Here is a 254,532-nt window from a genome sequence, read left to right on the forward strand (position 1 = left end):
TAGTCCAAGGGGTTGCAAAGAGTTGGACACAACTGAGCGACTTCACTTCACTGCACTTCACTTCTCCTGCACTGCAGGCTGATTTTTTACTGCTAACCCATTGGTCAATAAGGAAATAAAAATTAAACTACAGTGAGCTACTTCTTGACATCTACTATGATGACTATACCAACAACAACAACAAAAATCAGTGTTGGCAAGGACATAGAGAAATAAGAACACTTAAACATTTTGTGGAAATCTAAAATCACAGTGGATACAGCCACTATGAAAAACAATTTGGTGATTCCTCAAAAAGTTAAACACAAAATTACCATATGATCCAGAAATCCTACTCCTAGGTATTTACCCAAAAGAACTGAAAAACAGGTGTTCAGACGAACGTGTGTTCATCAATGTTTATAGCAGCACTATTCGCAATAGTCAAAAAAAGGAAAAAACGCAAATGTCCATAAAGAGATCAATGGATAAACAAATTGTGGGACATCCATATGTGCTTAGTCGCTCAGTCATGTCTAACTCTTTGCAACTTCAAGGATTGCAACCCGCCAGGCTCTTCTGTCCAAGGAGAGTCTCCAGGCAAGAATAAGGAGTGTGTTGCCATGCCCTCCTCCAGGGGATCATGAAATATTACTGAGCCACACTTCCCTGGTAGCTCAGATGACAAAGTGTCTGACTGCAATGCAGGAGACCTGAATTCAATCCCTGGGTCGGGAAGATCCCCTGGAGAAGGAAATGGCAACCCACTCCAGTACTCTTGCCTGGAAAATTCCATGGATGAAGGAGCCTGGTAGGCTACACTCCATGGGATCCAAAAAGTCGGACACGACTGAGCAACTTCACTGGTTCACAAAAAATAATGTACCTTTGCTACAACACTGATGCTCCTTGAAAACATTATGCTCCATGAAAGAAGTCATGCACAAAAGGTTACATATTATAAGATTCTTTTATATGAAATACCTAAAAAAGGAAAATCCATAAAGGTAGGTAAGTGGTTCCCAGGGGATTGGCTGGGTGGGTAGAATGGGGAGAGAATATTTAATGTACAGGCTATTATTCTGGAGTAATGAAAATATTTTTAAATCCGAGAGAAGTGGTCATTGCATGACATTGTGAATGTACTGAATGCTACTAAATTGTGTACTTTAAAATGGTTAATTGTATGGTCTGAGGATTTCAGTTCAATTGAAAAAAATATTACTTTGTTGGTGCGTGCTTAATCGCTCCAGTCATGTCTGACTCTCTGCAACCCCCATGGACTGTAGCCTACCAGGCTCCTCTGTCCATGGGATTCTCCAGGCAAGACTACTGGAGTGGATTGCCATTTCCTTCTCCAGGGTATCTTCCCAACCCAGGGATCGAACCTGAGTCTCTTGCACGTCTCCTGCATTGGCAGGCTGGTTCTCTATCACTAATGCCACCTGGGAAGCCAGGTAAATAAATGTATATTTATTAAATTCCACTCCAGTGTTCCTGGTTCTCATAGTTTTTCACATTAAATATCAATCACGTTGGCTTTCAGAAAAATCACTGTTATGAACAAAAAGTTTTAAAAGTGACAATCATGTCTCTTTTAAAGCTCTTTGACAGTAAATGGTTAAAAGGATGAGCTTCCCAAGTGCACTAATGGTAAAGAATCCGCTTGCCAATGCAGGAGATGTAAGAGATGCAGACTAGATCTCTGGGTCAGGAAGATCCTCTGTAGGAGGAAACGGTACCCCACTCCAGTGTTCTTGCCTGAAGAATCCCAAGTACAGAGGAGCCTGGCGGGCTACAGTCCTTGGGGTAGCAAAGAATTAGACACAACTGAGCTCCTGAGCACAATGTTAAGAGAATTAACCAAAAATAGATGACAAATATGAATAAATTCCCTGCTGTGTCTCCAGAATAGTTATTTTCACGATACATATATTGACATGAAGTGAAGTGAAAGTCACTCAGTCATGTTCAGCTCTTTGCCACCCCATGGACTATACAGTCCATGGAATTCTCCAGGCCAGAATACTGGAGTGGGTTGACATTCCCTTCTCCAGGGGATCTTTACAACCCAGGGATCAAACCCAGGTCTCCCTCACTGCAAGAAGATTCTTCACCAGCTGAGCCACCAGGGAAGCCCATTGACATGAATCCAAGTGTGAAAAAGTCTTTAGCAGAGCCCAGTATGTCTAGTGAATATTTTTAAGGACTTGTCTCAATCTAACAAAACCAAGACCACCTACTTCCACCGCTAAGGATCACCAAAAGAATGTTCTTCTGTATTCTAGGGAAGCCTGAAATACAAGCAACAGTTAAAGGGAAGATGCAAAGAGAAATGGGAAAAAGTAAAAGAGGAACTGAGAAGATTATGAATAAGAGATAACTATTAGGAAATGGATTTCCTTGATAACCCCTCAGCTAAACTATAAATTTCTTACCTCCATCAAAATGATTTTTCAATCAAGTCTAGTCCAGGAGGATGGGGCAAAAATATCTAACACTATTTTCTGAAAAGGTACCTCTCAGAGTTCAGCAGGAAATCATTTGACCAAAAAGCAATTTGTATGAGAGGACTCCGGGATCAAGCAGACAAATTATTTGAAAGTGTATCTCCTTTTATAGGTTCTTCATGTATTAGTATTTTGGGAGGCACCACCCACTCCAGTGTTCTTGCCTGGAGAATCCCAGGGACGGGGAAGCCTGATGGGCTGTCGTCTATGGGGTCGCACAATGTCGGACATGACTGAAGCGACAGCAGCAGCAGCAGCACGGAGCAATTCTGTTTCAATTGTGGTACATACACATAACATAAAATGTATCAATTAAGCCACTTTAAAGTGTACAATTCATTGTCATTTAGGACCATAACAATGTTGTACAACCATCACCACTATTAAGTTCCTGAATGTTTTCATCACTTCAAAGGGAAACGCCCTACTCATGAGCAGTCCCACCCTTTCTGTTTCCCCTCAACCCTGAGACACCACTAATCAGCTTTCTGTCTCTGTGGATTTACCTATTTTGGATACTTTTTATAAATGAAGTCATACAATATGTAGAGTTTTGTGTCTGGCTTCTGCAACATAGCATTATGTTTTCAAGTTGTGGCTAAATAATAATCCATTGCATGGATATACTACAATTTGTTTATTCACTGATCCCTTGCTGGATATTTGGGTTGTTCACACCACTTGGCTATTGTGAATAGAGCTCCCATGAACACTCAGGTACGAGTTTCTGTCTGAACATCTGTTTCCAGTCTGGGGGAGTAGAGACCTTGGAGTGGAATTGCTGGGTCATGTGCTGAGTCTATGTTTAATTTTTGAGGAACTGCCACGCTGCTTTCCATGGTGGCTGAACAGTTTTACATTCCCACAAGTCACGTATGAGTCACACTTTTTTATATATCCAAGTTTTGGGGTCTATTTTGTAGCCATTTAGAAAGGGTTCTCAGTTTTGTTTGATTTTTTAAAATTTTGTTCTCTACAAATTATGCGTGTTCTTCACTACTATAGCAAAATGCAAGAAACAACTTGAATGTCCAACTCTATGAGACTGCTTAAATCAAAAATGATGTATAATGACTAAGCAAAGTCATCTTCCAATCTTCTTACTGCATTTAGCAATTTTTTTAATGTTTATATAAATAAATGATAGCTGATGTCACCCACACCTTCCCACAATCATTTGACCAAGAAACACTCTCAAATCCTAACAGGAGTTAAGATAAAATACTAACTTGAGTTGCTACAAAAATGACCCCAAATTTATCTGAGATTTTTGAACTTTGTAATAGACCAAAAAAATAAATGGGAAATTAAATTTTTAATATGCTGCTAGAAGGAAGAATGACTGAGAAGGCAATGGCACCCCACTCCAGTACTCTTGCCTGGAAAATCCCATGGACAGAGGAGCCTGGTAGGCTGCAGTCCATGGGGTCGCTAAGAGTCAGACACAACTGAGCGACTTCACTTTCACTTTTCACTTTTCTGCATTGGAGAAGGAAATGGCAACCCACTCCAGTGTTCTTGCCTGGAGAATCCCAGGGACAGGGGAGCCTGCTGGGCTGCCGTCTGTGGGGTCACACAGAGTCAGACACGACTGAAGTGACTTAGCAGCAGCAGAAGGAAAAATGATGTTGCTATATCCAGTCTTGATATAAGAAGCAATATGAATAACTAATAAAAATAACCTATCTGTTCAGGCCATTGTTACATACCAGACTCTGTCTGAAACACATTACAGTTGCCCTCAAAACAACTTTTTCATGTACCTGCTACTGAGGTTTTCAGTCTATAAATGAGAGAACAGAAGTTTAGTGAGATTAAATAATACCTGAGGTCCCACCCGGGGTAAAAAATAAATAAATAAATAAATAATACCTGAGGTAAGAGTAGATAGCTGAAGTCTGGACTTGAACTCATGTTGTTATACTAAATCCCAGGATCTCAGCAACTATGCCTATTTTGTTCTCATTGCCATTTGTAATATGAAAATTTCTATTTATTATGGGTACACCATAGCAAAGGTGGAGATACGATTACACCAAATGTGGTGTAATGCTTAGGTAATCGTGAATTAAACTTTTTGAAATGTGTAGCTTATCTTCAGCATCTTTTATAGAAACCAAAGACTGTGATTATTAATATTTTCTTTAAAGTGTTCCTGTTTCAGTTCATTTACAGTAGAAGCAGTCTGAGTACCACAATATCTCATTTTTCTGTGTAAACGTCTCTGTCAGTAGTAGATCTTGGGAAGTGAATTTGAGTAATGAAATTGGTGGCACCCTTAATGCATGGAATAACAGGACTAATCCATATTGAAATAGAGAGACAGGATACACAGCACAGATGAGTGATCTTCAAAGCACACTCATGTCAGTTTGACAGTAAGTCAGTAAAAGGTTGTCTCCTTGTCAGGGATGGATGGAATCTCAGATGCGTTAAGCAGTCTTCTCACATCTAATTTTTAAATACAATTTAGAGGGCAAAAAGAAAAAAATCTATGGCTAGTATTTCCTTTTACAGAATAACCTGTGGCATCTCATGGAATCCAACAAGGAAACTTTGAAAATAATTTGAATGAAGATTCTCTTTGATGAGAAGTCATCAGTGAATAACATTAATGAAAAAGGACTTCAGATGCTGCCTCCAGCAAAGGTTTGCTTACATCTTTCATTTAAAACATAGTGATTAATTCTTACAATAATTCTATATTTCCAAAAGAGCCTTGATTTCATTCTCTACTGGTACCTGGCAGCTCCCCCTCTAGTTTTCTTTGGGAAGTTCCAGGAAAAGAAGGTAAATATGTAGCTCATTCTCTGATTCTTTTTTTTTAATTAAAGAATAAACATTCAGAATTAATTTATATCCAATCAGAATTTAAACTATCTATAAAGAAATTTAAATCTACCCCCATCCTGCTGGAGTTGTTAAAATTTGACAATATCCAGGCCAGAATACTGGAATGGGTTGCCTTGCCCTTCTCCAGGGGATCTTCCCAATCCAGGGATCAAACCCAGGTCTCCCGCATGGCAGGCAGATGCTTTACTGACTGAGCCACCAGGGCAGTCCTTATCCAGAATTAGAAGTCAGTTTTCCTTCATTTGGGTAATGAAAATATTGTAGGCAAAGAGAGACTAATGCAGCTGGAAGTCTTAATGATCCAGAAGTATCGATAATGTTTTGTCTCTATGGAACAGCTCTCAGTCAAGAAACTCAAAGCTGAATGAAGTCAGAAGCAGCAGCACCCGCTAAATATTCTTGAGATGCACAGACTAGCATTGCGGGTGGAGAAAGCTGGTGATGTTAAAATAGACTTAAAGGGCAGGAAGAATAGACTTAAAGGCCACAGAAGAAATAGTGATGTAAGCAAAAGGACTGCCTTCAGCTCACCCCCATGCTCTCAGCATCATCCTCTCAGGAGCATCAGCGCCTCATGCCCCAGAGGACATCTTGTCATCTCATTCAAAGCAACCCCGCACCCTCAGTACCCTGACATACAGCCATCTTTCCTAACAAGTTATATACAAAGATACACAAATGGCCAACAAGCACATTGATTTCCTGATGGCTCAGATGGTAAAGAATCTGCCTGCAATGTGGAAGACCTGGGTTCGATCTCTGGGTTGAGAAGATCCCCTGGAGAAGGAAATGGCAACCCACTCCAGTATTCTTGCCTGGAGAATCCCATGGACAGAGGAGCCTGGTGGGCTACAGTCCATGGGGTCGCAAAGAGTCAGACAAGACAACAACTGAGCACAATGATTACTGCTACTAAACACCTTTTCATGTCCTTGTTCAAAGTGTTAGTCATTCAGTCGTGTCCAACTCTTTGCAACTTCACGGACTGTAGCCTCTGTCCATGGAATTCTCCAGGCAAGAATACTGGAGTGGATTGCCATTTCCTTCTCTAGGGGATCTTCCTGACCCAGGGATCAAACCCTTGTCTCCAGCTTGGCAGGTAGATTCTTTACCACTGCACCACCCAGGAAGCCTGACAGGTGTCTGACAATTTTGCACTCAGCTTGGTCAAGATTGCAATTCTTTTGAGGGTCACTGGCTTGATGAGGACTCTGGTCATTCCAAAGAGTTGGGGCTCCAGCAGGGAGAACAGCAGCCAAGTAGTGGAGAGAGCCCCACAGATATGGAGGATGGGAAACATGGACTCACTTAGGATTTGACCACAAAACACTCAGCTTCCTTGGACCTCAGTCCCATCAGCAGCAAAGCAAGGAGGATGAGGAGATGGTACCAAGGTCACTTCTGTGCAGCACCTACAGGCCCCAAGAGGATGGTGGTGACTGGCCCAGTGCTAGTGAGCTGGGAACCAGCCCAGCCTGTGGGACAGAATGCAGAGACGGGGAATATGACTAGGTTACCGGCACTGGGTGAGTCAGCCTGGAGGTCAGGAAAGGCTGGCTGGCCGGAACTCAGCCCACGATGGGGAGGGATGTGTGGGTGTGGAGAGAGCTCTCTTACATCAAATCACTCACCACAGCCCCCTGCATCCCACCTTCCCTGGCCTGCCTTGGAGATGGGATGCGATGATAGAAAAACATCCAGAAGGCAAAGGTGGTGATTAAGCACTGTTATTACAAAGGGGACCCTGCCACTCTCTACAGGCTGTTAGCTTTACCTAACCTTCAATTTCCCTTTGACTTAAGTCTCTGGATTGTGTATTAAGGATGCGCTGGCTTCTGTCTAGAATCAAATGACTGTTGCAATTAACTGAGGCAGATTTTCAGGTAACTCTGGTTCTATTTCCTACAAAAAAGAAAGTGATTTTTTTAAAAAATAAACTTTATCCATCATGTACTACAAATTTTCCATGTGACTGAAAGCCCATGTTCAGCATTGGCAAACTTCTTTGCCCTAACACCTGGTTTTAAACTTAAGCTTCAGAGTGAGAAGTTTGCTTGTGTGTTTGTTTTTAATAGTCAAAAGTTTATGGCAGTGGATGACTATGTTTCACAATTTCGGTTTGTAATAGAAGCCATAATTACACATTTAAAGCAAGTATAATGGGCTAACAACCTCACTTTCCTGCAGCTAAAATAATAGAAATGATTCATAAACTGTCATTAGAGGGTTAACTAAGCAATATTGGTTTTAATCTTGTTTAGTTGACATGACTTAAAATTCTTATCAAGCTAAATAAACAGGATCATCTTCACCCACCACCAAACAAGGAGATTCACAACCCAAAAAAAGGCAAAATAAATAAATAAAAAACTAAAAGAGAGTTTAGATGTATATGGGCTTCCCTGGTGGCTCAGATCTTAAAGAATTTGCCTACAGTTCAGGAGACCCAGGTTCAATCCCTGCTTTGGGAAGATCCTGTGGAGAAGGGAATGGGTACCCACTCCTGTGGGCTTCCCAAGTGGCTATAGTGGTAAAGAGCTTGCCTGCCAAAGCAGGAGACTTTAGAGATGCAGTTTTGACCCCTGGGCCTGAAAGTTCCTCTGGAAGAGGGCATGGCAACTCACTCCAGTATTCCTGCCTGGAGAATTCCATGGACAGAGGAGCCTGATGGGCTACAATCCCTGGGGTCCCAAAGAGTTGGACACAACTTATGAACTAACATTTTCACTTCTTATTTTTTAGATAGTCAAAGCTATGGTTTTTCCAGTAGTCATGTATGGATGTGAGAGTTGTACCACAGAGATAGCTGAGTGCGGAAGAATTGATGCTTTTGAACTGTGGTGTTGGAGAAGACTCTTGAGAGTCCCTTGGGCTGCAAGGAGATCCAACCAGTCCATCCTAAAGGAGATCAGTCCTAAGCGTTCATTGTAAGGACTGATATTGAACCTGAAACTCCAATACTTTGGCCACCTGATGCAAAGAACTGATTCATTGGAAAAAACCCTGATGCTGGGAAAGATTGAAGGCAGGAGGAGGAGGGGACAACAGAGGATAAGATAGTTAGATGGCATCACTGATTCAATGGACATGAGTTTGAGTAAACTCCGGGAGTTGGTGATGGACAGGGAAGCCTGGTGTGCTGCAGTCCATGAGGTCGCAAAGAATCGGACATGACTGAGCGACAGAACCGAACCTGTCCAAAAGCTGAAGTTGGATTTAGATATATAGAGAAGAGTTATCTTGTTGGAGTATTAGTGATATAACTCAAATCTTTTGAGAATAAGCTAATTGCTAGAAAAATCAAGAGTTTGACAATAAGAAGCTAACAGTACCTTGCTGCTGCTGCTGCTGCTAAGTTGCTTCAGTCACGTCCGACTCTGTGCGACCCCAGAGACAGCAGCCCACCAGGCTCCCCCATCCCTGGGATTCTCCAGGCAAGAACACTGGAGTGGGTTGCCATTTCCTTCTCCAATTCATGAAAGTGAAAAGTGAAAGTGAAGTCGCTCAGTCGTGTCTGACTCTTAGCAACCCCATGGACTGCAGCCTACCAGGCTCCTCCGTCCATGGGATTTTCCAGGCAAGAGTACTGGAGTGGATTGCCATTGCCTTCTCCAATAGTACCATTGCATATAGTATTTTGCATTCAGATGTATGTCATATCTGATTTTTAGAGATTAGTAAGGTACTATTCTAATCTCTAAAAATCAGATATGACATTCATCTGAATGCAAAATACTATATGCAATGACTGCAATGAAAGTTCCAATTAGACTGTAAAAACTTTATTGCCTTCTGAAGATCGAGCTCATTTTTTGAAATGGATAAATTGAAGTCACCACCTTCTTGATTGTGGCCTAGATTTAATATCTCCAGGGAAATTCCTCACACACATCTTATTAAAGAATTTTTTAGGAACCACGAATGAAACTGAAATTAGTTTTACATAATATTTTCAACTATTTATTCATAAATTGTCTTATAATTTTACTCCATAGCACTCACATTAATCAAGGAGCATTATCTTGGCCCTAAAATAGAACAGTAACACATTTGAATGTTATTAGAAGTAAGTGGATAAAAATCTAGGTGTGTTAACATCATCACATTAATACAATTTAATTGATAAACTTACTTGAAATATAGAACATATAATAAGCTTTCAAATGACAGTAGCCAAATAGCCACCATGTCCAAGAATCAAGCAAAAAGAAATGTTCAGAAGTCTCACAGATGGATGAATAAATTATCATATGACAACCCCATAGAATATTATAGAGCCACATAAAAAATGAATTGGAGTTATGTCAGTTAACAGACAAGGCTTTCCAGGAGATGGAGTGAGTACAAAAGTCAAAATGCAGAGATGAAATGCCTGTAAATGTATTTACATACGTATGCCTCTAAATATTTATGTGCATGTATATGTTTGGGCTTTCTGGGTGGCACGAGTGGTAAAGAACCCACCTGCTAATGCAGGAGATGCCTGAGACACGGTTTCAATCCCTGGGTTGGGAAGAGTCCCTGGAGCTGTGTGCTTATGTGCTAAGTCACTTCAGTTGTGTTCAACTCTTTGCAACCCCATGGACTGCAGCCCAGCAGGCTCCTCTGTCCATGGGATTCTCCAGGCAAGAAGTGGGTGGGTTGCTGTGTCCTTCTCCCAGGGATCTTCCCCACCCAGGGATTGAACCCACACCCCCTGCATTGGAAAGTGAAGTCTTAACCACTGGACCACCAGGGAAGTCCCTGTTATTTATTTTTTAAAATAGCTTTATTTTTTCCTTTTTATAAAAATAACCTTCTCATAACAAAATACATTTTAAAAAAATAAAGAAGTGGCAGAGAAAAAGTCAAGATCATAATTCTAACAACCATGTGACCACCATCAAGTCATGAAGCACAACTTTCTAGATTACGTGATTAAGGACAATGTGATCATGTGTACTATACTCTCAGCTTCCTTCATCGGGTCAAATGAACCATTAATAACACCTGGTCAGGCGTTCCCTTCTTGCTGACCTGCTCCCAGTCCCTCAGTCAGTGGAGCATTGAGTTGTCAGCAAATCGTCCTTTCGTTTGTAGCCTGAGTGTCCATCCTGGCCTCTGCTAAAGGACTATCTTCCCCTTCACCACAGGGAGACCTGGGCTGACCTAATGGCCCCAAACTCAGCTCCCTTCTGTGTTTCCCATCCTGCTCCCACCAGCAGGAGCCAGAAGGAAATTCTGAGCCCCATGCATGCTCCTCCAGAACCAAGAGAAACCCAGGCTAATGAAATCCCAGTCCAGTGTGTGTTTCTTAGTTTACTTTGATGGGGAAGTCCCCACACTCACGGTGGAGCAGCCTACAAAATGGTCTGCTCCCACAGCTCCAAAGATAAAGTCGGAGTAAAAGGCCCACACTTTCAGCATCTCTTCAATTTGTCAATATATAACTCCCATCCTTTTTCTGGATTCTCTCCCAGAAAGAGGTGATGGAGATGGTATAGAGAAAAGGGAACTCTTGCACAATGTTGGTAGGAATATATTGCAATGTAAATGTGATGTAATGTAAATCAGTATAGTCACTATGGAAACAGTATGGAGGTTCCCCAAAAGATTAAAAATAGAATTATCATACGATTCAGCAATCCCACTTCTGGGCACATACCCAAAACAACTGAAATCAAGATATTGAAGTGATATTGGCACCCTCATATTCATTGCCAGCATTGTTCAATATAGACACAATCCAGAAACAATCTAAGTGTTCATTGACAAACAAATGAGTTTTAAAACAATGTGCTTTGTGTGTGTGTTCAGTCACTCAGTCATGTCAGACTCTTTTGCAACCCCATGGACTGTAGCCCACCAGGCTCCTCTGTCCACGGGATTTTTCAGTCAAGAATACTGGAGCGGGTTGCCCTTTCCTCCTCCAAGGCATCTTCCCAACCCAGGGATTGAACCCACATCTGCAGGGGCAGGCAGGTTCTTTACTGCTGAGCCAGCTGGGAAGCTCATGTATGCATGGTGGAATATTATTCAGCCTTCAAAAAGGAAGAGAAATCCTGCCATTTGTGAGATCATAAGTAAACCTAGAAAACATAATGCTAAGTGAAATAAGTTTAGATGCAGAAAGACAAATACTGCATGAATGGATTTATGTTTGGAATCTAAAATGGAGAATAGAATGGTAGTAGACAGGAGCTGGGGGAGGGAGAAAGAGGGAGATGCCGGTCAAGGGATATGAAGTTTTAGTTACACAAGATGAATAAGTTCTGGGATCTAATGTATAGTGGGGTGACTATGGTTAACAATATTAAACTTGCTTAGGAGGGTATAACTATTTTTTTAATTTATTTATTTTTTTAGTTGAAGGATAATTACTTTACAGAATTTTATTGGTTTCTGCCAAACATTAATATAAATCAGCCATAGGTATACATATGTCCAGGAGGGTATATCTTAAATATTCTCAGCTGTAGCTCACCAGATTCCTCTGTCCATGGAATTCTCCAGACAAGAATACTGGAGTGGACAGTCATTCCCTTCTCCAGGGGATCTTTCCAACCCAGGGATCAATCCCAGGTCTCCTGCATTCCAGGCAGACTCTTTACCATCTGAGCCACCAGGGAAGCTCAGAATAGAAAAATTGTAACATGAAACTTGCTTAGAAGGGTATATCTTAAATGTTCTCAGCACACACACAAAGAAGTAATTACATGAGGTAATGTATATGTTAATTACCTTGATTATGGTGATCATTTCACAATGTATACATGTATCAAATCATTGATTGTATACCTTAAATACATATAATTCCACCTTAAATACACGTAATTTTTAATTGTCAATTATTCCTCATTGAAGTGGAGGATAGGGAGAAGACTCCATGTCTAATTCTTCAGAAACAGAGGGGCTGGGTTTCAGAAACTGATACAACAACGTGGGAATCCTCTTGCAGCAAAATCCTCAAGCTTACAGTAGAATAAAACTTTAAGGAAAAACTTACAGGAAAAACTTTAGAGTGTCACGGGATGCATTTTAATTCTTTTTAATTTCCCTTGACATCTCTGTTGTAATGTCAACAAATCCCTATCAGTCACCCCAGCAGCACACCCACAAGGCAGGTGCCATCCTTGGGGTGATCAGGGACAAAGCAACATGCAAAAGTACAGAAGATGAAACACATGAATATTTTCCATAATATTACTTCCGCTGCCCAAAAAGATTCATCTTTCAGTAATCACTAATAGCATTAATTCTCTCTAAGCTGATTCTTGGCTGCATTATAATGTTAAGTGGTGACTTTGGTGATACTACCAAGTAATTGAAGCAGAAATGTAACTCTTGTCCCAGGTGGTGCCAGTGGTAAAGAACCCGCCTGTCAATGCAGGAGACATAAGAGACGTGGGTTTGATCCCTGGGTCAGGAAGATCCCCTGGAGGAGGGCATGGCAACCCACTCCAGTATTCGTGCCTGGAGAATCCCATGGACAGAGGAGCCTGGCGAACTACAGTCCATGGGGTCACAAAGAGTTGGACCCAACTGAGGCAACTTAGCATGCATGCCCACCCTCCAAGAGAGAAACAGGAGGTACTCAAGTAAGCAGATACACTCCTTATACACAGACCAATGCTGCTAAGTCACTTCAGTCATGTCCGACTCTGTGAGACGGCAGAGACGGCAGCCCACCAGGCTTCCCCGTCCCTGGGATTCTCCAGGCAAGAAAACTGGAGTGCGTTGCCATTTCCTTCTCCAATGCATGAAAGTGAAAAGTGAAAGTGAAGTCACTCAGTCCTGTCTGACTCTAGCGACCTCATGGACTGCAGCCCACCAGGCTCCTCCGTCCATGGGATTTTCCAGGCAAGAGTACTGGAATGGGGTGCCATTGCCTTCTCCACACAGACCAATGAACACAGCTTAAATCTCTCTTAAGGTGTAATCAATGAAGCTGAGTTCACTGAATGAAATTTCTGTGTGAGTTAGAGCTTCATGTTTTGGTGAGTGATGGGAGAGGCAGAGTTTAGAAATCTCAGGCCCAAATCCTGGAATGACTGAAAGGTGCCCAGAAGGGGTGTCCTATATAGCAATGCAGGAACTAGAACACACACCTTCTTTTAGCCAAAAGGACTCAAGTAGGGGCAGCCAGGCAAACAGCTTCATGCCATCTGGGGACATGAAGAACCGCACGACAGGACCAGTAGGGAAAGGGCAATGGCTTGACGAACACTGGGGTCCCCAGACCAAACCAAATGGCCCAGAGAAGGTTCCAAGTCGGGGCATGGCATACAGAGGTCCATGCTGGGCAGTGAGCCTAGGTCGGTACATGGGTAGAGTCGTGTCCAGGAAGCCTGCACCCAGGAGTCCAGGTGAGCAGGAAGGGGCAGATCAGAAAAGCCTCAAGATTGGAACCAAGCACAGAAAACTGGTAGCTCAGACGGTAAAGAGTAGCCTGCAATGCAGGAGACACGGGTTTGATCCCTGGGGTGGGAAGATCCCCTGGAGAAGGGAACGGCTACCCACTCCAGTATTCTTACCTAGGAGATCTGGTGGACAGAGGAGCCTGGCAGGCTACAGTCCATGGGGTCACACAGAGCTGGACTAACATTTTCACTTTTTTTTTTTTTTCACAGAAAACTGGTAAGAGAAATGGGGCAGGTCTGTAGAAGATGACACAAAACAAATCTCGAGGTGGACTGAGCCTGGTCTGCCCTCCACCTTGTTCCGAGCGACTGTCCTGGGATGGGCAGACAATTCCAGGCAGGCAGATGTCACTCCCCAGAGCAAGGGCGGGCCCTAAAGCTGTTAGCGATTGCAGTGTTACTCTGAAGAGGCTTCCCAGGTGGAGGAAAGGGCTGGAGAATTCATGGGAACACAGGAACGAGTGAGAACCTGCCTTTAGAATGACAGGGGCCTGACACCAGACATGAATTTTACCCTTTACCTTTAGATGCGGGTGCCTCTATCTCCTGCCGCCCCAGGGATGGGGGCTAAGGAACCATGAAAGCATTCTCAGGGTACCGCTGAGCTACACAAGTTGTCCCTTCCTGGGATTAGGATCAAAGTTATAGGTCAGGATGTCCTGCAATATGTGAAGCCCTGGAGAAGGGAATGGCCACCCACTCCACTATTCTTGCCTGGAGAATTCCAGGGACAGAGGAGCCTGGCGGGCTACAGTCCATGGGGTCTCAAAGAGTCAGACACAACTGATTGACTAACCCTTTCACATGTGGAGCCAGTTACGGCTGAAGCAGAAAGATGGTAGAGGAACGGGGAGGGGAAGAGACAGAGAAAGATGGAGAGGGGCTTCAACTCTAGGGTAGTAGGAAAAAGCTACAGTGACTTCATAGGTGTAAACGCTCTGAATTAAATGCCATTTCAACAGGTCTTTATAAAGTATGGAAAGAAACACACTGCAGAACCAAACAGATGGGTACCCAGAAATTCAAAGTCAACGAATATAGTGGCCATTCTAAAAAAGCCAGTTCCTAGCAATAGCTGGTGTCTTGCCAGCATTCTCAGCTGGAAACTATAAACTCACTTTATTTGGGGACATCTAAGGCCTCGGGGCAGGATGTGATGAGTCCAATAAGTACTGACGATCCTCCCTTCAAATATTTCCAGAACTCCTCACCTCCGGGCCATCCTCACCACCTGTGTTTGAATTCCAGCCCTGGTGGTTCTCACCTGCCTTACTGAAACAGCCTCCCAAATGCTGCTCCACCCCTATCGCCGGCTGGATGCACAGTGTGCTTCTTATTAAGGCTCCAGGAATCTTTGGAACCTAGGAATGAAAAATCGACACACCAGGGGTTCACCCTCCTTGGGTGTCCTGAAAGCCCCCATGGTCCCCGGTGGGTGGATCTAAGTACTTCCACCCACGCTGGGGGAGAAGGCAAAGGGGAAGTGTGAGAGGCGTGGAGAGAGCCTGCCCTTTAACACACCCAGCTTTGCCGCCAGCTGCCCCAGGGCTCACATTTGGCCCCAGCCTGGAGATACCAGGTGAGGTTCCTTAAATCTCTGCTCAGTCCTCCTTCAGCAGGCAAAAAGGTTATTCACTAATTGCCTCTCCTTTCTTCCCAGGGGCTTCCCTGGAGGCTCAGATGGTAAAGAATCTGCCTGCAATGCAGGAAACTCCCCTGGATCGGGAAGATCCCCTGGAGAAGAGAATGTATTCCTCTCCACTCCCACTCCAGTATTCTTGCCTGGAAAATTTCATGGACAGAGGAGCCTGGAGGGCTATAGTCCATGGGGTCACAAAGCGTCAGACACTTTCACTTTCTTCCCTGCCTCCATCCCTTTATCCGTTTAATAAGTATTCAGTGAGTGCCAAGAATGCTCCAGGCACCATTCAAGGAACTAGAAGACAAAACACTGAGCAAATAGCACACCAAATACATTCTGAAGGTCTTCTATCCTTCATAGCCCTCTGCCAGGGAAATTGCTAGAACCCAACTGTCTACTGAGCATCAAACTATGTGTCTGCCAAATTCTTTTGAGTGGGATCTCAGATGGGTCTGGGTTTCAGTGCTGACTCTTGCCTTTGGCACCACAAACTCATTCCCTGATGCCCTGGGCAGTTCCAAGATGCAGGGCTCCACACCGTCCACCTGTCCTGGCAGCCCCTGGGGTTGCCTCTTGAGAGTATCCCCTCCTTAAGACACAAAGCATCAGCCAAAGACGTCAGCTGAGCATCTTTAGTTTTTACAACAGCTCTCCCCAGTCACTCTTCTCTGCCCAGGACAGAGGGAGACCTGGGTCTGGTCCCAATTCATCCCCTTTCTAGCTGTGTGTGTGTATGTGTGTGTGTGTGAGCACACATGCGTGTGCTCAGTCATGTCCATTTCTTTCCTACCATGGACCATAGCCCACCAGGCTCTTCTGTTCGTGGAGTTTTGCTAGCTGTGCGGCCTTAGACAAATTGATTCACTTCTCTGAGCCTCTGAAAACTGAGACTTGCAATCATGGTCACTAACACATCTATGGTTTAATCCAGTGCAAAGGACTGATCTGGGTTCCTCACCTATGTGACTCAAGGAGGAAAGCAATCCCTCAGGTGCACGTGCTTGTATTGACAAAAATAGAAACTGAGGCACGGAGAGGGTCAGGATGGGAACCCAGGCAGTCTCTCTTCAGCACCCTTGCTCTTAAAACCACTGCTGCCTCACTGGCTTGTCAACCCGCAGCGGGCTCCAAGCAAGGGACATGTGGATGGATGCCCGCCAACACAACTCCTGCCAGGCTCACCCCCACGGCCTGCCACGGCCACTCAGCAAGCCCGAATTAACTTTGCAGGTCTGAGTCACTCTTCAGAATCTAACACGTTCTCAGATACAAGTCTGAGGGATGAGAAATATTGAAAAATAAGCCTTTATTTTACCTTCTCACGCAGAGTTTGTTGCCTTGTTTATGGGACATGAAAAATAAAGATTGCTGTTTTTTTCTTGCCTGCCAAGTGTAGTCTACATTTTCAGATGGGTTTTCAGGAGTAAGTAAAAATTACTGATTTCATTATAAGCACTCCCTCCCAGCTCTGAAATGCTATGATTTAATACACAGCATTGCAAGTGATTGCCTGAAAAAAAAATGGCTTCCTAATATTTCCTCAGGTGAAAAGTTCAACTGTAGGGTCTCCCAGCCCAGCGACTGCTGCTATTACCATGAAGGATTGTCTTGCTGACTAATGTTGGTGCATTACGCGTTGCAGTGGGTAATGACACACCGCAAGGCCTGAATCATAAGAATCCGTTCCGCCGAGGAGGGAAAAACAAAGAAGGAAAAGCATTGCTTGCCATCACCAGCTGGGTTGAACGTCCTCCTCCATGAAAGCTCAGAGAAGCCAAGAAGTGAATTCTCAAATTCCCATTCCTTGAAATGACAGTTGGTCTAGTGCAACAGTTTGGACTTTGGAATCAAACAGACCTGGCTTCTAATTCAGGTTTTGCCCCTTCCCAGGTGTGTGATCTTAGACTGGTAACTGAATTCTTCTGAGCCTGTTTCCTCATCTATAAAACAGAGATAATAGAACCCAATTTGTTGGGCTGCCCTGGAGATGAAAGGAAATTTGATAAACACACCTTAATGGTGTCTGGAAAGTGGGAGAGAATCAACAAATATTTCTGATATTATTTAAAAAGAGGAAAACCTACTGCGGAGTCCTTTTCCTGCACCTCCATTTTATTTGTAACTTAGCAGTGTTCATGGGGAATTTTTATAGTAGACACAGGATTATTTTACCCAAAGTATGAGAAGACCCTACTCTCTGGTTTTCTATTAACGAGAATTTCCATACATCTTCAGAACTACTATAATTGTTACGTGACTGTGGCTCTTGAGACAGTGCTATCTACTGAAATACCTCTGAATCATCAAAAGACAGATGGAATCTTGTGCAAAATGACACTTTTCCAAATGTATTTTTTAGTGTCATTTTTTCCAGATATTCATTTGCCAAAGAGGAGGTGTTCTTCACTCTTATTTAAGTGAGTAAAGTGAAGTCTCTCAGTCGTGTCCAACTCTTTGCGACCCCATGGGCTGTAGCCTACCAGGCTCCTCTGTCCATGGGATTTTCCAGGCAATAGTACTGGAGTGGATTGCCATTTCCTTCTCCAGGGGACCTTCACAACCCAGGGATTGAAGCCAGGTCTCCCGCATTGTAGACAGACGCTTTACCGTCTGAGCCACCAGGGAAGTCCCGCTCTTATTTAAAGACATAGTGAAATATCTCCCTCCCCTATTTCTTATGAATTTCTTATTAGTCAAGGATGAACATAGCAAAGAGTTAATGAGTTGCTTTACTCATTCACCTACTGAAGGTTGGCAAATACACAAATCTTCAAAGACAATTGTCTAGCCATCAGGATCACAGCAAGAACTAGGTGGCACCCATAAACCTAGAACATTAACAGAACTGTGGGTGCCCCACCTCACCCTTCCCCCATCTACCTTCCCCTTCATTTGCGTCCCACTGGCTGGACCCGACAGGGAGCCAGACGGCAGAAAAGTGACAGTTGCTGTAACCCACTGAGTCCAGCATCCCAGGGCACAGTGAGGGGCAAAGGTACTCAGCCCCTGTTATCCACAGATACACCGTTGCCATGGGGAAACTCTATTTTGGGGGGCATTTTTAAATTTTTATGTATTTTTAATTGGAGGATAATTGCTTTACAATATTGTGTTGGATTCTGCCATACTGATATCAACATGAATCAGCCAGAGGTATACATACGTCCCCTCCCTCTTAAACCTCCCTCCCACCACCCACCCCATCCCACCCCTCTAGGTTGTCACAGAGCAGTGGTTTGCTCCATGCATCAGACAGCAAATTTCCACTGGCTATCTACTTCACATACGGTAATGGATCCGTTCCATGCTACTCTCTCAAATCATCCCTTCTTCCCCACTGTGTCCTTGAGTCTGTCCTCAAGTCCACGCCTCCATCGCTGCCTTGCAAACAGGTCCGTCAGCACCATCCTTCTAGATTCCATGTATACGTGTTAATAGGCGATATTTCTTTTTCTCTTTCTGACTTCACCTTGTGTAATAGGCTCTAGTTTCATCCATTTCATTAGAACCAACTCAAATGTGGACAAACCATTTTTTTTTTAATCAGCTACAAGGTGAGAGCTTTAAATCTTCCCTGACATAAGCAGAAAGGTTAAAAAAGTTGAATAAGTCACTTTCCATAACCCAAGAAATATTTTAAATGCATTTTACTCAACAAGTCTTTGTTTCCTGTTTACTTGCAAAGAAAGTAAAGTGTCCTTGGACACTTTTGCTGGATTGCAACATAAGCATACCTGAACACACCCTTACCTTCTTAAAAATCAGGCACTAAACTGACAGTTTATGAGAAAAATAGAGTTGGGCAGACCACACCAAACCTATGCAGCTTTGTAACCTAAGTCCTTACCAAAAAAAAAAAAACAAAACAGTAAGATTGAGGGCAAAAGGAGAAGAGGGCGCCAGACGATGAGATGATTAGATAACATCACCAACTGAATGGACATGAATTTGAGCCAACTCCGGAAGACAATGGAGGACAGAGGAGTCTGGCATGCTGCAATGCATGGGGTCACAAAGACTCGGACCTGATTTAGCGACTGAAAAACAACAAAAACAACAACAAAACTGGAACAGAGCAAACAAGCAGTTCAGCCTGTTTAAAATGCAACAACTACGTGGAGAAAACATGAGCAGGTTACTAATTAGAGCTGAGCTGGAGATGCATACAATGCAGATGGGAAGGGACTGCTGAGCTGCAGGGCTCACCTGAAGATGAGTCCAGGAGGTGTGGCAACCTGACCCAGCCCAGAGCCACAGGCAACTTTGAAGGAGGCAGCCCCAGACGGGGTTATTCATCTCAATTCTCTCAAAATGCAGTCAAAGGGCTCTTGCTGCTTGGGCAGCAATTGAGCTAAAAGCTCTCCTGTTGGAGGCTATAATTCCACTCCCCTTATCTATGCTGGCTTCCCTTGTGAAGGAAAACCCACCACTGAACCAAAATGATATCTGTGTCGGTTTGCTGCTGTTATTCTGGCTGACTTCCCTGGAAAACAGAGCCCTGAGGCAAAGCTCATCCTGTGGAGGCTTGCGTGAATGAAGGGAAAAGCAGAATGAATCAAGGAAAGAGGGAACAAATCGAAGGCTGTTACCAAGATGGCCACAGCATCACCTTGACTCTGGGTCACTGGGAACCATGGCATCACAGGAAAGATGGCAGGGGTGGGGGATGGGAGGCAATTTCTCTGCCAGCTTCTCTCTGTCTCCTTCTTCTGTAAAGCTGACCTCAAGCTGCATGAATTCTGCTACTTTCGGGGGTGTATCACACACCCCCCAACCCCCACCAGCCCAGGTACCAGGGGGGTCCTGTTGGGCAGGTTGGGAAGCTGCCCCCAAACCTGCCCATCACATTCAGGGGAGACAGACAGCTAGTTGGAAACCAGGTAGCAGCCCAAGCCAGCAAGAGTCCTTGCTGGTTGGGTAGAGGGGAATGCAGGGGTGCGGGGGTGTCAGCCATTCAGGAAGGTGCCAAAACTGGGTTCAGTACTGACCTTATTCTTTCATTAGCAAATTGCCTGTGAGTTCGTTCAGGTCCTAGAAACCCACACTAGAGCAAAACAGACTGGACTTTAAACAAGGACTTGTATGTTTTCCAGAAGCTGTGCTGTGCCATGCTAAGTCGCTTCACTCATGTCCAACTCTTTGCAACTCCATGGACTGTAGCCCGCCAGGCTCCTCTGTCCATGGGGAGTCTCCAGGCAAAAATATTGGAATGGGTTGTCATGCCCTCTCCCAGGGGATCTTTCCGACACAAGGATGGAACCCATGCCTCATGCATTGCAGGCAGATTCTTTGACCACTGAGGCACCAGGGAAGACCCTCTCCAGAAGCTATGTTCCTATTCAAACACAGAAAAGCATACGAAGACCTACTGTCATCAGAACCCCCATCACCACCCCATCCTCTAATCTGTGCTTCAGTGGATGTTGGAGTGATTTTAACGTGTATCTATTTATCACTCCCTGAATAAAATTCTTCAGTACTTATCCACATCTTGTTGCTGTTTAGTCGTTAAGTCATGTCTGGCTCTTTTGCAACCCCATGGACTGTACCCTGCCAGGCTCCTCTGTCCATGGGATCACCCAGGCAAGAATACCTGGAGTGGGTTGCCATTTCCTTCTCCAGGAGATCTTCCTCACCCAGGGATCAAACCCACATCTCCTGCACTGGCAGGCAGATTCTTTACCACTGAGCCACCTGGGAAGCCCTATCCGCATCTTCCTGGTGGGTAAAACCTATGCTCCATAATTTAGTCTGCAAGTCACCTTCTCAGTGATTGTCCTTTTCAAGAGCATTTTTTCTGAACCCTCAGTTTTCTACTCCCCACCCCTCCACTCCACCTGTCTCTCTTCGATGTCCCCTTCTGCCATTGAGGATCAGGAATGGTGGCTGAGGTTGGGTCAACAGACAAAGGAGATAGCACCCTTGGTGAAGACATTACTATCTCAACATGATAATCACTGATGAGTTACCTGGACAAGCTTCATATTTGGTTTTATATAAAGTTATACAGCATGACAGCTGCCTGGGATCCATGTGGGACTGTCACATTCCTGAATGCAGACTTCAGGAAATTTTTATCAAATAATATCACATTTCCATGCCTTTTAGCCCTCAGACACTTACTCATCGATTTTCCAGGATGATAATATTTAAGATGGTTCATTCTTTCCTTGAGTTGAGAAAGAAATCATAAGCCTTTAAGTATACAAGTGGGGGGAAAAAAAAAACATGGCTATGTTTTCTTTTACCTACGATTCCCTTTCTTTTAGTGTCTTTCTCAGATGGAGATTGTTAGTGCTGACAGTAATCATAAGTGTGCCTGAAGTTTCATATCTTGCCAGCTGTGTGTGGAATCCCATGCTGGGGACCAAATCGACACACAGAGTTTGTAAATGGCAGCCATCGTGCCCTCTCTTCCATGTTCTTTGCTTCAGCTGGGCTTTTCATCAAGAAATGAGGCAAAACCAGCAATGGGGCCTTCCTCCCCCATCCCCAATCTGCTTAGACATTACCATGTTCGTCCATGATCTTGACAGTACACACTCCCACCCCCATTTCTGTATCTCACTTTCCATCCATTGGTACCAGAGTTAATAGTAAGCTTCCAACAAATCAAATGCATAAATATCCATTTGGGTTTCTAGATTCAGGTAATGAAGTTGGTATCATCAATTTAATCCCCAAATGAGCCAGTTACTTAAATCAGCACCATTCCATAGGCTACCTTTTTCTGTGACTGTATTTCTCTCAACATTGGTAACCAGCAAGAGATCAATAAGTTTTCAAGGGAAAAAACGGAGGGACAGTTTCCCGTTAGAAAATATGTTTAAGAAAGATGTGTGTGTGTGTGTGTGTGTGTGTGTGTTGCTCAGTCATGTCTGACTCTTTGTGACCCCATGGACTGTAGCCCATTAGGCCCTGTCCATGGAATTCTCCAGACAAGAATACTGGAGTGGGTTGCCATTCTCTCTCCAGGGGATCTTCCCAAACCAGGGATCAAACCCGAGTCTCCTACATTGCAGGCAGATTCTCTACCATCAAAACCACCAAACATGGGCTTATACAAATGTGAAAAATCATTTTCACTGAAGGATTTCTCAGGGCCATTAATGTGCACAGTGATTCTCCCTCCATAAGGGTACAGTAACATTTTTTAACACTTTTTTTTCCAGCTTGATGGTTAACTTGGAGGGAATTTTTGAATGAGATTAACTTTTGAAGTGGTGGACTTTGAGTAAAATAGATTGCCCTCCATAATGTGATTGGCCTCATCCAATCAGCTGAAGACCTAGTAGAACAAAAAAAACAACCTCCCAGAGCAAGAGGGACTACTCCAGGAGTAGGCCTTCATACCTCATCTGCAACATTGGCTCTCCTTCGTCTGCAAGCTTCAGACAGGAGCTACATCATCTGTCCTCCTGAATCTCAAGCCTACCAGAACAACGCATATTGACTTGTCAGCCTCCATAATAGCATGAGCTAATTCCTTACAACAAATCAATAGATAGATAGGCAGATAGATAGACAGATATAGAGAGATATCTTTTCTCAGTTGTATTCCCTGACTAATATAAATTTTGGTACCAGAAGTGGGGTGATAAGCCAACCGCTGGTGGCAGGTTGGTTTCACTGAGCCCATTCCATCATGGAAGGGGGCAGCATTTTGTTTTTACTGAAATAACACTTTCTTTGGATATGAATTTGCTTCCCCTGCGTATAATCCTTCTGCCAAAACTACCATCCTTGAACTTACAGGAGGCCTTAGACACCATCTTGATATCCACACGGCATTGCTTCTGATCCAGGAACTCACTTCGCAGCAAAAGAAGCATGGCCATGGGCCCGTGCTCGTGGAAGTCACTCAACTTACCATGTTCTGCATCACCCTAAAGAGGCTAGATTGATAGAATGGTAGAATGGCCAAAGGCTTAGCCACAGAGAACAGTCAAACCAGTAATCACTAGTGGGGAGATGCAGGAGGGGAGGGGCAAAGTAGGGGTAGGCGATTAAGAAGTACAAATAACAGGGAGCTCAGCCCAGCACTCTGTGATGACCTAGAGTGGCAGGAGCTGCTGAGGGACTCAAGAGGGAGGAGATATATGTATAGTTGTGGCTGATCAGCGTTGTTATATGGCAGAAACCAACACAACTTTGTAGACCAATTACCCTCCCATTAAAAATTTTTTAAATTAAAAATGGGAAAAAATAAACAATGGGAAAAAAAAGTACAAACTGATATGTTTAAAATAAATAAGCCACAAGAATATATTGCAAAGTATATGGACTACAGTGAATATTTTATTACTTTCAATAAAGTATAGTCATTAAAAATTCTGAACCACTATACTGAATACCTGAAATTAATACTGTAAATCAACTATACCTCAATTAAAAGAAAAAAAAGACTCAGTTACAGTGCCAAGTAGTTGGCAATACCTGGCAGGGCTGGGGCAAGGTTCTCCAGGAGACTGTATATGCTCTGAGTTGGTGTCCAATGAATGGTGTTATTTCTCTGATAGAATCCACGGGTCCAGGAATCGAGGGTAGGAATGAGAGCAGCATCATTTACAATCACCCCTAGTAACACAAGTGCAAATTTTTTCCTTTCTTTCCTCATGACCTTATATCTGCTAGGAGGCCTGGAGGTCATAGTTACAAAGAGATGAAAACCATACCAGGAAATCCAGCAATGATTCCATTGTGCTGGAAGTTAAGACAACCACCTTGGGCTTTGCAAGACTCTGAAACAACAGACAAGCTAGGAAGTCACTCAGCTGGCTGGAGCGACTGATCTTGACTAGCAGGTGAACTTGGGCTGCAAAGGAAGAGTATGCCTGGAATAAAGGAGATTTCTTTGGTTATCTCCAAGTATTACCCCATAGGACTGTAGCCCACCAGGCTCCTCTGTCCATGGGATTTTCCAAGCAAGAATACTGGAGTGGGCTGCCATTTCCTCCTTCAGAGGATCTTCCTGACCCAGGGATCAAACCCAGATCTCCTGCATTGGCAGGCAGGTTCTTTACCATTTACCTGCATTGGCAGGCATGGTTCTTTACCATTTACCTGGGAAGCCACAGGAGATTTCTGAGCGTGTCTCCAAGTATTCCCACACCCTGTGATTAAGGTCACTGAAAACCTATTAACAACCCAATTAAGGTAGAACTACTAATGACCTAGATCCTTCAGGAATGGAATTCTGGGTTACCCCACCAGGTAGAGAGCCACAATCAACTGAGTTGCTTGCTGAAGGCAAAGAGAACACAGAATGGGGTGTGGAAGAAGGTAGTTATGAATACCAGCAACTGCCAGGACCAGTTACAGAAATGAGGACTGTGAGTATCATGAGTGCTTCATGTTATTTTGTTACGAATATGTGTGTGTGCACAGGTGTGTATTAAGCAAATGTCTGCCTTTTCCCCTTAGTTCTTTTTCTATGGTATCAGTCAGTCAGTCAGTTCAGTCGCTCAGTCGTGTCCGACTCTTTTCGACCCCATGAATCGCAGCACACCAGGCCTCCCTGTCCATATCCAACTCCTGGAGTTAAAAGAGATGCATATAAGTGCCATGTTGACAAGAAGTGGACTTGTGGTGATTAGTGGTATTTGTCACCTTGGAGGGTGTTTTTGGAAGAGGTTAATATTTAAAGTGGCTTCTCTGGTGGCTCAGGTTATAAAGAATCCACCTGCAATGCAGGAGACCCGGGTTAGATCCCTCCATTAGGAAGATTCCCTGGAGAAGGGAATGGCAACCCACTACTGTATTCTTGCCTGGAGAATCCCGCAGACCGAAGAGCCTGGTGGGCTACAGTCCATGGGGTTGCAAAGAGTAGGACATGACTGAGCAACTAATACTTTGACACTAATATTTAAAGTGGTAACTGTTGAACAAAGCAAATTCACCTCCACAATGTGCATAGACCTCAACCAATCAGTTGAAGGCCTGAATAGAACAAAAGACCAGTCTTTCTCAAGCAGGAGGAAATTTTTCAACAAAATGACTTCAGGCTTCATTTGCACCATCGACTCTCCTGTGTCTGGAGCCTGCAGGACTACACTGCAGATTTTGGACTTGTCAACCTCCATGATCATGTGAGCCAATTCCTTACAACACATAACAAATCCCCTTCTATTTTAATACACATTCATCACTTCCATTAGTCCCTCGGTCATGTCTGACTCTTTGTGACCCCATGGACTGTAGCCTACCAGGGTCCTTTGTCCATGGGATTCTCCAAGCAAGAATACTGGAGTGGGCTGCCATTTCCTTCTCCAGCGGGTCTTCCTGACTCAGGGATCGAACCCGTGTCTCCTGCATTGCAGGCAGATTCTTTGCCATCTGAGCCACCTGGGAAGCCCTGAACATTCATTAGAAGGACTGATGCTGAAGCTAAAACTCTTAATACTTTGGCCACTTGATACAAAGAGCTGACTCATTGGAAAAGACCCTGATGCTGGGAAAGATTGAAGGCAGGAGAAGGGGACGACAGAGAATGAGATGTTGGACGGCACCATCGACTCAACGGACATGAGTTTGTGCAAACTCCGAGAGGTAGCGAAGGACAGAGAAGCCTGGCGTGCTGCAGTCCATGGGGTCTCAAAGAGCGGGACCTGACTGAGCGACTGAACAACAAAACAGTTCCGTTTTCCTGCAGAAACTTGACTGATACAGCTAGGAAAATTATTTTCCCATGAAACAACTGTTAAATTTTGCAAGACTAACTAGAGTTCCAAGAAGAATAGTCGGTTAGAGGAAATGCCACCATAGTCCATGGCCTCCAAGAAGATCTGCTGTCTTGTACATACAGAACACTAGCAAGAGAAGACATGAGGGAAAAAAGTGAGGAAACCTAAAGTCGTCATTGCCAGGGGCTAGCGAGCTCTCAAATCCATGACTTCATTCACAGGATAATTTCTCTACTGCTCAATAGCTATTCTCTCACATACCTCAAAAAGATAAGTGACAACACAAATAGTAATATGATCTCAGGAATCTTTAGAAGATGTTTCCCACTTGACACACCTATATTCCATTCTAGGTTGCATCACAGTTTTCCTTTGAGCATTAAATTTCAGATGTGGCAATGGCACCACCTATGACACAGTTGATGCTGACAGACAGTTCCGGTGGACTGGCATGTCTCCTGCCATACATGCCTTCTGGCCTCCGATCCCCAACATGCTGAAAGACCACTGGCAAAGGAACTCTAAGATGTTCTCTGAACCCACTAGCAACCAGGTATCTGATCGGTAGGGCAAGGCATGTGCCCGTTGAGCAAAAATACTAACACAAACTGAATCCTTGGCTAAAATATGTGACAAAAACACAAAGAACTCTAAGCATTTGCTGTGACACAAGTACCATGAACTTCAGTACAATCTTAAGCAAACAACTTTTTTTTTTCTGCTATCAGATCAGATCAGATCAGTCGCTCAGTCCTGTCCCACTCTTTGCAACCCCATGAATCGCAGCACACCAGGCCTCCGTGTCCATCACCAACTCCCAGAGTTCACTCAGACTCACGTCCATCGAATCAGTGATGCCATCCAGCCATCTCATCCTCTGTCATCCCCTTCTCCTCTTGCCCCCAATCCCTCCCAGCATCAGAATGTTTTCCAATGAGTCAACTCTTCACATGAGGAGGCCAAAGTACTGGAGTTTCAGCCTTAGCAACATTCTTTCCAAAGAAATCCCAGGGCTGATCTCCTTCAGAATGGACTGGTTGGATCTCCTTGCACTCCAGGGACTCTCAAGAGTCTTCTCCAACACCAGAGTTCAAAAGCATCAATTCTTCGGCACTCAGCCTTCTTCACAGTCCAACTCTCACATCCATACATGACCACAGGAAAAACCATAGCCTTGACCAGATGAACCTTTGTTGGCAAAGTAATGTCTCTGCTTTTGAATATGCTATCTAGGTTGGTCATAACTTTCCTTCCAAGGAGTAAACGTCTTTTAATTTCATGGCTGCAGTCACCAACTGTAGTGATTTTGGAGCCCAGAAAAATAAAGTCTGACACTGTTTCCACTGTTTCCCCATCTATTTCCCATGAAGTGATGGGACTGGATGCCATGATCTTCGTTTTCTGAATGTTGAGGAAATTCTCCTTATGTATTAAAATGAATGATTTCAGGCACTGATAGCTTAGGAATGACATAACTATGCATGCCAAAAATACTGCTAATACTCAGGAAATCCTTTCTTGAAGGAGGGAAGGAAAACTTAACTATTAACTTGTCAACTATTTTAAAGTAAAATATATCAGTTCTAAAAATTCCTATTTTGCTAGAACACATGTCTCTAGAGATTCCTTTTCTAACCTTACAGTTGATACTCTTTGAGTGTTTTCTCACTTTACAAGTAAGATTGAAAAAGCACCTTCTACAAAACATTATTTAATGTTTTAAATAAAAGGTGCTGAAATTCTACAGTGTGTCATTTTGAATAATGGTAGTATTTCATCCAGACTAGTGCCTGGGTGTGTGCATGCATGCTCAGTCATGTCTAACTCTTTATGACCCCAGGGACTGCAGCCTGCTAGACTCCTCTGACCACGAGATTTTCCAGGCAAGAATACTGGAGTGGGTTGCCATTTCCCCCTCCAGGGGATCTTCCTGACCCAGGGATCAAACCCACATCTTCAGCATTGCCAGGCAGATTCTTTCCACTGAGTCACCTGGGAAGACTATATAAGCTTTCAGATCACTGACAAGGTTGGCAGTACCAGGGGATTAAGCAGACCTGTGAGTAGATAAGTTTGCAACCCCTCAAAGATGGACTTTCCAATGAAGGGGGAAAGGGTTGAGATGCAGTGATCATCAGTGATTATGTGAGATCCACCCTAAACCTAGTGTCTTTCATGGATGTGAAAGAACAAAAGGCAGATGAGAAAATGTTGCCTTGAGAAGCATTATCCCCACAGAGCTGATGTGAAGGAGGGGTACATTTCAGATAAGACAGGAAGTGTTGCCATGCTTCCTCTAAGTCGTTAGGCACCATATGGTGTTCTTCAAATAATGGTATGCCCTTTCCTCTCCAACTCCAGCCACAGTGATTATTCAGCATTCCTGAAAGAGCACTGTGATATTATTAAGATATAGGATCCTTTCTTCTCTTATTACATCTGGATTTTATTAATACGGCATCAAGGTATTAAAACAGTCACTGTATATCACCCTCTGAATTTTGCGGTGGCGAAAATGGTCCTTGAATAGGAGTTTAAGACATTTTTCAAGTATTTAGGCTCTCCAGCAATGAAAGTAACTACATAATGAGAAATGTATTACTTCAATTGAAAAGTCGTTTATAGGAAAGTAATAGGTTTAGAAAAATCCTTAAGGCAAATAATTCTATTCTGATAAAAATCACAGGACTCTGAAATGGCTAGAGAATGACATTTCTCGTTGAACAGCTTCTATCTAAGAAATTTTCCACAGTTTGAGGTCAGTCTCCTGTCGATTCCTATTAGCATCTGGTTAAAATAATGCAGGAAAAATTAGATTCAGGAGTACCTTGCCCTAAAACCTCATGCCCTGAAAGAATTCTATGGTGTATCATTATCTGAGAGGCTGGCACTGTGGCAGCAGCCTCTTCCCCACCACTGAGAACCAGCTCATAGCTCGAAGGGGATAGGGTGACATGGAACACACAGACCAAATGGTCATCCAGGTTATGTCCACCACTGAAAACAAGGCCATTTCTGCAGTGTCTGAAAATGAAGGCGATAATGCAGGGAAGGAGAGAAAGATAAATGATTCTTACAGACTAGTGAATGAGCAACTTGTCACCTATCACTGAGATAGAAATTTTTTATAAGCAATCTACCTAGAAATAACAGCACTGAGAAACACTTAAGTAGGCCCACTACTTAATTCAAATATCTGTGTAACCTTTTAGTCTGAGGATATATTCCACGTCACATCCTTGGGAGGAAGGGGGACTGTCACAATCGCCTCTGCTTTATAGCCTGGAGAGGACAACAGTGGGAGAAAAAATAATATGCTGTAGATCACCACATTCAGTCAACTCCAGGTGGAGGCTGAAATTCAGATCCCCCAACCCCGAGCATGTCCTAACACTTCCTGGGACTTTGCAGCTTTTTTTGGTGAATTCAGAATTCTATTTTGACTTTGCAGTCATTGAAAGAAATCTGAAAATCAACCACACTGTTGACTTCATTCTTCAGAGCCTGTTGATACTTAGAAACACGTCTGCTACAAGATAAACACCGTGTTACTTGGTCACTGAAAGAAAAAAGAGATCAGGTTTAGAAACTATATCCCATGCACAATTGTAAAACATGTGTAAACAGAAAGAGCAAAGAGTATCGCTCATCATCCCCTTATACAAATGAGTAAGTCCCAACTCATTGTATCACCCAGGACACCAAACCCTGAGGGGAATTCAGAATGGGGGGGGGGGCGGGAAAGAAGGGAGCATTTTGTGCTTTGGATAAATGGGCCCCTAGCTAGTGAAGATGCATATCTAAGGAGGAATTTCCGTGATCTCAGGTCCAGGTTCTTGCCTTGTCCCACACAGAGAAAAGCACTGAAATCATTAATTGAGATGCGTGTTCTTTGTGACTAGCTTGCTACTGTGTGCTCAGTCCCTTTAGTCGTGTTCGACTCTGCGACCGTGTGGCCTGTGGCTCACCCAGCTCCTCTGTCCGTGGGAGTCTCCGGGCAAGAATACTGGAGTGGGTTGCCATTTTCTCCTCCAGGGGGATCTTCCCGACCCAGGGTTCAGACCCAGGTCTCCTGCATCTACTGAGTCTCCTGCATCGCAGGCAGATTCTTTACCACTGAGCCACCAGGGAAGCCTTTGTGACTAGCAGTAATATTTTATGCTTGACTAAATGTATTTCCCAGCCCCACCTCCCAAAAAAATAATATATATGTATGTATGTATATACTGGGTCTTCCCACTTCTTCGGAGCAGTTTCTCAGAGCTATCTGAGAGGCTATCTCCTGGGCCATTGTCCTTAGTCAGGTCCCCAAACAAAACTGAAACTCGCTGCTCTTAGGCTGTGCATTTGTTTTCAGTAGACACATGCAATGAGTCATTACATTCAAGAGAACACCTAAGACTCCAAGGAACCATAAAACACATAACATGGAAAACCCAATAGGCTATGTTGCCTACACAACTCTTTTGTTCAGGAGCCCTAAAACGCCAAGAACTTCCACTTGCAGGTATCACAGTGTCATTGGCTCTGAAAAATTGTCTGTGACACCCATTTCCTTAAAAGTAGGTAGACTCAGCTTCGCTCTTAAAGATGAGAATGTTGAGTGACTACTCTTTCCCCTCAGGAACTGCGGCTGAGAAGAGGGCAGCTGGAGGAGACAGAGTGCTTGCTTCAGCCGCACATACACTAACATCGGAATGAGGCAGGGAAGATTAGCATGGCCCTGTGCAAGGATGACACGCAAATCTGGGAAGCGGTCCATCTCTGGTGGGGGCGGGGTGGGACTCGCTTCCCAGGTGGCACTGGGAAGAATGCACCTGCCAGTTCAGGAGATTAAGAGATGCTGGTTGGACCCCTGGGCCAGGAAGACCCCTGGAGGAGGACATGGCAACCGTTCCGGTATTCTTGCCTGGGAAATCCCATGGACAGAGGAGCCGGGTGGGCTAAAGGTCCTGTGGTCACAAAGAGTCGGACAGGACTGAGGCAACTGAGCACAGGGGGGGCAGAACCCTGCCTGGCTGTGCCCTAAATCCAGGACCCTTCCCAGCTGATCCCATCTTCCTAGGGAGACTTCCCAGGACAGACCCATCCCCCCACGTCCTCTGCTTTAACTCCCCTCTGAATTACTGAGATAACAGTATCTGATGCAAATTGCCTTGAGTCCTTTTACAGATGCCAAAACTCCCACGAAATGGAAAAAGTTAACTACTTAATGACCATGAGCAGTAGCCCCCAGACCTACTGGAGCCCAAGGATTGATAATGTTAACTCCCGTGACATGGTCCTATTACCTCATCATCAACCAAAGAATTGCGCATCACAGACCCAGTGACCTCATCCCTCACCTGGCCTTTAAAAATGTTTTCCTGAAACCCATCAGAGAGTTCAAGTTTTTGAGCATTCGTGATGCCTGGACTCCTCATCTGAAGCCTTATAATAAATACCACCCTCACCTTCATCCCAAGCTGGTGCCAGCAGATTGGCTTGACTGCTATAGGAGGGCAAGCAGACCCAGGTTTAGTTCAGTAACACATCCGAATTCAACCCACCCTTCATACAGTAAAGCACTGGTGTTGATTTAACAAAGTATACTGGCTGCCTTCTGAGCACGGGATCCATGCATGAATGGACACACAGCTAAAATAGCATCAGTGTAGTCGTATCACTCGCTCAGCCGTGTCCGACTCTTTGCCACCCCATGGACTACAACCCACCAGGCTCCTCTGTTCATGGAATTCTCCAGGCAAGAATAGTGGAGTGGGTTGTTATTTCCTTCTCCAGGGGATCTTCCCGACCCAGGGATCAAACCGGAGCCTCTTGCACTGGAAGGCGAATTCTTTACAACTCATGCCACCTGGGAAGCCCAAAATAGCATCATCTGTCAGCATTTACCTCTCCGCTCTGCCCACCAGAGGAAAGAAGTTCCCTTTGCACCATTAAACGAGTTCAGAGGGAGAACACACAGAGGAAGAAATGACTTGCTCAACAAAGATCCCTCCACTGGGCACCTTTTTTTTTCTTGCAGATTTAATTTCTGCGACACATAAGGGATACATAATTACTCTTCCTTTTGATGTTTAAGAAACCAAAAGGTCATTTACTCATTTCTCCATGTACTGTAGGTAAAACTACAATATAAGAAGTAAGGTGGATTTTCTGCTTTCAAAGAGTTTATCATCTAGAAGAGTCACCAGCCGTGTGCATGTCTGACTACACCCCAAGCTGGAAACATAGAATCGAGCGCCGCAGGACAAGCCTCAACAGTGCGAAGGGGGATAGGAGTGAAGGAGATTGTTCCAGAAAGCAGAAGAGAGTGAGATGGGACGGGCAGGGAGTCAGGTACGGAACAGGGGGAAGCAGAAGAAAGTCTGGGAAGTTTGAATGGGCTCTGACTTGGGAGAGCTTCACATACCAGACTAACCAAGGGCAGTGACTATTCCCTCCATGTGAATAAGAATAATGTTTCCCATGACGCTGAGCTTTTTCAGCCAGACTGGGAAGGGGAGTGAGAAGGGGACCCACCTAAAGTTAGAGGAGTGACTCCAAGGACAGCAGGCACTTGTTCGTAAGAATTGAATTAAACTGGGAGGGTTGCAGGCCGGAAAGTGTGGAGGTGGGTGGGAAGTGACTGCCTGGGGGAGAGCCAGGAAAGTCCCGGCCAGTGGGCAGCAGTGGGACCGGAAATGCCCAACCGAGATCTCTTGGAATAAATATACTCCCCAGTTATTTTGTGAAAACATAGAAAAGACGACATGAACATCCTGGCCCACCAAGAGGGGGCTTTTCTTTAGAAAAGGAGCTGGAGACGGAGTGCTGACTGTCCGAGGAAGGCTAGAGACTCACCCTCCAGGCTTCTTTCCCTTCATTCACGATCACGTTGGAGGTGTGGTCCGAACAGCTTGGGACTCCCAATTCAGGTTGCTCCGGGACCTCCACGCTGATGCCTAGCTCCTGTGTGTCACTGTGTCTTACTGAGGCCTGAGTACTGAGAGGAGACTGCATTCACCCAGACATGCAAGGTGGAGGGGAGCAGAATTTGACACCCTTAAATATGTCTCTTTGGCATATTAATTATCTTAAGCTGGTTAAGGTGGGCTACTGGTAAAAAATCCGACTGCCAATGCAGGACACGCAAGAGATGCGGGTTTGGTCCCTGGGTGGGGAAGATCTCCTAGAGGAGGACATGTCAACCCACTCCAGTATTCATGCCTGGAAAATCCCATGGAGAGAGGAGCCTGGAGGGCAGGCTGCAGTCCATGAGGTCGTAAAAGAGTGGGACAGGACTGATCGACTGGGCACATTTTCTAAGAAACGGCAGACAAGGGGAAAAACTCTGAAAATCAAGTAGAAGTCACCCTTTTGTAAGAAATATTTACATTTATAAGGGAATTCTCCACTTGTAAAGGTGTCTCCCTGCCTGGACCAGGAAAAGAAGGATGAGCAAGTCTCTACAGAAATAAATCTGCACAACACCCTTAGGCTTGTTCACTGCACTCCTCCTGGTCACCTCTGGTAACAGGTGCTCCCTACCCTCAATGTCCTCTTTTCTCTTTAGCTGAGGATGGCATTTAAGGTGAGGGATTTAGTCATTTGGGTGACTTACTCACTTTTCCTAGGTTTCTCCCATGAATACATGTTATTAAACATTTGTTTGATTTTCTCCTGTTAATCTGCCTCCTGTTAATTTAGTTCTTAAAGCAGGCAGAAGAAACTAGAAAGGCAGAGGAAACTTTTTTCCTCCCCAACAAGAATATGGGCCCTTTAACGTCACTGGGAATCTACAACCCACAGGATAAACTCAAGTTAATCCTCTCAAAGTAAAATGATAGGAATAATAGTAATAAGCTTACTAATAAGTATCATTTTATTCAACACTGTGTACCAGACACTTAGCAATACACTTCACATGCCTTCATCTGTTTTAATATTCATAACCAGCCTTTGTGGTAGGACTGCCAATTTTGTCTAAATTCAAAGATGTTCACCTTTTTATAACATGTTAACACATCCAGGATTGGGTGTTTTACAATCAATATATATTTAATGTGGGAGCAATATTTGGGGGATATATTTGGTTTTTCCCTCTGAAAAGTTACTATTAAATTATGTCATTTCCTAATGATGTCTTAGCATATATACATTACCATGTATAAAATTGATAGCTGGTTAGAAGTTGCTGTATAACACAGGGAGCCCAAAATGGCACTCTCTGATGAACTAGAAAGATGGGATGGGGGGAGGGGAGGAAGGCTGAGGAGGGAGGGGAAATCTGTAAAATTATGGCTCATTTGCACTGCTGTGTGGCAGAAACCAACACAACATTGTATAGTAATTTCCCTCCAACCAAAAAGTAAATTCGGAGAAGGTGATGGCACCCCACTCTGTACTCTTGCCTGGAAAATCCCATGGGCAGAGGAGCCTGGCAGGCTGCAGTCCATGGGGTCGCTAAGAGTCAGACACGACTGGGTGACTTCACTTTCACTTTTCACTTTCATGCACTGGAGAAGAAAATGGCAACCCACTCTAATGTTCTTGCCTGGAGAATCCCAGGGACGGGGGAGCCTGGTGGGCTGCCGTCTATGGGGTCACACAGAGTCGGACACGACTGAAGCAACTTAGCAGCAGCAGCAAAAAGTAAATAAAAAAAAAAAACGTGCCTCCTAAACAAAATAATAATGATGTTGTTGATGTCTCAGATGGAGGAAAAGTGAAGACATTGTCTTTGTTTTTAAATGCAAGGCAGATGAAGTAACACTTTCCCATCACGAGTAGGCAAGAAAGCAGGTAAGAAAAGCTGCCCAGCTGTCATAAAGGCTCCACTCTGAATGACACTCTTCTATGGCTTGAGAAATAGTTCATTGCCTTATGAGGAGATTGCACGCAAGGATGCTCAGCCAGCGCACTAACCCAACAAAGCCGGCAGCCATACTAGTCGGTATCCATTTATTTATTTGACAAGCGGTGACTCAGCAGCTGTCTGCCCCACATTTTATTGGCCAGCATGCTTCTGATGGTAAGAAAAACAGCCTCTTTGCCCGGGGAACACAGAAGAGCAATGAGAGAGACAGACTTCAAACAATAATGACATAGGCAAACATTGAACGGCAAACTACAAATCATCACAAGCAAAAACACACCATGTTATGATAACATTAATCAGAGGGTCCACACATAGTCTGGGGTCTGAGGGACAGCCTTTTCTGAAGATGTTTTTTTTTTTGAGCTCATCTAAAAGATGCTACTAAGACTGGCAAAGGAGTGCCGTGGGGTGAGATCTGCTAGGTCTGGAACAATGCAGGAGGAAGCAGACTATCCCATACTGTGGAAACTGCATGTGCAAAAGCCCTGAGGTCAAAGGGAGAATGCTGACTTTAAGATCTGGGAAGAAGGTGAAAGAGGTTTTGAAGAGGGGAGTTTGCCCACAGTCAAACCAGACAGGCTTGAGGGTTATGGTGAGGATGTGACTATTTAACCAAAAAGCAGCAGGAGGCAGCTACTTTTTTTTTTAACTTCAAAATATCTGAAATTGTATGATGACAGTGAAGTGTACAAATAATTTGCTTTATGTCAATGTAGGTTTAAAAGCAGCACAGTATCACAAGGTGAGAGGCTCATTCATAATAGTTGTGGCTTCTCTCTACAGATATCGTAGAAGTAAATACACGGTCTGTAACAAACACGTTTGTTGTTTTGTTATTTGGTCTGATCCTGTGACCCCATGAACTGCAGAACACCAGGCTCCTGTTTTCATGGGATTTCCCATGGAAACAATACTGGAGTGGGTTGCCAATTTCTTTCTCCAGGGGACCTTCCCAACCCAGGGATGGGACCCATGTCTCCTGCATCAGCAGGCAGATTCTTTATCGCTGAGCCACCAGGGAAAGCGCAATAAATATATGTTACCCATCAACTAATAAGCCAGGATTAAACCATTAATTCTTCTACTGAACCATCTGATACTCATCAGTAGTCCTGTGACTAGAATCAATTTCAGATACAGACAGATGTTCCCATATGGAAGTGATTCTTGCCAGTCAGGGAACACCAGGGCAGGATTATCCCATTTCGGAAAGGACAGCTTCTTAGGGTGAATCTGTGTTTGCTGAGAACAGCATCACTGGCTTCCTATTGATATAAGACAGCAGCAAGTACAAAATAACAGGTTGTCTTTCCTCTGAAGGCGGGCCGCAGCGTAGGTGTCAGCCACAGAGTAGGAGGTGCTGAGCAGTAATAAGACTGGCCCTCACCCCAATGCCTGGAAGTGACTGAGCTCCTTGGAGGGAGGAGGTTGGCTCAGAGAGCCTCCCATGGGAGCAAATATTAGGGGAATCGCCCACCACGCCTGTCTTCCAGCCAGAGGCCACTCTCTTCTGAGCTCAAAACCACCGCTAGAGGAAATCCAAAAGAAAATAAGACTGGAGGACCAGGAAAATCAAATTTGCGGTGGTGGTGGAGTGGGTCAGGGGTTTTATCCAATTTATGGAACTTTAAGATCATCATTTCCTGATGGCTCAGACGGTAAAAGCATCTACCTACAATGCGGAAGACCCGGGTTTGATCCCTGGGTCGGGAAGATCCCCTGGAGAAGGAAATAGCAACCCACTCCAGTACTCTTGCCTGGAGAATCCCATGGACAGTAGAGCCTGGTGGGCTACAGTCCATGGGGTCACAAAGAGTCAGACACGACTGAGCAACTTCACTTTCTTTCTTTCACTTTCTTCAAGATCAGCAGCTACCTCATATAGAACTGGAGGGCGTGTCAATTGTTCCTGTCTTTTGGAAACTAATTTGTCAATCTGTATCAATGGGCCTCCCTAGTGGCTCAGATGTTAAAGAATCTGCCTGCAATGCAGAAGACTCAGCTTCAGTCCCTCAGTCAGTAAGATCCCCTAGAGAGGAGAATGGCAACCCACTGCAGTATTCTTGCCTGGAGAATTCCATGGATGGAGGAGCCTGGTGAGCTATCGTCCATGGAGTTTACTTATCAATAACCTTTAAAATACCCATACATCTTGAACCCATAATTCTATTCCTAGAAATGTATCTTAATGGAATAATCAGAAATATACAATTATATAATAATTACTCTAATTACATATTAATTATATTATTAATTAATTATGTAGGTTATATATAATTATATAATTACTTATACAATAATTCTTATATAATAAAGTCTCATTATTTACAGAGCCCAAAAGTCAGATGTACTGAGTTGGCCAAAAACCTAAAAATTTCATTTGAGTTTTTCTGCAAGATGTTACAGAAAAACACGAATGAAAATTTTGACTAACCCAGTAGTTTATAACAGTTTATAGATCCAGTCATGGGAAAATGATGGAATAATTATAGCATATACAGAAGATGAACTATTTTGCAGTCATTGAAAATCATATCTTTAAAGAACATTTGATGACATAGGAAAATATAATCCATCAAGTTTAAAAAACATCTTACAAAACTGTATATACAGACAGTATAATTTTAAATACACATCTACATACACATAGTAATTGGACAAAATGATAACAGCGATATCTACATGCTAGTTATGTTTTTTTCCTATACTTTATTTTCTACAATGGGCAGGAAACATTTTTAAAAATAGAAGAAAGTACAGGAAAATAATGGACCCTCCACCCAAAATTAACTTTTTTTTTTTTTTTTTTTTTTGGAGGGGAATGTTTTTATTTTGTATTGTTTTATTTTGGAGAAGGGAGACGTTTTAGCATGTTTTTTTTTTTTTTTTTTAATTTAATTTTATTTTTAAACTTTACATAATTGTATTAGTTTTGCCAAATATCAAAATGAATCCGCCACAGGTATACGTGTGTTCCCCATCCTGAACCCTCCTCCCTCCTCCCTCCCCATACCATCCCTCTGGGTCGTCCCAGTGCACTAGCCCCAAGCATCCAGTATCGTGCATCGAACCTGGACTGGTGACTCGTTTCATACATGATATTTTACATGTTTCAATGTCATTCTCCCAAATCTTCCCACCCTCTCCCTCTCCCACAGAGTCCATAAGACTGTTCTATACATCACTGTCTCTTTTGCTGTCTCGTACACCGGGTTATTGTTACCATCTTTCTAAATTCCATATATATGCGTTAGTATACTGTATTTATGTTTTTCCTTCTGGCTTACTTCACTCTGTATAATAGGCTCCAGTTTCATCCACCTCATTAGAACTGATTCAAATGTATTCTTTTTAATGGCTGAGTAATACTCCATTGTGTATACTGCTTTCTTTCTTTTTTTTTTTTTAATTTTTTACCATACTGCTTTCTTATCCATTCATCTGCTGATGGACATCTAGGCTGCTTCCATGTCCTGGCTATTATAAACAGTGCTGTGATGAACATTGGGGTACACGTGTCTCTTTCCCTTCTGGTTTCCTCAGTGTGTATGCCCAGCAGTGGGATTGCTGGACCATAAGGCAGTTCTATTTCCAGTTTTTAAGGAATCTCACACTGTTCTCCATAGTGGCTGTACTAGTTTGCATTCCCACCAACAGTGTAAGAGGGTTCCCTTTTCTCCACACCCTCTCCAGCGTTTATTATTTGTAGACATTTGGATCGCAGCCATTCTGACTGGTGTGAAATGGTACCTCATAGTGGTTTTGATTTGCATTTCTCTGATAATGAGTGATGTTGAGCATCTTTTCATGTGTTTGTTAGCCATCTGTATATCTTCTTTGGAGAAATGTCTATTTAGTTCTTTGGCCCATTTTTTGATTGGGTCGTTTATTTTTCTGGAGTTGAGCTGTAGGAGTTGCTTGTATATTTTTGAGATTAGTTGTTTGTCAGTTGCTTCATTTGCTATTATTTTCTCCCATTCTGAAGGCTGTCTTTTCACCTTGCTAATAGTTTCCTTTGATGTGCAGAAGCTTTTAAGGTTAATTAGGTCCCATTTGTTTATTTTTGCTTTTATTTCCAATATTCTGGGAGGTGGGTCATAGAGGATCCTGCTGTGATGTATGTCAGAGAGTGTTTTGCCTATGTTCTCCTCTAGGAGTTTTATAGTTTCTGGTCTTACGTTTAGATCTTTAATCCATTTTGAGTTTATTTTTGTGTATGGTGTTAGAAAGTGGTCTAGTTTCATTCTTTTACAAGTGGTTGACCAGTTTTCCCAGCACCACTTGTTAAAGAGATTGTCTTTAATCCATTGTATATTCTTGCCTCCTTTGTCAAAGATAAGGTGTCCATATGTGCATGGATTTATCTCTGGGCTTTCTATTTTATTCCATTGATCTATATTTCTGTCTTTGTGCCAGTACCATACTGTCTTGATAACTGTGGCTTTGTAGTAGAGCCTGAAGTCAGGTAGGTTGATTCCTCCAGTTCCATTCTTCTTTCTCAAGATCACTTTGGCTATTCGAGGTTTTTTGTATTTCCATACAAATTGTGAAATTATTTGTTCTAGCTCTGTGAAGAATACTGTTGGTAGCTTGATAGGGATTGCGTTGAATCTATAAATTGCTTTGGGTAGTATACTCATTTTCACAATATTGATTCTTCCAATCCATGAACATGGTATATTTCTCCATCACAGCTGAATTCTACCAAAAATTTAGAGAAGAGCTAACACCTATCCTGCTCAAACTCTTCCAAAAAATTGCAGAGGAAGGTAAACTTCCAAACTCATTCTATGAGGCCACCATCACCCTAATACCAAAACCTGACAAAAATGCCACAAAAAAAGAAAACTACAGGCCAATATCACTGATGAACATAGATGCAAAAATCCTTAACAAAATTCTAGCAATCAGAATCCAACAACACATTAAAAAGATCATACACCATGATCAAGTGGGCTTTATCCCAGGGATGCAAGGATTCTTCAATATCCACAAATCAATCAATGTAATACACCACATTAACAAATTGAAAAATAAAAACCATATGATTATCTCAATAGATGCAGAGAAAGCCTTTGACAAAATTCAACATCCATTGATGATAAAAACTCTCCAGAAAGCAGGAATAGAAGGAACATACCTCAACATAATAAAAGCTATATATGACAAACCCACAGCAAACATTATCCTCAATGGTGAAAAATTGAAAGCATTTCCTCTAAAGTCAGGAACAAGACAATTCACCATTACTATTCAACATAGTTTTGGAAGTTTTGGCCACAGCAATCAGAGCAGAAAAAGAAATAAAAGGAATCCAAATTGGAAAAGAAGAAGTAAAACTCTCACTATTTGCAGATGACATGATCCTCTACATAGAAAACCCTAAAGATTCCACCAGAAAATTACTAGAAATAATCAGTGACTATAGTAAAGTTGCAGGATATAAAATCAACACACAGAAGTCCCTTGCACTCCTAACTTTTGTTTTTTGCTTCAAAAATTTAATGAAGTAATAGGCTGTTCCTTGGAAGGAAAGCTATGACAAACGTATACAGCGTAAAGAGTCAGACACGAGTGAGCAACTGAACAACAGCTATGAGACCGCACATTAAAAGGAGAGGCATCACTGCTGACAAAGGTTCATCTAGTCAAAGCTATGGTTTTTCCAGTAGTCGTGTGCAGATGTGAGAGCTGGACCATAAAGAAGGGTGAGTGCCAAAGAACTGATGTTTTCGAACTGTGGTGCTGAAGAAGACTCTTGAGAGCAAGGAGATCAAACCAGTCAATCCTTAAAGAAATCAACCTTGAATATTCAGTGGAAGGACTGATGCTGAAGCTGAAGCTCAGCGTACTTTGGCCACCTGATGCAAAGAGCCGACTCATTAGAAAAGACCCTGATGCTGGAAAAGGTTGAAGGCAGGAGGAGAAAGGGACATCAGAGGATGAGATGGTTGGATGGCATCACTGACTTGATGGACATGAATTTGAGCAAACTCTGGGAGATAGTAGAGGACAGAGGCGCCTGGCATGCTGCAGTCCATGGGGCCACAAAGAGTCAGACACAACTTAGCAACTGAACACTAACAGTAGATGTTCTAGATGAAGTTGGAGTGTACTTTGTTCCTAGTCCAGACCCCTCTCTTCTTGAGAATGCATCCATCTAATTTCTGATTGTATACTTTTCTATTCATTGAGCTTTCATAAACACGATGTAATTTGTTTACATAAACTTGATCACACTGTCACTTACTTGTTTCACTATCAGTAGATTTTCAGGAGCCATTCGGGTTGCTATGTATGGAACTAATTTATTTACCTTAGCTGCTGTAGTGCGTGCATGTGTTCATGCTCAGTCACGTCCAACTCTTTGCAACCCCATGGACTGTAGCCTGCCAGGCTACTCTGTCCATGGAAATTTTCTAGACAAGAATCCTGGAGTGGGTTGCCATTTCCCCCTCCAGGGGCTCTTCCTGACCCAAGGATCCAACCCGCGTCTCTTGCGTCTCCTGCATTGGCTCATTACCACCAAGCCACCTGGGAAACCTGCTGTAGAGTATTCATCAAATATACCACAATTAATCTATTCCCTTACTGACATTCAGGTTCTTTCCAGTCTGTAGCTACTACAAATAACGCTGCAATGTAGAACCTTCATCATCAGAAAAAGGTCAGTAAGTTTAAAAGACGGACAAAGCTGATGATGGAGGTTACACTGAGTCTGAGAAAGTAGAGCTTCTGCTTCACACTCCGGTTTCTTACTCATTGCCCCGGGCCCTCCAGAGGCCACCTGTCTTGGAGTTCTCTCATGCTCTGAAGAGGACCTGAAGGCCCAGATGTCCCTAACCAGGCACCCTCTATATTGCCCTGGCCTTTGCTAATACCTTCCATTGCCTAGACACCAACCACTAGATGCCTGACATGCTTCTTCCTAGAATAGCAAGCATCAGGAATCTTATGAATTTGTTTAAGCCTCAGGACTTGGAGGAGGCACAGAGAGGTTAGGTTCCGTGCCTGCGGTAGCATAGGCGAGTGGATTGAAATTTAGACAGTGTGACTCCGAAGTCCACGCGCTTAACCTCTGTGCCTCTCGGAATTTTCCATGAGCCAACTCCTTATCTCATTTTTCTTTTTACAGTCTCACCTCTCACCTGCTATGAGGCAGAGACGTGAGGCTTCCTGGGGTCTGGACTCTGACTCCAGTCTGTGGTCATCGTGCACACTGGCTCCACGGTTCACACTGCTATGATTTCTTAACCACTGTCCCCTCAAATCAATCTTTGCATTTATAATTCTGATCTTGTCTTGGTTTATATATTTCTTGAGCCCCTCACATCCTAAGTGTCCTGATCCCTTTCTTCCTCTTCTCTGGCACTAATACCTTGCTGCCAAAGCATTGAGGGTCACAAAATTAAGTAGTAAAGCTGTAAGCTTTTCCCTCTCTATTTTTATAAAATGTCTGTGTAACTGGTGTGTGTGTGTGCTAAGTCACATCAGTCACGTTCCACTCTTTTTTATCCTGTGGACTGTAGCCTACCAGGCTCCTCTGTCCATGGAATTCTCCAGACAAAAACACTGGAGTGGGTTACCGTTCCCTTCTCCAGGGGATCTTCCAGACCCAGGGATTGAACCCGGGTCTCCTGCTTTGCAGGCAGACCCTCTACCATCTGAGCCTCCAGGTAAGCCCACACTGGATTAGGATGGGCCTTAAATCCAATGACTGGTGTCCTTAGAAGAAGGGGAGATTTGGACCCAGATACAGAGGTTAGGTTTTGGGTTTTGTTTTGTTTTGTTGTACAAAAAGGTCAAAGGAGCAAAGATTGGTATTATTCTGCCACAAGCCAAGGAAAACCAAGAATTATTGCAACCCTCAGAAGATACAACATGTGAAGAAGTATTTTTTCTTAGGGTCTTTAAGGAAGCCTGGCCCTGCTAACACCTTGATTTTTAACTTCTAGCATCCATGCTTTTGAGAGAATAAGTTTCAGTGAAGTCATTTAGTTTTTGTTGATTTCTTACAGCAATCTTATGAAGCTAGCACCTAGGCCAATCACTGTGATGATAAGATGAAGATTGTCATGCTGAATGACAAGCTATCTATATGCTGCTTATGAGACACATTTTAAATAAAATGTCTTTCAATCCAGTGTGACTTCATCTTAAACTTTTTTCCAGGTTTATTGAGACATCACTGACATACAGCACTGTAAGTTTAACATGTCCAGCATGATGAATTGCATATATTGTGAAATAATGACTACAATTAATTTAGTTAACATCTTTCATCGCAGATGGATATAAAAGAAGAAAAACAGTTTTTTTTTTTTTCCGTGTAATGAGAAGTCTTAGCATTTACTTTCTTAAACCTCATCTTCATTTGATTACATCTACTGGTGGGCTGCCGTCTATGGGGTCGCACAGAGTCGGACACGACTGAAGCGACTTAGCAGCAGCACAGAGACTCTATTTCCAAATAAGTTACATTCGCAGGTACCAGGGGCATGGAGCATATCTTTTGGTAGATACACAGTTCAGCACAGCACAGTCCCTTTATGTTTAACACAGTTACTGCTTCTGCCCAGAACACGGGGTAAAGCACATGGCAAGAGCCTTCTGGTGGCCTCTCCCCTTGGTTAGTACAGATCTTAGAATTCCATGGTGGTTTATGCTGTCCCTTAGAAAGAACCAAATTAAAATGAATGTGCTCTTATCATTCCAGAGTGGTTAGGAAGTTATTCCCTTTCTACTCTTTTGGAGGTGATTTTTGTACGCTTTTAGATTCTAGAAGGTTCTTGGGTGTGTCTTACTGCTGCTATGCTCCATGGCCTTCATTTTTATCTTTTTGGCTGGTCAAGGTTTTCTCCCTCCTCCACACTCTCCACCCACCACCCCCTGACCAGGGTTGTCTGTATAAAGGACAAATCAACTCAAGCACTATTCCTCTGATCAAACACCCACAAAACCATTTTACAGATGCTGATTGCCTATAAAATGGGAAGTTTATGATCACTGTGGCTCTATTAGCAAAAGGAAAAAAAGCAAGCAAGTGATAGCTACTGGGTAGGCAAATAAGAGTATCTGTCTGCAACAGTCACGGACAGAACAAAAGCCAAGCTCTTTGGTCTGGATTTCAAAGCTCCTACCACCATCGTGTCTTCAGCCTGTCTCTCCAAGTCTTATCACTAGGATCCCTATGTCCCACCTGCCCATGTGACCCCATGGAAAAAGCCTGGACTTTCATGCTACTTCACAGTTCAGGAATGTACTCCTCTACATCTTGATGTGCCCTAATCTTTACCAAGATAGTCAGTGTTAACCAATCAACTTCCTAGACCCCATCCCCAAAGGCTCAGTGGAAATACCACACATTCCATGAAGCTGCCTCCGAGACCTTACTCTTCTCACTTGCCCTCACTTCCTCAGTATCTCCCTCCACACATTGTTTTCCATGTGTGCAAAAGCATCTTACATTCAGGTACAAAAGCATCTTACATTTCCATCTAGTTTGCATAAGAGTAGAGGTTCCATCTTACTTGCCATCACATTCCCATACTCAGACACTTTCCTGGGAGAAAGACACTTTAGGACATTGGCATGGTGTGTTCAATGGAAAGATCCACTCACAAGCAAAATCTGTGAACACTTCAATCCCACACTTACACAAATGAATCAAGACATGCACATTTAGGTTCAGTTGTGGGGTCAGGTCTCTCATTGTTGTTTAATCACTAAGTCGTGTCTGACTCTTTTGTGATGCCAGGGACTATAGATTGCCAGGCTCCTCTGTCCATGGAATTTCCCAGGCAAGAAAACTGGAGTGGGTTACCATTTCCTCCTCCAGGGAATCTTCCTGACCCAGGGATCGAACCTATGTCTCCTGCTGTAGCAGGCAGACTCTTTACCACCAAGCCACCGTGAAGTAGCTCTCTCATAGTGAAGGGATATTCCTGGACCATTCTCTCCTTCACTAGCCAGAAATCCTTGACTCCTTATAATTACTGAAAAATTTACAGGTGTGGAATAACACCAGATTTGATTCTCTGTCATTACTAATGTCCACAGTAGCTGGATCAGAAAAAAAATGCAGTTACACAATAGATATAATAAACCCATTCTACAGCAAGGTTATTGTTCTAATCATATACAGTCTGATGTTGTTCTGATGTTTGTTACCTTACAAAGATGGCTTTTTAACTTTTGAGCTACTTAGCAATGAAGGATAATGTTACTATCAGGATGGTGAGTTCTGCTCATCTGAAAAGTGTACCGAGAGTTTATTGGGTGCTGTGATTCATGACTCACCAAGGGGACAATAAAAATGAGGTCCCCCACAGACCAAGCTTTTCCTGGAGTTGTGGGGCCTGCCCAGCTTTTTTTTTTTTTTTTAACTTTACATAATTGTATTAGTTTTGCCAAATATCAAAATGAATCCGCCACAGGTATACATGTGTTCCCCATCCTGAACCCTCCTCCCTCCTCCCTCCCCATACCATCCCTCTGGGTCGTCCCAGTGCACTAGCCCCAAGCATCCAGTATCGTGCATCGAACCTGGACTGGCATCTCGTTTCATACATGATATTTTACATGTTTCAAAGCTATTCTCCCAAATCTTCCCACCCTCTCCCTCTCCCTCAGAGTCCATAAGACTGTTCTATACATCACTGTCTCTTTTGCTGTCTCGTACACAGGGTTATTGTTACCATCTTTCTAAATTCCATATACATGCATTAGTATACTGTATTGGTGTTTTTCCTTCTGGCTTACTTCACTCTGTATAATAGGCTCCAGTTTCATCCACCTCATTAGAACTGATTCAAATGTATTCTTTTTAATGGCTGAGTAATACTCCATTGTGTATATGTACCACAGCTTTCTTATCCATTCATCTGCTGATGGACATCTAGGTTGCTTCCATGTCCTGGCTATTATAAACAGTGCTTCGATGAACATTGGGGTACACATGTCTCTTTCCCTTCTGGTTTCCTCAGTGTGTATGCCCAGCAGTGGGATTGCTGGATCATAAGGCAGTTCTATTTCCAGTTTTAAGGAATCTCACACTGTTCTCCATAGTGGCTGTACTAGTTTGCATTCCCACCAACAGTGTAAGAGGGTTCCCTTTTCTCCACACCCTCTCCAGCATTTATTATTTGTAGACTTTTGGATCGCAGCCATTCTGACTGGTGTGAAATGGTACCTCATAGTGGTTTTGATTTGCATTTCTCTGATAATGAGTGATGTTGAGCATCTTTTCATGTGTTTGTTAGCCATCTGTATGTCTTCTTTGGAGAAATGTCTATTTAGATCTTTGGCCCATTTTTTGATTGGGTCATTTATTTTTCTGGAGTTGAGCTGTAGGAGTTGCTTGTATATTTTTGAGATTAGTTGTTTGTCAGTTGCTTCATTTGCTATTATTTTCTCCTATTCTGAAGGTTGTCTTTTCACCTTGCTAATAGTTTCCTTTGATGTGCAGAAGCTTTTAAGGTTAATTAGGTCCCATTTGTTTATTTTTGCTTTTATTTCCAATATTCTGGGAGGTGGGTCATAGAGGATCTTGCTGTGATGTATGTCAGCTTTTTTTTTAATTTTGTGATCCACTGATCTACACATGGATGTTCTTTTCATACTCGTGGGCACCAGATCAATTCTGTTAGGTAGGGCTGAATGTTGTGAAATGTAAGGAAAAGATGTAATAATTACCTGTACTTATCCTGTCAGTCACTCCAATCACCAGACCATGATATGAACACAACAAGAAAGAGAGCCTGCCTGACTCTTCTCTCTGAATTGGAGAAGCTGGAAGAATTCCCTCAGCTCATCTGACACTTCCAGGCAGACAGTGTCCAGTTCCTGATGATATCATGGGACTTTTGGTGGCTGTGTTTATTTTGATTGGGGATTTTGCTTTGAAACAGAATAAAAAGTAAAATCTGACCTTCCCATGCTTCTGTCTTCTGGGTTTTTGTTCAATATTCTTCTGGGTGTGCCCATTATTTGAGACTTCCTCTCTCTTGCCCTGACCCTTCAACCAAATGGCCCTGGTCTTCCTGGTCAGGGCCCTATTCCCCTCCCTCTCCTCACCCCTCACTCACCATGTCCCAGAAATTCTGGTAGCCTGACTCTCAGTCTTTAGAAATGTATGCTCTCCAAGCACCTGAAAGAGTCCCCCTTTAAGCAGAACTCTTTACAAGAGAAAACCTGCAACCATTTTGCCCAAATTAAAGAGGTGTTCCTTTCATGGATTTGTGGTCTTCTGTCAACAGCTGCTCAGAGTCAGCAAGGCAAGGTGGAAAAAAAAGATATTTATGAGCAGGAAATTTTATTATAATCTCAAAGTCATCCACTGAAGGCATCTGCCTTTTTACCCTCAAATAGAGGCTCTGTTGTCAGTCATTTATTAACTTTCTCTAAAACAGTCATTCCCAGATTTGGGGACTTCACAGAAGTCCTACTTTTAAGTGTTGGTACACTTTTAAGAAGTAGGATTTTCAACTCAGTGGGGTTGGTCTAATTTTCCTAATAAGAATGTTAAAATATAGTAATAACTAATGATTACTCTTGCATTATCTTGTGAAAAGAAGGTCACTTGAATATCAGGAAAGAATTGACATGGTCTCATCATGAAGGCAGTTCTTTAATTTTATAAATTTAATTTTATGCTCATATTTTCCTCCTATCAGAGACTGGTGAATCTTTGGTCCTGACCTGGCACTGGCCCAGGGACCAGCACTTGGAAACCATCACTCTGGATGTTGACATGTCTGGCCAAAGCTGTGATTAGCCACCTACACTCTGCAGGTCATGGTAAACAAAGTTCACTATGGATGCATTTATTCATTCAGTCATTCCAAAGTGGTCAGAAAGAAATTGGACCAGCAAGCCAGACATACCTTCACCCAGACTCAATTCCATCACTTGCTTAGGTATGGCACTTAACATTTCTAAGCTCCCATTACCAGGTCTATGAAGAGGAGAGACAGCAAAAATTCATGGAGTTGTTAAGAAGAATAAATGAGGATTAGCAAAAGGGTGTTTGTTTAAACCTGGTGGGCTGCCGTCTAATGGGGTCGCACAGAGTTGGACACAACTAAAGCGACTTAGCAGTAGCAGCAGCAGCGAAAGGGTGTTTGTTTAAACAGATTGGTCATTTGTTCCAACAAACCAGTCATTTGCTAGAACTGGAGTTGTCACACATGTCAGACATGGTCAAAGACCTCAAAAACACAGAGTCAAAAGTCACCATTTTGTCTTCAAGGAGCTCATGGTGTAAAGGAGAAGACCCACAAGAGGATGGCTGGATTCAATGAAACCAGTGCTAAAACAGAGGTAAAGATTGGAAGCCATGGGGCTTGTAGAGGGTTGAGAGCACAGAGAAAAGAGAAGTAGGGCAGGTAGAATCAGAGCAAAGTGCAGGAGATGCAAGAGACACAGGTTCAGTCCCTCGGTCAGGAAGATCCCCTGGAGGAGGGCATGGCAACCCACTCCAGTATTCTTGCCTGGAGAATCCCATGGACAGAAAAGCCTGGTGGGCTTTCCTTTATAGTCACAAAGAGTCAGACACGACTGAGCAACTAACTAGATGAGTCCTAGATTGATCTGTAGTGCTAGACTGGAAATGTGCAGATTAAAGTCTGGTGGGACAGAAGCCCCTGGGTCAGCACGTTTATTGGTTGAAGAAACGGTTCATCAAAGCAGGAATTTCCCTCTGTCTTACTGTCTCCATCCTGTTTGGGTTGCCCTGAGAAGATTCTTCACTGTGAATTCTGACCTGAAGAAAATGAATTATTCTCAAAAAAAGAAAAGAGAAGTTAGAGCTGCAAGCTAGCCTTGGGAAAATCCTGAACGTAGATCTTTAGAGAAAACCAGAGTATTTGAGTGAGTGAATCCCAGGGTATTGCCCTGCTCCTTGCTACTCAAAGTGTGGTCCTCCACCCAGCAGGATCCGCATCATCTGGGAACTTGCTAGAAATGCAGAATTTCAGGTCCCAGCCAAAAGCGACTGAATGAGAGACTGCATTTCCACAAGCTCCCCAGGGGCTGGGCAACTACACAATGGTCTGAGATACACATCCCTAGCCTCACTCTTAGTGAAAAAACAAAGGTCTGAGACATGCTACCCTAACCTCACTCTTAGTGAACAAGGTCTGAGACACTCTATCCTAGCCTAACTCTCAGTGAACAAAAGATAACCACTGGACCGGAAGTGATCATCATAAAAACCCTCCTACTGACTTAGATTGACTTTACTTTCATTTCTTGGCATTCATTTCTCACCACCATGCATTAAAGAATAATAGATACGGAACAGAGAGCAGGGCTACCCCAGAGGTATGTGACTTATAACCGCCCAATTATCTTACATTACACATTGAAGTTGAATAACATTTACTTGCAAGTTTATCCATGATCTTATTTATATTCCCAAACAACTTATAATTGTGTTTTGTTTTGTTTTTTAACACCGTGGAAGGCTAGAGTTCAGAGATGTTAGATGGCTTGCTGGGTCCACATACATTGTCAGATTCCAAGTCCAGGGTCCCTCCCTGAAGCAGAGCAATGCATCATCTGCCACAACTGAAAAGACAGGCCACATGAACTAGTCGCAATGGCCTTTATTTCCAGTCCCGTAACTAGAAGCACCATTCAGGCCACAGTTCTGAGCTGCCAGTCAAGCCTACTGCTTGCTGCTTTCAGTACATGGACAACCACTGGAAGCCTAGCTCTGGGTCCCCTAATTATCAATGGCTAGCTCAGAAACATCTGAAGTAATCACCCAGTCCTGTGAGCCAGGACTATTACACTCATGTTTGTCTTCTTCTCAAGCCCACCTGATGCCTTAAAGACACAGAGTCAAAAGTCACTATTTTTCCTTCAAGGAGCTCATGGTTTAAAGGAGAAGACCCACAAGCCGGTGGCCAGATTCAGTGAAACCAATGTTAAAAGAGGGGTAAAGATCAGAAGCCATGGGGCTTGCAGAGCATTGAGAGCACAAAGAACAGAGAAGGGCAGGTTGAGTCAGAGCAAAACCTTAATGGATATGCAATGAAACAAAGCGAAAGAATTACTGGACCCTTGGATGAGTACTAGATTGAACTGGAGGTTTTTTTGTTTGTTTTTTAAAGTCACTCTGTCATGTCTGACTCTTTAAGACCCCATGGACTGTAGCCTGCCAGGCTCCTCTACCCATGGAATTCTCCAGGCCAGAATACTGGAGTGGGTAGACACTCCCATCTCCAGAGGATCTTTCCAACCCAGGGATCGAACCCAGGTCTCCTACATTACAGGCGGATTCTTTACCAGCTGAGCTACCATGGAAGCCCAGACTGACTGGGTCAGTTCAGTTCAGTTCAGTCACTCAGTCGTGTCCAACTCTTTGTGACCGCATGGACTTCAGCACACCAGGCCTCCCTGTCCATCACCAACTCCTGGAGCCTACTTAAATGCATGTCCATCATGTCAGTGATGCCATCCAACCATCTCATCCTCTGTCGTCCCCTTCTCCTCCTGCCTTCAATCTTTTCCAGCATCAGGGGCTTTTCCAATGAGTCAGTTCTTCACATCAGGTGGCCAAAGTACTGGCGTTTCCGCTTCAGCATCAGTTCTTCCTATGAATATTCAGGACTGATTTCCTTTAAGATTGACTGGTTGGATCTCCTTGCAGTCCAAGGGACTCTCAAGAGTCTTCTCCAACACCACAGTTCAAAAGCATCAATTCTTCGGTGCTCAGCTTTCTTGATAGTCCAACTCTCACATCCATACATGACTACTAGAAAAACCATAGCTTTGTAGACAGACCTTTGTTGGCAAAGTAATGTCTCTGCTTTTTAATATGCTGTCTAGGTTGGTCATAGCTTTTCTTCCAAGGACAACTGTCTTTTAATTTCATGGCTTGCAGTCACCATCTGCAGTGATTTTGGAGCCCCAAAAAATAAAGTCTCTCATTGTTTCTACTGTTTCCCCATCTATTTGCCATGAAGTGATGGGACTGGATGCCATGATCTTAGTTTTCTGAATGTTGAGTTTTAAGCCAACTTTCTCACTCTCCTCTTTCACTTTCATCAAGAGGCTTTCGAGTTCCTCTTCACTTTCTGCTATAAGGGTGGTGTCACCTGCATATCTGATATTATTGATATTTCTCCGGCAATCTTGATTTCAGCTTGTGTTTCTTCCAGTCCAGCGTTTCTCATGATGTACTCTGCATAGAAGTTAAATAAGCAGGGTGACAATATACAGCCTCAATGTACTCCTTTTCCAATTTGGAACCAGTCTATTGTTCCATGCCCAGTTCTAACTATTGCTTCTTGACCTGCATACAAGTTTCTCAGGAGGCAGGTCAGGTGGTCTGGTATTCCCCTCTCTTTCAGAATTTTCCACAATTTGTGATCCACACAGTCAAAAGCTTTAGCATAGTCAATAAAGCAGAAGTAGATGTTTTTCTGGAACTCTCGCTTTTTTGATGATCCAGCGGATGTTGGCAATTTGATCTTTGGTTCCTCTGCCTTTTCTAAAACCAGCTTGAACATCTGGAAGTTCACAGTTCACATATTGCTGAAGCCTGGCTTGGAGAATTTTGAGCATTACTTTGCTAGCTTATGAGATGAGTTCAGTTGTGCGATAGTTTGAGCATTCTTTGGCATTGCCTTTCTTTGGGATTGGAATGAAAACTAACCTTTTCCAGTCCTGTGGCCACTGCTGAGATTTCCAGATTTGCTGACATATTGAGTGCAGCACTTTCACAGCATCATCTTTCAGGATTTGAAATAGCTCAACTGGAATTCCATCACCTCCACTAGCTTTGTTCGTAGCGATGCTTCCTAAGGCCCACTTGACTTAGCATTCCAGGATGTCTGGCTCTAGGTGAGTGATCACAGCACTGTGGTTATCTGGGTCATGAAGATCTTTTTTGTATAGTTCTTCTGTGTATTCTTGCCACCTCTTCTTAATACTTGAACTAATATTAATAATTGAACTAGTAATTGAACTGGATAGGTAAATCTAAATGCCAGGGATTTCTGAGGAACAGATGAGAAAAGTTCTCTTTACCTAGGGACAAGGTTGAGTAAGTGAATCAGAAACATCTTGTGGGAACAGAGACCCTAAACAGAGCAGCTGGCAAAGGCAGGATTAGAGGAACCAGACGGGAGCTCTCACCTTGCCCAACAGAACAAGCTGAATCCTGAAGGCATCATGAAGGGTGTGTGGACCCTGAGAATCATCTAGGCTTGTGCTGGGGACTAGACACTGGACAGCTCTTTGGATCTTCTCAGGGATACTCCGAAGTCAGTGTTACAACTCACATTTCACAGTTGAAGAGATGGAAGTCAAGCTAAATCAATGGCCAAGGTCACAGAGCCAGTGAGTGGCAGAATGAGTTTCAACCCTGGTGGGTCTGGTCCAGAGCACGTTCTCTTTCTGTGGGATGTTGATGCCTGCAAGGGAGGATTGCAGAGTGGGCATCCTCACCTCTCTCTCATGTGCTTCCAGAAACTTCTGACACACATGTGTTATAGTCTCTTGATCGTGGTGTTGTGTGTTAACTTACAAAACTAAACATCAAAGGGAGGACTATATCCTGGGCCTCTGAGTCCTTCCCACGACTTTGGGGTCTAACACTGTGTCAAGATTTCTGCAGAGCCTCCAAAAATCTATGTCCACATCTTAAACCTCAGAAGCTATGACTGTGACCTTATTTGGAGAAACAGATCTTTGCTGGGCCCTAAATCCAAGGGACTTCCCAAGTGACACTAGTGGTAAAGAACTTGCCTGCCAGTGCAAGTACATGCCAGAGACAAGGGTTCAATCCCTGGGTCGGGAAGATCCCCTGAAAGAGGGCATGGCAACCCACTCCAGGATCCTTGCCTGGAGACTCCCATGGACAGAGGAGCCTGGAGGGTTATCGCCCGTGGAGTCGCAAAGAGTCAGACATGATTGAAGCGACTTAGCAAGCATGCATGCCAATCCAAGGATAAGAGCCTTATCAGAAAAAGTCGGAGGAGATTTGAGACTCAGGAGACTCAAGGGAGAAGCCACATGAAGACACTGCAGAGATCAGAACTGTGAAACCATGAGCCAGGAAATGTCTCAGCCTCCAGCAGTGGGAAGGGCAGGGCCTGGCCTCACTGATTTCCAACGTCAGGCCTCCAGGACGGCTGGAGAGTAAATGCCTGTTGTCTTCAGAACCCCAGTCTATGCTGCTTTGTCATTGCAGCCACAGGAAACAAATTCACACTGCAACGAAAGACCCTTCATTTTGTAACAACCATCCACAAACTGTGCCGCTGCCTACAGCCTGCTGTTGTTGTTGTTTAGTTGCCAAGTTGTATCCAACTCTTTTGCAACCTCATGGACTGTAGCCCACCAGGCTCCTCTGTCCATGGGATTCTGCAGGCAAGAATACTGAAATGGGTTGCCATTTCCTTCTCCAGGGGACCTTCCCAGCCTGGGGATCGATCTAATGCACGTGTCCACATTGGCAGGGGGATTCTTTACTGCTGAGCCACCCAGAGAAGCCCGCATGCAGCCTACAAAACTTACCTTACTCTAGATTCACCCAGATTTGAAAATCTAGATTCAGAGTATTACTGGTTTTAAGAATATACAATTAGAAAATAATATATATACATATATATATATATGTATATATATATATAAAGTGGCAGAAGAGAAGGCAATGGCACCCCACTCCAGTTCTCTTGCCTGGAAAATCCCATGGACGGAGGAGCCTGGTAGGCTGCAGTCCATGGGGTCGCTAAGAGTCAGACATGACAGGGCGACTTCACTTTCACTTTTCACTTTCATGCATTGGAGAAGGAAATGGCAACCCACTCCAGTGTTCTTGCCTGGAGAATCCCAGGGACGGGGGAGCCTGGTGGGCTGCCGTCTATGGTGTCGCACAGAGTCGGACACGACTGAAGCGACTTAGCATAGCATAGCATAGCATAGCATATATAAAGTGGGGCAGTGCATCAGCCACTTTATTTTCCTGAAAGATAAAAATGCCTTTTCACATAAAATAGTTTGTAGTCAATAGATAACATTATCTCAGGCTGAGGGTTACTTATGCTACTTCTATAGTATCCTAATTGACTTTTCTTAAATGGGCATTAAGCATACAGGAGAGGAAACAAAGAACAAATGAATACAAAGAGCCTAGACTTCACCCACAAATCTGTTTTGTAGCCTGCAATCTGTCAGAAAAGCCTGCAAATCCCCCACTAGGTGTTTTGGTTTTTTTTTTTTTTTTGTATAAACACTTTCTATTTTGAGTTTTTCCTCTTCTCTTTCACACTAATAAGACATTTTTAAAGCAATCATGAGCCCAAACTGAACATAAGTACGGAGACAGGCCTCTCTTAAATGCACTACATTATCCTCTCTCTGTCCTCAGTTTGAATCATTCTTTCTGAAGATCCTGCACTAATCTGTCATCCTCTGAGCGGAACTGAGAAAGTTTTCCTCCCTGGAGCACTGTTTACCTGGCAGGTGAGGTTATAAAGCCCAGGACTACACCAGAAGTAGAGAAGGGAATGTGTCGTTCCCAGTTGTAGCCCTATGGAGTCTCTGGATTTAGCCGGTTTACTGTGCCCCAGCTCCATCTCTGATTGTGTGAGCCCTGGCAAATAACTCAGCCTCTCTGAGCCTTGGCTTTCTCACTGGTAAAGTGTAAAGAAAAATAGTGCCCACTGCATAGGGTTTCAAGATGAAGGAAATACAAGTGGCTCGACCCTGAGATCAATTCTGTTTCCATCTCCCTCAACCGATTCGAGCACTGGACATCGCTGGTCACGTTCTTGACTTGCCGTCACCGTAAGCACCTGGTTTTCCTCCCACCTCCCTGAACTCCCCTCAGCACGTGTCCCTTCTCTAAGCAGGAATGCTGGAGTACTTTGGACCTCTTCTCACTCCCTTGATGGCTTCTTCCAGATCCTTGACTTCAGAAAGGCCTTTTTTTGCTGATGATACCCGAATCTAAATAACCAGGCTCCCCTGGGAGCTCTTGATCCACTGGGCCGTTCAGCTGTCTTTCGGACACCACCTGATGTGTAACAAGCATCACAAAAGGACATGTCCACACCAAATTCTTGATCTGTGTCTCCAAAGCTGCTCCTTTCCCCTAGCTGTCCAGGTCAGTAAATGGAGCTGCTAGTTTGGACTCAAGTCACAACATGCTTCTTCTCTTGCTCTCAGCTCACACCCGAATCCATCAGCAAATATGTCCATCGTAATAACAGAGTATTTCTGCAATCTATCACTTCTTACCTCCTCCAACTTCAGGTCAAGGCTGCAAACTATCACCATCTTCCTCCTAGATGACTGCAGGAGCTTCCTAAGTGGGCTTCCTGCTCCCATCCTTACCCACAACCTAACCTTTTCTCCACTAAAGAAGCAGTGCAATTCCTTTCAAACCTAATGTGTGACTGCTATAATCTCCAAGAGTTTCCCCATTCCACTCAAATCCCTAGCTACCCTCACCCCTAGCCCCTCTCCCTCTTCCACCCTCCATCAACATGCTTTGCCCTTCTCAGACTCAGGGAACGGCTGTTCCCTCTGCCTGGGAAGCAGACAGATACCCACTAGACACAGCAACTTCCTAAGCCATCCTCTGTCCCTCTGTACCCCGTGTTCAGGTTAATTTTCTTCCTAGGACTCATGTAGTTTGCATTATATGTATGCTGGTTGGCTTTGTCCCTACTAGAAAGTTAGCTCTAGGAAACAAGGACTTTGTTGCATTCGTTGCAGCATCCTTGGTACCTAGAACACTGCCTGGCACATGGATAACTGTTGAACAATGGAATAAAAGAATGAATAAGTGAATCCACAATGAATCAATGAATGAGGTTCTACATCTAAAGCCCTGAGCATAGCATTGACAGCCAAGCTACCTGAGATAAGGTATGTAACTAATAAATACTACCTTCTGCTGTACCTGTTCTTTTTATTTTAATTATTATTTGTTTAGGTGCTTTCCATGCCCTGCCTTTCCTCTTGACCCTTCAACGTTTTAGACCTCTCTCTGCCATGCCCGTACCTCTCCCCTGAAACCTAAGAACAGTCAGAAGACAATGATGAAGATTACCATCGTGGCGAGAAAGAATGTCAACGGCCAACCCTCTTCTACTTGTCACAGAGTTTGATTCTGCCAGATACGCAGACAGGGAGGATGGTTGGATGGATTGTCTTCAGCTATGGCCCTCAAATGGCCTGGATGTATTCTTGGACAACCTCAATTCCAATAACGTATTCTGTCCTTTTCAACTTAAGAGCTAAAACGTAAAGATTTCTGCCTCCAAATAACACTTACCAGACTGAAAAGCAGCCCTAAACAGTATTCAGGGCTCAGAAAACACAACTAGTCTTACCTTTAATGACTGTTGTGTTGTTTTGGAGACTGCACACATTTAAATATGGGGGGTTTCAAATGGAAAAGTTAGGTGTCAGTGCTTAGTCGTGTTCAACTCTTTGTCACCCCACAGCTGTAGCCCTGGGGTGACAGGCTCCTTTGCTCATGGATTTTTCAAGAAAGAATACTGGAATGAGTTGCCATTTCCTACTCCAGGGGATCTTCCCTGACCAGGGATCGAACCTGCATTGGCAGGCAGGTTTCTTTACCACTGCACTACTTATTAATGTCTACTATGTTGTTTTGGAGATTGTACACATTTAAATGGGCTTCTCTGGTGGCTCAGATGGTAAAGAATCTGCCTGCAATGTGGGAGACCTGGATTCAGTCCCTGGGTTGGGAAGATCCCCTGGAGAAGGGAACGGCTACTCACTCCAGTATTCTTCCCTAGGAAATCCCATGGACAGAGGAGCCTGTCAGGCTACAGCCCATGGAGTCGCAAAGAGTTGGACATGGCTGAAATATGGGGAATTTCATCGGGAAAAAGTTAGGCAAACCTTGAGAAAGGCAAACCAAATAAGCTCGTCCCAGAGTTTGCACTGAAAACTGTTACAATAATAGATCCACATCAAACGTAACTGTTATTGACCTGCCCATTGTTTTGAGCTTTGGACCACATACTCTGTGGGCACGTCAAGGAGAGATGAGCAGGCAAATGACGCGTCACTGTTAACACACCTTCAAAAAGCCTTAGCAGGGTCCTCGGGAAAACTTGGGGCAAAGACAAGATGTTTTTCTTGACTCCTGGGATGAGGCCTCAGGTACATGGCTCCCCGGGCCTGGTAGGCAGCCAAGCCACCCCAGATAAGGCCTGTCAGGGAGGCCTGGTCTGTGCAGACACCCTGGCGCCTGCAGCTGACGGCACTAGTTAGGGTGTCAAGCTCAGGTCAGACACCCACCTGCGGCCCCAGCTCTGCATGGAATTGGAAAATTACTAACCCAAAGGCCAAGAGGACTCTGTCTAAGTCCAGAGTCACCAGAATTCCCATCCTCCCTCCCCCCGAGGGCAAAACACTCTCTGGGAGACAAACTGGCAGGTTTCTTAGACAGAAGGAGACAAAAATCACTGAGTCGGGCAAAGCAGAGCCTCTCTGGAGGAGCTACAGCCTTGAAGACATGACAGACATTCTTGGGTGGAGCAGCTCACCCTGAAAATAAACAACTTAGCAATTCTCCTCCACCCCAAACAAGCCTCTCTGTGAACCGCCCCACCGCGGCCTCCACCTCGGGCCAGGCCACTCCGATTGCTCCTGAAACGACAGGAGTTTCCTTCCCTCGGCCACAGGAACCACACCCTGGCATGTCGGGGTCCCCGACTGGCCACAGACTTGGCCCTGCTCACACGCTGCCAGACCGATCTCAGGCCAACAGGGGCCTGCTGCGTACACAATCCCTAGCTCAGTCCACCTCAGACGGCGACCCTGGGTCAAACCCTGCATGGATGTGGTCAAACTAGAAGCAGCAGAAGAGAACAGCAGCTGGGAAAAAACTGGAGCCTAAAGTCCTCTCTGGGTCCTTGCTCAGTTGTATCCACTTCCTTGCGACACTATGGACTGTAGCCCACCAGGCTCCTCTGTCCATGGGATTCTCCAGGCAAGAATCTTAGAGTTGGGTACCATTTCCTACTCCAGGAGATCTTCCCAACCCAGGGATCAAACCTGCATCTCTTGGGTCTTCCACAATGGCTGGCAGGTTATTTTACCACTGCACAATCTGGGAAGCCTGTAGCCACCATTTTCAGCTGAAGACAAAGCAGGACCACCCCACTGACAGCTGTGGGTGCTTTCCTGCATTTCTATTTCCTGGCAACAAGGTGGTGGGTCCAAGGATGCAGTCCTACCAGGCCAGTTCTCTGATAGCAAGAGGCCATACCTGAATTCCACTTCCTGTGCCCAAGGAACACGCAGGGTCTCTAGGACCACACAGCTGGCCTTTCCCAGCCCTCCGCTAGTCAGCTGGCATCTTGGCTAGATGCAACATAAACATCTTGGATGTTTATTCCCCTGGGCGAATCCCACTCTGTAAAAAGAGAGACCTGGACAGGGTCTCCCCACTGGAGTGTGACCCCATGGTGTGTGCAGCTGTGACCCAGCTCAAGAACACCTCAACATAAAATGCAGAGAGAATAGGGAATTGTATCGGCAGGAACCTGTATTGGCAGGTGGGTTCTTTACCAGGTGGCTCAGCTGGTAAAGAATCCGCCTGCAATGTGGGAGGGCCTGGGTTTGATCCCTGGGTTGGGATGATCCCCTAGAGAAGGGAAAGGCTACACACTCCAGTATTCTGGCCTGGAGAATTCCATGGACTGTATAGTCCATGGGGTCCCAAAGAATCGGACACGACTGAGCGACTTTCACTTTCACTAGGGAAGCCATGTTTTGGTTGCATTCAGTTAAATAAAATACATGATTAAAATTAATGTCACCCAGGGACTTCCCTTGTGGTCCAGTGGTTAAGACTCTGGGCGTCTACTTCCGGGGGTGTGGGTTTGATCCCTGGAGAAACTAGGATTGTACATCCACACAGCGTGGCTATAAATAAATAAATAATAAATGTCTTTGAAAGTTTTTAACTTCATCTCTTTTGTTTTACCTTTTAAACAAAGCTACTTGTGGTGGGCTAAATAATGGCCTCCAAGGATACCTACTCCCTGCAATCTGAGACCAACACCTAAATGGCAAAAGGGTGGCTACTGTCTTCTATGGCAAAGGTAAGATTGTCTACAAAACATAGGCCTCACTTCTGTACAGAGCAGCCGGCCATGACCTTGAGTTGTCTTCCTTTAGGGGAAGGAGAGTATACATTTGCAGCTGTAACTAGAATAGTGGGCCTCATTAAGCAGAGGCATCTCTGAAAAATTTTATGTGTGGGATGATGTATATAGGTGTTACATAGCCAGCGTGCAGGGGGCCATGCACTGAACACCTGTTGAGCTGTCTGCCAGCTCCTCTCTGGGGCTCCCAGTAGTCACTGGGGACATTAGGACCCCATCCCTGACTCCTCTGATTGAACCAAGGTGAGCACCTGACCAAAGCTGGCCCACTCAGGGTCCCTCTTGATGAAATACAGACCTGGGACCAAAAAGAACCTGACAATCTAAGCTCAGGAGCTATGGCTGGGCATTTTCTAACCACCATGAGGACCAGAAAGGCAAAGGATGAGAGAGGAGATAGGGGAGGAAAGGAAGAAAAGAGGGCAGAGAGAAAAGGAGAGCAAGAAATCAGGATTAGAGACGCAGAGAGAGTCCCCATGATGCTCAGTCCCTCCTTCCAGGCCCTTCCTGAGGTCTGGTTCCTGTGAGCTGTATCTACACCTTCATCAGAAATCCTCTTTTCAACTTCGGCTAGTTTAAACTGATTTCTCTTACATTCAATCAAGAAGTTTAACCAATATACCTTCTCAGAGATCAACTGTGAGCAAGGAATGTGTGCTTAATCACTCAGTCATATATGACTCTTTGTGATCCCATGGACTGCAGCCTGCCAGGCTCCTCTGTCCATGGGGATTATCCAGGCAAGAATACTGGAGTGGGTTGCCATGCCCTCCTCCAGGGGATCTTCCCAACCCAGGGACTGAACCCAGGTCTCCCGCAGAACAGGCAGATTCTCTACTGTCTGAGCCACCAGGGGACTCAGTGCCCTTTCTCCCTTCACCCTTCCTCCTTTCTGCCTTGAGCAAGGAATGTAATTCACATGAAAAATACTTTGCAAAGGGCACAGCATTGGAGAGGCTGTTATCAAGGCAGCCCCTGCTTGATAACAAGCCCCTGCTTATTGCTGCTCTATCTAGTGAACTTGCCCCCAGTTTGGGGAAACCCTGACTTCTTTCTGTCTCTTCTCTCAAGCCTGGGGACACAGGCCTTGCTCCCAAGACATCCCCAGGCCCCCATTTCTGAGAAACCATCAGCACGGCTGCTCTACACCCAGGAGTCCATTGCCTTTTGTCTTTTCAACCTTTAGGTTGGAGATATGCCACTGGTCTAAACAGTCTTCAAACTCTCTTGCAGTTTTGCTATCCTGTGGTTCTGAGTCTCTTTATAATGACCCACTCTACTGACCACACAGACTACAGACTAGGGGAGATGGTCTGAATGGGGAGACCTGGCCAGGATCTCGTGAGGTGCTTGTGAAAATACAGCCCCCCAGGACTCCCCCTGTTCTTCAGTCTAAATGCCAGACTCTAAGCAAGGACTGGGATTCTGCATGGTAAGCAAACAACATTTAAAACACCCTGGCATGGGGATCAATGTCTTTTTAGTCATGCAGGTCTGGGTTCAGTATCAAGCTTGCTCCTTATTTGTTGTAAGGCCTTAGACAATTTGCTGTACTTACGTATTCATGCTTCCACAGCCTAAAAAGAAGAGGGTAATAGTAGCAAATGTATAGGATTACTCTTAGGATTAAATAAGATGATGTATGTAAAGAATCTAGTGTAGTGTCCAACATACAGAAAGGTTGTAATTTAGCTATTACTTGTAATATAGCAAATAGAAGACTCTACCAAATTCTAAAGCAAATGAATTGGATTGATTTGATTGATTTAATATCAATCAAACCTCCCTCTTCTCCATTCACACTTCATATCCTGTTTCTGGGCTTCCTTGGTAGCTCAGGTAGTAAAGAACCTACCTGCAATGCAGGAGACCCCGGTTTGACTCCTGGGTCGGGAAGTCTCCCTAGGGAAGGGATAGGCTATCACTCCAGTATTCTTGGGCTTCCCTGGTGGCTCAGACAGTAAAGAATCCGCCTGTAATGTGGCAGAACCGGGTTCCATCCCTGGGCTGGGAAGATCCCCTGGAGGAGGGCATGGCAACCCATTCCAGTATTCTTGCCTGGAGAATCCCATAGACAGAGGAGCCTGGTAGGCTACAGTGCATGGGGTTGCAAACAGTTGAACACAACTGAGCGACTAAGCACAGCACAGCTCAGCACAATATTCAAACATAAATTGCAAACTTCCTTATCCAGCCCTCTATGAGATGGCCAGCTGTATTGTTAAATGGAGTATGTAATTGTATATTTATATACTCTTGAAAGTCCCTTGGACTGCAAGGAGATCCAACCAGTCCATCCTAAAGGAGACCAGTCCTGAGTGTTCATTGTAAGGACTGATGTTGAACCTGAAACTCCAATACTTTGGCCACCTGAGGCAAAGAACCGACTCTTTGGAAAAGACCCTGATGCTGGGAAAGATTGAAGAGGGGAGGAGAAGGGGACGACAGAGGATGAGATGGTTGGATGGCATCACTGACTCAGTGGACATGAGTCTGGGTAGACTCCAGGAGTTGGTGATGGACAGGGAAGCCTGGTGTGCTGTGGTCCATGGGGTCGCAAAGAGTTGGATGCAACCGAGTGACTAAACTGAACTGAACTGTATATTTATTTACGCATTTATATTTATTTGTTTAATAGCTGTTCCAGGAAAGAACGGATTGTACATTATGTGTTTTAATGTACATATATGCTTAACTCAAAGGTGGTTTATCAAAATAATAATTTATATAAATAAAATAATCACCCCTTTCAGGTGGATAGTTCTCTGCATTGGGGAACCACAACCACAGTCAAAATACAGAGTATTTCCATCATCCTAAAAGTTTCTTTATACCATCTTGTAGACAATCGTTTCAGATCTCCAGCCAATGGCAACTATTGGTCCAATTTTTGTCCTCTAATTTTGTATTTTCCATAATGTGATTTGTGTGAGTGCTTAGTCACTCCAGTTGTGTCCAACTCTTAGGCACCTGGAATCTAACCAGCGTCTCCTACATTGCAGATGGCTTTTGTTCCTTCTGAGCCACCAGGGAAGACCATAATGTCATATAAATATTATCATATTGACTCCAGCTTCTTTTGGTCCTAATAATGCACTTGAGACTCATCCATTTCGTTGCATGCATCAATGGTTTATGGTTTTATTGCTCAGTAGCATTCCACATATGGATATATCACAGTTTATTTTCCATTCACCACCTGATGGCCACTTGGGTTTTTTGCAGTTGTTGGTAATTATGAGTAAAGGCTGCTACAAAGATTCACCAGCAGGTCTTTTTCTGGACATACATTTTCATTTCTCTTGGGTAAATACCCAGAAAGGGGTTGTTTGATATGTGTATGTGTATTAGAAATTCTCACACTGCTTTCCCAAGCAGTTGGTTATACCATTTTGTATTCCCACCAGTGCTGTATGAGAGTACAATCTGCTCTGACTCCTCACCAGCACCTGGTGACATTCGGTGTTTTTTGCTTGTTTCCTTGTTTTTAATTTTATCCATTCTTATAGGTATCGAATGGTTTGAATGTGTATTTCTCTAGTGACTGAGTAACTAGTGAAGCTGACGGTCTTTTCATGTGTTTGCCTCCTTTACATCTTCTTTAATGAGGCCGATTTTCACATTTTTACCCATTGCTTAATTGGGTTATATGGATTTCTATTATTGTGTTTTGAAAGTACATGTGTGTGTATGTGTATGTATATATATATATATGTATATATATATATATGATTCTGGATACAAGCCCTTTATCAGATATATATTTTGTCAGTATTTTTCCCAGTCTGTGGCTAGTATCAATTTTCTTAACCATACTTTTAAAGAGAAGTTTTAAATTTCTGAAGTCCAATTCAGGACACTTTTGCATATGGTTTGTGCTTTTGATGTGTATCTTGGCCTAACCTAAGGTCACAGAGATTTTCTCTCATGTTTTTATTTAGAACTATTGCATTGATAGTTATCAGAGATCAAATTGCCAACATTCTTTGGAGCATGGAGAAAGCAAGTCTTTGGAGCATGAGAAAGCAAGGGAGTTCCAGAAAAACATCTACTTCTACTTCACTTACTATGCTAAAGCCTTTGACTGTGTGGATCACAACAAACTGTGGAAAATTCTTAAAGAGATGGGAGTATCAGGCCACCTTCCCTGTTTCCTGAGAAACCTGTATGCAAGACAAGAAGCAACAGTTAGAACCTTACATGAAGCAACTGATTGGTTCATAATTGGGAAAGGAATATGACAAGGCTAGATATTGTCACCCTGATTGATTATTTAACTTCTATGCAGAGTACATCATGAGAAACGTCAGGCCAGATGAATCATAGGTTAGAATCAAGATTGCTGGGGGAAATATCAACAACCTCAAATATACAGATGATACCACTCTAACGGCAGAAAGCGAAGAGGAACTAAAAAGCCTCTTGGTGTGGGTGAAAGAAGAGAGTGAAAAAGTTGGCCTAAAACTCAACATTCAAAAAACTAACATTATGGCATCTAGTCCCGTCACTTCATGGCAAATGAAAGGGGGAAAAGCGGAAGCAGTGACTGATTTTATTTTTGGGGGCTTCGAAATCACTGTGGATGGTAACTGCAGCCATGAAATTAAAAGACATTTGCTCCTTGGAAGGAAAGCTATGACAAACCTGGACAGTGTATTAAAAAGCAGAGACATCACTTTGCCAACAAAGCTATGATTTTTCCAGTATGGATGTGGGGGTTGGACCATAAAGAAGGCTGAGTACCCAAGAATTGATGCTTTTGAATTGTGGTGCTGGAGAAAACCCTTGAGTACTTTGGACAGCAAGGAGATCAAACCAGTCTAAAGGATCAAACCATTTCTAAAGGAAATCCACCCTGAATATTCATTGGAAGGAGTAATGCTGAAGCTGAAGCTCCAATACTTTGGCCACCTGATGTGAAGAGCAGACTCACTGGAAAAGTCCCTGATGCTGGGAAAGACTGAAGGCAAAAGGAGAAGAGGGCGGCAGAGGATGAGATGGTTAGATAACATTACTGACTCAATGGACATGAATTTGAGCAAATTCCTCTGCAAGACTGAGGAGCCTAGCATGCTACAGTCTATAGAGTTGTGAAGAGTTGGATACAACTTAGCAGCTAAACAACAATTATAGAAAAATAAAAATAAGATGCATAAGGCACACATCTGTGCTCTGATTAAATCTGTCTCAAATCCTCTTCTCTGAATAAAAGAAAAATAAACAAGAAAAAAACAGGCATGAGAATTTTATCTCTGCTGTCCATATTGTCTTCTTTTGATTTAAATTTGTTTCAATATGTAAGACATAAATGTTTCCAAAGCCAAAATTTGATAATAAGTTACATTCAGAGAAATTCTTCCTCCTTCCCTGTTCCACATTGGTCTCTTACTTTTTTCCTTATAAATAAACATTTGAAAAATTTTTGTTTATATTTCCAATGTATCTTTTCACAAATATAAGCAAGTATACACAGGTACACACAGCCATATTCATATATCTCTCCTTTTTTATCCCCCAGTAGCAAACCATTTGAGATTGGCACCTTGCTTTTTTTCACTTATCCGAATAGTCTGCAGAGTGGCACAGCGCATAGGAATCCACCCGCCAACGCAGGAGACACGGATTCGATCTCTGCTCCAGAAGATACCACGTGCCTCAGAGGAATAAAGCCGTGTGCCACGACTACTGAAGAGCATTCCCGCTAGGACCGCACACCGCAACTACTGAGCCACGTGCTGCAGCTAATGCAGCTCGCTTGCTAAGAGCTTGTGCTCCGCAGCAAGAGAAGCCGCTGCCATGAGAAGCCCACACACTGCCCGTGCTCACCACAGCTAGAGAAAGCCCACTCGCAGCAATGGAGATCCAGTGCAAGCAAAAATAAAATTAATTCATAAAAAAAAAAAATAGTCTGAAGATCACTTTCTATTCAGTTCAGTTCAGTCGCTCAGTCGTGTCCGACTCTTTGCAACCCCATGGACTGCAGCACGTCAGGCTTCCCTGTCCATCACCAACTCAGGGGCTTACTCAAACTCATGTCCATTGAGTCGGTGATGTCATCCAACCAACTCATCCTCTGCCATATTATTTTACTTTATATTAGTACATAGAAATCTCCACTCACCTTTACAGCACATTTTGAAGCATCTGCATGGTCCCTTTAAAAAATATTATTAAAGAAGTTATTGAAAGTGAGAACTATAACTTTTAAAACCTTTTGATTGAAGTATAATTGATTTATAACGTTGTGTTGAATTTCGGCTGTACAGCAAAGTGACTCAGTTATACGGATATATTCTTCTCCACATTCTTCCCACTATGGTTTATCACGGGTATTCTTATAGTTCCCTGTGCTATACAGTAGGCCTTTGTTGTTCATCCACTCTGTATGTAACACTTTGCATCTGCTAACCCCAACTTCCTGATCCATCCCGCTCCACCCCAGTGGCAATCACAGGTCTGGAGAACTGTAACTCACGACAAAATTTAACTAGCAAATTCTAGCTTATCCACAGCAAAAGCTCAATTTCAGGATAATTTACCTATGCCACCTACCTCCTACCTCTAATTGTGGGGATATGCTGAGAGCTAAAACTGACTTTGAAAATTAAGCCAAGCAAATTATAAGCAGGCGTTGGGCTGGAAGGACACTGAGGTGGTAAAAGTAAAACTTGAAGATTTGGGCAGAACTTTTTGCTCTCTGGAAGCTTGGATGTGGGCAGAAACCATGACATCATGAAAGAGGTCAGTATTTATATGAACGCAATTACATAGTCTAGAATCAGAAGCCCCCCTCGGCCCATTTACAGTGAGCCATGTAGTAACACTGCCCTAGGCCCAGATGTGGGACCATAAAGCTGGAATTTATATCTAGTCTGCTCGATTTGGGAGGGCTTACTGACCACTTCAAAACTGGACACTGACATCTGGGTCTAAATCTTCCATCAAAACTGTCTGTTAGGGCTTCCCTGGTGGAACAGTGGGTAAGAATCCACCTGCTAATGCAGAAGACACTGGTTCAATCCCTTGTCTGGGAAGATTCCACATGCCCCGGAAAATGGAAGTCCTCAAACCGCAACTACCTAGCCTGTTCACCTAGAGCCTGTGCCCTGCCACAAGAGAAGCCACTGCAGTGAGAAGCTCTCACACGGCAACTAGAGAATAGTCCCATTCACCCCACCTAGAGGAAGCCCCCAAGCAGCAATGAAGACCCAGTGAAACCAAAAAATAAAAATAATTAAAATCCTTCCTCACTACTTTATCAAAAAAATTGGTTATACTAAATGCATGATATTGGATAATTCTGTGTGAGCCATGTATTAATATTCCCAAGTGGCTCAGTGGTAAAGAATCCAACTGCAAATGCAAGAGATGCAGAAGATAGGAGCCTGATTCTTGGGTTGGGAAGATCCCCTGGAGTAGGAAATGGCAACCCACTCCAGTATTCTTGCCTAGAAAATTTCATGGACAGAGGATCCCAGTGGGCTACAATCCATGGGACTGTAAAGAGTTGGACATGACTAAGCAAAAGAGCACACACACAGTGTGTTAATGATAATTCTTTGAAGTCAATCTTACACAAAGATTTATGACAACTGTTGCCAGATGAAGTCCACTGCTGTCTTTCCAACTGGATGCCATTGGGCTCCCCAAATCAAGGAACCGAACAGTAGAGTCCTAGAACTGTATGATCTTAAACGTGATCTTTTATTCTGTCCTTTGCAGCAGATATTCCTTGAGGGTGTGTGTGTGCTCAGTCGCTTCAGTCGTGTCCGACTCACTGTGACCCTATGGACTGTAGCCCACCAAAGATGCTCTGTCCATGGGATTTTCCAGGCGAGAATACTGGAGTAGGTAGGCATTCCCTCCTCCAGGGGATCTTCCTGACCTAGGGATTGAACTTGGTGTCTCTTGAGTCTTCCACATTGCAGACAGGTTCTTTACCCCTAGCACTACCTGGGAAGCCCATCCTTGAGGGTGGGCTTTTGAACATAGTCATTTATGATCAATAGCAGAAAACAGTAAACCAGACATGTATGTGACTTTTAGATTTTTTGCATTCAGTTCAGTTCAGTTCAGTCGCTCAGTCATGTCTGACTCTTTGCAACCCCATGAATCGCAGCACACCAGGCTTCCCTGTCCCTCACTAACTCCTGGAGTTCACTCAAACTCATGTTCATCCTGTTAGTGATGCCATCCAGCCATCTCATCCTCTGTCATCCCCTTCTCCTCCTGCCCTCAATCCCTCCCAGCATCAGGGTCTTTTCCAATGAGTCAACTCTTCTCATGAGGTGGCCAAAGTACTGGAGTTTCAGCCTCAGCATCAGTCCTTCCAGTGAACACCCAGGACTGATCTCCTTTAGGATGGACTGGTTGGATCTCCTTGCAGTCCAAGGGACGCTCAAGAGTCTTCTCCAACACCACAGTTGAAAAGCATCAATTATTCAGCACTCAGCTTTCTTTACAGTCTAACTCTCACATCCATACATGACCACTGGAAAACCATAGCCTTGACTAGATGGACCTTTGTTGGCAAAGTAATATCTCTGCTTTTTAATATGCTATTTAGGTTGGTCATAACTTTCCTTCTAAAGAGTAAGGTCTTTTAATTTCATGGCTGCAATCACCATCTGCAGTGATTTTGATATTAGAGTCTTCAAAACTGGGTATTAACAATTTCAGGCATTAAAATCATAGTATATTCCTGGTCTTTTATGAAATTGTTTTGGGAAGAGTAAGTTTTTCCATGCTTTGAAATCAGTGCTAACTTGTACTTCTAAGGAAGTTTCATAAATAGTTTTTAGAACTCATTTTCTTTTTATGAACTTATATATGCCCATTGTGTTTAATATTGAAAAGTATAAAAGGAAATAACACTATGCAGCTATAACTAACCACTGTTAATAGTTGAGCATATTTTTTCCAGCATTGTTTCCTGTAGGTACACAATTTTTTCTTACACTATTGGATATAGGGTCTGTGGATCTTGTAATGATGTTTGTTGTTGTTTTTCAGTCGCCAAGTCCTGCCCAACTCTTCTCAACACCATGGATGGCAGCATGCCAGGCTTCCCTGTTCCTCACCATCTCCTGGAGTTTGCAAAAGTTCATGTCCATTGAATTGGTGATGCCATCCAACCATCTCATCCTCTGTCACCCTCTTCTTCTGCCTCAATCTTTCCCAGCATCAGGGTCTTTTCCAATAAGTCACCTGGTTAGCATCTGGTAGGAGAAGGCAATGGCAACCCACTCCAGTGTTCTTGCCTGGAGACCCCCAGGGACGGGGGAGTCTGGTGGGCTGCCGTCTATGGGGTCACACAGAGTCAGACACTACTGAAGCCGCTTAGCAGCAGCAGCAGCATCTGGTAATGATCATTAGACAAAAGCAATCAACTCTAAACTAAAAACTTTGTACATTGAAAGTAAAGCTGTACCCTCTGAAAGGTAATACTCTGAATCTAATTTAAATGATTTTGTGATCTCTTCTTGGCTTCTGGGTAGTTTAGAAAAACTTCCTATTCATAACTATCACCAGTATTCTGGAGTTTGCTTTCAAACAACTGCTAGGTTAAAAAGAGGAAGACAGAGAGAGAAAGACCAAAAACTCCCTATGAAATCCGATTTTGAATCTTTGACAGAAAAAACAAAAGTAACAGTTCCATTCAATTTCACATTGTCATAATGTGACTGAAATGCAAAGCCAGATGACACAATTAAATCATTTACTTAAAAAAAAAAAAAAGCACACTTAGAATACTCAAACAAGGATGATGATCTCTCATTGATTCACTGGAACTTTCTCACTGTTCCTTCCTGAGACCAAAGCTGTGTGTTTGCAGCAGCAACAGCCGTGTGGTTGGTCCTTGTCCAGGGAAATTGAACTTGCTGAGGATCGATTGAGAACCTTATCAACCCCGGATCCTAGACAAAGGTCGGTGTAATTAGACTGGTTTAAGGAAAATTGCTAGCCGACAGAATGGATAAACCATGAGGTAATATTTGCTTTAGAAAAAAACTCCTTCCCTGAATATCCTTTAAATAATAGGCTCTCTTGATCCACTTAAAACAAGATCCAACGAGAGTAAAACATACCTTTGAGGAACTTCCTATTAAAGAGAGTCCTGTACACAAGAACTTCCTGTTTTGCTGGAAAATCTCTTAAATAATACTATTTGACATATATAACACAACAAATAATTACCAGAATCTTAATTTTAATTATAGGCCATGTAATATGATGTTACATCAGAGCTGCAAGGTAAATGAGCTTCCTATTTCTCAAGGCCTTGTTCTGTTTGGAATTTTAAAAGGTCTTTTAAAATTAAAAAAAAAAAAAAGAAAATGGAAATATTTCATGGAAGTAAGGAAAACATCTAATATTTTCAAATAATTCTGAAATACCTGAACCCAGGAGGTGGAGATTGCAAGCTTACTATGAACGCAAGCTTAACAACTCTAAATGGGAGGTAACAGGCTTGTGCCTGGGTGTACAATTACATTCTAATAATTAATCTATTTAATATGCTAAGTAAACTTTAAGAGATGGGGGAGCGAGTGCAAAATAATATGAGAAAGACAGGCTAAAAAACATGCAGACATACCAACCCCTCATTCAAAAATTACGAATTTCTGGAGGCAGAGCATTTAACAGGGTACAGCTCCAGGTGCAGGGCCTTTGCGAGCACACAGGTTACACGCCTATGAATCTAGATGTGCACACGAGGCCTTCTGTGTCCTCCTTTAAGGTACAGTGATTTCCACGCACCTCTCCCTTCATGAGATGCCTGACGATGCGGGCCTGGGCCCTCCGGTCACAGCGCACCAGTGCAGAGAGCCATGGTGGATGCCCGCGTTTGCTGCCTGGCTCACAGTTTTAAATTTTTAGGTAAAACATTCAGCACAGCTCTTATTTACCCTCAAATCACTGAGCAAGTGTCATAAAACAGATTTTTCTTTCCTTCTCCTTCTATATGAAAAAGAGACACACTTTTTGAGTTTTGCTTTGTTGTTTACAATCGTGACGTCTGCAGAGGAACCTCAGCTCACAGTTGGCAAAGTCGGCTGGGAACCGGTCTGGGCCCCCCAAAAGCCGGCGCCCCCACCCTGGGCGCCTTTGGGCACGATGCCCGCGGCCCTGCGCGCATTCCACGCCCTCCTCGCCCGCGCCCAAGGATGCGGGTCCCCGTCGCCCCTGGACACCCTGAGAGAGAGATGCTCGTTTTCTGGGTGTCTCCCGCCCGCCCAGAGCGAAGCCTCCATGTCTCCCGGGCCCCCAGCTGTCCAGGTGGGCCCCAAGCAGGTCCCCGCTCCGCTCTAGGCGGCCACCCGGGGATGGGGCTGGCGCGGCGCCTGCTATGGGAGGTGGGGTCCTCCTAATCCCGCTCCCTCCCGGCCCCTGCGCGCCCCATCCTTTCCAGAGCATCCGCGCTCCAGCCGCCCATTTCCCACACGTCCTGGCTCTTCCCGGGACGGTGAGGGGAGCCCAGCACCCCCGGCCCCACGCGGCTCGGGCGTCAGGGCCCGGCCAGGGAGCCGGGGCGGCCCCGGAGCCTCCCGATTGCTGGGTGCGCTCTCCTCCTCAGGCGTCCCCCGGGCGGCGCCCTCGGGTGCAGGCCGCGCGTTCGCCAGACCCCCCCAGCCCGCTTCCCCCGCAGCCCCGCGCCGCCGCCCTCTCGGCGCGTCCCGGGCACCGCGCGGCCCGGACGGCGGAGGCGGCGGCTCCGCGGCCCGTGCGTGCGCAGCGCCCCCCGCGGCCGAGCGGAGCGCAGACGGCGGCGCCGGGAAGGAGGGCGCCGCCCGCCCGCCCCGGCCCGGCCCGGCCCGGCCCGGCCCCTTCCCGAGTTCGCCGCCTGCCCCCAGCCCCCGGGGCCGCGGGCCGTGTCCGCGCCTCCGCGCCCGCCCCTGATTTCCTCCGCGCGGCGGCGGCGGCGGCGGCGGCGCCTCGTGCGCGCGGTTATTTATTTCCGGGCCCAAAGCGCTTATAATGGAGCCGCTGTCAGCAGAGCCTCCCGCCGCCGCCGCCGCCGCCGCCGCCGCCGCCGCTGTCCCTCCTCTTTTTTTTCCCGGCAGATCTTTGTTGTGTGGGAGGGCAGCAGGGATGGACTTGAGCTTGAGGATCTCCTGCTAGAGCAGCCGCGCTTGGAGAGAGGGCGCCGCAGCCGCGAGGAGGAGCCGCCGCCGCCGCCCCGAGGCCCCTCCGGACCTGGCCTCCGCGTCCTCCCGCGCCCCCGCCCGGCCCGCGCCTCCCGGCACAGTCCCCTCGCGGCGGCAGATGTGTGTGGGGTCAGCCCACGGCGGGGACTATGGTGAAATTCCCGGCGCTCACGCACTACTGGCCCCTGATCCGGTTCCTGGTGCCCCTGGGTATCACCAACATAGCCATCGACTTCGGGGAGCAGGTAAGCCCCGGCCACCACCACCCTCCCCCCACCGGACAGCGACGCCCCACACTCTGCGCCCCGCGCCCAGCTCCTTGCTCCCTCTCTGCCTTGGCCTCAGATGCCCGGGCATTTAGTGGATGGGGACAGAGGCGAGTCACCTGCTCCGAGAGGCTCTTTTTAAAATCCTAGAACATTTGGTGGGGTTGACAGCTTGTCAAAGATGACTTTCTGGCATTCCATTCCTCCTCCTCCTTCCCCCAATTATTCAGCAGACTTTTCCAGCTCTCCCTGGAAAACGTGAAAAACCCGGAGGGCTTGGAGCTTCACCTATAGAAAGGTTTTTCGTGCACGGAAGGAGTATTATGTAATTTGTGATTATGTAAACCTCTGGTTTATGAGTAAAATGTAGTTTCTAATAGCTTGAGTGCCGGCGGTTTTATTTATCCCGAGTTTGTGGTGATGGTGATGATGGGGGGAATTTTGCATTAGAATGTGTTCAAGTTGATTTCCCAGGTACTACTACTTTCTTTTTTTTTTTTTTTTAAAGCTCTTGTATGAATTAGAGGTGTCCCAGCTGTGTTCTGATAAGCCAGCCATTGGCCATCTCTAGTTTGGGGTTTCTTTTTTTTTTTTTCCCGTCTTGGATCACCAAAGAAGGGGCGCACATTTTTGTTTGTTGCCTTCTCATCCTTGTTTCTTTTTCTTGTTTTCCCCCATTTCTGTCCATGTGGCGTCATTGCAAATCGAGCGCTGCAGACTCCAGCAGCGGGGCTTTGGTGCTTGGCACTCCCCACTCCGCCGGTGGGGACCGTTTTCGCAGGCCTCCTGCGGGATGCGGTTGCATTTTTAAGGCTGGGAAGAGTGTTGGGGGGAGGGGGCAGCACCTGTCACCTTGATGGGCAGGTGTCCGAAGGGCCCCGGGGAGTGACTGAGCAGCACCTGCCATTGTCGTAACATATGTCTTTTCCTTTAAGTCAGGAGACTTGAAGGATGTTTGTATAGAAAAAGCATCTATTTAGATGCACCTTTAGTTTAAAAGAAAACAAACTAAAACAAATAGTTTTTCAGAAGGGGATACATTTGACTCCTCCTTTTGGTGAGTATCTGCTTGCCTTTGTCTCTCTGTGCTCAGAACTTTTGACTGAATGCAACTGTTTAGCTAGGGAATGCTTAGCCCATCTTAAAAGCTACTTTTTTTTACTTGAAATTGTGTTGCGGACAAGTGTTCACAATGTAGCAAAGCCTCTGGAGACCTCTGTCTAGCTAGGAAGCCAGCTTAGTTCTTTTGATGAAATATTATGTCTTTTCTGTTGCCACTTTGCTCTGCCAGCACCTCCCTAGGGTCCTCCAAGGGCTCCACCTTCCCCCCTCCCCTCTCCTTCTTGCATAATTAACTGGTGACTTTGGGCATTTCCTCTAAAATTTGGAAAGGTTTTTAGGCCCGAACTTATTACATTGCACATTTTAGGTGAGTTAAGTTCAATGTGTTCACCTTAACCTTTTACTATTTTCTTGTCTTCTCGGAGCTGCCCTAAAGGCTCTGAGGTTGCTCAACTGATCCCTTCTTCCTGAACTGTGGTGCCTGTGTGTGTGTGTGTGTGTGTGTGTGTGTGTGTGTGCTATAGGGATAACTGGGAGAAATGAGTTTTCTTTGCCATAATTAAACGGCCTGAAACATACCACAGTGTTGCCTCACATTTGCCTTGATTTAATGCAAGGTGATACAACTAAGAATTTTATTTTAGTGTAAAGAAAGGAGTCTCCCTGAGATCATAAAAGGGAGGCTAGACATAAAAGAAGCCATACAAGTGGTCTATCCTAGTGGGTCTAGTTGAAACTCATCCTTGAGATGCTAAGCTCCTCGATGTAGGTGACATAGCAAAGTGCTGAAAGAGTCATCTTGTTTCACAGAAGCAAGTTTTATCAACAAGTGTTTTTTTTTTTTTTTTTTTTTTAGGCCCTTATCCCTTAAGTGCCAGTGTATTTATGGGGTTACAGGCTGCCTGGTGGTGGAGATAGTTTATCAGAGGTGAGGGTAGAGAGATGGAGGGAAGAAACTGATATGTTTCCAAAACCTTGCTTTGCCTTCTGGCATCAGATGATAATTTGACAAAACAGGGCAGAGTGCAAAGAACAAAACTGACTTTTTCTTACTGTAAAACTGAAGGGGAAGAAAAACAGTGTGAGCTAAAGAGTGACTGGGTCTTAGGTGGGTTGTGAATAAAAGAACATTTTAGCCCAACTGCTTTTAGGCACAATAAAGAGGAGGAAAAATGATCCCATTATATGCAAATATGGATCTACTTTAGACTTCTGAAAGTATGCAGCTCTTGACATGGAGTCTTATCTAGTTCTCTAGACAGATGGACACATGTAGGTTTCTACCTTCTTTCCAAGCAGGCAGGTGTGTTACACCTTGCTCTGGGCGAACAGTGATTCACATTTCAGTAATTTACTAATCCTCAAGTAGGCAGGTGACATGGGTGTCTAAAGGTCAGAACAGCCCCTGGTTCCCAAGCTTTCGAGAGGAAACCCAAAATTAAAAAATAAAGCATCTCACTTGCTTTTAAGTCTCAAGAACGAAAGGATACTGAAATCATTTAAAATGTTTCTTAGGTTAAGGTTTTTCTGTTCGTAAACATCTTGGTTTGTGGTTTCTGTAGAAAATGTGGACAGAACTTTTAAAATGAAAATCCAGCTATATGCACGATTCCACTGAAATTTGAATAAGCTGCCCATGTGACCACGTGAAGTTATTACAGTCATCTCAGAGCTGTTAGTGTTGGGGGAGGCGCTGTGAAAAGGCCTGTGACGGTCTATCCAGGGCCTCCTGATGGTTTTCCATGAACATTATCTGTTTTGTATAGCTTTCCCTGTAATGTTAAGGTCAGCCAAGGAAGAAACCCGAATATTATGGAATATTTATTCTAACAAAATCTTTCATCACACTTTTCAGTTTTGATGGTGGTAGTAATTTGGAGGTCAGGGCACGTGTTGAATTCTACACTGAAAAAAAAAAAAAAGGCTATATGAAATAGAATGACCTGCTTCTTAATATTAAGCATAGGCATCATAGAAAAAAATGGACTTCCCTGACGGTCCAGTGGTTAAGACTCTGAGATTCCAATGCAGGGGGCAAGGGTTTGACCCCTGGTCAGGGAACTAAGATCCCACATGCCCTGCAGTGCACCAAAAGATAGAAGAAGAAAGAAAAAAAGAGAACACATCGCTTATTGCAGAAACTAGAATAATGTTTGTAGAACCCTTTAGGTGTGTTGAACACTTTATGAAAATTGTACTATATGTGAAATTATCATTTTATCTCTATTTTTACAGATTAAGAATCAAAAGGATTCATTGCTTCCATTCATCGAGCACTTTGTTTGTATTTGTAATGTCTCAGCACATGTTATATATGGGGAAAGAATAAGAGGCTTAGGCATGTTAAGGCATAAGTTCACACAGACAGTGCAGGGCAGAATCAGGGTTCAAACCATGTCTCCCTGGCCCTTAGCCATTCTGGTCTCTGCTTATGCACTGAGAGCCACCCCAGGAGTTTTCTTAGAAATTTAGAAGCAACTTCTGGCTTTTCTAAGTCCCAGCCTTGGTTTAGATGTAATCTTAGCTGTCATATTTTGAATTTTAAAAGACTCAACAGATGTAGGATGGTCATAACAAAAGTCTTTCAGGAAAGGCAGATTGTGACCAAGAGGGTCATGTAAGAAGAGTCCGATTATCTAGATCATTAATTAAATCAATGCTGTATCTTACTTTGATGAGGTTCGCATAGCCTTTGGTTAAAAGTGAGGGGAAAGAGGAAGAAACAAGTGATATTGCCCCCAATTGTGTAGAAATCACTTAGTCTTTATCATCTGAGCAATACAGATTGCTAAGGAAAGACGGAAGATGCAGAGAGAAGTTATGAATGATGTATTTCTTCAGAAGTGTCTGCAAATGTCCATTTGATGTCACCGTATTCAAATGGCTGTGATTTCTGTTTAAAATCAAACTTGATACAAGGTCCCTGAATTCCTTAAAAGCCAAGTTCGCCAAATTATGTAGACTAAATCAGTAATTCATTTTTTAGGGTATCTGTTAACACTTAAAGGTGGCACTATTGGTAAATTAGTCTCTGCTAATGCTAGAGACCTAAGAGACACGGGTTTGATTCCTGGGTGGGGAAGATCCCCTGGAGGAGGGTACGCCACCCACTCCTGTATTCTAGCCTGGAAAGTCCCATGGACAGAAGAGCCTGGAGGGCTACAGTCCGTGAGGTCACAAAGACATGACTGACGTGCCTTAGCACATACACACGCCATGACACTTAAAATGTTAAAGATGGCTTTGCTGGGGAGACTTGAAAGAGAAAAAAGATAACGTTGTTCTCATTGAGGAAGAAACGTGTTCTGCTCTGTGCCAGGCAGTTTGACACCCAAGTGATTACTTGTTATTGCAGGTTATTTCAGATAACCCTGAGTGAATCAATCAATTTGGTTGGGTCCAGTATGATACCAGGAAAGACCCAAGTTAATCTGTGAGCGAAGAGTTTTGCATATGAATTGTTAATTACTAGAGTAAGATGTGTGACAGGAATGTTTCACGTTTCCCCAGCCCCCTTTCTTACTTGTGAAACCTTTAGTTAGGTTTCCATGGTGTAAGAGGGTTTCAAATTACTAACATCACAAAATGGGGGGAGAAAAAGAGACAGAGAGAGAGAAGCCCCAGAAAAGTGGCTTAATAAATATTCCCCTTGTCTGCTAGTAGAGAAATGAGCTCCAGCCCACCCCAGTTTTAAAAAGGTCTCCAGGAGGTATGGGAGTGTTTTTCAGTGAATGTTGTACATGGTACTGGCCACTTCATCCAAGGTCAGTACATGATGGAAGCAAGCTCCCCAGGCTGAGCTTGCCCTCAGTAATAACAAAAGTGTCCATTGCTTGTTTCACTTTCCAAAGTACTGACAGAAAAGGAGACCCCAGAATGCATTTCTAAGTAACTGTAGGCGAGAGACTTTTTTCCTCCTTCAGTCTATTCTATACTCTTGGACTAACTCTCAAAACAGCATTTATGTTTTTGAATTATTAAAGTAACATATGCCATTTAAAGTTTGGTTTGCTTGTGGGCTCAGCCAGGTTCCACTCTTTGCAAACCCATGGACTCTAGCCCACCAGGCTCCTCTGTCCATGGGATTTTCCAGGGAAGAATACTGGAATGGGTTGCCATTTCTTTCTCCAGATGATCTTCCTGACCCAAGGATTGAACCGATCTCTTGCATTTCCTGCATTGGTAGGTGCATTCTTTACCACCGTGCCACCTGGGAAGCCCCCAAAGTTTGGTTACATATTAAAAAAACATGGGGGAAAACGTAAATTACCTCTAATGCTACTGTGAAGAAAAACCCTATAATATTTTAGATATCTCCTGCCTTTTTTTTTTTACATAATTAAGGAGATATATATACATATATATATATATATGTATGTATGTTTCACAGAACTCACATGTATTTTTCCCATGTCACTTAAAGCATTTAACTGTGGTTTGAAGTAGCAGCATAATTTGTGATTGTGTGAACATGCATAATTTCATTTGCTGTATATTCTCCTATTTAAATGTTGAGGGGTTTTTTTGTTTGCTTTTTCCAGTGTAAACTTAGTGGACATCTTTGTGTAATAGGTAGATAATGTGTTTTCTCTGATTGCCTTGGGCGTCATGCCTGGCATAAGTTGATGCCTATTTCAGTTTCTCATTCCTACATAGAAACTGAGGTCACTGGCAGTCTGTATTTAGTCAAGGACACTGGCCCTCTTTAGTTCCATTGACAGTTACTTCTCCACTGTGTTTTCCCAGTTTCCTTTAGACATACTGATGTATTTGCATCTAAAGTACCTCTCTTCCATTGCACTTAGGTAAGTAGATTATTTCTAGAACCTCAAAGATATAATCTTGTGGTTTGTTTCTTTACTCATTTATTTATTGGGGTGGTTTGATGAGCAGCCTAACTACTACTTTGTCAGAACACTTCTTCCTTCAGAAGGTATTCTAATACTTCATGCATCAAGACAATATCTAAATCTTTTTCTAGTAATACATCAAATTCTTTAAAAGCAGTTTTAAAAGTATACCAAATAATAATAATAATATATAACATAATAATAATAATATTTATGGTACCATTTCACTTTTTTGACATGACAAACCCAGTTTCATATTTGTGGCCAGTAACTGGTTTCCATGTCTTTTTGCTCTCCCTTGTCTGATCTGGGGCAATGGGATAGATTATGTTGGGATGAGAGGTGAGAGGTCATATGTGGAAAGTCATTCCTTTAATGTCCTGTATAAGTCAGAATAAATAAACTCGTTAAACTTATCCCAGAGTGACTTGGGTCATGTCTACATTTTAAAAAATCCATTCGGTAATTTTTTTAGCACCTGCGACTTAATTAGTCGATGAAGTGATGCCACAGCGCTGCATTTTCTGGGTACGAGCTACCTCTCTGTGAGTGCATTTTCTTGATAATTGAAGCATATCCCTTAAAACGCAGATCGCTGGTTTTCTTTTTGTAGCACGAGATTGTTATTGCTGGAAAGCTATATTGCAATTTTTCTACCATATTAAATCAATGCTGTATGCAAAGCACAAAGAACATCTTTCTCGTGGCTTGTGAATGTTGTGCAAGGCAATCAGCTGACAAGATGTCCACTGACAGGTGATATTCAACAGACTTAACAACGAGTTTGGCACTGACTGATAAAATAAAAATAATAAGATAATAATGAATGAAAATAGCAAATATATGTTGAATACTTGCTTTTTCATTTTCTGCTTTGGATCTGCCCTGGACCCCAGAAACTAAACTCCATTAGAAGGCCATGAAAAAAATGAAGAATATATAATTTTGGAGGCCTCCCATGGGGAAAAAAAAAAGCATATATACTTTATGACACTAGCCCTCCTGCCCTGGCCTAATTTTGTTTCTCTTCTAGAGAGATTCTAGAGTCCCTGTCAGGTAGGTGATATTTGAATAAGGGAAGCATTTGACACAGGCCCTGCTCTCAAATCAGGTCACATCAGTTGAGAAAACATACAGGAAACACTTTTGCAGTCAGAGCATCACAGAGAAGATGGCTCGTTGTGCACTGCTGTTTGTGATAACGTGAAGCGAGGCATTCAGCATTCTAAGTAGCACACACTGAGTGTGTGGTCTTGGCGATGAAATAGTAAGCCGTGAAGAGGTCGTTCTCACAGCTTGTCTCCCCTGCCTCCTTCTCTCTAAACTCTCCTGTCCCCAAAGTGGATACCACCTGTCTATAGAGATGAGAATCCCATGGACAGAGGAGCCTGGCCGGCTACAAGAGTCGAACATGACTTAGCGACTAAACCACCATAGAGATGAGAATAGAAGTCACAGGAAGGGAAATTAGTGGACTTCATACCAAGCCAGATAAACTACAGGTTTTGTTCCTGTTTTTTGTTTTGTTTTGTTTTTAATACATACTTTCGGTCATGCCTTGTGGCATATGGGATCTTAGTTTCCTGCGTGCACGCGTCAGTGAGTCGTGTCCAACTCTTTGCAACCCCGTGGACTGTAGTCCGCCAGGCTCCTCTGTCCATGGAATTTTCCAGGCAAGAGTAGTGGGGTGGGTTGCATGCTCCAAGAGATCTTCCTGACCCTGGGATCAAACCCACATCTCATGTGTCTTCTGCATTGGCAGGTAGGTTCTTTACCACTCGCACCACCTGGAAAACCCCTTAGTTCCCTAACCAGGGATCAAACCTATGCCCCTTTCACTGGAAGATCAGAGTGTAACCACTGGACCACCAAGCAAGTCCCTCTGTTTTATTTTTGCTGTTTCTATGGTTTGGGGGTCATTCAGCTGCAATGCCAACAACCAAGTACCATTCACAATGCTGAGACAAATGAGCTTATAACAACCAAGACTGTAGTTATCTCAGGTCAGCTGATGATTTCTGCATCACAGCTTCCTGGTTCTATATAGTTGCTTCTCCATGCCAAAAATGTTTTCCAAGTCCATCTTGGGAAGGGAAATAACTTACTTATTTGTCAGGGCAAAGGTGGTATTTATTCCACTAGATAATGAGCGTGTACATCTGGTCCAGGAAATGCCACATGGTCCCAAGGGCAGATGGACCAGCTTCATTTCCACTGGTCTAAGTTACAGCTCACAGGGTCTAGCCGACTTATACATTTTTCATGGGGTTTTGATATCACAAGATTGGCAAGGCTTTCCATGAGACTGACGCCCAGCGCAAGGTTGTTTTCTTGTAGGTGAGTTTGTCAGTATGAACGGACAGACCTCTTACCAAAATGAGTCCACGTCTCTGTCCCCAACCTTGGGGTGGGTGAGGGGCTGGGTGGATGGCTCCTTCTTCTCTGGCATAAGGAGGCAAGAGGCACCTCCTTGCCCCCATTCTTGGCACACGTCCTGAGCCTGCTCTTCCAGCTGCAGTGTGCCCATTTTCATCCCGCCTGGATGGGGACTGCGGCTGGCCCTGGGGGACCTATGACTCCAGGCTGGGAGGAAGTGAACAGCAAAACTGGGACTCTGGCTGAGAACTTTCAAAGGTGACTAGAAACGTGAGGCTGAGACTCCTCAGGGCATGCAACTGGAACCAAACGGTTGGAACGCAGAATGTTTACCAGCAGATTAAAGGAGCAAACTGAGCCAAGATGAGAGGGACAGGAGTTGGCTCTGTGGCCATGATCTTCCCAGGATGTCAGAAGTAAAGGTAACTTACTTTGTGAGGCACACAGGAAGGGTTGGTTTGGGTGGGGGAACTTTCAGGATTGTGGTCCAGCATAAGCATTTACATGGTGAGAGCTGGTCACTCCTGATTTTCTTAACTAAAGCGTAATGCGCGTGTGCTAAGTCAATTCAGGCGTGTCCAACTCTTTGCAACCCTATGGACTGTAGCCCACCAGGCTCCTCTCTCCACGGGATTCTCCAGGCAAGAATACTGGAGTGGGTAGCCATTTCCTCCTCCAGGGGATCTTCCTGACCCAGGGATTGAACCCACACCTCTTGCAGCTTCTGTATTACAGGTAGATTCTTTACCACTGAGCTGCCCAGGGGAAGCCAAATAATAATGAGCCCACATCAATGAGCTTGTATGCATCCCTGTTCAGTTTTTTGTCTTTTTTTTTTTTTTAAGAAATACACCATTAAGTCTAGGGAAGTTTCTGAGTCCCAGACTGTCATTTTTTTCACTTGCCAATTGGCATACGTGTGGCTGTTTAGTGTTTTCAGAGGTGTCTTTAGGATGATAAGAAGTATATATAGTACTGACTGCTGCTCCATCAACAGCCCCAAGATCTGTTGGCCACTGGGTCATGCATTTTAACACAGGGCAATGGTGATGTGGAGAATCTAAAATAGCAGATTACAAAAAAAGAGAAAAAAAAGTCATCTGACTCCTTTAAATGGTTTGGCAGGAAATTCACCGTGGCTGGGACACAGCTGCCTCCCACGATGTGTGGCCTAAACTTGATATTTTATAAGGACAGACAGCACAGAGGAGAGTAACAAATAACGATGCTTCATAAGAGAGTGGTAGCTGTTGCCTCTTCAGGATCCTAGCCAAGTCCAACGCAGAAGCAACTGAAAAGACCCCTTGCCACCCGCTTGATCCAAAACAGGGAGTCAGAGGTCTCTGCTCTGCTTTAGACTCACATTCAGTTCTGTTTCCCTGGAGCTCTCCCGGGAGCTTGTTTTTTCTTGGGCCGGTTACGGTTCCACCCCCTCCCATGTCCTCTGTAGCGTTGCATCACCTGGAGTCCCACGGGAGGTCAGGGTGGACCTCCCAGCCTCCCACACTGAGCCTCACATCTTTCCGTGTCAACACCACCTGCGTCTCACACCTCTTGGGCTGGTTACCAAACCCAGTGAGGCTCCCTGGAGCTGTTGGCAGTTCAGTCCAAGTGTTTACCAGGCTTCCCTGGATGAGCCGGTGTTTTAGGAGCCTGGACTTAGTTCCAAAGATCCACTGTAGGGCCCCGAGCGATTGGTGGCTGAGATGCAGAACCACTTTTGTTTTCCTAAAATTCATGATTAATTGCTTTTAGGCTTCATATGTCCTCTTTCAGGGGAGGAGTCTGTTTTTCTTTCCTTTTCCCATTTATATGCAGTGAAATGTACAGATCTTATGTGAACAGGTCCATGAGTTTTGACCGATGACAAATGTATACCCGTGTATAACCCACACCCTGATGGCTCAGTGGGTAAAACGTCCACCTGCAATGCAGGAGATCCAGGAGATGTGAGTTCGGTCCCTGGATCAGGAAGATCTCCCGGAAGAGAATGTGGCAACCCGCTCCAGTACTCTTGCCTGAAAAATCCCATGGACAGAGGAGCCTGTTGGGCTTAAGTCCAAAGAGTCACAAAGAGTTGTGCACAACTGAGCAACTAAACACACACACACCAGTCAAGATATGGAGCGCTTCCATCAGCCCAGAAGGTTTCTGGTACCCCCCTCCCAAGGGCCAGCTGCTGTTCCAAGTGCTGTGGGAGCCTTTTTAATTGCTCGGACAAAGCGACACACATGCCTTCGGTCCCAGATAACTGAGTTTGAGGCCGCTCGTTGTTATTACAGTCCATAGCCCTGTGACTTTTTCCTGCTGCAAAAAAAAATGGCTCGATATTGTGGATTATAGTGGGTTTAAGGTAGACAATTTTGACTCTCTGTGTGAAATAACTTTTCTCTTTATTTTGTACAATTTGGTGTTTGTAATTCTTCAGTGAGTGTATATCCGTCAGTTATATGATCATTTTGATTTTCAGATATGCTTAAAAATTAAAGTCTGCTTAGAAAGCTGGCATCATACAATGAAATGTGGTATGTACATACAGTGGGTTCTTTCCAGCCCTATAATAGAAATGAAATCATGATGAATGCGACAGCACGGATGAACTTTGCTGATGTTATGCTATGTGAAATAAGCCAGACACAAAAGGACATGCTTTTGTGTGTGTAGATGCCTCCACCTATATGCAGTACCTCAAATAGTCACGTCACAGAGACAGAGGGTGGACTAGCAGTTACTAGGGTTTAAGGAAGGGAGGAATCTGAGCTATTGTTTAACGGGTACAGAGTTTCAGTTTGGGATGACAGAGTTCTGAAGATGGATGATGGTGATGGTTACACAATACTGTGAATGTACTTAATTCCACTGAACTGTACCCTTTAAATCAGGGATCCTCAGCCTCCGAGATCTTAAGGCCTGATGATCTGAGGTGGACCTGATGTAAGAATAATAGGAATAAAGTGACAATAAATATAATGCACTTGAGTCATTCCCCAGCCATCCCCCCCACCCCATCTGTGGAAAAAATTGTCTTCCACAAAACCGGTCCCTGGTGCCAGAGAAGTTAGGGACTGCTGCTTTAAATGGTGAACATGATAAATTTTATGTTATGTATATTTTATCAAAATTTTAAAATTTTCATGAACTGCATAAGATGCTCAGAGAGCCAATAGGTTTTGAAGAGGCCTCTCTTTAAAAAAAAAAAAGGTTATTAATTTTATTCTAGATATGCTGCTGCTGCTGCTAAGTTGCTTTGGTTGTGTCCAACTCTGTGCGACCCCATAGATGGCAGCCCACTAGACTCCCCTGTCCCTGGGATTCTCCAGGCAAGAGTACTGGAGTGGGTTGCCATTTCCTTCTCCAATGCATGAAAGTGAAAAGTGAAAGGGAAGTTGTTCAGTCGTGTCCGACTTTTAGCGACCCCATGGACTACAGCCTACCAGGCTCCTCTGTCCATGGGATTTTCCAGGAAAGAGGACTGGAGTGGATTGCCATGGCCTTCTCCGTATTCTAGTTATAGTCATTGTATAAAGAAGGAAAATAAAAGTATAGAAAAGAAAGGGCTTCCCTGATAGCTCAAATGGTAAAGAATCTGCCTATAATGCAGGAGACCTGGGTTCAATCCTTGGGTGGGGAAGATCCCCTGGAGGAGGAAATGGCAACCGTCTCCAGTATTCTTGCCTGGAGAATCCCATGGACAGAGGAGCCCGGCGGGCTACAGTCCATGGGGTCACAGAGAGTCAGACATGACTGAGCAACTAACACTTTCACTTTTCTTCATAGAGAAGAAAATAAAAATATATAACATAATCTCTAGACAACCCCCGCAACCTGGAACTAGTGCTGTTTATTATTTTAGTGCTTGTCCTTCTCATCTCTTTCTATGTATATATTCTAAAACAAAATTGTAACCTCTTTCCATTTTACCTCAGAGGCAAGTTTCCCTTCAATTTCCAGTATTCATCTCAGATGGCATTCTTTCACAAGGATACACCATTCCCAGATTAACTGATACTCTGTGGCTAGATTTCTGTTTCATTCTATTACGAACAGTGCTCTGAAACGTGTTTGTTCAGGAATCTGTTTCTGATTATCTCTTTGGATTAAATGCTTGCGGGCTTGTGCCCCTTTCCAAGGCTTCCCCTGCGTGTGACACCACATGCTGTCCCAGTTGTCGCAGTTTCCCCTGCAGGCGCCTACTGGATGCGGCCCCATCCCGAGCAGGCCTTCCCACCCTCATTGCTAGATCTGGCATTCTAGTTCTCTCAAAGCCATGTGGTACTGAACTCTTTCGAGTGACTTCTTGTATTAAAAGCATGTTTTAAATGCCGAGAGATCAATTCAGTGTTTCATCATGTAATACTTTTAAACTCTTTCAGGCCATACATTCTTTCCAGGAAGCATGTATCAATATGTTCACTGCCCAAAGTGAAAGAGTTAGTCGCTTAGTCGTGTCCAACTCTTTGCCACCCCAGGGACTATAGCCCGCCAGGCTCCTCTATCCATGGAATTCTCCAGGCAGAAATACTGGAGAGGTTGCCATTTCCTTCTCTACAGAATCTTCCGCACCCAGGGATCAAACCTGGGTCTCCCACATTTCAGGCAGATTCTTTACTGTCTGAGCCACCAGGAAAGTTCAACCACGTGCCTACTTGGGGCTGGACATGAGCACAGGAAGGAAGAGGAGTGAGTTGGTTTTACTCTTGTATCTCTGGGAAGATACCTGTCTCTGCAGGTTTTAAGGCAGAGAAAAGTGCTTTTTTTTTTTTTAAGTGATGCTTCCCAAACTTCTTGTGTGAATTCGTGGGAGGGGGAAGAAAAATTAACCCATCTTCCAAGGTGTCAGGTCCTGCCTGAGGCACCTGGCAGGTACCATGGGGGTGTCCCCACCCCCACTTTAAAGATGAACAGATTGAATAGCTGTGCCAGGTCATTCAGCCTCTGCAGAGTCACCAGGCTCCTCTGACCAGTGGCTCATGCCTAGAGTCTCAGAGGAGAATGTTTGGAGTTGCCTGTGTTCTAGGGAAGGGCGAAGCTAGTGATGTTTAGAGGAAAGGGAAGATAAAAGGTCCTCCTGTCTTTTCTACTCTCCTTGACTGTGACTTCTTCCTTTAACCCAGTCACCTTGCTATTTAGAGCCCACTTTGGAGAAAAGGGGCAGCGTGAACTGAGGGAGATGGTTCAGGCTGATTGAGAGATGCACTGGATTCCTGCGGCTTCTCCTCTGTAGTTTCTAGCAGTGCTGCAAGCTGACCTCAGCATGGCTGAGGGAAAGAACTTCCACGTCTGCCAGGCCCCCTGGGCATGACCTCCTTCGTTTGTGCACCACACCCCAGCTCTGTGACCTTGAGCAAAGGCCTTGACTTCTGGGGCCTTCAGTTTCCCCAGCTGTTAAATGGGTGTAAAGGGTTTCCATCCCTTCTTTTGAAAGTGTAGACCACACAGACACTGGACACAAAGAGCTTTGAAAGATATGAAGAGCTTTGAAAAATATGTAAAGAAATATGCTCGGGCTTTACTCCAGGCTGCTGCTACGCCTGTTTATTTTCCCCCATCCTTGACTAGAGCTGACCTTTCTTCCCTTGTATTGAATTTGTGCCTTGCATTAAGGGGCTTGTTAAACTAGGGCCAGTGAGGGGCAAGCAGAAGTATGCTGGAGGACAGATACTGGAAATACTTGGCTTTTACAACATGTGTATCAGCAATACTTCTGCTGGGTTCCCCTACTTTGGGGGAAAGATGTTTACAACTGGATCTACTCAGTAGTACTTTTTTTTTGTTTTGTTTTGTTTTTTTTAGTTGAGTTACTAAGGCTTAGGTAATGTGCTTTTTGCAATGGTAGGTTAAATTTCTATTTGCTCTTAATTATAGGTGGCTGTTTGGCACAGATTTGGGGGAGGGTGGCTATGGGGACCACTGACTGCTTCTCTAATCTAGACATATAAACAGGACCAAGCCTTTTTCAAAAGGCTTCCCTGGTGGCTCAGATGGTAAAGAATCCACCTGCAATGCAGGAGACCCTGGTTTGATTCCTGGGTCAGGAAGCTCCCCTGGAGAAGGAAACGGCTACCCACTCCAGTATTCTGGCCTGGAGAATCCCATGGGCTATATATAGTCCATGGGGTCGCGAAGAGTCAAACACACTGAGCAACTTTCATTTTCTGGCAGTAACACATCAAGATGTTTGAAACCAAGTATGGGGGCTGCTTAATGAGTTGAAAGTTGTCACCCTCTTTCTTGGGTGCTTAGTATAAAATTTTGGAGTGTTTCACTATTAAATAGAGAATCATTTCACTATTAATGGATAATATGGAACACAGTGGGCGAGGGTGCCTCCATGAATGTGTTCCTTAAACAGGTGTTTCTTGAACACCTGCAATGTGGCACGTCCTGTGCTAGTCACTGAAGGTGAAATAGGAAAAAGGACTGACTCAGCCCTTGCTGGTGCAGTAATTAATCCAGAAAGGCAAGCAGACAGGCAGGCAGCTATCAAAGAATGTGATCAAGTCGGAGATAGAAGAAGAATAGGGTGTTTACCCCAGGACCCTAAGTGTCAGGTCAAGCTGAGACCAGAGATCTAGAGACAGTGACAGGTCCTGTCTTCTGGAAAGCAAGAGAATTCCAGGTAGAAAACGGTAGATGCTTGGAATGACTGGGACACGGGACAAGCCAGGAGCGGGCAGGAGGGCGGGTGACAAGGTGAACAGAACCAGGGAAGACCCACCCAGTCCGGGTGAGAAGCTCTGCCTTGATCATTAGGGCAGTGGGGAATTTTGAAGGGTTCTCAGTGGAGTGCGGTTTGCTTGCATTTGCCTATTTGAAAAGGTGACTCTGGTTCCATTGTGGCTAGTGAGTGAGATGGAGGTGAGAACAGAGGTGGGGAAACCGATCGAGATGCTCTTGTGGACGCCACCAGAGAGACAGAGGCGGATGACCTGGAGAAGGGCTGGGGCAGGGAGGGAGAGCTACAAGAGACATGATGTCCAGAGTCAAAGGGCCTTGGCTGCCGATCGGGTGGGCTGGGGGAAGATGAAGCCGATGGTGATGGTACCGAACTTTAAAAGAGCTGGTGGTGGGTTCCATCTCAGTCGTGTTAATTCATTGACAACCGGATTTAGTGACATGTTTCAAACTGCTTGCCTGAGAGAGAAGACAAGTTATGCATAACGGCGGGAACAGTGATAAATAGTATCCGGATCACATTGCTGTTGTTTGTCTCTCTCTCTTCTGCCCATCCTCTCGAAGGGGCAGCTCCATTACGTTATCCATAAATGGGAGCTTTTTGCCTAAATGCAAATACTATGAATATTCATTTTTTCCTTCACAATGTAAAAATGCTTTATTGTAACACAGTCATTTCTCAGCCATTTGCCTTAAGGAAACAGTGATTGGAAAATTCAAAAACACTTCTGAATATTTGACTTTGGAATACATCTAGGACTTTGGGGGAAGCATGTTTATCTGCTTCATCATTGCGCTGTGCTAAGGATACTATCACAGTTAGACTTGGTGCCTGGTGACAGCAGAGAGGTGCCATCTGGAATTAAATTTGATGAGGCTCCATGATTTTGCTCCATTTCTCTGTATATTAAATGTTTACTGTGTAAACAGCAGAGAGGGGACCAGCCTTAGAGTTGTTCTTTTTATGGTTTTGTATTCGTTTGTGTGTTTGTATTTGGTATTGTCTGCAGCTTTACAGCCTGGTTGTAATTCAGAAACCTTATTGAGAATACATTTTGCTCTAAAAATAATATGATAAATTGTGGGTAGATTTCCAGGCCACTTGACCAAAGTTACATAACCCCTAATGTTATTAAAATATTATCTATTTGCACCAAAGAGTAGTAGAAAATCATGCTGTTAGAATAGTAGTCATTGGGGAAAGCAGTGATGCTGAAAAATATTATTTATCTTAATTAACTTTACAAACAGTTGGCTTCGTAAAACGTAGGGAAGGTGCTGGCAGTTGGGAAGGGAAGAGATGGGTCCCCGGGCCTTTGAGACTGGGTGAATTTAAAATCAGAATGTCTTCTCCATCCTCGTGCCTCATTAGCTGTGATCGTGGTCATTTGAGAACTCATAAACGGGAGTGTCAGACAGTCCTTGGAGGATGACTTGACAAGACTTGGGAGAGAGATGTGAAACAGATTTCCTGGAGTGGAATTAACAGGCGGGACTGGGCAGATTCTCCTGGGTGGACTGTGGGAGAAACGGAAAGTGTGAGGCTGGACACCCCTGTAGACTGCTGTGGGACCCCTACTTCCTGCTGGTACTGGGGACCCAGGGCAGCCGGGGTGGGGGTAGGGGTGGGGGTGGGGATAAGATGAAGGTCACGTGCCTTCATCCACTTCTGTGGGAAACCACTGCCTGTAACCTGGAGGCATCTGAAGTCTGCAGTGGTGAGCCTCCCCTCCTAGTGGGACGGGGAAGGCAATTTTAAATGTTTTCATATGGAAAATAACTCTGATTTCTTTATGGCTAGAGAAATACTTGCTCTGCTGGTCACAATCAGTAGCTCCCTGGACTTCAGAATTCATCCTCCCTGCTCTCTAATTTATTGTGATCTAACCATGGACGAAGGAGCCTGGTGGGCTACAGACCATGGGGTCGCTAGGAGTAGGACACGACTGAGCGACTTCACTTTCACTTTTCACTTTCATGCATTGGAGAAGGAAATGGCAACCCACTCCAGTGTTCTTGCCTGGAGAATCCCAGGGACGGGGCAGCCTGGTGGGCTGCCGTCTATGGGGTCGCACAGAGTCGGACACGACTGAAGCGACTTAGCAGCAGCAGCAGCAACAACTGCTCCACTCTTCTTACCAGGATAATCCAATGGACACAAGAGCCCGTCAGGCTATAGTCCATGTGGTCATAAAAGAGCCGGACACGACTGAGAGGCTGAGCATGCCCGCAATCATCTTAGGTGCCTGGCTAATTTTCAAGGGCCCTGCCACTCCTGTATCATGGTTCCTTTTCTGTAATTAGTCTGTAAGTGGCATTTGAATTCTAATTAAGTGTGTTATCACTAGGTTTTCTAGTGAGAATAGAATTTTAAAACAACTATGATATATGTCTACTGAGGTAGGCTTACCTGTGCCTTCATTGCAATTGATATGCTCTTGAAAAATAGTCAAAAAGCAGCACTTAATAGTAAGACAACAATAAGCTACTAGGAAGCACAGAACTGAAACGAGACTTGGGGGAAGTAAAAGTATTTTCTATAATTGGACCATATCCATATTGTAAAAGAAATACCTCTAATGTGTGTGTGTGGTGGTGGTGGTGTGGTTGTATCCAACTCTTGTGACTCCATGGATTGGGAACCTACCAGGCTCCTCTGTCCATGGGATTCTCCAGGCAAGAATACTGGAGTGGGTAGCAGTTCCCTTCCCCAGGGCATCTTCCTGACCCAGGAATCAAACCCGGGTCTCTTGCATTGCAGGCAGCTTCTTTACCAACTGAGCTACAAGGGAAGCCCATGTGTGTGTATCTGTGTGTATGTATGTGTTAGTAGCTCAGTTGTGCCTGACTCTTTGCGCCCCACTGGACTGTAGCCCACCAGGCTCCTCTGTCCATGGAATTCTCCAGGCAAGAATCCTGGAGTGGGTCGCCATTCCCTTCTCCAGGGGATCTTCCCCACCCAGGAACTGAAGCCAGGTCTCCTGCATTGCTGGCAGATTCTTTACCATCTAAGCCATGAGGGAAGCTCTGTGTGTGTGTGTACATATATATATGTATCCAAATACATTTGTTTCTTTCTTTTTCTAAGAGTCAGCCAGGGTTATTATAAATACCTTAAATTAAAAGGGGGGTGTGAAACAAATATTCAGCCCAATTTTTTTTTCTTTAAGTTCAGCAGAAATGGATAGGCTTTTCTCAGGATGCTGTAAATCAGCAAGGACTGGTGTGCCTGCAGCACAGAAAGCCAAGCTCTGAGAGCAGGTGTTTGCAGCAAAGTTAGGGTTTATTGCAGGGCGTCAGGCAAGGGAGCGGGAGACAGCCTCAGATGCACTGCCACTTGGTCTCTGAGCTGGGGCTGTTTTTAAAGGGGAAGAACCAAGAAGCTGGGGTTTATCACCTTCTCGTGATATCTCCTGCCATTGCTTCATTGTAGTTGTAGGGGTTCTGGATGTTCCCCGCCCCCTTGCCTTCTCTGGCCAGGCGTTCCATGGCTTGGGGGGTCTGTTAGCTTATCTTGCTCTGGAGAAGCCATCTGAGTCCGTATGTTAATGATTATATCTACAATAGCAATTATAGTCTGTTAACAGCAGCAATTTTAGTCTTCTGACTCTGGTCAATGAGTGTTCAGTTAGCCCAGGATTAAGGTCGGAGGGGACAAGAAAGGGGTTGAGGTCGGGGGGGACAAGGAAGGGAATCAAATTTTGGATAGAGAGATTAATCATCAACTCAGCAAGGGAACTCAGATTGAGGGGGACTCACTTTTTCTTTTTGCTGGGGTTTTTTTTTTCATGATCCAGTTGGATTTATTCCAGGATTATGAGGGTGGTTTATCACTTGCACATCAACCAATGTGGTACACGACATCAACAAAAGAAAGGGTGAAAATCGCATGATCAGCTCTTTCTTTTAACGCCAAAAACATTTTGTATGGGGGTGTAGCCAGTTAACCATGTTGTGATAGCTCCAGGTGAACCTTGAAAGGGACTCAGCCATACATATACATGTATCCATTCTCCTGCAAACTTGCGGGGCGGGGGGTGTCTCAGTTTTCATGCAACAAAATGCACATCACTCTTTCCCTTGCCTGGCGCATACTTCACACTTGGAGAGCACTTCACAGTTTATAAAATATATTCTCATTGAATGCAGTAGGTGTGGCACAATCCACGGGCACGTTGGGTGACCCTTTTTGGGAGAATGTGAAACCATCAACAGGGGATGGCTGTGGAAGATGAACCTGGACATGAGAACCCAGTGGTCCCCAGCCCTCACTGCGCCTCCTCTCCGAGGGGAGCCGCATCTTCCTTCTGTGCCCTGGATGGTGCTTCTTCACAGGGGTCCCCTTGAGCATGGAGGAGTACAGAGTCCAGTCTTGGCGTTACAGAAATCGGCATGAGCTGTATGGAGCTCCTGGGAGTTGGGGATCTATGCTCAGGTCAGCAGACCACAGCTAGAGGACCGCCTTCCTTCCCTGTGCGTCTCCCTAGACTAAGCCTCCTCTTCTTCTTCCTGTTCGAGGCTCTGCTCTGTCCTCAGGAAGAGGATGCGTGCTTCCACTCCAGCACTGAAGTGGGGTCACGGCCTAGGCTTAGCAGGTCAGAGCCACTTGCTGGCTCCACCCTGTTTATTCACTGCTCTGTCCTTCAGCATCCCTGCCTGCAGCTCTACCTTCCCCAAATGCAGTCTCCTTCTGCCCCTCCCTCTCTCCTCTGAACGTGAGTGCCTCCTGGTCCTTTCCCTTAATCTATGCTGCAGAGTATCTCTGTCTTCAAATCTAATCAAGTGAAGAAAAAATAAAAAACCACTCCATGTGGGCTTCCTGGGCTCTCTTATTGGCTATACCTTCTGGAAGACTGCAGTTTCCTTGCTTTTCAGCACCTTTTCATAAATCATGTCTCTCTCTCTCTTTCTTTTTTAAGATTTTTTTTCTTTCCAAGCATTCATTAATTTCAGATTAGTTTCCCCAGCTGAGTTTCTTGCCTTTTCATGGCAGCCAGCTCCAGAAGCCAGCAGCCTTTGTTCTACCCTTCCTGGGGCCTCCAGGCTCTGCTGCCCTCTGCACCTGGTCCATCTCCACCATCCACAGCGTCTCCATGGTTACATGTCTGTGTCCCCATCCCCCCATGAACCCCTGAGGGCGAGTGATGTCACCTACCTACTTTATCTGCTCCGGGCTCCCCTTCCTACAGCTTTCAGAAGGGCACAAGTGAGATAACTGGGTGCAGTGAGCCCCCTTCCTGAAAACATAAGCCACGTGACACTTGCGATTTGCTCAGGGTTGATGGGGCTGGCATCTCAGTGTGCAACCAGGGTGGCCTCCCTCCTCTCCCAGCCAGGAAGCAGCTGAAACAGTGATGAATCTGGAGGGGATTACTAACAGCACAGACTTGATATTTGGGCTTGTCAGCCGGTCTTAAGTAGATGCCTGGAAGATTGAGTACCTTGAAAAACAGTTATTCTTGTGTTTGAGTGAGAAATCCTTTTCTGGTGAAATAAAACATACAGAACGATGCCTTACTGGGGAGGTGATTTCAGCCCGAGGGGAAGGGGGGTGATTTGTGACCACTGGGGTGCCCCCCTGATATGGAGACGGTCTTAACCATACAAAGGCGCATCATCCCAGGGAGGTGAGGGAGGGTGCCCAGGGAACCCCTAGTCCACTTCCAACCCTCAACCCTGAGAGCCCACAAAGGCCAGCTTCTCATTAGCAATGCACAGGCAGGTGACGTTAGAGCAGTATCTCAGTGCTCAGGGATCTTGCTTGATTGACAGCTGTCTTCATCCAGGGAAGAGGAATCACCCTGCACAACCATGGCGAGAATTAGACTGAGAAGATCCAGAGGTGAAGAACAGCATTATTATATTAGCTATTGTCTCCTAAGAAAGAGCATTCTGCACTTTTTGGGTCATCAGAGTGGGCTATGGCCAAACCAAAACACTCTGAATATACCACATTATATGTCAATGCAATGGCAACGTTACATGTTTTAACATGGGATAGGAACAGAATAACACTGGAGTAATAGTCATCTGATAGCTACCAAACACTGTTGCTATTAAGCTCGCCTTCCCTACCTCTATCTATCCAACATTTAGCCTTCAGTTCGGTTCTGTCACTCAGTCGTGTCCGACTCTGTGACACCATGGGCTGCAGCACGCCTGGCCTCCCTGTCCATCACCAACTCCCAGAGTTTACCCACACTCATGTCCATTGAGTCGGTGATGCCATCCAACCATCTCATCCTTTGTCGTCCCCTTCTCCTCCTGCCTTCAATCTTTCCCAACATTTAGCCTCATAACCTGCAAAAATTTCTGTACAAATAAAGTTTAGTAATCATAGTTTATAAGCTCTCTCTCTATTTAATGCTGTAGGAGGGGAAAGTCCCTTGCTACATGTGCTCAGTCTTGTCCAACTCTTTGCGACCCCATGGACTGTAGCCCACCAGGCTCCTCTGTCCGTGGAATGCTCCAGGCAAGAATACTGGCAGGGGTTGCCATTTCCTACTCAGAAGGGATTCTGATTTTGTTACATCATGATTTTGTTACATCATTTACCATTACACAGAGGGAGAAAATGTGATCAGAAATAGAACTTGAATGCTTTCCTCCTAAAAATCTAAATGAGACGGCAAGAGACAAAATGCATTTGGGACTTAACCACTGCATCAAATTTGTAAAGAAGAAATCTGATCTCCAGTATATGCAGTTCCTTAGCAACTGAGGTTGAGGTCCCAATCCAAAGGGAGAACCATGGAAATAAGAGTGGTATGTTTTTAAAACACAGCACTGTTTGGTAAACTAAACTCTGTTCTGTTTTACCCATGATATGACATGTACTTGTTTGCATTTATTTCCCTTTTGAGGTTATTAAATCATCGAGTACATAACCTCGGCAACATTCTATTCATTTTCTGTCATTTGAGGTTGCCCTTAGCCTGATGTAAAATATTTACAGGTTGTTTGAAATAAGCTAGATTTTCTTTTTAATGGGATGGAGCTAATTTTAAAAAAGGAGAGAAACAGCACAGAACAGAACCCTTAGAAAGCAAAGCATGGATTTCCCATAAAGCTGATGGCAGGACTTCGAAAACAAAGCGTGCAACCCAGACTGGATGAGAACAGTACAATTAATCCCTAGTGACTGCCCGCCCCTCTAGTCTGCATGTCAGTGTGGTTTCCCAAAATATAAAGATAACTGTTTTATGCATGTGCTGCTGTCCCTTTTAAGGGTGGACAGCTTGTAAGCTTGGAAGCATTTTTTCTTCTTTTATCTCCTCTGAGATGTGTTTGCATTTTGTAGTTTTTCTATTTGTTTTTAGCGAGGAAGGGGGTGAGATGCTGGGGAGGGTAGAGGGAGATGAAACACTCTTTTCCTTTCAATAGATCATAAAAAATAATTTATCCCTTACCTTTCCTCATAATGAGATGTCATCTGCTTGTTAACAGTCACTCCTGCTTTATCACGGAAAGGTGCAGTCGTGACATTTGAAGTTTCTCATCATCAAAGAACAGAGTGTCCCATTAAAAAAAAAAAGCAAACTGAGCATCCTTACTGAATTTTTCCATTGTAGTTTTGGTGGGATCTCCTAACGAGCTGTGGTTATTTAGAAACACACAGTCCTCACTTGCTGTCCATCCTCAGCTTGTCAGAGAGGCTGGGTCCCTGTCTGCAGGCACAGGACAAACAGCACCTGTCCCTCCGCCAACCCCTGTGCTCGCTCAGCCTGAGCAGTAAGGTTGTCCTTGGCTGATGTTGCCCTGGCAGTTGTTGGGGACCCAGAGGACAGCTGAAGTGACAGTATCAGCCCCGGGTAGGGCTGCTCCCCGGGAGCACAGATGAAGCCCTGGATAGACACCATCCTTCTTGATGACGACACTTTTGTTCGCTTAGCAGCACCAGGAGCTGGCTGCTTCTCTTGGCTGAAGCCTCAGGTCCTGCAGGAAGACAGGGTACCTTCCTTTCTTCTGCCGTCAGGGCCTCCTTATACACAGCTGTTATCCGGAGCACCGCGGCGCCACTTCTGCAGCAAAGACTGCATTTCAAGACCAGGAACAACTCATTTTCCCCTCAGTCATCTCTGTCTTCTTTACTGGCCATGTCATCACTCATTTTGGGGTGCCTACTTTGACCTCTCTTTCTCCCCGCACCCACCCCCCTGCAAGTATCAATGGAGATAATAAAGGTTTAGCTCTTGTCAACGAACACTGTCCTTTTCGTGATTTATCAGCCGCTTCCTCTCCTGAGAACAACACGCTGATTTTGAGGTGAAGCCCTTCATCTTACAGGACAATCTGCAAGTTTGAAAAGCCCTGAACTTGAAGTTTATTCTTAGACCATTTCGTAGTGGGTCACGTATGTGTGTTTTCTCTCAGACGAGTTGTGCTGGATGAAGGAGACTCAGTCTCTCATAGAAACAGCCCAGGAAACAATAATCAGTTGCTTAGCCATGACTTTTCATTTCCTCTTGAACTCCCATTCCGTTGCCCACATAGGAAATAACTGCCAAAGAAATCCCCTAGAAGGCTGAATGACTAAAAAGCACTTGGAAGTGGTTATTAAATAAATCTTACCCGCTTCATATCAGAGTCCAAACTCCACTGACGGTTACACTGAATCCATGTAAACGATAGGAATGCCTTCTTAAACCCTTGACTCATGGAAATAGTTTTCTTGGACACCTTGGTAACAGTCTGTAAACTTTAAGAATCATAGCCACTTCCTGGCAGTTTGACATGGTGCTAAAAACATGATTTACCAAAAGATACTCAAAGGTTGGGCTTCCCTTGACTCAAGCAGTTAAGAACCAGCCTGCCAGTGCAGGAGATGCAGGTTCTATCCCTGGGTCGGGAAGATCCCCTGGATGAGGGCACGGCAACCCACTCCAGTATCCTTGCCTGGAGAATCCCATGGACAGAGGAGCCTGGCGGGCTACATTCCACGGAGTAATGACAGAGTCAGACATGACTTAGTGACTCAGCAACAACTCACAAGGTTAGAATTTGTTCTACTGGGCTCTCTTAGATGGTGAAAAGCCCACAAGGAGATTTTCCTGTGTCCAGTTCGCAGCACCAGGCTTAACCTGTTACCTTTGGTCCCCTTGCTCCTTTGGCCATTGGCCAGTGTCATTGGACATTAAGGGGACCCCCAAAGAGCCCAGTGTGGGGAGAGTCCAGTTGGGCTCTGTCTGGTTCCCTTGGTGGACTGGAATCCCAGGGGAATTTGGGCAACCCTGTCTTGCTTCTCCTAGGGCCAAAACAAAAAATTCCTTTCGAGTCATTGTCAACCCACTCTTTGTGTAGGGGGATTCAGAAGACCCTGTAAGTCTGTGGCATGTGTGCGTGCGTGGGGGTGCCAAGTTGCTTTAGTCATGTCTGACTCTTTTCGGCCCCATGGACTGTAGCCCACCAGGCTCCTCTGTCTGTAGGATTCTCCAGGCAAGAATACTGGAGTTAGTTGCCATGCCCTTATTCGGGGGATCTCTCCTTCCCTGGGAAGGGATCGAACCTGAATCTTCTGCAGCTCCTGCTTTGCAGGTTGGGTTTCTTTTTTCTTTTTACCACTGAGCCACCAGGGAAGCTCCTAAGTGTGTGGCCCTATGTGATAAAAGCAGCAGGTACTCAAGTCTTATGAGAAACTCCTGGACTCTGGCACCTAAACACACACACACACTCATTTTGTTTGATCACTTGATAGTGCCTTCTTGTCCTTGTCCTTTCTTAATGAAACCAGAAAATGTGAAAAGAACCAAAGCCATCCTATTTTCTTCTACCAGCAGCAAAACCTTTAAACCAGGGGTCCCCAACCTCTGGGATCTAATGACTGATGATCTGAGTGGAGTTGCTGTAATAATAATAGAAATGAAGTGCACAGGACACGTCACGTGCTTGAATTATCCCCAGATCTTCTCCTCCCGCCCCCACCATCCATGGAGAATTGTCTTCCGCAAAACCGGTCCCAGGTGCCAAAAAGGGCAGTTTAATCCTCTGCTTTAAACCTCAGGGTAGTGGCTTCAGCTGCAGGATAGAAGGTAGATAGACAGCTCTGGGCTCACTTATCCGCCCAGACTAGACTCTCACCAGATTCACTAATTACATAAGCAGGTAAAACGATACTACATTTTTGTTCTTTGCCAAAATAAACCAAATGGAAGATTTATTGGAAGGCACGTTTCTGTCAGCACCATTCATCTGAATGGTAAATGATCAGATATCTTATTAAAGTCCTCCCTGAAAGTTCAGCTGTAAAGAAAGGTTTGTGTTCCCCTCACCTGCTGAGCTAAACAGGAATAGAAGAGCAGGAAGAGGTTGATAATATGATAGGTTGCTAAGTCATTTCTCCCCCGAGGGAAGCATTTTTAAGTAGAAAATTGATACCAAGCCAGCGGCTCCAATCCTCCCTGGAAGACAGTCCTAGAAGCACCAGAATTCTCGGACCCAGACAAAGAGCTTGTTATACACAAAGGAAAGACTGGGGGCCGGGTGCCAAGAAAGACAGAAATAACTCTCACATTCAAAGCAAACACGGAAAATCCTTAAAGTCTGGAGACTGTGCCGATGAACAAGTCCTCATCTGCCTGCTCTTCAAGCTGGACCATGGCAAAGCCGAACGTTACATGGTGGACTGGGCACATCTGAGTCCAGGTGGCCTGGCAAATATAAAGTCATTTCTGACTTCCTCTGTGTCCCCTGATCTCCGAGTTACAGCTACAACCCCTTGGGTGTGGTGTGTGCCTGCTAAGCTGCTTTAGTCATGTCCAACCCTGTGACCCTATGGGCCGTAGCCCACCAGACTGGAGTGGCTTGCCATGCCTTCCTCCAGGGATCTTCCCAACCCAGGGATCGAACCCATGTCTCCTAGGGCTCCTGCATTGCAGGTGGGTTCTTTACCACTGAGCCGCCAAGGAAGTCACCCTTTAGTAGAATCTAAACAGCCACAGTGAAAACTCACCAAAGTGAGGACAAGCCTGGAGAGTTAGAAGCTACAAGGGAAGCCCTTGGAAGCTACAGTCGAGATCAAAATAGCTTTCCTGTCTTTATTTTTTAAGATTTTTTTTTTCACATGGGCCATTTTTAAAGTCTTTATTGATTTTGTTACAACATTGCTTCTGTTTTATGTTCTGGTTTTTTTTTTGGCCCCGAGGCACGTGGGATTCTAGCTTCCCAACCAGGGATCGAACACACACACCCCTATACTGGAAAGTGAAGTCTTAACCACTGGACCACCAGGGAAGTCCCAGCATTCAGGTCTTCCTTTAGGTTGAGGACATCTTCTAAGTTAAAGTTTCACAGCTGCTTTTGAGCTGACAGTCAGGAAGGTTGGCAAAAACGCTGAAATAGTACATGTAGCTAGAAACAGGAGAAGGCAATGGCACCGCACTCCAGTACTCTTGCCTGAAGAATCCCATGGAAGGAGGGGCCTAGTGGGCTGCAGTCCATGGGGTCGCGAAGAGTCGGACAGGACTGAGCGACTTCCCTTTCCCTTTTCACTTTCATGCATTGGAGAAGGAAATGGCAACCCACTCCAGTGTTCTTGTCTGGAGAATCCCAGGGACGGGGGAGCCTGGTGGGCTGCCGTCTATGGGGTCGCACAGAGTCGGGCACAACTGAAGCAGCAGCAGCAACTAGAAACAACGCTGGGCCCAAAGAAAGGTCAGGGAAACTTGGCAAGTGAAACACAATTGGGTATTTAGGAAGTAAGTGAGCCTGTTGTGAGGAGAAAGAATGGACTACAGAGAGAAACATAAGACATTAGAGTTGTCGCAAGACTGCCAACCTTGGGGATATTAAAAAATTTCAAAAGGCTTTAAGTTATACCTGAATTCAGGGGAAGAAAGGCATGGGGCAGAGGAAGACAGACCCAATGGCCTGGCTACTGAAGTTGTTCTGCTCTGAAGCCAAGGGGCTTGTTTGCTCTGTGGTGAGTGTGAACTTGACTGCAGCCCAGAATGGTGGGGATGATGCAAGAACACCCTGTTCTTTCCCCTTCACCCCCCACTCTGTGGATTCACAGAGGGAGAGAAAAGCATTGTGCCATTGTCCCATTACAAAAAGGTCACATTCAGTTCAGTTCGGTCACTCAGTCGTGTCCAACTCTTTGCAACCCCATGGACTACAACACACCAGGGCTCCCTGTCCATCACCAACTCCCGGAGTTTACTCAAACTCATGTCCATTGAGTCGGTGATGCCATCCAGCCATCTCATCCTCTGTCATCCCCTTCTCCTCCCGCCTTCAATCTTTCCCAGCATCAGGGTCTTTTTAAATAAGTCAGTTCTTCGCATCAGGTGGCCAAAGTATTGGAGTTTCAGCTTTAGCATCAGTCCTTCCAATGAATATTCAGGACTGATTTCCTTTAGGATGGACTGGTTGAACTCTCAAGAGTCTCCTTCAACACCACAGTTCAAAAGCATCAATTCTTCAGTGCTCAGCTTTCCTTATAGTCCAACTCTCACATCCATACATGACTACTGGAAAAACCAGTGGGCATTCAGGTGTCTAAAATACATCCCAGGTATATTTACTTACCTGTGTGTGCACAATGCATGCTCTCTGTGTGTGAGTGGTGCTGCCTGGCGGTCAGTTTGGAAAGTCAGAATTTCATTAACCCTGGAAGATTCTTCTTAAGGCTTCTCTTGCATCGTCTTCTTTTGGCGAAGACCCATATCCTCCGCCACCCAGAGCTTACATTACAGCACAAACCAGGACACATCTAGGAGAGAGAAGAACCTTCCACCTGAGTTTCCTGCCTCCCATCCGCTGCCTCTTCAGGCTCAGGCAGGCCTGGTCCTGGCAGCCCACTCTTGCTTGAGGGTTGTCTGGTTGACCTCTTCTGCCCCTAGGAGGTGGGCTTTTTTATTTTCCTTTTGGCCAACCCCTATACTCGTCAGCAGAGGCCCCCATCTGTTGGGGTCTAAATCAACTCTGAATATTCATTGGAAGGACAGGTGGTGAAACTGAAACTCCAATCCTTTGGCCACCTGATTCGAACAGCCGACTCATTGGAAAAGACCCTGATGCTGGGAAAGATTGAAGGTGGGAGGAGAAGGGGATGACAGAGGATGAGATGGTTGGATGGCATCATGGACTCAATGGACATGACTTTGAGTGGACTCCAGGAGTTGGTGACAGACAGGGAGGCCTGGCATGCTGCAGTCCATGGGGTCACAAAGAGTCGGAGATGACTTAGGGACTGAACGACAATGTTATAGAGAAATGAGAATCGAAGGACGCAGTTGGGGAGCTGAATGGCCCAGGAGATGGGCTCCCACCACCTCAGGGCAGGCAGTTACCATCCTCAAGGTGTTCTAATCACCCAGTGCTCTGGCCACTGCTCAGTAGCCCCTTACCATGAAGCTCCCTAAGACTCTGCTGTCCTGCAGCGGAACCACATGAGAACGGAGGAGGTGGTGGGAAGGACAGATTTTTCTCTCTAGGCATCTTCATGTGTTCTGCGTTGCATGTCCAGAACATCCTGCTCTAGGTGCTGTTACTGAAAGAAAAGGGATGGAAAATCGTCATCTACCGGTGACGTGGCTGTTCAGTCATAGCTCATGAGCACTTAGTGAAGTGCTTGGGAGACTGAAGAAAATTCCTATTCCCTGCACCTGCCAGCAAATTCGAGTTCTGCCCAAGAAACTTAGCTAGTGTTTTCTCAGGATGCTGCAAACTAAAGGCTCAGTAGGCCACCTGGATGGTCAACTCACTGTCCTTTCTCTGCATATGCAGAGTGAGACGGGCTTCCCCGGTGGCTTAGATGGTAAAGAGTCTGCCTGCAATGCAGGAGACCTGGGTTCAATCCCTGGGTCAGGAAGAACCCCTGGAGAAGGGAATGGCTACCCACTTCAGTGTTCTTGCCTGGAGAATCTCATGGACAGAGGAGCCTGGAGGACTGCAGTCCATGGGGTCACAAAGAGCTGGATGTGACTGAGCAACTAACACACACATGCATAGTGAGACAGAGCTCGTTCCCTAGGAAGAACTAGGCAAGGCTTACCTACCTGCGTGTCCTCTCGGCCCAACCACGCTGGCCAAGCCTGAACAACTAGCCGGTCCTGGGGCTCAGAAGGAGGCCTCTGGACTGGTGTGGCCCCTGCAGGCCAGCCTCCTTGGGGGTGGTGCTTGGTCAGAGCTGGTCTCTGTCCTTGGCCTTCAGATCTGCTTGGTGAGCTGAGCTTTCCATGTGCTTCACTGCTGCTGAAAACACACCAGCAGTCTCCAGACTGACAGGTGGGAATTGATTGGCAAGGCCGTCAGCTGGGTAGGAAACCCCACTCCCAGCCTTAAAGCGGTCTCAGGTGAGATCAGTATTTCAAAGAACCCCTGCTCCCAACTCTTTTTTACCAAATCTACCTTTAAAAGAACAAACACTGTAAATTTCCTCACAATACATAGCCTTCTATGCATCTGTTACCTAGGAATTCATCTGATTTTATCTAGTTATCTAGATAAAACCATTGATCTAGTTAGCCTTTTACTACCTCCCACTCCAATGTTCTTGCCTGGAAAATCCCAGGGATGGTGGAGCCTGATGGGCTGCCGTTTATGGGGTCGCACAGAGTCGGACACAACTGAAGAGATTTAGCAGCAGTAGGGGTAGAAATTGCTCACGCTTATTATTCTTTTGTAAAGCACTAGTCCATTTAATTTTTCTAAAAATAAAACCAAAAAAAAAAAAAAAATAAACAAAACCCAACTCCTTAGAACTTCAGAACTGATACCCAGTTCTAGAACTCTAGGGTTTGGGGAAAACACAGTGCCCACGTATTGTTGAACCTTGAAGACATCACTCAAACTGAAATAAGCCAGTCTCAAAAATCAAACACTGTATGATTCCACTCATCAGGTACCTAGAGGGGCAAAATCAGAGACAGAAGGAGAATGCTGGTTGCTGGGGCAGGGTGGGACGGGGGGAGGGAAGTTAGTGTTTGATGATTGCAGAGTTTCAGTTCTGCAAGGCGAAGAACATTCTGAAAATGGATGGCGGTAATGCTTGTACAATAATGTGAACGCACTTCATGCCACTGAACTTCCCACTTTAAAAAAGTGGTTAAAATGGTAAAGCTTATGTTTTTTTTTTACCGCAATTAAAAATAAATTTTAAAGAAGAAAATATTTTATGCTTTATTTTCCCTTGGACCTCTTTAAGGCATTTGAAAGCACTTGAAATATTTGTCCAGATTGAAGAGGCCCGGTTTTTTCTTTAAAAACCTTGTGTGTTGGCTCTTCATCCCTCTAAACACTTTGTTTGCTCATTTCTCCCTAATGGGTCTTCCCAGGTGGTGCTAGTCGTAAAGAACCTGCTTTCCAATGCAGGAGACCTAAGAGACGCAGGTTAGATCCCTCCAGGGAAGATCCCCTGGAGGAGGGCATATCAACCTACTCCAGTGTTCTTGCCTGGAGAATCCCATGGACAGAGGAGCCTGGTGGGCTGCAGTCCATGGGGTCACAAAGAGTTGAAGGAACTTAGCGCACACAACACTTCTCCCTAAAGAATATAAAGGCAGTGGTTTGACATGTCAGTCATATACATTCCCCCTCAAAACTTTTAGGACAATTCCAGACATGTGCTGTAGGGTGAAGGAAAAAATCATAATTAAGTATTAGCCTGTCAAAAGTGAAAAAGTGTTGGTCACTCAGTCATGTCCGACTCTCTACGACCCACTGGACTGTCCATGCCAGGCTCCTCTGTCCTTGGAATTCTCCAGGCAAGAATACTGGAGTGGGTTGCCATGCCCTCTCCAGGGATTGAACCTGCATCTCTTGTGCTGTAGGGTGAAGGAAAAAAAATCACAATTAAGTATTAGCCTGTCAAAAGGCACACTGATTTGGAGGAGCTGTGGGTTTTCTTACTGAGGTTTCACTCAATGGGAACTTCCCTGTTTTCCATTCATCATCTGTTTCATAGACGCCCTTGGCACCTTCTGGGATGCACCTTGGCTGTCTTGGTGTCCAAACCGTCTCATCTGGGACAGACTCTGAGGCTGCCCGAGGAATCATTAGTGAGTCAGAGAGAGCTCTGACAAGTCAGTGGTATTTGAAAGCAAATCTGAAAACTCAGTACTTATTAAATCAGCTCATTTGTCATTGCCAGAAGCCATCTTATACAGCAAATTCAAAAGCATTTGCCTTTGCTTAAAGCTAGCAACTAAATCATTAGAGTAATTGTCACACTGTGGTTAATAATACTGTATTGTATGTTGAAGGGTTGCTAAGAACGTGCATGCGTGCTCAGTCGCATCTGACTATCACCCCATGGACTGTAGTCTGCCAGGCTCCTCTGTCCATGGGATTCTCCAGACAAGAATACTGGAGTGGATTGCTATTTCCTCCTCCAGGGGATCTTCCCGACCCAAGGATTAAACCTGTCTCCTGAGTCTCCTGCCTTGACAGGTGGATTCTTTACTACTTAGCCACCTGGGAAGCCCTGTCACCAAGAGAGTAGATCTTAAAAGTTCTTATCATAAGATAAAAGGTTGTAACGATGTGTGGTGATGGATATCAACTAAACTTACCATGGTGATCATTTAGCAATATATAAGTATAAATCATTATGGCTTACACTTGGGCTTCCCTAGTGGTTCAGTGGTAAAAGAATCTGTCTGCAATGCAGGAAACGTGGGTTCTATCCCCTGGGTTGGGAAGATCTCCTGGAGAAGGAAATGGCAACCTGCTACAGTATTCTTGCCTGGAGAATCCCATGGACAGAGGAGCTCAGTGGGCTACAGTCATCCATGGGGTTGCAAAAGGGTCAAACACGACTTAGCAACTAAGTAACAAAAAACAACATAGTTTATACCTCAAAAGAATATGATGTTGTATGTCAATTATATGTCAATTAAAGAAAGTGGGAGCAAACGTTTGAATTATTTTGATAGTGGTGATGGCTTCACTGGCATATGTGTATGTCAGAATATCAAAGTGAACACATTAATACACCTATTAAATATACCACAATAAAAAGATGTTTAAAAAAATTTTTTAAAGAAGATATGTAATGAAAAAAAGAGTAACTGTCACAAATCAGTAAAATGCAGAGATCAATTAAGCCCATAAATAGATTATTCAATTTCACATTTAATGTGAATGAAAGTTTTAAAAAATCAAAATTTGGTTGCACTCTGAGTCCAGAAAAGAAAGATCCATATTCATGATTTTTTCAGGTTTCACAGCCCCCTCCTTCCTAGAAAGTTGTAGCAGAAACAACTTTCTTGATGTGATTCTTAACATGTTTGTCCTAGCATAAAATAGAAAATGGTGGACACAAATACTTTGCTGGAATAATCTTCCTTCTTTAAAATCGCTGAACCATAACTTGGATGAAACAGAAAGAGGAAAGCCAAGCTATTATTAAAAAGTGTTGGGGAAATTCCTGGCTTTGGCCAGATGCTCCACCTGTTGAGAATTGAAAAGAATATTGGGATCTCTTCATGAACAGACGGTTTATAGGAGATGTGAGGTGTGGTCAGGATGAAAACCAAATGGTATCATCCATTGCTGTGTGGCAAGAACCCCCGCCCCTTTTAAGACATGAAGAATGTCATGTATATTCTCTTGCTTATTCTCAGAAGGTTTCTGGGACAGTCACAGAGGGGCGTGGCTATGTGTCTTAGATGAGGCCAGCCTGGACATTTATTATGTTAGATTACAAAAAAGTCAGATACTGGTCATTTTCATTGGTTCAATGTGTGATTGGTTACATGGTACTTGACATGACCTTGACATAGTCAAGGTGAAATTCCTACCTTTGATGGGGAATATTCTGTCTTACATTCCTTCACAGGTCAAGATGAATGCTGGGTCCCACAGACATCTGGGGCTTCCCTTGTGGCTCAGATGGTAGAGAATCTGCCTGCAATGCGGGAGAACTGGGTTTGATCCCAGGTTGGGAAGATCCCCTGGAGAAGGGAACAGCTACCCACTCCAGTATTCTGGCCTGGAAAATTCCATGAACTGTATAGTCCATGGGGTCGCAAAGAGTCAGACACGGCTGAGAGACTTTTACTTCCACTTCACGGACATCCGAGACTTGTGTAAAGTGTCTTATTTACGGTGCAAAGTTAGAATATTGAGAATGACCGGCTACAGCCGGCTACCCTTAGGACCTTTCATTCTGTTGTCCAGTGTCTGGTAGTTTCTTCTAGGAAAAGGAGAATTTAGGGCTTGGCTTTTTCTAGTCTTGATTTCAGCCTGACAGTAATAGGAGTTTGGAGACTGATCAAAATCTAACCAGTCTTGAAAGCAGAACCAAACAAAAGCCCGTTTTTAAAACTAAAGATTAAAAAAAAAAAAAGGACTCTGTCTGGGTTTTGTTCTTAACTGATAAAACTCTAAGAATTGAGGCTACATGCTTAAACTTGACAGAATATGCTGGTACAATATTCTTTAAAAGGACCAAGTCAGACAGTAAGACAAAACCATGTGTGTGTGTGACGGGGTGTGTATGCACATGCATGCCCGCCCTTTCAAATTATGAAGTTTTATTCCCTGTGTTAGCATTCTTTTGACAGTAGTGAAGACAGTAGTGAAGCATTCTGTCTAAGTTCAAACTTAGGTTTAAACTTAAGGATATAGGTCAGGAAGTAAAAATGTTGGATGCTATGGAGTTGGTCACTATGGAGCTTCCCAGGTGGCATCAGTGATAAAGAGCCCACTGGCCAATGCAGAAGACATAAGAGACACGGGTTTGATCCCTGGGTTGGGAAGATCCCCTGGAGGAGGGCATGGCAACCCACTTCAGTATTCTTGCCTGGAGAATCCCATGGACAGAGGAGCTAGTGGGTTACAGTCCAAAAGGTTGCAGAGAGTCGGACACGACTGAGCAACTTAGCATGCATGGGGTCACTATGGTAACTCACTCATACATCTCTTGCTGTATTTTCTAGACCTTTCCCCTTAAAGTAGCATGAGACTAGGCTCGGTTTGCTAAACTGAAGTAAAGACCCATTGGGATGATCAGATCAAAATCACTTTACGACACTTTGCTGAGATGTTCATGAACAGCTTTCTGGTTGCCTTATTGGTTAGAGATTCTCATGATATTTACAGACACCAGAGTCCCAGTGCTCAGGCCCTTCAAATTATTTGTCTTCGTGTGGATAATGACCATGGCCAACACAGGCACACCTTAGCGGCTGGGAGGGATTGGGTTGGGTTTTTACCTGGGCACACCTGCAGTTTGCATACCTTGGCAGAAAAAGTTCATGCCATGGAGTATTTTTGTTGTGCTCATTAAGTAATTTATTGAAAAAAAAAAAATAAACTGTTTCTAAGCTTCCCTTTATCAGAAAGTGTGCAAAGAAGCATCTGCCAAATAACACAATCCCAGTGGAATTAAGCAAACAGTCCTTCAGGGACCAGTTGTTTGTGTTGGAGCTTCTCTCCTCCTGTCTCCTCTCCTTCTGACACCCAGGAAGGGGAGTGGCTCCTCCAGGCTTGCACAGAGGAAGAACACAGCTCTGGAGTAAAATGTATATGTGGTTTTCTAAAGGGAGAGGGGATTACCCCTGAATGTGACAGACGGTGCCTGGTTAAGCAGAAAGGCAAACAGGAAATGGAATTTGCAGTCAGCAGGAGCATCTGTTATAATCTCACAAGCCCGGGTGTTTCTGGACCTTCCCGTGGCTTGAAATTAAATGATGGGGGAGCAGGATGAGGTGGACGCCTCAAGGGGTGCATGTAGGACTCGGTGCTTTGCATCACCGGCATACCTCCTGTAAGAAGGACTGGTGGCCTGATGGTAGTTTTGTTTTTCAATGTCAGAGAAACATTTCAACCGCACAGAGCGAACCATGGGCACAGACTGTCAGGTTTTCCTTTTGCAACAGGACAGGCTCTTCCAAGACACAAACTGTCTGAATGATTACCTAGAGGCACACATCCATCTCTTTTAGCAACATATCTCCGTCTCAACAGAATTAAAAATATTTATGGAAGCACTTTACAATTTTACCATCTCTGTCCAAATCCAGAATTATAACTCCAAAAAAAATCTTGAAAGGATATCACCATAAAAATTAGTTGTACTAGTATTAAAAGACGCTTGCTTCCTGGAAGAAAAGCTATGACCAACCTAGACAGAATATTAAAAAGCAGTGACATTACCAACAAAGGCCCATCTAGTCAAGGCTATGGTTTTTCCAGTAGACATGTATGGATGTGAGAGTTGGACTGTAAAGAAAGCTGAGCGCTGAAGAATTGATGCTTTCGAACTGTGGTGTTGGAGAAGACTCTTGAGAGTCCCTTGATCTGCAAGGAGATCAAACCAATCAATCTTAAAGGAAATCTGTCCTGAATATTCATTGGAAGGACTGATGCTGAAGCTGAAACTCCAATACTTTGGCCACCTGATGTGAAGAACTGACTCACTGAAAAAGACCCTGATGTTGGGAAAGATTGAAGGCAGGTGGAGAAGAGGAAGAGATGGTTGGTTGGCATCACTGACTCGATGGACATGAGTTTGAGCAAGCTCCGGGAGATGGTGATGGACAGGGAAGCCTGGTGTGCTGCAGTCTATGGGGTCACAGAGTTGGACACGATTGAGCGACTGAACTGAACTGAATGGAGTATTAGGAGTTTGATTAAACCTGCTTATTTGTAAATGTTAGTGAAATAAACAACCTTTTCTTCTCTCCCAGGGCTGACTTATTTGAGGACAGTACTTTGCTTTGTCTTGATGATGGTAATCATTACAAAAGGTTAAATCGCCCTGACTCTGTTCAGGTAATGGCTCTAAGTGCTTTGTGTGTATTAATCCATTCATCTGCTAAATAACCTGACCACACCGTGATTGTTGGGATCTTCTTTCTCCAAAGGAGGAAATAAGGCTCAGAGACCATAAGTGACTTGCCCGAGGCCACACAGTAGATCTTAACATTTTTTGAGTCTCAAGGAATTTCAGTCGTCAGTATACTCGGGTTTTCTCCCTAACACTGCCCTTTTCTCCCTGTTTTTGAGCATGCTTGCCTTGACTGTAATTAGCAACCAGACAAGAATACTGGAGTGGGTTGCCATTCCCTCCTCCAGGGGATCTTCCTGACCCAGGGAGTACACTCACATCTCTTACATCTCCTACATCTCCTGCATTGGCAGGTGGGTTCTTCCCACTCCCGCCAACTCCAATGAACATCTCCACAGTGGAGCACTTGTTACTCTAAACCAGTCAATGACTGAGTATTTTAAATGGATGTTTTCCATTGTTGTGGCTCCTGGGATTATCTCTGTTTTACAGACAGGGAAACTGGAGTTAAAGTTGGCAGATAACTCATCCAGGGTCAGACAGCAGTGTTCTCCTCTGTGCCCTCACAGCAACCCAGAGCTCTTGTTCTTTGTCCCATCCTCAGTCCTTCTTTGCTTGTACTTCAGGATGGTATGTAAAATCACCATAGTCCTCTCCATGCTTTAAAGATGCTGATGAATTTTGAGGAAGGGGAACCACCCTCTGAGTTGAAGCCAGATCAGCGTGGAATGTCTGTGTGTCATCGTGAGTCGTGCTCGAGCCCCTCGAGGGTGCTGTTTGCTTTCCTAATTCCTTCCTGCTGCCAAGACTGAGGTTGTTGGTTACTGAGAAGTGTTTTAACCCAGGGGAGAGAAGGGAGTGCATTATGAAGGATGGCAGAGGCCCAGACAGTCCCTTTGAACTTAAATATTTCTGTTCTGTGAACACAGGAATGACCCACTAGGGGGCTGTGACCATGCACCAGGTCATTCTCTTCTTAGAGAATCTGATGTGTTGAGCAGGACCTTTGGTCAGCCTGGCTCATCTCCCTTGGGCACAGCACAGGCCAGTCCACGAAGGGTAGCATCTTGGCTATTTTCAAAGATCTCTGGCAAATATCATCACTTGCTTTTAAGCTTGTGCAGCAGCTTTTTCAGTCCTGAATGTTTAATATGACCCTCACCCCCTCATTTTTTTATTTTTTATTTTTTAACTCCTATAGCCTTGGAAATCAACTCTAAAACCTTATACCCCTGCCCAGGGAAGAGCAAGCTCCAAGTGTTACAAGGATGGGTCCAGGTATCCATCAAAGTGGGTACCCCACTTCTTGAAAGTTCGCTTTGGGCCACTTCGCTTTTATGAAAGACCTCCATTAGTACCTTTCTGCTAACTGAAAGAGATCTGAACAGAATTTTCATATTTAGGGGAAAAGTCAAAGAGCAAAAGAGCGTTCAGTATTAGTTTCTCCGTGAGCCATTGTAGAGCAGCTCACACATAGGGCAGGGAGCACAGCACCTCCAAGCTCCTTCACTGAGACCCACACTCGGCAACTCAGCATCCAGCCGCCGTAGCTTTGAACGTGTCTGTGAGCATCCATGCTTTGTCTTGATTTATTCTGTGCATCCATTAGCAAGATGTGTCTTAAAGGTAATTGCATCTTCACTTTGCATCATTTTGGCTTCAGAAAGATTTCACTGGCATGCTGTGCTTTCAGATAGTGGGGGGAAGCCTGTATTGCAAACAGCCCAAAATGCTATACAGGTGCCAACTAAGGAATGTCACTCACCAAACAGCTCTACAAGAATTAGGTCATCACTGATGGATAGAACAGTCTTATGGACTCTGTTGCAGAGGGAGAGGGTGGGAAGATTTGGGAGAATGGCATTGAAACATGTATAATATTATGTATGAAACGAGTTGCCAGTCCAGGTTCGATGCACGATACTGGATGCTTGGGGCTAGTGCACTGGGACGACCCAGAGGGATGGTATGGGGAGGGAGGAAGGAGGAGGGTTCAGGATGGGGAATATGTGTATACCTGTGGCGGATTCATTTTGATATTTGGCAAAACTAATACAATTTGTAAAGTTTAAAAATAAAATTAAATTAAAAAAAAAAAGAATTAGGTCATCAATCACTGTAGCCGCTGACTTCCAACACACCCCGAAAGGAATTCAGGGTGGAGATCAAGAACGAGACACTGTGCTCTGAGAAAAACTGGCAGAACAGGCCTTCACGGAGTTAGTTTCTGAAGAATTTGATGAACCGAATTTCTTGCATCATCTCATATCTCGAAAAGCACTGAAGTCATGAATGGAGACATCTTGCTCCTCATGACTAGCAGAAACCTTCTACGGAGATGTAGACTTGACTGCACATACCCCTTTGTCAAGATCATATGTATACTGACCTCCCCACCCGTCTTCAGGACAATTCCTCAGAGACGTTTGAAAGACTATCTCCCAGGCTGTAGTTCTCAGTGGGTTTCCTGGGTGGCTCAGCAGTAAAGAATCTGCCTGTGATGCAGAAACTTCAAGAGACACAGTTCTTTCCTGGGTCAGGAAGATCCCCTAGAGGAGGGCATGGCAGCCCGCTCCGGTATTCTTGCTTAAAGAAATCCATGGGCAGAGGAGCCTGGCACAGAGAAGTCCATGGGGTCGCAGAGAGTAGGACATGACTGAAGCAACTTAGCTCCCACACATAGTCCTCAATTAGACACCGAATAAACTCAACTCCTGGCTTTTGTGTCGTGCGGGTTTTCTTTGTTTGTTTTTAGTTGGTGAGAGCTTTGGCCAGTCTCTCACCAATTACTATGAATAGCTTACTCCCTTGTCAGCAAATGAACCCCCACCCCATTCCCACCCCAAGACCTGAGCTCTACAGAGAAGGGGGTGACAGAGTATCAAGACAGATACCTCATTTTTCATGAGTGTGTGAAGTCAATTCTTATTTCCAGTCTTTTCTGGTGGAACTTCCAAAAATGTATGCTACACTGTGATTTAAGAATGGAATGAGTCTTCACCCACTTTGAGACTTATGATCTATCAAGAGCCTTAAGATGAGTGGAGGGAAGCCACTGACCTCATGGTGGTTCTATTTGCTGTCCAGTGGTTCTCTGTCTGAGACACAGGAATAAGAACCAAGTTGCCTGAGCTTGGGGCCCACGGAAGCAACTGTGTGATTATATCAAGGAACTGAAAGCGCGTTAAGCACCAGAAATTGTCTCTGGCCACACACTCATTTGGTTCTAGCTGCTGCTGCTGCTGCTAAGTCGCTTCAGTCGTGTCCGACTCTGTGCGACCCCATAGACGGCAGCCCACCAGGCTCCACCATCCCTGGGGATTCTCCAGGCAAGAACACTGGAGTGGGTTGCCGTTTTCTTCTCCAATGCATGAAAGTGAAAAGTGAAAGTGAAGTCCCTCAGTCATGTCCGACTCTTCGCGACCCCATGGACTGCAGCCTACCAGGTTCCTCCATCCATGGGAGTTCCCAGGCAAGAGTACTGGAGTTGGGTGCCATTGCAGTCTGCGTTGGTTGTAGCTAGATGTATTTTAATCGTCCAGTGGAAGGTCGCTGGAAGTAATTTCTGTAAACGACTCAGATTTCTCCTTTTCAGCAAGGTTAGGTGTTGATGCATTTCCCAAGATCTCAATAGTCATATTCTTCCCTACTTTTTCATTGCTTTCACAGTGGAACAAATGCCTTTTTAAAAGATTTTATTTATTTGGCCACGCCAGGTCTTAGATGCAGTATGTGGGATCTAGTTCCCTGACCAGGGACCGAACCAGGGCCCCCCTGCACTGAGAGCTGGAAGTCTTAGCCACTTGACCACTAGGGAAATCCTCAGGCCAGATATTCTTATTCCCATTTTAGAACTAAAAAACTAAAGTATGAAGAGTAACTGGAACTTACTTCAACCTTGTTGGAAACTTACCTTCTCTGTTTCCTCTGGAAGCAGTTTTTAAATCAATCCATGAGAGTTTGTTTTTTTATTCTCATGCTGTGTTTTTAGATGTCTTGAACCAGTCTATAAATCTGCTTATTTACTAAATGTAACCTGTTTATTTTGACTTTTTCTCTGTGTATAACTCCTAGAACTATTAACCAGAAGTTGGATCATTGACTTTGGTTATTAGTTTTTTTGGCAAGGATACTGCTTGCTTGTTGTCGGGAAATATTTTTTTCCTTCATTGCAACTATTTAGGGATCTTATAACAAAGCACAGTAGTGGGGATGATATTTATTTACATTTGGAAAACTGTCAGAATTTCCACCAAGACAATAAAATTTATGACAGCAACCTTTTAATAACTTTAAAATACTTTTTGTTGTGTTTTAGTTTTTGAATTGCATTCTATTTTGGAAAGGTAACTGCTTAAAGACTACTTTCTTCATATGATTTTCAGACCAGAAAATATTTTTAAAACCTTGTATTTGGAGGTTATTGATCTAAAAATTGCTTTTTTTTTTTTTTTGTAGGAGGCTGCCAGGAAATTTTACTGTGATTTTGAGTAGAGCTGTGCACTGTTGGTATTAGGAGCTCTTGAGAAATACAAGGGCAGCATTGGGTATTTCACTGGCAAGTACTGCCCACACCCTCAAAATTTAGGTTTAAGTTTTTAAAAGCAGAACATTTTTCATAAATGATTAATCTTTGTTCTTTAAAGTTTGTCTTCCTTATTTTCTAAATTCAACCTGGTAATGGAAAAGATTATGGGAAATAATCTATGACTTGGTACCTGCTTTTCCTCAACTAGCAAGATTAATATGCTAGCTGTAGAAAAAACACCGCTTGTTTTCAGTTCTGTGAATCCCTTAGTTGAGCAAATTGCCCAGAATACGCTGCTGGACGATTTACCTTTGGTGCACATCGGACCTTGTGATCAACTAAGTTTGGGCAATGTTGGGTTGACTAGAGTAAATCGTTTTCAAAGATTTTTTCTTGAAACCTGACCTATATTTAAACACCTATTGAAAGAAATAGGGTTCTATGACTTTTTCAAAATCAGCAAATCATCAACAACAAAAGCCAGCAGCCTGACGCTTTGTGTCCAGAATTCCAAAGCAGTAAATTAACTGAAAGGATGCCATCAGGCAGGCAACGTGGGGTCACAGGGGACCCTGTGAGTGCCTGCTAAGTCACTTCAGTTGTGTCTCTCTGCAACCCTATGGACTGTGGCCCTCCAGGCTCCTCTGTCCATGGGACTCTCCAGGCCAGAATACTGGAGTGGGTTGCCATGCCCTCCAGGATGCTGAAGGAGCAATCCAACACCTATGAAGCAGCCCCCAGGGGAGCTGCTGCAGCCCAGGGCCAAATCATGGTCGTGGCAAAATGAAGAAACCCTCCAGCCCTTCCTTGCCGGCATCCTTCCTTGAGTCCTCAGCCTTTTCCTGCCCACTCTGCCTTCAGAGTGTGAGTGCAGCAAGCTAGTGGGGGAGGCTGGCATTTCAGGAAGGACAGTGGAGAAGGATGAGGTCAGGTATCAGTGACGGGAGCCTGGAGATCAGAAAGGAACCCCGGGTCCCCTTTGTTCCTGCCCCTCCTCCCACAGGGGCAGAGTTCCACAGGGGAAGCTGCAGCCAGGCATAGGGGCTTCTGGGGGTGATAAAAGTTGTAGAATATGGCTTTTTAATTTTTTAATATTTATTTATTTATTTGGCTGTGTTAGGTCTTAGTAGCACCACGTGGGCTCCTCCTTGCATTGCACAGGCTCACTGTGGCGCTCTGGCTCAGTAGTTGTGGCACACGGGCTTAGTTGCTCCGTGGCATGTGGGATCTTCCTGGACCAGGGATCGAACCCACCTCCCCTGCACTGCAAAATGGCTTCTTAACCACTGGCTGCTGCTAAGTCCTTTCAGTCGTGTCCGACTCTGTGCGACCCCATAGACAGGAGCCCACCAGGCTCCCCCCTCCCTGGGATTCTCCAGGCAAGAACACTGGAGTGGGTTGCCATTTCCTTCTCCAGTGCGTGAAAGTGAAAAGTGAAAGGGAAGTTGCTGAGTCATGTCCGAATCCTAGCGACCCCATGGACTGTGGCCCACCAGGCTCCTCCGTCCATGGGATTTTCCAGGCAAGAGTACTGGAGTGGGGTGCCACTGCCTTCTCCGTCTTAACCCCTGGACCACCAGGGAAATCCCATAGAGTGTTGCTTTTAAATGCACCAGCAGTGGTACTACAAATAGTATCTCTTAATGTAAAAAAAAAAAAAAAAAAAGAATACATGAGAGATTGCCTTATATAACTTTTAAAAAAGCTTTAAATGTGTTTGGATGTGTCACTTTATATGAGGTCCAGCTTTGGGAATATTCAAAATTACAGTTTCCCTTGAATTCTGTTGATCAAAAAAGTCCCTTCATCTAAAACTATATCCTTAAAAAGGTGGGGGTGGAGGGGAAGAATAGTTGAACCCCCTCTCCATGAAGGCTTACTGAGAGCATGGAATACCTTTACAGTGACCAACTGGCCCAGTCTCCCCAGATTGAGGGGTTTCCAGGCATCTAAGACGGAGAAGGCAATGGCACCCAACTCCAGTACTTTTGCCTGGAAAATCCCATGGACGGAGGAGCCTGGTGGGCTGCAGTCCATGGGGTCTCTACAGTCGGACACGACTGAAGCGACTTAGCAGCAGCAGCAGCAGCCATCTAAGACACTCAGTTCTAAAGCTCAGCGACACCCAGGCAAACCCACTGAATGCCAGGCACCAGGCTAGATGTAGCAGAAAGTAGGCATCAAGGTCGGTGTTCCCCTGGCAGGGCCAGCCTTTCTGGGCAGGCTTGGGCGGCTGGCCACAGGAAGGCACTCTGGGAAAACAGACTCATGACTGGGGTACGTGAACAGCCCTCTGCTTCGGTGTTTGTGTTTGCTGTTGCTGTAGTCTTTCACTTACGCCCAAATGACTTTCCCAAGTTAGAGATGTGGCTTTTTACCCCCAAAGCTGCGATCTCACATCCCCACCCCTCTCCACACACACACACACGCACACACACTCAACGTGGAAATCTCCCAAGCCCTCAAGAGTGTCTTACCTCCCACTTATTTCCCGCTCTTCCCACCCCCAGACCCTTGGGGGGTGTTGGATTTGGCCTCTTTATTGAGCACAGGGACAACTCCTACTCCTGCCATCCCTACCATCTGGTGTTACGGTGTGGGTGTGTGTAAGCGGTGTGGATGTGTGTAAGCGGCGAGGGAGTGCCAGCATCGGGGTTTGGCCACAATCAGTGTGTTCTCCACATTGATAGGGCCCTGCATTAGGAAAACACACTTGTCCCACAAGCCCAGGCACCAAAGAGGGTTGTTTTGAGGGGCAGCCTCAAATCCCCAAGAAGACTTCTGCCTAACAATCTTGCTCACTATGCCCATTTAAACAAAACAAAACAAAACACCTGCTTAATGGTTATCCTTAAGTATCTATTCAGTCTGTCATGGTGACTTTAGTGTATCATTTAATAAACTGCTTTTCAACTTAAAACACTGTACTTTCCGGACATTAATTCATCCCTCCATCCATCTCACAGGTAAAGAATAGATGAGTGGCTTCCTCCCCACATCTAAAAATTGCAAAACCAGGATCAGAAATCCTGCATTACTAATTCCCCATCTGACAGATCATGGGTGATTTTAGAGGCTGCTGCTGCTGCTGCTGCTAAGTCGCTTCAGTCGTGTCTGACTCGGTTCGACCCCATAGATGGCAGCCCACCAGGCTCCCCCATCTCTGGGATTCTCCAGGCAAGAACACTGGAGTGGGTTGCCATTTCCTTCTCCAATGCATGAAAATGAAAAGTGAAAGTGAAGTCGCTCAGTCGTGTCTGACTCTTAGCGACCCCATGGACTGCAGCCCACCAGGCCCCTCCATCCATGGGATTTTCCAGGCAAGAGTACTGGAGTGGGGTGCCATTGCTAGGTTGATATTTTCTTGGCTGAAATTATTAGTCGGTTAGGAGAGAATTGACAAACTTTGATGAAGACACATAACTTACTCATGTATTACATGTTTTATGGATCTTGAGGATGGGGAAAGGAGCTTATATGGTCTCAGGTCCCTTTTCTAAAACACAAGACATGTCTAATAAACTTTGAACTGCACTTTGAGTTCTTTTTTTTTTTTTTTTTTTTTTTTTTTTTGAGGAGAGGCAATTTCAAAGACTGATGTGTAATGGTTGGGCAGCACGGGCTGAAGCGAATTCTAGATCCTATGTCGGACATTCCTGTTGATTTGCTGCACAAAGACAGGCAACGTGTCCAGATGCATTTTTCCTAAGCATTTGGTCGTTTATTTATAAAGTGGGAATTTGACACTTTTCTTTCTATGTCTCAGAGAGAGGCTGTGTTATTTGTAGAACTCTGATATTCTCCAGTAGAAACTGGCTCCCGACTGTACTGTATGTTCAGCTTTTAATGGTTTGATTGGATTATTTCTCGAAGTCTGACCACCAAAATGAGGAAGAAGAACAGAGAGCACGTGCCTATCAAAATAAGTGTTTCTGGTTGGATGCAGTATGGTAATGGTTGAAAATACCAATGAATTCACCTGAGTTCAAGTGCAGGTGTGACCTTGATTAAGTCATTTGACTTGTCTCAACCTGCTTCCTCCTCTGTACAGGGCTGGTGAAAAGATAATAGAAAATATGTTTCATAGGGTGGCAGTGAATGTTTGACTAGTTCTTCTGAATTCTATTATCCCTCTTCATTATAATATACAACAAAAGTCATCCGTTAACTAAAACTGTGGTAGAGGTTCCTGCTTTGAAATTGCTTCTTCTGAGTCATTGCCCCATAAGCAAATCCCTTGAGTAATTCAGACCTTAAAAATAGGGACATTTGACTTGGGTGAAGTCATTTGCTAGCTTGTTCTTCTACCTCTGATTGGGAACCAATGCCATATTTTGGTAAGCTGATCTTTTCCTGCACCATGGCTAGAGTCTAGGCCATGAAACATTTTCACAGGTAAATTTTCCGTATAATGAGATCCTCACTAGCGAGCATATTACTGATGGTTTTTATTCTGTGGTAGGGGCTCAGAGAATCGCATTCCAGGAAAGACAAACCTGTTTTTACGATAGAAGTTATCACTGGGTGATGGCCAAGGTGACCCGCCGTGAACAGCTTCATTGTGCGATGGGATTACTGTGGTTCCTTTTTCTAACAAGATCCTTAAATTAGGAGCCCCAGGAAGCAAAAGGAATGACAAGGTAGCCACTTAATGCAGGAAGTAGGGTGGGCTATGAAAGGTTGCTTTGGGAGCCCTTTATTGATAACAAGCCTTCTTCTCAACTGTGCCTGGACCCTATGTAACACCCAGGTGAATAATCCTAAAGGTGTGTGTGTAATGTGTGCACATTTATATTTAAAAGACAATATATTCTAGTGGTTGAGAATACCAACTCTGCTGCTGCTACTGCTAAGTTGCTGCAGTCGTGTCCGACTCTGTGCAACCCCATAGACGGCAGCCCACCGGGTCCCCTCGTCCCTGGGATTCTCCAGGCAAGAACACTGGGGTGGGTTGCCATTTCCTTCTCCAATGCATGAAAGTGAAAAGTGAAAGGGAAGTCGCTCAGTCGTGTCCGACTCTAGCGACCCCATGGACTGCAGCCCACCAGGCTCCTCCATTCATGGGATTTTCCAGGCAAGAGTACTGGAGTGGGGTGCCATTGCCTTCTAGATCTAGACTATAGTTTGCACCCTAGTTCATCAACTTACATTGGCCAGATACCTTAGGTAGTAATTGAACTCTTTGTGTTCATTTTCCTTGTCTCATAGGAAACATTTTTCTTGTCTACCCTCCTTATAGGATTGTTGGGAGAATTTTAAGAGTTCTTGTGTGAAAGCCCTTAGCACAATGTTTGACACATGGTGAAAGAATTAGCTGTTACTGTTACTAGATTATAATCATGCCCTCAGGAGGGAAAAACAATGGATTAGAGTCTGATAATACCCTGAGCAAAAAAAAATACAGACATCTGTCACTTAGCCTGTTAAAAGGTGCCACAGCCCTTGTCAATGAGGTGGCTGTGCTCCATGCGGACATCCGGGAATCTAGGTTCCTTGTATGTCATAGTTGGTATTCTAGGGCATATTCTGGGCATATTTTGAGTTCACTGATCTTCAGCATCCAACTGGCAGATAAGGAAAGAGGTTTGTTTGCTCAGGAGTTCTTAGAGACTGGAGCTTCTCCCACACTCCCACATTTCACTGGCTTCATTACTTTGCCCACATCCTGTTGACTTGATTTCACATTTGGTACTTCTCCCACATTTCCTTGGCCAAAACCAGTCACATGGCCCCACATGCCTGCAGAGGAGACTGGGAAATGTAGTTTAGCTATGTGCCCAGGAGGCAGAGAAGAATGTAAATATTGGTCAGAACTTGGCTAAACCAATAGCAAATAGATGATTTTGACTTTGGTTTATGGTTTCACTATGAAGCATAAGCATTTTTCGGGTTAATTTTGAAAACTAATGGGAAAATCTACTCCCTTGTTTGGTGCACAATGCTCAAATTCTAATGTTCAGGCAGAACTTCAACTTCATTATCATTTCTGAGTAAAGTAATAATGAAAGGTAACATTTATGGAGCATTTACTGTATACCATCATACTAAGTGATTTACATGCTTATTTTATCTTATTTAATAAGATGAAATTAATTTATTCAGTCTCCACCACAGCCCTTATGGTGTAGTACCAGAGTTGTCTGAATTTGATGAAGAAAGTGAATTATGGAGAAGTTGTTAATCCAAATGAAAAAAATATATATTTTCATTTGGAGTGTATATATATATATGAATTGATGAAGAATTACAGGATTAACAAAAATTAACAAAATTTACTAGAGAGCAAATTTAAAAGTCCTCAACTCTTTTCTTCTTAGGAAACCAAGTCTAGCTGTACACCAGAAGTGACTAAATCCAGGATAGGGTGTTCATTCTACCTGATGCAGCACTCATTAATTTGTTATAAGCTGGGTTGTTTGTCAGGGAAACCTGACACATATGTGCATGGAAAAACACACATTGGTGTGTACTTTATCCTTTGGTTTATTTTAGTTTATTTGCTTAGCTAAACATGCTGTTACCAGGTTAACCATGCATGCTCTGTATTTCTCTAAAAAAGTAGCTTTTCTGTCTTAACCTGATATCTGTTTAGATATTCCTTGAAAAATCAGTTTCCTTACTTGCATTGGATCTTACCATTTTAATCACAGAGGTTAAATAATCTCACGTCACTGGGATGTGTGCTTTTGTCTTTTGAGTATAGCATCCTACAGAAAAAAGATAAAACCACAATTCCGTGAGCCCCTCTAGGTGGACAGCATCAAGACTGATCTTTGAGTCACGAGCTTATTAAGAGATTCTGCATGATCAGTTAAAATGAGTCAGCTCCTTGCCATCTTTATCGGTTCCATAGACTCCATGGAACAAAGAGAAGCTTGTAAAAGCAGTGAAAAAGCTGAGATTTAAACAGATGTCAGATGGAAGCAGCAGAAGTGTGATAGTACGAAGGGTTTTGATAGGCCATGGACTAGCTGAGTAATTAGAACTTCTGTGTGCCGGGGAACCTGCACTGTTGGCCAAGCCTCAAGACGCTTGGACGTGTACCCAGTTGTGCATGGCCTCATCTGCCTTCCGAAAAGTCTCAGTGTGGCAGCTAAATAAGGAGAATATCTACCTCAGAACATTCAGCGTTAGGGCCACGGCCTCGTTTTATAAAAACAAGAGGGGCTTCCCTGATGGTTCAGTGGGAAAGAATCTGCCTGCCAATGCAGGAGACAGGGATTCGATACCTGGTCCTGGTCCAGGAAGATCCCACGTGCCGTGGAGCAACTAAGCCCAGGCACCACAACTGTTGAGCCTGTGCTTCAAGACAAGAGAAGCCATTGCAGTGAGAAGCCAGCACACCCCACCTGGAGAGTAGCGCTCACTCACCACAACTAGAGAAAAGCCCGTGCAGCAACGAAGGCCCAGCATAGCCAAAAATAAATAAATAAATCTTAAAAAAAAAAAAAAGAGGAGAATTTAGACTAACCATCAGAGCTATCTATTACTGATGTCAGTACTAGGTCTCAGAGTATCTTCCACTACATGAAGTTATAATTTTCCTTATCATATTTTTTCTTTAAAGTGATCTTCATTGAATTGAAAAGGTGACATTGCTTGCCTTGAGGATGTGTAACCAGAGCCCTGGGGTACTGAGGTGAGCCCCAAGGCCAAGCTCAAGGCAAGGGCCAGGCAGGAAATGCAAGTATCCAGGGCCAACTTTTTGGACCGTTGGCATTGGTAATATATTGTGTTGGCCAAAAAGTTCATTAGGGTTTTTCCATACCATCTTATGAAGTTCTTGGCCAACCCAATAGTGACTTGGGATTGGGACCTCATTCTTAAGAGCTGGGGATCCTCTTAACATATCAGGAACCAGGAACAAGTGATTACCTATATCAGCTGGGTAATTGCACAAACTGCAGGACTTTTCTCTGTGTAGATTATTTGGCATTGTTTAGAAAAGACTAATTTCTTAAATATAGTAATATATTTTGCTATATGTTTCCTATAAGCAGGAATGCTTTAGGTAAGATTTTTCTTAAGAAACAAGAAAACTTTTTTGAAATTAAAAACAAATAAAAACTTCATAAATCCCTCTATATCCTTTGATTTTAACTTAGTAGCAAATAACGAAGAAGGCAATGGCACCCCACTCCAGTACTCTTGCCTGGAAAATCTTATGGATGGAGGAGCCTGGTGGGCTGCAGTCCATGGGGTCGCGAAGAGTCGGACACAACTGAGCAACTTCACTTTCACTTTTCACTTTCATGCATTGGAGAAGGAAATGGCAACCCACTCCAGTGTTCTTGCCTGGAGAATCCCAGGGACTGGGGAGCCTGGTGGTCTACCGTCTATGGGGTCGCACAGAGTCGGACACGACTGAAGTGACTTAGCAGCAGCAGCAGCAGCAGCAAATAACAACTCTGAGAATCCATCATGCAAGAAAATATACACCTTATAATCAGGGATTCAAAATTATGACCATTCAGTATCTGTGTCTCTTCTCTGGGAAATATCAGCAAACATAATTTTATGTTAAAGTGAGAAATGACTGCTTATTTTTGTGATGCGTAACCCAATATGGTTGTTCTCATTCCACGAGTTAAATTGAGGGTGTTTTCGGTTCTTATAGCACGTCGGTCTGCTGTGTTTTCAATTTTATGACCACAGACATGCATTTCACCCCTTGTCTAATTCACACTCAGCTCAATTTTAACACTAGGAAAGAAACCTCTTTTCTCTGTCTGTGCTCTAGGACAAATCGCTGTCATTATTCCCCTTTAGGCTTCTAGTCCAGTTTGGGTTTGGATTTCTAATCAAGAGTAGGGTGCCTGCAACAGACACATAATTTCTAGGCTAGGACTACACAGCTGTAACCCCCCTGCCAAGCTCCTTAGAGATCTGGGGGGAAGGGGGGTAGATATCTGTTTTCCATCATTTTTTAATTTTTTCCTATTCATATTTCATCAGAACCTGTTCTTTCTTCCCTCTTTCAAGGAAGGATGGTCCTCCTGGAGCTCAATCATTTCAGCCTTCATATTTGTAGAGAAAAAAATATCACAGAGATGGTGCTTGTCTTCAGTCTGAAGGCTCTGCAGACTCGTCAGTATAAGATATTCTTGCTGCCACCTACTTGTTCAGTGGGCTTCTGTCTGCTGCCTGTTTTTCTAGGCAACGGCACCACAGGAAGAAAGGAAAGTTTAAATGTGGAAATGACTTCTTATGCGTCAGAGGCTGTGAACTTGAAAGTCATTTTGCTCCCCAGTCTGCTCGAAAATAATCCGCTTTTCCTCTCTCAGTCTTTCAATTATTGAATTATTTGTAAGAGGATCCCCTACTCGTACTCTACCCTATGATGGCTTTCTTGCCATCAAATGTTGTAAATTGTTCATTTCCACAGTCAGTTGTAGATTTCATACCCTAGGTCTCACTCCTTATTTAAAAATTATTTTTATTTTTTAAATTACTGCTACAGTTAGTCCTAATATTCCGGGAAATAGGCACACTGACATTTAAATGAATCACAGTTCAAAGCACTTAGGACCAATCAGTTACATGAACTAAAGTTATTTTTTTTTCTATTATAGGCATAAAATCATATGGATTCAGTTTTCCAATGGCCTAAGCAACTGTTAGCAGTAACCTCTGAAGTTCATACTTTGCCCTTTGCAACAAACAGAGTCAGTGTCAGAGGTATAGTTGAAAGTTTGGTTTCATTTAGTGTTGTAAAATTTCATAATGGTGTTCTTAATTTCTCCAAGCCCAGATAACCACAAATGAGTACAGTATGTATTAGTGGTATTTAATGATAGGTGCTTAGGGTGCAAGAAAGGGCAGAGTGGTTTTCATGTATTTCTCGGATTTACAGTTTTGTGGTCATGAAATATCTATCATTTATTTGCAGGGTTTTTATTAATACTATTGCTGTTTGCATTGCTTTTGAATGCATTCTGTATATCATGAAAAAGCCCACTATCTTTAAACACACAGTCAAAAGATTATGTAACAGAGTTAAATCAGTAACTGAACAGATGGGCCCATTGTAGGGTCATTATGTGATTCTGCTGGTGTGCTGTTTCTGAAGTGTGAACTATTCATTCTGTTCAGATGGCTGGGAAAGCAGCCTCCCCCCAAAGATCTAGATCAATGCAACACTGTCCAACACTAATGTCGTGTAAACTGCAGATCTAATTCAAAATTTTCTAGTAGCCCCATTTAAAAGGTGAAAGAAAAGCGCTATGGTTCCTTTAACTTAATACATCGAATACCGTCCTTTCAACGTGTAATCAAACTAAAGCTATTAAGGAGACGTTTATTTTTTTGTACCAAGACTTTGATAGCCAGTGTGCATTTTACTCTTGGAGCAATCTCAGGTCAGACTGACCACATTTCAGATGCCCTGTAAGCCACACATGGCCAGTGGTTGCCGCACTGAGCAGCGCAGGTCTAATGTTTTCACAAAGGAAGTCCATTAATGGCTTGATGGCAGCTTCAGAGAGGAAGAAGAAAGAATCATATGAAATGTTTGCTCATTTACAGAAAAAGAAGTGTCAGTTCAGCTGCCGTCCTGTCCAATCAAAATGTTGACAGGACTTTCTGGAAAATAGAGCTTTAATTTTTTAAATTGTTAATTTATACAGGTCAAACGCTGCTCCGTAGAAGGATTGACTTTATTTTTATGGAAAAGCAAACAAACGCAGATTTAATGTTTGTCATTACTTAAAGGAAATTAAAAAGCAACATGTGAGAACCTTAATGTAAAGGATTCCTTTTTTTCACTCCTTTATCTGGGTCTGCTGTTGCCATAGCTACAGGGAAGCGATCCAGTAGAAATTAAAGACTTCAATTACAGTTCCAAAACTTCTTTAGTTATCATATTCTTTTTCAGCAAACAGTTGTTTTTATTGTATTGGGCTTTTTCCCACTGAAAGTGTGGAAGTTTTGACTAATGAAGGCATATGTTCTTATTTAGTATGGTCAGTGGGGCATTAATGCCATTTTGAATGCTTTGAAGCCCTTGCTTACAGCAAGTATGAGCCATAATTAACAAAAACTCCTCGCCAAAACCTGTCATGGAATCTTTATTTGTGATGATTTTCCTCCCTCAGTGTTTCCTCTAGAATATGTGCTATTTTATGTCATTCTGTTTTGGAAGTCCAAGAGTTTTTACTGTAATTCTAAGGTGATAACAGGCTCTGTCTTTGTGACCAATTAAGAGTTGTTGCCAACCAGATGGCCCTCACTGTGAAGAAGCTAAGACCTTTGAGCTCAATACTGTTGATTGGAGATGGAGGTCTTGCTAGGTTATTACCCTCACTGGACAACTGATAGTGACACATGCTTGGGATTATTTTGGAATGTCTCTGCAAACCCACAAGTGTCTCATCCTTGAGATGTCAGGCTCTCATAAAGTCTTTGCATCTTTTTGAAAATTAATAACTTAATCTTAGGGGGCTTCCCAGGTGGCTTGGTGGTAAAGAATCCATCTGCCAATGCAGGAAATGCAGGTTCCATCCCTGGGTCGGGAAGATCCCCTGGACGAGGAAATGTCAACTTGCTCCGGTATTCTTGCCTGGAGAATCCCACAGACAGAGGAGCCTGGCGGGCTACAGTCTATGGGGTTGCAAAGAGTTTGACATGACTGAGCAACTGAGCGTGCATGCAACTCACACTTATGGTGTGTGCGTTCTAAGTCGCTTCAGTCGTGTCTGACTCTTGGAGACCCTGTGGACTGTAGCCTGCCAGCCTCCTCTGTCCATAGGGTTCTCCAGGCAAGAATACTGGAGAGAAACTGATGAAGCTTCTCTCCTTAACCGAGTGTTTAGCCAGCTTTCTTCTGAACGAGGCCTGAACCTTGACCTTCAATGTCTGTCCTTGCCTGGCTTGCCTTTAGCAAGAGTCCTCCTGTGTCAGTTTATAGAGAAATCACCCACCTTTGCTGTCTGATCACCCTCAATGTCCAATCAAGTTCCACATCCCCCAACTTTGATGGATAAGCTCTTGACCTGCTCTTCGCAAGAATCCCCCACCCTTGCTATCTCCTTGTAGTGATTTTCCATCCACTGACCCCTCTCTCTGCTCATTGGCTGTAAATCCCTACTTGTCTTTCTGTGTCTAGAGCCGAGCTTGATCTCCCATCCATTACAACAGTGTTGACTCCCTAGTGCAATTGTTGTTTAGTGGCTCAGTCGTGTGCGACTCTTTGTGACCCCATGGACTGTAGCCCACCAGGCTCCTCTGTCCGTGGGATTCTCCAGGCCAGAATACTGGAGTGGGTTGCCATTTCCTCCTGCAGGGGATCTTCCTGACCAGTGATGAGCTTGATCTGTTCCCCATTACCACCCCCTAGTGCTATAGTTCTGAATAAAATCTCCTTTACTGTCTTAACAAGTGTCAGAATAACTTTTCCTATCATCTATACTAAGGTAAAAAATAAATAAGAATACCTTTCTCCCAACAAGATAATGAGTTGCATAGGAATCCCATGTATTAAAACTTTGGGTTAATTTTATTGTATAATGGTACACAGGAAGTTCTTATTTCATTCCATAAAAGCAGTACTTTAGCTAAAGTCAAGCTTATGGCAGAAAGTGAAGAGGAACTCAAAAGCCTCTTGATGAAAGTGAAAGTGGAGAGTGAAAAAGTTGGCTTAAAGCTCAACATTCAGAAAACGAAGATCATGGCATCCGGTCCCACCACTTCATGGGAAATAGATGGGGAAACAGTGGAAACAGTGTCAGACTTTATTTTTCTGGGCTCCAAATCACTGCAGATGGTGACTGCAGCCATGAAATTAAAAGACGCTTACTCCTTGGAAGCAAAGTTATGACCAACCTAGATAGCATATTCAAAAGCAGAGACATTAGTTTGCCAACAAAGGTTTGTCTAGTCAAGGCTATGATTTTTCCTGTGGTCATGTATGGATGTGAGAGTTGGACTGTGAAGAAGACTGAGCACCGAAGAATTGATGCTTTTGAACTGTGGTGTTGGAGAAGACTCTTGAGAGTCCCTTGGACTGCAAGGAGATCCAACCAGTCCATTCTGAAGGAGATCAGCCCTGGGATTTCTTTGGAAGGAATGATGCTAAAGCTGAAACTCCAGTACTTTGGCCACCTCATGCAAAGAGTTGACTCATTGGAAGGGACTTGATGCTGGGAAGGATTGGGGGCAAGAGGAGAAGGGGACAACAGAGGATGAGATGGCTGGGTGGCATCACTGACTCGATGGACGTGAGTCTGAGTGAACTCTGGGAGTTGGTGATGGACAGGGAGGCCTGGAGTGCTGCGATTCATGGGGTCGAAAAGAGTCAGACACAACTGAGCGACTGATCTGATCTGATCTGATCTGATGGTTAGAACTGAAGTTCATACTTATTTAGCAAGTACACTCATCTGTTACGCTAATTTTATGTAGACACTTTATTATACTTACTACCAATGTATGGGCTTCCCGGGTGGCTCAGCAGTAAGAATCTACCTGCGATGCAGGAGCTGCAGGAGACATGAGTTCAATTCCTGGGTCAGGAAGATCCCTTGGAGGAGGGCACAGCAACCCACTCCAGTGTTCTTGCCTGGAGAATCCCATGGACAGAGGAGCCTGCTGGGCTACAGTCCATGGGGTTGAAAAGAGTCAGGCACTGCTGAAGCGACTTTAGCACACATGCATGTACCACCAATGTGTAAAAACTGGCCTAAAACTATAAAAATCTTATTTATAAAATACCAGATTTCCATAGTCTTAACTGTGTCTGCAGGAGTAAGGTGTTTTCAGTTTACAGCACAGTGTTTGCCTCCAAATACGTGGGCAGGTATATCTCCCAGTGATGTTCTCTGCTGTTGCTGCTGCTGCTAAGTCGCTTCAGTCATGTCTGACTCTGTGAGACCCCATAGACAGCAGCCCACCGGGCTCCTCTGTCCCTGGGATTCTCCAGGCAAGAATACTAGAGTGGGTTGCCATTTCCTTCTCTACTGAGCTGCAAACTTAATTCAAGATCAGGCTTAATTTGTTTTAACCTTCTTTCAGGAAGTCCATAGGAGGTGGCTTGGAAAGTGGCTCTCTCAATGGATACTAAAATGAAGATGAGAAAGCATTCCATTTAACCTTTGAACAGTTTTTTAACTGCAGCGAGAAGCTTGTATAAATGCCAGGCTCATCTGGAGGGCTTATTTCTTTCGACAGCCCTGACCCACGTTGCACACCTTCCTGACTGCCTAACACCAGTATTGTCCTAGATTAAGATATGGGTACGCAGGTTTGTCTATCAGTCTGTTTCCTGCCAGAATGTCTTTCTTCATTCAAAGTTTAGTTATTTTAAAAGTTATGCTAAAGAGAGAAAGACAGCAGAATAATATGTAGTTTCAGTATTTCTTTTTTCTGAAGATAATTATGGAACCTTCCTGGAGAAACACCTTCCACAACTGGACCAGCTCTTTCTGGACACCAGCGGTGCCCTTCTGCAACTGACAGCCTGATCATTCATTCCCTGTTCAGAGTTGAGTCTTAGAGTGAAACTACTTTCAATCTCCATGTTAAAACCTCAACAAATTTCTGTTTGTGTTTATTAGATTGACCAAAAACTTCGTTCAGGTCTGTCTTTACTATCTTACAGAAAATAGAATAAGATATTTCATGATTTAAAAAAAGCTAGCTCTTTTCAAAAATGACTCTGCCGAAGCAATGAAATAAAAGTTTTTTGTTGGGGCTTTTGCTAAAGGATCATGTATTGAGTGTGTACTATATGCATATCTCAACAGGCTATAGACAAGAATGATAGTAATTCAGTGACACTTTTTATTTCTTTCTGAAAGAAGCCAGGGCAGAATCACATATTCACATCAGAAAAGTGACGGCCTTGTGACTGGGGGTAGCGTGGAGGCTGGTTTTCACTTACATACCTGCTTATGATCCTTTTATTTCTTCTGCCGCATTAAAAAAAATTTCTTCTTATAAAGCTGGATAGTTCAAGGAGAGGTAGACGATGGTGGGTGGGGGCCAGCTTTCTCCCCTGGCTGGTCCCACTGGAGAGCAGAAAAGACTTGGAGATGGAGTTTGGGCAAAGCCTGGACTTCCACGTGGAGTAAAGTAGGCGAGAGGACAAAGCTAAAGCCTTCATCAGGACATGTCATGAATCATAACTGTGATGGGCAGACTAATTTGATAGATGCCCTTTCTGCATCTGCTCTTAAATTTTAAATTTGAATGCTATTATTATAACGAGCTCTTTATCTTTCACAATGAACATGTGGATGACCCCTTTTTCCAGGTGAAATCTCTTTCTACTGGATGCTGTTGGTACAGCTGGTGTAGCCAGGTCCTGGATGCTGGCGGTACAGCTGGTGTAGCCAGGTCCTGGATGCTGGCGGTACAGCTGGTGTAGCCGGTCCTGGATGCTGTTGGTACAGCTGGTGTAGCCAGGTCTGTGGCACAGCCACCTTCTGGGAATGATTCTCTAGACAAAATGTCCTGAAGAAATAACCAATCTTTTGATTCTTCACATTGTGAATTTCTACAAAGTGGTGGTGAGGATCAAGAGACTAACCTCTTGACTCTGTATAAGATAAATACAGAAGGAGGGCAGAGGAGTAAGAAGGAAGCTGGTTGGACAGTCTCTGGTGGATGCAGAGTATACAACGGGTGGAGGATGAACTCAACACTACAATTGTATTTCATCTCATGATGGTTAAGAAATAATCTCTGTTCTTCCTGGCATCCTCATGAGTTCTTCATTTTTTTTTTCTTTCGTTCCCTTTTGGCTCTTCCTAGTTCCATCCTTGCATCTCACTCATTTCCAATCGTGTTTTCTTCCCTGTGTTTTAGTGACACACACAGAATCCTACCACCGTCACCCAGCATGCAGAGTCAGACAAGCTCTGACACATGTACCCCAAGGCTGCCAAAGTGCGCCACGGAAAGCCAAACAGAATCCGTAAGCTTTGATTCATCATTTCTACCCCACGGTGTCCAATCCAAGGCTCTTACACGATACATCCTTTCCATCTGTCTATTTGGCAAAAACAACAGAAAGAGGAGAGCCCATGTCTAAAGGCATTGGTGCATTTTGTCCAGTGAAATGTTCAAATTTAGAAAATAACATGCCATGGAATCATCAAAGCAGATTTTATATTATTTTTTAATATAAAAAATTAACCCAACATTAACTCACAGCAGTACATGTAGGAGAGCCAAGATCCATAAAATTAGGTAAAAGCTCATGTGCCTGGTCCCTGACCCTGTCTTGCCTCACATCCCAAGTGAGTGTTTTTCTTTTCCCTGTGGGAGAGTTTGTTTTGCCATCACGTTGCATAGTGTCCAAAGCCCGTGGCTTGTCATGTTGACTGCCCTGCCTCTTGGTTGGGTGAATTTTTGAGAAGCTTTTCTTGGTTCCAGACCAGCCTATTACAGAGGCTCCAGTGAGAAACAGTCAGATATACTCGACATTCCTGTTCCAAGGAAGACGGCTGAAACTCATGGCCTCATGAAAACACTGACACCCGAATAAAAAGCTTTTGTGAGAGAAGAGATCCAGAGGACAAGTCATCAACAAGCCTTCGACATCCTTTGTGAGGCAGTCATGATTTATTCCTTCTTCTAAGCTTGACAGTTTCTAATCTGAACCTTTCTCTTCTCTCTCATGCTAGGCCCTGTTCCTTTCTAATGCTCCAGATCACTCTGGGTGCTAAATTAGATCATTTGGCAGTGAAAGCACAGTGAGAGAAAAAAAAAATCACCCATCCAGTTATTCGAGGTTTAGAAGAAGCTAAACTTAGGTTCATTTAAAGTAGCTCCTCTCTCTTTTCTTGGAGCTTCTAAAACAGCCCTCTTTTATTTTGTATGTAAGGAAACTGAGTCCCCAAGAGGTTCCTTGTTGAAAGTAACAGACTCAGATATGGCAGATCCAGAAGTGGAATATCCTGTCCTAAGACAACCACCTCCTTCCTTCAACTGCTTTAGATCAACAAAGCAAAAATGCTTTTAGGTTGGAAAAAGGAAACTTCAGCGTAATAGGTCTCCACATTAGAATAACAATATGGGGGGTGCATTTTTAGGTCAGGAATACTTTCTCACCATCTTATCTTCAGTGTGTTGTCAACTGATACACCAACAATACCTCTAGCAGAATTGAACAGTCCAGTGGACGGGACCTGCAAACAGAAAAATGTAGGGACCGGAATTCAGACTTAGCCATGTATTGGTTAGCCAAAAAGTTCATTTGGGTTTTTTCATAAGATCTTACAGAAAAACTTTTTGGCCAACCCAATGTAAGAATAACCCACCCACCGTGGGACATTACTAGCTTATTAACTGGAACCCTTGATCTTTACATTAAAAGTCTGAGCAAGCTAATTTTTAGAATAAATAGACTCAACAGGATTCCATTCGGAATCCTTTCCAACTTGTTCTCAGCAGTGGCTGGTCTCTGGGTTTGGTGCCTCTGTGCTCGCTGACCCTCTGGCCATTGTCTGTGTCTTCCTTGTGGCCCCTGACTCTGTATGGACCCCTAGTGTTCCTTGCTCTATTTGTCTAGAAGTGGCCAAGCTGTGGTTATATTATCTTATAAGTAAAGAATACTCCTTGGCAGGAGCTAATAAAGACTCTACCGTTCATGAGAACTGACTTTGGCCAAAGAATTAGCATATCTCCAGGGAAACGTAGAACCCATGGTGTTCTCTGGAAATCATATAGATTCAGAATCATATGGAAAATCAAGATCTCTGATGTTTTGATAATAATCCATGGGAGGAAGTACATGGTGAAACAGCTAAGATTACAGATAATGAGCATGGCTGTTGATGAGAACTGTGAAGGCCGTGGCTTTGTCCTGTTAAAACACATGCACTTGCACACACATACCCATTCACGTATGTGCACGTTGTTAACTAGTGAATTTATGGGGAGGGAGTCCCTTTGATTAGAGTGAGCATCACTTGTTAAATCTGCACCTGTGGTACAACCCAGGAGATTTGTTTATCTCACTTGAACACATCAGCCCAGAGGTCCTGCCAGAGATGTGTATATTTCATTAGGTGGAAGATATTGAAAATGAAACAGAAAATGTTCCCCTTATTTTTCTAAGTAGCCACAGACCTAACGTCCTGAGCATGGTTTGTCTGGTATAATTACAGAATTGCCAGAAAGGACGAAATGAAATGTTGAAAAGGACAGAGATAAGATGCTGATATATTAGAACATACTTCAGAGGTCAGGACTCTTTAGACTAGAAAGGTGAAAACTCTACTAAATATTCCAGTTCTGTTTTCAAGTAGGGAGTGGCCTTGTTTAATAAATATTGGTGTTCTGGATTTAGGACTCAGTTTCCTCACCACCCCCATGAAATTTGAAGGAACTATATTTTTATTCAGAGAGGAGAGGGAGGGAGATAAAGAATTGGATTGGACGACTTTTAGTAAACTTAATGACCCAGGAGATGCTGTAGGTTGAAAGTATGAACTGTTCAGATATATTCTTAAATGAATAGACCCAGAGTGTATCCTTGAGTTGGAGTCAAAGAAAGCTATAAATTATGCCTTCATGTCAGAAACAGACTACATGTTGAGTTAAAAAAAAAAGATCTGACTTAATCCATCTGCTTTGGGGCCCATTTATTATATTTACATTTTTAGATACTTGATATTTGCCAGAAGCTAGTACATTGATCTCTTTTTCATTCTGTCTCTTTCCTTTTCTCTGTCTCTCTCTCTCTGTCTCTCTCTCTCTCACACACAGACACACACACACAGGTTCTTCTGATTTATTATATTTACATTTTTAGATACTTGATATTTGCCAGAAGCTGGTACATTGATCTCTCTCTCATTCCCTCTCTCTCTCTCGCCTTCTCATACACACACACACACACACAGAGTCTTCTGCACTCATGATTTATGATCTAGTGGAGCAGGCAAACATATAAGTAACTAACTTTATAAAGCTATATATAAATGAAGTAAATGCCATGTAAAGATTGACAATTGTCTGTGGAAATGATATTGAAGAAAGGAATGATTGACTCTGATATGAGAGGCAGAAATGCTGTCTCAAAGACCTTAGCACCTGAGCTGCATGTTGAAGGATAAGGGGGAATTAGGAGAGAGGTGTGCATGGCCTGAGGAATCAATCCAAGCAAAGCAGGAGGGAAGTGATGCTCAGGACCTGGGCAGGATGCAGAGAAAGGCGGGCAGAAGAAGCAGCTGGAAAAGGACCTAACACAAATCAGACACAGGTAGGGGTTTAGACTTATGGTTGTAGGCAGTGGGAGTCCTTACTGGGTTTTGAAGATGGAAGTGGCATGATTTTGTCCATGTTTTAAGAAGCTGTCTCTGGAGCAGTGTAGGGAAGCAAGTAGGGAGCCAACAAATGTGGATTGGAGCTGCTGAGCTGTGGCAGATTCACTGATTGGTGACCAAGTGCCTGTAAAACTTAGCCTCTGAGGGTTGCCCCACCCAGGAGTCCACGGGTGGCTCCAGGCATTGACGCAAGTATGGATCCTTTTCACGTCAGGAGAGTATCGATCCTTTTCATGTCGGGAGTTTCCAACATGACATGGAACTTTGTGACCACCTTAGCACTACAAAGCTGAGGCAACTGCTACACATTTTGATTCAATTTAATTCACCTTTCTTCTTGTGACTCTTCTGTATTTATATTTTGGCCAAAATAACTCTGCCATCTGAACTTAATATTCCCCAAGGGAATTCAGGCTTCTCTTGTGTTTTTGCTGAAATTCATACCCTTGAGAGTTTCTGTGAGCCAATTTTAACACCTCCTTGTAACACCCTAAAACCTTTACATGCACTGAAAAATGGGTAACACTCATAAGAACCTGTTCAACCACATATAAAAATGACAAGGATGATTACACAAAATAAAACTAAAACGCAGCACTTTGCTTGTAGTGTTAACCGTCCATAGCACTCAGTGCACGCTGCCTTGTATTCATGTCGCTGTACCCCAGGCCTCTTTCCACGTCTAGACAGTCAGTTGCTTGAGGACATATATACTTTATTCATCTTTCAATTGTCCTCAGGTTAAGGGAAAAATTAGTCTGGTATTGTTAAAATGATAAGGAAAATTTTATTCAGGACTATTGCACTAGAGGGAGAAGGAAATGGCACCCCACTCCAGTGCTCTTGCCTGGAAAATCCCATGGACGGAGGAGCCTGATAAGCTACAGTCCATGGGGTCGCAAAGAGTTGGACCCGACTAATCGACTTCACTTTCACTTTCTTTATTGCACTAGAGAAGGGGGTGACAGAGGATGAGATGGTTGGATGGCATTACTGACTCAATGGACATGAGTTTAAGCAAACTCAGGGAGATAGTGAAGGACAGGGAAGCCTTGAGTGCTGCAGTTCATGGGGTCACAGAGTTGGACATGACTTAGCAACTGAACAGCAGCAGTATTGCACTAGGGGGTCCACACTATTGTAATAGGCAAGAGATCAAGCTCAGCTACGAGTCCAGCAGGACAAGTGGGAATTTACAGCTGATGAGCTGAGGAGGGGGCTCAGGGATGGAAAATTATGAAGAGGAGACATCAAGGATGGGGGGATCCTTGGGACTTCCATGGCAGTCCTGTGGTTAAGACTCCACACTCTCAAGACAGGATATACGGGTTTGATCCCTGGTCAGGGAACCAGATCCCATGGTGCAGCCTATAAAACAAACAAAAAACAAAACAAATCAAATCAACAAAAAGTGGGGGATCCTTGCTAACTTGACCTCACAGACCTTGCTCAAGGCAGGCCAAGTGAGGGAGATAAGGTATTTAATCAGATATTGAGGGTAATCAGATATCAAGGGTAGGAGAGTTCTTGATAAACTGACCGGCAGGATTCTCACTGCAAATAACTCAGCAGGCCAAGGTCAGTGAGACGTAGTGGAAAAGAGGGTCAAAGGAGTCTGACTGATGTTGGGTTGATGAGAGAGTCTTGTCAGCTACAAGGCTGAGTATTGCTTGTTCAGTGTTTGAGAGAGAGGGAAAGAGTGTGTGTGTGTGTGTGTCCTGTAATGCCCCATGCAGTTTGCTTCTGGACCGAGAGGCAGCATCAGAGATTTGTGTAACAGTCAAGGGAGCTCTAGGGGGAGGAATTGGCCAGTATATTAACGAGGGCAGAGGGAAGGGTCTATTGAGAACATGGTTCAAATCAGAAACATTTACCCAGTTTACTTACACTTTGGTAAAAAAAAAACAAAAATGACTTTTTGGTTTTGATTTTAATTTGAGGAAACATTAACTTTTAAAGAAAAATCTTTTTTTTTTTTTAATTTTTTATTCCTTTATTTCTCATGTGTTCCCCATCCTGGACCCTCCTCCCTCCTCCCTCCCCATACCATCCCTCTGGGTCGTCCCAGTGCACCAGCCCCAAGCATCCAGCATCGTGCATTGAACCTGGACTGGCATCTCGTTTCATACATGACATTTCACATGTTTCAATGCCATTCTCCCAAATCTTCCCGCCCTCTCCCTCTCCCACAGAGTCCATAAGCCTGTTCTATACATCAGTGTCTCTTTTGCTGTCTCGTATACAGGGTTATCGTTACCGTCTTTCTAAATTCCATATATATGCGTTAGTATACTGTATTGGTGTTTTTCCTTCTGGCTTACTTCACTCTGTATAATAGGCTCCAGTTTCATCCACCTCATTAGAACTGATTCAAATGCATTAGACTCCAATATAACTTTGTGAGGGATAAGAAAGGCAGAAACTGACCCTCAAAGAAAAGCCAAGGATCAAATAGAGTTATAAAGGGCTGGCTAAGAACCTTGTTTAATGGTAGAACTGAGCTTAGAGGTAAAGTCTTCAGATTTGAAATTCTGGGCTCTTTTCACAATACCACAAAATATGGTTACTTGGCTTACAAGATAACTATCCAATTATCTTGGATAATTATCCAATTTTACCTTATGTCATCAGAACTGCTAAGGATTAAAAGTGCCAAGGATTCACTGGTTAAAACCTGTTGGACACAATTATACCATAATATAACAGTATGTCTCTTACTTATCTATTATTAGCATGGTTTTTCTGTTTCCACTGAGTTAATCATGTCTTTCCCAACTGACCACCCAAAAAATAGTATCTGTTGTGGGTTTGTGGAGCCCAATAATAAAAAATACTTCTTTTACCCAAGTGCAGAAACAATAAAGGGTAAAGTGATCATTCAAAAAAAAAAAAAAAAGAAAGAAAAATCAGTTTTCCCTCAGTAGTTTTCATGATTCTTGATGCCCTATTGGTATATTTTTAAAAATAAATATTGCTAACAGTAAAAAACTATCTTCAGCATCAAATGATTTAAAGTAGCCTATCAAGATACTAAGGGCTTCCCTGGTGGCTCAGCAGGTAAAGAATCAGTCTACCAGTAGAGGAGACATGGGTTCGATCCTTGGGAAATCCCATGGACAGAGAAGCCTGGCGGGCTACAGTCCATGGGGTCACAAAAGAGTCTGACACGACTTAGCGACTAAACCACCACCACCACCAAGATCCTAAACATAAGAATGTCTGTTTTACTTTTTATAATTAGGTATGTGTCTTTTGAGATGTCTTTGTTAAATATGTCTTCTTTGAGAAAAAAAATTAAGTATCCTATCAGGAATTTTATAGAAGGGAAAAGGAATGAAAAGGCTCTGATGGAACCATATACTGAAATAGAAAAGTGCATTATTTTCTATGTTCAGTCTTGAAAAAAGACTTCTAACGAGCAACATGTATAACACATATAATGTGCCATGTATTTCCTGTTGGTCTTCAGACCTTGAAGAATTAAGGAGAAATTGAATAAAGATGGATAATATCAAGCATGACTCTTTATAAAAATGTGGATGAGATATTCCAGCTCTAGGACCTTGTTGCCATGCAGATGTGAATTGTTTAACTTGGAGAAGGGTTCATGGCGATCAAAATTTTGTTCAGCAGAAAACAGGAACTTAACAGAAAGTGCTCAGAGTTTCTCTCTGTGTTAGACCCCAGGACTCCAAAGAAAGGGGTTTCCTCTGAAACAGAAATGTGTTCAAATGTTAGTAAGCTAAAAACTCAGTGATTGAAGTTTCAATATTCTTTTTATTCTTGTGGTATCACACAAGGTTAATTGTTGGCTTGCCTGGGGGGACAATGGGTAAGGTCATCAGACTGCTATTTTGCTGTTAGTTCCAACAGTACACACCCACAAGGCAACTCAAAGGTCTCTACAGTATACTGGGGCTTTTATGAGCTGAAACCAGCAACCCTACCTCCCACTGACTTTTCACAGTTGTGCATGAGGACTTTTTCATCTGGAAAAGAATAATGTGTCTAGTCTAGGTGGAGTCGTCAGGGAAGAAAGAGTCCAGGCGCCCAGACTACTGGTTTCTCCTCTTCCACCTCCCCCTGTCTCTGGGCTGTGGAGCTTGGTCAGCCCTTTCTTTCTCTTCTGTGTGAGTCAGGTCATAAAGTGGCTGAGCTTGTTTCATTGGCAGCGTTGAGATTTTTGCCAGCCGAGTAACTGTTTCGTTACAGCCAACGTAGAGCATTGGGAATGCGAGATGCTGCTGGGGGTTGGGGGCAGGAGGTCCCCTCATTCAGGAGACTTTGTGGGCTTGTGCTGGAGGAGTCATGAGCTGTACATGCAGGAACACAATTTATCTTTTGCTTTTAAGAGTCCATTCATTTCCCTCCTACCTTCTTCACCCCACGGTGCCCCGCTGAGATCATAATTCTCTGTCGAGTGACATTCTGTCGCCATGGAAATGAGAGCATTGAATCTGGAATTTTATGAATGCACTGTACCAGCCAGTGGTCTCAATGTAGAAGAGGTAGGGAAAAAAAAAAGACCTTGACAGTGATTCGCAAGGTTTAATCTCCTACTAAATCTTTTGTTCTTTTGCTGACTTTTTAATTTAGAAACAAAAAGTCCACCATGGAATAGTAAGTCAGGGAGCCAAGGACAAGTAATGCTTCCTGAGGGCATGGAAAGTGGATGTTAGACATACGCTTGTCCCTTTAGTCTCTTACGGTTGCAAGAGATTCCTGAAACTTGAAAATATAGGAATAAATGGCCAGGCACCGAATTCATGGTTAATGTAACTGGTCTTGTCACTTGGGTGCTTTAAACACAAAATCAATGAACGTGTATCCTAGACAGACTTATCAGTATAACCAGGTACAAACATGCTCAACATTATTCTACTTTGCATCTTAAAAGTTAATAATTTGTGTCTTTCACGAGTGTTATCCTCCTCTTCCACGCAACTCAGATTTGTGTCTTGCATCTTCCCTTTCTTGGGTGGAGTTCAGAAACTGTTGGTGGTACATAGCCTCTGAAAAGTCAGAATAATGGGCAGCAGTGCCAGCAGAGACTGAAAACAGAGTCAGTGTCTGTGGCTGCAGTTCAACTGGCATCAAAACCTAACTTCCTGTTTAGGCTCCTTTGTGAGCAAAAGCTTGGTTTCAGATCTTAATACTGTTTTGGCTTCAGGAGCCCGGTGCCCACTCCAGGGTCACACTGAGACCAACTGGGCTGACTCAGAGGAAGGAGCCATCCTGTTGAGTCATCCACTCCACTTCCTGTGGGTCCAGAGTTTTCTTTGGAGGCTTCTCATCTAAGTGGTCCCTGGCCTTAGCCTGAAAAGTCTGGGAAACTCAGAAGGTTAAGACTTGAACATCTGCAGGACAGGCTTTTGCCCTGCATCTCTAGAGAAAGGCATCATTTCGTCCCAGGAACAGTTGATTTCAAGGAGAAATAGAAAACAAGGTGGGAGGGGGCGGGGGAATCAGTTTTCTGTTGTGACGGAGACACATCTCGCTGACGCACTTAAATGCTCCCCTTACCTGTGCCACTTTGCTCCCATATGGACTTACTGTAGGGGACACAGTGGGCTTCCCAGGTGACTCAGGGGGTAAAGGATTTGCCTGTAGTACCAGAGATGCAGGAGATGTGGGTTCGATTCCTGGGTCAGGAAGATCCCCTAGAGAAGGGATAGGCTACCCACTCCAGTATTCTTGGGCTTCTTTCGTGGCTCAGGTGGTAAAGAATCCACCTGCAATGCAGGAGGCCTGGGTTCAATCCCTGGGTCGGGAAGATCCCCTAGAGGAGGGCATGGCAGCCTACGCCAGTATACTTGCCTGGAGAATCCCACGGACAGAGGAGCCTGGCAGGCTACAGTCTAGAGGGTCGCAAGGAGTCAGACAGGACTGAAGCGACTTGGCACGCACTCAGGGGACATGCCAATCAGGGGTCTGATTTTTAAAGATCTATAACTTAAATAAAGATTTATAATCAGTGAAGGTCCACGTAAAGATGTACATACAAAAATGCAAAATATTTGAATAGGCTTGCCTTTCTCACAACTGGTACAGGTTAAGGAAACTGGTACCTAAACAACAGAGAAGTGTTCATCCCTTAGCGCTCATGAACTCAGTGTGTTGACATTGATGATGTAGGAAGGGATTCCATCCGTGTAGCTGTGACTCAGTGGTGGTGGGTTTAAGACTGGGCTAGTGAGGAAGAAGGTGCAAGAAAATTTTCATCTTCATCATGTGGAAGTTTTTTTTTTTAAGGTAGAACCATATCCTCTGAATTCACAATGACCAATGTTGTGATTTAGTATCTAAAATAATGCTGCAGTGCAAAGGTACTGCATGTTTACACTCTCTCTGCTTTGTTACTTCCTCAGGTGTAAGTTCAGGGATTCACTGTCTTTCCCACATTTCTTTCCTGCACTATGCACACGAGGTCACAAGAGAATGGTTAGCACCATCTGGAGGATGGATCCCATCTGATGGAAGAGCCACTTCGGCTCATTCCCATTAGAAGGGCCTCCAAGATCAACACACACAGGAACTGGCCCTGCTGGCTCCTGATGCTCGCAGAGTCATCCCTGCCCTCCTAGCGGGAAGGTGACCTCTTGCCGTAGCCACAGCGAGCGTCCCTCCCCTGACTTCCTGAGAAAAGGGTTCCTAGTGCCCGGTGGTCAAATAGCAAACGCTCCCCAGACTCTGCCAAAGGGGGAGTGCTCTGGTGGACTCTGAGATCATCACTAATGGTAATTATTAAAAATTGAGATGAACATTGCCTTTAAAACATTGAAGTCCCTTGTTTTAAACCCTGTTCAAACAGTCGGCTTACGTAGACTGTTTCTGCTCTCGCAAATAAATTTTATGATGGGATATTTAGAGTTTCGTTGGTTTTTTTTTTTTGGGGGGGGGAGGTACCCCAGGGAGCAGGTAGCGAGTCGGGAGAGGTAGCACATGGAGAATAATTCTCTTTAACTGATTAATAGTTTTATTTTATTTAACAACTACTGAATTAAGCAGCTTGTACCTTTAGTGTTTTTGACCCAGATGCACTGAGATGGCAGAAGTGTAGAACAATTGAAAATTATGGTTACAAAATTGCACCCACATTGCATATAACTGTATGTCTACTTGTATAAGTTTTATAAGTTTATCTTTTCTCCCCACCTAGATTGTGAACGAGTCAGAAATTACCTATTAATTTTATATATATCTTCTCAAAATGTCTCTGCTAATCAAAAGACTTAGGAGCATAGACCACTGAAACTGAAGATTTTCCAAACTGTCTGTTGACTGACATCTGGTTAGATTGCGAGCTCAGTTTACCTGGGAGAACAGCTAGCAGCATGCGCTAGCCAGTGATGGTGTGGTCTTAACTTCGTCTGGGAAGGCAAAGTGAATATTTCTGCAGTCGGATGAAACCATCTACCAAGTTCTATGTGCATCTAGCCTCGATAACATATGGCAACTAGTCCATGTGAATTACCTTCTAGACTAGGCTGATAGATACTAACAAGGTAATTAAGAACCGGGAGGCAGTTTCCATGCAAACTAGATGTTGTTGTTGTTGTTGTTTAGTTGCTAGGTTGCGTCCAACTCTTTGTGACCCCATGGACTGCAGCACACCAGGCTCCTCTGTCTTCCACTATTTCCTGGAGTTTGCTCAAATTCGTGTCCATTGAGTCAGTGATGCCATCCAATCATCTCATCCTCTGTCTCCCCCTTCTCCTCCTGCCCTCAGTCTTTCCCAGCATCAGGACTCTTTTCCAATGAGTTGGCTCTTTGCATCAGGTGGCCAAAGGATTGGAGTTTCAACTTCAGCATCAGTCCTTCCAATGAATATTCAGTACTGACTTCCTTTAGGATTGACTGGTTGGATCTCCTTGGAGTCCAAGGGACTCTCTCAAGACTCTTCTCCAACACCATAGTTTGAAAGCTTCTGTTCTTCGGTGTGCAGCCTTCTTTATGGTCCAGCTCTCACATCCGTATATGCTACTGCTGCTGCTGCTAAGTCATGTCAGTCGTGTCCGACTCTGTGTGACCCCATAGATGGTATCCAACAGGCTCCTCTGTCCCGGGGATTCTCCAGGCAAAAATACTAGAGTGGGTTGCCATTTCCTTCTCCAGTGCATGAAAGTGAAAAACGAAAGTGAAGTCGCTCAGTCATGTCCGACTCTTAGCAACCCCATGGACTTCAGCCTACCATGCTCCTCCATCCATGGGGATTCTCCAGGCAAGAATACTGGAGTGGGTTGCCATTGCCTTCTCCGATCCATACATGAGTACTGGAAAAACCATAGATTTGACTATTCTTGGCTCAAGAACCCCATGAACAGCATGAAAAGGGAAACTAGATACTTCAGAATAATACCTAAAGCAAGAGAGGCTAAGCCAAATTTCAGAGTCCTTAATAACCTCCAGCTGTCATGCAAATATATCAAGAATCACACCATTAGAAAACCTTAAGAAGTGAAGTGAAGTCGCTTCCCTGGTGGCTCAGAGATTAAAGCGTCTGCCTGCAATTCGGGAGACCTGGGTCAGGAAGATCCCCTGGAGAAGGAAATGGCAACCCACTCCAGTATTCTTGCCTGGAGAATCCCATGGATGGAGGAGCCTGGTGGGATACAGTCCATGGGGTCGCAAAGAGTTGGACACGACTGAGCAACTTAACTTTAACTTTAGCCTTTAAGAAGTGAAGTGAAGTCGCTCAGTCGTGTCCAACGCTTTGTGACCCTGTGGACTGTACCCCACCAGGCTCCTCCATCCATGGGATTCTCAGGCAAGAATATTGGAGTGGGTTGCCATTTCCTTCTCCAGGTGATCTTTCCGACTAGGGGATCGAACCCGGGTCTCCCGAATTGTAGGCAGACGCTTTACCGTCTGAGCCACGGGAAGTCAGAAAACCTCAGAGGCCATCCGAATCATGCCAGGTGTGTGGGTGACTCCTCCAGACCCCAAAGCCACTAAAGCCAGAGCAGAAACCAGATCCAAGGGAGCCTACAGCTCCTAACAGTGTCACCCTGTTTGATCATCAGTGAGCACTGGTGACACGTCTTTATCCTCCTGTTCAAAAAAAAATACCCTACCCTCAATATTCATTTCCTCAGCTGTGCGTGCACACCTAGCAAGAGCATATCCTATTTAGAAAAGTCAGCAGTGTGACACGTGCTTCAAAACCAGGATTCTGTAGGCAGAATCACCTGGGAAACTCTCTAATAACCATTGTCCCCTTAGAGATTTATAACACAGATTGGCACATAAAGGCTTTGAGAAGTTCTTAAAAAAAAAAAAAAAACTTCAACTTTGTATCCTAAAGTTATTTGCCTGCCTTGTGCTTTTTTATATTTAGCACATTAACATCCAGGAAACAGTGTTCCTGGAACATACTTTCAGAAATCTCCAGTGTGCTTGTCAGTTTCCAAACCTAGAGTGACGTTGGTAATCACCAGGTCAAACGTTAGGGACAGAGTGGAAGCAATGGAGTTTGTTTCCGGAGAATTGAGCAAACACTGGAAGATAGTGAAGGACAGGGAAGGCCAGTGTGCTGCAGTCCATGGGGTCACAAAGAGTCGGACACGACTGAGATACTGAACTGAACTGAAATGAAACAGCCTGGAAAAAAGAAACCTTTTTGTCCAGGGATTCTGTTAAACCTTCTAAGATATACACATCAAAATGAAACCCAAAGAGCACAGATATAAATTTCTTTGTAAGAAATATCACATGAAAAAGAATTTTTTTTTTTTTTTTGGCAGCGATTCACTTGACAATCTGAAAGGAAAATGTGTCCAATATAATTTTAACTCTACTAGGCTCCAAGGAACAAAATAGTAATAAGGTGTTATTACGTTGCAAGAGGAGTAATTAACCAGCCTCACAGTCTCTGGGCTCATCTCACTATATTTGCCTTTGTATATTTTGTGCTACAATCTGCTTTTGCAATATGTCTTGTGAGTTCTCATTTGAAAAGGGTGAGGGCTTGCTTCAAGAATCCAGCATTTTCCTTCTTCATTTTCTCCTTAAGTCAATTTCACATGATTTGACACTTACTTTCACTTAAAGTGAGCTTAAGAACCCCAAAATATTGTTAAGAGAATTCTCTAGTTTAGAAGGAAAAGCTGTATCTTTCTTTTTTTCAAATCCAAAACAACAACAACAAAATGCCTGTTCAAATAGCAAACAACAATATTCAGTAGATCACAATTGAATTTTACTCTCCTTTAAGGTCAATTGTTTCCACCCTCTTCTTGCTTGATTTTGATGTTTGGTGATAGGGGCTCCAAGTTCAGTTCAGTTGCTCAATTGTGTCCGACTCTTTGCGACTCCATGGACTGCAGCACGCCAGGCTCCCCTGTCCATCACCAACTCCCAGAGCTTGCTCACACTCATGTCTATCAAGTCGGTGATGCCATCCAACCATCTCATTGTCTGTCATCCCTTTCTCCTCCCGCCTTCAATCTTTCCCAGCATCAGCACCTTTTCCAAGGAGTCAGTTCTTCACATCAGGTGGTCAAAGGATTGGAGTTTCAGGGGCCCCAAACCAGTGACCGAATTGTGTGTTGTCATTAAAATGCCGCAGAGAAAATAGTAAATGTTTCTGTGCATGAACATGAAAACTCCAACTTCTGAAAAGAGCTCCTGTTTGCAGCAGCATGTGAGGGGTGAAGTGCGGTGGATAAGCTTTGGACCACACTTGGATCCGGGCATTTGAGGTCCCTCAGCCAAGTTGCAGAGTACACACGATTTCCGTGCCTTCTAGTTCCACTGCCTCTGGAAACATACAGCCAAGCAAAGGGAAACACAAGAGCATGCCTCCCAAAGCACAAAAGCAGTTCTATTTCCATTGCCTCACCTGGTGCTGACGCGAACGCAGTATGGGTTTCTTCGAAGTTTTAGGACAAGGTAGTGCTAAGTGCAACCTCAGTCCAATTCCAAGAAAAGGAGACTGGTCCGTTCCAGATCTTAAGGCTGTGTCTGTTAAAAAGCACACTTGCTGTATGATTTGTAGCCAGCTCTGTCATTTGCGTGTTGGGTTTATCATCTCCATGGGAAAAAAAATTCAGCAGCACCTTAGGAAGTGATCTGTCTGTGAGGGTCAGCTTTTAACCACAGCGCTTTTACAAATTGCAGCCATTAGGAAACCTGGGGTGATATATCTTTAAACTGATCTAACGGCAAGCAAAAGGATTTTCTGTGGAAGGAGAACTAATTCAGTAATTAGGGTGACAATGAAAAAAGGAGAGAGAGAGCAAAGGAAGATTTCGTTAGAACATCCTCAGGGCTCCGGGGCCGCGTCAGCTGCCTTCAGGTCAAGGGTTTTCTCAGCAACCCCACGTCCGCCTTTCTTGGCTTTGCAGTCAATGCCAAGGCGGGGCTGGGCACTCAGGAAGCTGCACGTTACACTTCCAGCTTGAGTAATTCACCTTTTTCCAGGCCTCCACTGTAGCTAAAATAAGCCTCCTTTGCACATGGGTTTTGCTGCCCCAGAACAGCTGGCGTTCCCAGCATTTCCCGACAGCGCTTCACTGCTCGAAACCGTGAGGTCCTCCCAGGGCACAGACACCGTGGTGCCCTTTGCTGGAGAGAACAGGGCAGCTGCACAGACTCCAGCTGCATCTCACGGGACCTGGTTCTCCCCAGGGTTAACAGATCCCTGGCGATATTGCTGTTTATCCCAACAGAAGTTTGCCATCAGATAAGCGTTTGCTTTGTAAACACGTTAGCTTTGCAGATTCAAATGCATCCTCCAGGAGCACCGCTTCTAACACTTAGACACATTTTTCCCCCCGTGGGCGGTCACCCCATTCATCAGTCAACAAAGAAAAGCAGTGATGGCAGAGGAAGAGGACTTACTGCCCCGTGAGAGAGCAAACAGGGCAAGAAAAGGCTCCTGCCAGGACCTTGCCAGCTGCCCTGCCAGAAGACACCAAGGGGTCCCAGCCGGCTAGCCGGTTAGCCAGCCGGGGCCACGTGGTGTCCCCTGCAGATGTCCAGGGCAGACTCCCTTGGGATAAGGGAGTCTCATGTGCAGAGCAGAGGCAGTAAAGCTGAGCAGCATCAGGGTCCCTTCTAGCCTGTCACCTTTCCTGCCATCTTACTTTGTGTCCCCTGTCTCGTAAATCCCCCGCTCCTGGCCACCTGGTCCTTGGACGATGTTTTCTGCCTCTCAGTAACCTCTGCATCTCTTCCCACTTAGCCTGAGTGTGCAAACTAACCTCAGCAGTAAACTGCTGGATGGCAGGTGGTCTCACTGGCCTCCATCCCTCTGGGATTCACCAGGCTTCCAGCCTTCTGCACAGGCACAACCCCTCCGGGCTGCAGAAATTTCCCAGGAGCTGCTGAACAAAGCTGCCAGAGGTGGGGCCACTGAGGATGAGGTCCAGGGCTGCGCATGCTCCAGAGATAAACGAGGTCTTGTGAGCGGTCACTGCACACGGTGCAGAATCTGTTGAGGCTGCAGCAACTCATGGTATCACTGTGGGCATTTTTCTTTTCTTTTTTTTTTGACTTAAAAATTTTTTATGTTCATATATAGATGAAGCTCAATGAAAAATTTCAGTGAGGAGAGCCCCTAGAACTAAGTAGAAAAAGTTGCATTTCTTTTTAATTGGAGGATAATTGCTTTATGATGATCTGTTAGTTTCTGCTGTACAACAACATGAATCAGCCATATGTATATATCCATCCCAGGCCTCGTGGCTTCCCTCCCATCCCACCCCACTGTGGGCATTTTTTCAAGTCCAGGATCCTAAGATGTCAAGGTCAAGGCTGCCTGGCCTGGTCAAACATCCTTACCTAAAGATTGTTGTTATTTAGTTGCTAAGTCATGTCCGACTCTTTGTGACCTGAGGGACTAGCCCACCAGTGTTCTGTCCATGGGATTCTCCAGGCAAAAATATAACTTCGTAAGAATGTCCATCTTTCTCTCTCTCTCTTTTTTTTTAAGGCTCTGCTGTAGCTATTGTTTTATTTTTTGGTTTACATAACTTGCAGAATGGTTAGTCCCTGGCGTTGTTTCCAGCTTGTGTGCTCCAAGTGCCCAGTTTCAGGCAGTTCCCACTCCAGCCCCACCCCGCTGCATCTCAGCTAACAATCCTGACCTGTTCTTTCCTTTCATCAGTGTTGATTGACAACATGGATAAGGTCCCGCCCTCAGGAGACTGACCCAAGAGAGGGGTGTTCAAGGCATGTGAGAAGCAGATCTCACTTGTTGCATCAAAATGAATGTTGGCCCTTGGGTCCTGGACTGAATACCTGTTCCCTGACGTGTTGTGATAAGAGGTGGTTTTCTGGCTCTTTCCTTCTCATGCTAGCCCATTACACACATTCCTACCAGATCAGCCTTCAAAACTCTACGCTAACAAGCTCTCAGTCTTTCCAGTTGCCAATCACATCCCTGACCTCACCCGACCTCTCATCCCTCCATCCCCCAGGCCCAGCCTCTTCTCTGTGAGCCCCGAGCAGACTCTGCTCCATCACTCCAAAGCCCCACCCAGAGCCCTCCCTGCTTCTCCTTGCCACCATAGAACCCTTCCCGTCTTCTCCAGCACACATGGGCCTGTCGCTGATCAAATGTCTCACTGTCAGTCCTTATCTTACCACCGTTTAGCATTTTAATCACTCTTTGCATGCGTGCTAAGTCACTTCAGTCATGTCCAACTCTTTGCAACCCCTTGGACTGTTGCCAGCCAGGCTCCTCTGTCCCTAGGATTTCCCAGGCAAGGATACTAGAGCCGGGTTGTCATGCCCTCCTCTAGGGGATCTTCCTGAGCCAGGGATCGAACCCGCATCTCTTCCATCTCCTGCACTGGCAGGCGGGTTCTTTACTACTAGCGCCACCTGGGAAGTCCCAATCTCTCTTTACTGGTTCTGTGTTCTCTAACTTCCTTAGAGGCAGAGACCTTGTCTCCAGTCTCTTTTGTATGCTCCACGGCCCTGGGCACGTGATAGCTGCTGAACCGTCTTCCTAACCAAGCGATTGCCAACAGGCCAGGTCCACACGGCACCTGCCTGGCCAAGATTTACCAGGTGACGGGCAGAGCTGGGAGGGCCCGAGGTAGACGCCTGGGTAGATGTCTGACTTAATGAGCTGTCGCTGAAAGCTGCTTTCGAACATGTGAAACTCATGCTGCGTGACACACACTGCCTGTTTCCTTCTAAAGCTGACAGATTAATGAAGATGTATTTTGAGTAATGGGGAATTTTCTTGGTTTTGCTTTGCTACTGCTGCTTGTGACTGCACAGCTGAATTTATTCAGAACCCATATCCACTTATCTTTTAAGCAAAGGAAATGTGTATAAATAATGAGAGGCGGGAAGGCGTTATTAAGGCAGAAGGAGCCTGGTTAGGCAGCACTTGGTGGAGAAGGTGCTTTGGGAATTACTGCATTGAATCTTATCTTTGCATTTTTATGGAATCACAAAGCACCTACTAATGTTCCCTTCCTGCTGCCCCTCACCTGCTCACTGTTGGAGAGCCTGAAGTTTCTTACAGTTTGAGTCATCACAGTCACTTCTGGAGGACTGAGCTTGTCATCACCCAGAAATAGAGTCCTTCACCAACCCCCTTGAGATCACACTGCAGGCCGTGTGGGTGTAACCCAGTGCATCCGGACAAAATTCGGAGCCTGAATCTCTCCACAGACTGCGGCTACTCCAAAAAGCAAGTTAATTCCAGACCTGCCCCAGGTCTTCAGGAATAATTTTCAGTATGCCCTGAACTAAAATTGCATCCTGAGACTTCCCTGCTGTCCAGGGGTTGAGACTCGGTGCTTCCAATGAAGGGGGCACCTGTTTGATCCCTGGTTGGGGAACTAAGATCCAACATGCTGCACAGTGTGGCCAAAAATAAATAAATGAATATAAAAATGGCTTTAAAAATGAAACATTTTTAAAATAAAAAAATTAATTAAGAATAATGAAATAAATAGAATAAGGGCTTCACAGTTGGCACTAGTGGTAAAGAATCCGCCTGTCAGTGCAGGAGACACAAGAGACACAGGTTTGATCGCTGGTTCAGGAAGATCCCCTAGAGGAAGAAATGGCACCCCACTCCAATATTCTTGCATGAAGAACCCCATGAACAGAGGAGCCTGCCCGGCTACCGTCCATGCGTTGCAAAGAGTCAGACACGACTGAGCATCTGAGCACTGACTGAGAGAATAAAATGCAATGGCATCCTGAGGTCCTGTGGGAGCCTTGGAAGTCCCTGATGTGCCCTGGCTTGTGTCAGGGCAGATGTCCACAGCATCATATCTCCAGAGTTTTTGTCTGGGGGAGGGAGAAAGTGTTGGTGATTTGCCTCCTTTGGTACTAAGCACTTTAATGGACATAATTTCAGTTAACCCTAAAATCTGCCCTACAGGAGACCCGTTGGGGCAAGCACTCCCATTTTACTAAGCACTGTGCATCTTAGAGAGGCAAGGTCTTGTGCCCAAAAGAACACAGCTAGGACAAGGGGGAACTCAGATCTCAGCGATGGCCCACATGCTCCCCGGCTCACTCAGCTGGATTTCCAGGCCAAAGTCCCAGCTCTGCCACAAACAGCTTTCTGACTTGGAAAAATTATTTTTTCCCTATGAGTTTCAGTCTCTCCATCTCTCACAAGAGCTAAGACTCCCTACTTTGCTGGGTTTTCAAAAGAATTAAATACACTGTGAGAACTCATGAGAAGATGGCTTGCGCACGCACCTATACACTTAGGACAGCTCTTGAAAACAGAACTTCATATCAGAATGCAGATCTCTACAGGGATGAATATGTAAGTTTAGATTTCTCCTTAGAAGTTCCTTTAAAATACATTTTCCAAAAGAAAAGAACCAGTGAAAAAGGGATTGGGTCTCATTCCAGATATATTTTAAGGTTCTAGTCCCTTCCAAAATTTACAGCCAACGTCAACAAATACTTGGTTTGTCTAATCTCTTTGTGGTTTGCCGAGAAGGTGGATTCAGTGTTTTTCAAAGTTGGGACTTCCTGTTTTTCCCTGATCAGTGTTTTTCTCTTTGAATTCTTCACTTTTTTGCATCAGCCAGGAACACATGTGGTGCAGTCATATGGAACTGTGTTTGAGAGGGTTAGAAATTAGGTGATATAATACTTGGTCATTTTTTATCTATTCAGTGGGCTTTCATCTTCACATGGCAGTAAGTGACTATAGAGAAAAAGCTTTTATTCTGTAGAAATGGTCTTTTAGCAGGACCAAAGGGGAAATTTTAATCATTTTACTTGTAAAGAAACATCATATTCTGTATTGAGTAATTGAAAGGAATCTTAAAGCTTTAAAACAGATTAAAATGTACTGTCAAAATTACACAATGAGAAAATCTACTTACTGCTCAAAGTCCAGAGCTCTCATTGGTTTTATCTTAATGTGCAATTAAAAAAAAAAACCAAATGTATTCTTTTTAATGGCTGAGTAATACTCCATTGTGTATATGTACCACAGCTTTCTTATCCATTCGTCTGCTGATGGGCATCTAGGTTGCTTCCATGTCCTGGCTATTATACACAACGGAGTATTACTCAGCCATTAAAAAGAATACATTTGAATCAGTTCTAATGAGGTGGATGAAACTGGAGCCTATTATACAGAGTGAAGTAAGCCAGAAAGAAAAACACCAATACAGTATACTAACCCATATATATGGAATTTAGAAAGATGGTAACAATAACCCTGTATGCGAGACAGCAAAAGAGACACAGATGTATAGAACAGTCTTTTGGACTCTGTGGGAGAGGGCAAGGGTGGGATGATTTGGGAGAATGGTATTGAAACATGTATAATATCAAATAAGAAATGAATCACCAGTCCACGTTCGATGCAGGATACAGGATGCTTGGGGCTGGTGCACTGGGATGACCCAGAGGGAGGGTGTGGGGAGGGAGGTGACGGGGGGGTTCAGGATGGGGAGCACGTGTACACCCATGGCGGATTCATGTTGATGTATGGCAAAACCAATACAATATTGTAAAGTAATTAGCCTCCAATTAAAATAAATAAATTTTTAAAAAATCTGCACTTTGCCATTTAGAAACTTAACAGATAGCCTTTAGAAATTCCCTTTTACTCTGTGTGAAATAGGAAGAAATGTTTGCTTTGGTTTATTCCCAAGTGTTAAGCAGAGGTTATCAAGCCAAAATCTCGAGCACTTCCAAGAATTCCTAGCAAAGGAACTTAGCATCTTGGTCATCAGCACTCTGAGACACATGAGTTTAAAGTACTTGAAGTGGACCTAAATGTATAGTGGGGATATTAAAGTTGGTTCAAAAACAAGTGTTTAAGCCATAAGGAAGCTCAAGGTTCAGGCTTGGTAAAACAGTTCTAACGTTGAGGTTGGAATGATTCTTAAATTCTTCTATAAATGCTGTTATATGTAATGCCAAATGAGTTTACATGTAGTTATACCCAAAGAGTATAGTTTTTGTACATTTCTTTTTGCACAGCTATTTAGGTCTCATTCCATATACTTTTATTCTAAAGCTCTTTTCCACTCATTCTGACCAATTGGAATTATCATCCTGTCTGTATGGCTTGTAGAGGTGCGCTGCTGTGTTTCTATCTTAGCACTGGTTGCATCAATGATCCTTCTGTGTGTTTCTCTCTTCACCTTTGTGTTCTCTCTCCCTCTCCCCCACTGCTTTTTCCATCTTCCTCTCCTGAGCCTGCCCCCTCCTTGTCATACAAAACCTCCCTAATCCCCAGGACTTTTACTGATGAACGATTCATTTTTGTTCGTTTGCAAAAAAATTCGTGTCCAACTCTTGCAACCCCCATGGACTGCAGCCTGCCAGGCTCAAGCCCCTAATTCAAAGGTTTGTGGGGAATATAAAGAAATATTCAAATACACTTAGAGCGTACAGCTTATTTACCTGGCCCCATGCTTTCTGTTGATCAGGGTACATGACATAAAGAAAGTGAAAGTCACTCAGTCATGTCCTGTATAGTCCATGGAATTCTCCAGACCAGAATACTGGAGTGGGTAGCCTTTCCCTTTTTATAATTAATAAATAATGTAATAATAAATATTGTATTTTATTATATATTTTATAAATGTGTACCAAGGTGAAAGGGAAAGTCACTCAGTCGTGTCTGACCCTTTGAGACCCCATGGACTATACAGTCCATGGAATTCTCCAGACCAGAATACTGGAGTGGGTATTTCCACTCCAGTGGATCTTTCTTTCTCCAGGGGATCTTCCCAACCCAGGGATAAAACCCAGGTCTCTCACATTGCAGGCAGATTCTTTACCAGCTGAGCCACAAGGGAAGCCCAAGAATACTGGAGTGGGTAGCCTACCCCTTCTCCAGTGGATCTTCCCAACCCAGGAATCGAACCGGGGTCTCCTGTATTATAGGCAGATTCTTTACCAACTGAGCCATGAGGGAAGCCCTTATGACCTGACATGGTGGCCATAAAAGATTAACTGTCTGTTTGACCATCGTATGATGTTTGTTGGTCAATAAAGAGCACGGTGCCAGGCAGATTGCCCATACTGACTTAGTATATGTGAGTGAATGAAATCATTCCATGAATAAATAAATGATGACAATAATTTCTCATGACAGGAGCAATCATATGGCTGAAACTTATTAGAGAGGGGTTCCTGGTGGGAAGAAAGATTTGACCCTGATCTCAGGGGATGGCAGATGCTGGCATTTCAGCTAGGATTAAGGGCTAGCACAGCAGGGAAATTCAGAGGTCAGGGTCTTCCCAAGGGGAGCACTGATAGTGAAGTTCATAGAACTCCAAGAAACCTTCCCTGCCCCTGGGTTCAGTGCCTTTCTGCAGTCGCCAGACTGTGTTACAATTGTGGTGTCACCTGTTCATAAGTATATCGTGACTTAAGTGCTAAAGTCAAAAAGGTGGTGGTGGTGGTGGTGGTTGTTGTTCAGTCACTCAGCCATGTCTGACTCTTTGCAATCCATGGACTATAACTCACCAGGCTCCTGTGTCCGTGGGATTCTCCAGGCAAGAATACTAGAGTGGGTAGCCAGTGCCTTCTCCAGGGGATCTTCCCAACCCAGGGATCAAACCCGGGTCTCCTGCATTGCAGGCAGATTCTTTACTGTCTGAGTCACCAGGGAAGCCCTGGTGGGAGGTAGAAGTAGGTAACAAAGGGCTTGAACATGCAGCAGCAGGAGGGTCAGTTAAACAAGAGCAGATCTGTCTTTTCTCACACTCAGAGGTCTAGATTTTGGAGACTTACAGCTGTCTTTGGACGGCACACAGCTTCTAGAATTCAGCCTCATGTTTAAGCTGTCAGAAATCAGGGTGTCTTTCAAGCAAGATGAACAAGGGGAACCCTTCCAAGAGGCATCATCCCAGGTCCTCACAAAAGCATGCTTATAATTTATCAAAAGGGACTTCCCTGATGGTCCAGTGGTTAGGACTCTACCCTTCCATTGCAGGGGTCACAGGTTCAATCCCTGATCAGGGAACTAAGATCCTGCATGCCACAGTGTGACCAAAAAAAAAAAAAACTTTGCTCTGTGGAGTGGTTCCCTGGCTTTTCATCTATCTTCTGTGTATTCATTTTTCATTTTAAACCATTGAAGTAACATACGTTCTTTGTCACAAGGAAAGCTATACAGATATGAGTGTCAAGCTGATTATTTTCCTCTTCCTGCCTCCCTTCATCCCATCTCTCCTAAAAATAAACAGTATTAAGGGTTTGGTGTATGTCACTCTCCAACTTTCTCTCTGCTTATCCCCATATATTTACCCATTTTTGAGGATCTTTTTTAAAAAAAATTTTTAGTGGAGTGAGAATATACTATATTGCTTACAGTACAACCTTCAGCTTCACACTATGAGCATGAGCTTTTATTTCCAGTTGGATATGTTTAGTTGCACCTCAAGCTCTGTGATTGCTGGTCAGCATGTCCCTGTGTGCATGGACCATATATGCAGCAAATAATAATCATTATTACTTAGCCTTTCCCATGTTGGCAGACAGACAGATTGTTGGCAACTGTCTGCCATTGCAAAGAATGCTTTAATGAACGCCTTTGTTTGAGAGGCATCCTGTACTCGGGCTTTATTTTGTTTGGGTAGATTCTAACAGGACATTACTGAATTAAAGAGACGGTATGCTCTAAATGGTAATATCTTTTGACATCTTCCTTTGCCAAGGATTAGAGTTGACACTCCAGCCAGTCCTGTATGAAATTTCCTTTTGCGCTGTATCTTCACTGGAGGCATGGAAGGAGCACCTGATGTGCCCAGTAGGTCTGTCTGGAGCCAGAGGGGGCCTGAGCTCCTGCCCCACTGGCAGCAGGGACATCAGGGTCTTCACATTCGGAATCACTGGGATCTTGAATGGGGTTGTGCTGTTGGGTTGGTCAAAAAGTTCATTTGGGTTTTTCCATGTGTGTGTGCGTGCTAAGTCACTCAGTCATGTCCAGCTCTTTGCAGCCCCATGGACTGTAACCCAAGAGGCGACTCTTGTCCATGGGATTCTCCAAGCAAGAATACTGGAGTGGGTTGCCATACTCTCCTCCAGGGGATCAAACCCACATCTATACATCTCCTGCATTGGGCAGCAGGTTCTTTACCACAACTTGGGAAGCCCATAACATGTTACAAAAACTAACGTTCTGGCCAACCCAATACTTTAACGGAGGCCCTTCTCAGGTGCTTACAGGAAGCTTCTGTGCAGGGAGCTTTCTGAGCCACTCATCCTGCAGAACTTCTCTGCCAGACTGCAGGGTCAAGGCTGACCAGGCCACAGGTCAAGGCCACACTCTCCCATCTATGCCAGCATCACTTGCAGCCAGGAGCCCACCCTAGACTCCTTTCAAAGGGAAAGACCTCAAGGGAGTCTTCACCCAGCCTAATCTACCTAAGGCTCTCAGATTCCTCAAACTACACTGCCATCAGAAAAAAGTAATGATTTCTTTTAGGAATATTTGCTTCTAGTATTTAACCATCTGGATGGGCATTGCAGGGGGGATGTTTATCCCACCTGCCCCACCCCTCCACCTGCCATCCTCAGTCTAGTGTTGAAGGAGGAAAGAGTGCCATACTCTAGATCTCCCTGGCTTCTGGTTTGGGCCACACCATGTATTAACCAAGAAACTTGGGCAAGTCACAGAATCCCTTTGAGCCCCTTTTCTATAAAATAGGAATTTTCCATGCTTGCTCTGTTGCTGTAGCATTGTTATATACATTATATAAGATAATGTGTGAAGGCCCATTCAAGATTCTGCCACACTGCCTATGTAAGAGGTTGGTATTCTTTATGTGATCCATAAGTCACGTTTCTGGAATACATTATTGTACACTCAGCAAATATACTTCTGTGGCTGCAGCATCCTTGGGGCTCTGAGGGCCAAGTGGACAGGGCCCACATGTCTCCTTTCATTGGGTCCTTTCGTCCCCTCATTCATGTAGACGAAAGACAGTGCTTCAGTCTACTCTGAATTCCCAAGATCCCAAACCTGAATTATAGTGAATCTGGATTTGCAGAAGGAAGCTCAGTATGTGCATTTACTGGCTCATTATTATGTACATGAAATAGCAAGTACAAAATGAATTCATTCTCTCTTTAGAAATTTTCAAAGCAGTTCAATTTTACCCACACCATTCTATAGCTTATTCCTTTATCATATCACTTTTCTGGTGAAAAATATTCATCACAAAACATGGTTATAGTTGTAAAAGCAAGCAAGAGAGCAAGTGAATCACTCAGCCGTGTCCGACTCTTTGCGACCCCATGGACTGTAGCCTACCAGGCTCCTCCATCCATGGGATTTTTCCAGGCAAGAATACTGGAGTGGGTTGCCATTCCCTTCTCCAGGGGCTCTTCCTGACCCAGGAATCAAACCTGTGTCTCCCACATTGCCTGCAGACACTTTACCATCTGAGTCACCAGGGAAGCCCCCAAACACTGGGCTCGTCCAGGATATGAACCCAAAGACAACATAAATTCAGAATATGTAGTTCTTGAGCCCTTGCTACAACTACTGACACCATTTGTCTCTTGCCTGGTTTGCTTGTGCTACAGTGACACTTGTGTCCCTTCCTTGTTTTGTGTTCTCAACAGTTTACTCAGTGAGATGATTATACTTTACCTATAATCTCAAAATCAGGTCAATAATTTAGACCAATAATAGCAGTGGAGGTCCTGACAAGCTTATTCACACAGCAAAGAAAACAGTGGCGTAGCTTTATCCCATTGTATATCACCTACTTGAATTGTGTTGGGATTCCTTTCTCAGTGTGTGTGTGAATCTGTGTAGCCGTGCACCAGTGTGTGCATCCATGGGCTGGAAGGACCAACCTGTTTAATGACTAATTTTGAATCTCACAGTCACCTCCAAAAATCAGTCAGTTCAAAAGCCCCAGACCCTTAGAGATCTTTCACAAAATTTGGTGTGTGCTAGTTACATAAATACCAGCAGTGAGTCATAGCTGAACCCTGAGCAGCAATAAATGAATCCCACAGTTGAGAATCCAGTAGGAATTCTGCACAAGCTAAAGATTCTAGGATGATGCATTATCCCAAGTGTAAAGGAAGATCAGAGACTTTCTGGAAAGGTGTCTCTCGAAGGCTGGAGAGCCTCTTAGCGTTTCTACCACCCTAGTGATGGAACTGGTACATAAGCTCAGGGAGACGCCCATGTGGTCTGCGTTCCCGGGTTTCATCCATACTCTTTGTTGTGTGGTGCTCATGCCAGAGCCTTAGTGACCTGATTTCTCTTAGCCTCATTTTCTTCGCACGACTCAGATGTATGATGACTTCAGCATCACTCCTTCCATCTTCCACTTTTATCCTCGTAGTGCTTGCAACACATCACAGTTTAAAAAATAATCCTGCGTCCACGTCTTTGGAATTTTCCATAAAATCAGTCTTCATCCCAAAGTTCTTTGTGTACTGCTCAGCTAATCCTCTCTGTTTAAAGAAAGCATTTGGCCCTGACTGTGAAGTCTATTTCAAAGTGAAAGGAGGGCTTGGTTCAGGATAACAGAATGATGGTTAAGATCTTAAGCCCAGAGGTCAAGATGTTCTGGCTTCTTCTCCCAGCTCTGTGCCTCCTAGACAAAGTGGTTTAGTCTCTCCATGTACCAGTGTTCTCGCCAGTAAGCTGGGAAATAATAATATATCCCTGACGGAGTGGACAGGAGAAGTGAAGCTCTTAGAACAGTGTCCATCACAGCACAAGATCCAGGAGATGTTAGCTTCCAAGACATTTCCATCATCGTTACTATGGTGGTCATTGGATTTCATAAGCTCCACAGGCAAATCAGCATAAGCTTTTTCTTCTCTTAGAATAAATACATTTGTAAATGTCAATACAAGCGCATTGATGACATTTCAGAATGTTGCAGTTGAGTCAGGAAAAGGAATGGAGCTTCAGAGCTGCTTGCTCAGAGGTCTACAGCCAAATTTAAGATGCTAGAGGAATCAAGAAAAAATATCTATTCCTAATCATGAAGACAGTATTAAGTAAGCAGAATACATAAGTATGTGCTCAGTTGTGCCTGACTCTTTGTGATACCGTAGGCTGTAGCCTGCCAGGCTCCTCCATCTGTGGAACTTTCCAGGTGAGAATACTGGAGTGGGTTTCTATTTCCTTCTATAGGGGATCATCCCCCACCCGAGGGATCGAACCCACATTTCCTGTGTCTTCTGCACTGGCAGGCAGATTCTTTACCACTGTGCCACCTGGTTTATAGGCAGAAAGAAAGCATGGAAGGTTAGTAAGAAGGCTCCCCAGATCCCAGGGTCAGTCTATTCCAGGCTACTGTTTATGGAGCTGTTGTTGTGTTAGTTGTTATTCTGTCTTTTGAATATAAAAGCATTTTAAACTTGGTTTTAAAGTGGGATGGATATAATCTTGACATATTAACCAAGAATTAGCATTATTTGGGGACCATATAACTTTATAAGTATTAAAAACTAGTAGGAAATATGGAATTTTAATAGTAAAGGTGTGCGATCAAGGTGAGGAATACATAAGGACTCTTAAATAGCATGGGAAGTGTTGGTTTTTTAAAGTGTGCTAGAATTTTCATAGTAATATTTCTTCCTTGTCAAGTCTCCCACCATCTTGAATTAAAGTTAAGTTTAGATAAATAGTGTTAGTCACTCAGTCGTGTCCAACTCTTTGTGACCCCATGAACTGTAGCCCACCAGGCTCCTCTGTCCGTGGAATTCTCCAGGCAAGAATATTGGAGTGGGTTGCCATTCCCTTCTTCAGGGTATCTCCCTGACCCAGGAATCGAACCTGGGTCTCCTGCATTGCAGGCAGATTCTTTGCCATCTGAGCCACCAGTGAAGCCCTAAGCTTCGTGCTCAAATGAAAGATCAAGAGGATTTGAGGAGGGTCCTGTGACACTAAAATTTATCCTTGAGTGAACTAACATCTTTCTGGAGTAAAAGATCAAAAGTAAAATGCTTTTTCTTTTCCCTGAAGTACTGAAGAAACCAACAGTTGAAAATTGAGTTTGCCAAATTTGGTACCTGTTTGGTAATTTGATCTTTATAGAAACTCCTCTCCAGGTGTGAGAAATGACAGAGAAAAGCAGTGTTATATTTTGGACATGCCCTGTGTTGTCTCCCAGTCTTCAGGAAGCACTAAGTACGGATGGTGCTGCCCGGAGCAAAGACTCTGATGACCAAAGCGACCAGGTTTCATTTTAGCACCACTCCCTTTAAACCACAACCTTGTGTGTGGGTGTCAAGCTCTTGGCCAGAGCTCCATAGACAGAGTGAGGCTGTCTCCTTTAGGGAGTTATAGATCCTTGAGAAAATAAAACATGGCTGGAAAACTACCGGGAAGATAAATGATCTAATTTAACCCAAACCACTGTTTAAAATACAGACAAACAGAACAATAAGAGTGGAAAATTATAGGAACCCAGACTCTTTGAGAGGATTGAAATCCAAGGTGCTGATTATCCATGTCACTGGAAGACGCTGTTCCCATAGGTAGCTCTGCTACACACGTACTTCTGAATTTTCCATTTCCCACAAATGCAAATTTTCTGAGGACCTTAAGTTTGAGAAAAAAATTTTAATGATATTTCTTTTGCCACAGTAATACTGAGTTGCTCCATGTCCATGTCACAGAACGTGTAATGGGATGGTTGAAGCTATAGACAGAGGAATAGTCTTTTATCAAAGAGATTAAATGACAATCTAGCCAGATAGAACATTACCCATCCCTTGTCCCACTGGTTTTTCTAATCCAGGGTGAAGCAAGTAAAGAAAGTATTCATCTTACTAGAAGTAAAGTAAAGGGACTTGCAGCATTTTATGTAATAGTCTGTTATTTTAGGGAACAAAACCAGTTTCCAAACCAACACCTTTTTCTGACAGGTTTTTTTTTTTTTTTTGAAGTATAGTGGTTTACAATGTTGTGTTAATTCCCGCTGTACAGCCAAGTGATTCAGTTTTACCTATATACACCTTCTTTTTTATATTCTTTCCTCTATGATTTATCACAGGATATTGAATATAGTTCCCTGTACTATAGAGTAGGACCTTGTTGTTTATCCATTCTATATGTCAGAGTTTGCATCTGCTAACCCCAAACTCGGGCTTCCCAGGCAGCTCAGATGGTAAAGCGTCTGCCTGCAATGTGGGAGACCAGGGTTCAATCCCTGGGTTGGGAAGATCCCCTGGAGAAGGAAATAGCAACCCACTCCAGTACTCTTACCTGGAAAATTCCATGGACAGGGGAGCCTGGTAGGCTATAGTCCATGGGGTCACAAGTGTTGGCCCAACCCTAAACTCACAGTCCATCCCTCCTGCCCCTCCTCCCCTCACCTTGGCAACCACAAATCTGTTCTCTACATCTGTGAGTCTGTTTCTTTTTTGCAGATAAATTTGTGTCAACTCAGCACCTTGTTGTGGAAAAATTTGAAGAGCCATTTCTATATGAGCAACATGATCATTTTCTTAGCGTGTGACCATAAATGTCAATTACAAGATTGGCATCCAGCTGTCCTTGGCACTGCTGAACTGGTGGCCCTCTCTCCCCAAGCCTGCTTACCCTTACAAGCACCCATCCTTCTGAATTTTGAGATTATCACCCTGCTTACCTGTCAGGGCACACTTAGCTCTTCGCAGGGTTCTCTCAGCTTCTCTGAGAAGATTCTCCTTTGAATTTAAACTTCTGATTTTCTTTTCATGGCAGCTGACTTCTGTTATAGGACTTGACTTCACAGGGGGACAGCTTGACATCCAAAGGACATGGGGGGAAAAGGAGCCGGAAAAAATCTTTGGTTAAGCTTTACACTTGAGTCTAATCATGTGGCCCAGTGCTAAATCCTATTTATGTCCACGTGTCTACTGTTAAGGAGTCACCTTATCCAGGATTTATTGGGTGCCCCTGTGACAGGGTAGAAATAGCAGGGGCAATGCTTGTCTATCTCGTGAGAAAATATCAGAGCTACAGGAAGGTATATGGTGCCACTGCCATATCTTTGCATATTTCAAATACATCAGTTCTACCAAAAATAGGTTTATTTACCCGGAAAAACCAAACCTGCTGTCAGAGGATTTTATGAAGGACAAGATACATCAGCTGGATGTTAGTTAACACATTTTTTTGGTTCACAGACTGAATTTTGGTTATGTGGCATGCATTGTGCTGGGTAGACACAGGAAGGCTGGTCAGCAGTAGTAGTCTGGTGAGACGAGCAGTTGAGTAACCAGGCAACCACAGTGCAGCGCAGTGAGCCCAGAACTGGGACCTGGGTCAGGGTACCAGGGAGCATGGCAGGTTGGGGGGTGTGGGGGGCACCTTCCAAAATGTGACTCCTGAACTGATTATGAGTTTACTAGGCAAGTGAGATCAGGCAAAGGTAAAGGTGATCCTGTATAGAGAAAAGAACTTGAGCAAAGACCTTTAGCTGAAAGAGAACATGGCATATTCAGAAAACCACTAATAGTCCAGGTGTACTTCCCCAGTGGCTCAGCAGTAAAGAATCACCTGCAACGCAGAAGAACCAACTTCGATCCCTGAGTCAGGAAGATTCCCCTGGAGGAGGAAATGACAACTCAGTCCAGTCTTCTTGTCTGGAGAATCCCATGGACAGAGGAGCCTGGCGGACTACTCTCCAAAGGGTCTCAAAGAGTCGGACATGACTGAAGCAACTGAGCACACACTCATAAAACACAGTGCCAGGCAAGCATAGAGAGTTGAGATCAGACAGACAAGCAAGGTCAGGTCACGAGTGGCCTTTATGAGAGGTCACTCGGTGCACAAATATTTATTTATAGGTTATTTATATATTATATATACAATTTATATTTATATTATTATAGATTATTATTTATAGATTTTATAGATGTCATCTATGCATGAGCCGGACACTGCCCCAGACCCTGATGGCAACTTTTATGGAGCCCACGGTCTGTGAACAGGATGCAGCCTTGAAGCACCTCGATGCCCTTGTAGGAATTTGGATTGTGTAATCTGACCATCATGTGGAGGGAAGAAGAGCTTGGAAAGGAGAAGACCACCAGTGACTTGACACAAGGCACGGTGGTGGGGCTGGAGAGAACTAGGCAGATTCAAGAGTGACTAAGGGAGGAGTATGGATAGAACCAAGCCATCAGTGAGTGTGACGGCTGAAAGGCATCCAGGGGGATCCTCAGGCTTCTGGGCTTAAACCTTGGATGCATTCATTCGAAGGAAACCCAAGAGGAAGGCCAAGACTGTGGGAACCCAGGTAGCCCAGTAGATGGTGAAGTTTTCGAAACGTGGAGTGTGAGGAACCAAGGGGCGTTCAGATGGAGGTGAGTGGATCTGAAACTTAAGAGAAGCCTGGAAAATCTGGAGAGATGGCCCGGAGACTCTTGAGCGGACAGGGAGCGATTGAAGTTGCGGTGAAGGGTAGGGGTGAGGGGCGGAGATTGCTGAGTCAGAGTGGAGAGCGCCAGGAGGCGAGCGGAACCCTGGGAACACCAGTATTTAAGAGACAAAGAAGAGGCATCCATCCAGGAGAAAGAACTGGAGCAGAAGAGCTAGGAGGAGAACCTAGAATCTTTTGTCATCGAAGACAGGGAGGAAAAAGTGTTTGAGTAGCCCAGAGGGCAGATCGGCTGAGAGGTCGGAAACAAGAAAACCAGAACCGGAAGTGCGCATTTAGTTCGGCGGGAAGAGCCTCTGTGGGGGAGGGGGAACCGGAACCGGAACCCAGTGGCTGCATTCAACGCAGCGTTCTGTGCTGACTCGTGTGGTGTGCCCAAAGCCTGTTAGAGCTGTAGTTCTGGGTTCCGGCACCTCTGAGGCAGCTATTGTAACAGGCTGAGGAATACATTGTTTGGAAAAAGTGGAAATAAGAAGCACAGGTGGCACATCATAGAAGTCATCTGTGAAAGGAAGGTGAGAAAGAAGGCCATACTGAGAGAAAGAGAGGAGTCAAGAGAAGCTTTATTTTTCAGAGGGAAGACACTTAAGCATGTTTGAGGATAGGAGAGGGCCTGTGGAAAGGTGAAAAGTGTTAGTCGCTCAGTCATGTCTGACAGTTTGCAACCTGGTGGACTGTAGCCGGCCAGGCTCCTCTGTCCATGGGATTCTCCAGGCAAGAATACTGGAGTGCGTAATCATTCCCTTCTCCAAGGAAAGAGTCAGACAAATAGCAAAGATCAGACAAGCGGGAGAGGAAGATAGTGGCTCCTACCCAGGTCCAAGAAACAGAAATGCAGAGACCTGCATTTACAGAGACGTGGATGGACCTAGATTCTGTCATACAGAGTGAAGTCAGTCAGAAAGAGATAGGCGTATTATATGCGGTATGGACCCCTAGGGGGAATGGGGAGGATGGGATGAATTGGGAGATTGGGATTAACATATATATACACTACTATGTATAAAATAGTTAACTAATGAGAAGCTGTTCTACAGACAGGGAACTCTACTCGATGCTCCGTTGGTGGCCTAAATGGGAAGGAAATCCAAAAAAGAAAGATATATATATATATCTGATTCACTTTGCTGTACAGCAGAAAATAGCATAACATTGTAAAGCCACTATATTCCAATAAAGATTTTTTTTTTTTAATAAAGGCAGTGTGAAAAAAAGAGAAATGTGAAAACCCAGGAAGCTAGCCCTGGTCAGACAGGCCTTTCCACTGTAACACCAAGAGGAGGTGGAGAAGGGTTTGGGAAACGTGCTTTGTTGAGCATTGTTTTACAGAGAGAAGCAACCGGAGAAATTTAGTTCCGACCTGATGGATTCCCTATTGCAGATGAAGTGGAAGTGAGGTTATCTGCCACTGAAGAGGGAACAAGGCAGCTGAGAAATTCAGAGAGCACAGATGGGAAGGATGGAAGGATAACTGAGCAGTGAACAGCCCGGTTGAGGATGGAGACCAGTGAGTCCTGGCAGCAGCCTATTTGTCACATGTTTTATTCCAGCCACTCTCAGAGCCTTCTAGATGAGGGTGGAGTGGGTAAATAATTCGATGACTCCAAGGTCAGAGATTTGCAGACAGTGAATTGTAGGTATTGACAATGGTGTAGTTAAAGTGATAACCATGACATGGAGGGTAAAATAAGGCAGGACAGAAAGGAGGAGCCGAGGGAGGAGATGGGTGAGATGAGAGGGCAACAAGTTTAGCAGAGTTCAGAATAGACAGAAGGGGAATGACAGGAAGAGCCTCAGATTCCCGGACAGGAGATCAGCCGTGGTGGCCTCCAGGCCTACTCTTAGGGACAGGGTGTCACCTCTTGGACCTGTTCCCGGGGTGGGGGTAGGGGGAACAGAGCTCTACCCAGCACCCAGCTAGCGAGGAACACCTGCTGTTCACATTGGTGTGAAATGATGGGCAGGATTGGGGTGAGGCAGTGACTCTTAGTTTGAAGACACTCAGTGTGCAGTGTCAAGATGTTTCTGGTCTCTAGAGCCCAAGTTTAAAATGTTAGGATCTCTTTTAGGGTTTAACAATCTAAGACAGTTCATACCAGAAAGGTCACGTGGGATTTGTTAGCCATTTCCCTAGAGGTTGTGGGTTTTCTTAGGGTTTTCTGTTCTGTTTTGTTTTATTTTGTTTTTTTCTTTTTCTTTTTTTTCCCCCACTTTTTAATATCCTGTCATTTTGCTGACTTTCGGGAGGAAAAAATTTAAACCCTAGAACACCATGAACCTGGCAGATACTGGGAGATAAGAAGGCAGGTAGGACCTGAAGAAAGCCTTCTGGAGCCAGATAAGTTTTGAAGTCAGATGTTGCACACTGCCGAGGATCCGCAGCACAGAGAATGCTGATCTGAAGTGTGATGAGGGCTGTGTGCCAGCCATCTGGGCCCAGAACCAAGCTGGGTTGAAGGGCAGCTTATAGTTATAGTGGTTGGAGTCCTGGTAGATGTGGCCCTAAAGTGTCTTTACTCTGGAAAACTTGTGAGTCCTTAGACACTTGATTTGAACAGAAAGTGAACCACTGTACTTACAACTCTCTAGGGACAGAATTGTGACTCCAAGTCTAATTCTTTCCAAAGACATCTCAGACACCTCCTTAGCTGAATTTCAAGACTGCAGCACTTGCTCTTTCCCAGCCTAAGCCGCCATTCTTCCCAGTCTTGGCTAAAGATGCAACCGTGTTCACAAGTGACCAGCCAGGACGCTGCTAGCTAACTGATGGATGCTGACCCAAGGTAACAGGGAAGGTTTGTTTACATGTATTTCTAGAAAGATACGAGGTTGAATCTTAGACTCCTTTCCATCTGTACCCTGGCCAGATGATCTCATTTAGTTTCTTGCCTTTAAATACTATCTATATGCTGACGGTCTCCAGATGTCCACAGCCCAGACTTTCCCCTGTACTCCAGGCTCACATAGCCAAATGTCTTACCTGATTTCTGTGTTTGGAATCCTACCAGTGTCTCACACCCAGTAGGGGACTGCCCAATGGAAACCTTGGTTTTCCTCCCCAACCTTCTCTCCCGAAGTGCCCTCACTCAGTAAGTAGTAACACCATTTGAGCAGTGACTCAAGCCAAAAAAACTAAACAGTTCTCCCTTTTCCTCACACCCACCATGTAGTCCATCATTAGTTTCATTTATTTTACCTCCCAAAAGCTTTCAAGCCAGGGCAGTAGGGGGATGAATTGGGAGATTGGGATTGACATATATACACTATCGATACATATACTCACTATTGATAACTAATGAAAACCTACTGTCATAGTACAGGGAACCCTACTCAATGCTCTGTGTTGCCTAAATGGGAAGGAAATCCAAAAAAAGGGGATATGTGTACGTATAACTGATTTTGCTTTGCTGTACAACAGAAACTAACACAACATTGTAAGGCAAGTATACTCTAATAAAAATTAAATTAAGAAAAAATACACAAAAAAGCTCTCTAGTCCATCAACTTCTCTCTGTCTCCCCATACACCCTCTTCCAAGCCATCACCTTCTCTTCTCTGGATCACCAGTGGACTCCTCACTTCCTGCTCTGTCTGACCCTCTCCAGGCCACGTCCGTGCCTGCAGCCAGGAGGATGGTCATTCCCACCTGGGCTCGGACCCTTTGACGGCTTCCCGCTGCTCTTGGATCAAAGCCCCATGTTCTTTACTGTGACCTGCGATGACTTTAGCACTACCTACTCTTCCGAATTCACCTTATATCCCCTCTACTCTCATTGGCTGCCCTCCTGCAGGTCCAGGTCTTCCTCCAGCTCTTCCTACAGCGGGTTCATTCTTGTTCTTCAACTCTCAGCTCAAATGTCACCTCTTTGAAGGAGTTTCCTTGTCTGGTACCTCTGAATAGGCTCCTCCCAGGAATCTCCAGCTCAGTAATTTCATTTCTTCAGCGTCCGTCGTGGGAAATGTTTATACTATTTGTGTATATTTCACTTCATGCCTTCAAACCCTCATCACTCACCTATCATGTGATCCCCTGTTATGTTTAGGACTGGGAATGTGGTATGAACCTAAGTTCTCTGTGCCCTGGAGCTTACATCCAATGGAGAAGGTAGATAGGAAGACAGATGACAAGTAAATAGCCAAATAACGTCTGGCCACCTGATAAGAAGAGCTGACTCATTGGAAAAGACCCTGATGCTGGGAAAGATTGAGGGCAGGAGGAGAAGGGGACGACAGAGGATGAGATGGTTGGATGGCATCGCTGACTCAATGGACATGGGTTGGGTGAACTCCGGGAGTTGGTGATGGACAGGGAGGCCTGGCGTGCTGTGGTTCATGGGGTCGCAAAGAGTCGGACACGACTGAGTGACTGAACTGAACTGAATGAACATGCTATGAAGAAAAACAGGGTAAGCAAATTGAAACGACAGATAAAGCAAACCGTAGGTGACAGAAGGGTGCCTGAGAACTAATGGCTGATAAGAAAACATCACAAATAAATAAGCAATAGGTGCTTTATTCAAACTAATTTGAAGAAGTAAATTATTATGAGAAAATTAATTTCAAGCCATACCTCACAATGTAAGTTCCAGGAGGAGTAGAAAGTTAAATGTGCAAATGAAACTATAAGCTAAACAAAATTGCCTTAGCTAAGGATGAGTAAGAATGACGAAGTCCAGAAGTATGGAGAGAAACTCCATGAAATGAAGGATTGGCTGCATAATAACTTCATATTTCTGGTATCAAAAGAAAATCATAAAATTAGGAAGGGAACAAACTGAGGGAAGTACTACAAATGCCAATAATAAAAGGCTCATAATATTAGCATAGCAAATCTCCTCAATTCTAAAGCTGTTTTTTCCTTGCATTTTAATGCTTCTTAAAGTCAGGATTTGTTTTGTCATCACAGCATACATTTAGTATGGCCAATAAGAATGTTAAAATACTAGCTCTTACAGACAATAACATCTTCATCTTACAATCAAAATGTGATTTTTTTCCCAAGTGTACACAAATTAGTATCAACATTGAAATTCCTAGTAGAAAACACCTAATTCATTCGTTCATCAAACAAATTCTTGAGTGTTTATAATGTAGCAAGGGGGCCTTCCCAGGTGGCACAGTGGTAAAGAATCTGCCTGCCAAAGCAGGAGACTCCAGAGACGCAGTTCGATCCCTGGGTGGGGAAGATCCCCAGAGTAGGAAATGGCAACCCGATCCAGTATTCTGGCCTGGAAAATCCCACGGGTGGAGGAGCCTGGTGGGCTAGAGTCCATAGGGTCACAAAGAGTGAGACGCGATTGAGAGGCTGAGTGTACACGCACACACAGTGTAGCAAGGTGGTAAGTGTATGGTGGTAAACAGAATGGGCATAAATCCTTGCTTTCAAGTGCCTCTTCTAGGCCAGTTGTGCGTGGTGCCCTGTATGCTACTTATAGACGATCTAAGATCTATTATTTCAGCGAGAATAAGAACTGTGATAGAAGCAGATCCAATCAAGTCAGCATGGCTCTAAACCCTGTGCTTTTTCCTCAAATTACCATAATTGTTGAGCTTAGCAGAGTGTTCACATCCAGTCTTGCTGACAGAGCTGTCATTCCTTATGTAATTTGATTTTCTTTCCTGCCTCAGCACTGGGTTTAGGACCCTGTCAAGGAGAAGTTGGTGGAAATAGCATTACCGTGGATGCCCCAGCCAGACTGATTGCTTTTTAGCAAAGAATAAAGCTTTGCCAGCAAGACACCTAAAAAAACTAATCCTACGTTATTTTAAAACTTGTGCTAATATGTAATATATCATTATATATTAATTATATCATTAATTATATATTTAAGTGCATGCTAAATCACTTCAGTCATGTCGGATTCTTTTTGACCCCATGGCCTGTAACCTGCCAGGCTCCTCTGTCCTGGGATTCTCCAGGCAAAAATTCTGGAGTGGGTTGCCATTTCCTACCCAGGGATCTTCCCAACCCAGGGATCAAACCTACATCTCTTAAATCTCCTGCATTGGCAGGTGGGTTCCTAACCACTAGTGCCACCTGGGAAGCCCTAAATTATATTTAATTTAAACTATATATTTAAACTTGAACACAATTTTAGCAATGAAAAGCAAGCAGTTTACAGTCAGAGTGGAGAAGGATGAGAAGGAAAAAGAACAAACCATACACTGTTCTCTATGACTGAGAGAAATGTAATTAGAAGCTGTATTGAGCGGGGGTCCCTGGAAACAGAGCATGCCTTGGGAAATTTTCATGTGACTGATTTATTGAGTGTGTGCTCTGGGAGAGGGGGAGCGGGAAGCAGTGGGTGGTGAGGAAAATTTAAAAAGGATGTGGTCTTCTCTGGACACTGCTTCCCACCTGATCCCACAGGGAGCTCCGGAGCATGAATTGTACCAGCGTTGATCCCACAGGGAGGCAGGGGAGGTGATCTTGTATATCCCTGTGTCAGCCCTTCATTGTCTGGGTGCTGCCTGGCGGGGGTCAGAAGTGCCCTAACCAACCCAAAGTGGCTGGGAGCAGTGTTTCCTGAGAAGGAGGCAGCTGTGAGCCTTGAGTGGCCAAGTCCCAGGACCTGGGGATGGATGTGCTGACCAGTAAGGGGCATCTGGGTGGGAAATCAACCACATCTACTGTAGAGGTCTGAAAGGAAATTAATCTGGGAAGATTATCGAGTGATAGATCTTGACACATAGCAGGAGTCCTCTGACACCATACACCTTTTGAACACAGGATTTATTGTCAAAGAGCTTGTTGGTTTTTAGTGTGCTTCAGGCTGATAAGATGTTAGATCAGCTTTGGTAGAAGGAAATTTGTTCCTAAGGAAGGCATCGTGTCAGGTATGAAGGTTCTGATGGAAAATTTTAAGTTATTACTGAAAAAAAAGGAAAAGAGAATGAGAGGTATAATTGGAAGCAGTTATCAAAAACTACCTTATATAATCGTACAAATGTTATTGGCTCAGCGGGTAAGGAATCTGTCTGCAATGCAGGAGACACAAGAGATAAGGGTTTGATTCCTAGCTTGGGAAGATCCTCTGGAGGAGGAATGTCAACCCACTCCAGGATTCTTGCCTGGGAAATCCGTAGCCTGGTGGGCTGTGGTCCATGGGGTCACAAAGAGTCAGACATGACTGAGTACATAGCATATGACACCTTATATAACACCACCTGTCAGAAGAATGACACTGAATTTCTACAAGTATCATATACTTTTATTATAGATTTTTCTAAAATAACCTTACACATTGGTATTTTCTACAATAAATACATTTTTGGCTAACTGCTTTGCATAGATTGTTCAACTACATAATGGTAGGTAAACAACAGGGACACTTGCCAGAATCCCTGGAATGTACAGCACCGAGAGTGAGCCCCAGGATCAGCAGTAGACGCTGAGTGATAATGACGTGTCAGTGTAGGTTCATGGACTGTAGTCAGTGTAGCTTTCTACGGGGATGCTGTGTGTGCTTGGGGAAGAGGGAATGTAGCAGCTGTCCGTACTTTCTGCTCCACTTTACTGTGAGCCTAAAACTAATCCGAGAAATTAAGTCTATTTTAAAAGTGTATATACAATGGAATATTAGTTATAAAGCAGAATGAAATAATGCCCTTTGCAGCTGCATGGATAGATCTAGAGATTATCATAGTAAATAAAGTCAGAGAGAAAAAAACAAAAACATATGATATCACTTCTATGTGGAATCTAAAAAAATTATACAAATGAACTTATTTATGAAACAGAAACAAACTCACAGACAGAAAACAAACATGGTTCCCAAAAAGGAAAGAGGGTGGGAGAGGGATAAATTAGGAGTTCGGGATTAACAGATACACACTACTATATATAAAATAGATAACCAGCAAGGATTAACTGTACAGCACAGGGAACTATATTCAGCATCTTGTAATGAACAATAATTGAAAAGAATCTGGAAAAGAATATGTTTAACTGAATCACTTAATTACACACCAGAATCTAACCCAGCATTATAAATTACCTAAACTTCAATAAAACTAAATTAAAAAAATGAGAAGTGTATGCAGAAAGCTGATCTCCTGCCTGTGCAGTTGCCTGTTCCTAAAGACAGAGGTGATATTCTGGTGACATTTTTATTTATTTATTTATTTTTGTAGTCAGAAAAATTCATTTATTTATTTATTTTAATTGGAGGCTAATTACTTTACAATATTATAGTGGTTTTTGCAATACATTGACATGAATCAGCCACGAGTGTACATGTGTCCCCCATCCTGAAGCCCCCCACCTCTCTCCCCATCCCCATCCCTCAGGGTCATCCCAGTGCACCAGCCCTGAGCACCCTGTCTCATGCATCGAACCTGGAGTGTGGTGATCTGTTTCACATATGATAATATACATTTTTCAATGCTATTCTCTCAAATCATCCCACCCTTGCCTTCTCCCACAGAGTCCAAAAATCTGTTCTTACATCTGTGTCTCTTTTGCTGTTTCTCATATGGAGTCATCATTACCATCTTTCTAAATTCCATATATATGCCTTAGTATACTATATGGGTGTTTTTCTTTCTGACTTACTTCATTGTGTATAATAGGCTCCAGTTTCATCCACCTCATTAGAACTGATTTAAATGCATTCTTTTTAATGACTGAGTAATATTCCATTGTGTATATGTACCACAGCTTTCTTATCCATTCATCTGCTGATGGACATTTAGGTTGCTTCCTTGTCCTGGCTATTGTAAACAGTCCTGCAATGAACATTGGGGTACACGTGTCTCTTTCAATTCTGGTTTCCTCAGTGTGTATGCCCAGCAGTGGGATTGCTGGGTCATAAGGCAGTTCTATTTCCAGTTTTTTAAGGAATCTCCACACTGTTCTCCATAGTGGCTGTACTAGTTTGCATTCCCACCAACAGTGTAAGAGGGTTCCTTTTCTCCACACCCTCTCCAGCATTAATTGTTTGTAGACTTTTTGATAGCAGCCATCTGGTGACATTTTTAAAACAAAGTTCTTCTACTTAGACATCCATTCCCACAAGCTCCGATCTAATTTATTCGTCTGTGTGCTCAGTCTCGCAATCTTATCCCACTCTTTGCAACCCTATGGACTATAGCCCATCTAGCTCCTCTGTCCATGGAATTCTCCAGGCAAGAATACTGAAGTGGGTAGCCATTCTCTCCCCCAGAGGATCTTCCAGGTTCAGGGATCAAAGCCCAGGCTCTGTGTCTCCTACGTTGGCAAGTGGATTCTGTATCGCTAGTGCCAACCTGGGAGGCCCCAATTTACTCATCTAGTAGGTGGAAAAGTTAGAAGCTCAGAGGGTGGTCCCTCATAGGGGATGGTTAAAACAGAGTATTCTATGGCCACATCTCCAGCAAGAATTATTCAAAAACAGTGTATTTAAAGATTTTCTTTTCCTATTTGTCTGCACAAAGATCAGGAATATATTTCAAATTAAAGCACAATAAGAATCAGGTGAATAGCATCCACAGATGGTATAAAAATTCCATCAATACCCATTTTCATGACATAGAGCTTACATTATGCTATGAAGGATACATACATAAGTACAATATTTCACACATACATACACACAGGGGAAAAAAGGACCCATCACCCACTCCATATAAAGTGGTTGACCCATTTCCAAAATGTCTGTTGCTATTGTGTAGATTCAGCCTGCAAATAAAATTTAACATGTTAACCTTTTAACCAGAACATCTTAGAATTATTTTCTGATATTAACATAGAACACTTGTTGGGTTTTTTCTGTTCCTTTCATAGGAATTTCATAGGTGATAGTGGACAGCTATCTCCCCCATAAGAAGATATTTCAAACTGAAGCTAATATGGATGAAAATGAAAATAAATAACCTTTATCAAATTACAGTGAGACTTACCCTATAAGCTGCTTAGCGTTCCTATGGAAACACAACCTGCTGCGTTTTATTGTGGGAGAGAAGACAACGTTTCTAATGCTGTTTGTGGGTCTCTTCCCTCCACAGGCCTTGAACCGGGGGATCGCTGCTGTCAAGGAAGATGCAGTGGAGATGCTGGCCAGCTACGGGCTGGCCTACTCCTTAATGAAGTTCTTCACAGGGCCCATGAGTGACTTCAAGAACGTGGGCCTGGTGTTTGTGAACAGCAAGCGGGACAGGACCAAAGCTGTCCTGTGCATGGTGGTGGCCGGGGCCATTGCCGCCGTCTTCCACACCCTCATAGGTAAGACTGTCGGTCGTCCCTTAAGAATCCAGCTTTGCCAATTCCCTGTTCCTCTTAATCTATTTATGTGTATTTATTGTAGTAAGTGATTTCTTCCATAATTATTAAGTATCATGAGAATTTTAAGGGCTGGGGGGAATGGAGTTGGTACTTCTAGGGCAAAAAAAAGAGACATCCTTTCTCTAGGAAATTGTGTGTCTCTGGTTCCCAAACCCTGTGTCAGAGAAGGAGGAGTTCCATTAATATGTGATCAGATTTAGGACTTCCCTGGTGGCTCAGATGATAAAGCGTCTGCCTACAATGCCGGAGACCCAGGTTCAATCCCTGGGTCGGGAAAATCTCCTGGAGAAGGAAATGGCAACCCACTCCAGTATTCTCGCCTGGAAAATCCCATGGACGGAGGAACCTGGTAGACTACAGTCCAAGGGGTCGCAGAGTTGGACACAACTGAGCAACCTCACTCACTTTTGTTAAGGCTTCCCTGGTGGCTCAGATTATAAAGAATCCATCTCAATGTAGAAGACCAGGGTTCGATCCCTGGTTAGGGAAGATCTTCTGGAGAAGGGAATGGCTACCCACTCCATATCCTTGCCTGGAGAATCCCATGGACAGAGGAGCCTGGCGGGCTACAGTCCTTGAGGTCAAAAAGAGTCAGACATGACTGAGCAACTAAGCACAACATACACACACACACAAAGATAAAAAAAGTCAGGTGCTTTTGTTAGACAGACGTTACTTAACCTTTTTTTTCAAATTGAAGTGTAGTCGATTTACAATATTGTGTTAATTTCAGGTGTACAGCACACTGATTCAGCTATATATATAACTTTTTCAGATTCTTTTCTGTTATAGTTATTACAAGATATTGACTAGAGTTCCCTGTGCTATACAGTAGGACCTTGGTGCTTATCTACTTTATCAGACTCACTTAATCTTAAGAATAAAAACAGAATGAGCATTATTTAGGATTAATTCTCATCAGCAGTGAAAACAAATGAGATTGTCTTCTGTATTAAAATTGTCTCATTTTAGGACCTCATGCTTCTATTTTAGATGAGACTTGACACTCTGGGCATAACATTCTTTGCATCAAACAAGAAAATTAAGTCACACAGAGTGATTGACCCGTGGTTGGAAAGCCCTTTCCTTTAGAGTCAGAGCTCTACTTCTGCTGCCTTCAGGGTAGTGATAAAAACCCTTAAGGGCACAATTTCAGAACCTGTAGACTTCAAAACAGCTCAGCTTACCTGGCATAAAAGTTGAATGACCCATCTACTGAACCCAGTTACATGAAGCCCGTGAACAACCCTTCACAAACCCGTTGTGTGTCTTCAGCTTGGCCCTGGTTGCCTGAGAACCATGAATGTCCGTGCTGAATGAAGAGCCAGGAGATTAACCCACACCATTTCCCATGTACTCAGGTGTCAACTCAAGTTTACTCATACAATTGTGAATCTGAAAGTAAATAGAGCCAGCTCTTTGTGGGTTTCCTTTTTAATAGAGCATAGGATTTTGTGCTAAGAACAATGAGGACCAGAAGATGCTTCCCGTGGGCCAAATATCCAGACCAAGTGTTGCTGTTGATCATTTTCATTTGGACTGAGAGCTTCAGGGTGTGGGGTGGAGAGGAGATGCCTTTCTTGCCCTCAACTTACACCCTGAATACTGAGCTCTCTACTGAGTTTTAAAGGAAACTTCAGCAACAAGAATTCATCTGGGCCATTTTCATAGATGGCACAGTGGCTCAGTCAGTAAAGAATCTGCCTGCAGTGCAGGAGACCTGGGTTCGATCCCTAGGTCAGGAGGATCCCGTGGAGAGGGAAATGGCAACCCACCACAGTATTTTTGCCTGGGAAATCCCATGGGCAGAGGAGCCTGGTGGGCTACAGTCCACGGGGTTGCAAGAGTCGGACACGATTTAACAACTAAGCTGCCACCAACCAACACCATGTGTATCTGAGAAAATGACATACGTGAAATGAGCAGGTCTAAATAAGTTTTTGCCTAAAAAAGGAAGACAAATTAGTTCCTTTTTATAAAATTCCTTCCAAATAAACCCAACATTTCCTGTTTTATGAGGGAATGAGACTTTGGGACTCATAGCTAATTACTAGCTGTCTGTAATTAAGGAAAACTTGAGTTTTCTGTGTTATTGACGCTGTTGGGAGGAACAATTTGGTCACTGAAATAAAAATTGAAGTCATTTTCTAATTTAAATCCAAGTTTTTCAACTTTAAGATGGAATCCTAAAATCTTAAATTTGAACCAAAATGGTTCTACCTCCAGATATTTAACAACTGTTTTTATCACTGTTGATATTTTTACAATTACTATATAACATTTCCCCCCCCCAAACAAATGCTTTCCACAGTCACTACAGAAACACATATCAATTTCTTTCAAACATTTAAAACTCAAAATTTAATGATTTTTCCACCTGTAGTATATTGGGCTCATTTCAATTTTCTGTCTAAGGGTTTAATTCTTCTCTTGCCTTGTCTGCTACATCAGACATATTTGCTCATCTTCTTGTCTCCTCTTTCTGTTTTTTTGTTTTTGTTTTTAAGTATCCTGTAAGTCTTTCTGGGGCTTCCCTGGTGGCTCAGGAGTAAAGAATCACCTGCAATGCAGGAGACACAGGAGATGTGGGTTCAATCCCTGGATGGGGAAGATCCCCTGGAGGAGAACGTGGCAACCCACTCCAGTATTCTTGGCAGGTAGATCCCGTGAACAGAGTAGCCTAGCAGGATGCTGTCCATGGGGTTGCAAAGAGTTGGACACAACTGAAGTGACTGAGCACTCAAGCTTTTCTGTCCTCAGATCTTGCCAATGGTTTCCCAGAAGCTTGACCACAAGCTCCAGATAGGATGTTGATCTCTTTGCCTCATTTTCCAACATAATTTTCTCATCATCAATAAACATCCACCCATTTAGTTTCTACGTTACAATGTGTCACCTACACTAGACACTAAAACCATTTCTCATGTCTTAGTCATGCTAAAAACAGCTACTTACATCTCTACTTAAACAGTTAGCTCTCAGATGTCTATGCTTGGGACAAGGAAACAGTGATAGATAAAACAGAAAGGCAAATATTCCAGATATATTTGACTTGAGAAGCCATCATCTGTTCTCAGGCAGTCTTCTAATTGTATTGCTTGGCCTGAGAGTGAAATGAGTATGTATTTAGCTCAGTAGGCAAAGAATCTGCCTGCAATGCAGGAGACCCAGGTTCAATCCCTGGGTCGGGAGGATCCCCTGGAGATGGAAACAGCAACCCACTCCAGTATTCTTGCCTGGAAAATCCCATGGACAGAGGAGCCTGGCAGGCTACAGTCCATGGGTCTCGAGAGTCGGACATGACTGAGCAACTAAACCACTACCACGACCACCATTCCTCACACGAGCAGCTCCTCGGTAAGGCTCAGAGTCCGTACAAGAAGCAAGGTGTTCCCGGTTCACCAGCTTAACTCACAGGGTGAGAAACCAGAGTGATCGAGGCCAGAAGCCTAGTTTCTTTATATTCCTTTGTTCAGGCGAAACCAGTCTTACTGCCTTAAATGTTCGTTTTTAGGTGCTATTTCCCTATCTCCTTAATGGATTTCTTTCTTTTATCAAGACCTTCTAACTTTTCCATAGCATTTATGTAAGGACATTTGAGAGCAGAGGGGAGGAAGAGATTCTTTCTCTTAGGGTTGTGTTCTGAAAAGCTCACGAGGTGAGTCATCTTCTGTTGTTATTCGGTCAGTCGTGTCCCAGTCTGTGCGACCCCGTGGACTGCAGCACACCAGGCTTCCCTGTCCTTCACTATCCCCCAGAGTTTGCTCTAACTCATTTCTATTGAATTGGTGATGCCATCCAACCATCTCATCCTCTGTTGCCCATCTCCTCCTGCCCTCAATCTTTCCCAGCATCAAGATCTTTTCCAGTGTGTCAGCTCTTCACATCAGGTAGCCAAAGGCTTGGAGCTCTGGCTTCAGCATCAGTCCGGAAGGAGTATTCAGGCTTGATTGGTTTGATCTCCTTGCAGTCCAAGGGACTTCAGTCCTCTTCTAACTGGCTCTGAAAACATGAGCTGTATTTCAGCCCGTGCAGTGTTCAGTTGCTCCAGTCGTGTCTGGCTCTTTGCGATCCTGTGGACGTAGCCCACCACGTGCCTCTGTCCTTGGGATTCTCCAGGCAAGAATACTAGCGTGGGTTATTACCATGCCCTCCTCCAGGAATCAAACCTGCGTCTCTGACATCTCCTGCATTGGCACGCAGGTTCTTTACCACTAGTGACATGTGTGGATCACGCATCCCTTTCTAATTTTTCCCTTATCTTTGATACAAGATGGACTTGTGAGTTTGACCCAAGGCTCTAAATGACTATTTTGTCTCACCGCATAAGATTACAAATGGTGACTTTTCTTATCTATTATGTTTCCTTAATTCCATCCAATCTCAGGCTGTGGCTTTAACACCACCACCCTATTGGGCGTTTGTTTGTTTTTTCAGTTTAATGGCCAACTCCTTGATTTCTTTTTGCTTTGTTTCCTAATTTACCTGTTTATTCATTTTATTCTTTACCATCATAGTTACTTTTCCCAGCAAGATGTCATCTGTAGTTTTAATGAATATACTTCTTTATTCAAACACATTTATAGATAAAATTCGACCATCCCTTATGATATTATTAGCATTCTTGTTAATTCTAAAGAGACATACCATTAGTATTAGTAGAGCTGACCTTCCTGCTTTTCACTTGAGGGGCTTTGACTAAAGGGGAGTGAGACTAAGAATTGCCCTTTTTTTAACTCACTTTTTGGAGAAGGTGATGGCAATCCACCCCAGTACTCTTGCCTGAAAAATCCCATGGGCGGAGGAGCCTGGTAGGCTGAAGTCCATGGGGTCACTAAGAGTCGGACACGACTGATCGACTTCACTTTCACTTTTCACTTTCATGCATTGGAGAAGGAAATGGCAACTCACTCCAGTGTTCTTGCCTGGAGAATCCCAGGGACAGAGGAGCCTGGTAGGCTGCCGTCTATGGGGTCGCACAGAGTCGGACACAACTGAAGCGACTTAGCATCAGCAGCAGCAGTAACTCACTTTTAATCCCTGTCTGTCCTATCAGTGGTCCAACAAATTGCTTACTGACCAAATAGTATGTGCGTGTCGTTCAAGTCCTACTAACGATAAGCTGGGTACAGAAGTGAGACGAACACAAAACAGATGGTGGCCAGATACACCCTTCTTCTCAAAGAGATGTAGTTAATGGGAAAGTGTGCCTGTTCAGCATGGATTTCTAGAAGCAAAAGCTATTTTCAGCTGTGAAAATTTTTATGATACTGTAATATGTAGCATTTATTTTTCTCTTTCTGACTTAAACTTCACTCTGTATGACAGTATCTGAATCTATCCACATTCTCAGCAAAGAGCACAGTTCCATTCCTTTTTATGGCTGAGTAATGGAAAAAGCAAGAGAGTTCCAGAAAAACATCTATTTCTGCTTTATTGACTATGCCAAAGCCTTTGACTGTGTGGGTCACAATAAACTGTGGAAAATTCTGAAAGAGATGGGAATATCAGACCACCTGATCTGCCTCTTGAGAAATTTCTATGCAGGTCAGGAAGCAACAGTTAGAACTGGACATGGACCAACAGACTGGTTCCAAATAGAAAAAGGAGTACGTCAAGGCTGTATATTGTCACCCTGCTTATTTAACTTATATGCAGAGTACATCATGAGAAACGCTGGACTGGAAGAAACACAAGCTGGAATCAAGATTGCTGGGAGAAATATCAATAACCTCAGATATGCAGATGACACCACCCTTACGGCAGAAAGTGAAGAGGAACTCAAAAGCCTCTTGATGAAAGTGAAAGTGGAGAGTGAAAAAGTTGGCTTAAAGCCCAATATTCAGAAAATGAAGATCATGGCATCTGGTCCCATCACTTCATGGGAAATAGATGGGGAAACAGTGGAAACAGTGTCAGACTTTATTTTTCTGGGCTCCAAAATCAGTGCAGATGGTGACTGCAGCCATGAAATTAAAAGACGCTTACTCCTTGGAAGCAAAGTTATGACCAACCTAGATAGCATATTGAAAAGCAGAGACATTACTTTGCCAACAAAGGTTCGTCTAGTCAAGGCTATGATTTTTCCTGTGGTCATGTATGGATGTGAGAGTTGGACTGTGAAGAAGGCTGAGCACCGAAGAATTGATGCTTTTGAACTGTGGTGTTGGAGAAGACTCTTGAGAGTCCCTTGGACTGCTAGGAGATCCAACCAGTCCATTCTGAAGGAGATCAGCCCTGGGATTTCTTTGGAAGGATTGATGCTAAAGCTGAAACTCCAGTGCTTTGGCCACCTCATGTGAAGAGTTGACTCATTGGAAAAGACTCTGATGCTGGGAGGGATTGGGGGCAAGAGGAGAAGGGGACGACAAAGGACGAGATGGCTGGATGGCATCACTGACTCAATGGATGTGAGTCTCAGTGAACTCCGGGAGTTGGTGATGGACAGGGAGGCCTGGCGTGCTGCGATTCATGGGGTCGCAAAGAGTCGGACATGACTGAGTGACTGATCTGATCTGATCTGATCTGATACTATATGTATACATATATACTACTATATACATATACATATATACTACTATGTATAAAATAGATGACTAATGAGAACCTACTGTAAAATAAATATTTTTAAAAAGAAAAGCAAGATGGTAGAAGTAAACCAGAGTCAAAGTTGAAGGAGTCAAAAGTGGATTTGAGCGAGCACAGTGACAGTGGAGAAGGCAAGACAAGGGGCTATTGGGTGGTGGGGAAGATGTGGGAGGCACACAGCCACCATACATTTATAAATAGGGGATAATAAAGCAGGAAAAAGGGTTCAGTGTTGAATGTCACAAGTACCAGGTGGATGTCTGATGCTCAGGTTGGGGCAGGTAACCCAGCACAGGAGATGTGCAGCCTGAGACTATGGAAGAGCCCATTAAACAACACACATGGCCAAGGGGGAGGAAGAACGAAAGGGAAGGAGAGCAGGGAAGGGCCAAGCAGAAAGAGGACCAGCAAAGAGGGCATTAGGCACTTAGCCCTGCAGCTGTCCCTGGGTCCCTTGGAGGGCCTTTGATACCAGTGGGCATTTTTTGTTGTTGTTGTTACATCTCAGTGACAACTATATAAAATAAAACAAATTTATCAGTTCAACTCAGTCACTCAGTTGTGTCTGACTCTTTGCGACCCCATGGTCTGCACACCAGGCTTCCCTGTCCTTCACCATCTCCCGGAACTTGCTCAAACTCATGTCTATTGAGTTGGTGATGCCATCCAATCATCTCATCCTCTGTTCTCCCCTTCTCCTCCTGCCTTCAATCTTTCCCAGCATCAGGGTCTTTTCCAATGAGTCAGCTTTTCACATCAGGTGGCCAAAGTATTGGAGTTTCAGCTTCAGCATCACTCCTTCCAATGAACACCCAGGACCGATCTCCTTCAGGATGGACTGGTTGGATCTCCTTGCTGACCAAGGGACTCTCAAGAATCTTCTCTAGCACCACAGTTCAAAAGCATAAATTCTTTGGGGCTCAGCTTTCTTTATAGTCCAACTCTCACATCCATACATGACTACTGGAAAAGCCAAAACTTTGACTAGACAGACCTTTGTTGGCAAAGTAATGTCTCTGCTTTTTAATGTGCTGTCTAGGTTGGTCATATCTTTCTTCCAAGGAGCAAGCGTCTTTTAATTTCATGGCTACAGTCACTATCTGCAGTGATTTTGGAGCCCAGAAAAATAGTCTCTCACTGTTTCCATTGTTTCCCCATCTATTTGCTATGAAGTGATGGGACCAGATGCCATGATCTTCGTTTTCTGAATGTTGAGTTATACGCCAACTTTTCACTCTCCTTTTTCACTTTCATCAAAAGGCTCTTTAGTTCCTCTTCACTTTCTGCCATAAGGGTGGTGTCATCTGCAAATCTGAGGTTATTGATATTTCTCCCAGCAGTCTTGATTTCAGCTTGTGCTTCATCCAGCCCAGCAATTCGCATGATGTACTCTGCATACAAGTTAAATAAGCAGGGTGACAATATACAGCCTTGATGTACTCCTTTCCCAACTTGGAACCAGTCTGTTGTTCCACGTCCAGTTCTAACTGTTGCTTCTGGACCTGCATACAGATTTCTCAGGAGGCAGGTTAGGTGGTCTGGTATTCCTATCTCTTTAAGAATTTTCCACAGTTTGTTGTGATCCACACAGTCAAAGGCTTTGGCATAGTCAATAAAACAGAAGTTGATGTTTCTCTGAAACTCTCTTGTTTTCTCAATGATCCAACAGACGTTCATATAAGTATGTTTAATACAGCCTTAACAACAAGGCAGATCTATATGTTCTGATTACTGCTTTTTAACTTTATGGTCGCTAAAGAAATTTTTATTGCTTAGAAAAGCTGAATATATTTTGTCATTCTGCATAGTCTCCTTGGTTATGAACTAATGCCTTAGCTAAGTACTCTGAGATTTTTTCTTTCCAAAAATTGTGTATTTCCCATTGGAGAAATCATCATTCCCAGAATGATCTCTTAGAGTTTTTTTCCCCCAATTTGGATGAACTTTGACATTTCAAACTTTTCAGTGTCTACTAGTCATCTACCAGTTCCTGCAGGATCTTCTTACTTGGAAGAGATTTCAAATGAGCATCTCCAGCTTTGAGCAACCCAGTTTCAGATGTCTCTCCTTTCCTTCACTTACCTGGTATTATATCTGGACATCCACTGGTGGGTTACAGCAAGATGTTATAGACTTAGGTCAGAGAGGACCCAAAACTGCTTTGTAGGGTCATCCTTTGTAGGGTTTTTGTGTTTGTCCCAATAAAAGAGAAATCTTTCACTAGGTCCTTTTTATTGCATTTGCCTATTACATTTGCAATAAGGTTTTTTCCTAGTGTGTTTCATATTCATTTTCTCTGATTTCTTGTTCTTTTTGGAGCCAGCTGCTGAGCCAGATCTTCTCCCATCCTTGGAGTTTTGCACATGGTGGTGGCTTTCCCCTGACATGACTGGGGAGATTCTCACTGACCAGACAGGCACTTCCCCAGGAATTTGTGGGGGAGATGCTGAGGAAAAGATGGTTCCAGAAAATTTCCTGCCCCAAACCTTATACAATTAGTCAGAGAAGTAGACACTTGGAACTTGTCGAACGGACAGACTTGAAATCGAGAAATCCACTGGCCGAAAAGTTGATGTCTGTTCTATGTACACCTGTGGCCTGGCTCAAGAAACCCAAATTGCAGGAGCCTTGAAAGTATTCCTGGCTTTTTGTTCTTGTCATTTGTTGGGCAACTGCCAGTAAGTGTCCCTTTTAAACTAAATTATAGGCTTCTCTGGTGTCTCAGACTGTAAAGAATCGACCTGCCATGTAGGAGACCCAGGTTCAGTCCCTGGGTCGGGAAGATCCCCTGGAGAAGGAAATGGCAACTCAGTCCAGTATTCTTGCCTAGAGAATTCCATGGACAGAGGAGCCTGGCAATCTACAGCCCATGGGGGTCCCAAAGAGTTGGACATGGCTGAGTGACTAATACTTTTACTTAAGCTAAATTGTAGCCGCTACCCTAGTCATGAACTCATCTATGAGACTCCATTTTATAAAAATGCAAGTCATGAGATTTGCCAGCCCCAGACCTTAGTTTAACCCAGGGGTCAAATATTTTCCTGTTTCTCCCTGTTTATCTATAAAAGAGAGGAAAATTTGCCAACCTTGTGTTTGGTTTCATTGGGTCCAAGTCAACTTCACATGCGTGGAAATTATAGTATGGCCTGGCCTCCTAATTCACACAGAGGTAGAAACCACTGCTGTGGATTTGTTTACTTCTTTCCACACTTACTCCTTCCAGTGATCTGCAAGCCCTCTTCCATGCCACAGAGGAGTCCAGGCAATCCGCAGAGCTCAGAGGAACAAAACTTGTACAGTTTCCTGTGCTTCTACAGTTTCTCAAGAGACTCTGTTTGTCCTTGTTCCCTTGTCAACAAAGCTGTCCATTATTCATGGATTATAAACCAATCCTGTAAAGAGTAAATTGGGACAACTTGGTATCATTTAAACCAGCAAGGGTGGTAGGAATGGACAGGCAGGTCTGTATAGTCTCATGATCTATTGCCGTGTGGCAATCACCTCGGTACTCACTGACTCACAAGACAAGCTTTCATTCTTGCTCACTAGACCATAGGTCGGTGGGGTGGCTGTTTTGCACTTGGCCATGTTTATGCCTCTGTGGTCAGCTGAATCCAAAGGAGACTCTGCCGGTCTTGGTGGGCTCACCAGGATCTGTCAGGTAACAGTAGGCTGGTCCAGGTGGCTCCGTGGACAGCTGAGCTCTGTTCCACATCGCCTCTCATCCTCCTCCACCAGCCCGAGCTTGCCTAAACAGCTGTGCCCGTACCTCCAGCGATGGATAGAGACACACAGGGTCTCTTGGGCCAAAAATCAGATGCGGCTCAACTTCACTGCCACTGCACGCTCCTGGGCAGGACAAGTCACAGGCCAGCCCAGGTTCCAGGAGTAGGGAAATTGACTTCAACTTTTGACAGGAGGAACTACAAAATCACATGCAGGGTAGGGACGTAAGAAGGAGAGAAGAGTTGAGGACACTGTAGCCATCAGCCTGCTACACTCACTTCTTGGCAGGATTATGGATTCATGCATTTATTCCATCCATAGAGACTGAACACTTCCTACGTGGAAAATATTGGCCTATATCCTGGGATTTCAGGCGTAAGGCTTGTTCTCTAGAGAGAAGCAGAAATCATGCAATAAATTATTACATTACCCACTCAATCGAGTCTTTTTTTATTGAGGTATTGTGGCTAAGCTAGTAAAGGATCCACCTGCAATGCGGGAGACCTGGGTTCGATCCCTGGGTTGGGAAGATCCCCTAGAGAAGGGAAAGGCTACCTGCTCCAGTATTCTGGCCTGGAGAATCCCATGGGCTGTATAGTCCCTGGGGTCACAAAGAGTCGGACACGACTGAGTGCCTTTCACCTCACTTCATTAGTTTCCAGTGTACAGAAAAGTGAATGTTGTACATATATTTGTTTTTCAGACTCTTTTCCAGTATAGGTTATTATAAGATATTGAGTACAGTTCCCTATACTATAATATATATTATATGTTATCACTTGTATTATGTGCTATCATATGTAGCATATATATAATGTATATAATTATGACCCCGATGCTGGGAAAGATTGAAGGCAAGAGGAGAAGGGGACAACAGAAGATGAGATGGCTGGATGGCATCACCACTCAATGGACATGAGTTTGAGCAAGCTTCGGGGAATGGTGAAGGATGGGGAAGGCTGGTGTACTGCAGTCCATAGGGTTGCAAAGAGTCGGACACAACTTAGCGACTGAACAACAGCAACAAGGGTTCCCAAATTTGCCTCTCGGAAATGCACATATTAACCTTTCCCTAAAATGGGAGGAAGGCTTTTTCGTCAACTCCCATGGGAAAATTTTAGGTAATGAGACTTGTTTTGATTAATACCAATATTTCATGGCATATTGCAACAAGCACTGGTTACTCTGGTTGAGCAAGTTTGGGAACCACTGATTCTGGGAGGGTCCACCACTCCAGTGGGCTGAGGTAGGAGGAGCTAGGGATTTGAATGACGGCCCCTCCTGTTTTCCTGTTTCCGCAGCTCAAATACCTGTAAATAGGTCAAGTCCGTGTCCTCTTGCTGCAGCCAGGCCATGAAATCCATTTACATCTATTCAAAAGCCTCACTTAATTTCTCTTTCTAATGTTCTACTTTTCATAAGGAATATAGGCTATTTCAGAACAGTCTTAGTAAGGCCGTTTATAAAAGTTGAAGGTTACTAAGTGTCATGAAGGCAGCTAGCCTGGTAATTATAGACTCGATGCAAAGCACTTTAAACAAATTACCCCCAGCCTCCAGCTCCAGCCAGAAACAGCTCTGGGAAACAGAGGGGAGGGTGAGGGGATATTAGGTGAAAAACAGCTGCTGGAATTGAGCATTCCCAACTCCCAGGGTGGAAACAACCTTTGTAGTTAAAATCAGACTCTTCTACCGCATAGGCGAGGATTAAAAGGAAGGAAGAAAAACAGGAAGAAAAGCTTCTTTCCGTGGCCTCCAGAATTTTCCTCTAGTAGCTAAAAGAGGACAGGAAGTAAAAAGAAGCAAAAGCATCCTCAGGCCCATTGGTCTTAAAGTACCCTGGCACTTGGGGACCCCGGAGCTGCAGTCTGAACAAAACGAGGAGGCGGGGGACATCCTGGCAGAATCAGAGCTTTGGCTGAGCTCAGCACCCAGCAGTCCTGCAGACTCTCTTCAACTTTAGATGTTTGCTCTTCATTGCTCTGCGTAAAGGCACTGTTTTTAACATTTTAGTTCAAATATTCTAATAAATTGGTATACTTAGATATGGGCTTCCCAGGCAGCTCAGACGGTAAAGAATCTGCCTGCCATGCAGGAGAACTGGGTTCGCTCCCTGGGTCAGGAAGATGTCATGGGAGAAGGAAACGGCAACCCACTCCAGTATTCTTGCCTGGGAAATCCCACGGATAGAGAAGCCTGGCGGTCGACAGACTATGGGGTCGCAAAAGAGTCTGACATGACTTAACAGCAACCAGCAACAGTGGCAATACTTAGGTATATTCATAGAAGTAGAAAAACTGATTTATACTGACCCCTATACACTCAGACCACATGAGCCAACTGCTCGCTCTGCTCACAGCTTCTCAAACTCACACAACCTTTCTTCTCTGGCTGCTATCCTACAGTCTCATGGGAAAAGAATTCTCTCTAGAAGCCACCTGTATGAGTTTGCTAGGTCTGTCCTAGCAAAGCACCACAGACAGCAGAAGTGCGTAGTCTCACAGTCTGGAGGCTGGGAGATCGAGGCAGTGGTGGTGAGGTTGGTTCCTTTGAAGGCCATGACCGAGAACCTGTCCCAGGCCCCTCTCCAGCTTCTGGGGGTTTGTGATATGTAGTGTCTTAGTGTCTTTTGGCTTGAGGAGGCATCTCCCTGATCTCTCCCTTGATGGTCTTGTGAGCTTGTCCTTTTGCACATTTCTGTAGGTCTCCAAATTCCCCGTTTAGAAGGATACCAGTTGCCGTGGGTTGGAAGCCCACTGTCCTTCAGTGTCACCCTGCACGTGCGTGCTTGGTCGCTCAGTCATGTCCAACTCTTCAATCCCATGGACTGTAGCCCACGAGGCTCCTCTGTCCATGGGATTTTCCAGGCCAGAATACTGGAGTGGGTTGCCATTTCCTTCTCCAGGGGATCTTCCCCACCCAGGGATCGAACCGAGTCTCCTGCACTAAAGGCGAATGCTTTACCATCTGAGCCACCAGGGAAGCCCCAGGGTCACCCGACCTTCACTAATTATACCTGCAATGATCCTGATGCCAAATAAGGTCACCTTCTGAGGTCCTCAGGGCTAGGAGTCAACAAATGAATTGTGAGGGGACAGAGGTCAACCCATACATCCCCCTCTGAATCTCAGCCTTTCTCCAGTCTCAAGGTCCCCACTTTGGCCATCCAGTCAGGTCCGCTCAGCTGGCATTTATATCAGCTCTAACCTTTACCAGGGAATTTTAGTTCCTGAGCTATTCATAGCCATCCCTGGGCTCCTGCACTTGGCATGGCTCTGTTTGCCCAGCGTGGCTGCCTTTACCATTTGCAGCTGCCTCCGCCAGGAAGGGCAAGGGGGCAGGATCTGGACATCTCTCTGGGGATCTCCACACAATGAACTTGACCGACAATGAAAAGGCATGTACAGATCAACAGCGACCATGATTTCCAAGTCTCAGCACTCACAGTAAGCTGTGTGTGTGGTTCAGTAACATCTGCATCCCAGCTTCGGGTTTCAGCGGCTCATCTCGGATCTGAATGCATTTCTCACCTCGCTGCAAAGTGGGGCTGGAGGACTCCCTCCCTGCCTCAAAGGGTCAGGTCACCTTCGTACCTTCTGATCCAAGCAGGACATCACAGCTGCCTCCCTGGTCCCTGGCCATAACTAATCCCACTTCTCCCTTCTTTGCTGTTTCTGCCAAGTGCCAGCCTCCCTCCTGGATTTCCCTTCCTCTTCTGCTGGCCCCACCATGCTCCACCCCTGACACCTGGGCTCACCTGGAGGTTCGCCTTTTGATTTCCACCTCTGTTCCTCCTGGGAGGATTCAGATCTCCCCTCCTGCATTTGCCTCCCTCACCAGCCCTGTTTTCTGTATGACTCAGTCATCTTAGCCCCCTGCCTCTTGAAATCACTTACTCATACGTCATTCCCACTGGGATTTCCATTTGTGCATTTAAATATCTTTTTTTTCATCCTGAAGAGCATGCTTGATTCAACATTCTCATGCTGCTGCTGCTAAGTCGCTTCAGTTGTGTCCGACTCTGTGCGACCCCATAGACAGCAGCCCACCAGGCTCCCCCGTCCCTGGGATTCTCCAGGCAAGGGTTCTGGAGTGGGTTGCCATTTCCTTCTCCAATGCATGAAAGGGAAAAGTGAAAGTGAAGTCGCTCAGTCATGCCCGACTCTTAGTGACCTCATGGACTGGAGCCCACCAGGCTCCTCCATCCATGGGATTTTCCAGGCAAGAGTACTGGAGTGGGGTGCCATTGCCTTCTCCGCCACATTCTCATAATTCCAGGCTAATCCCAACAAAAGATGGAGAATTATTTCTTTTTACCAATTAATATGGTAATAAACCCACAAAGAGAAACAATTTGGTGACCGAACAATGACAATAACAAGTAGTAACAAATCGTCCCCCACACTTTGAAATGGAGAAAGGGATTCTGATTGTTTCACAAAAAGTAAGAGGGACACTGCATTTGACCTCCTTTCTGATTTTAAAGCAGCTTCTGCACTTCTCAAGTGTATAAATATTCATATTAATGAAAGAGTGAACACAGCAGGAACGCTACTATTAGAGCACTATGTAAAACCCTATGAAAACACAAAGATTATTGTTTTCCTGTATGGTCTAAACTTTGTATCAGTGAGGTAGGAAATAGTCAATATTTTATTTAACCTTTACTAAAATGTCAGGGAGCTTCCCTGGTGGCTCAGATGGTAGAGAATCTGCCTGTGGTGCCGGAGACCCAGGTTCAATCCCTGGGTTGGGAAGATGCCCTGGAGAAGGGAATGGCTACCCAGTCCTGTATTCTTGCCTGGAGAATCCCATGGACAGAAAAGCCTGGAGAGCCACAGTCCATGGGGTCACAAAGAGTCGTAGACAAATAACACACACACACACACACACAGCAGTGCCACAGTGCTTAGTTCATACATTATGGAATTTTTCTCTTTCTACCTTTCTCACCCTTCGGCACGTACACACTCATTCAGCCTTTGTCGGTTAAAGCCCATTATGTTCTAGTTACACACTGGTCCCAAATCCTCACATTGGAGGGACTTGGAAAGCACAGAGACAGCATTTTTCCACTGGGCAAACTATACACACAGTTTCTATCCCCCACAATTTTTGCCTTCCTTGGAAAAATGAAACAAAAGGAATTACAAACAGTGACTAGCTACCTTTAAATTTCTATTGACAAGCCACGTTTTGTTGAATCCCTGTGTTGTACACCTGGAACTAGCATAATATTGTAGATCCATTAAACTTATTAAAGAAAAGGCATATTAATACATAGGAATTTTCTCTTAGTAAATAATTAAGAATACCTACAGACATTGAGGGCTTCCCTGGTGGCTTAGTGGTAAAGAACCCCCCTGCCAATGCAGGAGATGCAGGTTTGATCCCAGGAGAAGGAAATGGCAACCCACTGCAGTATTCTTGCCTGGGAAATTCCATGAACAGAGGAGCTTGGTGGGCTACAGTCCATAGGGTCGCAAAAGAGTCAGACATGACTTAGCAACTAAACAACAACTACACGGGCATTGAGCTTTCAAACTAGCCATCAAGCATTCTTTTATAATATCAAAAGAATGGAAACAACCTAAATATATACTAATTGGAGATTGAGCAAGTGATACTAAATAAACCTGCAAAAAGGAATTCAGTACAACCAATCACATATAGAAGCATGTTATGGAAAGGATGTTTATGGTTCACAAACGAGTATGTATGTAGTGTTGAGAGGGTAACAGGCAGGAAGGCCAGGGCTCTCCAAACGGAGGAAATAGCCTGCAAGTGTCAGACATTTTTATCTCTCTTAAGCGGCAGGAGGAAACAAACGCGATATTTTTTTCCTTCTCTATACAAATTTAAAAGGAGGTTTCTCTTAAAATACTGTGTTGCCATAATGACACCTGGTTTCGCCTGAAGTTAACTATTCTCAAACCTAGAGATAACCAATGCCTTTTTCTTACTGAAACGTTTGTCTTAAGCTATGCTAATGTACTATGCGTTTACCCCGAACTCCGTCTTCAAGTCGGTTCCTCCTCTTGGCTCAGAACCTACTTGACAAACCAGTATGTTATACTCAGATATTGTTCCCCTAATCTATGTAAACAAAACTATTTGTATGGAGATCTGCCCTTCTTCAAGATCCAAGTTAATCATTTTATGGCCCAGGATAAACCATTTGGTGCCAAGATTATCCCAAAATGCATCTTATGGGTGAGGGGCCTGGTGCCATTCTGAGTTTTAAGACATTCCTTTCTTTCATTAACAGACTGCTAGTGACTATATAACATCCAGCTGAAGACTAGCAGGGGGGCACTCTTTCTGCCCCCTTCTGATGCCTAGGAGAAGCTTTCTCTATCTCCTTTATACTTTAATAAAACTTTATTACACAAAAGCTCTGAGCGATCAAGCCTCGTCTCTGGCCCCGGATTGAATTCTTCTCCTCCGGGGGCCAAGAATCCCCGTGTCTTCGCGTGATTGAACAACAACCTTTTAGTGTGAGGCCATTTTTGTGTTAAAACACCCAAGCATACTCCACCACATAACACCCATAAAACAACTGGGTGATCAGCACCCAGAGTGTCAACTGTGACCTCTTCTGGGCAGAAGGATGGATGAGATTGTAGATGATTTTCATCCTTTTGCTTGTCTAGATTTTTCTACAAAATATATAAATATATATATATATATATATATAATCTTTAAAATTGTTTTTAAACTTTTGAGATAAAAAGCTTATGAGGATAACTTTTTCTAAATATTGCCGGGTATTTTTTTTTTTTTTGCAGCATATAGTGACTTAGGCTACTACATCATCAATAAATTGCACCATGTGGATGAGTCGGTGGGGAATAAAACAAGAAGGGCCTTCCTGTATCTTGCTGCCTTCCCTTTTATGGATGCGATGGTGAGTAGGAAGGTCGTTGGCACTCTTTTTTACATTGTGGGAAAAAGTACATGGCCTAAAACTTACATTTTAACCATTTTTGTGTGTGCAGTATATTCACATTGTTGTGAATCTTCAGAACTCTTTTCATCCTGGGATACGGACTCTATTCCCATTAAACACTGACTCCCCATCCACCCCTCTCCCAGCCCCTGGCAACTCGGAAATGGAAATGGGTCCACTTACTCCCTACAATAGATCCACTTACTCCTTGGCAGGAAAGTTATGACCAGCCTAGACAGCATGTTAAAAAGCAGAGACATCACTTTGCCAACAAAGGTCCGTCTCATCAAGGCTATGGTTTTTCCAGTAGTCATGTATGGATGTGAGAGTTGGACTATAAAGAAAGCTGAGTGCCGAAGAATTGATGCTTTTGAACTGTGGTGTTGGAGAAGACTCTTGAGAGTCCCTTGGACTGCAAGGAGATCCAACCAGTCTATCCTAAAGGAGATCAGTACTGAGCGTTCATTGGAAGGACTGATGTTGAAGCTGAAACTCCAATACTTTGGCCACCTGATGCAAAGAGCTGACTCATTGGAAAAAACCCTGATGCTGGGAAAGATTGAAAGCAGGAGGAGAAGGGGATGACAGAGGATGAGATGGTTGCTTGGCATCACCAACTCAATGGACATGAGTTTGAGCAAACTCCGGGAGTTGGTGATGGACAGGAAGGCCTGGTGTGCTGCAGTCCATGGGGTTGCAAAGAGCTGGACACAACTGAGCGACTGAACTGAACTGAACTCTCTACAAAATGACCTACACCCTTGAGGCTCTCTTCACTGCCCTCTACACTTTTCTCACTGGAGGAATATTCATATAACGTGAAATTTCCCATATGAACCGTTGTTAAGTGCAGTTGAGTGGCCTTGGGTGCTTTCACATTGCTCTTCTCCCATCCCCACCATCCATGCTCAGCTCTCTCCATCCTCCCCTCTGAACACTGACTCCCCACCCTCCCCCAGTCCCTGACACCCACGACTCTTACTTCTGTGTCTGTGAACTCAACTACTCTCGGTACCTCATGAATAGAATAATACAGTATTTGTCTTTTTGTGGCTCTTTGGCTTATTTCACTTCACAGACTATCTTCAGGGTTCATCCATGTTGTAGCCTGTGTCAGAATGTCCTTTTCTAAGGCTAAGTAATATTTCTTGTATGTATAAGCTGTATTTTGTTTATCCTTTCATCCATCCTTGGGCATCTGGGTTATTTCCACATTTGTCTGCTATGAATACTGCCACTAGGAAGATGAGTGTACAAATATCCCTTTGAATCCTTGCTGTAATTCTTTTGAGTATATACCCGTAAGAGGAATTGCTAAGTCATATAATCATTCTGTTTTTAAGGTTTTGAGGCTCCATCATACTGATGGAGCAGCTGCACCATTTTACCTCTCCACCAGCTGTGCGGAAGGGTTCCAACTGACCACTCACTGACTTATAACCAGTCCATCTTGTCAGTTTATTTTATGAGAATTGTCTGCATTTGCCACAAGTTCTGGCAGGAGGCAAGAGAGCTCCCTTGAAAATTTGATTCAAATATAAATTCTTTTCTGATATATTCAGGCTCAAGAGATCAGGATAGCTTTCAGATAAACTTACCACTTGTGTGGTATAAGCACCCAAAGCTGCTTACAGTAAGACTCACTTGAATATCCTGATAGGGCTTTATTACTTTAATAACCAGCTTCGCTAGAGTAGCTGAGGATGACTCACTTCCATAGATTACATTCTTTGTCCTGATACTGAAGAGTTCTCAAAGAATGCTTTTTTCCTATTCGTCTGTATTATAGATATAAAAGAGACTTAGCAAAAAAAAATATATATATATATGTATATATATATATATATACACACACACACACACACATATACATATATCTCCAATAATGGCTGATGGTGGAAAATAAACCCTTTCTTTGGGATCCATTTTAAATTACCTTTGGAAGGAAGCTTTAAAATATGATCATTTGTATGGGGTTATTTCTAGTTTTTAACAATTTTTTATTATGAAAAATTTTAGACATACATGAAAGTAAACACAAATCATTAGCATGCAACAAGGCATTTCTTATAAGAAATGGCCTTTGATCTTACGGTTATATAGGTTTTGTTTTGTTTTGTTTTGTTTAACCACCCCTCTCCTCCAGTTCTGTATACATTAGATGTGTGAGGTGAGTGGACCTCTGTATCAAGGTTAAGGCAGCAGCCCCAAATCCTCGGAGGAAGGAGGCAAGGTACTAATAAAAATGCACGTGGTCCATCCTCTCAAATGTCATCAGAAGGCTCACTGTGCCCACAGCTGTGTTACGGGCACAGCCTCACTGAATCTGACGACTTCCTAGCAGTGTGGGGGAGCCTTAGATACTAAACCCTCAGTTTCCACCGAAGGTTCTGATTTTCAGTTGTTCTGACATCACTTTAGGCTAAGAATTTGGCCATTGGAACACTTGTACCTGGATTTCCCTTTTCTTACTTATCACCAGGTGTGTTTACTCTGGTAGCTGACACAGACCGTCCACCCCTATGCCCCCTGCCTCCAAAAGAAAAAGGCCAAGGATTTGGGGTGTATGGAAGCAGAGTCCCCACGGGGCCCAGGCTGGACTGAGGTGGCACCACAGTGCCCTCAAAGCAGTGAGAGAACTGAATGGGGTGACCGACCTTTTTCACAGCCTAAGAGAGTGAAGACCCAGCTTCCTAGGCAGAGTCTGAGATTCTAATGCCCTTCCTCCTATCTGCACTGAGACTCTGCTAACACACAGAAGAACTACTATTAATCAGGGAACGCAGGACTAAAAGTGGCTCACAGACTCATTTGCCACAGAAGTTCCCAAAACTCAAAACATTTGTGATCAGCACACTTTTCTTCCATGTTTCATCTACCAACTCCCCCAAAAGACCAGTAGTAAAAGATTACTGATAAAGACCAAAATAATACATATCATCTCCCCAAACACACATACACATACACACGCACACACACACACCCTACCACATGGCCCAGATGTATTAGTTGGAGAGATAATATTTTTGAATCTTATCATCCAGGTCACTTTCAGTCAATAAAGACAGTCTACCATCCACAATTTACAATTGTCATCTACACTTTGCCTTTCTTTTCACATTTGGCACCTTGGGACCTGTGAGCTGAGGAGGAAGTAGCAATAGAAGCAGTTATTTATATAGTCTTGACACAGACCTAGGTTATTCCCTAGGTGTGCTTGGGTTTAGCCCACGTGAAATGTTATTTCTGTGTCAGTTCAAGTTGACCTTTACTAGTTAGAAAGATGATACTGAAACAGATCTTACTTTGAACTTCAAACCTTCTCCAAACCTGCCATCCGCTGGGCTTTTCGTTGTCTGCAGGCTTTCTAGCACTTTCCTCTTAATTACCCTCAAAGGCACAAAGTGTCAGATCAGATCCTGCCCAAACTTAAAGAGAAGGAAGTGGTAGAGCCCTGATCATTCAGTGGGAGCCTGTAATGACTGCAGTAACTCAGAACCAGTTCTGAGCCCTCCTCATTGGAACCTGCTTCACAGACCAGAAAGCTGTGCTTTGTGACTCACACTGGTCCCCGTTCCTGGTATTCACCCAGATTTCCTGCCAGGCCCATGAACCAGTACACTAGTCTTCAGATAATTGGTACGAAACAAATGCTATGTGGTCACTGGTTCCGCTTAAAAACCTCACTTGGTCCTGGGTGCCAGGTTAAGTTACAATCATTATATCAATCAAAGATTCATTAAACTTGTGCTACTAAGGTTTGGAGGTGGGTGGGTATAAAGTCTATTTCAAGAACGCCCAGGAAGTCATAGGAACCAGAAGTAACCTAATCCTGAATGTATCTCATGCCCAAATCTCTCCTTCCTGGCAGGCATGGACCCATGCTGGCATTCTCTTAAAACACAAATACAGTTTCCTGGTCGGATGTGCCTCAATCTCAGATGTCATAGCTCAGGTAAGTGTGGTGCGTGTGTCAAAGCTGCTCCTTTTAGGTGATGGGCAGAACTGGCCGACCCCTCATCTACATCCATCCACTCTGCAGTGCATCCCTACTTGATTCAAATCAAACATGGACTTTGATAACAGCTAGTTAAATGAATGAGCAAACGAACCCTCCCGTGATTTAGTGTGTAGAACCTTGCGAAAAGCGGGGATTGTAGGAATTGAATCTCACTATCAGAGGTTTTGACCTGTATTGTTAAGGCTCTTGCATTTGAAATGACTCTAAAGCCATGGCTAGCACGTGGTCACAGGGCCACTGTGCACCTGATGGGGTGGACACCCGGGCTTCTGTGTGGCCAAGTCACCCGGGGCTGGGTTTAGAAGAGCGCGCCTAGAGCTTAGTCTTTAATTGTCATCGCCACTGGGCAATTCAGGCATCTTTCCCCCAAACTTAGAATCAGGAAATTGAGTCTGAGAACATGTTCTGTCCAGTTTCCCCAGGGTCTGGCACCAGCCCTGAGTTCCATGCTCCATCCTTTCTTCTTCCATCAAAGATAACATGACAGACTTTAGCAGAAGATATTTAATTGCTATCGTCTGTAAGTTAGACTTAGTTCCTACAGTTGGGGATTTGGAGAATGATCTCTTTATGGAGAAGGAGGCAGACTGATTTCTAAACTTGCTTTCCAATTCTCAATTCCATGCTAGGAACATGTCCACATGGTTCTTCCTGGTTTTTCCCTGCTGAGCATGCTAGTCTTTCAATCACCTTTTTAAAGTAATCTACTGTTCAACTGTTAGTACTCCCTAAAGGCCAAGAATTAAATGTCCAAATTAATTGCATTGACTCCATGGATCACTATTTAAAGTAATTTAAATTGCTTCCTGCTAACATTATGTGTGTGAGTCTGTGTGTGTATGAGTGTGTGTGCATTTTCTAGCACATGCCTGAATATCCCCTAACATCATTCTTTGATGTATCTTTGTTAATTTTCTTATTGAGTTATTGGAGATTTTTTGCTTGGTCTTACTTTTGATTCATCCTCTGAGGGACGAACTGAACTGCCTCGTTCACGCTAATCACTTACTTGGAAATTAAGGGAACACCTCTCATTTTCAACATGAGCATTGACGCCTGAGTAAGCATTTGTAGATGTGGTATCCTCAAAGGCAAAAAGGAAAACACACATCTTTGCCTTAGATAAATATAGCAGGCATCCAAGAGTAAAAGAAAGAAATCATATCCCTGAAAAATGCTTTCCCAGTATGCCCACAGCCTTCTTCCTTCTTAATTTTAAAACTAGTACTGACCCCTGCCTGCTGGGAGGGCTCAAAATTTCAGAATAAACCTACCTGGTTATTCGGGACAATGGAAGCTGGATTCAGGTGCCATCTGACCTTGGGCTGTTCCCGGTGATGTAGTTATTTTAAACCTTATAGCCTGAGTCCCTACCACGGTTTGGTTGAGGGAATAAATTCAGTTTTGGTTCGTAAGTCCTTTGCTCTCACTCCCACCCTCAACTTCATTCCTCTCATTACTTGAAAGCATTTGTGAATTACCAGATCTGGTAATGAATAAATAGATCCCAGGCAAAGTCCTTTTTTAAAAACATTTTTAAAGGTTTTTTTTTTAATTTTTAAATTATGAAAGTATGATAACACATTTACAGGAGACTCGTAAAATCCAGAACAAAGTTACATACAGTTTCACTATGTATTACAACTTTTAAGTAGATGAATTAAGATCTTTGGTTGGAGTTTCAATATCAAGCTCTCAAAAAATTAATAAAATGAATATATAGAAAAGTAGAAGAATATGGTAGACCTGAAAAGCACCATGAACCAATTCAACATAATTAAGATTTGTACAATTTTCACACAGAAGTAGGATACAAATTATATTCAAGTTCCCATAGACTATAAACTAAGAGACATTGGAAATACCCAGGGACATAAAACAAGGTGCAAAAATTTCATGGTCTAAACGTATTGAAATCATGTAGAGTCCTAGGCAAAGTCCCTTGAAATACCAGCTTGGTATAGATAGGAAGGGAGTGATCACCAATGATAACATGAAAACAGTCTGTAATGCCTGAGTGTCAGTGCCAACTCCTGTTTAAAAAGTAATTTTTAGTAAGCTAATTAATTTCATGTCATAACACAAAAAAAGCTCTTGGTTTGGTTCCAAAATGATACAGTTTTCTGTGTCACCATTATTGTAATAATCATATCTTTTGTATATATTTCATGATCACCTGGACTTTCTTAGCTTGCTCAGTATTAAATGAAACTTTTGGCGGCTGGGTGGGGCGGGTTCTTGGACCTCGCTGGAACCTCTAGTTCTTTCCTCTTTCTGCTATTTTCGTCAGCCCTGGCCTTCTGAAGTCAGCTCAGGCCCCAGAGGTGGGATCCCAGGAACCCAGTTGAGTAATCTGGCTGTACTGCTGTAAGTCCCCTTGTCTCCTGCCTTTCCATCGCAGCCTGCTGCCGAGATCCCAGTCCTGAACCACCCAATGGTGTGCACCTCGCACCACTTGCACCCAGGCAGCAAGTGCTCCTGCAGAAAGTTTCACAGTGGGACAAACTGATCGCAGGACACATTCACAATCCCATCACTCACCTCAGCTGACTCTAGTGACCGTGTCCAGCGTCTCCACCCACCTCACTGTCCCCAGCAGACGACCTCACTGCCCACTTCACTGAGGAGCTCAAAGCCACATGCCTACTTTCAGACCCTTGCATCACCTCTGCTGTCCCCATTACAGGAAAGCACATGTCCCTCCTTGGTCCCAGGCCACTTCTTCCTCCGGTGCCTCTGAGCCCGTCCTGTCCCGCTTTCTGGAGAACTTTATTCATCAGTTATCAGTGACTCCTTCTCTCTCCCCTGGATCATTTCTCTTGACGTGGAAACATGCTCAGACTTCTGCCTTCTTAAAACAACCACAACCACAGCATCAGCAACAAGCTTTTTCTGGCTCCCATGTACCTCTGTAGCTACAATTCTATTTTTTCACAGCCAGGCCTTTCAGAAAGGTGGTTTCCACCCAGGGTCTCCATTTCTTCCCTTCTCTTTCCTTCTTTTACCTGCTGCAGACTGACTTCCGCCCCATCAGCTCACCCACACAGTTCTCACTAATGACCTGCCTGCCATTGAATCCAGTACAACAGTTTCCATTGACTTCACGGATGTCTCAGTAACTCTTCATTCTGTTGACTGCGCCCTCCTCCATGAAACACCCCTTCCCACTGGCTCTCACACCACCATATTGTTATTTTTCTCCTACTTCCGACAGCCCAGGTCATCTATTGATGTGTAAATGCTGAAGTTGCTCAAGACCCATCCCTCCTCACTGTGTATTCTATTCATGAAGAATCTGATGGTTGCCCTGCATTTATACCATCTGTAACATGACTGATATTCACCAAATAATTGTCTGCAGCCAAGCCCTCTGCTCAGGGCTCTAGACAAGGCATCTGAATGTCTCTATGATATTTCCACTCAGATCCTTCAAAGGCATCATAAGCCTCCATTCATAATCTTCATGATCTTGATGGCTGCATTTTTGAATGAACCTCTGCCCCTGCCATCTGCTCAGAAACCCGGGAGCCACCCTAGCAGCACCCCTCTTCATTCCCATCTGTCTAAAACATTTAATCCTAGATGCTTCCTTAGCCCACTTCTCCCCATCTCAGCTGCTCAGTTCTGAGAGGTCAGCTCTCCCACCTGGATCCTTAGAGATGCCTCCTGTCCCCTGGCCTGCCCCTCTGCTCTGGGTGTCCTCCCTCCTTCCCCACTGGGGCCACAGTAATCGATTCTCAGTGACATTCTGGCCACCTCACCCCCTCCTCAAACCTGCTTTCAAATTACCTCCTTGGTGTTCTTAAGATAAAAAGCCAGTATCCTGATCACAGGCTGAGAGGAGCTGAAAACCCACTGGCCCTGCTTCCTCCCCAGCCCAATCACTCTCCTCTGTCCCCTTGCTCTCTGCCCTCCAGGCCCCGGTCCTCCCTTCCAGACCCAATGCAGCCGAGCCCCTCCCCCTGGGGGCTTTGCCTGGATCCTTCTGCCCGGAAGGGAATGCCCTGGCCTCTGCTATCCCCCCAACCACTGGCTCCCGCCACCTGCTGCCAGCCAGCTGCCTGGGCTCTGGGTCTCAGCTCAGATGCACCCCACGGGGCGACCCTCTTCACTCCACAGCCTCCTCCTCACTCCCATCATCGCCACCCTCTTCCCTTCACTGGCCTTGTCAGGGGTTGACCATGACTCCTGCCTTCCCTGTGAGGCTGTCAGCTCCAGGAGAACAGAGTCTGGGACCACCTTATCCGTCACTGAATCCCCAGCCCAGAGCAGGCTCTCCCTGGGAAAATCCTCACTACTGAGTCTGTAGGTTCCGCTTGCAAAATAACCCAATACAGTTTTGATGGCTGTATCAGATCTGAAAATCTTAATTCTAGATTGAAATGCAGAAGGGCCAGCTGTTGTTTTAAATTGATAACTGACCCAGCCCCAGGTGAAGATGTAAGATGTACAATAAGTGTTGGACCACACGGCATCAAGCTGTTAACAACACAGGGGAGGCTGACAAAACCATCTGGCCTTGGACTGGTCTGGGCCGAAAGTCTCCTGCCCGCCTCTGTCCCACTCTAGCCCACTCTGCTCCTCCTTCTGGTCCTCTCCATACCTCCCCCTCCTTTTTCCTTCGTGTCCAGATCTCCTTCTTCGGTTCTGCTCATCTGGCCGTCCTGATGGCGCCACCAGGAGCCTTCCTGGACTTGGCAGAGGAGGGGTTCATCTTTACATACTCATTTTCCCTCCAGCGTGTTCTCAGTCTCTAAACACTGTCATCTTCGTTAACGCCATAGGTTTGTGTATGTCTAATGTGAAGCCTGCTGCAGATGTACTAGTCCGTTTGCACATTAGGGCCTCTGAGAGGTCTTTGATTAGTTAGCAAAATAAATGGGCATCTTGGCCACATCACAAAACTCAGTCTTCTGTTCCAAACACAATAGGGCCTTAACAAGGCTTTGCCCAGCTGGTCTTTGCCATCCTTCAATTAATACAGAACATTTGTTCCCCTGGGAAGCAGCAGGCATGGAGACGGTCACGGGCATCTTTCCTTCCATCAGTGGGCTCCCCTGTATCCTCAGTGAGCATGAACGTGAGTGTGTGATCCTGAGCGTGAATGGACACTCACGTCATCCGTGCTCCGGGCAACCAGGTCCTGCCCAGGCAGCCGGGTCACGTAGCTCTGTCGTCTGCATTCCCCTGCGGGCATCTCTGACAGGTTCTGTCGAATTTAGTGGTTTAAGAACAACAGCCCCGCACACGTGTCAGGTTGTGGGATAAGCTGACCACCTCTAACGTCTAATACTTTTCATTCCAAAGTCCCTCTGGATTGCTCTGTTCCCTATAGCAATTGAATGCACACATTTGATGAATCATGCTCATTCTCCAGCTTCTTTTTTAACTTTCTGTCACCAGTCGTTTCTTGAGAATGCAGCAATCAGAATATGCCTCCTTGGGTCAGACTCACTTAGCAGCAGTATATTTCACAAGCCTATCCTTCCATGGATGATTGGCTAAGAAGGTGGATGTAGCTCAGATCCTCTCTCCCCTCCCCCATTTTCCTACCTCAGCACCCTCCATTCTTCACCCTCTATTCCTCAGGGCTCCTCCCAAGATGGGAATCCCAGGACTCTGCCCAGAGGCTGGACTGATTCCCTCATTTCTACAAGATGGGAAGTTAAATGGTTTGATAAATTTGCTTTCGGAGCCTGTACCATTCAATAGAGATTGACACTTTACTATTATTTCAATCCCTGCTGACTTTGTATTTTTCTGGCCTATGCCACCTTTGTAAGTCCATATCTTAAACTTTGATTCTCTGCTTTGTAATTAACACTGACGGCTTTCACAGCACGTTTAGTGGAATCCAGGGTATAAACGTAAATGGTCATTTTTCTGTGGCCCGTCGCTCTTCACTGTTCTGTCCTTTGCGGAAGGTCACTTAGGTCCTCTGGCGTGGATTACATGTACACCTGGGGGGGCATCGTTTAGGGTCTGGGAAGCCAAAGCTTCTGGACAGTCTTTAGCAATAACGTTGACCAGGTGTGCAGTTGCCTTAAAAGAAGTACTTAGTGGCGAACATAACAGAGTGGCTGTGTGTTCTTCCAGTGCTTCCCAAACATCTGACCCTGGATTCTCCCAGAGAAGCGTTGAGCGGTAACCCCAGGTCCTGCTCTCCTCACCTTCAGTGTCAAGGCTTCTGCTCAGACGTCCATCTCAGTTCCGGGTGCAAGAGTTGGGCTGGGCTTCTGTTAATTGGTTCTGTCCTCTCCCTGATGACTGTCTGTTTCCCCTCCTCTCAGGTCGTTTTTGTAGCCATTCTACTTCACAGTCACCTGGAATGCAGGGAGCCGCTGCTCATCCCCATCCTATCCTTGTACATGGGCGCCCTCGTGCGCTGCACCACCCTGTGTCTGGGCTACTACAAGAACATCCACGACATCATCCCGGACAGGAGTGGACCGGAGCTGGGGGTAGGTCCTTAGTCCCCGAGGACAGCCTGTCTGTACATCCGAGGGGAATACAGTTTGATCCTACCCCTGTGATTCGACATATCAGCTAACAGGCAGGTGCTCTGGGATGTCATATCCCAAGGTCAAGTGCTTGGTAATGTCCACAGGGATAAACAGCTGGAGAGCTGATGAACTGTAGAGATGGAAGAGAGACCTTAGAGGTCACTCTCCAGCCTTCTTATCTCCGTACAAGAAGACTGAGTCACGGTGAGTCATGTCAGGCGGAGGAGGAGGCACAATGTTGATGGTTCTTCTTACTCTGTGGTCAAAAGGAAGTCACTCTGATCAACAAAGATTTCAGGAGCCCTGGTACCATTGAACTCATATTTGTTTAATTTCACATCAGGGATCCAGACTGGGTTTGGGCTTTCTGTACTGGCTAAACACACTCATTCAGGTACCTTCTACACAGAGAGTTGGGGAAGGTTTAGGTGACACAGGAAATTTTAAATATGGCCTGTGGCCTCAGTCAGCTTTATGTCCCATTTGGCTTAGTCACCAACACAGGAACAATATTCAGACAAGACAGCACAGAGACCACAATGGGAATACAAGAGCTTCCCCTCTGAGGCTGAGAGAAGGAAGAGAGGGATGTGGTCTCAGAAGCCCACAGAGATTGGCCTGTGCCTCAAAAGGTGAATATGGTACAAGCAAGGTATAATCTTACCCAGATGCCCAAAGCATACTTTTCATCACTGGTGTAAACAGTATCTGATTTATATGTATGCTAATCTTCTCTACCTTCTAATATCAGTTGGGTTGGTATCTAGCCAGCTATAAGGCAAGCAGACATGACTTTGTATTTATATATAAATATAAATAGACCACTCTATCCCTGGGTCGGGAAGATCCCCTGGAGGAGGGCATGGCAACGCACTTTAGTATTCTTGCCTGGGAAATCTCATGGACAGAGGAGCCTAGTGAGCTACAGTCCATGGGATTGCAAAGAGTCAGACGTGACTGAATGACTAGCAATTTCAATTTATATATATATATATATAAATTAAGTACATTACCACACTCTAACCCTGATCCCACCTTTGACCATATGTTACTTTTGTCATGTCAAAACAGTCCTTGTACTGACCACTCACCTTGATCTGAGGTCAGGCCATCAATAATATCAGATTGAGATATTTCCATCATGAGGACCACCACATCAGATTGGTCTTGATGGTAGCAACCCATCCTAACATTCAGCTGCTAGCAAAGGGAAATAAAGTGACTGAGATGGCTCCAGGATGCAACACTTACCTTTATGAAGGCTCAAAACCAAAGTCACTTGATAAAAGCCAGGTGTTAAAGATAGTGCCTATCTTTGCTGTGGAATTGTTAATAAATAGCCTTCTCTTTACTGTGCTTTTATTTTGCTTATGCTTGTGAACATTTACATGTCAGAGCCTTGAGATTAGGAACGTCTGTCATAGACTTATAGAGTGCCCAAATAATTAGGCACATTTGTGACCATACTGATTCCAAAATAAATTACAATAATGTTTTACTTCTACAAGTTACCTCTTACCGACATGGCTTCTAGCCAGTCCATTTTATGATATGAACAAGAACTTTTCCCACTTGTTTCTCGGGCTGTGAAGCTGGGTTCTGCTTGGGTTAGCGTTGCCCTGTTTAGACAGTAGTGGTTTGAAGCCATCAAGCTTAAAGGCGTGTTTTGATTTCACGGGAGCTTGCCAGCTGTCTAAGTTCAATTCTAATAAGACTGTACATTTTATTTTAATTCAACTTGGCTTGTCTACAGAGGCTTTTCCTACATTATTTTTAAGTATAGTGAACTGACTCATGATTGACATCAAAAGAAAAGGCTTTGACTCCGAATTATTTTTTTCTGTTCTTCTTCTCAAGTTCAGCGAACTTTTATCCCATTTTGTTGATACAGGGAGATGCAACAATAAGAAAGATGCTGAGTTTCTGGTGGCCTCTGGCGCTCATCTTGGCCACACAAAGAATCAGTAGGCCCATTGTCAACCTCTTTGTTTCCCGGGACCTCGGTGGCAGTTCTGCAGCTACGGAGGTAAGGCACCTTCTGGGAACATGGGTGCCCAAAGTCACCGTGTAACAAATCGGGGCGGGGAGATGGCTGACAAATTTGTTTCCAGTTCCTCTTGAGAGCTAAGAAATTCTGTGATATTACGTTCTATGATACCTTCACACAAGGAAGCATTGAGGATCTCCATCCGTGACTTAGAATGATGTGATTTTGTTTTATTATGAGTATGGAAACAGTGACAGACTTTATTTTCTTGGACTCCAAAATCAACTGGACGGTGACTGCAACCATGAAATTAAAAGACACTTACTCCTTGGAAGAAAAGCTATGACAAACCTAAACAGCCTAATAAAAAGCAGAGACATTACTTTGCCAACACAGGTCTGTGTAATCAAAGCTATGGTTTTTCCAGTAGTTGTATATGGATGTGAGAGTTGGACCATACAGAAGGCTGATCACCGAAGAATTGATGCTTTTGAACTGTGGTACTTGAGAAGACTTCTTGAGAGTCCCTTGGACTACAAGAAGATCCAACCAGTCAATCCTAAAGGAGATCAACCCTGAATATTCATTGGAAGGACTGATGATAAAGCTCCAATACTTTGGCCACCTGATGCAAAGAGCCGACTCACGGGAAAAGACCCTGATGCTGGGAAAGATTGAGGGTGGGAGGAGAAGGGGAAGACAGAAGATGAGATGAGTTTGAGCAAACTCCTAGGAGATAGTGAAGGACAGAGAAGCCTGGCGGGCTGCAGTCCTTAGGGTCGCAAAAAGTCAGATGCGTCTAAGCGACTGAACGAATATAATGAATATGGAAGAAGATATTTTATTCTTCCTTCTCTTTTACCACATGAAAAAACCGAGGTAAGGACGCAAAAGTAGCAAGAAGCTGGACTGTGTTAGAATCCAGGTTTTCTTTCTCCCACTCAATGGCCTCTCCATTTTCCCATGGAGTCAGCATGGAGCCTCTTCACTGTAGTCATAGAAGACGATGGGACCGGCCATGTGCAGAAGTACCCAGAGGGCAAGGGCTGATGCTTCTGTGTTCTGCCCACCTCCCTCACCTGTCGTTGCTCTGCCTCCTGCATGTGCCACCCAACCCACCATGGCTTTCTGCATCTTTGGCAACCTGCCCTCCTTCAAAGGAGAGTCTCCTCTGTTTACTCACAACTCAAGAAATTGTTCGGGAAACTGGCAGCTCCTCTAGGGAGAGAATCGAAGCATTTTAATTTTTTTCCATCATGCCAGTATGGTATAAACAAATAGAAAGACTTCATTTGTTTGCTCATCTGCTGCCTTCTGGGGAATTAATTCTGGCTCTGGGACTGCTGATCCTTCAGGAAAGCCGGTGGCCGCTCCTGAGGGCCTCCTGTTTACACAAGTGCCCTTGCATGCACTTTCAGCACGTCTCCAGGCCGGGGTCTCTTGCCAGGTTCCATGTCCCGGGAAGCAGCTCATGTTGGCCTGGAAAGAGAAGTACATAAATCACAAGCCGAATGCTTTCTCTTGCCTCCGTGGGTTCCTGGATTTTGTTTTCTTGACTCATAAATGTCCTCTGGGGTGGCTTCTGTGACACAGCAGCTTTTTAACCTAATACTTTTGTTTCAGCTGTCCTGTAAAAAGCATGGGACGTGTCCCCCGGCCCCCACCACCACCAATCACCTGTGTGCTAGAATTCCATCTTCCCTAAAAATAAAAAAACAACCAAGACAATTTGTATGTTAAAATAATTTCTAAATGGACTTCAGTGCATAGAGACAGACCTCAGCATAGGGGGACAGAACTGACAGGAATTAACTGTCTGCTTCTGATGGTGTTGGTGCTTGCATACATCTCGTTGACTCACAACAGCCCTGTGCTGTGGTTGTTGTTAGTCTCGTGGTTTTGCTGGAGGAACAGAGAGGGGGCCTGAGAGGGTTCATGCTTCACACACACCTGGGAAGTGATGGAGTGATGCTGGAATCCAGATCTGCCTGATTCTACCACTTGCTCCTCAGAGCAGTGTCTTCACCAGCTGAAGACCTACCTCACTCACATTTCTGGCATCAAAATGAAGGGTGACTGCAACCATGAAATTAAAAAAATGCTTGGTCCCTGGAGGAAAAGCTATGACAAGATCAGAAAGCGTAGTAAAAATCAGAGACATCTCTTTGCCAGCTAAGGTCTGTATAGTCAAAGCTGTGGCTTTTCCAGTAGTCACGTACAGATAGGAGAGTGGGACCATAAAGAAGGCTGAGTGCCGAAGAATTGAAATGTGGTGTTGGAGAAGACGCTTGAGAGTCCCTTGGACTGCAAGGAGACCAAACCAGTCCATCCTAAAGGAAATCAACCCTGAATATTCATTGGAAGGACTGATGCTGAAGCTGAAATTCCAATACTTTGACCACCTGATGCGAAGAGTTGGCTCATTGGAAAAGACCCTGATGCTGGGAAAGATTGAAAGCAGGGGAGGAGATGAGGACGACAGAGGATGAGATGGTTGGATGGCATCACCGGCTCGATGGACATGAATCTGAGCAAGCTCCAGGAGTTGGTGAAGGACAGAGAAGCCTGGCATGCTGCAGTCCGTGGGGTCGCAAAGAGTGGAACGAGACTTAGAGACTGAACAACAACAAAGAAATGAAAGTCTCCTATTCCTGGAAGAACCTGTTTGGCTTCCTGTGAGAAGTATTAGTTGTCTCAAGTTAAACATCAGAATTGGGCTCTCCTGGGCTGAACAGACTGGAAGGGAGTTGAGTGGGGTGGCGAGTACCATAAAGCCATGAACAAGTGCGCAGCTTCCCTGAAGTACAGCATGGAGGCAGAGAGGTGGTCCCTGAGTGCCGAGTGTTCAGACAGCAGGGGTGGAGCTCAGAATCGCATCTGGAGACTCAAGAATCGGGCTAGACTAGAGGGTTCCGTTTGGCTCCGTGAGAACCTGGCAGACCAGGGTTGAAATCTTGGCTTTTCAATTGGCGATCGGGGCCTGGATAAACGTATCTAAAACAAGATGCATACCCTGGACCTGCTCAGCCCGCTCCCCAGGATGCAGGGGGCCTCTGCCCCTTCCTCCTGCTCCAGGGCCGTTCCAAGGCTGGCCATGCTGTCACCCAGGATGGAATGACCTGTCAGGGGACTGTAGCTGAGTGGGCTCGTGCTGCCATGTGGCAGGCGGCAGGCAGAGGCTGGAGATGCTCTCTGCGGATGCCTTGCTAACTGCCTGCTCTTCCTCTTGCAGGCCGTGGCAATTCTGACGGCCACATACCCCGTGGGTCACATGCCGTATGGCTGGTTGACGGAAATCCGTGCTGTCTACCCCGCTTTTGACAAGGTGAGAACCTCCTGCGGCGCGGTTTCCAAAACACTCTCTTTAAAATTAGTGTTTGAGAGACAGCAGTCTCCGGTGATGGAGACCTCAGTGTCTCTCAGCCTCACCTCCCTCTTCAAGGTTGATTTAGCATTGGGGCTGGCGGAGGTAATTGTGGAACACGTCCCTCAGGAAATCACAGAGGCGAATTGATGCTTGCCTTGATGCGGCTCCCAGGACGTGTCTCCAAACTGGTCCTCACTTCTAGGTTACTCCTGTTGAGAAATTATTTGCAAAAGGGAAACGATACTCTCAAAAAAATTAATATATTGTTTTCAGTTCTGTGGTTTGTTGCTTTTTGTTTGTTTGTTTTTACTGACCTCATAGCTGATGTGAAGGTACAGACAGTTGTGTGCTTGAGTTCATAAGCTAATGGCTTTCTTTCAAGGGAGTACATGCACACCCTGGGTCCAGGCTGGTTCAGTTCAGTTCAGTTGCTCAGTCATGTCCAACTCTTTGCAACCCCATGGACTGCAGCACTCTAGGCTTCCCTGTCCATCACCAACTCTTGGAGGTTACTCAGGCTCATGTCTATTGAGTCAGTGATACCATCCAACCGTCTCATTCTCTGTCCTCCCCTTCTCCCATCTTCAATCTTTCCCAGCATCAGGGTCTTTTCCAATGAGTCAGTCTTCACATCAGGTGGCCAAAGGATTGGAGTTTCAGCTTCAGCATCAGTCCTTCCAATGAATATTCAGGACTGGGATGAACTTATTCTAGTTGAAAGCTTCTGCTGACATTTCAGGGAGGCACATAAGTCTTCAGACCTGTAACCTGAGACCAGGTCAACATTGACCTGCAGATCATTTGAGAAATGCCTTTTTCATTCAAGCATAATTATTTAAACATTCAACTTAAAGCAAATAAGTAGAAAAAGAGACCCCTCCCCCAAAAGATGGTATGCAATGTTTTAAAATGAAAAAATAGGAAAAAAGCAAACAACGTACCCCTTGTACTCATAATAGCAACTGTTTGGATTTATGTAGAACTAGCTCAGAGTCGGAGAAGGCAATGGCACCCCACTCCAGTACTCTTGCCTGGAAAATCCCATGGACGGAGGAGCCTGGTAGGCTGCAGTCCATGGGGTCGCTAAGGGTCAGACATGACTGAGCGACTTCACTTTCACTTTTCACTTTCATGCATTGGAGAAGGAAATAGCAACCCACTCCAGTATTCTTGCCTGGAGAATCCCAGGGACGGGGGAGCCTGGTGGGCTGCCGTCTATGAGGTTGCACAGAGTCGGACACGACTGAAGCAACTTAGCAGCAGCAGCAGCAGCTCAGAGTCATTGCTGACATCATTTTAATCTGGTCCCAAAAGAGCCCTGAGAGGTGACGAGAGGAAGTGTGTTCACCAGCATCCCCAGCAGATTACCTGCCTCTCTCCCCCAACCCATAATCAGTCACCTGTGAGTAGCAGCTCCCCTCCAGGCAAGACAGGGATCACCCCCACACAGCCACACATGAGAGAGGGAGGCTCTCGTTCAGAACTCTTTACAGGGTTGGAACTTCCCCAGTAAACAATGAGCTGGTCGCTCCACTGCTTGCCAACATTCACTTGGAGCATCAGAATGCAGAGCATGTCCTAAAAAATGCCTTTGATGCCTGCTTCCCAGCCCTTTGAGAGTGGACTTCAGAAGGTCTGAGTCACATGCAGCAGAGAGCTATGTTGGACTGGGTTTAAGCCAATCTATGGAGGGAAATCAGTATTCTCATGTCAAGGAACACGTGTATAGAAATAAGTCCTCAAAAACCCAGATGGATATAGTCTTCTTGCTAAATGTTTAGCTCTTGGAGAATAAGACTATATAATAACATCCAATCGGAAAAGGCAATGGCACCCTACTCCAGTATTCTTGCCTGGAAAATCCCATGGACGGAGGAGCCTGGTGGGCTGCAGTCCATCGGGTCACTAAGAGTCGGATATGACTGACCGACTTCACTTTCACTTTTCACTCTCATGCATTGGAGAAGGAAATGGCAACCCACTCCAGAATTCTTGCCTGGAGAATCCCAGGGACGGGGGAGCCTGGTGGGCTGACGTCTATGGGGTCGCACAGAGTCGGACATGACTGAACCGACTTAGTAGTAGCAGCAGCAGCAATAACATCCAATAGCAGGGTTGTACTTGTGTTCAAACCTCCTGGTTGTGAGCGTCTCATCTGAAATTGGTTTTGGCTACCTTGAAATGATTAAACTTAACAATACAGCCCTGTACAATTTCGCTAACAGCAGCCAAGAAAAACATTGTTTTATTCACGATCACAGAGGTTAGATGCTGTGAAAATAATCCCTTTAAGGAGCATCCCTTAAGCTCGATGCTGGTGGAAATCAGGATCCTTGTGAAACCTCCCCATCGTCACCATGCATTCCACCGCACTTCCCCGGCCATTCCCATGAATGCCGTCTATTCACCCAGATCTTAGACACCTCTGTGTGGACTTCCGGAATTTGCTGCATTGACAGTTGAAAATCCTTAGCCTGCTTGTGGGTTCCAGACTTAGAGATTTAACATTTCTCGCATAACTTCTGATGTTTCTAGCTAAACAGGGAGATGGGAGAGTTTTCCACTCTTCCACACTCTCTAGTGTTTGGTTATCATCTTGCAAAAGACTGTGTCTCTGAGAAAAAGCTGACGGGGCAAGCAAGACGAGACACTGATGCTGAGCTAATGATACGTGCTGGTTTGCCATATTGGCAAACATATTTGCTGTCTTAAAAATCAAAGCACACTTGGGGGAGCTGGGGCCTGTGGCTGCCACCACGAAGGGGCGGGGGGCAGGCATGTGCATTTGGAAGAGGGGCCTCCTCCTCACCCAGCCCACCAGGGGACCATCCTCGTGGATCCTTGGGGAGAGCAGATGAAGAGATGTCCTTCATGCTGTGGTGGGCACTGTGCCAGCACAGCAGTCTGTTTTCCAGGAAAAGCAGGTGTGCTTTAGAGACCGGAGTGAAGAAAACGGAAACCCCTCCAGGGGTTTGTGCTGGCAGCACAAATGAGAAGGGCTTCCAGAGACTGTCTCAGCCTCTGATGGGAAGCACACATCTAAAGGTCTCTTGCAAGTGGGACCTGTAACACCTCCACTTGTACATCTGTCATTAGGCTGATGTGGGAGCCAGGGGCTTGTCGTTTGTTTCCGTGAGTCAACTCTGGGGCTCGGTGGATCCATAACGAGGCGGGCGTTGTTTTTCTCAGCTGCCGTTCATAGTCGAGGGCTGGACACGCAACCCTCAATCAAGGGTTTTGATTGAGTGGTGGGTACACTTAGCAATGACGCTGAGATGGCATCAGCCAGCCTCGGGGATGTGTCAGAGGGCCCCTACATCCGTGTGCTCACATTTCAATTTAACAAGGGCTGTTTGAGCATCTTCTCTACTTAAGAAAGGTGGTGCTGAGTTGCAGGAGCTAAAGAGATGGGTAAAACACCCAGTCCTTTATCTTAGGGAGCAAATGTGCCCCTCACAGGAGTCTTGACATGTGCCCCCAGATACGATCTAGGGGCTCAGCTGCCCCCTGATGCAGGCTCAGTTGCCATCCTTGACTGCAGAGCCCAGGATGGTCGGACACTGCAGGAAGTGCTGGGGCCCTGAACTAGGTGGCTGGGCACCCAGCGCCCCGGAGAGGGGACTGACTCTGGAGACACTGCTGGGCAATTCAGTCCGGAGCTCCCTCTGGTTAGCAATCACATCCAAAAACCTGACAGCTGTCTGAGAGAGACGTCCAGTGGCAGCCGTCTTCGAAGCTGTCCCTTGACATCTATGCTTCAGACGCGTCAAATCAAACAGAAACGAGATGCTTGGTAAGAAGCATGAGTGGTCAGCCCAGGATAACCCGGAGCCTTTTCTTGCCCCCTCTAGAATAACCCCAGCAATAAACTGGTGAGCACGAGCAACACGGTCACGGCAGCCCACATCAAGAAGTTCACGTTCGTCTGCATGGCCTTGTCGCTGACGGTAAGGACAGACCCACCCCCGCCCCCGCCTCTGTGTCTGGTTTTAGAAAAGAGGAAATTGCCATTTTAAAGGGAGAAGTCTTGTATTCCATAATGCAGTGCTGTGCTGGATAAGGTGACAGCCTCTCCTAGATATTTTCATCCCAAAATACAAATGACAGTTAATCAAGGATGGCATCAGGTCTATGCTTCTCCTGGTGGCTCAGACAGTAAAGAATCTGCCTGCAGGCAGGAGACCTGGGTTCGATCCCTGGTTTGGGAAGATCCCCTAGAGAAAGGAAATGGCCATCCACTCCAGTGTCCTTGCCTGGAGAATTCCTTGGACAGAGGGCCTGGCAGGCTACAGTCCATGGGGCCGCAAAGTGTCGGACACGACTAAGCAACTTTCACTTTCACTGGGTCTAAGAACTTCTGGCATTTCTGTAAGGGGCTTCCTCCTGCTGAAGAAGGCAGGCTTTGCCTTTCTTAATGATATTCGGTCTTACTGAATAATTTCCAGCCCATCTTTAAACACCCAGAGTCAACTGTCTCTTTTCCAAATTTAATTGGTATGATTGTTTCATGGGTGAAAGTTCCTTTCTTTGTATGTTTACACTGCTATATCCTTCCTATGGAGCCATGATTCACCACACACTTACCAGGCACCTACAGGATCCGAAACCCTGTGCCGTCTTCAAGGATAGAGGTGTGAACAAGAGTGGATAGAGCCTCCTCATTGGCAGGGCCTGTCGGTGGCGCTGCACAGCCTTAAATAAGCAGTACACACCCTTCCTTTATCAACTCACCTGGGCAGTTCAGATGTAGGAGATATGTTCAGAAAACATGGGAAAAAATTCCAAAATGCTCTATAATCCAAAGCACACAGTATATAATTTAAGGTTGTTTGTAACATTTATCAACAGCAGCAAGAAAATAATAATGGCATTCATAAACAACTCCACATCGTAGACTGTGCTCTGTGAGTTTTAAAGATGGAGATGAGAAGAGGATAAGATGAAATAGAGGTCTTTTGAACTCAGTTCCTTGTTTGTTGTGGTGACTACATATTTAAGTCCTGTAGAAATTCTCCTTTTTTACAGCATAATGGAAAAACCATAACAGAAATAGCTGAGTGTGTGCAGTTCCCATCATAAATGACTGGTACCGAGGACATAAGACAAGAAGAGGTTTGGAGACAAGTGATGACAGGAACATCATGAGCGTTGTCACTGGCCATTATCACAAGAACCACTTAGCTAGATGAGCCCTAAGAGGGGTCCCTTAAAATCAAGTCTGACACACATTTTAAACTTCGCTTGGATTAAAAAAAAAAACCCCATAGTTTAATATTTGATCCTTTGACCCAACACCTGAATAAACTCATCAAGGACAACACGAGGTCTATAGCCCATCACCTAAGCCCTCCGACACTGGGTCATGACTCGGCATCCTTGGCCACTCCATCACCCCAGCCCAGCCCTCCCTCTCAGTCCGTCCCCCATGAAACTGGGAAACTGCAAGGGGATGTCAGAAGCATATTCCAGGCCACCTCCCCTGGGTGGGGAGACCCCTGACAGCACGGCTGCCTGAGTCAGGTAGCCCAGCAACCCTGTTCTCCTGGTTCTCCTGGTTGTATTATTTCTCCCTACAGTGTGCAAATTTTTCCATAGTTCCCTAAAACATTAGCAAAACACTGCACAACCTTGAAACCATTTAAAAGAGGATTTTAGGAAAAACAGAGAAGGTTTCTATTCCCGGAGCAGACCTCAGCTTTTGGAGCCTGTGTTAAGAGACTGGAAGTTGGTTCGGATGCCAGGGTCTGTGACTTGGACACCATCCAGTTCCAAGAGCTGGAAGCTTTGGGCTGTTGCTCACTCTGCGGTCAGGGTCTGGCTCCCCTGTCTCCTCTCACTCCACGTGGACCTCCTCCCTCAGTTACGGTCAAGTCTGATGGAGAACCTTAGCAGACTGAGTTTACGGATATTCCTTCCTTCCTTCAGTTCACAGGCAATACTCTGTACTTCTAAAATAAAAGCAGCAAGTGTATTTTGAAGTGATAACCATGTAAAAGCTAGAAAAATGCTTTGCTTTCCCATAGGTGTTATTTAATTTTTAGTATTAGTTATTTAGTTTTAGCTATTTAATTATTCTAATCCTACCATCTGTGCATGTGTGCTAAGTAGCTTCAGTTGTGTCCAACTCTTTGCAACCCTGACCCTGTGAACTGTACCCTGCCAGGCTCCTCTGTCCATGGGATTTCCCAGGCAAGAATACTGAAGTGGGTTGCCATTTCCTTCTCTAGGGGATCTTCCTGATCCACGGATCAAACCTGAGTCTCCTGCATTCACAGGCAGATTCTTTACCACTGAGTGACCTGAGAAGCCCAGATTACAGTATAGGGTAAATTTGACTTTTTAAAAGGTCTTCCCAGGAGGCTTGGTGGTAAAGAATCTGCCTGCCAATGGGATTGCAAAGAGTCGCACATGACTTAGCAACAACAAATAACTTTTATGTGCACTGGGAAACCAAAAAATTCATGTGACTCACTTTATTGCAATATTCACTTTACGGTGATGGCGCAAAATAGTTCCAAGAGATGTCTATACATGTATTTAATAAAGCTTAAATTTTAAATCATGCTTTATTGCAATATTCACTTTACTGTGGCAGTAAAAAGTCAAAGTGTGAAAGTGTTGTGTCTGACTCTTTGTGACCCCATGGACTGTAGCCCACCATGCTCCTCTGTCCGTAGAATTTTCCAAGAAAGAATACTGGAGCGGATTGCTGTTTCCTTCCCCAGGGGATCTTCCTGACCCAAGGATTGAACCCAGGTCTCCTGCATTGCAGGCAGATTCTTTACTATCCAAGCCACCAAGGAGGTCTAGACCAAAACCTGCATTATCTCCGAGGTCTGCCTGTGATAGCACCAGCTAGAAGCCCGCCTTCCAAGCTCCTTCTCCAGGGCCTTCCTCTCTGCACTGTGCTGTTCCAGCAAACAGGAACAGATAGCTGGCCCTGAGGCCAGGGCTTGCCGGCACGCCTGAAGCAGTGGTTTCTTCAGCAACACAAACGGTAGTATTATGGTGTGTCTCAGATGGTGCTTCCCAGGTGGTGCCAAAGAATCTGGCTGCTAATGAAGGAGACGCAAAAGGTGAGTGTTCGATCCTTGGGCCAGGAAGATCGCCTGAAATAGGAAATGGCAGCCCACTTCAGTATTCTTGCCTGGAAAATCCCATGGGCAGAGGAACCCTACAGTCCATAGGGTTGCAAAGAGTTGGACACGACTGAGCAAGTGAGCACAGCACAGCAGCAGATACGTTTTCTTTATAATGACTCAATCAACTGGTCCTCAATCAGTCGGCTCTGACATCTTGGCTAGAGGCTGGCCTGTGTGCATACTCAGTCATGTCCTACTCTTGATGATCCCGTGGACTGTAGCCCACCAGGGTCCTCTGTCCATAGGACTTTCCAGGCTAGAATACTGGAGTGGGTTGCCCTTTCCTTCTCCAGGGGATCCTCCTAACCTAGCGATCGAACCTGCATCTCCTGCATTGGCAGGCAGATTCTTTACCACTGAGCCACCAGGAATTGCCCTTAAAAGATATATAGAAAAAATATAAGGGTTTTCCCCTAAATTCATTGGTATGCTGTCACTTTAGTGCATACAGCTTTGTATAGCGCTTACCATGTTCATTCTTCACATCTATTATTCCTTGTAGGCCCTGAACTTCCCTAGGCAGGGTCTGTGGGTTAGTCACCTTTTATCCCCAGGGCCTAGCATCCTGCCTTACACAGAAGGGGCACAATAAGCAAAACACAAACACAGGAATCAATTAATACTTACCTGTGTGATCAGGATCAGAAAGGTGCCGATGGCATTCACCCCTCCTGAGCCACAGTCTCCTTATTTATACTGAGATTATCTTCTTTTTAAAGCTCTTAAGAGGCCTTTTACTTGAGAGTCTATTTTCACCTTTTTAATTTTTAAACTACATAGTATCAGGAAATTAACATTGCAGAGCACTTAGGATAGACACATAGTGCTTATTGCAGTGGGCGATATTCTGTACCAAGTGCGAGCCTTCTGATGGTTCCAGAGCTTTCTACGCATTGCCTAGGATTAGAGCACTTTGCCAAGCGCTGGTCCTTTGATCATTAGTGACTCTTCTCTCCGGGACTTTGAGAAGAGCTGGCGCCACAGATGTTGCAGACACTCAGTGACCCAGTGATGCTAACTGCTTTTTGAAGGAAAACCTGTACTTTCCAGAGCAGAAACTCATCTTGCAGTCAGAACGGGCCCATTCTTCAGGCCCTGACATGTTCAGTTCAATATCTGTCTTTGCCTGTGAAAAATACTTTTGACAGTTAATAAGAGACCCTGGTGCTGGGAAAGGTTGAAGGCAAAAGGAGAAGAGGGCAACAGAGGATGAGATGGTTGGATGGCATCACTGATTCAAGGGACATGAACTTGGCAAACTCTGGAAGATAGTGAGGGACAGGGAGGCCTGGCATTCTGCAGTCCATGGGGTTGCAAAGTTGAACACAACTTAGCAACAACACGAGACTAATATTTCAGCATGCTACAATGCATGTATATGCTTATACCCGAGTACAGATTTTCAATTTAACTTAGAGTGAATCCCTGACTCCGAAAGTTCATTCTTCCCTCATTTTCTTATCTGAGAGTTTGTCTGAACCACTGGGCTTCAAGACAAGCAGCCCAGAATGCATTCTGCCCAGTTGGAAGAGGAAGTGGATTTAGGAAGAGTGTAAGGTAGGAAAGCAGAAGTTTGTCCCAAGGAGCATCTTGCTTCCCTGCCTTTAGGAAACTTAGAAAATCACTGATTGTCTTCTTTAGACCATTTGATGGGAGTGAGGGTGAAAAGGGAGAGCTTTAGCTGATCTGAAAGATCAACTTCAAAATAGTAAGAACCCCCTGATAAAAATTAATCCCCTCAATAGCAACAAAGGAGCAGACATGATGCAGACCAGGGTCAGCAGGGTGACCGCAGGCGGACACACTGCTGTTTGGGGTGAAGGAACGCACAGTTCAGAAATATGCTCTCTTTAAGTAAGGTTGAAAGAACAGCTTCAGAAGGCGTGCTGCATGGCGGGAGCAGGTGTGGTGCAGCGGCCACTCAGAGGAGGCCAGCGATCCGAGCTGTGCAGGACAAGGTGGCACCACGAAAAACAAGGCTGTAGCTGGCACTGGGGTCAGAAGCAGGCAGCCAGGTTGGCCCAGAACCTTCCGGCAGAGCCATGGTCTCCGTCCCTAACATTACTGAGTATAAAGCCCCATGACACCCAGTGTCCTGAGAGGCTGCGTTTCTCTAGTAGACACTTGTGGTGATCGCAGACAGAGGGTGGTGGCCATGAGCTGGTGAAGGAGGCAGGTGTTCCTTCCTCTTGGGGAGAGGAACTGATAACGCTAAACTTACAGAAACACAGCCCCTTGGAACTGATCACAATTGCCCCCTGAATCCCAGCCTTGGGGACAGAATAGAAACCACTAACCAGGTAGGATATGTCTTTTCAATAGGCTTTTTAGTGCAGAGAAGCACTCCAAAAGGTACCAGACCCCCATATTCCTGGATGTGAGGCCACTGTGGTGAAGTGAATGGATGAGCTTGCTAAATGTACCCAACTCGCCAATTTGGTACCCCAAACGCGTGGTCTTTTTTTTCTAAAGTGTTAGTGGCTCAGTTGTGTCCAACTCTTTGTGACCACATGGACTGTAGCCCACCAGGCTCTTCTGTCCATGGGATTCTCCAGGAAGGAATACTGGAGTTGGGTTGCCATTCCCTTTTTCCCAACCCAGGGTTCGAACCTGGGTCTCTCCCTCATTGCAGGCGGATTCTTTTACCATCTGAGCCACCAGGGAGTGGTTGGTTTTTTTTTTTTTTCTAAAATTCGTAGCAAATCATATTAAGTAGGCAAGTTTTAGCAGCTTTAGATGATTTTAGCTGACCAGTTTCCATTTTTACTTCACAATGCCAGTTTTTAAACATCTGCTGTTTTCTTATGCTCTCTGCCGCTCTAGTATGGGGGAGCCGTTGCCAAGAGAGGGGGCCCTTCTGTCTTAAGAGAGGTGGGGAAGAATCCCTGCAAAGCACAGGCTTGGTTGCTGCTGAACCTCCCTAACCCCCTTCATAGAAAATGGGAATGGCGTCCACCCAGAGGGATGTTGGCAGGAAGAGCCACCAAAGCACTTGCGTGCGGTGAACGACCTGACGGTCACACCCAGCAGCCCTGGATGTTGAACCCAGAGAGGCCAGAGGGGAAGAGCTAGGAGCAGAGGAAAGGGAGAGACAGAGTCAGAGCAACGGAGAGTGAGGTCAGCAGGGAAGGGGAGGGACCGCAAAGCCCGGGAGGGAAAGGGGCGCTGGAGCGTCAGAGGAGATGGAGCAGAGTGGCGGAGGTGGGTTTGGCAGACAGCAGGGAGGATGGGAAGGCCCCAGAGACCCCCCAGTGCCACCACACCCCCAGCCCGGGCCTTGCCAGTCCTTCCAATAGCAATTGCTGTAAACCGTGTGCGTGCTAAGTCGCTTCACTCATGTCCAGCTCTTTGTGACCCCATGGACTGTAGCCTGAGAGGCTCCTCTGTCCGTGGGACTCTCTAGGCAAGAATACTGGAGTGGGTTGCCCTGCCCTCCTCCAGGGCAATCTTCCCAACCCAGAGATCGAACCCAAGTCTCTTACATCTCCTGCATTGGTAGGCAAGTTCTTTACCACAGCCTGGGAAGCCCGCTGTGAACTTTAGAAGAGTTTAAAAGAGGCAGGTTCTTAAGAAATGGGTAATTGCAACAAGTTGTCAATGGGCTAAATAGACTATCCACAGGTTGATGTGGGTGAACTCAGCTGTTTCAGGAAGGTGGGTATGAAGGGGTTCTCTCGCTAGGCTGCTGCAGGGTGGGCTTCATGGCCCCAGATTCAGATTCTGCTGAGGTTGTGGGGCCGTGCCAAGGCCTCCAGGCTGCACCCCACTGGCCTCCCCCAGCTCCAACAAATGGAGGCTGTTTGATGGCGGTGGTGGTGGTAGTGGTGGGGTGGGGAGTGTGTGTGTGCGTGTGTGTGGCTGTCACTTAGGGCAGAGAGAGAAGGCAGCCTTGCTATCCAACCATGTCATTGCTGCTGTTGTTCAGTCGCTCAGTCATGTCTGACTCTTTGCAACCCCATGGACGGCAGCACACCAGGCCTCCCTGTCCTTCACCATCTCCCGGAGTTTACTCAAACTCATGTGCATTGAGTCGGCGAAGCCATCCAACATCTCATCCTCTGCCGCTCCCTTCTCCTCCTGCTTTCAATATTTCCCAGTATCAGGGTCTTTTCCAGTGAGTCGGCTCTTTGCATCCAGTGGCCAAAGTATTGGAGCTTCAGCTTCAGCATCCAACCAGAGCATCTCACAGTAGGATGCAGGAGTATCTCAGGCCAGTGGCTGTTACTACTTAAGGATCTGGTTATTTTTTAAAAAAGATTTAAAATAGGTTTTTACCCTGGATCCACCCTGAGCCTTGCTTTTTGACGTCAATGGGTGGTAAAAAGGGAAAGTATGACTCTGTACAGAACACAATCCCAAGTGTTCTGTTCTGATGGTTATGGGTTGAATTGTGTCCACCCCGAAGTTCTGTATTGAAGGTCCAGCCCCAGCACCTTGGAATGAGACCTTATTTGGAAATAGGGTTCAGGTGAGGTTCTGGTGGGTGGGTCAAGTGGACCCCTGTTCCATCTGACTGCTGTTCTTGCAGGGGTGGGATATGGATACACAGACACAAGGAGGGTGCCGCCTGGAGACCAGAGTGATGCTGGATGCTGCTGAAAGCTGGGAGGCCTGGAGCAGACCCTTCCCTGGGCCTTCAGAGGGAGCGTGACCCTGCTGACACCTTGACTTTGGTGTCACTCCCGGACTGAGAGATGATAACGTGTTGTTAGGCTGCCCAGTTTGCAGTGCTTTGTTACAGCAGCTCTAGCAAACTCTGAAAGAGAGGCACCCTCTTGTCATTTAAGGCCACGTGGATTGATTGACCAGACCTAACTAGTCAACTAGGGGCTTCCCTGGTGGCTCAGTGGTAAGGAGTCCACCTGCCAATGCAAGAGGTATGGGTTTCATCCCTGGGTTGGGAAGATCCCCTAGAGAAGGAAACGGCAGCCTGCTCCAGTATTCTTGCCTGGAGGAGCCTGAGGAGCCTGACAGGCTACAGCCCATGGGGTCCCAAGAATCGGACACAATTTAGTGACTAAACAACAACAAACTATCCAACTCATTTACTTTCTTTTGAAATGCCCCACTTACTATTTCCATAAGACTTATGTATTCTTGTGTTTCCAGCTTCTTGAAGTAAGGATCTGAGTGTAGGAATTGCTTAGAAATAGTCTTCTTGCACATTAGCACTGTCCCAAGCTCCAGCAGTAAAGAGTCTGCCTGCAATGTGGGAGACCTGGGTTCGATCCCTGGGTGGGGAAGATCCCCTGGAGAAGGAAATGGCAACCTACTCCAGTACTCTTGCCTGGGAAATCCCATGGACTGAGTAGCTTGGTGAGCTGCAGTCCATGGGGTCGTGCAGAGTCAGACATGACTGAGTGACTAACACACTTGTCAAGATTTATGTGCTTAGCTACATCCTTGCAGATGGGGCTTTTGGGAGGGTGTGGTTGGCATCGTAGTATCCAGTAGAAGTGCCAGTGTTCAAGTCGGGTCCCTTTGCTTTTCGGGTTTATTCTGCTTACCATTAGTTGAACAATCCAGTGCTATCTCACCCACGCCCTGCAAACCCAGCATCACTAACCCTGAAAAGTTGAAACACGTTCACAATTTTCAGGGAAGAAATTAAGTTTCTAGTATTTTATCCAGTTGTGTTTATCCATTCCCGCCCCCCACCCCAAATTGTCTCACGATTTTGATCCCTTCTGCTGCTTCCTGCGTAAACAGTAGTATCTGATTTGGCACAAAATTGTAATTACTTAGTTTCAGTTTCACCTATCAGTAGACACCTGGGTTCTGCAAAGAACAGGTGCAGGGCGGCCACCTGCAAGGGCTTGGGAACCAGGGGGAAGACGCGTGCATTCTCCTCCGGCTTCTGCAGGTGCTGCCTGCCAGACCCCAGCCTCATATCGAGGATGTGGTTCCCAGGCTCCACTCCGAGGCTCTCCCGGTGCAAAAGCAGATTTATTAGAGAAAGACAGCAGTCAGGAATCATTCCACCCAGTAGCCGAATAACCCAGTGGGGATCAACTCATAGACTTCCAGGAATTGTATTTTATGTCTGTCTGTGGCTTTTTAAAAAAACGTTGTTATTCATCTCAGCTTAAAGACTGAGATGCCTGTGCTTCCCAGGTGGCGCTAGTAGTAAAGAACCTGCCTGCCAAAGCAGGAGACATAAGAGACATGGGTTCAATTCCTGGGTCAAGAAGATGCCCCAGAGGAGGACACAGCAACCCACTCCAGTATTTTTGCCTGGAGAATCGCATGGACAGAGGAGCCTGGTGGGCTACAGTCCATAGGGTCGCACAGAGTCAGACAGGACTGAAATGACTTAGCATGGATACATGCATGCACAGTTTAAAGATAACAGAAGTAGGGGAGCATTTTTCTTCTTATCTGATGGGCCTGTTATAGCATATAGGGCCCAGACATTGGCTTGGTCAGGTTGCATGGTCCAGACCCTTGTGGACAAAACAGGGCCATGGTGTTGGTGGCTAAATGGCTTTCCGATTTCAGCATCTGCTCTCACTCCCTGGTGCTTTGGGCCATGAACAGGAGCACCTTCCTGGTGGCCTGGAACTCTGATGTCCGGTAGATCCATGCTGACAAGGACATGCGGGGAGTCAGCAGAGCCAATGTAAAATATCTTAAACACTTTTTTTTTTTGTAAACTATCTCAAGAAACACTGAATAGACTTATTGAAATGAGCACATGAGGACAGAAAACGCTGATTGGTATGCTCAGTTGGTCATTTTGTGTTGAGGGACGATAGAGACCACTGGACCCAGAAATAAGAGAAAACAATCAGGTATCATCCTGGTTACACAAAAGTGTTTCCCAACAGCATGGCTGTTGTTCACGCAGTCGTGTCCGACTCTGCAATCCCATGGACCATAGCACGCCAGGTTTCCCCGTCCTCACCATCTCCCGGAGTTTGGTCAAAGTAACGAATCACACACTGGTACTTCTATCGGATGCTGTGATACCAACACCCTCCCACCCTCACCCCTCGCCACCCAAAAGCCCCATCCGAAAAGACATAATTAAGTGCATAAATTTGGGAACAGTGCTGACCTGCACAAACAATATTTCTAAGCAAACCTTGGATTCAAGTTCTCACCTGGAGAAGCTGGAAATATACAAGAACAGAAATGTCTTAAGAAAACAGTCAGTGGAGCACTTAACACCTGCTGTACCTCGCCCAGCACTTAGGTGTCTCTTGTATCTGCAGGCAGACTGAAAGAGTGAATGGAGAAGTACAGTTGCCTTTAGCTAACTGATCCATGGCCTTTGCTGAACGTGTTCTTTTATTTTATCTTAAATAAAATTTTAGCTTAAAGGGTTTCGCACAATTTCCAGCTCTGGGTGGGAGTGCCTGCTTGTTCAGGCAGTGAAGGAAACACGATTAAGTTGCTTCAGGAGATTATTCTGGGAGTCCTTTTGCACTCCTTCTGAGCCCAGGGTGAACCTCAAAGAACCGTAGTGTGATGCTGAGAAAAAACACGTGTGGCAGATAATAGTGCCTAGGAAAGCTGCGCGTCGCTAATCAGAAACCAGACAGTTCTCAAAGGCCTGCCTTTAATCCTCCCGCAGACACGGCTCTTAACCCATGTGGCTTGAGGAATGAATTGGCCCTTACCAAAGCAAACAGAAAACAAGAAGGTTTGGAGAGCTGGCCCCTCTCTGAACCGGAGACGGGTTCAAAGGAAGGGCTGTGAGTTGTGCCAAGTGGCCCTGGGCTCTTGTGACACTTGACTGCCCTCTTTGTGGATTTTGATTTAAAACGGGTGGGTTGGGGAGGGGGCAGAGAGCCAAGGGGGAGGGGTTAGCTTAGGCTTGAATTCGTGGCCACGTGGCTCAGTGCTCATGAGTGTGGGTCTAGGGGTCCCCCGGGCCTGGGTTCAAACCCTGACCCCACCACTCACCCATTGGGAGGTCACTGAATACTGAAAGCCTCGACTTCCCCAGCTGCCATGCAGACATGGTAAGAATACCCACCTTCTGAGACTTTTCAAAGGAGTAATAGCTTAGCATCACACCTGGCACGCTGGAAGCAGAGAACGCCAGCTCCCTGCTCCGTGGTCCCCAGACACACTGGCTCCCGTGAAACGGAAGGATGGCTGTGTGTAAATAAACAGCTACTGGTATAGTCGATGCCAGTGAATCATTTTGTGAATTCTTCTAGTGATACCTATCATACCCTTCCAAATTTCTGTGGGATGTGTTTTTTTCTTTTCTTTTCTGTGTTTAAAATAAATTCAACCTCTTGATAGATTTATACAGTCCTTCTCTAGATAGACTTCATCCACACACGGGACACATATTGCGTGTTTTTCTCCCTGAGAACCTGTTCACAGTCTCCACTGCCAGGTGTCGACAGTGCTCATCCCAACCTTTGGTTGTCTTGCTAATTCAGAAATGTCCGTTACCCACGGGGCTTCCCAGGTGGCTCAGCGGTGAAGAATCTACCTGCTAATGCAAGAGACACGAGAGATGCAGCTTCGGTCCTTAGGTTGAGGAGATCCCCTGGAGGAGGAAATGGCAACCCACTCCAGTATTCTTGCCCGGAGAATCCCATGGATGGAGGAGCCTGGCAGGCTACAGTCTGTAGGGTCACAAAGACAGCTGAGCGACTGAGCACGCACTCATGCCGTTACCCACAAGCTTCGGTGAGCTCTGAAAGAGAGAAATTGATGTATGTCATCCTTTGGCTTAGATCTGGTAAATCTGTACACACCAGCCAAATGTTAGAAATGCCAGCAAGGAAAGAGTTTTTGAGCACTCATGGATGCATTGCCAAACTTGTCTAAAGCCTGGGCGACGGAAGACTTCCAGTGGGTTGGGTGACACTTGGAGCGGTGGTCCCCAACGTCTTTGGCACTAGGGACCAGTTTCATGGAAGGCGGTTTTCCCACAGACTGGTGTGGGGTGGGTTGGGATGGTTTCAGGATGATTCGAGCCCTTTACATGTATCGTGCACTTTATTTCTGTTATTATTACATCAGCTCCACTTTAGATCATCAGGCATTAGATCCCGGAGGTTGGGGAGCCCTGGCTTAGAGTTTTTCTATTTACAACACAGCTCCCCAGAGACAGAGCACGTGCGTGTTTATTCATGCAGTCATTTAAAGCAAATGCTTGAGCCGCTGCTCCACACCAGGCTCTATGGCTACCCCAGTGAAACAAACACACACTGTCTATTTTATTAGAGGGGTTTATAATCTCTGGGAGAAGACAGGCAATTGACACGTTCGGTGGTGTTGGATAGTGTATTAGTTTCCTGTGGCTCCTGTAACAAATGACCACAAACCTGATGGCTTAAAACAACAGAAATTTATTCCCTCCTAGTTCTGGAGGCCGGAAGTCGAAATTCAGTTCACTGGGCTGAATTTGAGGCACTAGCGGGGCAGACTCCCTCCAATGGGTTTAGAAAAGAATCCAGGCCTTGCCCTTGCAGCTCCTGGTGGCGGCTGGCATTCCTTGGCCAAGTCACTCTCATCTCTGGTCTTCTTATCATCTCCTCCTCTACGTGCCCCTCTTTCTATCGTCAGGACACTTGTGACAGTATTTAGGACCTGCCCAGGCACTCTTAGCTCCATAATTTCATCATCTCTGTTACCATATACAGTAATGAACCCTTGTGCTGGGGATGAGGGTGGGAGCATCTCTTTGAGGGCCCATTCCGCAGCCTTCTGGGCTTCCCTGGTGGCTCAGTGGTAAAGAATCTGCCGGCAGTGCAGGAGACATAAGAGACGTGGGTTGGATTCCTGGGTCAGGAAGATCCCCTGGAGGAGGGCACAGCAACCCACTCCAGAATTCTTGCCTGGAGAATCCCATGGACAGAGAGGCCTGGTGGGCTACAGTCCACCAGGGTCGCAAAGAGTCAAATGCAACTGAAGCGACTGAGCACGCTTGCGTGTACGCAGCCTTCCACAGTAGTCACAGCTGCTTGGGAGAAAAAATGAAGTAAAGGCAAAGAGGAGGGAGATGCCGCTCTGGACTGAGGGGTCACACTTAGAGTAATCAGCATGCCCCGAGGCCCAGGGCCCCTGTGTGTTTGCAGCCGTGGAGGCGTGAACCACACTCCCCCACCCCCCATCTGAGTGGCATCTCCGTGTGTGCCCACCTGCACAATCTCATCCATTCTTTCTGGTCAGGGACTCTGTCTCAGTGTCTCCCTCTCTCCGATGTCAACCTCTCCCAAATCGCTCCTTCGTATCAGTGTTTAAATATGCTCAAGGCTCCCAACTTTTGGAAAAAACTTAAAGAAAACATGAAAACCTTTATCCAGCAGGCTCCTACATTTCTCCACTCCGTGGCATCCAAGCTCCTCAAGAGAATTATGCAAAAGCACCTCTCGCCCACGCTTCCCACTGCTGCAGGCCCCCATCTGTGCTCCCCACCTGGGCCATCTGCGGTCCCCACCGCAGCCCACCTGCCTCCTCCTTCTGGAGCGAGGGACACCTGTTCCTTCCGAGATCGTCCCTCTGCTGCATTCCTGCCCCTGTTTGCCACTGTCCCCCTAGAGAGCTGGCCCCAGTCCCCGTGCGCTCAGGCCGCAGCTCCCATGGACACTGTCCTCTTCTCATGTCCCCGTGTCTGGGGCGGCCATTGTCCACAACCTAGGCTCATCTCCTGTGGCTTCGGTGGCTCTCAGCTCAGCTGCTTTGCTGTCTTCCTTTCTGAGTATCTTCCCTGGTGGCTCAGAGGTAAAGCCTCTGCCTGCAATGCGGGAGACCCGGGTTTTATCCCTGGGTCAGGAAGATCCTCTGGAGAAGGAAATGGCCACCCACTCCAGTTCTCTTGCCTGGAAAATTCCATGGGCTACAATCCACAGGGTCGCAAAGAGTCAAACAGACTGAGCAACTTCACTTTCACTTTCTTTTCTGAGTATCCCTTCACAGGCTCCTGGCTGGAACATCCCTCTTCCTCACTGCAGGTGGGCACCTCCTTCTGTCCGAGTGACCTCCCTCCTCAGCCCTCCTTCTGTAGAATGTGACTCTGGTTGCCCATCTGGCTGATTTCCTGAAGCAGCATCTTTGCCTCGCATCTGTCTCCCGAGCTTCTCACCCAAACACTAACTGCCTCCTTTGTGGAGATGTGCTATTATTTCCCTCGGGCGCCAGCCCATCCTGTCCCACAGGGTGCTTATGGCTGGCACTCTTTCTCCTCTCCATTACCCTGTTTCAGTAACCAGCATGGACTTCTGCCTGGAGTTGGCAGAACCGGAAGCCTGGGCTCCTCCCTAGCTTGGCCATCTTCCTCACCCTGAGGTCCACTCGGGTGCAGAGCCCTGTCTTGTCTTTCTAAACACCCATGGGACCTCCCTCTTCTCCATTCGCCACCTCATATCCCTCTTTCTGGGCTTCCCTGATAGCCCAGCTGGTAAAGAATCCACCTGTGATGCAGGAGACCCTGGTTGGAAGATCCCCTGGAGAAGGGATAGGCTACCCACTCCAGCATTCTTGGGCTTCCCTGGTGGCTCAGCTGGTAAAGAATCTGCCTGCAATGAGGGAGACCTGGGTTCGATCCCTGGGTTGAGAAGATCCCCTGAAGGAGGGCATGGCAACCCACTCCAGTGTTCTTGCCTGGAGAATCCCCATAGACAGAGGAGCCTGGTAGGCTACAGTCTGTGGGATCGCAAAGAGTCGGACATGACTGAGCAACTAAGCACATCCCTGTTTCTACTCATATAGCTCCCCCTCCTCTGGGACCACAGCTCCCGGGGCGGGGGTCCACGCACATCGCGTCCAAACCAGTCCTCATGGAGCGGACGGCATACGGCCCCTCCACTGGATCCCTGGTACCAATGTAAACCTGAGCCTGAAACACAGTGCCAGGCCCATCTCAGTGTCCTGCTCCCCACTCCAGCCGCACAGAGCTCTTGGGACTGAAGGGTCGCTTCGTGTGTTCTCTCGCCCAAGCTTCTGCCCGCGTCATCCCTTTAGTCTGAAACCCTCTCCACCTCCTCGTCCAGCACCTGGGACCGGGACTGGATGTGGTCAGCCGGCTTCCTGCACCCTGTGGCCGCTGCTGTCCCCAAACCCCCCATCACGACACTGCACTCTGGAGTCACGGGGACTCCGTGAGGCTGGCATCACCTCTGCCGTGTTCGCCGTTGGGTCGAGTTAGCCAAAAAGTTTGGTCAGGTTTTTCCATAATGTTGGATGGAAAACCCTGAACAAACTTATTAATCCAATATATGCCCGTAGCGCCTGGCATGGGACAGGTGCCCAGTAATTATTTTTTGACCGAATACACATATAAAGCGCACTGTCATAATAACAAACTGATAGCTGCGGAAACCAATAGGTCCCTGTAGAATCAAAACTGTAGAAGTAATTAGAACGCGGCTACCTGGGAGGCAGGGAGGAGGTGGTGACATAACGCCCCCCAGATAAAGGGCTGATGGGGCGTCATCCTCGTCTCTCTGTCCTTTGCCACGTGCCTGCATGCTCAGTCACTCAGTCGTGTCCAACTCTGTGCAACCCCGTGGACTGTAGCCCGCCAGGCTCCTCTGTCCATGGGATTCTCCAGGCAAGGATACTGGAGTGGGTTGCCATTTCCTTCTCCAGGGGAGCTTGCCAGCTCAGGGGTTGAACCTGCGTCTCCTATGGCTCCTGCCTTGCAGGCAGATTCTTTACCTGCTGAGCCACCGGGGAAGCCGACCCTTTGCCACAGAGTCCATCTAATCCACCTTCCACGTGGCAGCCTTTCAAATAGCCAAAGCCCATTTCGATCCCTTTTAACAGCCTGACTTCCAGACCCTGAGGTGTTTTGGTTCTGCTCTTTGAATTGTGCCTGTTGGTTCTCCTCTGAGAACATGGAGCACAAACTCGAAATCAGGTCTGACCTGAGCTAATGGAGTAAATTGGTCTGGTTTTGACTTTATAATTCTCATCAATGCAGCCTAAGGCTACGTGGGCTTTTTCATTTAGCCGCGTAGCACGGTTAGAAGGGAAAACACAAGAGCTGGTAAGACCCAGTTGTCCATATTCCCATGGTGGTCGGGGGCTGGCCCCTTCTCAAATCCATCTTCAGGGGATTTGCCCACCTTGAGCTCCTAGAATCTCTGCAATCACTTTTTCTGCCACGTCTACGAGTGTTTTCAGTACAGATGCTGTTAGCAATCTGGGACTTGCACAGACAAAATGCTTCGCTGCCTCTCATTACTTTTGGTCTTCAAATCTCTTTTAACCATGTTTGCTCACCTGTTTTAAGGTGACCCTCCTTCATGGAAACGGCAAACTCAGAGCAAGGGGGCTTGGAGTGTATCCTTGGACCCTAGTGGTTCTTTCCCATTCTTTTTCGTACCTTGAACATATTTGTTTAAAGCTCTTTTCTGGATCTCAGCACTTGCACCCATCTGGGCTTCACCCTCCTGACTTCATTCGTCCATGAGATTGCATGCCCTTGGAGGTGGTAGTTCGTAGACTTCATCTGGGCTCACCTCCCAGGAACTGGGGAAGAGAGAGCCTGCGAGCTGGCAGACCAAGGCAGGGAGATGGCAGATACCTCCTCCTCGCCTGGCACGTTCCCTCCCCACCAAAAGCAGCCTGGGGACCACCCATTCTCCTTTCTAGTTGTGGCGGGTGGGCAGGAATTTCTCTTTCGAGAGCATTCCAGCTCCTTTCAGAAAATTTGGTTTTATTTGATCTTCCTTGCCTGTTTCTCACAAATTTTGAAATCTCTTTATTTCATTTTTTTCAATTTCCCTGGTTATTGTGAACTTAACAGGACGTGATCACCCCCACATAAGTGGCCATCCCCTCCCTGATGGCCATGATCCCCGGCCTCCCAAGCTCAGCCTTGTCGGGGAGGGGTTAGCTGGAAGGTTGCTGGAGAGGGAGGAGGTGAGCATGTGCTCTGTAGAAATCGAGCTTGGAATTGCAACACCAGTAGGTACCTGTCTCATCTTGCCAAGGCCAGCATGGAAATCACATGTCGTCCAGAGGATGGTGGCCACCGTAGAATTTAAAGGGCTGAGGTTTGACCTTTAAAACATTTGTGTCCTAAAGCTTCAGAACTTCAGGGCCCCAGAGGGACCCTCCCTGAGGGAAAGAAAGCAAAAAGGCTTTCCATCAGAGAAGGAAGCAGTCAAAAAAATCCACTGCATCAGCATCTTCCTCTGGGACACACTGAGCTAGTCCCTTGTGGGGAGGTTCAGCTAATCTTGAAATGCTGCTTCTGCTGTTCACACTAGGTGAGTCCTCAGGAAGCACAAATCCCACAGATGCAGACGGCTCCACTCTGCCATGTCCCCTCTGCCCCACCTCCCACGTGGCTACTGCCTTTGAAAGGCAGCGAGCTCACTGACGGTGGTAGTATTTATAGCGCCTCTAATCCCGCCAGGCCAGCTCCGGCCACCTGCTCCCTGCGAGGCCTGCACAGCTGAGCTAAGGTCGGCTGCCAGTGGAAAACACCAGAAAATACCCGGCCTACCGGTCACAGGCCTGGAGGCTCATCCAGCCCTGCCTGTCACAGCCTCAGGTTCCCCCAGCTAGGGGACTTTATCATCACGTAAGGATCAGTTTTTCTACTCAGTGCTCCATGGTGACCTAAATGGGAAGGAAAATCCAAAAAAGGGGATTATAGAGCTGATTCACTTTGCTGTACAGCAGAAACTAACACAACAGTATAACGCAGCTCTACTCCAGTGTAAAAGAGTTTTTAAAAAAGGAGCAGTTTTGCATCTTGCAGTTCAAGATGAGCCCCACTATTTCCCTGTCCATATTGTATTGAAACTGAAGCTCCAATACTTCGGCCACATGATGCAAAGAGCCGACTCACTGGAAAAGACCCTGATGCTGGGAAAGATTGAAGGCAGGAGGGGAAGGGGACAACAGAGGACGAGATGGTTGGATGGCATCACCAACTCAATGGACATGAGTTTGAGCAGGTTCCAGGAGATGGTGAAGGACAGGGAAGCCTGGCGTGCAGAAGTCCATGGGGTCGCAAAGAGTCAGACACGACCAAGCGACTGAACAACAACAAGTACAATGGACAGTCCCACGTGCTCTGGTCTGCACGTTGCTTCTCTGCTGCTGCTTCACAGGACAGGATGTGTCTGCACCCACCAACGAGCACAGCGAGAATCCCCTTCTCTTAGCTGCATCCCTCTAGTCAGAGCTGCATTTCAGCCAAGCATTCAGCCCTGAGTCCTTCTCATAGGTGCTGGAAAGGTGCGAAATCTGAGCCAAGGAAGGGCAAAAGCCACCATCCCATAGGACGACCTCCTGTGCTCAGAGTTAAAAGATCAGTTCAGGACTTCCTTGGTGGTTCAGTGGCTAAGACTTCGCCTTCCAATGCAGGGGATACCAGTTAGATCCCTGGTCAGGAAGCGAAGATTCCACATGTTTCAGGGCCAAAAAGCAAAACCTAAAGAGAAGCAATATTATAGCAAATTCAATGAAGGCTTCAAAAATGAGCCACATCAAAAAATCTTCAAACACCAAAAAAAAGGTCAGTTCTTGAGTGTGACCCAGGCTCACTCCTGTGTCTGCACTGGACCCACGAGCTGTCCCTCGGCCGCCGGGGTGGTGAACACTATGAGCCTTATCCCAGTCGTGGTACCATGCTGGTCCTGTCTGTCGCCAACAAGGACGGCCTGTTTGCGGCTTTGTTTCTGCTGGTCGCCCCACCCCCGCGCCCCGAGACTGCTTTCTCATTGTTCAGATTATCCAGGAGAAGAGAAGGACTTTTTGTGGATGGGGACGGGGTGGGGTAGGGACGAAAAGCACCCAAGGTGCTGAAGCTAAGACTTTCTCATTTGGTGCTCCTCTCAGTCTCTGGGTACTGGGTGCCACTGGCCAGCTGAGCGCCTTCAGACACCCCAGAAACACGGGGGAGCAAGCCTTCTGAGTCCCCACGGCCAGGGTCGAACTCCTGGCCCCACTCCACAATGCCACGATCCTGGGGTTGGGATAAGGGTTAAATGACATCATTGGAAAAGAGCCTGATGCTGGGAAAGATTGAAGGTGAAAGAGAAGGGGCAGCAGAGGATGAGATGGTGGGATAGCATCACCAACTCAACGGACATGAATTTGAGCAAATCTAGGAGAAGGAAATGGCAACCCACTCCAGTATTCTTGCCTGGAGAATCCCAGGGACAGAGGAGCCTGGTGGGCTGCCATCTGTGGGGTCGCACAGAGTCGGACACAACTGATGTGACTTAGCAGCAGTAGCAGCAGCAGGAGATGGTGGAGGACAGAAGAGCCTGGCGTGCTGCAGTTCATGGGGTCACAAAGAGTCGGACACGACTTACTGACTGAACAACAGTAAAGGAAACCTCTTGGCTTACAGTAAGTTACTGATAAGAGTTAGTGCTTTTCCCCTGAACTCCACCTCTGCCTGCCTTCACGCTTCTCTCCAAATCTTCAGAAGTCCAGCGTTCACTTTTTAAGTCATCATTAGTTGTAGACTTGAGGGATCGGTTGTTTTGTTCGGGGGAGATAAAAACAGTTGAGACTCTTCCCCAAATCCCTACCTTGTAATAGCATGACAGTACAAACCCACACGTGCATTCTTTTTTTACATTTATTTTATTGAGGGATAGTTGATTTACAATGTTGTGCTAATTTTTGATGTATAGCAGAACAATTCAGTCATTATATATATATATATATATATATGTATATATATGTATATATATACACAGACATTTTCACATTCTTTTCCACTGTGGTTTATTACAGGATATTAAATGTAGTTCCTTGTGCTATACAGTAGTAGCACCCTGTAGTTTATTCATTTTATATATAATAGTTCACATCTGCTAATCCCACACCCCCAATCCATCCCTTCTCCACCCCTTCTCCGCCCCTCGGGTAGGTTCTCTGCGTCTGTGAACCTGTTTGTTTCCTAGATAAGTTCATGTGTGTCGTATTTTAGATTCCACATATAAGTGATATCATATGGTATTTGTCTTTCTCCTTCTGACATCTTTCACTTAGTATCTGGAGAAGGAAATGGCAACGCACTCCAGTATGCTTGCCTGGAGAATTCCATGGACAGAGGAGTCTGGCGGGCTACAGTCCATGGGGTCACAAAGAGTCGGACACGACTGAGCGGCTGCACTTTCTTTCTTTCTTTTCACTTAGCATGATACCTTCTAGGTCCATCCATGTTGCTGCAAATGGCATTCTTTTTATGGCTGAGTAGTATTCTATTATATGTATTTGGGCTTCCCTCATAGCTCAGTTGGTAAAGAATCCGCCTGCAATGCAGGAGACCCCTGTTCAATTCCTGGGTCGGGAAGATCCCCTGGAGAAGGGATAGGCTACCCACTTCAGTATTCTTTCACTTCCTTTGGGGCTCAGCTGGTAATGAATACACCTGCAGTGTGGGAGACCTGGGTTTTATCCCTGGGTTGGGAAGATCCCCTGGAGAAGGGAAAGGCTACCCCCTCCAGTATTCTGGCCTGGAGAATTCCATACAGTCCATGGGGTCGCAAAGAGTCAGACACAACTGAGCGACTTAAAAAAAAACACACAAATCCTCTCTCCATTCACCTACTGAAGGACATTCAGGTTGTCTCCATGTCTTGGCTGTTGTAAATAGTGCTGCCGTGAACGTAGGGATGCGTGTATCTTTTCAAATTATAGTTTTGTCCAGATACATGCTCAGGAGTGGAACTGCAGGATCATACGGCAACTCGAGTGTTTTGAGGAGCCGCAGTACTATTCTGCATAGTCGTCGTCATAATTTACATTCCCACCAACAGTTCACAGTGCATTCTTAAAACAATTAGCAGATGAACAAGCATACTGTGTTGTTACAAAGAGGTTCCAATTTTTTTGATTTTTAAAAATTGTGGTAAAAAACCCCTCACATATAGCTTAGCCCCTGCTTAAGTGCACAGTTCAGTACCGCACCTGTCACTGCCGTCTGTCCCCAGAACTCTGCATCTTGGGAAAGTGAAACTCTCTACCCATTAAACAATAACTCTCCATCCCCCCATCCCCCCCCCAGCCTCTAGCAAGCTCTGATTTGACTATTAACAGTCAAAAAAGTAAAGGCTCAACATAAACTAAGGTTGGAACTCTCTAAACATTCTTCAAATCGTGTAAGGAAAGAACATTCTGCAGAGATGGGATGGGCACAAGCGAACAACTGGAGCTCCATCCGCGGGCTTAGTGCATGGCGCCCCCTGCTGTTGGAAGCATATTGTTTATCTCAAAAACTCTTAACCAATCAATTCTTCCCTGGTGGCTCAGATGGTAAAGAATCTGCCTGCAATACAGGAAACCTGGGTTCAGTCCCTGGGCCAGGAAGATCCCCTGGAGAAGGAAATGGCCACCCGCTCCAGTATTCTTGCCTGGAGAATTCCATGGACAGAGGAGCCTGGCGGGCTACACACAGGACATGGGGTCACAGAGTCAGACACGACTGAGCGACTAGCACTTACCGAGTGTTTAGTGTTAGTTAGAGTTACCAAGAATTTTAATCATCTTATATCTGAAAGCTGCACCAACTGCTCTTATGTGTATATGGCAGTTTCACTAAGTCTAAATGATAACAGAGGTGATTTCGTTTTCATACTCTCAAATGCATTTTTAAAATCGCATCTGAAAATGTTAATATTTTATCAGAAATGTGCTGTAACCATTGCATCAACCCCCCTATGAGAAAGTATTCCAGGTAGATGTATAATAATAATTGTAACTAGAGACTAGCCACACTGAGAATATTAGAGAGTACATAAACACTTTCTAAAAAGCCTTGCCATGCTCTCTGGCTTAACTGAAAACCAAGCTCTTCTTCTGTCATTAATAGATGTGGTTTACTCCATCTGTTTCAGTTTACTAAAAGTTTTACTGGCTTGACCTTACATAAAAAGTCCCCCTTTTTATGTAGCTCTTCACTGTACCCTATTGTAATACTCACGGTCCTACCTCCCGCATTGAAGTATTTTTCTCCATCACCCGCTCCCATGACGCCCCTCTGTCTCCATGCCCACGTGACTGTTCGCTGTTTCAGAGGCTGGGTCAGTGGTCCCTGATCAGCAGCCCCACAGGAGAGAGGCCCATTCTGTCTGGCAATGACTACAAGCTTGCTCCCGTCACCGCCTTTAAGGCTGCTCCCCAGGAATCGGGCTCATCAGCTTTATCACACGTGGTCTGCTTAAGCATTGCCACACTAGTAAAACGGCATTCTTTTTTCCTTCAAAATTGGGGCTCCCCCTGGTTCTACTTTGGCCACCTGATGTGAAGAACTGACTCATTTGAAAAGACCCTGATGCTGGGAAAGATTGAAGGCAGGAGGAGAAGCGGACGACAGAGGATGAGATGGTTGGATGGCATCACTGACTCAATGGACGTGAGTTTCAGTAAACTCCAGGAGTTGGTGATGGACAGGGAAGCCTGGCGTGCTGCAGTCCATGGGGTCGCAAAGAGTAGGACACAACTGAGCAACTGAACTGAACTGAACTGGGTCTAAGAGTCAGTCCTGATGAGATGCTGTCATTCCGTTGGGGATGTGGTGACTTCTCAAGACCTCACCGTTTGCATTAGGAAAGCTCTTAGAAATGGCCCCGTCTGGTTCAGGGGGCCACCCGCAAGGAGAGTGACTGCGGAGAGGACAGGCCAGGAGGGGCCCTCATGGGCAGCCAGGCCTCTAGCTAAAGGAAGGCGGTGCTTAGTCAGTCACATGACACCCTGTCATACCACATGTGGAGTGCTTAGCACATCTCGTTAGCTCCCTTAACTTCAAACACTGCTAGATCTGACCGTTTCTCAGCTCCTGGTCCTGGGCCATCTCTCAGTGGGATGGTTAGAGTAGCCCCTCCCCCAACAAGATCCGTCCCTGCTTCTGCACTTGGCCCCCCACCACCGCCCCACAGTCTGTTCTCACATGATCTGGGTTGTTGTTCAGTTGCTCAGTCATGTCTGACTGTGACCCCATGGGCTGCAGCACACCAGGCTTTCCTGTCCATCACCATCTCCCGGAGCTTGCTCAAACTCACATCCATTGAGTCAATGATGCCATCCAACGATCTCATCCTCTGTTGTCCCCTTCTCCTCCTGCCTTCAATCTTTCCCAGCATCAGGATCTTTTCCAATGAGTCGGCTCTTTGCATCAAGTGGCCAAAGTATTGGAGCTTCAGCTCAGCATCCGTCCTTCCAGTGAATATTCAGGGTTGGATAGCCTGTCAAAATTATAATCCAATCATATCACTCTTCCAATCCACAATGTCCCAAGGCTCCCAGAGTCACAACCATGCCCTACAAAACCCTTCAGAAACGCCCCCACCCCACCCTCCACCACACGAGGACAGACAACGCGATGTGCAGCTGAGAGTCGAAAGGCCAGATGAGCTGCTCAGGTCCCCCCCAGCTCTCTCTGAGAACAAGCCAGACAGGCCTGTGTGTGTCCGATAGTGTCCAGCCTTGCTTTGCCCCCCACCCCACCTCCACCCCCATCCCCAAGTAAATCAGATCGGACATCAGATGCACTTTCCAAAGACCCTTGCTGTAAAAGTCGAGCCGTCAGCCACCTCTGAAAGGTGCTCCTCCGGCTGAAACAAGACTGCTCCCGTCCCTGTCAGCAGCACGATGAACAGTGAAGTGAAAGCGTTAGTTGCTCAGGTGTGTCTGACTCTTTGCAACCCCGTGGATGGAGTTTTCCAGGCAAGAATACTGGAGTGGATCTTCTCCAGCAGGTCTTCCTGACCCAAGGATCAAACCTGGGTCTCCCACACTGCAGGCAGATTCTTCACCGTCTGATCCACCAGGGAAGCCCTGATTGACTTAATCTGTAAAGACAGTAAGAGGGGTCTCTTTTATTCTAAAATGTTTTCTGAACCAGAAAAAAAAGAAGACACAGTTTTTTGGAAAACAGGAAAAAGTACAAAGAGGAAAATAAAATTGATGCTAATCTCAACACCTGCTGATGACCCCACAGTGAGCGCTATATTGTGGTCCCAGGAAACCTTTTATTATGATGACAGCTAAGATCGATCACCTACACTGTGCATGGCACTGATGGGAGCATTTTGTGCAGATCCCGGGCCCCTCAGCGCACAGTCCTGTGCCAGGCCTGTAACCACCGCCTTGTATGTGGCATTGTTGAGGGTTAACCACCGGTTTACCTTACTGGAGACTTAAACCCAATTAAACGTAAGTTGAACCCTTCTTTCTCAGTAAAACCTCCAAATAAAACTGATGCCCAGCGTGGACTATTTTAATTCAAAACAGCTGCAGTGTAGTTCACTTCTAACTGCAGGGCATCAGAATTTCTGACAGTGCTAATCCTGATTACTTAGGGTAATGGAGACAGCTTTGTGAGTTCCTCAAAAGCATGGCCAACAGCTTCTGGAAATTAAGTGAAGACATGGCATTGTTCCTTCATGGAAAGGAATCCTCTCTGGATGTGCAGGAACGGATGTCCCAACATCGCATAAACGGACATCCCAACATGCTGGGTTTGGTTGTTCTCCGAGTTCAAATGCTGATGGAGACCATTAGCTTCTTGGAATTCCAATCTCTAGTTCTTGGGAAGGCGACTCAGTCCCAGGGCGGGTCAGGGACTGACTCCGGATGAGGAGGGTCTTGAGAGAGATGCCCATTGTGTGATCCCAGTCACACTGAGTCAGATTGTAGCATCTTAGGCCCAGAAGTGTTATTTCTGTAAGGTTGGGGCTTCCTCCATTCTTTCTGTACACTCTCACCCTATTTGGGAACCTAGCTTTGCTGTGCTTAGTTGCTCAGTCTTGTCCTGACTCTTTGCGACCCCATGGACTGTAGCCTGCCAGGTTCCTCTGTCCATGGGATTCTCCAGGCAGGAATACTGGAGTGAGCTGCCCTGCCCTGTTACAGGGGATCTTCCCAACCCAGGGATCAAACCCAGGTCTCCCGCATCGTAGTGGACTCTTTACCATCTGAGCCACCAGGAAAGCCCAAGAATACTGGAGTGGGTAGCATATCCCTTCTCCAGGGGATCTTCCTGACTTAGGGATCAAACCTGGGTCTCTTAGGTCTCCTGCATTGCCAGGCGGGTTCTGTACCACTAGTGCCACATGGGAAGACCAGGTGGACTGCCAGAGAATTGGCTAGAATTATTTTAGACTTACAGAAGCCTTGTGAAGATAGCACAGACCCTTCACCCCACACTTCGTCTTACACTGCTATGGTACATTTGTCATGACTAAGGACCCAACCCCTGTACATTATTATGAACTAAACTCCACAGTTTATTCAGGCTTCTCATGTGGCTCAGTGGTAAAGAATCTGTCTGTCAATTCATGAGACAGGGGTTCAAACCCTGGGTCAGGAAGATCCCCTGAAGAAAGAATGGGGTATTCCAGTATTCTTGCCTGGAAAACCTCCCTGGACAGAGGAGCCTGGTGGGCTACAGTCCAAAGGGTGGCAGAGAGTCGGACGAGGCTGAGCATGCATGCATGCCACAGTTTATTTAGATTTCACAAGCTTTTTCTTCACGTCCTTTCTCTAGGATCCTATCCATGCTACCACGTCTCCTTACCCTCGTCTGGTCTGTGGGGGTTCCTCAGACTTGGCTTGTCTTTGTGGCCTTGTTAGTTTCAAGGACTACTGGTTAGGTACTCAATTTGAGTTTGTCTGGGGGTTTTCTCATGGTTAGACTGCTTTCCAGGGGAAAACCACAGAGGTAAATGGCCATTCTCATCCCATCTTATCAAGAGATCACACTATCAATGTGACTTGTCACTACTGATGATATTACCTTGATGGCTAAGCCTGTCTTTGCTGGGTTTCTCCCTGTCCTCTTTCTAGAGGGAAGTTAGTCATCAGCCCACATTTCAGATGTGGGAGATATGCCCACCTCCCTAAGAGGAGAGTAGCTACGTACATGACTGGGCGTTCTGTGCCGCAGATCCGTCCCTCTTGTTTGCTTGGTTCGTTGACGTTTGGCTGCTCTGGTTGTTAGTTGCGGCGCTCGGGATCTTCACTGGGTCACGTGGGCTCTTTCGTTGTGGTTCATGTGCTCAGCTGCTCTGAGGCATATGGGATCTTAGTTCCCAGCCCAGGGATCGAACCCATGTTCCCTGCTGGATTCTTAGCCACTGGACCACCAGGTAGGTCTCCCCGTTTGTTTACTTATATCAGTGTAGTTTGTCGTTGTTTAGTCGCTAACTCGTGTCCGACTATGTGCAGCCCCATGGACTGTACCCGCCAGGCTCCTCCATCCATGGGATTTTCCAGGCAGGAATACTGGAGTGGGCTGCCATTTCCTTCTCCAGGGGATCTTCCCGACCCAGGGATTGAACCTGCATCTCCAGCACTGGCAGGCATTTTTTACCCATGTCCCCAGGAAAGCCGTATCTGTATATGAGTGTCCTGTGGTCCTAACTCATCATTTTTAGTTGCTCTGACTCCTCCAGCTTTGCCATTGGGATCTCTCTCTTCTGGGTTCCTGTGTTTCAAGCTGATTATCTTGTACATTTCCCACCCTAGTCCTAGAATAAGCCATTTCTCCAAGAAGCTCTGGTTCTTTTTATTAGAGAATAAACAGAAAAATCAAGATCTGGGCATGGAGTGGGTTGTTCTGTTTTGCTGGCTGCTTCCTAATGAGATAATGTTGACTGCACACTCAGCAGCAGAAAACCCAACCCTGCAGCGACTCCAAGAAACAAATCATCTTTGCTGTCAGTCGTTTATTAGGTTTGTGTTCTGGTTTGGAAAAGTCAATGCCATTAGGCTCTGCAAATATTTGAAGAACACGGCATGTTCTGGTCAGCTCAGAGGGCATTAGCTAAGTTGAAACTACTCCAGGTGAACGCATCAGAAAGACACTTTGCCTGAAAGAGTCTTTGTTAGGTTACCTTCTAGAGTTTCCTGTTTTCTGAAACAGACTGGTTAAATCTCATCTGATTACAGTGCTAGGGCTCAGTATATTTCTTGGATAATTTTGACCCGCAAATAGGTATTGCAGCTTGTAACCAACACTATACGTAATGCTGAATTACATATATTCCTTTCTGGGCAATGCTGGAACCAGTCTTTTTTTTTTTTTTTTAAGAAGCAAGCTGGAAGGCAAGGAGCATTTTCATACTGGAAGCATGGGTCAGATTGGCAAAGGTTGAGTCACATTCAGAGACTTGAGGGAGATAAAAAAAAGGAAGCATTGATCCATGTGGTATTTCTTCTCTTTAAACCTGTGACTGCTGAGGCCCAGATCAGACTGAGAGCAGTCAGTTACTTTGCTCTAGAATGGCCACCCACTCCAGTAATCTGGCCTGGAAAATTCCACGGACAGGGGAGCCTGGTGGGCTACAATCCATGGTGTCGTAAAGAGTTGGATGTAACTGAGCAGTTAAAGAGAAAGACCCAACCTAGGCTGGAGGTGTGTGGGGCTAAAAACTCTGAAGAAGCACTTCAGTGGCCTTGACAGGGCCTTGTAGGATGTGCTTGGCACAGACGGGTACCGCATGGAGAACAGAGGGACTTAGTGGTACCAAGTTAAACCACACTGTGAATTTTAGAAATGATGTATCAATAAATGCAATGGAACTTTTATTCTATCTTGTATTTTTCAACATCTGGGAAAATATTCCATTTGATTTTCAAGGATGACAGATGTACTATCATTTAATCCTATTGCCTGATGGCAGTACTTCCACCGCATATTTGACAAGAAGGGAAAAATAATTCCTTAGATCTAACGACAAGCCTCCCTCCTGAGAAGCTCCATTAGAGATCCATCAAGCCTTACTGCTTTGCTTTCAGGGGACCAGAACTAGTCACCTGCTCAGGGTACTTATGGCAGTGTCTCTGTTAATATGGATGCACTCACTATCTTGAAGCCTGAGGTTGGACTTTCTCCTCCAGGGGTTACTGGCCCTCTCCTCCAGGGCAGTGGAAAGCCTCCAGGTGGACATTATCGGTGCCGAGAAGTTGGTGGGAGGAAGTAACCTTTGTTGCAGGCGCTTGCTCACACCTTCCTTCTGACACGAAGTTACCCTCTCCTGTTTCCTCAGTTTTTTGTCATTTAAAAGCCACTTTACAGTGATTTTGCAAGGCACAGAGAGACTGCATTATCTCATATTCAAATAATCATTGGTTACAAACTAAGGAAAGCCTGCCTATGACTTTCCTGGAAGCTTAAATTTTTCTTTTATCAGAATGCAGCCTAGAGAGCTCACTCCAGCCAGTGAGGAACCCCAGATAGCTTATCCTCCATAAGTCCTGATCAAGTCCAGAGTTGGGGTGATGCTCACTTAGCACGTAATGCTTATAGCTGTGGAAAATATTTGGAGGGAGGGGTGACCCCGTCAAGAAAAGGGACTGAGTCCCAGTGCTGTGCTCAGGGAAATTGCCACCACACCCAGCTGTGGGCATGAATGACTAACTGGCAACCAGCTTTGCAGTGGGAAAAGACGGCAGGGCCACTTGTCCAGGCCACTCGGTAATAAAGCCTCTGAGCCCTTGTTAGATCTAAGGAAGTATTTTTCCCTTCTTGTCAAATATGCGGTGGAAGTACTGCCATCAGGCAACAGGATTAAATGATAGTACATCTGTCATCCTTGAAAATCAAATGGAATATTTTCCCAGATGTTGAAAAATACAAGATAGAATAAAAGTTCCATTGCACTTATAAAAGTGAAACATATTGATAATAAATCCACCAAGATGTTTTTTAATAAATTTCAACATGACATAGTAACTCGAAGAAGGCAATGGCACCCCACTCCAGTACTCTTCCCTGGAAAATCCCATGGGCGGAGGAGCCTGGTAGGCTGCAGTCCATGGGGTTGAGGACCAGTCTAATTCCATGAAACTTAATTTACCCAAAGCCTGAACATTGTTATGGGCTTCCAGGTCACGCCAGTGGTAAGGAACCCACCTGCCAATGCAGGAGGTACAAGAGACGTGGTTCAGTCCCTGGGTCAGAAAGACGCCCTGGAGTAGGAAATGGCAGCCCACTCCAGTATTCTTGCCTGGAAAATCCCACGGACAGAGGAGCCCATACTCTAAACTTTCAGAGTTCTGTTTCTGTTGTGGTATTGTGTCCAACACTTCGCAACCCCAGGGGATTTCCCAGCAAGAATACTGGAATGGGTTGCCATTTCCTTCTCCAGGGGATCTTCCTGACCCAGGGATCTAACTCGAGTCTCTCGTATCTCCTGCATTGGCAGGAAGATCCTTCACTGCTGAGCCACCAGGGAACAACTGCAATTCACTTTATAATGCATTCACTTTCATCTTAGAGAAGAATCACTTGCCTCTTAAGAAAAGCAGAGAAGTATTTTATGAAATTGGCATTTAACTTGGCCAAGTGTTAGACAAACTGGCATTTGTCTAACACCCTCTTCCAAAGTTATATTGTTACATTTTTAAATTCAATTTTTCTATCGATTATACCTACACAAAGCTTAAAAAGTCGGTCCCCTAAGGGCTGACCCCCAACAACAGCTCTTCTCCCAGCCTGCCCCACCCCTTCTCCTACTCCCAGATCTGATTCAGTGGAGTTCTGCATGCATCCAGATACTTTCAGATTACTTTTTATTATTTGCTTAAAGTTGTAAAAATTACATTAATACACATGTTCACCCTGAACTGAGTTGTCCAGCAGCCTATGTAAACTTTCTACACTGGTGTGGCTACCTGCTCAGATGCCTGCCTCCCACCTAGGCCCCCCTGCCAGGCTTCCTGTGGGGCAGGTGTGATGAATGGGCCAGGGTCTTACCTGTGTCAGGTAAGAAGAGAGCAAGGCAGTGGCACTTGAGGACCCATGTGCCAGCCCCCCAATTGGGCACATTCACCCTCTTTCCTAGCTCCCACCTGGGCCCCCCTGCCAGGCTTCCTGTGGGCAGGTGTGATGAATGGCCAGGGTCTTACCTGTGTCAGGTAAGAAGAGAGCAAGGCAGTGGCACTTGAGGACCCATGTGCCAGCCCCCCAATTGGGCACATTCACCCTCTTTCCTAGCTCCTCAGGGACCATGTAATACCTGTCACATTTCACTCCTTTACACCTTTTTCTAATAATCTTGCTTCCTGCCCTTTTTCCCCTGGCAGCTCTGTTTTGTGATGTTCTGGACTCCCAACGTTTCCGAGAAGATTCTGATAGACATCATCGGTGTGGACTTTGCCTTTGCAGAACTCTGCGTTGTTCCCTTGCGTATCTTTTCCTTCTTCCCGGTTCCAGGTAAAGGAAAACAGAGAATGAAAGAAAAATTCCTAATCACTCTCATGCCTGACTCAGTTTTCTTTCTTTAGAAACATTACCAGTTCTGTCCCAAACAAAATAAATGTATACACTTCAAAGTTTCACGGTAGATTAAAAAGATGCAAAGATATCCAGCAGGTTGAAAGTTGGAGAAGCAAGTCAAAAAGGCATAGTTTCTTTCTTAAAGGACAGTGGTTGCAGATTCAGTAGAAAGAGCCTGAGGGGATAGTATGAGTCGTTTTCAGGGGCAGTAGAACCATTCCCTGCCTTCACTGTGGCGACTGGTGACACAAATCTGTGCATCTGTTGAGATTCTAAAAGGACTGCTGGAGAAAAGCATCCAGGAGCAAGACGGCGGTTAGAAATGGGCTGTGGGGCCAGTCGACGCCGCGGCTGATGGCTCACCTGCCACCCTGAGCTGTTCCCAAGTCAGGCCAGGAGCTGCCCCTGCTCCTAGATGTCAAGCGTTCCCGGCGGCTGCCTGGGGTGTTGCCTGGTCCCTGGGGTTGGGGCGGGACACTGAGGGACCCGAGAGTTGCCGCCACCTGGAGATCAAGGCACTAGTTGCTGACTCCTCAGTCTGAACCTGAGGAGGGGCTGGAGTCCCAGAGCTAGGACTGGGGTAGGACTCTGAATCTCCTCTCCTCGCCCCTTCCTCGCCTGTCAAACCAGCTGCTTGAAGACAGCCGACCCCACCTATCTTTGCAACCTGCTGGCTTTGGGCCCGTCAGGTTAGCATCCCGCCTGTGCAGCCACCTGCACCTCAAAATTCAACTCTTCCCCTGGGGGCGGGAGGAACACTGCGTCAGATGCAGATTCTTCCTCCAAACTGGACATGAGCTTTTATTCCAGGAGTGGGCGCTTCCTTCCCCTCCATAGGTCTGTGCCTTGTGCTGCCCCTACTTGCCATAAAGGACTAGACCTCCTTTTTCCTCAAACCCCGCCCAGTTTCAGATCAAACCTAAATGTCTGCAAAGGTCCGTCTAGTCAAAGCTATGGCCTTTCCAGTAGTCATGTATGGATGTGAGAGTTGGACTATAAAGAAAGCTGAGTGCTGAAAAGTGATGCTTTTGAACTGTGGTGTTAGAGAAGACTCTGGAGAGTCCCTTGGACTGCAAGGAGATCCAACCAGTCCATCCTAAAGGAAATCAGACCTGAATATTCATTGGAAGGACCGATGCTGAAGCTGAAACTCCAGTACTTTGGCCACTTAATGCGAAGAGAAGAATCGACTCATTGGAAAAGATCCTGATGCTGGGAAAGACTGAAGGCAGGAGAAGAGGACAACAGAGGATGAGATGGTTGGATGGCATCACCGACTCAATGGACATGAGTCGAGTAAACTGTGGACATGAGTTTGGGTGATGGACAGGGAGGCCTGGCGTGCTGGAATCCATGGGGTCGCCAAGAGTCGGACACGACTGAGCGACTGAACTGAACTGAAACGTCCGCCAAGATCAGCCGGTCGTCACTGACACACCCTCCGTGGAGCCCCTCCTGGGTGCTGGGGCCGGTGCCCTGCCTGCGCTCCCGAAGCTCACAGATCAGGCTGGGGAGACGGGGTACTGGGAACCTGCTGTGAGGTCTTTGTGAGGCGTGGACAGATGGAGCCGGCCGCGGTCCGCGGTCGGTAGGCTGTGAAAGAAACCCGGAAGTGAGCCGGACCTCCTTCTTCGCCCCTTCCTCGCCCCGCCCACATGCGCGGGGAAACCGGGCGTCCAGTTCAGGTTTTCTGCTCCGGGAATCAAACTGGACCGCCGTCAAGTCGCCGCTCTTCTCTTGAGTTTTCCTAGACGGGCGTGATGGGAGCTTGAGGCTGGGTGGGGGTGAGGGTAGGGTGGAGGGAGTGGCAGCACCACCCCTCCATTCCCCGCCCAGGGGTGGCGATCACAGTGGGAAAACGCCACTTAAGGACTATGCTGCGCACGGAGCGGAGTGGGGGAAGGGGAGAGGCGGGGGGCGGGTCTCCTCCAAACCCCGAGGCAGGGATCAGGAACCCCGGCAGGAAGATGGGCCCAGGGCGGCAGCCGCAGGGCCTGGGTCCCACCCAGCCGCCCCTGGGACCAGGGATGTGCTGCTGCGGGCGGGCTCTGGGGGGCGGAGCTGGGGGAAGAAGTAGCAGGATGGAGAGAAGGGGGCATTGCTGACCAGTCCTTGGCTCTCCCTCCAGTCACCGTGAGGGCCCATCTGACCGGGTGGCTGATGACCCTGAAGAAGACCTTCGTCCTGGCGCCCAGCTCCGTGCTGCGGATCATTGTTCTCATCACCAGCCTCGTGGTCCTGCCCTACCTGGGGTACGTGGTGGGGTGGGGGGTGGGCGTTGGGCTATGGGATCCTGCTGCCGTTGGTCCTGCCCTACCTGGGGTACGTGTGAAGGTGGGGGAGGTGCGGGCGGAGCTATGGGATCCTGCTGCCACCGAGGCACTCTGTCCAGAAGATTAAATCAGCTTTTTTTCCTGGGAAATCCCCAAGCGTGTCTAGAGTTAGAAATGCTGAGTGATGCCTCGTTTCTCTGCCCAGGGGACCAGGTTGGAGGCTGTTGAGATCCATTCTAGAAAAGCACTTCCGGGGTCATGCCCACCCACATGGTCAGCACTGAGCATCCACAGTGGTGTGGCGGGCAGGGGCAAGGTGAAAAACGCAAGGGAGCGAGCGAGGGTGTTGCCCTTGTTCTCGGGGATCCCCACTTTCCTGGGACCCCGTCTACTGGGAAACTGCACTCTACAGAGAGGAGGGGCGGGATGCTGCGGGCACCTGGGGCCGGGCGGGGAGACGTGCCCCTTCCCCAGCAGATGCTGAGCTGAGATCTGGAGCAGGAGTGGGAGTCGCAGGGTCCGGAGGGGGTCCCAGGCCGCTCTCCCACCCAGGTGGAATATTTATTAGGTGCAGCGCTAACAGGCAGATCTCGAAGGCACCCCTGTCGCCTACACCTTGCCTGGGTTTTGGCTGGGTTTTGATTCTCTGTGCCTCCGCGGGTCTCTAACAGACAGATGCCCTTTGCGTTCTCATCCCCAGGGTACACGGAGCCACCCTGGGCGTGGGCTCCCTCCTCGCGGGGTTTGTGGGAGAATCCACCATGGTCGCCATAGCAGCGTGCTATGTCTATCGGAAACAGGTGAGAGAGGGCAACAGAACAGCACCCTTGCAGGGCACGCCCCCTGGTGTGGGAGCCTGCAGATGGTCATGAGGGGGAGGGGAGGGGAGGGCACCAGAGGTGGTGTCCTCGGGCAGTGCCAGGTCTTCATAGATGATGGGAGGGGAGATGGGAGACAAGAGCCCCCCACCCCCGCCAGTGCCTCTCACAGAGCCCGGCACGCAGCCAACTCCCAGTCACCCCGCTGAAAGGAACACGTGGACCTAAAAATGCAGCCTCGACGAGGTCGCCCCCAAACATAAATGAGATCCAAGTACATGGCGAGGGGTCCCCTGAGACCTCTGCCACGCTGTGCTTCCCACCCACCACCCCCTCCACAGCCGCCCCAGCCCCCCTGATGCGTCTTCTCTGGTCTAGAAAAAGAAGATGGAGAACGAGTCGGCCGCCGAGGGGGAGGACTCGGCGATGACGGACATACCTCCGGCGGAGGAGGGCACGGACATCGTGGAGATGCGGGAGGAGCAGGAATGAGGCCGCCCCCCACCCCTCACCCCTCGGGTGGGAGGTGCAGGGGGCCCAGGTGATGCCCCAGCGCCGCCATCTACTCCTCCCCGACGTGTTTTCTTCCACTTTCTTTTTTTTTTTTGGTTTTTGTTTGGGTAACAAAAGAGGCCTTGATCTAAAGGTTTCACGGACACTCTGGCATACCGGGTGTGCCCACACTCATGAAAGGACTTGTGGAACGGTCTCACCACTGCTTTGTGGAAACAAAACAACTGACTTCATGCCCCCGCTTCGTGAAAAGCCCAAAGACATAGCCGCCTTGCAGTCGCCTCCCCCCACCCCTCCCGTCCTCGGACAATCTCCACTTGGAACCAAAGGACCGCGGCTGTGCCGTCCAGCGTCCCCTCGGCCACCACCGCCCAGCAGGCCGCAGACTCACCCTGTCCCCTCGCATCGCTCAAGAATCACGGTGACAACTCGCTTCCAGGTCACGTGGCTGTGCCAAGGGCTGTGGCTGAGGCCTCGCACCGTGGCGTCTTGAACCGTCTGCCATACCCGGGCCGAGGGCAGGGTCTGCCTGCAGCCCGGGGTGGCCGGCGGCGCTGAGGAATGGATGTGCAAACGTGCTGGACCGACGGCCGGCCGGAAATAATCTCCGGCGGGCAGGTTAGAGGTGTCCCGGGAGCAGCACACCAACACGCCGACAGCGTTCCCCTGGCCGCTTCGTGGATCCGCGTGTGCGCTCGCTGTCACACCAGCCGTGTACATACGAGAGCTGCCTTGTCAAAGTTGTCCCAAAGCCTGTCCCCCCATCACCGGCGTCCCTGGGCATGAGTTTCCCCGAAGGCTTGTTTTTCACTCACCTTTCCTGAAGATGGCACTAAAGCAAGGGAGAAGGAGTATTCTAACTACATTTTAGTCTTTATAAAGTGAACTGAAGCTTTAAGTCATAATCTAGCATCTAATGCCAGGTTGCTATGTCCTCGCTTTGGAAGTAGATTTATGACCTGGTCCTGCCGTTCTTAGTCCTAACCCTGGGGTACAGGTAATTCCAAGTGTTCTTCTGTCCTCGCCTCTGACGTCACATGAGAAAGCAAGACATTTTATAAACGACAGCAAAGTCACTATATGATATTCCCTGAAATGACACATTTGAAATCCATTCAGTGCAGTATATTTTTCTAAGTTTTGGAAAGCGGGTTTTTTCTTTAAAAAATTATGGACACGGTTCACTAAATTCTTGATTTAGTCAAAATTCCTAGATGGAAAGAACCTAAACACAAAAATATTTTAAAGATATAAATATATACTGTATATGTTATGTAATTTATTTTAGGCTATAATACATTTCCTATTTTCGCATTTTCAATAAAATGTCTCTAATACAATACGGTGATTGCCTGTGTGCTCAACATACCTGCAGTGGAGACGTATTGTATCGATGAAGAGTGTGTCTTGTTTGCAGCAGTTTTACAGTCTGTCATTTGTATGCAAATGTAAGGGCCAGTCAGTGACAAAAGAACTATTTTTCGTTATGAGTAACAGGGGTGTAAATGGGTCAGCTGATGTAGACCGTAGTGGGAATAGAAATATATGCTCGCAGGGCAAAGAAGAAAAAGCCAAGCCTTTTGTGTTTATTGCTTTCAGTGCCATGTAATCATATCATTCCTCATAGAAAAAAAAGAATGGAAGGGCTCAGAGTCAGCCATGAACATTCACAGGGTTCGTTCACACGTCTGGACACCCAGTGACCACTGGGGGACAAATTCTTATGGGCTTCCTCTGAGTGGGTTTTCCGCTTAGAATTAAGATGCATTGCTTTGGGGTGGTTGCAGGGGGCAAATCTGAGAAGATGTGGGGAAAAAGAGTCTAATTGTATCGGCTTTTTTAAAATACGTGACTAGAAAATTAAACGGCAGTATTTTTTAACGTGTGTGACTAGTATTTCATGCTTGTGGGGTTGGAACCTAAAGAGTACATTGAAAAAGCAAATCCGTTCCCTCTAGATCGGGACAGACCAGCTAGATCCTTCATTATGCAGCTAGAACATGGCATTATAACATCAGAGACATCTTCGGGGATAAAGAAGGATGGACTGTGGTATTTTGTTAGGGTTTCAGAAAACACAGGAAGGACGCCCAGACCCAGGCCACAATGGCAGGGCAACAGGTGTGGAAAATCTTTCTCCCTGAGGTGCACACCCCGTCCTCCGTTCGCTTGGGCTGCTTAAGTCACTCACGTCACAGCTTGGGCTCCCAGGCACACACCTTAGCTTCTAAAGCAAAACCCACTGCCGGCAGGCTCTTCTGCAGCTGTTCTAACCAAGACAGACAGGAGAGGGATGGGGATGAGTCTCCTTCCCACATTTCAGGGAGACGGCAGGGCACCCCTTTGACTTAGCCCCCCGCCCCCAAAGAAACATTCCCCCCGACACAGGTTTCTTTTCTCATGCACATTACTCAGCTGACAGCGCCATGCCTGGAGAATCTCAGGTCAAGGACCATGGAAAGACCAGAAATGGCTTTCTCAGTGGGGACCCATGCCTCATAGATGCACAGAAGCTAAAACTGTGGGGGGTATACAGCTGCTTTTATTTAGATGCTAAGAAGTGAGAGTGGACCACTCACAGGGGTCTCCCCATCTTGAAGGCCTTCTCTGGGCCAGCTCGGGTCAAGAGCAGCTGGTCGTGTGGCCTCTGCTTTCTGGGGGGCACCGCTGAGGTCATTCTCGATGCATCTCTGTGGGCTCCGAGCCAGACCTCAGCGTCCCTGGCATCGATGAGACACCACAATCTGAGCCAGGAGGGAGCCATCCAGGCTTGCTCCAGCAAAGTCCGGACAGGAAGGGGCCTGCCGGCCACCACTCGGCTCAGGGCTCCTCAAGAGGTCTGCACACCGGTTTGCACAACAGCTGGGACCCCTCACCTGCTTGGCACTCTTTAATTTGGGCATGAAGGCCGCTGGTTTATGTCACCGAATGTAAGAGCCAGGGGTGCCCACTCTCTGTTTGCCTCAGCTGCTCTTGTCCCAGAGTCCATCTTTGAGGTTTTGCATGTATGTTTTGTCTTGCTTTTTTTAGCTCTAGCAGGTAATTTGGCTCTGGAAATGTCCAGAGACAGCCAATTACTCTCAGAAATGGAAATTTCCAGCGTTGGTTTAAGATATGTCAGGTGGGACCAAATAAACATGGCTACAGTAGTAAAAAGCACTTTATCACTCCCTGAGTTCTCCCAACATACAACGATAGGAGGCCCACGAGGAGAGAGGCCCAGGGCTCCACTCTGGTCCAGCTCTCTAGAGTAGTCCAGGGCACTTCCCAGCCAGGGGCCAGCTCTGTGGTCCCCCCGGCAGCCTTGTCTGGTCTGTCTTGGGGTTAGGATAATCACTGCACGTCCCTAACATCAGAAAAGTTATTCAATGACACCTTTAGAGCAAGAAGTATAAAAGCTAACGGCTTCCTACCCTCCTAACTCATCCTCATTTGGAGGTCTTCTGGAAGGAAGGGGTACGGGGAGATGTACATTTTTGTACCTTTAATTCCAAGAAACACGTCTGTTTAAACACGCAATAGTTCTCTGACTGGATTCTTTTTCTTACTTCAAACTGAAGTGAGAGAGAGACTGAGCAAGTATTTATGTTGTTGTATCAAATGACATTATCTTGAAAAATATTTTCTTATACTAAAAATTTTTTTTCTCCATCTGTAACTATGCAGACCAGTGCCCAAGACAGCATGAACTAGGTGAAATTGCTTAGTCGTGTCTGACTCTTTGCAACCCCATGAACTGTAGCCCACCAGGCTTCTCCATCCATGAGTACTGGAGTGGGTTGCCATTTCCTTCTCCAGGGGATCTTCCTGACCCAGGAATTGAACCTGGGTCTCCTGCATTGCAGGCAGATGCTTTACTGTCTGAGCCACCAGGGAAGCCCACAGCATGAACTGGTGTGTACAAATTAGCCAGGCTTTCAGGCCTTTTTACAGGTCCATGTGTGCTCAGTCGCTTCAGTCATGTCCGACTCTTTGCAACCTTATGGACTGTAGCCCCACCTGGCTCCTCGGTCCATGGGATTCTCCAGGCAAGAATACTGAAATAGATTGCCATGTCCTCCTCCAGAGCATCTTCCCGACCCAGGAATCGAACCCACGTCTCTTATGTTTCCTGAGCCACCGGGGAAGCCCCTTTGCAAGTGAGCTGACCTCTAAACTTAGGATGAAGTCTTCATCAATCAAAGCAATGCATGGTCTAGGAAAGGGGCTATCATGTTCTCAGTCCTAAATCTTTTTTTTAAAGACTATAACCGAAATTGCAAGGAGCAAGTCTTTATAGCTCGTGGCAATTTGTAAGTGTTGAGATCTCTGGGTTCACGTGTAGCCCATCCCTGAAAGGAGGCTCCTGCCTGCCCCCTACCCACCCCCAGGCACAGCCCCCACCAGGCTCTTTCATAAAAAGCACTTGAACTGTAGGAAAGCATGTTTTTGAGCACCATGTCTAGTGAACATTCAGGATGCTCCTCAGGGGGGTTATCTGGGGTCTCTATTTCTGTCCTTTGAAGCAGCAAAACATCACGTGGCTCATCAGCTGATCTAACCACACATGAAACAGGATGTCGAAAAAAATCTAAGAAAAATACAGTAAAAGACCCTGTTGCCCTTTTAAAGGTTAAATGTCTAAAATTAACCACCTAAACGTGCATAATGATAAACATGTAATTACATAATCAGAATAGCCCACACCGCACTCCCAAATCAGAAAACACGTAGCCAATTACAGTTTGCTGTCTGATCTCACCAGGGAAGAGGAGATGGTGAGATCTCATTTGAACATTTCACTTTCTCCTCCAGACAGGAGGCTAGTATCATCTTTTGTACTCTGGTTATTATCATCTCTTGTACTCTGAGCAAAGAAGAGCACCAAAGATGCGTGTCTGAAGTCTTCTAACTTTTTAAAATCATCTTCGTCCAGTCCAAGGGGTTCCAGAAGAATTCTTTTTTCTGCTTCATTTGCAATCAAGCAGGGTCTCTGAAAGACTGTGTAAGATCCATGCACTTTTATAAATGGCTGTCAGCTACCCACGGCTTCAGCTCATGTTTCTGTTTGGTGCCTCTTTTTAAATTAGGAGATTAACCTAAAGTGCACTTTACTAGCAAGATGTGGCATTGGCGTCTGCAACCCGTATATGTAAACAGAAACTCACAAGAGCCAGAATGCCTTTCTCTCTCCAGGATACATGGTTTCCTTAGGTTAAAGAAGGAGGAGATGGGGAGAAACCTGCTAAAAATGCTTTTACCATCAACCGTCTGGCTTCGTGGAAATTCAGTGATGTATGGAGATCAGTCGTTACTGTAAGATTTAGAGGCAGATGTGCATCAACCATGGACCAGGGACAGGTAAGGGTGCCTTCGGGGTGGAAAACACCACGCCCAGGTGGACTCTGGCTCCCTGAAGTTGTGGGGCCATGGATGTGGGGGACCCACAGTCTGGATGAACTGGATACTGAAGAAGTTCAAGCCACCCTGCTGGAACCAAGGAGGTTCAGAGTTCACAGCAACTCTAGCCTCCCAGCCCCTGCTGCATGGACCAGTCACCTGGAAGCAAGCCACGCCCCTGGGGGTACCACATTCACAAGGCTTGTGGGCAGATGCACTGAGTCAGTGCTTTATTTGGTTTGCTTAGTGATATATTCAGAAGGCAAGTATCTAAAGCTAGAATGACCAAGAAACCAGTCATAGAGCTTCAGGAATCTTGACAGAGCCACAAATGGGATTCTGTTCAACTCTGACAAGCCTGTGCTTGTTCATTTAAGGAGACCTTCCAAATCACATCACTCACACCTCTCCAGCCACATGTTGGTCACCCGGATAATAAGAGGCTCAGGCCGTTATTGCTAAAGCTCCTTCCTGGTCTAACAGGCTATTGTGGGAGCTGTGGTGTAGAACATGGTATGGGGTCCTGCAATGGAAAAATACAATTACCTCTTTCTTTGTTTCAGATCTGAACATTAGCAGCAATCCAGAACTTTTTTTAATGAAACCAAATGTACTAGGAGTCATTTTTCTAAATATGGCTGTCAGATTATAGGCTTTTCAGTTTCTTATAAAAACTGGGGGTTTAAGTTAAACTGTTGACACCAATCACATTAAAACATTTGCACAGCTTTGATTAAAACTGATTGCAGAGGTGAGTATAAAATATATGTTGCATTTAAACAAGTGCTGTGTATGTACTAAATAGATGTTAGTTTTGCATTGTTAAGAGAGTTTATATGTGCTTTTCTTGGGGAGAGGGGTACTTTTTTGTGAGAGGAAGAATTCTGTGCTCATATACTGTCAAATAGCTTTCAAATAATTTCTACTTTAAGTAAAACTTAAACGGTTGGCATATGATTGAGATTGCTTTGCTTCTTGATTTTCTTAATCTGACCATTAGTCTGTTTACATACCCCACAGTATGTGGTTTCCTAATCCTGACTATATTTCCCTTTTTTGCCAAACGTACAGGAGATATTCAAACTTCTCCCTTTGCCTTGGTAGCTGAAACCTCTGCCCACTGGGGTATTTCCCCAAACTCTGTCTTATTTAAATATGACCTATTTCTTCAAATTTTAATCTGTATTAAAATGAATTTTTACTTCCCATCACGGCAGTAATATTGAAAGTTCTTCTCTGAGGCCTGGCTTCTCCCCACCCCTTCTAGAATGGGGATACCAGATGGCCGGGCTTTAGGAACGTTGGAGGAACAGAAGGTGAAAACCCTTTCTGCCCACATCTAAGGAATCCTGCTCTTAGCAGTCTTTATGCGTAAAGCAATTCTCTTCTTTCAACCCTAACGTCTTAACCTCAAAGAATGAAGGCTCTCATATTTTTGTATATGTACCACAGCTTTCTTATCCACTCATCTGCTGATGGACATCTAGGTTGCTTCCATGTCCTGGCTATTATAAACAGTGCTGTGATGAACACTGGGGTACACGTGTCTCTTTCAATTCTGGTTTCCTCAGTGTGTATGCCCAGCAGCATATTTTTAACCTATGAAAGATTATATAGAGTACGAGTTTTTGCTTTAAATATGTATATATTTATTTGGCTGCACTGGGTCTTAGCTGTGGCACATGGAATCCTCAGTGGAGGCCTGAGGGAGGATCTAGTTCTCGGACCAGGGATTGGACCCTGGACTCCCTGCGTTGGGAGCATGGAGTCTTAGCCACTGGACCACCAGGGGAGTCCCAAGAGCGTGCTTTATTAGCTGCCTGTAATCAGCAAGGATGCTAGCCTGCTACCAACTTGCTTGAGATCACATATTTTCTTTACTGTTTCTTTCCTTCTTTGAGTTAAATCCCAGATCTCAGTGTGACCTCTAGCATGCTTCCCCACGACCGCCTCTAATGCGACACAAAGTCCAAGAGGTCATGCTTCTTTCCACCCACACACTTGGGACGCAGTGTGGCTTCCTGTCTGGCTGTGATGTCAGGATGTGCAGCCGTCCTGGCTTAAGCCTTGTCAGTTTTCCCCATGGGGAGCAGTCCTACCACAAGGGACAAATCTGCCCCTTCTCATTCTTTCTCCTGATGCCCCAGGTGGATCACATTATCATTGTCCCAGAAACCTCCTCCACGACACCCCCATCCCCTGCCAGTGGGGTCCTCCTAACCCCGATCAGTTTCCCTGCTAGTTCTCGCACAGCCATCCCTCTCCCTGCATCTTCTTTGGTCCCACTGGCTCAGCTCAGGGGTTCTTGTCACCTAAGGAAACGTTCCCTTCTCCTGGCCCCAGGCTCCCCCTGGGCAATGATGTAAATAACACTTCCCAGAGTTCTGCAGTGCACAACCTGCATAGCCATTCCCAGCAGCCTGCCCTCCCCTGCCTCCCCCTGCACAGCCACTCCCAGCAGCCTGCCCTCCCCTGCCTCCCCCTGCACAGCCACTCCCAGCGGACTGCCCGCCTCTGCCTCCCCCTGCATAGCCACTCCCAGCAGCCTGCCCCCCTCTGCCTCCCCCTGCACAGCCACTCCCAGCGGCCTGCCCGCCTCTGCCTCCCCCTGCACAGCCACTCCCAGCGGCCTGCCCACCCTTGCCTCCCCATCCCCTGCACGTTGCAGAGGACCTCTGGTGTCCACGTTGTTGTTGCTTAGTTGCTCAGTCGTGTCCAACTCTGCGACCTCATGGACTCTATGTCACCCACCAAGTTCCTCTGTCCAAGGGATTTCCCGGGCAACAGTACTGGAGTGGCTGCCATTTCCTCCTCCAGGGGATCTTTCCGACCCAGGGATTGAACCTGCGTCTCCTGCATTGGCAGACAGGTTCTTTACTACTGAGCCAGCAGGGAAGCCCTTCTAGCATTCCTACTTGTCTTCATTACCTTCTGCCCCCAACAAGCTCCAGGCTTCCTCCTGGACAACACAAGCCAGTAAATACCATGCTGATTTCACAGCTCAGTACACTGGTCTTTGCACAAAAGGAACAAAAGAAATGAGGAGCCGTGAGTCCTAGTTCCATCTCTGCTGCTTATCAGCTGTGAGCCAGGCAAGTTACTGGCTGACTCTGGATCGGCCTCTTCTGCTCTACTGACAGAACGAGATCTTCTCTAGTTGTCACCCACTGCGACATCAGGATTTGTAGAGCCGCTGACAGCGGCACATGAAGACGAGGGTGCACATCTGCTGAGCTTCCAAGCAGCTTGGAAGTGCCCCAGCCAAGAAATCTAGGAAAGTCATGCCAGCTGCTTTCAACAGAGGAAAACTACTAGAGCTTTAAGAACAAAACAAAGACTAATCTTAGGTTTGTGTGCGCTAAGTCGCTTCAGTCGCATCCGACTCCTTGTGACCCTATGGACCTCATGGCTCCTCTGTCCATGGGATTCTCCAGGCAAGAACACTGGAGTGGGTTGCCATGCCCTCCTCCAGAGGATCTTCCCCACGTAGAGATTAAACCTGTGTCTCTTAGGCCTCCTGCTTTGGCAGGTGGGTCCTTTACCACTAGAGCCAAGTGGGAAGCCCATTTTAGGTTCAGAACCATTGAATTCAAAGACCAAAAATAGAATGAACGGATAGAACAGTTCTCATCTAACTTGCTTCACGTACCAGGCTCTCTTGCTTTAAATGTAAATGGCTGAAGAGAGCTGGCTGTGGTCAGCTCCGGTCTCCCCCAGTCCCGGGGCTCTGTCAGGACAGACGCTCCCAGATTCATGGGTGATGTAGTCAAGAAGCGATTTCTGCCCCATGCCTGGCAACACCACATCCCAGCTCAGCTCTATACTTCTGCCTCTCCCCCAGCGCAGCCACTGCACAGACTTCAGCTGCCTTCTTCACTCTCCACCTGTGTTTATTCAAAGCTATCTAACTCCATCTGATGCCTTAAAAAGACTCGAAGCGGTGTCCACAGCCCGGGCCCCAGACCTGCTCCCTTCTCAGCTGGAATCTAGTCCTACACGCCCTGGGTGACCTAACTTGGGCCTGCTTCCAACTCCAAGGGCATGCTGGGGATCCCCGGGGCTGTTTTGCCAGCCCTGACTTGTTCCAGACCTGCAGTCCAGTCGCCACTCAACCCATCCTCAGAGGGGTCCCCCGGGGACCTTGGCACCCTTCCCCCACCAGCCCTCCCACGCTGTCTCCGGACTAGATGAATCACATGAGCACCCACCCAGAAACCAACCCACACTGCGTCCCGCCCCTCCCTCAGTCAAGTCACTCTCCCTGGTGATTCTCTCTCCCCCAGCATCGCTCACTCCTCTCCCTTCCTCTGCAGTCTCACTGCTTAGTTCAGGGGTTCCTGGTCAACTATGGCCTGAATGCTAAATCTCCAAAATAGTTTTCCTTCTCCAATCTCACGTGTCCTCCTGGACCATGAATGGCACCCAGTGCTGCAGTGTGCAACCTGCACAACCGTTCCCAGCAGCCTGCCCACCTCCTCCCACCCCACCTCACCCTGCTCCTCCACGCTGGCCCTCCCTCTCTCTCACTAGGCATTGGGGGTGTCATAAGAAGGACTCTGAACTCACCTGGGTGGGCATCACGCTGAGTCTGGGTGACAAGGGCCCGGCTAGAAAGGAGGATGCTAACACCCGTGGAGAAGCAGCGACACAAAACAGGGACCCCCTGGTGGTGGCCAGGCCCTCGGCTCCAAGCTTCTTAATGCCACGCCTCCTCCTCACACCCGTTTCCACTTTCATCCCTCATTCACCATGAAGGCATCAAAGGCCCAAGAGGAGGTATTTTAAAAAGAGAATTTGTTTAAAAAAAGAGAGAGAGAGAATTTGTAGAGATGGTTTCTGTGCAGAATTTCACTGGTCCCTTCCTCCCCTCAGGGATGTGTGTGCATGCATGTGTGATGGGGGAGAGGATGGAGGGGTCTCTTGACACCTTAGGCCTAAGGGTAGGGCTCCAGAGGAGACACTCAGCGAACTTGAGATGGGCCCCTACAATGATGGGCACTCAGTGAACAGGTGTCCGCCAGGACGGTCAGATCTGACAGAAGACAGAGTCACCGGGGAAGGGGCACGTGCCACGTTTGATGACAGCAGGTGCCAAGGTCTTTCCTGTGAACCAGGCCTGGCCCACACAGATCAACCAGCTGACCCAGGGGGGCGTCCGAGGTCCTGAGGGGGGTGAAAGGGGCTCAGAAAGAGGCTGGAGGTGACACTGGATTCTTGGAGCTGCAATGGAGGAGGCCAGGGGAGGGACCCTCAGCCACCGCACAGGAACTGCCAGGAGAGGCCCTGAGCTGGGGGCAGAGGGGTCTCCAAGATCCCTAGAAGCACCTGGTGTGGGAAGGAAAGGAAAGAGCTGAGCCCGGGCAGGCCTGGGAGTAAGGCTGGTGCAAGACAGCAACTATGAAGAGAGATCTCTCACCCTCTGCCCTTCCAGCCTCCTTCCTCCTGCTCTAGCTCCAGACAGGGCAGGAAGTGATCAGCGATTCTACCCCGGGCCAGCTGATCTGTGCAAGGGGCAGGCGGGGTTGGGGAGGAGGGAACCGGAGAAGTGGGGAGAGGAGGCCTGGACCAGCTCGTCTCACAGCCCTGGTTTTGGCAGGTGCCTGCCCAGAGCAGACATTCTTTGGTGAACAAAGTCACTCACACCTTCCTCCCCCGAACATGCTCTGATCCCTGGTCCCCCGCGTGAGAGCCGTTTCCTGCAGCCTTTCTCACCTCCAAATCCCCTCTTTCTGTCACTAAGATCAATCCCTCCACGAACTAAGATAACCTGAGCCAGTTCCTGTCACTTGCCACTTAACACGGATCCCTGGGAGCCCCTGTGCTGGACTTTCCTGCTGGAAGCTCCCAGCCCTTAATCTGTGAAATACAGATGGGAAAGCCAAAAGTATTCTCACACACAACTGCCTAGTGAGAGAATATAACCGCTGGGCAAAGGGCATGAGCAGAAGGCTCCCAGAAAATGACTAGTGAACAGCTTCTACAAAAGGGAAGCAGGCTTCCTCAAGGGAAGGAACACATACTGAAAGACCAGCTATCGACTCAGCAGAGATCAAAGTTTGATGGAGCAAGTGTTGGCACTCCTGCTCTGCAGTGAAATATCAGTCAGCGGCATTTCTACAGAGGACAATCTGGCGAGATGTTTCAAGCTCACACTCAGCTAGGAAAGAGGTTCATGTCATGGGCAAAGCACGTAAAAAAGCAAGGCAGGGAAGAAATACCACTGACCCACAAATATCTAGGAAAAATGTTCACCATTATGAGAATCAAAAGCATTAAATGTCTCTTTTAATTTTTTTTTTCTTGCCAGGTGGTCAAAGTTTAAAGTTAAAATACCCCTAGAGTCACCCGTCTAATCAAGGCTATGGTTTTTTCTGTGGTCATGTATGGATCTGAGAGTTGGACTGTGAAGAAGCCTGAGTGCCGAAGAATTGATGCTTTTGAACTGTGGTGTTGGAGAAGACTCTTGAGAGTCCCTTGGACTGCAAGGAGATCCAACCAGTCCATTCTGAAGATCAGCCCTGGGATTTCTTTGGAAGGACTGATGCTAAAGCTGAAACTCCAGTACTTTGGCCACCTCAGGCGAAGAGTTGACTCATTGGAAAAGACTCTGATGCTGGGAGGGATTGGGGGCAGGAGGAGAAGGGGACAACAGAGGATGAGGTGGCTGGATGGCATCACTGACTCGATGGACATGAATCTGAGTGAACTCCGGGAGTTGGTGATGGACAGGGAGACCTGGCGTGCTGCGATTCACGGAGTCGCAGAGTCGGACATGACTGAGCGACTGAACTGAACTGAACTGAGAGTCACCCAAGGGACAATGAAGCAGGATCAGTTGATGAGGGTGAAATTCTTGAAACTTTTTTGAGGGAAGGTTGGGAGAGCCTTGAACTGGGTCAATTTAGAGATGCATAAAAAGACTGATGAATGAGAAGGCTCATTATAGCACTATCATAATTGAGAAAACTGGAAATAGTCAATGGTGTTAATTACCTAGGATTTTTTTTTAAACCTCAGAGTATACCACAGCTCCTCACCATCTAGCACAAATAGGATGTGATCTCCACGAACACGGAAGACAATGCTCATGGTGTGTTTGCTTTTTATTTTCTCAGCATTCTCTCCGATGCTCCAAGGAGCGCTGTCTCCTAAGTGAACGGCCCAGCACGGCAGTGTTTTCTGCCATAATTACGTCTGGATTTGGGGGAAATGGCAGTAGAGGGGTATTTGGAAGACAGAATCCTCAGCTTTACTGAATAATCCAAATTGCAGCAGAGAATGAAAAACCACCATCACCAGATCTCTCAGCCATTCTTGGGAGGATCTTGCAAGGGTACAGGGCTGGGGGCTGCAGGGTGGTGAGAAGGCAGAAGAAACACCCTCCTTGAGCCCTAGGGAGCTAGAGAGAGTGTCGCCCCAGGCTGTCCCACCCCAGAGCCAAATTGGCTTTGCCTCTGGGGCTGTGCTCAGGGCTGGGAGTCTGGAGGGAATCCTCCAGACCCAGCAAGTCAGAAGGTCATTACCAGGCCACTCCCATGGAGCCCAGGCCAGAGGTGGTGGTAGGAGGAGTGGGAAGGGGAGATGATTTGGAGAATCTATGGAAAGAATGCCCAGCTTTCAAGCAAGGGATGATGGTAAGTGTGAACACAACTGTGTGTGCTGTGTGCGTTCAGTCGTGTCCAACCCTGTGACACCCCCCTCCCCCCAGGCTCTTGTCCATGGGATCCTCCAGCCAAGAATACTGTATATACACATAAATGCTCTCATTCTATATACACAAAACAAGGCTGGTACTTTCTTCATCATTTGATGGCTGTAATTCCGGAGGGCGTTCCCAGGATCCACAGCCTGGGGCCGTTTCTCTCCACACTTCCCACCATGGGGGTGAGGGTGGGAGTGGGAGGCGCAGGCATGGAGAAACCAGGCCTGAAACACTGCCTTGAAATCGAGAAGAGTCCCATGACTCAGAGGAGAGGCGGGAGAAGTGTATTTACGCCAGACTTTTAGTTCATTGGGCTTCCCTGAGAGCTCAGTTGGTCAAGAATCCACCTGCCAGGCAGGAGACCCCAGTTTGATTCCTGGATTGGGAAGATCCACTGGAGAAGGGATAGGCTACCCACTCCAGTATTCTTGGGCTTCCCTTGTAGCTCAGCTGGTAAAGAATCTGCCTGCAATGCAGGAGAACTGAGTTTGATCCCTGGGTTGGGAAGATGCCCTGAAGAAGCAAAAGGCTACCCACTGCATTATTCTGGCCTGGAGAATTCCATGGACTGCAGAGTCCATGGGGTCGCAGAGTTGGATACGACTCAGCAACTTTCTGAAGAAGGCAATGGCACCCCACTCCAGTACTCTTGCCTGGAAAATTCCATGGACGGAGGAGCCTGGTAGGCTTCAGACCATGGGGTCACTAAGAGTCAGACACGGCTGAGCGACTTCACTTTCACTTTTCACTTTCATGCACTGGAGGAGGAAATGGCAACCCACTCCAGTGTTCTTGCCTGGAGAATCCCAGGGACGGGGAGCCTGGTGGGCTGCCGTCTATGGGGTCACACAGAGTCGGACACGACTGAAGCGACTTAGCAGGAGTGACTTTCACTTTAGTTCATTACCCAAGTGAACGGGGCACTGAAGGAAGAAGAGCCCGCTGTTACTGTTTAGCCCAGGATTGCCTTCGCTGCCCCTCATCAGCTTGGCACTGCTGCCCTCTGGATGCCCAGCCCCTAAGTGGCGGGGTCTTCAGAAGCACAGCACCATTTTGCAAAGACTCAGTTCTTTGACTCATAGGAAGGCAGGGGCCGGCTCATTCTCTAATCCCCAGAACACCTTGGAAAGCCAACAGTCTTTCAGTGGCCGCCTGACTCATACAGTGTTAGGTTCTTGCTATCACACAGGTGGGTGCATTTCCATCCATCAGTCTAGATGGTTCTTGAACACCTAAGAATGCTACACACACCACGGGCCTCTCCCTGGCGAACACTCAGCCAAGGCTGGGTCTGGATGGTGCCTGCAGCCCTGCCCTGCGGGCCTA

The 254,532-nt window shown here is 45.4% G+C and overlaps 1 protein-coding gene and 2 non-coding genes across 3 annotated transcripts; all 3 read left to right on the top strand.

The window, feature by feature from the left end:
• The first annotated feature begins 30,727 nt into the window (after positions 1-30,727).
• Positions 30,728-30,833, top strand: LOC138984281 (U6 spliceosomal RNA). The gene has a single exon (XR_011461540.1). It is a non-coding gene; the product is annotated as a U6 spliceosomal RNA (small nuclear RNA).
• Positions 30,834-71,111: 40,278 nt separating this feature from the next.
• On the top strand, positions 71,112-241,471 carry ANKH (ANKH inorganic pyrophosphate transport regulator). The gene is made up of 12 exons (XM_070357701.1): positions 71,112-71,486; positions 168,797-169,013; positions 186,175-186,293; positions 190,207-190,290; positions 196,647-196,817; positions 198,751-198,885; positions 202,079-202,171; positions 206,065-206,160; positions 236,329-236,458; positions 238,650-238,773; positions 239,495-239,594; positions 239,991-241,471. Exons 1-12 carry the CDS (start codon positions 71,391-71,393, stop codon positions 240,102-240,104), a joined length of 1,479 nt encoding a protein of 492 aa, XP_070213802.1. The 5' UTR covers positions 71,112-71,390; the 3' UTR covers positions 240,105-241,471.
• Positions 150,354-150,426, top strand: TRNAG-UCC (transfer RNA glycine (anticodon UCC)). The gene has a single exon. It is a non-coding gene; the product is annotated as a tRNA-Gly (tRNA).
• Positions 241,472-254,532: the final 13,061 nt, after the last annotated feature.

This window comes from Bos mutus, chromosome 20 (assembly GCF_027580195.1).
Source record: "Bos mutus isolate GX-2022 chromosome 20, NWIPB_WYAK_1.1, whole genome shotgun sequence".
NCBI classification, from domain to species: Eukaryota; Metazoa; Chordata; class Mammalia; order Artiodactyla; family Bovidae; genus Bos; species Bos mutus.

What these genes read in the sequence shown, in the direction of transcription:
- ANKH (XM_070357701.1), top strand. Translation starts at nt 71,391, where the DNA reads ATGGTGAAATTCCCGGCGCTCACGCACTACTGGCCCCTGATCCGGTTC. An exon ending in TCCCTTTTATGGATGCGATG is followed by an intron (nt 186,294 to 190,206) that starts GTGAGTAGGAAG and finishes CCTTCCTGGCAG; the next exon opens with GCATGGACCCATGCTGGCAT. An exon ending in GGAGTGGACCGGAGCTGGGG is followed by an intron (nt 196,818 to 198,750) that starts GTAGGTCCTTAG and finishes TTGTTGATACAG; the next exon opens with GGAGATGCAACAATAAGAAA.